Source organism: Neoarius graeffei, chromosome 1, assembly GCF_027579695.1.
Source record: "Neoarius graeffei isolate fNeoGra1 chromosome 1, fNeoGra1.pri, whole genome shotgun sequence".
In the NCBI taxonomy this organism is placed as follows: domain Eukaryota; kingdom Metazoa; phylum Chordata; class Actinopteri; order Siluriformes; family Ariidae; genus Neoarius; species Neoarius graeffei.
In genome coordinates, this window is record NC_083569.1 from 32,073,771 (window position 1) to 32,362,128 (window position 288,358).

Sequence of the window (288,358 nt, forward strand, 5' to 3'; positions counted from 1 at the left end):
CCACTGGGCTCGAACCCAGAACCTTCTTGTTGTGAGGCGACAGTGCTAACCACTACACCACAGTGCTGCCCCTATTTAAATACATAATATGTAAAATTATGTAATCTGCTGCTCAGCTACAAACATTTTTTCTGTAACATTTAATTTTATGCCGGAAAACGAACATTTGTAACTCTAAAATGTTTTTGTACTGACTCGATAATGTGGAAGTCATAGAATAGAAATCTATAACAAAGTTTGCATGAAAAATAAAATAGGGTGCCTAAGACTTTTGCACAGTACTGTGTGTGTGTGTGAGAGAGAGAGAGAGAGAGAGAGAGAGAGAGAGAGATATTATATTTATATACTGTATCTTCTAAAATTGAATGATTGAATATAGTAATGATTAGTTCAATAAAAGATCATCAACATTTTATTCAAAAGCACCATACACACAATAAATACTGACAACTCATTTTCAAAATTACAGGATTGTATGCACACTTTGGCTTTGCAGACACACTCACTTTAATTACTGCATTATACATGGGAATGCCTTTGGTTCAAACTAACAAAAAGCTGCATCCATCTGTATATTTCATACCTACTTTAACATTGTTTGTGTCTTACACATCACAGTCATCTTTTTCTCCCAAAGGAACACATAAATATAGTTAGTAACACTGACAAACCTCCAGTACAAAATACAAACATAACATATTAAATGTATAGTGGTGTCAATTTTCTAATTGTCTCCGAGGCATTTTCTATCCATAGGCCCATAGTTCATGTCTTACATTACACCATTAAGCTCTCTCGATGGGTGGTGTGTTAAAGCAGCCACTTGGTATGGTTTTGTTAATCTCCTCAAGGTTGCTGATATCAGCCAAGATGGTTTCGATATCGCTGATCATGCGTGTGAAGGCAGCTCTCTGCTGAACCTCTTTGTCCTCTAGCTCTTTTAGTCTGGGCTTGAGCTCTGTCTCCACACGTTTACGGCTTGTAGCTATAGCATTCTCCAGATCCGTCACCTTCTTTTCATCTACAGCTTCTGGTGATCCTGTGAGAAATGTGCCAGACTTTAGGAATGACCAAACTATATATATCTCACACAGAGCCTTGAATTTGAGGTAAGAAGTCATTCTCACACAACCATAGCTTATATAAATAAACAGATACAGCTGCAGTCAGAAGTTTACGTATACGGACATGAATGTCATGGCATTCTTTGATTGAAAGTTCTTTTAACTGTCCGTATGTAAAACTTTGACCCGTGTTGATTTTAGAAAACCCAAAATAAATTAAAACCTGTGCACCAAATTCTTGTTTTTTTTTTCTGTTAAAGATGTATGTTGTACAATCATTCTGCCACAGGAAAAAAAATCAAAGAAATCGCTGAAAGCCCAATATTGCAATTACGTTCATGTCTATAATGAAATTCATGTCCATGTACTCAAACTTCTGATCACAACCCTATATAAATACAATTAAAATTGCATGAGTCCTTAGACGTTCCAGTGAGAAACACTAATAGCTATAGTGTACATAGCTGCTAAATCTAACTAGTTAAACACAATTTAAATAATGCATTAAACTGTGTGAAAATTGGTTGTTTGATTTACATAAATTATGTGGTCGATGTCATACTAGCTTTGTTGGCAGATTAGCAGTGTAGCCTACTTATATTAGCTTGTACAAGACTGTTGTACAAATATTTACCAGAGCAATCAATACTGCTCCCTTCCGAGCTTTATTTTTCTTCATATACACTAGGAATGTAATTGAATACCAATTTGTAGAAGGAGTACTAATTTTTTTTCCCCTTGCCAGGTATCTGGTTGACACTGGAGGGGTGCATCAGGACTGGGATCCCACAGAATGTAACAAAAACGTCATGTGAATGGGAGGTGTTTTCTTTCATGTGAGCATGCAAACAGACATGAATCTCGCAGGACAAAAAAAGAGTAGATTAATTCAAATTAATATGAGCTGCTGTGCATTATATGCATTTACAAGGTTCATTCATTCATCCTTAGTAACTGCCTGGTCAGGGTCACAGTGGTTTTAGTGAAGCTACTCTAAAACCAACTACCTTTATTTGAAAGGTAGAAGCGAAAATAGTAATTGCTTGAGCTGGATTATTGTGGTGTTGTGGTATACATATACAATACACATTTAATAAGATGTAGAGGACAGGATAAGGTGCAACCAAGGTTTCTTCTATTTCTGAGAGTCAAACAGTAAACGGCAACTGTTTGCAGGGAGGAACTAAAGAATGTTGTGATTGAGGAAGTTCAAAATGTTCTTGACATATATAGAAAATGTCACTTTGGTCACTCACTTCTGTGAATGTTAGGTAGGGTGAAATAATTAAAATAAGAAGAAGATAATAAATTAATTAATGATAATCTTAAAGGTAATCATCAGAATATTCATTAGTGTCTAGTTTGGAGTTTAAAATATAACTGTAGCTAATAAACCTTTACAAGTACATTAATTATTTGAATAAAAATAGCATGTTTGTCATCAAGACTCACCAAGTAATTCTAGAAGGTTATTGACGGTCTTCAAAGCATCTCCGACAGCACCTTTGGTGTTATTTGCATTAATATACGCTCCACTGGCCTCCCAATTAACCTGAAGTGAAAAACAAATATTGAATTGAGTACACTCAGGATTTAATGTGATTTAAAGCAGGGGTTCTCAACCTTTTCTGCTTTGAGGTCCACCTATTCATACTTATAACGAGTCGGGGCCCATTAAAAAAGATTCCCAATTATTTTAGCTCACCTATTCTATTAGAATCTAACAATCTATTGTAAAGTGTATTAATGGAATGCAACATCACTCCCTGTTACAGATGCGAGCCAGGGAATTAAATAAATGCAATAAAAACAAACCTGTTTTGAATTGTATGTATTGTATTTAAAACTGTATGGATGTGCCAGAAGCCAACATAAAACCATGCATGCGGATCATTCTCAGTCAAAAGGGATTAATGATCCAAAAGTGGAGTGCAATCCATTAACACGAGAGCTTATTGCATTGTTTGTGTTCAGCAAACAAGCAAATTATTAAAACTCAAAAGAAGTGGATCTAGAAACCACTCAATGGGATAGATCCTTACACACTAACAAAGGAGGATTTTTCCTATGAGTTGCAAAATTATCCATCTGTTGAGTTCCCCGACGTCTCAAACTACCTGGTGCTGCAGACATCATTCTACACAGACAAACAGATGAAAACCTGGAAGAGCATGGAGGCGTACAACTTTTTATAGGTGGCTGGGTTAAAGAGCTGGGGATCAGGACACTACAAGATAGACGGCGGTAGACAGATCTTAGTGCAGGAAGAGCAGGTGTGATATTTAAGTCAAGTTCATTTTGATAGCGCTTTTAACAGTAGACATTGTTGCAAAGCATCTTTACAGAGAATTAAAGACTTTAAACATGCGCTAATTTTATCCCTAATTTCTCCCCAGTGAGCAAGCCTGTGGCGACGGTGGTGAGGAAAAACTCCTTCAGACGATATGAGGAAGAAACATCGAGAAGAACCAGACTCAAAAGAGAACCTATCTTCGAGTGATAACAGATAACATGATTAAATAGAACTCGTTTCTATAACAGTGTCCTATATAGTCACAAAGTACAACTGTGTGACCATGAAAATCATTATAGTTTTAACATGAAGTCTGTTTTGTTGAAGTTATAAACAGTTCATTGATGGAAACTTGAGTGCAAAACTGTTCATGACAACTGCAGTCCTAAAGTTAGCAAGTCAACTGTAGTCCTCAGACATAAATGCATTACTGTAAGTGTCCAGTGCTATCTTCCAAGTGGTTTTTTTTTTTACAAAAGCAAAACAGATAGCAGAGTATTTTTTTTAAAGATTTTTTGGGGGGCTTTTTCACCTTTATTGGATAGGACAGTGTAGAGACAGGAAATGAGCGGGAGAGAGAGACGGGGAGGGATCGGGAAATGACCTCGGGTTGGAATCGAACCCAGGTCCCTGGATTTATGGTATGGCGCCTTATCCACCTGAGCCACGACGCCCCCGTAGCAGAGTATTTAAACAGCGTTATAAACATGGCTAGAAACAAATGTGATGGTGATAATGCTTCACAAAGCCTCTGTGAAAACAGCTTCTGTATCTGTGCTGATTGCGCTCAAATCAAGGTCAGGTGTTTCCCATAACAACCGGGTCCCAAGCATGTGCACAACACACTCCATCAGCGCACGCGGCCGCTCGAGCTGCGCCAGACTCAAGCGCGCAAAGGCGTGACAGTCAAGTGTTCACCTGCTGTGTGACCACAACTTTTATCTCACATGTATATCGCCATCAGAATGCCTTATTTTCATTGATAACCCATCGCAAAGCATTGCCAGCTGAAGTGTGACCGTAGCTTAATGAGGCGGATGGGACATCGGATGCAACCCAGCAATTGTATCCTACTACGAGTAAAAAAATGAACTTCAACTTGAAAAAAAATTTGCAGCCCACTAGATGGTGCTTTGTGACCCACTAATGGGCCGCGGCCCAGTGGTTGAGAAACATTGCTTTAAAGTTCACATGAGTGCAGGCATGTAGGTGTTACCTTCTCAGCTAGCTCCCTCTCTCTCTCTGCATTTGTTTTCTCTTCAGTCAGTTTTTTCCTGGTGGCGTCTGCTTGGTTATTTAGCACTTCCAGGCCTCCCTTCAGTGTGGTAGCTGTTTTCAAAAGATCTGAGGATGGCAGGGAGCCAGACATTCCCTACAGAGATAAAGAGAACAGGCTCATGAGCAAATTCAACATGTTTGCATCCCCACTTTTCAGAGTGGCTTCACGGCTCAACTCCAGACTTTAACTGAAGATTCTCTCCGGCAGGACTTTATTCAATGTTACCACTTAAACATGTGAACAGAGAGAAAACACAAACATCTTTCCAGAAAATGCAGAACAAGCGTGAATACGGATCACTGTGTTGTGAATAATTAGCACCTCCTGATGTCACTTACATTTGCATTTTGTCATTTAACTCATTCTTAAGAGGATCTTCTCTCTTGATTTAAATAGATGTAAATGTAAAATGAGATGTTACATGTCCATTTCTCATACCTCTACATTGGCCAGAGTCATGTTTAGCTTGTTGAGCGTGGCCAGAGTGTCATCGTAGTCACCCAGCTGGTCCAGAATGGCCTGAGTCTTGTCATTGTTGACGACAGCTTTCCCAATGATGTCACTAATTATGGGCAGTTTACTAAGGGCATCATCAGCCAAAGACTTACTCTTATTTATCTGGGCTTCAAATCCTAAGCAAAGTATAAAGACTTTTTTTTAGCAATAGTCCTGCTAACATTTCTAATGTAATGATTGTACTAAAAAATTTAAAGTTACCCCACATATCCAATTCTCATATATATATATATATATATATATATATATATATATATATATATAGAGAGAGAGAGAGAGAGAGAGAGAGAGAGAGAGAGAGAGACATAATTACATACACAGTGGGACCACCGAAACCACAGACAGTAGTGTACCATATATAAAGCTTGTTTGTGTACATACACACCTATATTAAAGTTTAATTTGTAAATTAAATACAATATGACATCAACAGGGGTGGCACGGTGGTATAGTGGTTAGCGCTGTCGCCTCACAGCAAGAAGGTCCTGGGTTCGAGCCCCGTGGCCGGCGAGGGCCTTTCTGTGCGGAGTTTGCATGTTCTCCCCGTGTCCGCGTGGGTTTCCTCCGGGTGCTCCGGTTTCCCCCACAGTCCAAAGACATGCAGGTTAGGTTAACTGGTGACTCTAAATTGACCGTAGGTGTGAGTGTGAATGGTTGTCTGTGTCTATGTGTCAGCCCTGTGATGACCTGGCGACTTGTCCAGGGTGTACCCCGCCTTTCGCCCGTAGTCAGCTGGGATAGGCTCCAGCTTGCCTGCGACCCTGTAGAACAGGATAAAGCGGCTAGAGATAATGAGATGAGAATGAGATGACATCAACAACAGTAGCTAATAACAGAATAACACAATTATAACAATATACTGTAATAATTGTATAAAACAGTCTGACATTTCTGCCTTTTTGGCCTGGTGTAAAACATGGACAACTGAAACTGTGGTGGTCCCACTGTATATACTAGAGATAGATAGACACAGAGAGAGAGAGAGAAGTAGGAAAATGCTTGCCAATTAAAAATAATAATAATACTGAAATTAAACCAGGTATTTAACGTTAAAATGGCTCTTGCGTAGAGAGTAACATGGTTCACACAGTGCCTACATACAAACATTAGCACATGTAGGTGGTTAATTTGCAGTTAACATGATTCATTTGCTCTCTGATGGAAGAGTGCTATTAGACCCAAAATGTGTTCTAACCTTTGAGCTTCTCCAGAGCCTGATCCACACTGCCCAGATTGTTAAAGAGCTTCAGGGCTTTATCTGCATCTGCTTTGGCAATGTTGGCCCTGGCAAACAGGTTATCCTGGACCTTAAAAGAATCAGCACAAGGCAAGGGTAAGCTTAAACACTGGTTTAATATTATTTACCAAAAATGTGATTCTGAACAAAAACTGTAGGGTTATGTTATTTATTATGTATCCACGAGCTATTTCTTTACCTGCTTAGCATTTCTGAGCTGATTCATAAGTTCCACCGCCTCTGTCTGATCAGCCTCAGCCTGATTAGTCAGCTCCACGAACCCGGACACGTTACTCCCAAATGAATTCTTCAGACCATCCAGTGTGGCAACCAAGCTGTTAATGTCCTTTTGTAGACAGAGAGTTGATGAAGTGTATTCATTAATGCATTGTTTAAATGACCACATCGCACAACAAATATACTGGTAATAAAACCAACACCTTTTGTGTATGGGTGAAAACTATCAACCATTACCACTGAGTAGACACAAAACATTAAAATGGCAGGAGGCTATGATTTGATTCTGTATGATGGCACATTTCCTTTTGAAACAGGAAATCAGGGAGGGAGTATGTCGACCAGCTTGACCACTACTGTATCAGGCTAATACTTTTAAAAACCTATTCATTATGCCAAGCTGAAATCTACAGTTCATTGCTCAGTACCTTTGGGGCTTTTGGAATATTTTTCTCCAGGTCAGATATTTGTTTCAGAGTTTCCAGGGCCACTGTGCTTTCTGCCGCTGCTTCATTACTCAGATGAGCCGCCTGCTTGTTCATGGTATTCACCAGGGCTTTGTCTATCTCGTACCTGCCACAGTGATTAAAAAACCCACTATACATCAGTATGTACTGTATCTATACAGATTTGTTGTGATGGAATAAGCAGATAGCTGGCATCAAACAGTCCAAGTTACTTACTGAGTCCTGAGGCCATTGAGTTGCTCTGTGACTTTGTTTTCTCCATTGATGACAGTTCGCATGAGAGCCAAAGCATTCTCAGCCTCAAGAAGAGACCTCTTTGCTGTCTGCTCTACCTTTGCCGCCTCACCTGTGTGACTAAAGAGAAAAATAACATTCTGAAGTCAATAATGCCGTGTAAAAAAAAACCAACAACGTACTGTAATAAAGCTGTGGACTTAAACATGCACTGCCATTTTATGTAAAGAAAATGCTCTATACAATTATTTCTTTTTGTTTCACCCTTGATTAATAATACTTTGAGGCTAATATGCCATTAGATAAATAAAATAATGATATTCACAGTAGCATCAACTGATAACGTTGTCAAGCATAAGAAAGATGCCACACTCACTTCTCAGCGAGATCGTTTGCTTTCTGAACCAAATTGGACCCGATGTTTGTACCTGGTGCTGCATCACCTGAGGGGAGCTCCTAAATAAATAAATACAAAGACCGTATAGACAAATGAATCAAGACAAATGAAACACAGAACAGGTGAACACAATAGGGCAACAAACCAATAACAGAGCATGAGCGGAGACAGGACTAGACCCAAAACATGAGCATATGGCATTGTAAAGAAAATCTTGATTTAAAAAAAAAAAAAAGAAAATCACAATGAGAAACGTGATGTGAAAGGGGACAAACATTCAGCACCCATTTTATAATATCAACAGAACTGCTACAAGAGCTATTAAAATATTACAAGACACTTACAATTGATTGGATGTCCCGCTTGGCCTTTTGCAGATTTTGCCTAATATCACTGATGAGTTCCTGGATGTCAGCCACTTCTCTCCGATACTGCTGCTCCTGCCAGACAACGTTTTGTATGGTCTTTGAGATGTCCTGTATTTTCCTCTCATCTCTCAACTGATTGTTGCCGATGGCTACCAACTGGGCATGAAGACTCTTCTCGGCCTCTACAAGATGAATGATGAAAATTTATAAATCAGGCAGCAGAGGTGGAAAAGTCCTGGAGTAACTGTACTTACTGAATGATACTGAAGTATCATTTTAGAGGATTGATCATTTACCTGAGTATGATTATAATGAATACTTTGTATTATTACACTATTAGACTTCATTATATTTATAAAAAAAAAAAAACTTTTACTCCTTACAATTACTTCTAAGTATTTTTGTTCTGGAACCAGTTCAATCAATCACATTTTAGTGCAACGTATCTTTATTACTTCCGCCAACTTTGTTGAAGGAGGTTATGTTTTCACCTCCATTTGTCTGCCTGTCTGTTTGTTTGCTTGCTTGTTCCCAACATAACTCTAAAAGTAGTGAACAGATTTTGATAAAATGTTGAGGAAAGGTGATCCATGGGCCAAGGAACATTTGATTAGATTTTGATGCAGATCCAGGATTTTTTTTGTCTGTTTCCAATGTATGTCAAAAAGTAGTGAACAGATTTTGATTAAATTTGGTATACAGCTTTCGTATTATCCAAGCTTCAAGTCATTTGATTTTGACATTGGTAATATGTGGCTTGGTGGAGGTACGGTATGAACTCTACTGAGCGCCCTTCTAGTTTATGAATGATTTCAAAACATCCAAAACACTAGTGCCTTCTGTATGACTTCGGTATGTTTTAATGCATCATTCTATGATTAAATCATGTAAAGTGACATATAATCAGTAATCTCCTTGCTGAGTTTCCTGCAGCCAAAATAGTCTAGATCTACTGATTTCTCAGTCTCACTCATTTTATAATATAATAGTTGCCATGACTGAAGCCGAAGTATATTAAATCATGGGCAGTCCTTATTAAAATGTAACCATCAAAAACAACTATAATATCTCACCTGTACATTATACATTTGACATAACTTTCTTTAATGAAGGAAAAAATGACCTGATCTTGTTAATAATGTCTATGACTTTTAACAAAAAAAGAGCAATGTGGTTGAATTTTGAATTGCGTATCAATGAAGTCATTAGAAAAGACACATCCTCCCAACCCTAATCTTAAGTTCCATATTTTTTTTAATCCAAACTGAGTCCTATCATTAAAGTAATGTCATTTACTTTTACATTTAAGTGTGTGTCATTTTCATTCGCTAGATTTTTAACACAGTACACATACTTTCATTTAGTATGGTGTGTGTTCTCTTTTGTCAATTGGTATATCACATTCTTTATTTGAAATGAATGAATGGAAAATTAGCTGAAGGATGACTGAATTTATTTTGTATATCAGTGTACAGTATTGTCTTATAGTATTATTAACTACAATGTAACAATATGAAATGATAAACATCACTAGAGGGTTTTAGGGTTTGTTTGGTTTTTTTGGACTCCAAGAGTATAGACAAAAAAGAAAGCGAGTATTTTACCAATAAGTGTGTCTGCGTCACTTTCCACCGTCTTGACCATTTCCTCAGCAGTGCTGATCGCTTTCTCCATGGCCCTAGTGATGTCCACACCACCAGTCCCTACTTCGTTAAAAAGAGCCTCCACCTGCTGCAGCTTCTTCACATACTTCCTGATCTGTTCATCACAGCATCGCAACACAGCCATTAACTATGTTTCTCATTCTACGTCTTCATTTACAGCTGACAGAACAAATATAAGATATAGCGCCATGTACACATTGCTACTGGCCAATCAGTTTGAGTGCTTTTGTTTTGGACAGTTACTTTTCCAAACTGACTTGAATGGGAGAATTTATTCAGGGAAGAACTGACTGGCTGGGTCTGAAATGCAGTACATATTTCCCCCCACCTGGCTCTTAACAGGGTTGAAGCATGATGGACACGTTGATCTGACACACTTTTGTCCCTCGAAACCTTCTTTACACTTGCACTGGCCCTGCTCGCTACAGGAGCTGGCGATTGATCCCTTTGGGTTGCAGTTGCAAGCTACAAGACAGAGAGGAGAATATAATGAAATGCTTGTTTACATCAGCACAATGTATTACATCGTTGCAAGATTTGATTAGACTCCTGCTTCAATGTTACCGTGACATGCATCGCCGTCTTTGCTGTGGAAGAATCCGTCCATACACTTCTCACACTGAAAGCCTGTAGTGTTGTTCAAGCATTTCAAACACTCCCCCGTCAAGCGGTCACAATTGCCCACAGCGTTTAAGTCCAAGTGCCCATTACAGTGGCAGCGCTGGCAGGGGCGCTGAATGCCACTCTCTCCCAGAGGATCACCATAGAAACCATCACTGCACTTCTGGCACCGAGAGCCTATAATTCAATACAGGAAAATAAACAGATAATTATTTTTCTATTTTTTAGAGCCTTCTTTGTACAGACTCGATGGGAACAGTGTAGCTGGATCTCTATTAAGCTTTATTCTAGTCCTGCTGCTTGCTCCTCACCTGTGGCCCCAGGTGGGCATCTGCACTTTACATTCAGGGTCCCTGCAGTGAGCGAGCAGATGTAGCCTAGAGGGCATGGGCACTTCTTGCAGTCTCCAGGAATCTGAGGGTCACTGTAGTAACCAGTAGCACAGCCTTGTCCACTAGGAGTCTCATCAGCTGAGTAACAGTCCCCTGGAAAGAACACACCACATCAACCAGGTGTTATCATCAACCATGTGTTATATGTCCTGATAGCTTCGGCCTGGGTTTTGTAATTAGTAACATCCCAAAAAACAGGCGCGTTCTTAATCCTTTTTTTAGTTTAACTGCATGTAAAAGATGACTAGTCCAAGTCACTTGTCCACAGATGTCTAATCCACTCATTTTTCTAAATTACTGCTCAACTAGTAAAAACAAATCATCCACCAACTCATACTTTACAATTTGAATAATTCATCCATTAACTATCAGTACACAAATATTATATTCTGAGTAGTGGAGCGTACCTGTTTCAGGATCACAGCTTCCTCCTCGACAGGCACATGGCTCACACTGGCTTCGGACACCCTGTCCAGGGAAACGTCTTTTATAGCCTGCAGCACAATGCTCACAGAACTGGCCTTCGTAACCTGTTGGACAATGGCACTTCTCCACCCAGGATGCAGGGAAGCCAGGACCCAACCGAGCTGACACCAGAGTGACATCGTCCAGATAACCATGTCCTGATGTAAACACGTAGCGATTAAAAACATGCAAACAAACCATGCCTCTCCTATGAAGTATAGTCACAAGAGAGACAGCATGGTGTAAATGGACCTTAATCAGTATATATGCATACACACCCCCTTCCCCAAACGTGACTCGGATCTTGATGGCTGTAAGGTTACTCAAAAGGGCTTGAAACTCTGGTGCTGAGAGCTGAGGCTTCCATCTGCTGTTGGGTTGTTCATCCAACCTATAAAATAAATAACAATACTCTATACTCATGTACAGGATGAATAAAATAAACAAAAAAAAAACCACTGTACATTGTGGATGTACATTGTGGATGTTGATAAATATAGACTTATAAGAATAGAGAAAAGATAATGATAAGAATGGAGGCAAATGTATCTAACAGACCTAACTGTATCTAAAACAATCATTTTGCTTCTTTTTAGAAATAAATGCTTAAAATCTGAAAAATTACTTGCCAACCAAATGAGACTATTTCAAGCTTGAAATAAGTAAAAATGGTTTTGTATATTGTATGGTATCTTCAAGATCCTACTGGAATAGCAAAATATTCATCAACTGCACATGCAAGTCATGAAGTAATATGTCATTTTCCTTGCGTTGTTGGAACTTGTTTCTTTTGAATTCTTTAAAGTGCTGAACTCAGGCAATACTGTAGCTGGAAGGCTATTAAAGCTGGCACTGCACCAGCTGGGGCTTTGTTAAACATTGCTATGCCCAGACTGCACCCACTAAACGGCAAAATATTTGGTTAGGAACTTCTCTGTTAGAGAATGCAGAGGCAACACTGAGAAAGTGCACTTTCATTAGGCCATTCTTCTAATACCTAATGAATAGACTAAATGAGCAATAATACATTAACATCTGAGGTTGCATTTCTATCATTTCAGTATTCTCGTAGTCGGCGTGACGTCACGAACACATGACAACAGGCGCCATATTTGACTAGGTGAAAACATGTTTTACCCAACTTTGTTAGTGTTCAGTGTTTTAGTAAGATTTTGTTAGTTTTAGCTTAATATACTCGTAGAATGTCCTACCAGTATCAAGATAGTTTAGCTGCTGAGGATCTAGCTCGTTATAAATTGAAAATCAGTGTTGTTGGACTGGAGTTATGTCCGTACAAGCAAGGGTGGGACAGGTGTCAAAACAATGGTGACTTATGGGTTTTTGCAGACAGATTTATATTATGAAGCGTCAGCAAGTTTTCAGAATGTTTATTGTGGCAAATTCACCTATTACTGCTCATTTGTCGGCAATTAACTCATACAATAACAGAGCTGTTACTATCACTAAAAACTCATGTCTATTATAAATTATTTTCTTCACTTACCATTGATGAAATGACGACCACATACATATGTATAGTTAGATTTGGGTTCCCATAACTTTCCATAGTTAACAGATCCATCAGCTCTCACTTCACACCTGTTTACAGCCCTCAACCATTTTTCTCTCCTTTTACCCAATAATGGTATCATATGAAACTTTAAACCTTCATTTTTTATTGAATTGGCTGTACAGCCTGCTACACAACACCCTTTAGGCATGCTAATAGCATAAAAAAACTCTCAAATTTGAACTAAGTTGCTACAATACACAAACAGGCTTCTCCCTCCCTTTCACCTAAACCAATATGGCGGCTGGGTTGTCATGGAAATCACATGACCAGTGATCCGGATGTCCGACTTCGAGAATGCACAGAACCCAAAAGTAAAGTCTAATATTAAAATGATTCGAGCCAATTCCATAACCATATAGCCACCTGGTAATATTTTATGCAGAAAGCATTGCTATCAGAATCTACAACCCCGATTCCAAAAAAGTTGGGACAAAGTACAAATTGTAAATAAAAACGGAATGCAATGATGTGGTCTGCATGGGCTATATGGGGATCGGGTTAGGTCAGATTACTGAAAACACCAATGCTTACCTGAAAGTGTAGGTGATTTTCTTGCCACAGGGGATGACAGTCCTCATATTTCCCAGTGCAGCAGAAACCTGCAGTCCAGCTCCTTCTAACACGACATCTGAAGTCGAGGGATAGCGGACTCCTCGGTTCAGACGGAGTACGAAGGAGAGTGTCTGACCGTAGCTCAGAGCCTGGTTCCCCAGATACTGAGCTGAGCATGACACAGAACAGGAGGAAGAGAAAGTGCATTAAAATTTCTATTAAAAACACTTTATCATTCCAGTCATACTTATTAATTGTGATTAATTGTGATTAATTGAGTAAAACTTGGAACCTGGAGCAGAAAGGTAAACAGGTAGCACGTCTGAAGAGCTGACCTCAACGCTGTGGTGTGTTGGAGACCAGCGGAATTGTACCTGGGGTGGACTCACAGTCGGAGAAGTGATGACTCGCCAGCCTGCCATCCCTGTATTTAGATCACAAACCCTTTTCATAAAATATTCCTGAGTTTTAGTGGCTTGTTATGCAATTTAATCCATATAAACTCTGACTCACCTTGATCAAATGTTGAGATGATGTTGTAAACTGAGTAACCTTGTGCTGGGGAGCATTCATTTGAATGTCCATTACAGAAACAGCTTTTCTTCCTACACACAATTTAAGAAGTGTGTTCAGTGATAAACATAAAATGACAGGACTGCTTGAGTAATTGTAGGAGTCATCTATTACTCACTGCTGTGGCTCACAACCGGTAAGTGGGATTGAAGATCCGTTAGTGCAGCGGTCACACTGGGTCCCCTGCACATCTCGCTTGCATAGACACTGACCCTGACTGTCACATCCTGGGCCCTCAGAGCCTAAAGAACATAAAACAGTTTTCTTTGAAGTCCCCGGCAACATGGTTAAAATATGTTTGTGGCAAAGATCAGTCAATTAAAATTCATTTAATTAATAAATGTGTGTGTGTTTGTGTTTATATACTCCTGAGGACCAAACATCCCCACAAAGATAGTAAAATCTGACAATTTCGATATTGTGAGGACTTCTGGATTGTCCCCATAAGGAAATTGTTGTTGTTAAAATAAATAAATAAATAAATAAATAAAGTCGCAAAAGTTTCCTTTTTATGAATGAGGTTAAGGTTAGATTTATGTTCGGCTTCACCACAGTATTAATTAACTGAATTAATAATTATGTCGGTGGCACGGTGGTGTAGTGGTTAGCGCTGTCGCCTCACAGCAAGAAGGTCCGGGTTCGAGCCCCGTGGCCGGCGAGCGCCTTTCTGTGCGGAGTTTGCATGTTCTCCCCGTGTCCGCGTGGGTTTCCTCCGGGTGCTCCGGTTTCCCCCACAGTCCAAAGACATGCAGGTTAGGTTAACTGGTGACTCTAAATTGACCGTAGGTGTGAATGTGAGTGTGAATGGTTGTCTGTGTCTATGTGTCAGCCCTGTGATGACCTGGCGACTTGTCCAGGGTGTACCCCGCCTTTCACCCGTGGTCAGCTGGGATAGGCTCCAGCTTGCCTGCGACCCTGTAGAACAGGATAAAGCGGCTAGAGATGATGAAATGAATAATTATGTCAATGGAAGGTCCTCACAAGGATAGTGAGACAAACGTGTGTGTAAAATTTTCAGGGTTCTTTGAAAGGTCAGGAACCAATGCAAGTAAAACTACACAAAAATCATTTTGGATTTATTATTAAGCACACGTTCTACGTGTTCATCCTTACCCTCTACGCATTTGCTCAGCTGCTGTATTGCATTTTGATCAACATATTCAGATTGTCATGCTTGCTCAACATATTCCCACTAGTTCCTGAATTGTCAGACACCCTGTAATGTATAATATGGTAAAAAATTCTAACTAGATAGAGTTTGTGCTAGATAGAGATTCAGACACAGTAAAGCTGAGTGAGCAGGAAAGACATCAATTCAGTTTCTGTGTTTGGAATAAAATCTGAGTAAACAGATGGATAATTCTGACTGGTACTTAAACCTGACATCATCGCTACCAAATATATTTCCTCCCAAATAAAATCATCCAAAAGAAAAGGACAGGAGAAAAAAAAATGGCATATCTTTGCAGTCATTGAAAACTTCACCAGAGAAGTTGTCGCTAAATCTAAGAATCTAATTCCAAAAATAGGTGTAGACTATTTGGAAAGGACAACCTAACTCATTTTCCACTTGTCATAAAACACTGAGTTGGGATATTTAATATAATACTGAATATTAGGCATTATTCTATCCACATTCACTGGATATGAGCAATCGTCCACTCTGATTGGTTAATCTACTACTAGGCTATCAGCTCATATACCATGAGTAGAGAAAAACAAAATGGCGGAGTGTGTCGCTGAACCAACCGAGGACGAAATAAAAACTCTACTTGAAAACAAAACTACAACAAAATATGGAATAAAAATATTTGATGGTAAGAATGTATCCTTTTTTTTATTTTTCAAGAATTATTATTATCGCATTTTTCACAAATTGCTCCTGTCATTTTGCTGGTTTGTTTACATTCTAAGCAGAAATGGGTTTGTCGGACGTTTTGTATAAAGTTGTGATTTATCGAATTTGCAAAACATAAAAATAAAAATGCTCGGTCTCTCACAATCCAGTGAATGTGGATAGAATAAAACAGTTATTCCACTCAATCTCGTTGTACATGGCTTATAGCTGACTCGGCGTACGACTTGATTTCGTGGAATACCTGTTAATTATTAGGGAATTTTCTTCCTTTTCGCTCCTCAATTTTCCTTGCCACTGCATTGCTTTTTTGGGATAAATAAAACTGAAATTAACTGAATTGAATTGAACACTTTAATCAGGAACCTCAACCTAGTTGTGATATCGAGCAATGATAAAGGTATGTTCCATATATTTTCCAATTTCTTTAATGAAAAAAAAAACCTATACAGATAAAAATACCAAAATACATAGCTGTTGTACAAAAAAGCATCACGCTTAGTTGTATGGCTTTGCAACATCAAAATACATTTTAAAAATAATAGTAAATAAATAACTCATAATATAGTTAAACTGTGGGGGGGATGCTTTATGAAATGGTTGAGCAGATGATTAAAGGACTAAGCTCCATCCAGATGTTTACGTACCTAAAGGGTTGCAGTAACAGGGCAGGCAGCGCTCTCCTGCTCTCTGGTGGTAGTATCCTTCCTTACAGCTCTCACAGTGCCGACCTTCAGTGTTGCCTTGGCAGTTTGCACAGCGCAGGCCCAAAGAGTCTCGCACGCAGTACAGAGCCTTTCCATTACATGTGCATTGTGAGGCTACAAATAAACAGCAAACAGACAAAAAGTCAGATGAAGTCAGATGAATGTAAATTATACAAGCAGTTTTCATATGTGGAGTCACAGTGCTGTGTGTAAGTATTCCACTTCAATATTGTGTAGCGTGAAAAACTGATAGTTAGGGAAATGGACTTAACTAAGATTATATCACGAATCTACACAAAACAGTCCATGATACTGAAATGAGGGAAAGTTAAAGATAGTTTGCAAAATTATTCCCAAATATATATATATAAGTTGTGATTGTGTAAGTATTAAACCCTGTTGCAGTGTAAATTAGTTTGAGTGCAACCAGAAGTCATATCATTAATTGAACAGAGTTTAACTGTGTGCAAATGAAGTGTCATGTCAAGTGATCTCAACATGAATACACCTGTTCCTAGAAGGCCCCAGAGATTATTAAAGAACATGCATAAACAAATAGCATCATGAACACCAAGCAGCTACGAAAACATGGAAAACTATTCATCAGGGTTTGCTTATCCATCTATCCATTACCTGTAGCCACTTATCCTGTTCTACAGGGTCGCAGGAGCCTATCCCAGCTGACTATGGGCGAGAGGCAGGGTACACCTAGCCTGGGCCCGCCCATCCTAAGCGTGACGCAACACGAGGGCCTGTTGCGAGCTTAGTCTGGCCAGGCAAGCTATCTACAGCTCTTCCAAGCTCCCGAAAAATCGGGAGCCAATCAACTTTGAGCATCTCCAACGGCCCTGGGTAGAGGCGTGTTCAAGGCACTGACGTAGTAGAACTGCGACCGAAAGCCATAGATTGTTTACAGAATCATGCTGTATTGAAAGCATTCAACGGAGCAAAGAGCAGCCCTGGAGGTATTTATTGAAAGGAAGGACGTTTTCGCCTTGCTCCCGACCGGCTTCGGTAAGAGTTTAATCTACCAGTTAGCCCTGTCGCGTCACATACGTCAGAGGAAAGAGTGATGTGATTGGTTTAAGCTTCGTCACAGCCTTTTCTGGCTTCGACCAGTAGCAAACTGAGGCATTTCAGGGAGGCGGGTCAACCACGGGCTCTGGGAAACGGTTGGGCTGAATATCTTGGCCAGACCAATAGCTCGTAGAGCTTTGAAGTCGCGTTAGCCAGACTAGGGTACACCCTGGACAAGTCGCCAGGTTATCGCACGGCTGATACAGAGACAAACAACTATTCACACTCAATTTAGACCCACCAATTAGCCTAACCTGCATGTCTTTGGACTGTGAGGGAAACCGGAGCACTGGGCTCGAACCCAGGACCTTCTTACTGTGAGGCGACAGCGCTAACCACTGTGCCACCAATTAGCTTATTTAAAAATTAAATACATTTTAAAAATCCCATTTTGTGTTTGCTTAAAGACATGGTGGCAACTCAACAAACAAGTGGAAAACGGTTCTGTGGTCTGGTGAAACCAGAGAAGCATGGTGCTGATAGGATCCTGTTGCAGCATATTACATTACATTACCCAGTCACTTTTTCATATTGACCCAGTCACTTTTTTTTTGATGGCCTTCTCTAGGAAGAGCTGAGTTTGTGCCATGTTCTTGCCATTTCTTGTTAATTTATTTAATATCGATCCATTGGATGCTTAAAGTTTTGGATAATATTTTTTGGAACTAAGACAAACCAAGATCTATCCATTATCCATAACTACTTATTCTGTGCAGGGTCACGGGCAAACTGGAGCCTATCCCAGCTGACTATGGGTGAGAGGCGGGGTACACCCTGGACAAGTATCCAGATCATCGCAGGGCTGACACATAGAGACAAACAACCATTCACACTCACGGTCAATTTAGAGCCACCAATTAGCCTAACCTGCATGTCTTTGGACTGTGGGGGAAACCGGAGCACCCAGAGGAAACCCACACAGACACTAGGGTGCATCAGTTGCCCTCACTTTCATAAAATCTGATGCATTTTTGTTTGGGTGTTCCTTTTCACCAATAAAGACATCCTGTAAAATGTTTTGACCATATTCAGAAGTCTAATGGTGGCACCATGAGGTTCATTTTTTGCCAAAAAACGCCTATTTTATGTTTTCGCGTAAGGTTTGAATCACAATGTTGGACTCCATTTATTGATTTCTTGTGACCCAGAGATCATGTTAAGAACCTTTGCAAGGGATTGAGAAGCATTAATGTGATTCATAATACATGTGTATTGTTTAAAAGTAGTTGAACAATGATTCAATGAACAGCTAAAACTCAAACTGTGCTTGATAATATATTTAGAATATGTACTAAAAACGTGTATCTAAGATATTTGGTATACTCTATAAGGTGCCATAATGTTTCATGAAAAGTGACTGAAATTTTGTCATAAAAGTCATAAAATAGCAGCTTTTTCCAGAACTTTGAGCTCCTGGTGCCACCATTAAACTTTTGAATTTTGTCAAAATATTTCACCCAGTGTGTTTTCTTACCAAAAGGAACATAAAAACAAAAATGCATCATGATCAGAGGAACTTTTCATTTTTACGGGACAACTGATGCACCCTAACAGACACCATGCAAACTCCACACAGAAAGGCCCCCGTCAGCCCCTGGGCTCGAACCCAGAACCTTCTTGCTGTGAGCAGATAGCGCTAACCACTACACCACTGTACCACCCCCAAACCAGGATCTGTTTGGAAAACAGGAAAGTTTCTGTTGCTGCTTGAAGTTTAGGAAAAGTTGTGCAACTTGTGCAAGTTTAAATTACGTCATAATCAAAATTTTCCAAACAAGCTGATAAACTCCTAAGCCAGTGTTTGGCCACACCCTGAGATAGACACCTGCATTCTTCCAGTAGCTGGAGCAGGCAATGCAATACAAACACAAAGAATGTGAAAAGGGTATGGTAGACAAGGTAACAAGAAGACATCCAGGACAATAAAGTGAGTTAATCACAGGCGTGTCCACATAGGAACATGAAGTGAACTTGCTTTCGTTGCCTGAACAATAAATGAGTAGTAGCTTTGGGCAGTTTTTCTTGTATTCTGGGGTATTTAGCACTAGGCTGATCAGGTCAACAGGATCAAGGACAAATGAACATCAACTGCACAATGCATCAGCTCCAGACAGACATAACGTTCCTACTAATATACCTACACTGCACTGATTCATTCTCTGACAGGTTAGTAATCAAACAGCTGTTTGAGAGAGAGTTGAGCCCTGAAGTAACAAATCTGAGAGATATGTTTAAAGGGGAAAAAATATATACAGTAACTCACAAACTTTTGTATTCATCATGGCCTTGTTTAAGTCTCATCTCGTCTCATCATCTCTAGCCGCTTTATCCTGTTCTACAGGGTCGCAGGCAAGCTGGAGCCTATCCCAGCTGACTACGGGCGAAAGGCGGGGTACACCCTGGACAAGTCGCCAGGTCATCACAGGGCTGACACATAGACACAGACAACCATTCACACTCACATTCACACCTACGGTCAATTTAGAGTCACCAGTTAACCTAACCTGCATGTCTTTGGACTGTGGGGGAAACCGGAGCACCCGGAGGAAACCCACACGGACGAACATGCAAACTCCACACAGAAAGGCCCTCGCCGGCCACGGGGCTTGAACCCGGACCTTCTTGCTGTGAGGCGACAGCGCTAACCACTACACCACCGTGCCGCCCCACAATGCCTTTGTAGTGTAAAGAAATGCCACTTTTCTGTCCCTGTTCATTGCTCCAAATATCAATATCTGTAATGGGATTTAAAACTGGGTGGCACAGTGGTGTAGTGGTTAGCAGTGTTGCCTCACAGCAAGAAGGTTCTGGGTTCGAGCCCAGCAGCTGGTGAGGGCCTTTCTGTGTGGAGTTTGCATGTTCTCCCCGTGTCCATGTGGGTTTCCTCCGGGTGCTCCAGTTTCCCCCAAAGACATGCAGGTTAGGTTAACTGGTGACTCTAAATTGACTGTAGGTGTGAGTGTGAATGGTTGTATGTGTCAGCCCTGTACCTCTCACCAGGGTTCGAATTATAAATTTGACCCTATGGGGGTCTCTATTTAAAAAAAAAAAAAGCAACGCATACTCGCTCTCCTGGACCTGCGCACTGCAGTGCACAGCTTTCACACACAGACGCACGCACACACACACACGGTGTTGCATATATATATATATATATATATATTGTTAAACAAATTATATATATATATATATATATATTGTTAAACAAAGGAAGATCGTTGTGAGCTAGAGGACAAGTCTTCTTCGGACTTAACTTCACATTCGATTCCGCAGGCTGCAAATTTCAGTTTGCGCGCATAGTGGTGTGGTGGTGAAGTACAGCCGTACATGTTGCGGTTTAATAACACGTTCAATACAAAGTTATGGCTGCATGGTGATCGGAAATGAAACGAGTTTTATTTATATTTATATGGTGATATAGGCTATTCAAGCTTATTATGGTGATATATGACGTATTTGAGAGACTTCCACAGAAAATTAAGTTTGTTTCTTTCATGGGAGCCTGAGGGAATGGGAGCTCAGCTCCCATTGGCTCCCACGTAATTCGAACTATGCCTCTCACCCATAGTCAGCTGGGATAGGCTCCAGCTTGCCTGCAACCCCATAGGACAGGATAAGTGGCTACAGATAATGGATGGATGGGATTTAAAACACATTTTTTGTTGTTGTTATTCTGCCTTTAAATGAAATATGAGCTCAACCAGTTATGACAGTTCCTCAACCTCAGCTACATCACTCCAGTTCAAAATTTGCCTCAACTAGGGATGTGTGCAAGGCTGCTTTTTTAAATCCCACTTGCTCAGTTATTATTTTTGTTTGTACCTACCCAAGATATTTAGGGGGCCAAGCACTGAAGGTATGTATACAGTCTATTAGAAGTGTATAGGTTTTTGTTTGTTTGTTTTTTTATTATTCCTCATGTATTTATTTGTGGGGCGGCACGGTGGTGTAGTGGTTAGCACTGTCGCCTCACAGCAAGAAGGTTCTGGGTTTGAGCCCAGCAGCCGGCGAGGGCCTTTCTGTGTGGAGTTTGCATGTTCTCCCCGTGTCCGCGTGGGTTTCCTCCGGGTGCTCCGGTTTCCCCCACAGTCCAAAGACATGCAGGTTAGGTTAACTGGTGACTCTAAATTGACCGTAGGTGTGAATGTGAGTGTGAATGGTTGTCTGTGTCTATGTGTCAGCCCTGTGATGACCTGGCGACTTGTCCAGGGTGTACCCCGCCTTTCGCCCGTAGTCAGCTGGGATAGGCTCCAGCTTGCCTGCGACCCTGTACAGGATAAGAGGCTACAGATAATGGATGGATGGTATTTATTTGGTTCCAAAACTAAAATTTTCCAAAATATAAAAAACCTCATAGCTTGATTTAAACGATCACAACTCAGAAACCCAGGTAGTTCCTAATGCTGAATGAATGCTGTAAATCCACTGTGTTGATATTAATGAACGTTGTCAAGCACACTCTGTTCTCCACTATATCCCCTGTGAACCGTTCTGTCAGGCTTTCTGAATTTTTTTTTGTATCTGTCTGTACATTATGTGTTCATTACAAATAATGTCTTCAATTGCGCAACACATCAATACATCCATCCATTATCTTTACCGCTTTTCCATCAGGGTCATGATAGAGACTGGACCCAATCCCAGCCTACTTCGTGTGAGAGGTGGGGTACACCCTGGACAGTTCACCAATCTCTCACAGGACTAATACAAGCCCTTTTTGTACAGATATTCCACAATATTGCTGTTAAGAAGACCCGTCAATATGCCAGCTTTGGTTTTTTACACTGAACCAAACAAAGGCAGCATTAAACCGCACCATTGTGTGTTTTTACATAGCGCACCAGTGTTCCAGAACCAGATGCATGTAACACAACAGAGCCTTGGCATCTAGGGTGACTTATACCATACTATGCTTCAGAAATACGAATGCCCAGAGCATACCGGTGTTGCTTTCAAAACAATAACGGTGGATGAACTGAGTGTTGAGGTGCTTTCGCTTGCCATGTACATACCGTAGTTTGAAGAACTGAGCAACGTGCTTGTGCAATCAGAAATATGTTGGAGAACAAACTGAACAGAAGTGGGAAGAGATTTGAGGCAGAAAAGTGTGTGTGGTCTTTAGACGCTGTACACCAAAATGTTTGAATTTGCGAATGGTCTCAGAAAGAAGAATGTCAATGTCAAAAACGTCATACCCCTGTTCCGTAATGCCGGCTTGGGCCTTTTACACAGACATTGATTACTACCTGCTCTATTAATACCCATAATTATGAGAGGCAGACCCCCCCCCCTCCATATTCGGACCTTGACACAGAACAGTGGGGCGGAAAAAAGGCACGACATTCCCATCTTGAACAGCATAGCCACTTGATCTAATCCACATGTCTTTGGATTGTGGGAGGAAACCCACAGTGGCACAAGGAGAGCATGCAAACTCCACAGAGAAAGGCCCCGGTTGGCCACAAGGCTTGAACCCAGAACCTTTGTGCTATGAGGCAACAGCACTAAACACTGCACCACCATCCTGTCTCTCAACAACACATTTAAATAATAATACATGTAATAAAAAGCATCCTGGTTATTGTGATGAGTGATACATCAACCAGTTACTATATCTACACACTCAAGGTATATTTAAGTTATTCCATGAAATTGAGTCGTATATGAGCTGATAGCCGACGAGGCACGTAGCGTGAAGATTGAGTGGAATAATTGTTTTATTATATCCACATTCACTGGATTTTGAGAAACAGTGTTTTTATGCCGTAGCATCAAAGTACAATTTGTGAAATTTACAGTAGCAATTTGTGAAAAATGCTGTAATAATAATTCTTGAAAAAAATATATATATATGTTCTTACCATCAAATACTTTTCTTCCATATTTTGTTGCTTTTTTTGTATTTATTGGGGGGGGTTTGTTTTCAGGTACAGTTTTTATTTCATTCTCGGTTGGTTCAGCAACATGCTCCACCATTTTGTTTTTCTCTACTCATGGTATATGAGCTGATAGTCTAGTAGTAGAGTAGCCAATCAGAGTGTGTGATTGCTCATATTCAGTGAATGTGGATAGCATATGATCTGATATACTACCAATTTCCTGCAACCAAATGAGTCAAGAGTGACTGGTATATAGAGGATATGACACGGTTGCGAGAAGATATGAAGTTTATCTTCTCGTGGTGAACATATTCACTAGTTCACTTTGCTCACTCGTGAATATGTTCACCACGAGAAGATAAACTTCATATCTTTGCGCTATATATGAAGTTTATCTTCAGGTGGTGAACATATTCATAAGTGAGCGAAGTGAACGAGTGGAAATACTTCCACCACGAGAAGATAAACTTCATATCTTTGCATCACCATGTAGTGCTCTTTATATTATATGGACACATCCACAAAAAAAATACGCAAGTTAATCAAAATAATTTTAATTTTGTACCAGTTTGCCATTTTAACAACGCGCATCTAGTAAGCGGGAAAACACTGGGAGTGATGTCATCGGAGTGAAATACTGGAAAATATGTGACTCGGATCCGCAATGTACACTACCGTTCAAAAGTTTGGGGTCACCCAGACAATTGTGTGTTTTCCATGAAAAGTCACACTTTTATTTACCACCATAAGTTGTAAAATGAATAGAAAATATAGTCGAGACATTTTTCTGGCCATTTTGAGCATTTAATCGACCCCACAAATGTGATGCTCCAGAAACTCTATCTGCTCAAAGGAAGGTCAGTTTTATAGCTTCTCTAAAGAGCTCAACTGTTTTCAGCTGTGCTAACATGATTGTACAAGGGTTTTCTAATCATCCATTAGCCTTCTGAGGCAATGAGCAAACACATTGTACCATTAGAACACTGGAGTGAGAGTTGCTGGAAATGGGCCTCTATACACCTATGGAGATATTGCACCAAAAACCAGACATTTGCAGCTAGAATAGTCATTTACCACATTAGCAATGTATAGAGTGGATTTCTGATTAGTTTAAAGTGATCTTCATTGAAAAGAACAGTGCTTTTCTTTCAAAAATAAGGACATTCCAAAGTGACCCCAAACTTTTGAACGGTAGTGTAGATAGATAGATAAAACAGTTATTCCACAAAATGGAGTCGTACATGAGCTGATAGCCGATGAGGCACATACAGTACCATTGAGTGCCTCATCTGCATGGGTTTCCTCCGGGTGCTCCGGTTTCCCCCAAAGACATGCAGGTTAGGCTAATTGGTGGCTCTAAATTGACTGTAGGTTTGTATGTGAATGGTTGTTTGTCTATATGTCAGCCCTGCGATAACCTGGCGACTTGTCCAGGGTGTACCCCGCCTCTCACCCATAGTCAGCTGGGATAGGCTCCAGCTTGCCTGCGACCCTGTAGGACAGGATAAAGCGGCTAGAGATAATGAGATGGATGGATGGAAGATCAGTAAGTTTGCCACCACAGGAAAGTCACAAGAAATAGAGATTTTTAAAGAAATGAGGCAGGTGAAAAAGAAAGTGTCATTAATTAGTATAGGTAATAGTATGGGGCTGAGTAAAATTAAGGATTAATTTCACAAGTGATTTCGAAGTTTTGAAAGCGACGAAGGCAATTTCAAAACTTTGAAATCACGAGTGAAATTGATCCTTAATTTTACGAGGAACCATACGATTACTTGTTTATAATATATAGGGCCAAATTCATACTTCGGAAGCCATTCAAGTTCACAACATTTGTCATTCACATTTTCTGAACCAATCAGGGCACAGGACTATCTTGTACATTTGAATCAGTTTCTAAAGCATTCTTTGTTTTTGCAAATCTCTCACTTTTCCCTCGAGAGCTTTTCGTGATTCTTGAAAAGTAACATCTTTCAGGATTGATCCTGGATATTTCTCTTGTCTCAGATGCCGATCCAATGCTACCTGCATTACTTTAAGAGAGTCTGGTTCGTAGTTTTCCCCATTTTCTTTCCTCACTTCTGCATAAAACTGCGATAGCACCTTGTCTAACTCACAGCATTCATATGCCACTTAGAGAGTCGTTTATTTGTCTTTCTGCGGCCCATTTCTTAAAAAATTCGTACTTTTTTGGTATTTTCATTTTCGCTTGCAGCTTTCAACTGGTTTATCTCTCATCTCATCTCATTATCTCTAGCTGCTTATCCTGTTCTACAGGGTCGCAGGCAAGCTGGAGCCTATCCCAGCTGACTACGGGTGAAAGGCGGGGTACACCCTGGACAAGTCGCCAGGTCATCACAGGTCTGACACATAGACACAGACAACCATTCACACCTACGGTCAATTTAGAGTCACCAGTTAACCTAACCTGCATGTCTTTGGACTGTGGGGGAAACCAGAGCACCCGGAGGAAACCCACGCGGACACGGGGAGAACATGCAAACTCCGCACAGAAAGGCCCTCGCCGGCCACAGGGCTCGAACCCGGACCTTCTTGCTGTGAGGCGACAGCGCTAACCACTACACCACCGTGCCACCCTATGTCAGCCATTTTGTTGACAAAATTTGCTAAATTTTGTAACCAAGCAACGAACTAGCCAATAGCATTTCAGAAATACGCCCCCCCCCCCCCCCTTGATTGACCAATCAGAATTGACTAATTTGGCCCTATGTATTATAAATAAAATAAAACTGCAATTTATTTCTTGTCAGATCACTGTGGTATAAGAAAAATAAATAAATAAATTTAAAAAAAAACCACTTGGTGAGTGCTGTTAGAGGAAAATAATCTACTGTAGTGTGGTGACAGTTCAGTGCAATGAACATGGGCGTCGTGGATTACTTTCCTATAAAAGCACACCACCAAGTGTTTTAATCCTTGTGTTATTCTGTACAGGTCTTGCAGCAGCACTCTTCCAGTTTAAAACGGTTGAATAAAACAAAAGCGCACTTACATGGATATGTTCCTTGAACCGGATACCAGGCGCAGATTGCGCACAGAAAGATCAAAGCGCTCTTCATGTTCCAGTCGCTCCGAGTAAAGTCCCGGTGTTGCGCGCGCAGGTGTGTGTGTGTGTGTGTACGGTAAAGCCGGAGTCGACTCTCTGAACGCTCCGCGCGACTTGTTTGCTGCTCGAACCTCAGTGCGCGAGCTTTTAAACTGTCTGGAGGCTCGTGCATGCGCCAACACGCCGCGCGCGCTTCAGTGACTCACCGACCCGCTCTAATAAGTAACGTTTCTTACAGTCTGAAGAAGAATGGGACTAAACTGGGTCATTTACAAATCTCAAAAACTGATATTATATTCACAATAGAACATAGACAACATATCAAATGTCGAAAGTGAGACGTTTTGAAATTTCATGCCAAATATTGGCTCATTTGAAATTTCATGACAGCAACACATCTCAAAAAAGTTGGGACAGGGGCAATAAGAGGCTGGAAAAGTTAAAGGTACAAAAAAGGAACAGCTGGAGGACCAAATTGCAACTCATTAGGTCAATTGGCAATAGGTCATTAACATGACTGGGTATAAAAAGAGCATCTTGGAGTGGCAGCGGCTCTCAGAAGTAAAGATGGGAAGAGGATCACCAATCCCCCTAATTCTGCGCCGACAAATAGTGGAGCAATATCAGAAAGGAGTTCGACAGTGTAAAATTGCAAAGAGTTTGAACATATCATCATCTACAGCGCATAATATCATCAAAAGATTCAGAGAATCTGGAAGAATCTCTGTGCGTAAGGGTCAAGGCCGGAAAACCATACTGGGTGGCCCTTAGACGGCACTGCATCACATACAGGCATGCTTCTGTATTGGAAATCACAAAATGGGCTCAGGAATATTTCCAGAGAACATTATCTGTGAACACAATTCACCATGTCATCCGCCGTTGCCAGCTAAAACTCTATAATTCAAAGAAGAAGCCGTATCTAAACATGATCCAGAAGCGCAGACGTCTTCTCTGGGCCAAGGCTCATTTAAACTGTTCTGTGGTCAGACGAATCAAAATGTGAAGTTCTTTATGGAAATCAGGGACACCGTGTCATTCAGACTAAAGAGGAGAAGGACGACCCAAGTTGTTATCAGCGCTCAGTTCAGAAGCCTGCATCTCTGATGGTATGGGGTGACATTAGTGTGTGTGGCATGGGCAGCTTACACATCTGGAAAGACACTGTCAATGCTGAAAGGTATATCCAGGTTCTAGAGCAACATATGCTCCCATCCAGACGACGTCTCTTTCAGGGAAGACCTTGCATTTTCCAACATGACAATGCCAAACCACATACTGTATCAATTACAGCATCATGGCTGCGTAGAAGAAGGGTCCGGGTACTGAACTGGCCAGCCTGCAGTCCAGATCTTTCACCCACGGAAAACATTTGGCGCATCATAAAACGGAAGATACGACAAAAAAGACCTAAGACAGTTGAGTAACTAGAATCCTACATTAGACAAGAATGGGTTAACATTCCTATCCCTAAACTTGAGCAACTTGTCTCCTCAGTCCCCAGACGTTTACAGACTGTTGTAAAGAGAAAAGGGGATGTCTCACAGTGGTAAACATGGCCTTGTTCCAACTTTTTTGAGATGTGTTGTTGTCATGAAATTTAAAATCACCTAATTTTTCTCTTTAAATGATACATTTTCTCAGTTTAAACATTTGATATGTCATCTATGTTCTATTCTGAATAAAATATGGAATTTTGAAACTTCCACATCATTGCATTCCGTTTTTATTTACAATTTGTACTTTGTCCCAACTTTTTTGGAATCGGGGTTGTATACCACAACCAGCAAAAAGCCAAAACAAAAACAGAACAACCAAGACCAAAACAATTTTCCACTTGTTTGGTTCATAAATGGGGTGGCATGGTGGTGTAGTGGTTACCACTGTCGCCTCACAGGAAGAAGGTCCTGGATTCAAGCCCAGCTTGAACCCAGGGGGGCCTTTCTGTGTGGAGGGCCTTTCTGTGTGGCGTTTGCATGTTCTCCCCGTGTCCGCGTGGGTTTCCTCCGGGTGCTCCGGTTTCCCCCACAGTCCAAAGACATGCAGGTTAGGTTAACTGGTGACTCTAAATTGACCGTAGGTGTGAATGTGAGTGTGAATGGTTGTCTCTGTCTATGTGTCAGCCCTGTGATGACCTGGCGACTTGTCCAGGGTGTACCCCGCCGCTCGCCCATAGTCAGCTGGGATAGGCTCCAGCTTGCCTGCGACCCTGTAGAACAGGATAAGCAGCTACAGGTAATGGATGGATGGATGGTTCATAAATAATATTCACTAATGCCATGTGTTAATTATGGCAGTGGAAAAACTTTTGCTATCTAACAGGGAAAAAATACAGTGCTAAATTGTACCTTTCCTTCATTTTGAAATGGTACTCTGAAGGGTGTATGATTTGTACCTGAAGCATGTATCTTTCACCTGGAATTGTGAATGTAGTGTAACTGTAAACATGATTTAAGCTGCATAAATAGACCATAATTACCTTTTAGAGTAAAACTTTCCAGATAAAAGACAGTCTAAAGATACTAAGGTACAACAAAGACAAGAAAGTTTAGTACCCTTTGTCTGAAAGTGTATTCTATGATCAACAAGAAACCAACACAGACATCCATCCACTGATCCAATATCTATACCACTTATCTGTCAGGGTTACAGGAGAAGCTGGAGACAATCCCAGGTGACTTTGGGTGAGAGATAGGGTTCACCCTGGGCAGGTCACCAACTATTGCAGAGCTAACACAGAAACGAACAACCATTCGCATTCAGATTCTCACCTGTGGGCAATTTAGAGTGGCCAATTGACCTAATCCACATGTCTTTGGACTGTTGCAGGAAACCAGAGAATATATACCCCTTTTCCACCAAATCAGTTCCAGGGCTGGTTCGGGGCCAGTGCTGGTTCACAACTCGTTCAACTTGCGAGCCAGCTGAGAACCAGTTTGCTTTTCCATAACTTGCGGTGCTAAGGGGAGCCACGTCATTACGTCACTGTATACGTCAGTTACGTCGCTGCATTTGCATAAACCTTGGCGCAAACATCGAAGCAACAACAACACGGAGAAGAAGAAGCAGCAACAACAACAACAACAATAATAATGGATGACTTTGTGTTTGTACAGCTGCTGCTTCTTGTCGCTTAAAAATGGCAACCTTTCGCGGTCTTGCTATTGTTGTCAGTCTTAACAACTCCGCCCCCCCGCTGACATAAGCGGTTCTTTCCTTTAGCCCAGCAGAGAGTTGGTGCTAGCCTGGAACCGGTTTTTCTGGCCCCAGAGCCAGTTCTTTGTCAGTGGAAACAGAAAACCCGGTTCCAAACTAAGCACTGGCCCCGAACCAGCCCTGGAACTGCTTTGGTGGAAAAGGGGCAATAGAGGAAACCCACAAAGGCATGGGGAGAACATGCAAACTCCACACAGAAATTCCCCAGTCAGCTACGAGGTTCAAACCCAGAACCTTCTTGCTATGAGGCGACAGTGCTAACCGCTGTACCACCAATGCCGCTCGCCAACACAGACAACCGAGACCAAAAAATTTCCCTTTGTTTGGTTTGTAAATGATATCAAACAATATTTACTATGTGCTTTGGTAGTTGTACAGTAGGTACTAAACTGTACGTTTTCTTGTCACTGGAATTGTAACCTCAATAGTATATCTTTTGTAACTTTATTGTGTATATTTTGCATGATATTGTGAATGTAGCATCCATTTAAAATGATTTAAAGTACATAATTGGACCTGAAGGACCACAAGTCCATTTTAGAGGACTTTTAATTTCTTTTTCTTTTTTTGAACCTTTCCAGGTAAAAGATAACACACTAGAAAGATGGACCCTTGAGGTTACCACCTCAGTGACGAGGAAAGCTACAATTAAGTAACTTTTTTTCTGATAACATACCACTGAAATGCACTTTTTTTCGAAAGGGCTGCTCAACTGTTTTTTTTTTGGCTGGTTTATGCTCTTAACAAACAATCCAGCTTAGTCCGACCACTTATCGTCTGTCTAAACACAGACAGAGCTAGTCAAGACTGTCGACCATCTTTGCAGCTACATCTTAGACAATTTATTTTTCAGAAATTAGTAAATATCTAACATTTAGTGATCATTTTATGCAAATAATAAGGGAACTGGAATATAAATGATCGGCTGGCAAAGATAATTTACCAGCTCAAGCAGTTCAGCTTGTGTTTTGGCAGGTGGTATTTGGCCTAAGCTGGATAGTTGTTGTTTTTGCCTTTTTGTAGCAAGGATGGGATTCTTCCTGAAATGTTTTCAGAACAGTTTTTACTTATGGCCTTTAAGGGTTAGCCTACTCAGGGACAACCCAAAGAACAATTGAGGATGGAAATGCTCTATGAAATGTTGTAAATATTGTAAAAAAAAAAAAAAAATGCAATTAATGTATAACATTGTAATACTCTGGTATGTTTAAGTGAATTCATTCTTCTAATGAATTGGAAATATATACAAAAATGCTGTTATACAAACCTTGTTTTTGTAACCATGAAGATGACATGAATTTCCTTCAAATGGTATTGTCTTGAAATGAGTGAACATTTCTCTGAGAAAAACAATACTGGACATTCTGAACTTAAAAGCCTGTTAAAATACTCAAAAACAACAACCAAGCAACATCAAATATTTATATTTAGTTTATGGAGTGGGGCGGCACGGTGGTGTAGTGGTTAGTGCTGTCGCCTCACAGCAAGAAGGTCCGGGTTCGAGCCCCGTGGCCGGTGAGGGCCCTTCTGTGCGGAGTTTGCATGTTGTCTGCGTGGGTTTCCTCCGGGTGCTCTGGTTTCCCCCACAGTCCAAAGACATGCAGGTTAGGTTAACTGGTGGCTCTAAATTGACCGTAGGTGTGAATGTGAGTGTGAATGGTTGTCTGTGTCTATGTGTCAGCCCTGTGATGACCTGGTGACTTGTCCAGGGTGTACCCTGTCTTTCGCCTGTAGTCAGCTGGGATAGGCTCCAGCTGGCCTGTGACCCTGTAGAACAGGATAAAGTGGCTAGAGATAATGAGATGAGTTTATGGAGTCGTTATTTTGCATTTAATCTAATTGACAGTACTCATGTTGTGTTAAACAGTGTTAAGCTGTTTATGATAAGTTTATCATGAGAAAAAAATTCTGCTCTTTATTTAGTTTATGGGGTCATTCATTTTCACAATAGACAGTAGTTAATTCATAAACTAGGTGAGAAATTTGATGCTTCTACATCACCAATTCATTATCCATTATAAAAAATTATTGTTATATTTCAGTTACAGTTTTGTCCTTTGGACAGTGGATGGTATTTATGACAAGGTACGTGTGTGAGAGATTGGGTGTGGTTTGGTTGTTGTTATGCTACATTAAACTCTTTTCATGTTGTGTTTTAGAACGTTCTGAAAAAAAAAAAGTCTCACAGCAGTAGGATTCATAGCAACAGAAGAAAAACAGCAGGAAACACCCTAGACAAACATCCAAGCTGATAAAAGCTGAAAGGATAATTAATATAAGGGCAATGTACAGGATAACACACTAATAGATACAAAGTGGCTCGAGGCTACATTTGCACATGAAAGCCTGGGTGTAATGCTTCATTTGGACAATAGCCAAATTTATTTATTGACATGGCACTGAATCATTTCCTTGAATAAGAAAAGTGTGCAAAAACTGTTTATCATTAAGATTTTGTAAATGGCACAAATCAGCTCTACCTGTACGCAGACTGGAATGCATATTTGTTTTATGTGGTTATTATATATAGATGGCACAGCCACACCTAGAATTCTAAGGGAGATGAGGGAAGTTGCCAGCTAGTTAGGATAAAGACATAGCCTGCAGCAAGGAAAGAAATTCCAGCTGGGTGAGAAAAAAAAAATGCAGCACCTTAAGGCTGTGATTTCATGACTGTGTACAAGAAGCTACGCCCAGCATGTCACACACCGTCAAAGTACTTGAGACATGGGCTGAGTCAGAGGTTACCAAGCATACCCAAACACACACACAGCCACGCCTTGCTCAGTTTGCACACACCATGCCCCACCTGAATTTGACCTCACACACACACATACTACACTCATGGAGCGTCCCAAGTCATATCCTGTCTATGTCTGACCACACCCTGCACTCGCACAGTGACTTGCCTTTCCTTTCTGTGTACAGGTGTCTGGAGCCAAGCTCGTATATGTGCATGATTTAGCCTGTACGATTCACTGTTTGTGTTCTCGCAGTGATAAAGGAATACTTATACAAGAAACAACCTGTCTAGCAAAAAATTTAAAACAAGTTAAAATGGATATTGAAGACTTAGTCAGCTCCAATATTTCTTGATTAATACCAAGTTTTAGGTCTTCTGGATGAATAAGGCTTACTCAAATGGCAGAGAACATTGAACATTCCGTGTATCACATGGTGAATTTGATTATACTTTTTATAGTCTAAATGCCATAGATTTTACTGCCATTTTGAACAGGGGAATCTTTATGCATGCTTTAAGGACAGAATGACTCCCAAGCATGTTCAAGAAAGCCCTTTATTTTAATGAATGTAAATAACTTGGGGAAATAAGTGGTGTACAGTCTGCAAAGACCAAAAATGGAACAATGATGGCCCTTGTGGTGTGTTACAGCCTTCAGAATAGAGATAAGCTCAATTCTTTAGCAACGAAGCCCTCAACCAGTCATCAGTATGACGAGCTAACCGTGCCTGCTGAGTCATCGATTAGAACATGCAGCTCATTATGATTAAATCTTAACACCAGTAATTCTGTCAAGGAACAATGCAGCTGCAAGTCCCGATTTGCATCAAACTAGCCAGATCTGATGACCCATCCAGCTAGCAGCATCACTTATTAACAGGCATAAATATTCCACAACCAGTACATGTGATCTCAAGATGAATACACCTCTTCCTTAGAGTTGGAGAACATTAGCAAACAGCATTATGATCATCAAATCAATTGTGAGATATCAAAACAAGCATCATTCAGGGTTTGGTTATAAAAACACCAAACTTCGAATATCCCTCAGAGCACTTTATATCTTATTTAAATGCATTTAAAGAATATGGCACAACTATAACCATTCCAAAATGAGGCCATCCACCAAAAGTCAGTGATGGGGTAAGGAGATTAGTCAGAGAGTCAAAAGACCAAGGGCGATGGTCAACATGATGCTCCCACCACCATGCTTCACCGTGTGGATGGTGTTCTCAGGGTGTTTTGGGCTTCCACCAAATGTAGCAATTTTTGCCAAGGCCAAAATGACCAGTCAGACCAGGAAACCTTTTTTAATCCCCCCCTCCCCGAGTCTCCAACTCACCTTTGGCAAACATCAAACATATGGCTCACCACTCTTCCATGGAGTCCAGCTTTCTAGAATGTCCAGGGTATAGTTGTCCTGTGAACATCTATCTGAGCTATAGAATTCTCCAGCTCCTTCAGAGTTACCCTCTTGGTTACGTCTCTCTCTCTTTTTTTTTTTAAGTCACTGATTTTTGGTGGATGACCTCCTCTAGGCAGAGTTGCATTTGTACCAAATTCTTCCAATTTTTAAATAACGGGTTTAATAGGGATGTTCAAATATTTCCCAAATTTCCCATTGTGGATCAGTAAAGTAAGTCAGTACATACTATGTTATTCAGTAAGCCTATGTTCATAACTAAACTGAGACATTGACACTGTCTCCTGGGAAGACCTGACCCTTGACAGGGTGTCCTGGAGACATTACTGCGGTCTGGGCATAAAGACGTTTGAGTCCAAGAGGGCAGCTGCAATCCAAGGGCAAAGAGAGAAAGAAGGAAACAGCCCCATACCCACTGAACTCTTTTGCCTGCAACGTCTGTGGCCGACTGTGCGCCTCAAGACTAGGTCTTCATTCCCACATGAGGACAAATAATCTGACTGCCTATTCATCTGTCGTATCGACAGGAGACTCCATCAAGCCTATGTTCACACTACAGCTCCTGATGCTTTGCAATGGGTTACCAATGAAAATGAGGCATTTGATGGCAATGCTTCTCTGAGCTTCGGGAAGTATTCCCAAACCCATCTGCGAGTATTCGCTGCTTAGTTTGCCGACGAAAACATCACCAAATTTCAATGCATGCATTGAAAATTTTTATGATGTTTTTGGCTACTCATGAGGTGGAGACATACCAAAAAACAACTTGTGAAGCTCGGAGAAGATTTGCCATGCATCGCATGACTGGTGGCGATGCTACCAATTTTTCAAGTATTCGCAAACCCATTGCGAGCTGTAGTGTGACCAGGGCCTAAGTAAGTAAATCATTAGGTCAGTCAGTAAATAAATTAATAAGTAGGTAAGTCAGAAAGCCAATTAGCAATCAAATTAGTGAGCAAATAAATCAGTAATCAAGTCAATCAGTAAATAAATTAGTAAGTCTGTCTGCCCGTCTATCCTCGTTTTTTTTTTTTAAGTAACCAAACCATGATTGCCTCTTTTCCAGAACTTTGTCAGGAATCGTTTTGACAGCTTCTTGGTATTCATGATGCTGTTTGTTTAGGTACGTTCTCTAACAAACTCTGGAGGCTTCCAGGCACAGGTGTATTTATTCTGAGATCATGCAATACTTTAATTGCACACAGGTCAACTCCATTGAACTAATTGTGACTTTTAATAACAGGATGCACCAAAAATAATTTAGAGGGTTCACTAGTGTGAACAAGGGCGCTTATAAGGATGTTCACGCAATCACAACATATTTAATTTTGTAAACTATATTAATTACACAAAGAAAAATGATAATTTTCATGGTTTATAGTCTATGAATAATACAGTTATAATATTCAGAGCTGATCTCTGTTACTACAAATCTAACAATTTATAGTTCATCTGTAGCATAGTTAAGGTCTGCTTTGTGAAAGGTGAATCACTGGTGTCTAGACGACTCAGTGAGTCACAATTAAATGACTATGATCACACATTATCAGGTCCGGAAATAACCACTGTTTATTATTCAAATGTTATAATTTTATTGAACAGGCAAATGGGTGACAAGCTGGAGTTTCTCAGGCCCTTTCAAGTGTGTGTGTGAAAAGTGTCTTGATCAACAGAGGAAACAGAGCAGGAGCTTAAAACCAACTTGAAGACTGTGCAACACACACCCACATACTGAAGAGCTTAAAAATACTTGTTACATGAAAAATCATAAACACTGCTGCATACATAATTGTGTACGTTGCACTCGTGTCCACATTGGTAAGGCAAGAGGTTTCGAGAAAGTGTTCTGGATAATTTCATACATAAAGTAGGAGTGTCAAAGCCATTACAGACTTGTGACCAGTAATGATGCAAAAATGAATAATAATTTCTCTGAGAAGTTATAGTGGAGTGCTTCATATTCTTCCTGCTTCTTTAAAACTAGCAACAACAAGAATCGCGTAGTGTGTGCACAATTTCTGATTGCATCCTTAGTTTAAAAAAAAAAGTATATAAATCTTGAATTGGGTGGGCTGATGATCTCCAGCAGTAAAGGCACAAGACACCATCATGTCTGCTAAACTAGTCACATGACCAGCTTGCTGTCAAAATACTTTTTGAAATGTTAGACATATTGGACACATTTAAGCAGTTTTAGTTCAGGGAGTGTTCTCCTTACAAAAGCATTATATTTTTTTTATTTATTAACCACCTGCTGAGAATTAAACACAATTAAAATAAATGGCAGCGCTATGAGGCAACAAAAAAATTAGCCATGTATACAAGCAAGCATATTATACCACAGGACTTGTATAAAGATTTATATATTATAGAAGTGGAGATTTTAGCTGATTTTCTCTTGTGAAATAACCTACAGCTGGCGGTGTAGTTTTAAAACTCAGCCATTCCTGAAACATTTAAGAATATATTTACACAAAACAAAAAAAGGGAAAAAAAATCCTCACTCTATATCATAATAATAATAATAATTAAAAAACATTCACACAAAAATATAACATTTGAAATAATTATTAGCACCAGTGTATCAGATAAGTCTTTCTACGCAAATGTACAAAGTTGCATAGTGTTGAATTTTTGCCTTGAAAATAAAAACGTGAACATGTGATCCGCAGTACACCTGTAAGTAAGCAGCAGCATCGTTTTATAGAAAACGATGACGTTGAAGCGTTAAAATAAGTACACGAAATGAGTTTAGACCACTGAGCTGAATGTGAACTGGATATGAAGTGTGAATCTATAAGGCATTTGTGCATCACTGTTTGCAGTTATGCTCATGAGACAAGAGATGAGCCGAGCTGAATACTGTACTGTAGTGTGTATTACTAACTCTCTCTGCACGATCACTGATAGCTGGTGTCTAACTTTCAGAGCACGCAAGCACATGAGAGAGAGAGAGAGAGAGAGACTAAGAGAAGAGACTCAGAGTACAAAGAAAACAGCAAATAAGATTCCTTCACTGTCCGTTTTCTGAACCAGCTGTAAATAGTTGGAGTTATAAAGTAATGTGTTGGATAGTAGCTTTAAAAAAATAAAAATAAAATAATAATAATAATAATAACAACAATAATAAATCACAACAAGCAAGTTGATGTGACCGCTTCATGGCACTGGGATTGAAGGCAGGATGGAGGAGGAATAAAAGTTCTGGAGGTGGTGCGGTCACACAACTCGAGAAGCCACCTCTCCAAGCCTGTCCTTTTCACACAGTAGTATGATTACATATCTGGTAGTAAAAAGTAGTATTGTCTGTGAATTGTTGGGTTTGATTAAAAAAAAAAAGTGGCTTCACTGATGGAAAAATGGAAAATACAGCTGGGGGAAAAAAAAAAGATTTTGGTAAAAGATGGCATCTTGCCCCAAATGTTACATGGCGACAGGTGTGGTAGAGACAAGAAGAGGGCAAAGAGTTAGGGATGAGAGCAGGAGCGGAGAGACGTTAAGGCCGCTCGAGAGACGGCGTGTTGAAGCAGCCGTCCGGCAGAGTGTTCTTGATGTCATTGAGGTTGGCAATGTCGGCACGGATCTCTCGGATCTGCCGGTCGTAATCGCTAATCATATCCTCCTGGCTCTTGGCCATATCATTCAGCTCCTTCAACTTCCTGTCCAAATCGCTGTCTGCCATTTTCCCCTTGGCTTCCTTCAGCGATCTGTCGATCTGGTCCAGCTTACTCAGATCCACCTTGTCAATGTTGCCTGCGTGGTCAGAGCATAGACAAGTCAGTGGTGGAATATAAACTCTTTCCTAGTACGCATGTGAAAGCATAGAACGCCGAGTGCTGAGCTCACCTAGCTGGCCGAGTAAAGCAGTGATTGCGTTGAGTACAGTGCGGACAGAGTTTTTGGCTTTGCGGGCGTTTTCTTCTGCTTCCTTTGCGTTGTCTGATGCCTGTGAACAAGATGGACATGATGGTTACCGTGCGAAGTAGGACTGTCACAGTTTCACAGGTAGTCATGAGGTATGATCTAACGTGTACTGTTACCTCAACACGGACTTTTTCAGAATATCGATTAAAACGCATTACCGCCTTTCTTCACTCCAGTGGTTCTTATCCCTTGTGTGTCTGACTATGACGCACTGATAGGGTAGATTCTGAGTCCCTAAAGCATGACTAGAGCCAGGGACGTGCACAGGGTTATAGAGGGGCAGGGGCTCAAAGTCAGAAAAAGGGCAGCAAGTGCATGATTTTTTTTTCCCCGGTCCTTTCCAAAATATGGAAATGTAGAATTAAAATTAACGTACTAATAGGAAGGTAAGTACTGAACTATGTGTCCTGTGTTGGTGAAAGTGATATGCAATTGCCATTTCTTTTGTGTCAGCAAAATTGTCACTCACATTATCATAGGCTTGGAAGACATGCAAAGCAATAAAACACTGGTGCATTATTAGGCTTTTTTATTGTTAAAAAGATTTAACACTGAACAGTGAAACCTGAACTTTGAACAAATAAGTAAATAGCCTAATGGACAAAATGATAAAAATCAGTCAGCGGCATTTTATTTTGTATTTTATACTCGATTTCCTGTACCATGCAAACTTCTCTGTGCTGCTCGATGCGCCGTACTCCGACGTCCAGCAAAAATAGAAACTGACACATAACATTGTTTTTTTCTGAAACATAACCCACATTTGATTTGAGCATGTTGTGGAAGAGGTCGATGACTAGTTATATATACAAGAGGAGAATGCAAGCTTCCCGACGATATGATACTTGCATGTACACCGAAGCACGCCCGAGGCAATCGATTGTGAACAGTAACAGGTCAGGTCACGTCAGTTAACAAGCAGATTATTAAACTACAGAGACTTAAATTACGCGCATAAATGTCAGTAGCCCTACAAACGCCCAAATGTCATGTACATACAGTTTGAAAGGGCTAACTGTTAGACCATAACTCACATGTTCAAGCTGCCTCACTGTCACGTCTCCTCTGTTATCATTGTGGCAGCGCAGCGGCTTCTTCCCTCTCACTCATGTCCGCGCGCCCCCTCTCTCTGGCCGCGCGCCCCCTCTCTCTGGCCGCGCGCCCCCTCTCTCTGGTCGGCCGCACTCGAGTGGAGCAGCAATGGACAGAGAAGCGGCAGCTCAACGCACACAACGACCCCGTATTACAAGAAAATTGGTCGATTGCCGTGGAGTTTTTGTACCGCTGTCGTTTTAAACTTCTAACAGGACTGTATTATTTATTATTATTATTATTATTATTATTATTTTAAAAGGGCAACATTTAATTCGAGGCAAAAAGGGCAGGGGCTCAAGCACCCCTAAAGCCCTACGTGTGCACGTGCCTGACTAGAGCAATCTCCAGTTTCTCAGTAGAGGTATATTGATGTTTGTATTTTTGGGATCAGTGTGCCACCTTTCCCCACAGCCATGCTCTTTTCAGCTTATAATAGTAACATGATAAATACTAACAGTTTATTGAAATTATAAGAAATAAAAATTAGCATACAACTGTGAGAACAAAAAGTAAGAACACATCACCACCAGTCATTATTTGTATGCTACTGTAACACTTCAAGTCCACTTCAGTGATCAGTAAGGTGCTAGGTTATACATTCCTTACTTTGTAATCCATGTATGGCAAGCAAAAGCCAATCAACAGTCTAGATTTACCATCGAAGCCATCATCATGTCCTGCATTGCATCGTCTTTCTTCTTCTTCAGCTCGTTCTCGGCGTCTCCTAGCTGGTTCATCAAGTCCTTCACCTCGTTGTCCAGTTTCATCGTGTCATCAAAGGCCTTTTCTGCATCTGCTTTGGCTTTAGCCGAACCCTACTCAGGAGAACGTGAAAAATGGTTACTCTGTGTAACTAAGTGACCTAGAGGATTTCCTCAGCCTTATCAGACAATCTGTGGATACCTTCTGGACACCGCTGGCGATTTTCTCAGCTTCCTCTGCTTTGGACTTGGCCTGTTTAGCGTCAGCCGCAGCGTTGCCCAGGGCTGCCTCAGCCTGCAGAGTCTTCTCACTGGCAGCGTTGATTGTCGCATTGATTTGTGGGATACGTTTCAAAGCTTCCTCCGCTGTGGTCTTGTTGTCGTTTACTCTCCTATCGAAGTCTGCAGAGAGACACGAGCAACATGAGAATAGTGATGAAAACCAGAGATGACAAGAATCCACCTTTAATTATATAAGAAGAGATTCTTAGGGATTAATACGTGACTGATAGGGATTAGTATAAACGCGCGGGTGATTACAGGAAATTGCGCCCGCTGATTACTGAGAAATGGTCCAAATCTGTCGACCAATCACCTCGAGCGGCTCGGCAAAATGGCGGCCAATCACTTAGTCACCGTAAGTGAGGAAGAATTACAAATCATGAAATAAAATGCTGTTCCTAAAAGCAGTAAAGATGCCACGAAGTTTGGTCTAAAACTATTCAAAGGTAAGGGGGAAGTGTGACTTAATTTATCCATTTCAAAACAAAGTATTTTATGTGAGTCAGCATAGATAAGTGACAAGTCCGCGTGCACCTTTATTACATTTGCATGCCGCTTTTGAAGTTTGAAGTAAATAATTTTTTAAAAATACGATTAATTAAAAAAAAAAAAAAAAAAAAAAAATCACCTGCATATTTATACGAAAACAATTATCCGCCTCAGGCTCAGTGAATATTGGTGAATAATAACCTTGACTTTGTCTCGGTTATTATTCACCAATATTGTTAATTAACATATGACTATGGATGCTGCATGTGACCCGATATTTCAAGTCAATTTTAACCGCAATAGCTGTGACCCAGGGTCTCTTTCAGACCAGCTGAGCTACTCATGTCTACCATGAGTGTTTTAAGCGAAGACCAATGTTTAAAAGAATTAAAAATACAAGGCATTACACTTGTATCTAAGATACTTCATATAATCATCAGGTCTAATACTACAGGTATGAAGCGAGAATATTCAGAGTAAAAATAATAATAATAACAACTAGAAAAGCACTCGGAGAGTGCAGACCTCCGCCAAGAATCCTTTAAAAAAAAAATCCGGGATCCAGAAGGTGATCCGGATCACCGCCAAAATTTAATGGATTGTTACTTGTGCCCAGTCACACCTCTGGAAAAAATTTCAGAGCAATCAGTTCATTACTTTTTCCGTAATGTTGCTAACAAACAAACAAACCAATGCTACCGAAAACATAACCTCCTTGGCGGAGGTAAAGATCTATCCACCCACCCAGTAGCTGTTACATAGTGCAGCCAGCAGGGGGCGCACTCGACCAGCCAAGTGTTCCAAGTTAAACTTGATTTCATCTAGTATTTTGAAGATAATTGAAAAAGTATACACACACAGTACCAGTCAAAAGTTTGGAAACACCTTCAAATTCGATGTTTTTATTTCCTACATTGTAGAACAATACTGAACTCATCAAAACTATGAAATAACATATGGAACATATGGAATTATACGGTAAACAAAAAAAAGTGTTAAAACAGCAACATGTTTCATCTTTTAGATTCTTCAAAGTCGTCACTATTTACCTTGATAACAGCTTTGCACACTATTGGCATTATCTGAACCAGCTTCATGAGGTCGTCACCTGGAATGCTTCTCAATTAACAGGTGTGTCTTGTCAAAAATAGAATTTCTTGCCTTCTTAATGCATTTGACACCATCAACCAGTAAAGAGTAAATAATAAAAATACAGTAAATAGCCCTGCTCGACAACTGTAGTAATCCATATTATGTCAAGAACCACTCAACTAAGTAAAGAGAAATAACAGTCAGTCATTACTTTAAGACAAGAAGCGTCTTTTAGTTAATTAAAATAAAGAAAAAAAACATCGAATTTGAAGGTGTTTCCAAACTTTTGACTGGTACTGTATATATAAAAAACACCTGAAGATTACACCTCATTTACACCTCATTTATGAGTAATCCTCATTTACCTCGGAGGTTGTTGAGAATGTCCTTTGCATCCTGGTATGTGGATAGGCCTTTCTTTGCTGCCTCTTCTGCCAGGGCCTTGGCTGCATCTGCCCGTGCCAGCAACTGATCCGCTGTCTGAACAGCACAGAATAAAAGTAAAGAAACGTGAGTGGGAAAGGAAAAAAAAAAAAAAGGAACTGATGGAGACTTCATTCAACGTGTAATTATTTACCACCTGAATTAAAAAGATTTCGGAGAGCTCTTTGCTGTATTTGAATAACTATAATTATAAAAACAGGCCAAATCCAAGGAAGTGCATAAATGAAATAAAATTGTACAAGCAGCAAAATGTAAGCATTGCTTTTAATTGAATCTGCCTGGGTGTGTATCTACACAGTGTAATTTTCTTACTATAAAAGTGTGTGTTCAGGGATCAGCTCTTTCATTAGCGTGACGTTTTACTGGGTTATAATAGGACGAAGCTGTAGGCTAAAAGATTCATCATCTTTCTCGTCTTTCATCACTTTTAAATCTGGACCTCCCTGCAGCCTGGCCTTCATTCTCCCTATTAACTGTGTAGCGAAGCTCATTAAACATCTCTAAGCCCGAGCATCCGCTTTTTAATCAAATAAATTGGGCCACTATTAAGAAATTAAAGGAAATGTTGCATGTTTAAACAACAATCATCACCAATACACTAAACTGAATGGAACAAGTGGTGGCTGGTGATTAATAAAATAGCAGACACAGTTGTCCATTATATATTAGTATGAGCATCAAAGGACATCAGGTCAACATTAGCAGCGTCTGCCATTTAGTGCCAAAAAGTAGCTAAACTGCAAACTGAAGAAGCTAGCTATACTTAACAAATTTCAGAAATTACTGCAAATACTTTTTTTTTTTTTGACAGACTCTCTCCGCATTGAATTTCTAAACTAAAAAAGCATGGATTTGATAAACTGGTCTCCTAACGAAATTGACACAGTTTCTGGGTTCGGGGGAACCCACCTGTCCTGCCGGAATGTCTGTGGAAGACATTGAAGATATCTACCTATTCGGAACCATGATTACCAGACTTTTGAGGATTGGATTAGGCATTGCCCTGGTATATCGAGGAAATCAGACAACGGTGACAGCTGTTCAAAGCCCCACAAAGCTGCCCGATATGATTGAAGTGGTGGGCAAAGCTGTTGGCACTCAGACTGTGGCAGAACTTGAACCACAACATGGTTGTCATCATGGAAACGCTTTCGGCTTTGCAAGGAATAAGTATTTCGGAGACCAAATGGAATTGAATTGAACAGAACGGATGAAATGGACAGATATGGATGAGTGGTGTGGACGTGTAAAGACTGCGTCTGTTCGAAAGACCAAACAATCTCTCTTATCGACATTCAGCTCCCTGAACAGCACTGGCCTCGATCAAGGCCATTGCTGGGGCAACATTTCCCCCAGAAGGTCACTGCTGGGAGAGACACTTGCATTCTTCGCATTCCTTCCCCAATTTTCCACGGTTGCCATTTTTTCACCCCCAGTGTGACAAGTGGGTGCGTGACCAGCGCCGCTTGCATGGCTGCAGGAGCGGACGGCTGCTTGCTTGCGCTGGGTTACCTCTACCTCCTCCCCCCCTTACCCCTTCCCCCACCCCTGATTGCCCCCTCCTTCCCCCCTCTCAAGTCCCATGTTTTAAAGTGTACTTGTGTTATTGTGCGCTTGTGCGGAGGTTTTTAAATGCTCCCACACTGTACTCATGATAGGAGCATAGTGGGGGGGGGGTCTTTTTTTTCCCCTCATCTTTCCTCATGTTACTACTGTGTTTCTTTTTCTTTTATCCCTGTCTTCCTGTCCTGTTTCCCTCTGTAAGGACAGGTTGATGATCAATTTCACTGGTAACAGTGACAAAGGGTTCATTCATTCATTCAAATAACCAAACAGAACTTTTATTAGCAGTAGACTGGCTGATTTTACAGCTACATTTGTTGTTGTAAATTTAAAGGTGATATACAGTACCAGTCAAAAGTTTGTACATCCCTACTCATTCATAGCACAATATCCCCTGCTGGCAACTAGGCCATAACTCTGGTAAAATGTGACCGAACTGAACGAAATTACAATGTGTGTATTACCGACATATAACAAAGAATCCTGCCAAGTTTCGTGAAATTCCTCCAAAAATTGTGAGAGGAGTCGATTTCAAGAAGGCAAGTACCCTTCCCGGGACGGACGCCACCACGACATAATCCCCCTTCAGGCCTTTCAGCCAGCAGGGGATAACAACAAAACTATGAAATAACATATGGAATTAACCCTTTCACCACTGCTATTCCAGTCTCATTGTAGTAGGGTGATGTGTTGTATATGCTGACTGGTTGGGAAATCAGATTCCCAGGCTTTCCTATGACGTAATTTAGATAAGCACAATGTTATTTTATGTTAATCAGGGTTACACATCTTTCTTTCAGTAAATATTAGTGGACATAACGTAAATTTACCCGTGTTCAGTTTATTGTCATAAGGGTTACATATTCCCGAAGCAGAATTCCTCTAGTTTCCAACAGTACCAAAGATGTTACTGCAGCACACGCTCTAGTTTGCTATATTTTCTTTTAAAACTGTGTACTGGTTTATATTCAATTTATCAAGGTTACTTGGTGTTAATGGTATTTCTTATATAAAGTTATATAGTGTGTGTACAGATATAGCAGTCTGTATATGAAGTTGCGCAGTGGTGAAAGGGTTTAACCAAAAAAAAAAAAAAAAGTGGTAGTGAAATTTTTTTGCCTTCTTAAAATTTTTTTGCCTTCTTAATGTATTTGAGCTCAAACAGTAAATAATACAGTAAATAGCCCTATTCCACAACTTCAGTAATCCAGATTATGTCAAGAACTGCTCAACTAAGTAAAGAGAAATGACAGCCATCATTACTTTAAAACATGAAGTGTCTTAATTAATAAAACTCAGGAACCATTGAATTAGAAGGCGAGTTCAAACGTTTGACTGGTACTGTATGTGGATAGATAGAGAGTTACACTTAGGTCCATAAATATTTGGACAGACATTTTTCTAATTTTGGTTCTGTACAATACCACAATGAATTTTGAACAAAACAATTCAGCTGCGGTTGAAGTTCAGACTTTCAGCTTTAATTCAGTGGGTTGAACAAAATGATTGCATAAAAATGTGAGGAACTAAAGCATTTTTTAAACACAATCCCTTCATTTCAGGGGCTCAAAAGTAATTGGACAAATTAAATAATTGTAAATAAAATGTTCATTTCTAATACTTGGTTGAAAACCCTTTGTTGGCAATGACTGCCTGAAGTCTTGAACTCATGGACATCACCAGACGCTGTGTTTCCTCCTTTTTAATGTTCTGCCAGGCCTTTACTGCAGCGGTTTTCAATTGCTGTTTGTTTGTGGGCCTTTCTGTCTGAAGTTTAGTCTTTAACAAGTGAAATGCATGCTCAATTGGGTTGAGATCAGGTGACTGACTTGGCCATTCAAGAATATTCCACTCCTTTGCTTTAATAAACTCTTGGGTTGCTTTGGCTTTATGTTTTGGGTCATTGTGCATCTGTATTATGAAACGCCGACCAATCAGTTTGGCTGCATTTGGCTGGATTTGAGCACACAGTACGTCTCTGAATACCTCAGAATTAATCCGGCTGCTTCTGTCCTGTGTCACATCATCAATAAACACTTAGTGACCCAGTGCCACTGGCAGCCATGCATGCCCAAGCCATCACACTGCCTCCGCCGTGTTTTACAGATGATGTGGTATGCTTTGGATCATGAGCTGTACCACACCTTTGCCATACTTTTTTCTTTCCATCATTCTGGTAGAAGTTGATCTTGGTTTCATCTGTCCAAAGAATGTTCTTCCAGAACTGTGCTGGCTTTTTTTAGACGTTTTTTAGCAAAGTCCAACCTAGCCTTTTTATTCTTGAGGCTTATGAGTGGCTCGCACCGTGCAGTGATCCCCCTGTATTTACTTTCATGTAGTCTTCTCTTTATGGTAGATTTGGATATTGATACGCCTACCTCCTGGAGAGTGTTGTTCACTTGGTTGGCTGTTGTGAAGGGGTTTCTCTTCACCATGGAAATTATTCTGCGATCATCCACCAGTGTTGTCTTCTGTGAGTGTCCAGGTCTTTTTGCATTGATGAGTTCACCAGTGCTTTCTCTCTTTCTTTCTCAGGATGTACCAAACTGTAGATTTTGCCACTCCTAATATTGTAGCAATTTCTCGGATGGGTTTTTTCTGTTTTCGCAGCTTAAGGATGGCTTGTTTCACCTGCATGGAGAGCTCCTTTGACCGCATGTTTTCTTCACAGCAAAATCTTCCAAATGCAAGCACCACACCTCAAATCAACTCCAGGCCTTTTATCTGCTTAATTGAGAATGACATAAAGGAATTGCCCATGCCAGCCCATGAAATAGCCTTTGAGTCAATTGTCCAATTACTTCTGGTCCCTTTAAAAACAGGGTGGCACATGTTAAGGAGCTGAAACTCCTAAACCCTTCATCCAATTTTAATGTGGGTACCCTCAAATGAAAGCTGAAAGTCTGGACTTTATGTCCATGTTCACTATAACTTGAATATGTTTCAGTAAACAGGTTAAAAAAAAATTGTGTCAGTGTCCAAATATATATGGACCTAACTGCAAGTCAACAGAATCTGCAAAATCCACAGGTTTAATCCAAGACCAAAAGAAAGGCACCTGTTGCTCAGTCTTCCCCTTCTCCAGCAGTCTGCGAACATCACTTTCTTTGCCTCTCAAGTCTTCTCTTAGATCATTGTATTCCCTCTCAGTTTTATCGATGAGCTTATCCAGGTCCGATGCCTCCTTCTTTATTTTATTGGCTTCATCCTAAAAGCACATCATGTCATTTAAATGGTATGCATACATTATGTACCTCAATAAATCCAATAATGCCAAACTTAATGTATTCTGTCACTTGGACGGTTTAAGATTAAAAAGCCTCTACTGTGGCTCCAATAATGAAATCTGTGCCGAGGTGTCTGTGGAATTTATTTTACACTTTACCTCTAAAATCTTTTAACTAGGTTAGTGTTTGCCTATAACCAGCATCTCTACCTCTAATGAGCTGATATCAAATGGAGGCAGGCTGGTCAGGTTAGCGTAGATCTTCATAGCCTTGTCTCCTGCTTCTTCTGCTTCAGCTCGCACTTTATTGGCCTGTTTCTCCAGGTTCTTCGCCAGGTCCTTGGCCTCATTGTACCTGTGGGTGATTGACATTTCATGAAGTGTACTGCACATACAGAGAAGTAACTCTACTCTAAAAGATACATACTTCTTGTTCAGGTCATCAATGTCCTTGTTGATCTTGTTCTTGCCGTCCAGCGTCTTCATCAGCAGGTTGTAGGCTTTGGTCGATGTGTCATTGGCATCTTTTGCAATCTTCTCAATCTGATCTGCGTCTGTCTTATGCCTGTGCACAGAAATGAACCAGTCAAGTATAGTACTATTCAGATGGGGCAAGATTCCCAGACACATGTCTGTTAAGTAATGCTGCTGGAGGGGTTGTATAGACCCTTCCCACGTGACGTCACGACAAACGCGGCCGCCATTTTGGACATGAACTACCAGTAGTCTACCACAGCCAACAACGAGGAACGACGGCGAAGCATCGAAAGGAATATAGCCATCAAAGAAAGTTTTTACTTTCAGGAAGACTTCCATCATGCCACCATATTGTTGTGCACGTGGATGTAGTAACCATCAACACACAAGGCAAGATTTAGCATTTTATCGGATTCCGACAGATGCTGACCGACGGAGAAGATGGATGGTCTCTAAAATATTGGCAAAATGTTTATTGACATAGCAATCGTGTGTAACGGGAAGCATTTGCATATCCGAAGTGTTGTGTTTACATCAAAGATAAAATAAACCGATATGGCAACGACTGCTGCTGCCAGGTTGGGGACACAAACTAGTAGAAAGGAAGTGTGCCAACAGACTTCCTTTGTGGTCGATTCTGCTTTAAGGTAAGATTCATTTAATTATTCGTCTGCTGTGGGTTTGGAATCGGTAGCCTGACCGATTCGTTCATGTTTGTGGTGCCATTTGTTTGTTGACGCGTGTTGAAATGGAAGATTGGTTGTTGACATGATTTCCAGTGATGCTTTGGTGCTGCTGTGGATCAGATGTGTTGAGTAGGCTGACTGTTTTTTTTTTTTCTTGCGTGTGGTATCATTGTTGACGCGAGGTTGTTTTTTGAACATGCCAATGCGGACACGATTTTCCCTGATGAGTTATGACTTCAGACGCGATGCGTGTGTGGAGTCCGCGTGATATGTGCGCAAGATAGGCTTCTCATATGTTTGGAGATCCGTGCTCTGAGACAAGCGCAAGCACCCCCCCAAGGGAAAAAAAGGGACCCCCTGAAAATATCGGCATAGTTCGAACACTGGGTTGGAGAAAGTAATGGCAAATAGTGAGTGCACAAACCATAGAAGGTAAACTGTACACAGCGCCAGGGCAGTGTGATGGTATGTCTACTTTTAGATTGTGTTAGCTGATCAATGAACACACTCGTCACTCGACGAGTTTCACGTCTTTACGACGGATACTTAAATGTGTGTTAGGTATTATTGTTGCAGTCTAAGCAGTCATTGTAGCAGCTAGATGAGCGAGAACCAAAAGGGTCTGTGCCATAAACCGTTATTTCTTCATGTCCAAAATGGCGGTCGCGTTTACGAAGATCACGTGAGTGAAAAGGGTCTATAGTGATCATGATTGAGCCACACGTTCATCTTCACTATGTACACATGAACGTCACATTAAAGGTTCCATGAGTGCTACACACCAAATTTTGATCCAATCTGATTATTTTGACCTTTATTATAACTGGTTGCTATAGGGTTTCTTGCCAGACAAGTTGCACCTCATCATCAGTATGTCACATGACCAGGACATGTCTGTAGGATGTAGCGGAAACCCACCCTTTTAATACAGTAGGATGCCTTTATTGTTACTGCACAAACGTACAACGAAATTTAGTTCATCATAGGAGAGCAAAGCCACTGCATACATGCGCGCAGCCAATCTCGGGCACTTCAGCCCAAGGCCGTCCCACGTTTACCTAACCTGCACGTCTTTGGACTGTGGGGGGAAACTGGAGCACCGGGAGGAAACCCATGCAGACACGGGGAGAACATGCAAACTCCACACAGAAAGGCCCTCATCAGCCGCTGGGCTCGAACCCAGAACCTTCTTGCTGTGAGGCGACAGTGCGAACCACTCCACCACTGTGCCACCCTTTTAAACTTGCTCATATTTATAATTTGTCAGATACGTGCTTTTGTTTTGAGCAGGAGATGATCGGGAAAAATGAGTGATTCCTAGAGTGTCTTTACACTCAAGTGTACAACCTCCCTCTCTTCCCCCCATAAAAATGTGATCTCTGTGACTTTGTATCTCTTGGGTTTACACAGAATTGTTGTTCTTTTGGCTGCTCCTGATTAGGAGTTGCCACAGCGGTTCTTTCGTCTCCATTGCTCCCTGTCTTCTACATCCTTCTCTACCACACCTGCCACTTTCATGTCCTCTCTCACCACATCCATGTATCTCCTCTTTGGCCTTCCTCGTTTTCGTTTGCCTGGCAGCTCCATCCTCAACATTCTCCTTCCAACATGCTCTGCATCTCTTCTCAGGATGTGCCCATACCATCTCAGTCTCATCTCTCTTAGCTTAATTCCCAAGCTCTCCACATGTGCTGTCCCTCTGATGTGCTCGTTCCTTATCCTGTCCAACCTTGTCACTCATCACAAACCTGAACATCCTCAACTCCGCCACCTCCAACTTTGCCTCCTGTCTCTTCGTTAAGGGTACTGTCTCCAATCCATACATCACAGCTGGTCTCACGACTGTCTTATATATCTTACCTGGGTTTACACAGAATAGTGGAAAAAATAATCATCCAGTGATGGATCAGAGGGGAATGACCAGGCCTGAGTTTCCTAAAAGCATCGCAGCACAAAGATTATTGTTAAATGGTTGAGCAAGCAGCACAATGAACACTCACTCTCCTAGTTAAGATGCTCTTAGGAAACCCACCCGAGACCGGTTCAAACTGACAGGAAGGCGACAGGAACTTGATCACTCTTTACAACCACGGTGAGCAGAAAAGCATCTAACGTGACATTTGGCTGATGGGTACGTGCACAAATGGGCATTAAAGTGGCCAGTGAGTGTATATTAGTTGCTGTTATTTCTACTGAATACATAATAATCATTTTAAAGAAGACAAAATCTTTCCAAAAGCATACAGCACATAGAAACGTGGACAGTAATCAATTCCGGAAATAAATGACAAGTCCACCTCCCCATATGAAATTGTCTAATTCAAATAGGGCAGGAATTATTTTTTTTAAATCTTACTTCTCTGCTAGTCTGCGAGCCTCTTCAGCCAGGAGTGTCATGTTGTTTGGATCTCCAGTGGTTGTGGGAATTTTGATATCCTGGTGAGATGAGAAGCACATTCATTGCACTCTGTCTCTCTCTCCCTCCCTCACACACACACACAAACACACTCAAAATAAAACTCACCACTTTGCTGATGGCATCCTTCGCCTTGTCCAGCTCCTCTCTAGCCCGCTCAATAAGTTTTTCAGTCTCACGTACTCTGTTGCGTGCCTTATCCGCCAGGTTTCCGGTGTCTTCCACAGTGTTCTTGATGTTCTGCAGCCGGTTCCACTGCGTCGTCAGCGTGTCGTTAATGTTCTTAAGACGATCTAAGAGGTCTTTGTCCACCTCTGCAGCAGTTAGCAAGACACATGAATGAGCAACAAGGGATGAGATCATGTGCAACAGGTCATGAGTGAGATTGTATGGTGTTGTCTGTGGCAAGTGGTACCTTTGCTGGCCTGAGCCTCCTTCAGTAAATCCATAATGGTTTTCTCAGCCTCTTTGAGGCGGTCTTCGAAAGCTTTGTCGCTCACTGTGTCCTGGCTGCCCAAGTTGTCAATCAGATTCTGTAGTTCATGGAGCTTCTGTCTCTGCTGGTTCACCTACATAACACATGGAGAAAATATAAGCTTGGTGCTGCTGTTACAACAGAGGTCACAAAGTCAAAAATCTGAATAATATGTTTAAGAAAACATGATTGCAAGTTTGAATGCTGACACTGGTACAGCCATCTACGGTATGGCCAGGAGAATAACTGATCAGGCTCTCTGGGTGGAAAGGAAAGCTGTCCTAGCCAAACATGGACATTTGTTAGCTTACTTATGCAGTGGAAGAAATTGGTGCTCTCTTACAAAGCGTGTTCAGCCACCATGTGATGGTGCAAGGCCAGCCAATTGGAAACATGAGGCTTCACGACAATACAACCGAGTGCTAGAATAGATTTTGTTAGCCAGGAACAGGAATCTGTCCTTCACTGGCTGTGCAAGGAAAGCGATTCTGAGCCTGTAAAAGGTATTATGCTTTATTCCTCCACCACTTTTTTTTTAAAACTTGGTCAATGACAAGGCATTGAACATTTGTAAGATTTATATGGCTTTATCTTTGCAACCAGCAGATGAGCTGATTAGATTCTGGAATTGATCTAAACGGGGTCAAGGTCACAACAAGTGAAATGCATGTAATCTTCAATAGCCTCCTTCTTGTTAGAAGTATATGTTAAGAGTGTTTGAGGCATTCAAATTAGTAGCAAGAAGGACTAGACTTCTTGGTGGAAGTTAGCAAAAAAGTTCAGAACCTAGGTTATTTAAGAAGAGCATGCATGTATAATGTATTATTCCCCCCCCAAAAAAAAAAAAAAAAATTTCTTGGTCTCTGCACTAGGTTCTAGGAGTCTGGAATTCTACATACAGTGGTGCTTGAAAGTTTGTGAACCCGCTAGAATTTTCTATATTTCTGCATAAATATGACCTAAAACATCAGATTTTTACACAAGTCCTAAAAGTAGATAAAGAGAACCCAGTTAAACAAATGAGACAAAAATATTATACTTGGTCATTTATTTATTGAGGAAAATGATCCAATATTACATATCTGTGAGTGGCAAAAATATGTGAACCTTTGCTTTCAGTATCTGGTGTGACCCCCTTGTGCAGCAATAACTGCAACTAAACGTTTCCGGTAACTGTTGATCAGTCCTGCACACCAGCTTGGAGGAATTTTAGCCCATTCCTCCGTACAGAACAGCTTCAACTCTGGGATGTTGGTGGGTTTCCTCACATGAACTGCTCACTTCAGGTCCTTCCACAACATTTCCATTGGATTAAGGCCAGGACTTTGACTTGGCCATTCCAAAACATTAACTTTATTCTTCTTTAAACATTATTTGGTAGAACGACTTGTGTGCTTAGGGTCGTTGCCTTGCTGCATGACCCACCTTCTCTTGAGATTCAGTTCATGGACAGATGTCCTGACATTTTCCTTTAGAACTTGCTGGTATAATTCAGAATTCATTGTTCCATCAATGATGACAAGCCGTCCTGGCCCAGATGCAGCAAAACAGGCCCAAACCATGATACTACCACCACCATGTTTCACAGATGGGATAAGGTTCTTATGCTGGAATGCAGTGTTTTCCTTTCTCCAAACATAGCACTTCTCATTTAAACCAAAAAGTTCTATTTTGGTCTCATCCGTCCACAAAACATTTTTCCAATAGCCTTCTGGCTTGTCCACTTGATCTTTAGCAAACTGCAGACGAGTGGCAATGTTCTTTTTGTGGCTTTCTCCTTGCAACCCTGCCATGCACACCATTGCTGTTCAGTGTTCTCCTGATGGTGGACTTATGAACATTAGCCAATGTGAGAGAGGCCTTCAGTTGCTTAGAAGTTACCCTGGGGTCCTTTGTGACCTCGCTGACTGTTACACACCTTGCTTTTGGAGTGATCTTTGTTGGTCGACCACTCCTGGGGAGGGTAACAATGGTCTTGAATTTCTTCCATTTGTACACAATCTGTCTGACCGTGGATTGGTGGAGTCCAAATGCTTTAGAGATGGTTTTGTAACTTTTTCCAGCTTTTTCTGAGGTCCTCAGAAATCTCCTTTGTTTGTTCCGTGATACACTTCCACAAACATGTGTTGTGAAGATCAGACTTTGATAGATCCCTGTTCTTTAAATAAAACAGGGTGCCCACTCACACCTGATTGTCGTCCCATTGATTGAAAACACCTGACTAATTTCACCTTCAAATTAACTGCTAATCCTAAAGGTTCACATACTTTTGCCACTCACATATGTAATATTGGATTATTTTCTTTAATAAATAAATGACCAAGTATAATATTTTTGTCTTATTTGTTTAACTGAGTTCTCTTTATCTACTTTTAGGACTTGTGTGAAAATCTGATGATGTTTTCGGTCATATTTATGCAGAAATATAGAAAATTCTAAAGGGCTCATAAACTTTCAAGCACAACTGTATTACTGATTTGGTGTAAAAATGTTGAGCTGTAAGCAAGCTTGTAGTACTCAAGTCCAGGACTCAGACTCGAGTCTGACCCGTGCCCTAATTTTAAGGACTCGTGACTTGATTTGGACTTGTGCACTGATGACTCGGACTCAGACTCGTGCATTAACTGCATTTGGACTCATAAATTGGAGACGAGGACTCTGATTTTTTTTCCTTTATTTTTTTGTAACATGCCATGATAATTTAGCATAAGATATTTATATCCACATTAATTTTGATACGCATTTTGTGCAAGAGAATGCACATTCACCTGTTCATATGTCATGTTCAGGAACAAACTCACGTTAATGGCACTAAAATGTGTGGAGAGAAGCCCTTAGGATTGTCCACTTTGCTTATATAGACTTCTCGTGCAGTGGGGAAAAAATGCACTGCTGTGTGTTCCATATGTAGAAGAACTATCGAGGAGACGACGGGGACAACCTCGAACTTCAATCGTCATTTGGTAAGACTCCACCCAGAGAAGTAAGTGACATGCTATGTTCATTGCTCTGTTGAGAGCGGAGCTTGCTTGCTGAGCGATGAACTAGTAGCTAGTGTTAACCCTCTCTCATGTTATTTGCCATGCTGATAGTGGGCGGGGCTTACTGAGCGACAAACAAGCTTGTTATCTGTAGCCTATTAACTAATATGGAGCAGTCAAGCAGTAACATTAGTCCAACACAGTAGCAGAGATGGTTTCACATAAAGGCAGCAACAACCACCGCCAAATGGTACGGTTCGAGTCTTGTTCTCTGACTCGACTTAGATCAATAGCGGACTCGACTTGGGATTTTCTTTAATGACTTGGACTTGACTCAGACTTCAACACTGGGGACTCAAGACTAGACTCGGACACGAGGTTTAGTGACTCGACGAAAACAGTGGTTGTAAGTACTATAGGTAATTTCAGTATTATTTGTCCCCCCCCCCCAACTTCATAGCAGATGATATTCGAGTTTGACACCTGTGACTGACATAAATATCTTCTTTGTAGCACGAGACATGTCTTACCTTGTCCCTGACGAGACTGTAACAGTTGGGACATTGTTGGCAGCCAGAAATGGAGCGGTTGTAGAAGTAGTTCTCTTCACACATATCGCAGCGATTACCAACGAAGCCGGGGCGACACTCACAACGGCCGTCATCTCTGCACTGAGCACTCCGGGAACCCTCAGGGTCACAGTCACAGGCTGTGAGAAGAGATAGAGGTGCAAGATGATGGTGACTTCCACAAAAGAGAGAAAAACACCTAATGACTGGGCACAAGATGAGAATGCAATAAAGTATCTTACGTTTGCATCCAGACGAGCTGAAGCCAAAGAAGTTGACTTCACAGCGCTCACAGTGCTGACCTGTGACCCCAGGCTGACACTCACACTGTCCACTCACAATGTCACACTGACCATTAGTGGAGCCAATAGGGTTGCAGTTGCACCTAAAAACCAATTAATCCGTGAAAAAGCTCCTATCAGAAAATATATTTGGCAAATTTAAATCAGCATCATCGTTACTGTAAAGTGCATTAAGGTACCGTTGGCAGCCTTTTCCACTCTGCAGGTTGTAGTAGCCAGGCTCACAGGCGCTGCAGTCTCGATTGATGACGTGAGGGAGACACTCGCACTGCCCCGTTACCTGCATGCAGGTCTTCTGTCTGTCCACTGTGCCGTACTGAGAGCATGCACAGGCTACAGAGGTGAACAGGAGAGGCCAAGGTCAAAAATCCTGCTCAGATACGGTCAGTATTGCAAGCAATACTCTGGCTGCTTTTATCATAACATAGTGCACTGAGGACTGGCATCTCCAGGTAACATCAAGAGCAGTGGTTCTCATCTGCATTTCTGGAGTATTATTAATAATAATAATAATAACAATAATGCTGGGCGGCACGGTGGTGTAGTGGTTAGCGCTGTTGCCTCACAGCAAGAAGGTCCGGGTTCGAGCCCTGAGGCCGGCGAGGGCCTTTCTGTGTGGAGTTTGCATGTTCTCCCCGTGTCCGCGTGGGTTTCCTCCGGGTGCTCCGGTTTCCCCCACAGTCCAAAGACATGCAGGTTAGGTTAACTGGTGACTCTAAATTGACCGTAGGTGTGAATGTGAGTGTGAATGGTTGTCTGTGTCTATGTGTCAGCCCTGTGATGACCTGGCGACTTGTCCAGGGTGTACCCCGCCTTTCGCCCGTAGTCAGCTGGGATAGGCTCCAGCTTGCCTGCGACCCTGTAGAAGGATAAAGCGGCTAGAGATAATGAGATGAGATGAGAATAATAATGCTTAGTTGAGTGAAGTGTTGAGTAAAAAAAAAAAAAAAAAAGAAATAAAATAGTAAAATATACAAATGATATAATTATGAATAAATATTGACAAAGAAGAAAATAATATAAATAGTTTAAAAAGTAATAAAACAAAAATACAATAATTAAAAGGAGATACGCAGAACCTTTATTTTTAAATACGTTTCTGAGTGGATAGTATCTCCATCCTTGACTCTTGTATGCTGCATAAAAGAGAATTTAAAAATATATTTTTGAGAGTTAAAATTGACCACAAAGTTGGTATTCGAGCTGCCCCGCTGAGCCAGCCAGCCCTGAGTGCGTGACGTCACAGCGGTAACTGGTTTTAAGGACGAGGCCTTTTACAGCTATAGACCAAAGTCATAGCAATAAAAATTTATGATGAAAGTGAGAAATAGCGTCACCGACTCGCTCAACTAAGACTGATTTGACTTCATTGATTGTGGGTTGACTCTCATTAAAACAAGATGGGTGTTATAACTTATGCAACACACGTACATGCATGCATTTTCACTGATAAAACGTAAAAGGCTCATTAAATAATCAGATGAACTGAGACAATCACATTCTGAAGCAAATTAAATAATCTTATACCACTAACTTAAACACACAATACAAGTTACATGTATTAATCTAAATGCAGGTAAACGAGTGGTGGTGTTTTTGTTGTTTTGTATCCAAATGAGAGTCGCATCTTACCCGTCTGCGTTCTCGCTTCTTGAAGGCTGACCTTGTGGCCGATTGTTTTGAAACAATCTGATTTTCAGTTGTTTGTTCAGTTCTCCGTTCATTCGCTTCTTCCACATAAGGGCAAGATATTGTTGCTGAGGCAAGCATATCCAGCGGAGAAATCAGACGGCTGGTCCACTCATTCTCCATTTTCTCCATACTGAGTACTCCGCCATTACTGCTCAGCTCAGGCAATTACTAAAACCCGGGACGGGGCGTCACCAGTTTTAGCAACAACCGCGGGGAGGTCACTGCCTGAGCGATGATGTGTCATGTCCCGTTCTGTCCCGGGGTTTTACCAACAACCCTCGGCTCACACTCCAGGAGAACTGGTGCAACTGAACTTACTTTCCTTTTTAAAAAAAAAAAAATTAATTAAATAAAATAAATGCTTTCCTTGTAGTTTTATTCAATTGTTGGTACTGCACCCTCTTTCAATACGGGCTTATAGCCAACGCTCCTCAACAGATCAGAGGTCTCATACGAGTCTTCAGTAAAATGTGCAGAGCAGAGGAGAGACCACTTCGTAGGTGCCCAATGTGCCCGTGAACTTCTCGCAAAACGCGTCCAAATCTTTGCAGTTTGAACATTCTTGGGCCATGAATGCAACATAAATCCACCTTCTGTCATGTTGCTGCACCCATCAGCAACACAGCTACGTGGCATGGCGATAAATTAGCTCAAAATGGAGGATCGGAGTTGCAGTCAGCTCTGTGTTTTAGTATAGCGGAACTGGCGATGAGACCGATAGACTTCCTGCTGTGACATTACTGACCTCAAGATCATTCACTCAGACCGCTACCTATATAAAATCACTTTAATTGTAACTAGATAGAACTCGACGCCAACGGCGTCGATGGGGATGCCTCCGCCTGGTAGACTACATGCCTTATTAGGTTGTGATTTGGGGATGGACATTTGACCTCACAGTAATCTTGACCTGTGACCTTTTAACCTCAAAATCTAAATCAGGTCATGTTTGTCCCAAAGTGCACAAATGGTGAAAGTTTGGTGAAATTCCTTTCATTAGCCTTTGAGATATCGTGTTCACAAGGTTTCAGGACGGACGCACGCACGGACAACCCAAAAACATAATGCCTCCTGCACCTTAAGGTGGCGGAGGCATAAAAATTACTATATTAGATTTATTGTTAACACTTAAAACTATTCCTGTGCCATTCTTGAGGTCTCAAGGCATTTATAAACGAAAGTGAGACCATAGTTCTGCGCATCTCCTTTAAAAATAAAATATCAATGTAACATGCCAGCAAACTAGACAAATAATAAAAAACACCTAAAAGTTGTTAAAAAAAAAGGTTTAGCAGGTTTATTTTGTTTTGTTTTAATAAAACTCCAATGACTAATTACCATCAGTTTACTATACCACTGATCTTAAAAAAAACAACCTAGTAAGATTTAAAAAAGTGCAAGAAATGTAGAGATATTCTTTAACCTTAAGAGTACCCTTCAATGTGTTAGTATTAAGATTGCTTCAGAGATGTCTCAATCTGTAAAGAGTAGCAATAGGTGGCAGCACTGAGACAGAAAAGCTGCACACACTCATCAGGATGTACTGCGGTTGATGCATTACTCATAAACATAGGAAGTTGGGCCAGCTGTTTTTCCCATACAGTTTACTGAAAAACCAGACATGACACAGTGGGATAGTGAACAAACAAACAGCATCCTTTTTGTGTTTACTCTGGTCCCACGAGACACTCTCAGAAATGATTTTAGTGTGAACGGGAGGTACTCACCTTTGCACTTTTCAGCTGGGTTGCTAGCCAAGGCGTTTCCGTAGTAGCCTTCTTTGCAGCGATCACAGAAGAAGCCATTTGTGTCGTAGATGCATTTGAGGCACTCGCCACTATCACGGTCACAGTTGCCTACAGCATTGGGGTCAATGTTGTTGTTACAGTTACATGCTCGGCACGCCCTCACCTGACCGTTAGTGCCCTGTGGGTCACCGAAGAATCCATCGTCACACAGCTCGCAACGTTTCCCTAGGTACACACATCGGACACAATTAATACTACAGAAATGATGACGTGAGCCTCACACAGAAATACATTAAATCTCGGCCACGGCTTTGAACCGGTTCAAGGAACGAAAACGAAAACTTTTTCTATTTCACATGGAACAGAAACGAAACCAGAAACTTTATTATTTTTTATGTTCCGGAACAGAAACGCTTATTAAAAATAATGGTAACCGGTTAATACCGGTTTTTATTTCGTTCCTCAAAGTTTCCGTAGCCTACAAATAAAAAAGTCATTCTTCTCCTGCGCAAGTTTCTATGACCCGCTGGGGTTCACTTCCTGTGTGACGTTCGCTGACTGAATGGAGAGAGCGGGAGGGTGGACTACTATCACGTCTCCACATCTTAAATAAGAGGTAAATATTGCAGTCTATCGTTATTCAAAAAGGTCAATTTCAAACACGATATCAATATATTTGTCCACGTTAATGAGAGGCTCGCGAACATTAAATGATGTTAACCTCTGTTAGCCTATCAATGCATAGGGCCTGACTAGCCTTTGGTAACACACTAAACGAATTATCTTTCATTTTTGGCACTTTTTCTGTTTGTGGAGATGGGAAGACATACTGAGAATCCAAATCGCCAACATTTGAAATAATAATTGTTTTGAATTATTTCTTGTCTTATTTAATGAAGGTTGTAATAGAATTAGCCTACATTTGGCTTAAGCTGGATGAGACAGAGACATAATTTTATAGCCATTTGTTAAACAGCTGACAGGGAACGTAATTAACCGTTCCGGGAACAAAATTTTTTTGTTCTAACCGGTTCGGGAACGTCTATTTAATGGTGGAACCCAAAACCGGAAACGTTAAAATTCCGTTTCTGTTCGGAACGAACCAATAGGAAAAAAATTCTGGTTCAAAGCCCTGATCTCGGCAAGATTTAAGCTTGAGCAAACAGACAACGAGTGGAATTCACTTGGTGCTGATCAGCTAATCAGGGCACCATTTGCTACTTGGATGCGCCGTACCTGTGGTGCCAAGCGGACAGTTTGTGCACACCACCTCTTTGGTTTTTGGCACGATTGCACAAGTGGCACCTGAAGGACACGGGCACGGTTTACAGTCGGAAGCTGAACCCACTGTGGCATCACCATAGAAACCGTCCTTACACCTCTCACAGCTCATGCCAGCTGTATTGTCCTGGCAGTTACACATTCCTGTAAAAGAAAGGAAAACAGTGTGATAACGTGGCCAAATCCAGCCACGACTATGTAAATAAATGCAAAATGCTGCAGGGAAGAATGTGTGAGAAATGTGAGAGACCTGTTACAGGGTCACAGGTGTCACTATGGCCATTGCAGTTGCACGTTTCACAGGGACTGAATTGACCCAGTTCTGGTCGGCTCCTCCTGTATCCCAGAGCACACTTCCCACAGTGCTGACCCTCGTAGCCAGGAGGACATGAACACTTCTCCACCCAGTGCGCTGGATTCCCATGTCCTCGTCGCGCAGTCACTAAAGAGACGCTGTCCAGATATCCAGCACCTAGATGAAAACAGATTTTTAAATTAGGCCCTGACAAGGGGTGGGATTATGATGTATAAAATATGATTTCTACAATACACAAACTGCCAGCAGTACAGTACCTGTCTGCAGGGATAAGAATGGGACCTTTAAAAAAACCTCTGAAATGCCCAGCTGGTCTAGGGGGCATTTGCCCAATTCACAATCCCCCTTTCCCACACATACACACTAATATATATATATATATATTATATATATATATATATATATATATATATATATATACACACACACACACACATACACACATATATACACATATATACACACACACACACACACACGAGAGTTACAAGGTTGGATGGCGGTGGAGCAGACCGAGAGCCGGAAAACTTCTTCCAAAAATATATTTTTTATTTTTTCTATTTTCAAAACTTTTCTTAAAATAGTGCAAATATTTACAGTGCGCCAACCAAAGGTTCAAATTGCCAAAAAGAAAACTATACAAACAAAATAAGAAAACACAAAAATAAAGAGGCTTTAAGTTTGCCAGACTAAATCAAAAAGCCCCTGAACAAAACTATTAGTCAGCCTAACCCCAGTACCTTCAAACAAGACGTTCCAACCACAACTGAGGCTCTAGAGCTACTGCAGAGCTTACATACCCACAGCTCCGCCCACAGTTGAGCCCAAATTGCAAAATTAATCAAATCAACTAAATAATGGCATCCTAAATACAAAATAACAATTTAAAGAAACAAACAAAATATACAAACATCCAAAAGAATTTTCTTAAACCAAAAACCCTTCAGTGCATAGTAAAATACATGTTTCCCCAACACCAGTAAAACACCCCCGTTAAAATAGTCCGTTCTACCAAACACCCGCGAAACCCCTTCATAACAAGCCAATGGTACAGTCCCTCGGTTTCTCGCAACAAACAGGAAGTGTGTGGAGTTCGCGTGATGAGTTACTAAAAACTGCTTTGTGTTATAAAAATGCTAGAACTAAATAAACTTGACGTTAGAAATAACCGGTTTGTACATGTTTCCTAGACCATAGACAATGCTTAACAGATGGGAGATGAAAATGCTTAGAAACGTGCGATGCGTTTTACATATGAGTGGAGCCAAACAAATGTTACTAGAAGGCCTTTCCCTGCACTCGGAACAAATGCCGCTCTCGTTAGAAACTATGGCAAACAATGGAGTATGAAATGCTTGAAAACCAGTAATACCCATACAGAAAACAGTAATGGAAATGAAGTGCAACTCATAGCGAAAGGTCAGCCAAGATGTTTGAACGTTGCCGGCAGATTGCTGCCTGTGCGCTGGCGTGAGAGATGTGTGCGCGCGCGTGCGAGCGTCACGGCTCACTCCGTGACATATCTATATATCATGAGCAATAATGGAGGTAACCGTAACGAAATATTAGATTCCTCCTGACTCTATCTTTGACAATTTAAGTAAAACGTACCTTTGTGCTTTTTTGTTTTGATGTGCTCCTGGATGTTTCTAGCTCCTCTGTATCCATAATTGATCATATCTGAGCACAGAACCTTTCCCGGCACGTCCACTTTTCGGATATGTTCCGTCAGGCACGTCGTCACAGTTTGTGTCCCTATCTGCACGGTAATGCTGCTATCGAGCCATGCCCATCGGAAACAGTTCTTTATCCCGTTCGATTTATCGATTTCCCTGGCACGATCCTCATTTTTGCGGTCCAAAACTTTCGCCATATTGGCGAAGTAACTTTGAAAACTAACCAAAATAACTAGAACTTAAGAAGTGATCAAAACCGTGTATGTGTAGCTTGTTTCTCTGTGAATTGTAGAAGTGAGATGAAACTAGTGCCAAAACGTTGCAGGAAATCGTCGTGAGTTATTGTTAGCATAAATATTGAAGAAAGCAATGACTATTTCCGTTATCACAGCTGCAACTAATTTTGCGTTGAGCGTTGCCGAAAGATGCTGGCTGGCGGTTGGTCGGTCGGTCCTGCCTGCTTGTGCCACCACAAGCCTCGCCTCGTGCCGACCCCTACCCCCCGCCGAAATTTTCTCAACGGATTTACACGTTTCACAAAAATGACATTTTCAACGGGAAAAACTCGGAATTCCGCAGATCCGCAGAAAATTCTCATCCCTGTGTCTGATTCTGATGCTCTACTGCTGCACGTGACTCACTTTGTTACTGTACATAGTCCCACATGGATACCCTAAAGATCTATCCATCCATCCATTATCTGTAGCCGCTTTATCCTGTTCTACAGGGTCGCAGGCAAGCTGGAGCCTATCCCAGCTGACTACAGGCGAAAGGCGGGGTACACCCTGGACAAGTCGCCAGGTCATCACAGGGCTGACACAGACACAGACAACCATTCACACTCACATTCACACCTACGGTCAATTTAGAGTCACCAGTTAACCTAACCTGCATGTCTTTGGACTGTGGGGGAAACCGGAGCACCCAGAGGAAACCCACGCGGACACGGGGAGAACATGCAAACTCCGCACAGAAAGGCCCTCGCCGGCCACGGGGCTCGAACCCGGACCTTCTTGCTGTGAGGCGACAGCGCTAACCACTACACCACCGTGCCGCCCCCTAAAGATCTACATGTCCCAAAAACCGACTCACTCTTGCTTCAATTGATAAATCACTTGGATATTGTAAATTTATATTAAAAGTTGCTTCTGTAGTCATAAAAACTATCCTGTGCTCATCCCAGAACTCATTCACAATATGCTCATACTGAACATTCTTTCATCAGGGTTTCCTCTGGGTTCTGAAAAATATTCTCCACTTTTTTCCTTGAAAAATGAAATCAAATAAGTAGTCCTCACTTTCTCTTAGTCTGTATTTTTTTCTTCATTACCGACTCATCAAAGTGGACTTAATACAGGTTTATACCAGCCAAACTGGCACAATTCAAATATTTGTACAGACACAGCTAGACCTCTCCATTATATATAAATTTTGGGCTCCACTCCAGCCTCTAATAAGAACGACTTGGGCTTTGGGCAGCCTGTGCACTATCAAGCTAAAATAAACCTCTTTAGTCTTAGGGTTATTTTTGCATGGAATTATTGAAAAGAGGTATTATGACTCCCTTTAGCTTTTACTTTAACACAAAACTTGATTTACAATTGAACAAAGTCAAGAGGAATCTGGGAACAACCGACAGTGATGGAATCTGAATTTCCTGTCAATTTAGAAGCTGAACACAGAATGGCCCTGCATTTTTTTTCCTCATATGCTAGCTACAGGAACTCAACATGCCACGCCCCCTAAAACAGAGCTCCCTTCAGTCGCTTGTGCGGCTGACAGCACTTTCACTTTGGCATTTTTAACTGACCGCTGTATTACCGACACTGTCTGATACGCCCAGGGACGGTAGGGGCTCCAAATGCGCCTCCCTTGTGGCGGTTTCAGCCCTTAAATCATCTTCAGTGTTTGAAGAAGCTCGCCCAAAAACTTCACCAGCTTAGGCTGCGCCAATGTTCGGTTCACGCAGAGATAATTCCACCACCACACCAGCCCGATTAAGATGCACTGCGATTGGTCAAAAGCTTGGAGCTCATTATGTGTAGTCGATTTTTATTGGTCATAAGCACACACTCATTGTTTACACTCTGGCTTCCCAAAGTCTCTTCACTGGGGTTGGATTTCGGCAAACGGAGGGATTTCTCGCAAAGATGACTTATGATAATAATAAAGATGACAAATACATTCGTCACTGTGACGACTGCTAGTAATTTTCTCATCATCACTGATGGATTATGTTCATCAATGACGAGCGTGATGAGCGCCAGCCGGGGACCCTGCTTCATGTACCGTTTTCTCTTTTCTCTTCTACACCTGGATTTTCCAGCGATTTAAAATGCCACTAACTAGTGTAACGCAGGGTTGTCTTTTGTCTCCGATTCCTTAAGTCTTCTTCTTGATTGTGTCTGAGGAAGGTTTTCCTGGCCTTGTTGCCTGTGACTTGATCTTTCGGGATCTAAATCTACGTCTGGGTTTTTGTAAAGCTGCTCTGAGACATTTATATTGTTAAAAATGTATTATGTAAAGGTGCTGAAGCATACTTCTCTCGCTGTAGGTACCACGGATCTTGATGGAAGTAAGATTATGAAGAAGCTTCTGGAAGTCTGCGTGTTTCAGCTCTGGTCTCCAGGAAGAGTCTGGGGTGTGATGGAGCCTATCAAAGACAATGTGTATTTAAACTCCAACCTTTAATATCATTGGCTGACAAGAATATTATCAGAAATCAGCAGTCAGGATATCATCCACTTCATTAGGAACACCTGTACATTCATGTAATGGTCAAATCAGTACAATGCAAAAAAAAAAAAATCATGCAGATTCAGATTACAAAGCTACACCTGGCACAAGATCAGGCACTGTACGTATTCCAATCTTCAACAGCCCAGCTTCAGTGAGCCCGTGTTCGCTGTAGCTTCGCATTCCTGTTTTTGGTTGAAAGGAGTGGAACCCGATTTGGTTTTCTGCTGTTGAACCCCATCCACCTCAACATATGATACATCATGGACTGTGTGATAATTTTCTGCTCCCCATGTTTGTAAAGCGTGGTTATATGGGTCACTTAAAATTTCCAGTACGTTCGAACCAGTCTGACCATTCTCCTCTGACCTCTCACATCAAATGTTCTCGCCCACAGAAGCACCAGTCACTAGATGTTTTTTTTTTTTTTTTGGTTTCAGAGCAGATGACACAATCTAAGCCTTTGAGATCACATTCTCAAGTTTGATGTGAAGATTAACTGAAGCTCTTCAGCTGTATCTGCATCATTTTTATGCATTTCGCTGCTGCCATATGATTGGCTGATTGGATAAATGTACGAATTAGTGTATATTTAGCATTATTCTATCTACATTCACTGGATATGAGCAATCGCACGATCTGATTGGCTACTCTACTACTAGGCTATCAGCTCATATACCATGAGTAGAGAAAAACAAAATGGCGGAGTGTGTTGCTGAACCAACCGGGGATGAAATAAAAACCCTACTCGAAAACAAAACCCCCAACATACAAAAAATAGGCAACAAAAGTATTTGATAGTAAGAACATATCTTTTTAAAATTTTTCATATCTTCTTCATTGTAGCATTTTTCACAAATTTCTACCTTCATTTCGCCAGTTTGTTTACATTCTTCATCTTTAAGCATTAAAATTTGTTGCATTTTTTTTTAGACTGGTTCAAACGCTCAAAGAAGTTTGAAAATCGCATAACTGAAATATCCAAGGAAGACGTGAATAAATGTCAAAAGCTATTCTATACCTCGGCATGACAGCAAGATGGCACTTTCTAATATTTTACTACGCACATATGCAATTTGTCACATGTCCACTAAGCGGAAATTATTGTGTCAGACGTTTTGTATAAAAGTTTTTATTTATTGACTTTGCAAAAAAATAAAAAATGCTCCATTTCTCAAAATCCAGTAAATGTGGATATAATAAAACAATTACTCCACTCAATCTCGTTGTGCATGGCTTATAGCCGACTCGGTGCTACATGCCTCGTCAGCTATCAGCTCATGTACGACTCGATTTCGTGGAATAATTGTTAAAAGCAAGACAGACTTTCGATTTCATAAAATCAGTGAAATTTAGCTCCCTCTGAAATTTGGTCATTGTGATGCGTGTTTATTTCTGTAATAAAAATAAATAAATAAATAAATAAAACAGGCCATTCTGTGACTGGGAAGTTATTTCATTTGAGGAGATTCCCTAGCAAATAATGTGCATGAAATCACTCGCTTCATGTAGTCAGGCAGAGACAGGAAGTCCGGTGTGCACATGAGCAAGTTTTCATTGACTAGGCACTGACCCAGTTACATCATTTTGCCACGAGACGAGGAGCTAATCATAACATTCGCATTGCAAGTTCAGTACTCAAGTTGTGACAGAAAATATGACAGAGCCAATGGATCCTACACATCAAATGCTGGTTAGTACATTTCTCCCTGTCATAAATATTGTAATTAGTGAAGAACATGCTACAATTAGCCCAAATATGTATCTTTTTGAGGTGAATTTGAGCCTGGTCACTCATCTTGTTGAAATCCGTTTTTCATCGAGTGCATTCTAGCCAATATTCATTAGTCATAACAAAAATTATGACTTGATTTCACAGTGTAAATATTATTCCTGTGGATTAGATAGTTCAGGGGTTTTCAAAGTGTGGGAGAGTCAGCCCCCCCTCGGAGAGCAAATAAACAACAGCCCCCCCCCCCCCCCCCCCCCTACAATTTTTGTTGTTGCTATACTTAATGTTCCATTCGTATTTTTAAAAAAAATGGTTGTACACATTTTTATTTTTCACATTTTAAACATCTGTGCTTTTTAAAACATCTTGTTTTACACATTTTAAACATCTCATAGCATCGTTAGCTAGCACCTCTTGGCAGACAACACACTGTGGCAGTGGAGCATCTTCAGATCCAGTCCATGAAAATCCAAACTTTAAATAATCGTGATCATACTTCCTTCTTTTTTCAGTCCCCCAGGATTCCGCGGGCCTTTTTTGTGATTGTTGCGGGCTAAAATGTCTGATGTTGCGGGGGGTTTTCCAAAAAATTGCGATGAAAGTTGCGGTGTTTTTTAGGTTTTTGTTGTGATTACATTGCGGGAGGAAGTGAAAGTTGCGAGAAATTGTTGCGATTTTCTCTTTTTGTGATTAAAATTGAGTGATATGTTAAATATTAAGTTATTACTGAAAAACTATTGATTAAAAACACAGACACTGAGAAATGGTCGTATAAACAACTTTACCAATATAAAAGATTACCAGGACTACAAAAATGCAGAAAAATAGGCTTTACTTATCCAAATGCACCTGTTGGTTCAAAAGTTAAAGTGCAGAGAACCTCACAGCACAACATGAAGTTACCTTAAAATATAATATAAATGCCTCAGCTTTCATGTAAGAAAAAAAACTATTAATACTAGTACTGTGTGCAGGCAGTCTCTCCTGAAGACTAAATTAAACAATAATTATAAACTAATAAAATAAATGGCTCAGGCTTCATAGAAGAAATAAAAACAATTTGAACAGAATCTCACAGTATGATGCTGAAGCTGCCTAAACAATGGAAAATAAAATACCATTTTGGCAAAAATATTGGCATCCATTAATTCCTTGTATTAAGTAAAAAAAAAATAATGTAAAGTGCACACAGTCCTTCACTGTAAACATAACACACTTTCAGTAACAGAATTTAAGCCGACATAAACACTAACTCGCATATGCAGTGTTGCCAGATACTGCTGACGTTTTCCAGTCCAAAATATGTTCAAAACCCGCCAAAATGCACTTGAAACTGCCCAATCTGGCAACACTGTGCGCAAGCTGCTTCTCTTGAACGCATACACGGGAGTAAGGCGGAAGGTAGTTTATCGACGTCACCTCAAGACGACGCCAACGATTGGTCAAATTTGCAGGAAAGTTGCGGTGATTGGATATAATTGCAACACCGCCCTGAATTCGCAAGGATTGGTTGAATTTGCGTTGAAGGTGCAAATCGCAACATCCTGGAGGCTCTGTTTTTTTTGCTTGGCCCAGACTCTGTCTCCTCACTCACTGTAGCTTTAGGTACTAAAAATCGATCCATTTTGTCTCTGGTAAAGGCTAGCTGAAGTTCGCTAAATGTCCACAATAGTAACTTATTCTGGTTTATTTTTCCTCACGTTGCGCCCCCCCTGAAGAACTCTGGCGCCCCCCAGGTGAGGCGCGCCCCACACTTTGAAAAGCCCTGAGATAGTTGACATAGAAGGTCTTTTTTTTTAATCATTGCGATGGTGAAGACCGCTGAGCGAAAAATGTGTGTAATTAGACTATACACCTATATTGCACAGCTTCTGGTGAAGAACCCCTTGATTCGCTATCATACTGTGCAGTTTATTTCGTTGAACAAGACAGTATACGGTTCCATTATATTGTGGCAGCAGGGGCGTGGTTAAGCACCGGTTTGTGAATGGAGAGCGAGACGGTGCTGTGTGTGTGTGTGTGTGTGTGTGTGTGTGTGTGTGTGTAGTGAGAGGATCTTTTCCTCTGGCTGAAATCATGTCGGTGCAGTGGTACACAGTTTATTTTGAAACTGCTGAAAAGCACGTTTTGTGTTACGTGACAGTTTTAAAAAAATAAAAACGAAAGTGACATTGATCCCGCCTGTCTGTTTCAGTTTCTACTATTAAAAAAAAAAAATCTCTAAAGTTTGATTGAAGGAGTGATAGGAGATATACATCTCCAGTCACCAATATTTATTAGTTTGGTCCTGCGTTTCCTTTCCTTCACAATACAGGGTCTTTTCTTCTCACTTTAAGTTACTGTAGTCGGTCTTCCGTGTTTCATGCGCACACTCACATGCTCCATTGTTCTCTCAGGTTGCAAAGTTGTATCCCACAATGCATTGCAAACGGGGAAACCCCACCACGTCATGCATGACGTAGTATCTTGGTTTAGGTCACGGCGAGGCAAGAAAAAAAATGGCGGAGAATTTAGGGCCACGAGGCTCTAAATTAATTAATTGTTCTCTTCGGAAAAAAGTAATAAAATTTGAAGTCTGTGATTCAAATTTAGTAGCTTTCAGTCCACTAAAAAAAAAATAATTGGGTGTCGGGGAAAATTCTTTTTATGGCCTAAATTTGAAAAATCTGAAAGGCGGTCTACCTTTAAATATACAGAAAATCTTATTACTACGTAGCACAACACTTCAACCTTAAATTACATGTAGTGTAAATGTTAATGCTTTCATTTAATTTCAGTATGACTGCTTTGTGTTCCAGCTGGCTACAACCCTGATTAGGGTGCATCAGTTGCCCCCTAAAAACGAAAAGTTCCTCCGATCATGATGCATTTTTGTTTTTATGTTCCTTTTGGTAAGAAAACACACTGGGTGAAATATTTTGACAAAATTCAAAAGTTTAATGGTGGCACCAGGAGCTCAAAGTTATGGAAAAAGCTGCTATTTTATGACTTTTATGACAAAATTTCGATCACTTTTCATGAAACATTATGGCACCTTATAGAGTATACCAAATATCTTAGATACACATTTTTAGTACATATTCTAAATATATTATCAAGCACAGTTTGAGTTTTAGCTGTTCACTGAATCATTGTTCAACTACTTTTAAACAATACAATAAAAAAATGTATTATGAATCACATTAATGCTCCTCAATCCCTTGCAAAGGTTCTTCACATGATCTCTGGCTCACAAGAAATCAATAAATGGAGTCCAACATTGTGATTCAAACCTTACGCGAAAACATAAAATAAGCGTTTTTTGGCAAAAAATGAACCTCATGGTGCCACCATTAGACTTTTGAATATGGTCAAAAAATTTTACAGGATGTCTTTATTGGTGAAAAGGAACACCCAAACAAAAATGCATCAGATTTTATGAAAGTGACGGCAACTGATGCACCCTAACCTTGATATTTTTATCATGACCTGAACATGAGCACAACTACCCTAACATTAGCTTACCTGAACACAAAGGTCTTCATTTGGTCATCGGGATAAGCGTTTCCCTGAGCAATGAGAGGCACAGCGATGCGCTGTCCTGCTCCTTCCAGCACCACATCTTCAGCTGACAGACGAGTGTCACGGCGCTCCACCCGGAAGTTGAGGGTCAGGTTCTGACCGTAGCTCAGGACATGGTTCCCCAAAAATTTCTCTACAGGAACAAGTAATGCATTAGCCAGCTAGCACACACTGCCCTCTTGGTCACACATCACTTGACATGTATTTCCAAATCTTGCACTGAGGCTTGAGCTCCAACATCAGGCCTCATTCAGTCATTTAGTAACGTTGGTAGTACAACCCAAAATCGGATAAAGCTGGGATGGTATGTTGAAACGGAAAACAATGATTCGTAAATAATCTTTGACCTGCATTGCACTTAAATCAAGACAACACATTATTTGTTGTTTTATTGCATGAAATTTTGTTTGTTCTGAAAAAAATAAAATAAAACTTTGATTCTTGCAACACATTTCAAACAAAGTTGGGACGGTAAAGCATTCACCACTTTATAATGTTGCCATTGCGTCTGACAACAATTAAAAGAGGTTTCGGGACCAAAGACATCAAGTAATGAAGTGTTTTAGGTGTTACGCTGTCCCATTCTTCCTGCAAACAGGTCTTACAGGGTGCAACAGTACAGGGTCGTGGTTGTCATATTTTTCATTTCATAATTCGCATCACATTCTCTACTGGGGACAGTCGCCCTCTTCTTCCTCAGCCATTCCTTTGTAATGTGTGCAGAATGTATTCATTGTCTTGTTGAAATATCACTGGAAAACACATCCTGAAGGCAGAATATGTTGCTCCAAAATCTCACTGTACTTTTCTTCATTAATGCTGCTATCACAGAAGTTACCTTTGCCAAGGGCACTAACACAACCCCAAACCATGACAGACCCTGGCTTTTGGACTTGTTGCTGATAACAGTCTTAATGGTCCTTTTTGTCTTTGGTCTGGAGTATACAGTGTCCATTTCTTCCAAAAATACTTGGAATTTTGATTCATCTGATCACAAGACACATTTCCACTGTATGATGGTCCATCCCAGTAGCCTTGGCCCGCCCATCCTAAGCGTGACGCAACACGAGGGCCTGTTCCGAGCTTAGTCTGGCCAGGCAAGCTATCTACAGCATTTCCAAGCTCCCGAAAAATCGGGAACCAATCAACTTTGAGCATCTCCAACGGCCCTGGGTAGAGGCGTGTTCAAGGCAGTGACGTAGTAGAACTGCGACCGAAAGCCATAGATTGTTTACAGAATCTATGCCTGAAGCGCTTCATTCACATCACGAACATGGAGCAGCGGCAAGCCTTTAACACAGCAGTAGATGCTGTATTGAAAGCATTCAACGGGAAGTTCTCATTGAAAACGGAGCAAAGAGCAGCCCTGGAGGTATTTATTGAAAGGAAGGACGTTTTCGCCTTGCTCCCGACCGGCTTCGGTAAGAGTTTAATCTACCAGTTAGCCCCGTCGCGTCACATACGTCAGAGGAAAGTGTGATGTGATTGGTTTAAGCTTCGTCACAGCCTTTTCTGGCTTCGACCAGTAGCAAACTGAGGCATTTCAGGGAGGCGGGTCAACCACGGGCTCTGGGAAACGGTTTGGCTTAATAGCTTGGCCAGACCAAATGCTCGCAGAGCTTTGAAGTCGCGTTAGCCAGGCTACCATCCCAGATGCCTCTGAGCCCAGAGAAGCAGATGGTGCTTCTGGACACAGTTCACATCAGGCTTCCTTTTTGCACAGTAAAATTTTAACTGGTACTTGTGTATGCAACTCCATATGGGAGTGCCTGACAAAGGTTTGCCAAAGTAATCCTGAGCCCATGTGTTTATATTAGGGCTGTCAAACGATTAAAAAAATTAATCGCGATTAATCTCAGAATTTCATATAGTTAATCGCGATTAATCGCGTTTTTTTAAATCTATGTAAATGAATAAGGCTTTTAAAGTGAAATGTTACAATTAAAATGGTGAACACATTTTATGCTAAAAGTACTTGTTAAAAACTGCTGGGACAAGAGAAAAAATGGTAAGGGAGTTTATTCACTCATACTAGGCAGTACTGAACATACAAAACGCAACATTGGATTTTGTGATGGATTAGGGAGCTGTAGTCTCAAATATAAAACATGTAGTCACATACTACTGTGTCTCAGTTCAAACATGTGTGACAAAAGAAAATAAAAATGAAATAAAACTTAAATTGTGCTGGAGTTGTATTCAGTCACAGCCTATAGGACTTCACAGTACTGTGCAAACAAAAATAAATTGCAGTTGGACTTCAAGAAAGACATTTAGTGTCATATCACAGTGCTACAGCAGACTGAAATCTCACTTTGCAAAAGTATAAGTGCATACCAAAACCAACTCAATCACCACAGACATATTATAAACATAGACGCCGCACTGAGCTGGTGGCCCCGTTGCTGGGATACGTCAGAGTGTCCGCCATATTATCCGCTCATATAGCAGAAGTAGAGGAACATAAGGTTCTTCTAGGTCTATACACTGTCAAAAGCTCTTGTAGGTAGGAAGGCGCAAGACCATTCAGCAGAGGTGGACGAAGTACCCAAGTTTATTACTGAAGTCAAAGTACAGATCCATCCATCTATCCATCATCTCTAGCCGCTTTATCCTGTTCTACAGGGTCGCAGACAAGCTGGAGCCTATCCCAGCTGACTACGGGCGAAAGGCGGGGTACACCCTGGACAAGTTGCCAGGTCATCACAGGGCTGACACATAGACACAGACAACCATTCACACTCTCATTCACACCTACGCTCAATTTAGAGTCACCAGTTAACCTAACCTGCATGTCTTTGGACTGTGGGGGAAACCGGAGCACCCGGAGGAAACCCACGCGGACACGGGGAGAACATGCAAACTCCGCACAGAAAGGCCCTCGCCGGCCACGGGGCTCGAACCCGGACCTTCTTGCTGTGAGGTGACAGTGCTAACCACTACACCACCGTGCCGCCCCAAAGTTCAGATCCCGCTGGTTAAATGTTACTCCGATACAAGTGAAAGTTCTCCAGTCAAATTTTTACTTAAGTACTGAAGTACTTGCTTTTAAAAATACTTAAGTATTAAAAGTACATTTTCTGCCAATGCATCGTTGTATTATTGCCACAACACTTACAAAACCTAATGCCTCTGAAACAACCAACTGGATTGACTAGTTTGTAGAACCTGTAGAGCTGACATGCTAACAAACTCTTTTCAAACTCGAAATCATACTGGGTCGCTAACGTTATTAGAAAAGAAAGATTATGCTAAAGTTAACATTATTCATGTTAGCATAACTCCATTTTTACATGCTAACTAACAGTGTCCAAGTTAACTAGCTATGTATAATCGTTAGCCGTGGACAAGGCTACGGCAGCTTGGCGGGCAAATCCATAGAAAGTCATTTGACTAACCAGACTGCATAGCTATTGTAACGTTATCGCTAGCTCTAAAAGCACAGACAGCTTCACTGCAAGCTTTCTCTTGGAATAAAATGTTTACATTCCTCAATATGCTTCCGCAGGTTGGACGGCAAGTTTTTGAACGCCGTGATGTGGTTCGTTTTCGGCAAACAAAGCAAATATTTAAAACGAAACGAATCTTTAATCCTTTCAGAAAACTGAAACATGGGTTCATGGGCCATGAGTGCGTGCATTCTCCAGAAAAACCGCCTCCTTCCATTCCACCATCAACTGATCGTGTTCAAATAACGCTGCTGAGAAATCACTGAACTTGATTTTATCCAGTCTATGGATGTGACGTGACTCTAGTGATTACTGATCGGCTGTCTCAGTGTCACCTGCGAAAAAACCAATCACGTTTTAGAAAAGAAAACAAAAAACATCCACTTTCAAAGCTGCTTCATAGTAACGAGTAACGAGGACCTTGATAGAAATGTAGTGGAGTGAAAAGTACGATATTTGTCTTTCAAATGTAGTGAAGTTAAAGTCATAAGTTTCCAAAAATAAAATACTCAAGTAAAGTACAGATACTCAAAAAGTGTACTTAAGTACAGTACTCAAGTAAACGTACTTCGTTACTGTCCACCTCTGCCATTCAGACATTTAAAAGTAAGTAGATTAATCTTGAACATAATTCTAAATTCAGCTGGTAGCCAATGCAGCTCCTATAAGACAGGCGTTACGTGATCGTATTTGCCCTTCATATAAATAACCCGAGGGGCAGCACGGTGGTGTAGTGGTTAGCGCTGTCGCCTCACAGCAAGAAGGTCCTGGTTCGAGCCCCGTGGCCGGCGAGGGCCTTTCTGTGTGGAGTTTGCATGTTCTCCCCGTGTCCGCGTGGGTTTCCTCCGGGTGCTCCGGTTTCCCCCACAGTCCAAAGACATGCAGGTTAGGTTAACTGGTGACTCTAAATTGACCGTAGGTGTGAATGTGAGTGTGAATGGTTGTCTGTGTCTATGTGTCAGACCTGTGATGACCTGGTGACTTGTCCAGGGTGTACCCCGCCTTTCGCCCGTAGTCAGCTGGGATAGGCTCCAGCTTGCCTGCGACCCTGTAGGACAGGATAAAGCGGCTACAGATAATGAGATGAGATATAAGCCACATACACACACCCCTTATGCCTGCAGACGGATAAACACAGTTTTTATCTCTTCTCTCTCTTCTCGGTATAGTTTCCACAAACAGTCTCAATTAGGCTCTGCCATGCCTGCCTACAGTTGACGGAAGACTGCCAACCATTAAGGACATCCCCACATTTGAGCACGTTTTTGCAAGTGTCTTTGAAACGGCGCTTCGGTCGACCAACTGGGCAAGGACCACGAACAAGTTCACCGTAGATCAGTTGTTTGGGTGCTCTAGTGTCATCCATCCGACAAATATGTCCGAGCCAACGTAGATGGCTTCTGATTAACATGGGTTCGATGTCTTCAACACCTGCGCGTTTTAACACCTCTTCATTGCTTACAAAATGATCCCATTTGATATTCAAGATGAAGTGTAGATGACGCTGTTGTATTGCACAGAGTTGCCGGACATCGTGCTGATACAATGTCCGTGTTTCACTGCCGTACATGAGAAGCGGCATTAAACATTGATGGTACACAGCAATTTTGGTCGAAGTTGTTAGATCACGGGAGCATACATGCCAGCCTATACGGAATGTCCGTATTTTATACGGATTTGATTCAATAAACGTAGTATACGGGCGTATAAATAAAGTTATACGGATTCTTTAAAAAAACTTCAATATTTATTTAGAGCTATAATCAATTCCCACGATGATAAAAGAGCACATAACATTTACAAACGTACTGTACACCACAGACAGCCAGTAAAGAGTCTTATGAAATCGCGCATTATCTTGTGGTAGTGAGACTTCGTTCCACTTTTGATCATGCGCACACCGCATTGCGAGAATCCCGCCAACCGGGAAGTCATAGACATATAAACATAGACGCCGCCTTCTGCGTAGAATCATACGTCATCCTCGCCACCATATTGGATGTGGCAAAGTGGAGATTCTTCAACCGTCTCGGCGTCTAGACAGTAGCCGAGAATAAAGATGCCTCATTCATGTGCTGCGTTTAACTGTACCAACAGGTTTACCGTCCAAACGAGATCACATGGGATTACCTTTCACAGGTGAGACTGGAAAAATACTTTTCATTGTATTTGGTCATTATAACGTAATTTTACGAACAGATTTTACTGACTTTGTGGCTAATATGAAGTCTCGTGCATTAGCTGCTCGGTGAAACCTGTCTCCAAACAACGAAGTATTTCCTTCGTAACTACGCTGATAACACTGTGTTTTTGTCAAACATTGGAGCTTTGTATTCATTCTGAAGGTTTATTGTTATTAATTTGATGCAAAACATGGGTCAAAAGTGACCCGGCTGAGTTTTTATCTTCTATATCTTTGCAATAAATTAATTCAAATCATTCAGTATTCAAGGTATTCCTCAATTAACTTGTTTTTGATCATCATACATCCTTATTTTATTTTTTCCTTTCTTACTTTTTGAATAAAAACCCTTTTTGTATCACTACCCTTCTAATGCACAACATGGGTCAAAAACGACCTGCATTCATTTTTTTTCCAGGTTATTTCATGTATGGCTGAGTGTTTCTATGATATACTTTTGAAATAAATTCATTTTGTCATTTACTTTTCCAAATATGCAGTAAATATCTTGTTTTTGTTTAGCACAAATCATCATTTTTATTTTTCCTTTCTTGAGTTATGAACAAGCACAGCTTTTGTAATTCTACATCAAGTTTACACACATGGGTCAGAAACGACCCGCATGCATTTACTACAGCGTTTGGTGGGAACTGTGAATTGTGCTTGTGTCAGACATTTCACAGCTCAGCACATTTGCCCATCTAATACATGTACTGTAAGTAATGTTTTTCAATTGTTCTAACATTACCTTAGAAAAAAAATTGATTATGTTTAGGTTACCTTGAGAGTGAGTAGATTACTTGTCAGAAAGTTACAAGTAATTACTATTAGCTACCGAGCTGTTGACATATTCTACTTTAGTTAGCTAATTTTATTGTAGTTGGCTTAGCTACTGTAACTACATAGTTAATAAATAAATAACTGGCCCCATTCACTGCTAAAGTAATTACTTGAAACAAATTAATATTATAGTATTAAGACATTTAATTTTAAATCACACTTGGATGACCCATGTGTAGTAATATAAAAAGTATTTTTGTTCATAAAAATAAAAAAAAGGAAAGAAAAAATTTAATTAATGATTGGTGGTAATTAAAAACAAGATATTTAAAGAATACTTGGAATATTCAATCATAAAATAAATTGATTTCAAAAGATAGAGCAAAGAAAAACTCAGTCAGCATGAAATAACATGGAACATATCTGTGAAGATACTCAGTCGTCCAGGTACATAGTAATCTGTGGTTGGTAGAAGAGAGCAACTGGACTTGCTTGAAAAGTCTTGAAGACGTTTCGCCTCTCGTCCGAGAGGCATCATCAGTTCTGTCTGTCTAATAGGGAGTATCAAGTATTTATCCTCTCATGGATCATAATAGAATCCAAATCAGAATGCTGATGGCTGCATTGAAGGTGGCTGATAGATGTCATAGACACCCACCTCTGTTCAGTGATTGTCGTTCCAGGCTGACAAAATTGAACGATCCTCTCTGGCTAAGATGTCTGCCAGTTTTCTGGAAGTCCTCTCATACTCCCGCACTAGTCGAAGGGAACTACCTTTTTTTTGTCAGCCTGGAACGACCATCACTGAACAGAGGTGGGTGTCTATGACATCTATCAGCCACCTTCAATGCAGCCATCAGCATTCTGATTTGGATTCTATTATGATCCATGAGAGGATAAATACTTGATACTCCCTATTAGACAGACAGAACTGATGATGCCTCTCGGACGAGAGGCGAAACGTCTTCAAGACTTTTCAAGCAAGTCCAGTTGCTCTCTTCTACCAACCACAAATAACATGGAAAATGAATGCGGGTCATTTTTGACCCATGTTGTGCATTAGAAGGGGTGTGCATATGTTTTGCATCAAAGGGTTAATATTGAATAAAAAGTAACTGGGATACATCATTGTTAATTATCATTCAAATTTTAGGTAAATTATTTTAATTTGCATCTTATACGGATTTTATAAGGGAAATACGGATTTTGGAGGCTGGTTATACAGGTTTGATTGACCAAAGGTTGACATGTATGCGGGAGTCAAACACCCTTTTCCGCGGTCGACCAAGTGTGCATGATGTTGCTTGAACGTGAGATGCGAGTTCCACTTTCATAGAGCAATAACGTAGCTGCCCAGGTACTTGAAGCATGTAACATTAGCTAATTTGGTTATATATATATATATATATATATATATATATATATATATATATATATATATATATTATATAAAAACTTTGCAGTAACTCTCACCAAACTCAGGAGCTCATGTAGGATATTAATGTTTTTTGTTTTTTTCCAAACTAACTGGATTTTCATGATACCATGTTTGTTCTCCATTTGTATTCAGCTTGAAAAATGAATCAGCAGCTGTACCTGGAGCCACAAAGTACATGGGGAAGTAATCATCTGAAATGAGCGAGATCTCTTGAGAGCTTGGAGACCACCGCACTGGCACGCTGGAGCCGTCTCTCTGCTGACCCTTCCAGCCTTCATCTCCTGACAACAGCAAAAACACCACATTTATGAGCAGAACATAAAGGGAATCGCAAGTACATGCTGTTCAGCTCTACTAATCTAAAAACAATACAACACAACTGGACTTGCCTCGATCAAAGTTGGACGTGATGGTGTGTATGCTGTATCCTCCTGCACTCTCACACACAGTAGAATGGTGGAAGCAAAAGCATGGCGTGCATCCCTGAGGATTCTGGGGGTCCAGGTTGAAGAAGCCAAGTTTACACCTGAATGGCATACAATCAGCATGTTAGTTAAAATCTACTGAACTTCCAGGGCCAGTGTACCATTCTTCAGGATCCATATAGGGAGACAACAGCATTTATGACACACCATAACACCTGCCCTGGAATGTATGGAAGTCCTGACATGAAAGAATAGTCATTTCATTATTTCTAGCTACAGAGGTGGACAGTAACGAAGTACATTAACTTGAGTACTGTACTTAAGTACACTTTTTAAGTATCTGTACTTTTCTTGAGTATTTTTTTTTGGAAACTTGCGACTTTAACTTCACTACATTTGAAAGGCAAATATTGTACTTTTCACTCCACTACATTTCTATCAAGGTCCTCGTTACTCATTACTATGAAGCGGCTTTGAAAGTGGATGTTTTTTTCTTTTCTAAAACGTGATTGGTTTTTTCCCCACAGGTGACACTGAGACAGTCTATCAGTAATCACTAGGGTCATGTCACATCCATAGACTGGATAAAATCAAGTTCAATTATTTCTCAGCAGCATTATTTAACACGATCAGTTGATGGGAGAATGGAAGGAGGTGGTTCTTCTGGAGAATGTACACACCCATGGCCCATGAACCCATGTTTCAGTTTTCTGAAAGGATTAAAGATTCGTGTCGTTTTAAATGTTTGCTGAAAACAAACCACATCATGCAGGGCTCGACATTAACGCTTGTCCGGGACAAGTGATACTTTATGTCGGACAAGTTTGTCGTCTCAGTTACTTGTCTGATCGGACAAGTGCCAAAATACGCCAATATTCGGGTTACATATCAAATTTATCAGTTTATTCACATGATTTCCGAAGCATCTCACTCGACATATTGTTTTGATGAATCGCCGGATGTTTCTTTTCGGAAAGAGCGATGTGCGCATGCGCAATATTCCACTTGCGAAACCCGCCATGGGAGCACTTGCATGTGACGTCACAGCCGATCCAGATTGTGACAGACACCATCTTGTCGGTCAAACGCCATATTTCCGCCTTCTACTTCTGGTTCTACTTCTGCTTTTACTTCTACCTTTTCTTCTGGAAAACCCTACTATATACAATTCTACTACAAAGGCTGCAGCTACAAGCTCTCCCTACCTGTGCACGTTTATGTTTTTTGTGTGCATTTTTGCGTGTTGTTCGTCTGTACCGGACTTCAATATCCACTACAACCGTGTGGACTTACTGGACATTGGTTTCCAGCCGAAAATGACGGTTTGTAGCGATTTCCATCGCATGCACAACATTCCGGACGAGATAGCGAGACCAGCGGGGTCTCCGTGGATTGTTATCGGAAGCAAAGCGAAGGAGGCGGTGCCGGGAGCGGAAGCAAAAGCGAGGCTGCAGGCAGAGCCGGCCTGTTGACTAAGCTCAGAAAACAGCCACTCAAACCTCCACTGCTAAGCCTCTATCTCTCCAACGCCAGATCCATGGTAAACAAGACGGACGATTTGGAATTACAGCTGGAATTACCTTATTCTATTCTATAATCGGCTGGTCAGTGCTATACTCAATACTTAAGTGACTTACCCGTCCAATGAGGATTGTTATTTTCTTGTTTACAAGATGCCACATCTGAGTCGCTGACAAATCCTGAATTTCTGTAAAGATAACTGTCCAGAGATTTATAAGCACGCAGTGCTTCACCACTGAACAGCGAGGGAAAGTTAATGAGGTAATTATACACGTCTGGGTATTCCACCTCTGGCAGTTCAATATCCACTGACACGGTCGTGAAAACTACGTCCGGTAAGCCATAAGGGTCACTAATCTGTAGATCGTTTATTTTAGACATATATCTACTTATCTGTTCATTAGAAAAATGAGCCGTGTAGTCCGTCGGTTGAAATTGATCCATTCTGTACACGAGTGCAGCAGTATTCAGCTGTGTTTTTTACCGACAAGATGGCGGCTGTGTACTTTCCGGTCACGTGACTGCAAGATCTCTATACCGCTTCGTGTATTTCAGCTGAAAAGTAAACGGTCGCGGGCGGCACGGTGGTGTAGTGGTTAGCGCTGTCGCCTCACAGCAAGAAGGTCCTGGGTTCGAGCCCCGTGGCCGGCGAGGGCCTTTCTGTGTGGAGTTTGCATGTTCTCCCCGTGTCCGCGTGGGTTTCCTCTGGGTGCTCTGGTTTCCCCCACAGTCCAAAGACATGCAGGTTAGGTTAACTGGTGACTCTAAATTGACCGTAGGTGTGAATGTGAGTGTGAATGGTTGTCTGTGTCTATGTGTCAGCCCTGTGATGACCTGGCAACTTGTCCAGGGTGTACCCCGCCTTTCGCCCGTAGTCAGCCGGGATAGGCTCCAGCTTGCCTGCGACCCTGTAGAAGGATAAAGCGGCTAGAGATAATGAGATGAGATGAGATGAGTAAACGGTCGTTTATGATTGGTTTTAATCGTGTCATACACGTGGATTTGTTGACATTTCTGTTGGCGGGATCATTATTCAACTGTATATTTACGTTGAGTATGTGGTAATTTCCAAATCTTTGAATTGTTGTTGATGGTGTCCATTATATAGCTGAGCGTGTGCTGGCGGGGAATGTGCGCCTGCGTGCGTGTGGATTGACAGAAAGTGAGGTAGGAGTGGGGAAAGTTATCTATGAATACCAAGCTGTCAAATGGCTGCTAATTAGGTTACCGGCTGTATTAACTAACTAATTAGTAATGGGAGTTTAGGGATTTGAAACATAGGGCTCGATAATTTAGATATAATTATGGATTATTTGAAATTCTCTTTTTTTTGACCATTAAATACCATACAGGAGCCACACTGAATAATTAGACAACAATTAATCAGTGGAGGATATATATTCAAAATTAATAATTTAAAAATGAATATGAATATATATAATTTAAATTTTCTGGTTTTCAATTTCTCAAAATAAATTAATGATTAGAGTCCAATTGATGGAGCAGAACTCAAGGGTTGATAGATGAAGATGAATAGAAACTTTATTTATATCCATTCATCTGTGAGTCAATAGAGGTGTGGAGGTTTTCATAAGATATATTATCTTGTCGTTTGATAACTAGATTTCAGTGTATAATAATCAGTGATTTACAGTATTAATCAGTCAATTTTGTTATCAGTTGTTTTTATTTGTAGCATTGTTATTTGTTTCTCTTGTCCAAACTAGTGATATCTCATCAAGTCATAAATTTTATGATATTAGTTTTTGTGATATTTGTTACTGAACTGCAGAGTACTGATCTGTGTATATATATATAATGGTTAGTCTTTCTGGATCTCAGTTATTTTGTTCTTAAAATTTTATGTTCATAATTTCTACTCTATTAGAATATATTGCTTCTGAACTTCAGCATAATAATTGGTGAATTATGGTATCAATCAGTCTGTTTTACTATATTTTTGAACTTTTGCCTCAGTATATCAAGTATTGATTACTTTTGATTCATATATATTATGCATATGTTGTGAATTCGGAAACAAATGCCATAAAGATTGTTGGTTACAAATAGTTTGTGTGTTTTTTTCTCAAATATTTCTTCGGACAAGTCAACTTCACATTCGGACAAGTAAATTTCCTTTCAACTTGCCCGACAGGACAAGTGGTTTCAAAAGTTAATGTAGAGCCCTGGCACGGCCTACAAAAACTTGCCATCTGACCTGCAGAAGCATACTGAGGTATGTAAACGTTTTATTCCAAGAGAAAGCTTGCAACGAAGCTGTCTGTGCTTTTAGAGCTAGCGATAACGTTGCAATAGCTATGCAGTCTGGTTAGTCAAATAACTTTCTATGGATTTGCCTGCCAAGTTGCCATCGCCTTGTCCACGGCTAACGTTTACACATAGCTAGTTAACTTGGACGCTGTTAGTTAGCATGTAAAAACAGTTACGCTAACATGAATAACGCTAACTTACCTGAAGTCCTTTCAGAAATGTATGTTTTAGCATAATCTTGCCAAATAAACAAAATGTAGAAATGTCTTTTCTAGTAACGTTAGCTACCCAATATGATTTCGAGTTTGAAAAGAGTTTGTGAGCATGTCAGGTGGAGTTTCACTGACTAGCTAGCTTAACGTTAAACCACCATGATGGCACGGCATGCATTCATTTTGTGAATTCACATTTCTGTCTTTGGTAACAGCATTAGGTTTTGTAAGCGTTGTGGCAATAATACAACAATGTGTTGACAGAAAATGTACTTTTAATACTTAAAGGGCTCCTGACAGCAAAAAATGTGTTAAATTTAGCCATATTGAGTTGAATAAAATGACATTTACTTCACACATCGCGCGACAGAATAGTAACAAACATCGTTTTGAATGGCCCGCCACGCAGATAAATCGATATCATAGCGAGCCAACCCACGGCCGAGGAAGAAGGCGGATATGACGTCACATGCAGGACCACTGACAGACATTTTCTCAACTTCTCGTTGTTCAACAGTGCTTTGCAAGTGAATATTTTTGCGTCCGAGTCGTTTATTTTGGTGAATATGCCTGCTCGTTGTGTGGCTGGATTTTGCTCAAACACCAGGGAAGCCGGGTATAGTCTGTACACCTTTCCCAAGGATCCCATCAGATGCGAAGAGTGGGCAAAACAAGTGCGCCGGACACGGGACATGTGGACTCCCAATGACAGGTGGGCCTCTGTTTGACAGCCATGTGACACTTGTTTGATTAGTTGTTGATTGATGATTTTTCGGTGTAGATCTCCATCTTGTAATGAGATATTTACTAATAAATAATAGCAATAGGTGAATTTGTTCATGATTCAAAGTTCTGCCACAGTTCCGCTGCAATACCATGTTGGCTGGACCTTATAGGCCTAACATGCAATTGAATTATCAGTTCATAGAAGCTTTTATTCTTATCAAATAAAAACGTGAGAAAACGGCCCAAATCTAAAAGACCATGAACTTTCAAGACAGCATATTTTTTTAAAAGGAAATCAGTGTGGTAATATTGTCCGCATGCCCCCCCCCAGAGGACTAGATCTCATCTCATCTCATCATCTCTAGCCGCTTTATCCTGTTCTACAGGGTTGCAGGCAAGCTGGAGCCTATCCCAGCTGACTACGGGCGAAAGGCGGGGTACACCCTGGACAAGTCGCCAGGTCATCACAGGGCTGACACTCAGACACAGACAACCATTCACACTCACATTCACACCTACGGTCAATTTAGAGTCACCAGTTAACCTAACCTGCATGTCTTTGGACTGTGGGGGAAACCGGAGCACCCGGAGGAAACCCACGCGGACACGGGGAGAACATGCAAACTCCACACAGAAAGGCCCTCGCCGGCCACGGGGCTCGAACCCGGACCTTCTTGCTGTGAGGTGGCCGCGCTAACCACTACACCACCATGCCGCCCAGGACTAGATCTATTATTATTATATTACCATTCAGTGTTTTGGAGCCTCCCGATGTCAGCTGGGATCACGACGTCCTCTGCATTGGGCCCGTCACTGTCTGTGTCCGAGTCGGAAATCTCGCCTTCCGCAGGCAAATCGTCCAGATACGGCTCAAAACGATAAGGCAAAATGCCACCCACTGCTTCGTCTTCATGTAATCCAACATGTCCAATGTCAACCTCAAAAAGGGCCTCAGTTTCTGAAGACTGGTCAGAAAATCGCTCTGTTTCATCGGCCATAGCTGCCTTGAAGGCTGAGCAGTCTTTCTGCATGTGACGTCACGGCAAATATGGCGGCCACTGACAGCGGCTTAGCGCTTGGCCAGATTGACGCAACTTCGCACCAAGACAAATCTACTGATTTCGTTCTGTTGGTGGTTAGTTCGATCATGAAAGTGATCAGTGGTGTTTGTAGTTTTATTACAGAAACCTATTTTAGAGCATAATTTTGCTGTCAGAAGCCCTTTAAGTATTTTTAAAAGCAAGTACTTCAGTAAGAATTTGACTGGACAACTTTCACTTGTATTGGAGTAGCATTTGGCCAGTAGGATCTGTAATTTGTCCACCTCTGTCGAGCTATTATCTCATTATGTCAACTTATATTCACCATCTTCATTTCATGGGGACCTGAAGGCTGGTCACAGAGCAATACCCAGGCAATCTGATCACACAGCACTGCTAGTAACTAATGAACAGCTTACTGGTGCATGAACAAAAGGGCAAATCTGTCCAAGTCATGCATCACAGCTGCTCTTCATTTAACAGTCCACAGAGCCAAACTGGATGTGCAGCACACGATTACACACACACACAAACATGCAGCTGCATTCATTACTTCTAATTTGTTAAGTGTTTCAAGTCCGTAATACTCTACTAACGTCATTCTGTTTCCCCTCCGGAAGCCAAAAACACAAACAGCAAAGCTGTTCTAGTTCAGTTATCTGTCTTTTTGTGTAATTTGATGGAGCAAATAATCCACCTTACTCACATCACAGTGAATATAAAAAGTGTATGCACGCCGTTAAAATGATCGGTTTTTCTGATGTAAAAAAATGAGACCACAATAAATAATTTCAAAACTTTTCCCACCTTTAATGTGACCTATAACCTGTACAATTAAATTGAAAAACAAACAAATCTGTTATGGAGGGGGGGAAAAAAAAACAACAACAACCGGACAATAAGCTGGTTGCACAAGTATACACACCCTTAAACTAATACTTTGTTGAAGCACCTTTTGATTTAATTACAGCATTCAGTCTTTTTGGGTAGGAGTCTATCAGCCTGCCACATCTAGACTTGGCAATATTTGCCCACTCTTCCTTGCAAAAGTGCTCCAAATCTGTCAGTCAGATTGCGAGGGTCTCTCTTATGCACAGCCGTCTTCAGGTCACCCCGCAGATTTTCAATTGGATTTAGGTCTGGGCTCTGGCTGGGCCATTCCAAACCTTTAATTTTCTTCTGGTGAAGCCATTCTTTTGTTGATTTCGATGTACGCTTGGGGTCATTGTCGTGCTGAAAGATGAAATTCCTCATCATCTTCAGTTTTCTAGCAGACACCTGAAGGTTTTGGGCCAAAATTGACTGGTTCATAATTCTCAGAACTGTTCATAATTCCCTCCACCTTGACTAAAGCCCCTGTTCCAGCTGAAGAAAAACAACCCCAAAACATGATGCTGCTGCCACCACCATGCTTCACCGTGGGTATGGTGTTCTTCTGGTGATGTGCAGTGTTGTTTTTGCACCAAACACACCTTTTGGAATTGTGGCCAAAAAGTTCAACCTTGGTTTCATCAGACCATAACACATTTTCCCCACATTCCCTGCTTGTACTCAGTGCAATATGTATACTGTTCCTACTTATTCAGGTGACATTGGGCATACCTAACAACTGTTTTTTTTTCCCCCCTCCCCCCAAATCTGTCCCTCTGAGTTACATGTCAGTCCTGGGATTGAGATGCTGAACCTCTTCTGCTCCTTGGACCTGCCTGACCCATCCTGATGCCCTGTGTCTGGTTGGAGTCTCATCGCATCGCTCCTGTGGAGGATGGCCCCATGAGGACAGTTGAAAGTCACACCTGGAGGACGCTCTGGACTCTTACAGTAATGCTTTTATGGCTGAGGACTACAGTTGACTTGCTAACTTTAGGACTGCAGTTGTCATGAACAGTTTTGCACTGAAGTTTCCATCAATGAAGAGTTATATCATCAACGAAGCTGACTTTATGTTAGGACTGTTAATGTTATAAGTCATGTTGTCTGTTGTTGCCCAAATGAGGATGGGTTCCCTTTTGAGTCTGGTTCCTCTCGAGGTTTCTTCCTCATGTCGTCTGAGGGAGTTTTTCCTTGCCACCGTCACCATAGGCTTGCTCATTGGGAATAGATTAGGGATAAAATTAGCTCATGTTTTAAGTCGTTCAAATTCTGTAAAGCTGCTTTGCGACAATGTTTATTGTTAAAAGCGCTATACAAATAAACGTGACTTGACATGCTTTTGAGAGAGTTGTTGATTTTTTTTTTTTTGCAAAATCTTGCCAGGCCTGGATGTTTTTCTTTGTAAGAAAAGGCTTCAGTCTTGCGACCCTACCCCACAGTCCAGACATATGGAGAAAACAGGAGATTGTTGTCACATGTAGTACACAACCAGTACTTGCCAGAAATTCCTGCAGCTCCTTCAGTGTTGCTGAAGGCCTCTTGGCAGCCTCCCTGACCAGGTTTCGTCTTGTCTTTTCATCAATTTTGGAGGGACGTCCAGTTCTCGGTAATGTCACTTTTGTCCCATATTTTCTCCACTTCTTGAGGACCATCTTCACTGTGCTCCATGGTATATCTAATGCCGTGGAAATGTTTTTGTCCCCTTCTCCTGACCGATACCTTTCAACAATGAGATCCCTTTGATGCTTTGTAAGCTCTCTGTGAACCCTGGCTTTTGCTGGAGGATGCAACTGAGTAAATGTCTGAACTTTATTTGGGGTTAATCAGAGTCATTTTAATTGATGGCTGGTGTGAACCCAAAAAGACTGATTGCTGTAATTAAATCAAAAGGTGCTTCAACAAAGTATTAGTTTAAGGGTGTGCACACTTATTGTAAGCTTTTTTTAAATTTATTTTTATGTTCCCCCCCCCCCAAGAGATTTGTTTGTTAAAGGTGGGAAAACTTTTGAAATTATTTATCGTGGTTTCATTTTTTTACATCAGAAAAACCTATCATTTTAACGGGGCGTGTACACTTTTTATATCCACCGTATGCCTTGTTTACAGGGTACCTAGAGCTACAAAGAATATTTTTAGAGAAGGAATTATTTTATTCCACAAGGTGCTACTTAATTACTCAGTGCATTTTATAACAACAGACTGACGTTCTTTATTTGGTTATTTGTCGTTTTATGTTTTACACTTGGACTACTGAATCACGTCTTTGTGTGGGGCTGGGGGGGGTCTGCATGTAAGTGGCCTGGGTTTTTTGCTGTTATTATTGTGCAAGTCAAAGGACAACTGGACAATAAATGTTATCAAATCAACTGAGACTGACAGTCTGCCTAAAGATACAGTCTGGGCTAAAAGAAAATCAGCCCCAGCTCTTTATACCATTCGGTGGTGCTGTTGAGTTTCCTTGCACAGAAATCCTAAATAATCCAACACTGCTTCATAGTGGATGGCGCAAAAATAAATACATACAGTGGGGCAAAAAAGTATTTAGTCAGCCACCAATTGTGCAAGTTCTCCCACTTAAAAAGATGAGAGGCGCCTGTAATTTTCATCATAGGTACACTTCAACTATGAGAGACAGAATGGGGGGAAAGAATCCAGGAAATCACATTGTAGGATTTTTAATGAATTAATTGGTAAATTCCTCGGTAAAATAAGTATTTGGTCACCTACAAACAAGTAAGATTTCTGGCTCTCACAGACCTGTAACTACTTCTTTAAGAGGCTCCTCTGTCCTCCACTCATTACCTGGATTAATGGCACCTGTTTGAACTCGTTATCAGTATAAAAGACACCTGTCCACAACCTCAAACAGTCACACTCCAAACTCCACTATGGCCAAGACCAAAGAGCTGTCAAAGGACACCAGAAACAAAATTGTAGACCTGCACCAGGCTGGGAAGACTGAATCTGCAATAGATAAGCAGCTTGGTGTGAAGAAATCAACTGTGGGAGCAATTATTAGAAAATGGAAGACATACAAGACCACTGATAATCTCCCTCGATCTGGGGCTCCATGCAAGATCTCACCCCGTGGGGTCAAAATGATCACAAGAACGGTGAGCAAAAATCCCAGAACCACACGGGGGAACCTAGTGAATGACCTGCAGAGAGCTGGGACCAAAGTAACAAAGGCTACCATCAGTAACACACTACGCCGCCAGGGACTCAAATCCTGCAGTGCCAGACGTGTCCCCCTGCTTAAGCCAGTACATGTCCAGGCCCGTCTGAAGTTCGCTAGAGAGCATTTGGATGATCCAGAAGAGGATTGGGAGAATGTCATATGGTCAGATGAAACCAAAATAGAACTTTTTGGTAAAAACTCAACTTGTCGTGTTTGGAGGAGAAAGAATGCTGAGGTGCATCCAAAGAACACCATACCTACTGTGAAGCATGGGGGTGGAAACATCATGCTTTGGGGCTGTTTTTCTGCAAAGGGACCAGGACTACTGATCCGTGTAAAGGAAAGAATGAATGGGGCCATGTATCGTGAGATTTTGAGTGAAAACCTCCTTCCATCAGCAAGGGCATTGAAGATGAAACGTGGCTGGGTCTTTCAGCATGACAATGATCCCAAACACACCGCCCGGGCAACGAAGGAGTGGCTTCGTAAGAAGCATTTCAAGGTCCTGGAGTGGCCTAGCCAGTCTCCAGATCCCAACCCCATAGAAAATCTTTGGAGGGAGTTGAAAGTCCGTGTTGCCCAGCGACAGCCCCAAAACATCACTGCTCTAGAGGAGATCTGCATGGAGGAATGGGCCAAAATACCAGCAACAGTGTGTGAAAACCTTGTGAAGACTTACAGAAAACGTTTGACCTCTGTCATTGCCAACAAAGGGTATATAACACAGTATTGAGATGAACTTTTGTTATTGACCAAATACTTATTTTCCACCATAATTTGCAAATAAATTCTTTAAAAATCAGACAATGTGATTTTCTGGATTTTTTTTCTCATTTTGTCTCTCATAGTTGAAGTGTACCTATGATGAAAATTACAGGCCTCTCTCATCTTTTTAAGTGGGAGAACTTGCACAATTGGTGACTGACTAAATACTTTTTTGCCCCACTGTAAATAAAATGAGTAAATACCCCTGATGACTTGTAATATATGAAAGCATATACTATCATATGAATGTGCTATACTATTTATTTCATCGACTACAGGTCGTGTTAACTCACAAGCTTCCCGTCAATGTTACAGATATGTTGGTTACCTACTGTAGTGGCCTATTTATTCATTTATATATTTAGAATTCTGTTTACATCTAGCATTAATGTGAACAAGGAGCAGTCTTATTGTGATTTAAAGATGTATACATGTTTAGGAACACAGTCGAATGAAGCTGGTTTCCTGTTGAAAATCAAGTGTAGTGTGTGTGTGGATGTATGCACGTACTGTATATATAAAGGGGGATGGAGTGTATAGTTAGTACTGCGGTTGGTGAAGCTGTCTGTCTGAAGGCCCTACATGGCATTGCTCAGGGCAGTTGCTCCTATCTCTGCGCTATTTTCTCCTGCCTCCAACACTGCCCCTAATTCTGTCTCACACACATACTTCCCCAATTAGCTGTCTGTCTGTGTTCCCACCACCACCACCACACACACAGGGGCTTTCCAAAGAGAGTAAACCTCAAAAAGCTTTTAATAACCAACAGCTGATTAAAACCATGGTTCCTCAGAGACGTGTTTAAAGCTTTAAAGCTGACTTTCCTGGGAATCTTTATAACACGTTGATGACATGTCCATTCTGGGACACAAGTGCTGGTATCTAATTTGAGAACAATGTGAAATAGTGGTTCTTTTTCTCCACGATATGCGTCAGCACTGCGGCATGTCCCAGTCTGCACAGGGAGAGAAAAAATATGAGTGTGAGCTAATGAGTGCTGACCTGTCACAGCTGAAACCATCCACGTTTTCCTTGCACTGGCAGCGTCCTGTATTGACATCACACTCTTGCGTGCTTCCGGAAGGGTGACAGGAGCAGCGGCTGTGGACGAGCAGAATGAAAGAGATGTTACCGTGCAAGAATTTACAGCCTCTGACTAAATGGATGTGCAAATATAATTTTCCAGGAACAAAAAAAAAAAAAAAGGAGGGGGAAAAAAAAAACCCCCAAAACCATTAGACTTGGAGCTATTTAACATGAGTTCAATCATGTATAAGAGTCAGAGGATTTAAAAGATGAAATACTTTTTCTTTTTAATTCTGACTTGCACAAAAATTTGGAAACTATGTAGAACATGATAAAAAAAAAAAAAAAAGTTAAGCCATCGTCTGAGCACAAGTCTATCATGTGTAGGGTTGGTTACAGGTTCCTATACGATTAGTATCTACCAGACTGAACTGCAGTGTCAAGTTCGATGCCTTATTTTGGTGTTACTTAAATGCACCGTGGTGAAGTTGGGTTTATATTGTGTACAGTATATTCACTGCGAATTTACAAGTGTCTCATCTATTTCTCAAGAAATGTGCAAAAAAGACAATGTGTTTTCTTCGAGAACCATGGACAACTGAATATATTGCTACATTTTCTCCCATTAAAGCCTGCTGAAGCTAATCTATCAGAAACACAAATCACCAGTGTTTTATAGTAATGGTGAAAGTAAGGGACTGTCTAAAAAGTGCATGATATGGGCAACCATGTCGGATTCAACCAAGATTATAATCACCAACTTCGCAGGATATCTAATGTACTGCAGTGTTGAGATACATTATGGATTCAGTACAGTGGAATATAAGACTCACTACAAGTACATCATACACTGTTGGCAAGTATGCATAAACAGCAATAATGTGATGTTAAAAGTTGTATTGTTGGCTGTTAAACATTTAGGCTCTCAAGATATTAGTGCCTACTAAAATAATAAGTTTTGTATTTCACTAAGTTAACATTCCATTGATCATAATAGTATGATTAATATAAAGAAATTGTATTTTCAATCAAACGTTTGCTTTCTTATACTCTCCTAAATTATGTGCATCAGTCTCCCAATTCCATGATTTCATGTTTGAGGTAGGGTTATTCTGTTTTTCTCATGTTTTCTGTGAAACTGCAATTTTGGCCTTTTTTTTTTTTAAACCTTGCCCATAGCTTACTCCCTTTCCCTTAAATCATGAAAAGTATGTCACTAATGGATTCCCCAGTGGTTCAACAATTAATATTTTCAATATGGTTACCGGAAGCCATCTTGGATTGGTCATGTTCAGCCTGTTCGCCCCAGATAGCGATTTTGGCACACATCCCAAGTTGTTCCTCGGGTTCAAATTAGCCTAGAACAGTTGAGTTATCCTCTCCTAAATTATGTGCATACATATCTAACCCAGGTCCTCTACTATCAGCAACATGCAGCTAACTGGCCATTGCGTCCTCACTACTATGGTCTGCAACTGTTGCAGAGTTGTTTTCCACAGTTTTCTTTGTGAAAAACTCTGTAATTAAGCTGCGACCCATCAGTGTTTTGCTCACTTGTCCCTGGCTTGAAGGCGCCGCCATTTTTGCATAAGTTACCAACGAATATTAATTGTCCTCGCTCGTCCAATCAACGCAAGATACCGCACACACTCAGCCAATCAGCACAGACTACCCTTCTCTGACATCAGCTGTGAACTTGGGTGAAATTCAGGGCCATGGGCTTGCATGGACTGTATTGATTACCTGCTCAAAGCCTACAAAACACACACACACACACACATGTTGATTCTAGCTTTACACTGTAGGCAGGGATGGCGCTAGGATTTTTTTGTTCTGGGTCCCGGAACCCACATGATTGGCCAAATTCGACGGCACCCACAAATGGCCAGTCACAATGTACAGCCACGATCTTGCCATTTTTTAGACTGACCGTCCATGGACTTAAAGGTTTTTTTGGTCATTCTTTGCGAGTATTTAACCTGGAATAGAATGTAAAGGACTTTCAGTGACTTCACAGACTTTTGTTTATCACACAGCATACTCCGCCATACTGCCGGGTAAACAAAGAAACAGCTGGAACATTTAATAATGAAAACTGAGATGACTGCAGTCAGTATAGACTCTCTGAAACGATTAAAAATTTATTTTATACCAGCAGATCGCATTACAATTAAAAGCTGAAGCATGCAGGCATTACAGATCTATATAATTTACCCACAAACGTTTTTATTTATTCTGCCCACTGTGTTTTTTCTCTGTCTCTCTCTCTCCTTTCTGTGTGTGCGCGCACGTGTTTTTCATACAAAATACATCGTAGATTTAAGTGACATTTTTCGATATTTCACTCCGATAGTGTCAGTCCCGGTGTTTTCCAGCTGACTAGACGCACGTTGTCAAAATGGAGAACCGGTTCAAAATTAATATTCTTTTGATTAACTTGCTCTTTTTTTTGTGGACGTGTCCATATAATACAAAGAACATTACACAGTGGCGTGAAGATATGAAGTTTATCTTCTCATGTTGAAAAAATTATCACTTGTTTGCTTCGCTCACTTGTGATGCATGTTCAGCACTCGAAGATAAACTTCATATCTTCGCACAACCGTATAATATCTCCCCCTCTCTCTTTTATTTATATTTATATATATATATATATACACGGAGTGCAGAATTATTAGGCAAGTTGTATTTTTGAGGATTAGTTTTATTATTGAACAACTACTATGTTCTCAATCAAACAAAAAGACTCATAAATATCAAAGCTGAATATGTATGGAAGTTAGAGTGGGGTGTTTTTAGTTTTGGCCATTTTAGGAGAATATGTATGTGTTCAGGTAACTTTCACTGTGCAGAATTATTAGGCAACTTAATAAAAACCAAATATGTAGCCATTTCACTTATTTATTTTCACCGGGTACACTGATATGACAACTCCAGATTTGCAAATAAACATATCTGACATTCAAACACAAAACAAAAACAAATCAGTGACCAATATAGCCACCCTTCTTCATGAGGACGCTCAAAAGCCTTCCATCCATAGATTCTGTCAATTTCTTTATCTGTTCACAACCAACATTGTGTGCAGCAGCAACCACGGCCTCCCAGACGCTGTTCAGAGAGGTGTACTGTTTTCCCTCTTTGTAGACCTCACGTTTTATAATGGACCACAGGTTCTCTATGGGGTTTAGGTTATGTGAACAAGGGGGCCATGTCATTATTTTTTTCACCTTTCAGACCTTTACTGGCTAGCCACGCAGTGGAGTATTTGGACGCATGAGATGGAGCATTATCCTGCATGAAAATCATGTTCTTCTTGAAAGATGCTGACTTTTTCCTATACCACTGCTTGAAGAAGGTTTCTTCCAGGAACTGGCAGTAGGTCTGGGAGTTGAGTTTGAGTCCATCCTCAACTCGAAAAGGTCCAACAAGCTCGTCTTTGATGATACCAGCCCATAGCAGTACTCCACCTCCACCTTGCTGGCGTCCGAGTCAGAGTGGAGCTCTGTGCCCATTACTGATCCAGCCACAGGCCCATCCATCTGGCCCATCAAGAGTCACGCTCATCTCATCAGACCACAGCACCTTAGAAAAATCAGTCTTAAGATATTTCTTGGCCCAGTCTTGACGTTTTATCTTGTGTGCCTTACTCAGTGGTGGTTGTTTTTCAGCCTTCCTTACCTTGGCCATGTCCCTCAGTATTGCACACCTTGTACTCTTTGACACTCCAGGAATGTTGCAACTCTGGAATATGGCAGAACTGGATGCTAATGGCTGCTTGTTAGCTTCACGCTTGATTTTCTGCAGATCATGTGCAGTTATTTTGCGCCTTTTTTTCCCCCCACACGCTTCTTTCGACCCTGTTGACTATTTGCAATGAAACGCTTGATTGTTCGGTGATCACATTTCAACATCTTCGCAATTTCAAGAGTGCTGCATCCGTCTGCAAGACATCTCACAATTTTAGACTTTTCAAAGTCTGTCAGATCTCTCTTCTGACCCATTTTGCCAGAGGAAAAGAGGTTGCCTAATAATTATGCACACCTGATATAGGGTGTTGATGTCATTAGACCACACCCCCTCTCATTACACAGATGCACAGCACCTGATATACTTAATTGGTAGTAGGCTTTCAAGCCTAAACAGCTTGGAGTGGGACAACATGCATTAAAAGGATGTTGTGGTCAAAATACTCACTTGCCTAATAATTCTGCACTCGGTGTATATATACACACACACACACACACACGTGTGTATATATGTGTGTGTGTGTGTGTGTGTGTGTGTATGTATATATATATATATATATATATATATATATATATATATATATATATATATACACACACATACACACACACATATATATACACACACACATATATATATACACACACACATTGTACTACGCAGTGTAGTATGCAGTGTTTGACTTAAACCAAATAATGAGCCAAGGTAATGAAATAAGAAAATGTTGATAAAATAAGACCAAGATGATTACAATATCATTACACATCACAATATACTTACGTTCATTTAACACAGGCCGACTTACGACCAGATCGGTTTACGACCGGTCAGTCGTAACCAAACGCAGTCGTAAGTCGACGACTACCTGTATATGTGTATGTATATAAACGCTAAAAATCCAGAAATGGAGATTTCAGATTGCTGTAGTCATGGAGCATAAGAGTGACTAGAAATGTAATATGACTGTATGAGCACAGTAGTAAATGTTATGTATTTTATAACATATTTTATAAATGATTATAAATGATGCACTTTTTAAAATGAGTGATTACACATGTAAACTCATTGTGCCACATAAAACCCAGGGTTAATCTTAGCAACTACTGCAAATAGATATTGAAATCAAATGGGTTTTTTTTTAATTGCTAATTTTTTTTTAACGTTCTCAACAAATTATTAATTTGCACTTTATTATACTCCGTTCTTTCTAATAAAAAGACACAACTCAATTTAATAAAATCAATTTACAGGCAACATAAGCATCACTGCACCTTACTTTCTATCACTCCATAACATTACCCTTGCTCTGAGGGCAGCAGACACAGACCATTAGCTAGCAGCTACCTTAAAGACACTTAAAATGCTAAAATATATATTGTCCAATTTGACATTCAAATTTGATTAGGGGGAGAAAAGAACCACCACCCCACACCTTAAATAATATCATTGACCCCTCTTTTTTTTTTTTTAAAGTAGCCGTTCAGGCACCGTTTAGGCACTAGCACCGTTTTAAAAGCATCATTTTAGCACCAGTATTAGAAGAAACCTAAACTCTCTCCATCATTATTTACCATCTTTATTAAACCACTCGCAGTCAAAACGGAAATATCACAGGCATGGAAACAGAAAACATCCATTATACAATTAGCCTTTATGCAGACGACATTTTACTCTACTTACAGAATCCATCCTCTTCATTACCAGAAACCATTCATTCATCGCATAAACACCTTCTCTCAAATATCAGATTACACTATTAACTGGTCCAAATCCACCATTCTTCCACTCAGTCCTGATTGATGGGATGTGGCAGCCCAAACACCACCACTCTCCCTATGTACTGGTAATATTACATATTTGGGGGTTCACATCTCTCCAAGGCTGTCAGTTAGTAAATCTTCACTTTAATCCACTTTCCAAAACCATACAGGAAGACCTTCAGCGTTGGCTGAATCTACCAATATCCCTCATAAGCTGAATCGCTACAATAAAAATGATCATCTTACCCACGATTTATTTTCAATGATCCCCTGTAAGCCCCCATCCTCGTGGTTTCAATCTCTAAACTCTATAATCACAAAGTTTTACTGGAAAAATAAGACAGCTGGAATTAAACTATCCACTTTACAAAAACCAAACGCCTCTGGAGGTCTAGAAGCTCCAGACTTCCTCCGCTACTTCATCGCCCACTAACATCTATAAATGGACCAACCCTAACCAAATGGACACCCCGTAGATAGACACAGAGCAAACAGTATGTAATCTATAGTGCACATCTGCCATTCATTCGCTGCTCTATCAGACGCCATCCTTGCTTCAAAAACCCCACCATAGCTACAACTCTGACAGCCTGGTGGGAATTTCACCAAATGACTAATACTACAATCTCACCTACCTCACACACTCAACTCTGAAACCATCCTGATTTTTTATGAAATAGAAAACCACTCAACTTTCTCTCATGGATCAGCAAAGGTGTTACACATCTCAAACATACTTTTCATAAAAGTACTGTGGTCTCATTTCAGAAATATGGCCTTGGGGGGAAAAAAAAAATTTATCGGGTTCCTTCAACCCAAATCATCTATCCAGGCAAAAATCAACATCACCAACGTTAGAGTTAGCCCCAACATCATCAGAAATATTGCATATTACCACCAGCAAAAAAAAAAAAAAAAAAAAAAAAAAAAAGATACTTTCTAAAATTTATAATCAAACATCTGTTCCCTTAAAAAAAAAAAGGGGGGGGGGGGCACACATGAAGACGACCTCCAGATTACCCCCAAGGTTGACTTCTGGACCCATATTTGTAGTAATATCTTCTCCGTATAAACTAATACAAAACGAGATTACCCATAAAGTACACTACACAGGGGAAAAAAATCTTTAAAACGGGGTTCATAAATTCTGACGTTTGTTCACACTGCACAAAAAACAAACAAACAAAAAACACAGACACACATGCATGCTATATGGGATTGCACACCAATTAAACAATTTTGCCAAGACATCAATGATCACTTATCTTTACTTTTTGGCTGCCACATCCCACTATCTCCTTCACTGGGCTTATTAGGAGATTTATCGACATTAGCCTTAATAAACATATCAAACAACATACTCTCCATAGCTCAAACCATTGCCAAAAAAGCTATCCTCATGAAGTGGAAATCTAGAGAACCCAATTAATTATATCACAATTTGGAAAAATGTACTACTGGACCACATATCAATGGAAAAAAAAGAATCTCTCTCTATCAAAAACCCAACTACAGACTGTGACAGTATATGGAAGGCACCATCGAGAACATCCTGACCAGCTGCATCACCGTGTGGTATGGCGCCTGCACCGTGTCCTGCTGTAAGACTCTGCAGCGCATCGTGAGAGCAGCATTGGTGTCTCTCTCCCTTCTCTAATGGATATTTAACTCCCGCCTCACCTGCAAAGCCATCAGGATTGCAGGTGACCCCACCCACCCATCTCACAGCCTCTTCAGTCTGCTGCCGTCGGGGAGGAGACTGCGGAGTCTCCGGGCCAAAACCAGCAGGCTCAAGGACAGTTTCTTTCACCAGGCGGTCAGGAGGCTCAACTCCCTCCCTGTTCTGCCCCTTCTCCCCCCTCTGCCCCCTGCCCCAAATTCTGCTCGCACACACCCCTTCAGCATCTGACATGTCATCCTCACAGTTTCCCCCCCCAACACACACACACGTACATCTCATCGTTCATTAACACACTGAACTCGGGGACCGCACATCTCACTTTACCTCGCCCATTTGCACTATTACACACTACCTCACCTTAACAGCTGCTAGTTTGTTTATTCTGCTTATTTCATGTTTACCTGCTATACCTCAAGTGCCCTTGACTGTTTGGTTATTTGAACCAATTTGTGTGTGTGTGTGTTTTTTTTTTTTTTTATATACGACTGTTTAAGGCCCGGTCCCACTGGCCGATGGACACAAAATGTATGCAAGAAGGACACAGCGGACGAGCAAAATTTCGGGGGTGACTCTATCCGTTTTCATCCGCTCCAGAAATGGACAAAATTGGCGAAAATTTGCGAAAATAGAACGGAAAAGAACGGACGTGGGTAGTATATAGCGGGGATGTTAAACGCATGTTCATAGGAAGCCTAGCGGATGAAAGCGGATGGAAGTGGATGACAGCTCCGAAGGGGTTACCGGTGATAACTGAGAAGCGGACGCATAGCAGAAAGAGCGGATGCATAGCGGATGAAGGGGATGCATCACGTACGCCTAATGGAAACAAAGGGGATGTTGCGCGGATGTATATCGGATGCAGACCGTTCACTGCGCATGCGGGGGGTATGAATTGCGTCTGCTCCGCGGATATAAAGGGATGCAGCACGCACGCCGTCAGCATAAAGCGGAAAGACGTGCTGGCGGCTACATCGATACATCTCTACTACATCTCGTTTTTGAAGAAGGCTACATTGATACATCTCTACTGAGATCCAGATGATTTTCTCCCCCTTTTTATACAAAATATCGATTGTCCGCTAGGTGTCCTTCTACATACTCTAGACATACTCCAGACATCCTAAATATACGAGATACATCCCAGATATAAACACTTTGTCCGTTTTGAATACTTTATATACGAGATGCATACGCTTACATCCTTTCTATTTCCGTGCTACTAACGATGAATAGACGTTTCATGTACCTTATCTTTCCTCCCTCTTTCCGTTTTCAGCTGCAGCAGATGTGAGTTGCGAGGATGCCCAGAGGATGCAGAGAGGATACAGCAGACGTTTAACGGATGATAATGGACATAGAACGTTTGTTGCTCGTATATGTCGCGGATTTACATCGTACACAGCGGAAAGTTCATCCGTTCTAAAAGTTTTGTGCAGCTCAAAACTTTTTGCGCGGATGAAATCACAGTGGACGGATGCTCGATGGATAGAGTGTATGAAGCACGTATGCAATGAGTACACAACGGATGCATAGCGTTTTCCAACGGATGGCAAAGATTTTTTTACGTTTTACATCCTCTTTGCATCTGTAAGTGCAGTGGGACCGGGCCTTTAGTCTACGTCTAGTTCATATCTAGAGTGTTTATACTGTTTATATTGTCCGAGTGTTTAGTCTATGTTTTGTTCTTATCTAGTGTTTATACTGTTTATTTATACTGTTTATATAGAGATCTTGCAGTCACGTGACCGGAAAGTACACAGCCGCCATCTTGTCGGTAAAAAACACAGCTGAATACTGCTGCACTCGTGTACAGAATGGATCAATTTCAACCGACGGACTACACGGCTCATTTTTCTAATGAACAGATAACTAGATACATGTCTAAAATAAACGATCTACAGATTAGTGACCCTTATGGCTTACCGGACGGAGTTTTCACGACCGTGTCAGTGGATATTGAACTGCCAGCGGTGGAATACCCAGACGTGTATAATTACCTCATCAACTTTCCCTCGCTGTTGAAGTGGTGAAGCACTGCGTGCTTATAAATCTCTGGACAGTTATCTTTACAGAAATTCAGGATTTGTCAGCGACTCAGATGTGGCATCTTGTAAACAAGAAAATAACAATCCTCATTGGATGGGTAAGTCACTTAAGTATTACTAGTACTGATAGCACTGACCAGCCGATTATATAGAATAGAATAGAATAAGGTAATTCCAGCTGTAATTCCAAATCGTCCATGTTGTTTACATGGATCTGGCATTGGAGAGGTAGATGCTTAGCAGTGGAGATTTGAGTGGCTGTTTTCTGAGCTTAGTCAACAGGCCGGCTCTGCCTGCAGCCTCGCTTTTGCTTCCGCTCCCGGCGCCGCCTCCTTCGCTTTGCTTCCGATAACAATCCACGGAGACCCCGCTGGTCTCGCTATCTCGTCCGGAATGTTGTGCATGTGATGGAAAACGCTACAAACCGTCATTTTCTGCTGGAAACCAATGTCCAGTAAGTCCATACGGTTGTAGTGGATATTGAAGTCCGATACAGACGAACAACACGCAAAAATACACACAAAAAACATAAAAAACGCGCACAGGTAGGGAGAGCTTGTAGCCGCAGCCGTTGTAGTAGAATTGTATATAGTAGGGTTTTCCAGAAGAAAAAGGTAGAAGTAGAAGCAGAAGTAGAAGGTGGAAATATGGTGTTTGACCGACAAGATGGCGTCTGTCACAATCTGGATCAGCTGTGACGTTACATGCAAGATCTCTATAGTTTGAGTGTTTAGTCTATGTCTAGTTCCTATCTAGAGTGTTTATACTGTTTATATTGTTTGTCTTTTTCAATTATTCTATTTTTATTTATTGCATTGCCTGTTTGCACCGTGGGTCAAAGAGGACTGAAATTTCATCTGTGCTGTATGTCGAGCATGTATAGCATGTGTGACAATAAAGTTGACTTGACTTAATCAATAGCTTAATTTCATAATCATAGATTGATACCGACATCTCTTTTTGCCAATTCACCATCCACAGTAAACACATACTGCATACCCAAGCAGGAATACACCTCACCATCATATTCACTTAACCCAACACGGACACCCTTCTTTCTTTCCTGCTCTGTTATTCTTGTTTAAATTTTGAAAAATTGTTTCTCTCTTATTTGGTGATTTATTTACTTATTAATTCACTTATGGTGTTTGGTTTACGACTCGTTTATGGACTCTTAATTGATGCTGTTTTCTACATGTTATGATGATTGCTGTCATTACTACTACTAGAAAAGCCATCGCCTAATGGCTAGAGAAGTAGCTTTGGGACCAAAAGTTTGCCAGATCGATTCCCTGGACAAGCAAGATGGCTGACGGGCCCTTGAGCAAGGCACGTCACTCCCAACTGCTCCTCAGGCTGCTCTGGGTCTGTTGCTCGGGATAACAGCATCTGCTAAATGCCTGTAATGTAATACTTACATACTAACAAGATAAATACCCCTCCCCCCCAATCATGTGGCTGAGAAAACCAGTTTGGAAATCCAGAGAAGTTCTGGTCCAGACTGCTTGTTTCTCGTTTGTATTTATGTGGTCCTCTGTGCTGTAATATCAGCAGGAACATGGGGTCGGGCTCAAAGAGTAGAAATAAATAATCATATTCAACTCTTTCTATTTAACTGTTAGAGACCTAATATTGACAAAAGTCTGACAACTTCTGCATTTAACTCCATATCATTGATACTACAAAATACAGATTAAACTATAAATGTTGTATTTTTACAAACTTGAGTTTGCTGATTTGGGGCGGCACGGTGGTGTAGTGGTTAGCACTGTCACCTCACAGCAAGAAGGTTCTGGGTTTGAGCCCAGCGGCTGACGAGGGCCTTTCTGTGCGGAGTTTGCATGTTCTCCCCATGTCTGCGTGGGTTTCCTCCGGGTGCTCCGGTTTCCCCCACAGTCCAAAGACATGCAGGTTAGGTTAATATGGGACGGCCCTGGGCTGAGATGCCCTTGAGCGAGGCACCTAACTCCCAACTGCTCCCCGGGCGCTGTTAGCATGGCTGCCCAGTGCTCTGGGTATACGCGTGTGTGTATGCGCATGTGTGTGTTCACTGCTTCAGATGGGTTAAATGCAGAGAGGAATTTCACAAGTGTGTGATGAATAAAGTTGTGCTTTCTTTTCTTTGGTTATGATTTGCTTGACATGCAGCTGTTCCAAAGCGGTCCTGAAGCATACCAGGGTCATCAGGTACAGGCTTTAAACGAGGTTAAAATCTGCTGGACTTGAGTGTGCTTGGAGAAAAAGCACGCGAGTGTGTGGGGTTTATATACCAGTTTTCTCCACTACCTGAAGCTATAGCTCAGCGGTAGTATTGAGCAGCCGTCGCTGGGGGGTTCGCGAGGGGGGTGTCCCCCCTCGCACCAGAAAATTTTGAAATAAGAAACCCCTCAGATGCCATTTCCTGGCATCCAAGTTGCAGGTTATTTATTTCGCAAGTAGCTGCTTTTGTGCAAAATCTTCTGACACTGGGAGCCCACTTTACATTTATTTTGTCACTCCGTTACTGAAATGTTTATTGAATAGAATACATCTTTGTTTTTAGTTGAATTCTACACAAAATACCTTTCATTTGATGTGCAGTATGTGTCTTTTCTTTCCACCGTACTCCTCTCAGAGGTCTGAGGCAATTGGAGCCACTTAACTGACACGCACTTAACTGAGCCCATGTTTGCATTAGACTGTATCAGCGGATCATCAGATTAACATTTTTAAAACGATTAGTGTGCACACAGCAACACCAATACACGATTTGTGTGCACACAGCAATACCAATACACGGATACGCTCGGCTCCGCAGGCATCCTGCGCTCCAAATCACTCCGCCCTGAACAGCAAGTGCCCTCTGGAGGGTGCACACTCCGGCCCTGCGCAGCTCACAGAGCGCGCGAGTGAAGTGCACGAGCCACGATTCGGGACTGAGCCGCTGTGTGTGTGATCCCAGCGTACATCACTTACCACTTGCAAGTGGAAGGATGGCAAGCCTAAAGACAATCATAACTACACAATGGGCAGTATTTGCATCAGTATTTGCAGTATTTTCATACTTTTATACTCTTTAATGAAAGGTGATACAAGGCGGAAGTCCGCGCCGTTTTTCAGCAGTCGCGTCACATGACCAACGCCAGCGAATCAGGAAGGTGGATGTCACAGTGACGTTGTCCAATGACGACGCCAGCTAGAGCTCAGCACAGCGCATCTGCGTATTCTCAATGTTTACACAGCACCGGACCAGACATGATCTGGATTGAATACGTGGACCCTGGCGGATTCCCGTTTCCAGGCGGTTTAATGTAAACGGACAGTGCATCCGCGAAGAAAACGAGATAGATACGGTCTAATGTAAACGTAGCCTGACACGCACTCCTCTGTCACCGCACTACACATGCGTAGTGACAAGTGAGCGAGCAAGCGTTAAGGGCCTCTGTTGAACCTATTGTAAAGTAAAGCGCATCAACGATCTGTGATCAGAGAATTACTTTGGTGTTTGTATTGGCGTGTTTTTTTTAACTTTTCTTTGAAGTAAACTTTTTTTTTTGACTGGGCGGCCAAAAATTAAGGCTCGGCAGCGCATTTATGAGTCGGCGGTAATAATGCTTCTAGCCGTTATGACTTGGCGGGCCGCCGAGTCATTAACGATAGTGGAGAACACTGTATATATATATATATATTTTTTTTTTTGGGGGGGGGGGGGGGGGGGGGGGGGGGGAGGGTAAATTATTTTCCTATCCTCCATTAGAACACTAGTCTTAACACATGAGGTTAAGTCTTTTACTCAGTGGAGTCCTTGTTGAAAAAAGGTAAATTCATATTCTCTGCAATTATTTGTAGCATGACAGTTTAAAGTGTACCTGCAGCCTGCTTCGGTCAGTGAGTGATATCCGGGCTGGCAGCGGTCACACTTATCTCCCATGACACCTGGTTTGCAGCTACAACGACCCGTGTTGTCACACTGAGTGCTCAGAGAGCCTGGAAAGAGGAAGAGAACAAACAAATCTGTTAGGAAAATCATACTTTCCTACCTCTCACTCTCTCACACACACACACAATCCTGTGTTGTCACTCACCAACAGGGTTACAGCTACATGGCAGGCAGCGGTGGTCTGGACCCACTCTGTAGTAGTTATCCAGGCAGTGCTCGCAGTTGGGTCCGTCTGTGTTGTCGGCACAGTTGCGGCAATGACCTCCATGACCCGTGGCACGGTACAGAGCCGGGTCGAAGTAGCATTCACTGCTTTTGCCGTTGCAGTTGCAAGCTGAAACATACATTCACATTTCCAATTCACACAAAAGTAATACAGTTTCCTGAAATCTCTGAGGTTACCTTAATTTCATTCTTTTACACTCTTTAAAAATGTACCAAGTGCCAGGCAGTGAACAAAGTGAAATGTTACATTTAATTTTGTGGAATGTCCACGAAACATGCTAGTATAAGCATCAAGTGTGTGTCAGGACAGCAGATCAAGATCATTTGTACCGCAGGACAATCACACTGCTTCAGGATCAGTGATGAATTTGCACATCCTGATGAATGTGAAATGAGAAAGAGCTGCTCAGAGATCAGCAGGCTTCCTCTGAGGGACGGGGAGTGAAACAGGAGAGGAGAGACAGGGTGTGAGAATGCTGTGCTCTGGAACCCTCCATGCTTATGTGCACACATTCGTCATGCATTTCTAGGAAGCGCTTGCTTGTATGACCAGCAGACGGGGGGGGGACGACACACATCACCACCAAAACCACTGACCATTTTCCTCCTCACTCCATGACTGCAGAGGATTTTAGGGAAGTATAAGCAGGAAATTGACTTGTCAGAAGCAGAATAAATTGTAAATGTAGTTGTAGTGGTGTTACAGTTGCGTTAATGCCGCTGTCATCACTATAACACCAGTAAAATGCCACCAACATTCTGTCACTATAATGCCAATCTATCACCATCACTACATGCTACTACATCACTGTCATTATAACACCACTATATGTCACTAGTATGATTTCATTATGCCACCACTTTCTCACTATAACGTTACCCTAACATCAGTATAATATCACTATAATATCAATATAAAGTCACTATAACACTAACACTACTATAAAGTCACTAACATTATAACATCACTAACATCAGTAGTATAATAGTAATATCACTCACACCAACACCACTAACACTACCATCACTATAACATCATTCCTCCATCAATACACCACCAGCACTGTAACACCAGCAACAGTATATCATTACTAGAACACCACTATAATGGCACAACACGATCATTATGTCAAGATAACACTACTAGAACATCACAACACCATCACTGTCACAATAACACCACTATAACATCTCTATGCCATCACTAACACCACAATAATGCCACTAACACCTCTATAACATCACGATCATGTCAGCACTATACCTGCACTAACCTCACTAGAACGCTGTCACTGTAACAGTACCATAACATCACAACACCACTAGATCATTGCCAACATCACTATAACGCCACTATCACCCCATAACATCACTACTATCTCACTATAAGACATTACAACAATATAAGACATTACAACACTGTCATGTTATAACGCCACAATATTTACTAAGCCGATCTGATGCCCCATAAAGCTTGTACGGTACTGTCACTACGTGCCACCATAACACCTCTATAATGCCACTATGTTGTCACCACTATGATGTAGAAGGATTTTACTTCTTGTGCCTGTCACGTGTTTTCATTTGAGAAACCCCTGATTCCACAGGCATCGTTGTTTATTGAGAAAAAGTACATTGTGTATGACTACGTTCAGACTGCACCCTGAAACGACCCATATCCGATTTTTTTGCCCATATGCGACCTGTATCCGATTTGTTATTGACAATCTGAACGACACAGATCCGATTTTTTCACATGCGACCCAGGCCGCTTGGATATGTGGTCCTAAATCCGATGCATATCCGATATTTTCACATGCGACTGCAGTCTGACCGGACAGGTCACATTCATGCGACCTACACGTCATCAACAAGAGACAAACGTCACTATTCTGTGTTGGCTAATCCCGCCTCTTTGGTGGAAAACAACAACATTTGTACAGTTTTCAGAATTTAAATAGACTTTTATAGAATTGATCAAGCTAATGGTGGATTTGGTAGGGACCTGGATGTTGATCTGTTAGCCTGATTAAATAAAACAGTTTCTATAACTGATTTATAACTTAAACCATCCTGTATTACAAGATAAGATTGTTCTGGAAATTTCCAGTAATTTGACACCTTCGGTCTCATTACTCTGCTGCCCACATTAATCAGATTATTGTGCGAGTTCCTCCGCCGCCACAAAAACCACATCGCCAGGTCTCGCCTCATCTCCATCGCAAACTGCACTGGTGTTTCTGCACCTTGAGCCAGCGCTGAGAGAAGTTGCAGAATTCAGCTGGCTATAAACAATCCAAAATATTTATAAAAATGTAGAAAAAGTTTATTAATATGACGAAATAAATATGTGCAAATTATTAAGCCTGAATTAAGAGTTTGGTAATACAGCGGCCGTATCCCAAATGACTGCCTACTGAAGCTCGAGTGCACTATATAGAGTTTAAAAATCCATTACTTCCTAGTAACATGTAGTGCACTTATATAGAAATTAGAGAGACATTTAGGAGTCAACCCTCGTTACCAGGCTACACGTTTTCATTTCAGTTCAGAAACAAAAACACACACGAGACCTCACACTTTAACCAGATAATTAAACAAACAAACAAAAAAGAAATCATTAAACTTGAAGAGTGTGCTTTTTTTTTTGTTTACGTATTACGTAGATGTGCTTATTACGTGTCAATTTGTGCATGCGGGACACTTTTGGGTCGTCTTCCGTTCATATTGGAGATCGCATACAAGTCTCATATAATTGGTAATGTGAACGGCCTAACCAAAAAATCGGATTTCACAACAAATCGGATATGGGTCGTTTCAGGTTGCAGTCTGAACGTAGTGTATAAGTATCGAGACAATTCTGGATTCAGGTCACCATGCTGTACTGCACTGTAAAGTGAAGAATGTGTTATGTATAAAAAGTCCACACTCACGCAGACACTCGTTGGGGTTTTCAGCAGTGGCTCTTCTCCATGGGCGGTCGTTATAAAAGGATTTACAAACTTCGCAGTCATCACCCTCTGTGTTGTGCTTGCAATTACATACCAGCCTGCTGTACTCGTTCTTCACACACTCGCTGGCATGACCGTTACATTTGCACCTGAAGAGACGAGAAGAGCAGGTGGTCATGCACACAAATTCAATACCGCACTCTATAGCACTATGATAAAGCACACTCGCAGCGTGTGTACACATCCTGTCTGCGTTTTGGGTTTAATACAGAGGCAAGGCTGTGAGACAAGTGCGGAAAGATCAACGTCACGAAACAGTGAACTGTTCAAATAGTGAGCACGCCTTACTGTTTACAGAGCCCATCACAATGTCACCACGTCTTTGTAGTGGCTAATGACTTGTCTTTATAGGTCTGACCTCTGAATCGCTCACCCAGAAAAGCAACGGCATATTGTCTATTTTTTCCCCCCTCAGTGCATGAATAAAGAGCTCCGCACTACAAGGCCCCCCATGAAGCAGTTTCAGGTAGGGATGTCTGAACAAATGCCTCTACTTAAATAGGATATTTTTCTAATATGCATGTTGCCAATAGCTAGGAAAAAAGTTTCTTCCAAAGCTTCAACATTCGTACTAAATACAGTAATTGAACACTGGATACAATCTATCTGGCATTTGTATTCCATACTTATCCATGTACACTACCGTTCAAAAGTTTGGGGTCACCCAGACAATTTTGTGTTTTCCATGAAAAGTCACACTTTTATTTACCACCATAAGTTGTAAAATGAATAGAAAATATAGTCAAGACATTTTTCTGGCCATTTTGAGCATTTAATCGACCCCACAAATGTGATGCTCCAGAAACTCAATCTGCTCAAAGGAAGGTCAGTTTTATAGCTTCTCTAAAGAGCTCAACTGTTTTCAGCTGTGCTAACATGATTGTACAAGGGTTTTCTAATCATCCATTAGCCTTCTGAGGCAATGAGCAAACACATGCCCCTTTTCCACCAAAGCAGTTCCAGGGCTGGTTCGGGGCCAGTCAGGGGCGTAGCACCAAATTCTGGGCCCTATGCACAAGCAGTGGCCATGGGCCCCCCCAAAAAAGCTCAGCAGTTAACAATGCTGAAAGTATCTAACAACAAGGGCGTACTACCAGTCCAGTCAGTTATGTAGCCACACATTAATCTAACAACTCTTAAATGAATAAAAAACCCTAAATCACACAATACTTCACTGAATCTTTGTTTTATTTGCAGAATGATTAAAAGTTGTAACAGTAAATGCCACCAAAGGTCACCAAACACCAATGACATTGAGACTAAATTAGGCTATTAGCCTAATTATGTTATGGCCCAATAATAAATATTAATTTAATTTTCGATTAGTATACTATTGGAATGTAAACAAAAAAGGCATCATGTTATTTCTAATTTTGTGTTGTGCAGTTTTTAGCACTGACAATCGCGGTGGTATTGAAGCATTTATAACCACGGGTGTTCATTTAATGTAGGCTATTTGCTTTCACATTTGGGCTCACCTTTCTTGGGAAAGAAGTTTGTGAGCAGTTGCTTTCCCTCATTTCTTTTCTTGTCTCTTTCCTGCCTCTCTTTTTGTTTCTGAAAACCGGATTTTGTTTTCTTGTGCATCATCTTCCATAGCACAGATAGCCTACAATGCGCAGTGCTGCTTCAGCAGAATGAACGCTACGTTAAATGCGCCGAGTTAAAAAGCCCAGTGAAAGCGGACTAAACCATTTTGTGCAAAGGGTGGGCTGTTCCCAGACACTATATGTAGGCTAGGACACACAATTCAATCCATTAATCAAACGATTTATTTACCCAAAACATTACATTTACATTAGTTAGCAACATATATTGTGATCTTTAAATGGTATTGATATTTAAAGGAAAATAAAATTACAGACTCCTCAAGGGCCCTCCCCCCACTTGGGGCCCTGGTAACTCAGTCCCCCTTTTCCCCCTCACTACGACGCCCCTGGGGCCAGTGCTTAGTTTGGAACCGGGTTTTCTGTTTCCACTGACAAAGAACTGGCTCTGGGGCCAGAAAAAACGGTTCCAGGCTAGCACCAACTCTCTGCTGGGCCAGAGGAAAGAACCGCTTGCGTCAGCGGGGGGGGCGGAGTTGTTAAGACCAACAACAATAACAAGACCGCGAAAGATCGCCATTTTTAAGCGACGAGAAGCAACAGCTGTACAAACGCGAAGTCATCCATTATTATTATTGCTGTTGTTGCTGCTGCTGCTGCGTTGTTTTTGCTTCGATATTCGCACCAAGGTTTATGCAAATGTAGCGACGTAACTGACGTATACAGCAACGTAATGACGTGGCTTCCCTTAGCACCGCAAGCTATGGAAAAGCAAACTGATTCTCAGCTGGCTCGCAAGTTGAATGAGTTGTGAACCAGCACCAGCACTGAACCAGCCCTGGAACTGATTTGGTGGAAAAGGGGTAACATTGTACCATTAGAACACTGGAGTGAGAGTTGCTGGAAATGGGCCTCTATACACCTATGGAGATATTGCACCAAAAACCAGACACTTGCAGCTAGAATAGTCATTTACCACATTAGCAATGTATAGAGTGGATTTCTGATTAGTTTAAAGTGATCTTCATTGAAAAGAACAGTGCTTTTCTTTCAAAAATAAGGACATTTCAAAGTGACCCCAAACTTTTGAACGGTAGTGTAAATGCTAAAAGGACCCTCCAAATCAAACTTCCAACTCTCCCGCAGACGTTTGGAAGCAGTCTGTTGGAGCCGTAGCACAATGCTTCATTTGTGCTCCTGGCCGTGGCTCAAGCACAAGGCAGCAGGAACATTCTCCTGCAGACACTTTGACGAGGGGCTCCGTCAAACAAGAGAGGACTTGTGAGGCTTGGCACCTCTTGGCTATTGTCTCAGGTGTTTCTTGGCAAAGCCTTAAGGAAAATGTGATGGAAGGAACAGAATAAAAGGGTAGGTCATGTTCCACTGTCAAGGCACTGTGAATTGTGGTGCAGGTTATAATTAAAGTTGGTGAATAACCAAGAAAGTGGGGGGTGTAATGCAATACCATTATCTGCATTTGTTGAGTGCTTAAAATATTCGCAACTATATTTGGATGTAGACCACAAGAGGGTGTGGCCTAAACCAGAATTTCAAACTGAATATGAAATACTCTGCCACTATGTCTCAGAAAACACTTGGGGGGGGGGGGGGGGGGGGGGGGGGGCGGACACTTTCAAGGAACTCTGGCTGTTCCTCAACCTCAGGTATATAAAACTCAAGTCATGTGCATGAGCGTGCTTTTAATTCTGCCTGGTTATTATTTTTTGTTTTTACCTGGCTCCAATATTTCGTAACAAATATAGATTCCTATTTTTCCAAAATTAAACAAACTAGTAGCATAACCAAAACTACCGCAGGCAGTTACTAAGGATCAGCGCATGTTTACGTTTATGAACAATGCCTTTATCTGCCCCCCCGAAACCTCCCGCTCACACAGCACTGCCTTGTGATCCTTTCTGGAAACCCCTGAAATGTTGCTCTCAGGGTTCTACGTCACTAGTGCTGTTGGGGTAATTTGCCGGAGTTTTGGATATCATGGTCAGACTGTTAAAATGCATTAAAATGCATCAATTATCTACTCCAAGGGTTCCCAAATTAGGGGTTGCAACCCCACGCGTCCTTGATTTACACGGGGTCATGAGAGAAACTCACAATCTCTTCTTTTGTTTCATTCAATCATTTTACAGATTAATATTAGAAATATCAAAAGATTGATTTTGTGTGCTGATATTTTTGAATTGTTTAAATTAATACAAGTGATATCAAATAAAAGTGGACAAATTTCACTGTCAAACTCCGCGAAACAAACTTGCATTGTGTCAAACTGCATCCTAATGTGCTGTTAAAGGTCATTATCAAGTACCAACACTAAATGGTTTTCCGATTATGTTTAGTGTTTGAATTTTAAAAACAGCTCCTGTTACCTTCAGAGCTACGGTTTGTTCTGCATACCAGCCTTCTGTAAACACTTTTGAATGTAAGGTCAGCCATGGATTATTTCACTAGAAGACTTCTTACTACAGCGTTCTCCACTTTTCAAAAATAAAAGGTGGTGGCAGGGCTTTGGGGCCCGCCTAGGCCCCCAACAGGGTCCGGGGGGGGGACAAAGCCCCCCTGAAGCTGACGGACTTTGGGCTTTTTTTGACAGTCAAACTGGCCAATAAATGGATAGGAAATGCTAAATCAGTGTTAAAATCATTTTACAAAAAATTAACACACTTACTGTACATATCATCATTGTCAATGTGAGACTCATTTGACATTTCAGTTGAGACTGATGCGCCTGTTGCGCATCCCTGAATTAAATTATATTTTTTCTGTGTGTGAAAAATAAGTGAACTTCCATGCATAAATAAAATACCCAATTGTAATAAATGCATACATTTTTTACAATACACATAATTAAAGTCAATTGGGTGAAACCACTCCCATCCACGCACGAGCTGGTGCGCGTGCCCGAGACTGGCACTACAAAGCCGCCCTGGCCTCCATAGTTCGGGTCCTTTGACCCAGGAACCCGGAAGTCCTGCAGTAAACAACCACAGTGAAGCAACGGGAAAATGCAGCTCTCGCCTACACAATCACAGACACGTGAAATAAAAGGCCTGAACTTAACTAATGTGTGCGTGCGCTGTTATATTACTGTAACTGTGTACAGTCAGAAAAGACGATAGTGGAGCGTAACCGTTGCACAATAACGCTACAAACACCCGCAAAGCTATTTAGCTGCTGGCTAGCTGCAGCTTCCAGCGTTACTATGTGTCAGTATAGTGTACTGTGGTGCGGTGTAGTGTAACGCAGGGATAGACCTCGATCTGCAGAGCTCTGGGTCACAATCTGTATGCAGCCGGCCGGAAGGTATTCTACTGCAATCGCATGGCCACTTCAGGTAGCCCCGTATGCATTTGTTTAATGGTCTTCTGCGTGTTAAATAGTTACAAAATTATAATAAAGTGAACACTTTACGATTTATTTGGTATATACTGAGGATTTTTTTTTGGGGGGGGCAAGGGAAGGGCAGCGGGCCAGAATTATAACGGGGCAGTGCGCCACTTTAAAATCACCCGTGGAGAGCACTGTACTGCACTGATAAGTTAATGCAAAGAATTTCACTTTTGTTTTTAGCCCCTTGCGTATACACACATGGATAGTAATGATGTAATAAAGATGCTACAGTCGTCTTAAATGTTACAGTTGTCCACAATTCCAAAATTCCAAAAACATTCAACTAAATACAAAGACAAGATATTTAACTTTTTTGGAACGTGTTGCAAGCATCAAATTCAGAAGGAATGTATATTAAAAAAAATAATAAACAAGGTTTATTAGTTTGAACATTAACTATGTTGTCTGTGTATTGTATTCAACTGAATATAGGTCTAAAAGAATTTGTTTCACAGCATCCCAACTTTTTTTGAATCAGGGTTGTAAATCGAGAATTTAAAAATAAAAAATTTACACACAAGGACATTCAAAGAAACTTTAGTACAAAGATTTGGGAATAAAATTTCCCTCTTTCTTTAACCTTTGCTTGTGTTTACTTAAATTGTGAAACTGATATTTTAGATGAGGTTATAGTCTGAAATTTTCAAAACCACAACACCACGAGGAAGCCCTCTCTGCATTATTAGTTACTGGGTTTGGGGTCTGTGGACCAGAATTATTAATCAATGCCTCTGGCTGTTACACACATACAGGGCCAGCTTGCCCCACTCTGCTCCCTCTGCAGTGTAATCCTGCACTGCCATGCAGGAATGTCAGGAATGCAGGCTGTGCAATGGAAATCTGATCGACATTTCAAACAGATTAAGATGAAAAGACACTATGTGGTGCAAAGAGGGACTTGTTTAACACACTCAACACTGGCATTTTTTTTTTTTAAACAGCTCATTCCAGTCTCTTATCAAGTTGTACAGCAAAAACTGGATGTGATTCAGGACTCAGCTCTTTAGGAACTCGTGCTAACGTCCACAGGCTGGCAGTGTCAGCTCAGGGTTTATATCACTCTTGGACTTGTTTAAACTTGGATGAAAAGCATTTTTGTCAGATCCATTTTTGAATTTACACTACCGTTCAAAAGTTTGGGGTCGCCCAGACAATTTTGTGTTTTCCATGAAAAGTCACACTTTTATTTACCACCATAAGTTGTAAAATGAATAGAAAAAAATATAGTCGAGACATTTTTCTGGCCATTTTGAGCATTTAATCGACCCCACAAATGTGATGCTCCAGAAACTCAATCTGCTCAAAGGAAGGTCAGTTTTATAGCTTCTCTAAAGAGCTCAACTGTTTTCAGCTGCGCTAACATGATTGTACAAGGGTTTTCTAATCATCCATTAGCCTTCTGAGGCAATGAGCAAACACATTGTACCATTAGAACACTGGAGTGAGAGTTGCTGGAAATGGGCCTCTATACACCTATGGAGATATTGCACCAAAAACCAGACATTTGCAGCTAGAATAGTCATTTACCACATTAGCAATGTATAGAGTGCATTTCTGATTAGTTTAAAGTGATCTTCATTGAAAAGAACAGTGCTTTTCTTTCAAAAATAAGGACATTTCAAAGTGACCCCAAACTTTTGAACGGTAGTGTAAGAGTCCTGGTCTTAAAAGTTTGATGAATTTCTGTGTTTAGAACACTTCCTAGATTTGGACTGATCAAAACAACAATGCATTTAATGTCTTTTATTCATTCTCTTCATTACTTGGTAACAGACACACCAGATACAACAGAAATGGAAAAAAAAAAATCCATATCAGAGCCATTCCACCGAATCGGTGCCATTTCCGTCCCTAGAAAATTATATGTATAAATGCACATAAAAATGTACTTTAAAATACATTTCCTTATTACGCAGAATGTCCTGCACATTGATCTGATTTCAAATTTAAGATATATAATTGTAAGGATTAATAAAAACTACCTAAAACACTGAAAAATAGCATGTGTTACCTGTCCCCACACTCTAACTTTATACTTAACTATGAAATATTATGATTAAAATCCTTCAGAAACAGTATTTCTTTTGCACTGTTGTGTGACTCCATATCCTATCCATGGTTTAAATATATTTTTTTCATACAAAATCCACAATATCTTAGTTAAAATACACATTTTAGTCGTGTCCCTGGGTTTTCACTCAGTCCTGTTACCCAAACATATTACCCCATCTGGGCGGCACGGTGGTGTAGTGGTTAGCGCTGTCGCCTCACAGAAAGAAGGTCTGGGTTCGAGCCCTGTGGCCGGCGAGGGCCTTTCTGTGTGGAGTTTGCATGTTCTCCCCGTGTCCACGTGGGTTTCCTCCGGGTGCTCCGGTTTCCCCCACAGTCCAAAGACATGCAGGTTAGGTTAACTGGTGACTCTAAATTGACCATAGGTGTGAATGTGAATGGTTGTCTGTGTCAGCCCTGTGATGACCTGGCGATTTGTCCAGGGTGTACCCCGCCTTTCGCCCGTAGTCAGCTGGGATAGGCTCCAGCTTGCCTGCAACCCTGTAGAACAGGATAAAGCGGCTAGAGATAATGAGATGAGATTACCCCATCTGACAAATTTGGAACATTCCATAAATCACATGCTCAACAGGAAGTTACATCAGTTGTGTCTTCTGAAGGCCATGGGAAGACCAAAAGTTAGTTCTCTCATTTACTTTTCTGTATATTTGATGTTTTTTTTTTTTACTTTGATAAGGTCAATGTCAACATTACTGTCCTGTTACTTAAATTAGTTCTTAGATGATATTTGTTTATTTTACAAATACAGATTTTTGGTAAATCAATCACTAGAATGTGCTAAGTGTGATCATGCTATTAGCGATGACGTCATGTGGCTTAATTCCATGTATTAGCTAATCCTCGGCTAAAAACTCAGTCCTGTTACTCATATAAAGAGTATGCAGCCATCTTTGACTTCCAAACCTTGTAAAAAAATAAATAACGTAGCCTGAGGTTGACCAATACGCATTTTGAATAGTTAAATATGTGTGTTATTATAATCAGTGTTGAAAAGATATAACAAATTAAGTTTAATTTGGGAGTGGTACAACAAGCAAATGGCACCCATTCGGTGGAATGTCCCATCAGGCACAACCTGTGAAATGAAAACATTGCAATTTACAGTAATGATACACTGATTTTGATTACAAAGCTCTCACCTTCCTCCTACGGCAAAGTCGGAAATAGCGTAGTAGTACGACTTGAGGACCTTGGGGTCGTTGAACACTTCATCTCCGAACGTGTTCAGCCTGTTCAGAGTTACTCTGATGTCTGTTGCAGTCACCCAGTCCTGCAAGCATAAGAATGCTTAAGCAAGACACTTTCACAAACAAAGCAAAGTACAGTTTCTTATTCACCTTCGTGTACAAGAGTGAGTCACTGACCAAGAGTCAACTCAAGATACGGACAGATAAAACATTTCATTTCTCATGGAATGGTTCATGGCAAGGTATGGACAGTAAGAATGTCATATGGAGATAATGGTATGAAAGAAAAAAAAAACCACTGTATTCCCTGTACATCCAACATCTGGATTTAAGAGCAGTAGTTTAAGCGAAAACAAACTGGATAGATTCTTTGATACTGATAGAGAAACCAAAATGAGTATTAAAGAACTGAAAGCAAATTTTTTATCATCAAAATTCTCTCATTTTATTAAATATAGGAATGCATTTTTGATCGCTATTTGGTCACTGCTATAGCAAGTTATGAGTGTTTGCAATATGCTATGTAATACATCAGTCCATATGTCAAAGCAAATGGCTGTAAACGAGATTCGTTGAGACCTGTGCGAGACCTCGTAGGACAGAAGTAAAACGTACAGTGCAAATCAAACTCTGTGTCCGAAATCACTCACTCATTCACTACTCCCTATATAGGGAATTACCAGTGAGTGGCCTAGTGGTTAGCGTGTCCGCCTCTCAGTTGGGAGATCGTGAGTTCTACTCACGGTTGGTTCAGACCAAAGACCATCATAAAAATGGTACCTACTGCCGTCTGGCAAGGCCCGCTGCAATACAGATGCAAGTGGGGAGTCAAACTCTCGTGGTTACCAGAGGACCAGCCCCCCACTGTAACCCTAGCCATGTAAGAGGCTGAGGGCCACGGAAACAGAGATTGGCGCTGCCCTATGCACCACATGGTGTGGGAAGGACTTTGATTTTTTTTTTTTTTATATACAGGGAATTACTATATAGAGGACTATCTAGCGAGCTCATTGGTAAAATGAAAAAACGTTTTCGGACACTAGTCTGTCGCACTGGTATTTACGTCATTACCATCGCACAATTAAAACGTGCTAGATCAGTCGGCTGGTGGGTTTTCAAAATAATAAACATGCATGTATTTTTGTGATAAATACATATTATACTGAACGTATTTCCCCACATCAAAGTACCCACATCTTTCAGGTCTTTTTAAATCACGGCTGAATACTTTCTTCTTTGCCGCTGCCTTTTATTAAATCAAATTTAAGACTTTTAATTTGATTTCTTTCAGCACAACCGCAATGCATGATGGGATATGGGATATATTGCTTTGGTTAGTGACCATCGTTGTATACTACTTTTCATGATGCATTGTGGGATACTTTGAGTGCACTATACAGGTAGTCGTCGACTTACGACCTATGTGACTTATGACCGATCGACTTTACGACCATCCGGTTATGACTAGCAAGTGCTTCCCAGCTGAGCTAGCTGAGCGTACGACAGTTTCCGTCCCAACTCCCAGCAGCGCCCAGCATCCAGCCAGTGTTGCCAGATACTGCTGACAGTTTCCAGCCCAAAATATGTTCAAAACGCACCAAAATCCACTTAAAACCGCCCAATCTGGCAACACTGCATCCAGCCTCTTCTATTATGTGTGCAGTGTTTCACTGGACAAACAACGAGCAAGCTACAGCGCGCGTACGGCTTAACCAGATCTTGTGCTATAACGTGCGCAGCTGGTAATTAAAGTAACTTTCACTTTTCTGTTCTGTTACACTGTTCTGTGTCCAATGTCCAAAATGAAAAGTTAGTTTTCAACTGTTCAGCTAAAAAAAATGTAATTAAAATGATCGTGTTGTTGAAATGATGTGTTTGCAATTTATTTATAATCAAAAACTGATACAGGTAGATGAAAGAGTGATAGTGTGATAAAAAAGTACTATACTAGTACTACTGAGTGATAAGAAGTCCTAGTGAATGCTTGATAAGTAGACAATAATAAATAATTAGGCATATTTTTCGGTGCGCGCGCACTATGACTCAAAATAATATACTGGCAAGAAATAAAAGTTACTTTCACCCCTGAATATGCAGTGTTTGACTTAAACCAAATAATGAGCCAAGGTAATGAAATAAGAAAATGTTGATAAAATAAGACTTTAAGATGATTACAATATCATTACACATCACAATATACTTACGGTCATTTAACATAGGCCGACTTACGACCGGTCAGTCGTAACCAAACGCAGTCGTAAGTTGACGACTACCTGTATAGGGTGTAAATAATCCTCACTAAGGTTTCGGACAGCACTACAAAATGGCGTCCTCACTATATAGTGCCCTACATAGTGAGTAGGGAGCGATTTCGGACACAGGGAAAGTGACCAACATCTGCCAACGCTGTCAAAAGACGCACACGCCCTCTTTCGAATGCTGATGTAATCAAGCCGGAAGTTTTGTTTGTTTTGATAGCAATCAGGAAAGTTTGAAAAAAAGTAGGCAGTAATCGTCATTTAAACTCGTTTTTGTGCAATATTTCGTTTGGAAAACAGTTTTCAAAATGGCGGCACTGACACCTGGCTGACACTTCACGTTTCTAAGTCTCGCACAAGTCTCGTGAAGATCGCGCGGATAAGCGACGCCTGCTGTGGACCAAACAAACTAAATTCAGCATGGCTAAAAACCGAATAGGACGATAAGTATGATATTTAATTGCAATTAGTTGCCAATATGAGTCACGATATAAGGTTACTAAAACCGAAAACGTAATTGAATAACGTTCATAATAAATACAGCAAGTTTAAAAATGACTTCAGGTTCCCTTTAAGCAGTCACAGGCATCAAGGAAGATTTTACTGATCTGTTTACGTATGGATTAACGTTTGATTTGATCATGTGATTTTGCAGTGAGTAAAAGCCATATTAGTGTTCTGATGGGATACGATTCTGAAACAAGTCTTGCATACTTTCAGATGTGAATCAAAGCATGAGAAACTATCTGTAATGTGTAAAGCCCAGCTGGCAAAGAGCAGCATAAAACCCTCAAGCCTTTCTGACACCTTATCCAAAGCACACAGCTGTGATTCAGTGGGTGTTCCTACTCAGGCAGGTCGCCAAAGACTCTGTCCGTCTCTCGCACACAAATATGGTTTGACCCACAAGCACATCTAATGATTAGTAGTAATCTCAGCAGAATAGCTAACCTTAAAAGTGAAGTGTGCAGGTTTACAACCCCGATTCCAAAAAAGTTGGGACAAAGTACAAATTGTAAATAAAAACGGAATGCAATAATTTACAAATCTCAAAAACTGGTATTGTATTCACAATAGAGCATAGACAACATATCAAATGTCAAAAGTGAGACATTTTGAAATTTCATGCCAAATATTGGCTCATTTGAAATTTCATGACAGCAACACATCTCAAAAAAGTTGGGACAGGGGCAATAAGAGGCTGGAAAAGTTAAAGGTACAAAAAAAGGAACAGCTGGAGGACCAAATTGCAACTCATTAGGTCAATTGGCAATAGGTCATTAACATGACTGGGTATAAAAAGAGCATCTTGGAGTGGCAGCGGCTCTCAGAAGTAAAGATGGGAAGAGGATCACCAATCCCCCTAATTCTGCGCCGACAAATAGTGGAGCAATATCAGAAAGGAGTTCAACAGTGTAAAATTGCAGAGTTTGAACATATCATCTACAGTGCATAATAATCATCAAAAGATTCAGAGAATCTGGAAGAACCTCTGTGCGTAAGGGTCAAGGCCGGAAAACCATACTGGGTGCCCGTGATCTTCGCGCCCTTAGACGGCACTGCATCACATACAGGCATGTTTCTGTATTGGAAATCACAAAACAGGCTCAGGAATATTTCCAGAGAACATTATCTGTGAACACAATTCACCGTGCCATCCGCCGTTGCCAGCTAAAACTCTATAATTCAAAGAAGAAGCCGTATCTAAACACGATCCAGAAGCGCAGACGTCTTCTCTGGGTCAAGGCTCATTTAAAATGGACTGTGGCAAAGTGGAAAACTGTTCTGTGGTCAGACGAATCAAAATTTGAAGTTCTTTATGGAAATCAGGGACGCCGTGTCATTCGGACTAAAAAGGAGAAGGACGACCCAAGTTGTCATCAGCGCTCAGTTCAGAAGCCTGCATCTCTGATGGTATGGGGTTGCATTAGTGTGTGTGGCATGGGCAGCTTACACATCCGGAAAGACACCATCAATGCTGAAAGGTATATCCAGGTTCTAGAGCAACATATGCTCCCGTCCAGACGACGTCTCTTTCAGGGAAGACCTTGCATTTTCCAACATGACAATGCCAAACCACATACTGCATCAATTACAGCATCATGGCTGCGTAGAAGAAGGGTCTGGGTACTGAACTGGCCAGCCTGCAGTCCAGATCTTTCACCCATAGAAAACATTTGGTGCATCATAAAACGGAAGATACGACAAAAAAGACCTAAGACAGCTGAGCAACTAGAATCCTACATTAGACAAGAATGGGTTAACATTCCTATCCCGAAACTTGAGCAACTTGTCTCCTCAGCCCCCAGACGTTTACAGACTGTTGTAAAGAGAAAAGGGGATGTCTCACAGTGGTAAACATGGCCTTGTCCCAACTTTGAGATGTGTTGTCATGAAATTTAAAATCACCTAATTTTTCTCTTTAAATGATACATTTTCTCAGTTTAAACATTTGATATGTCATCTATGTTCTATTCTGAATAAAATATGGAATTTTGAAATGTCCACATCATTGCATTCCGTTTTTATTTACAATTTGTACTTTGTCCCAACTTTTTTGGAATCGGGGTTGTAGTATAAAATAAATAAATCTGCACATTAACTTAATGCGTTACAGATAAATGGTTAAAGCTCCTTAAAACTGTTCTAACAAACTGTAAGACAAACTATAACTCTGCTACAGATAAAGACACATCTAAGGAAGCTGCCCCCTCCTCTCTGTGGTCCCTGGGCATCCATCCATCCAGCTCAGATACTTTGGATCGGATATACACGGCTCCTTCAGACTTGCATCCTGCGTCAAATCCACAAAATCATTACATATTTTATTACACTGGCCAGCCTCCAGCTCGAGCACATAGTGCAAATTCAACATCCCACTTTCTAATCTTCACCATGTCCATGGGAGGAAAAGCTGAAAGCCAAAATGACAGTTTGAAAATTATGATCAGATCTAAAGCAGGTATTTTTGGAACTTAACAAGGTTATTTTTCAGAGTATCATTGGGATATATTGTATGCCAGTATACCTCTAGCTTTACATAACATACTAGTGCATCTCAAACAGAATATCATGGAAAAAGTTCAATGTTTTCAATCAGTTATTTAAGAAAGTGAAAACTGAATATATTCAAGACTCATTACATGTAAACTAAAATGTTTCAAGCATTTTTTCTGTTTTAATAGTTACAGCCTACAGTGCACAAATTAAAAAAAAAAAAGTCAAAATATTGGAGTATTTCAGTTTGAGGAAAACAGTATAAATAATACCCTGCATCTCTCGGTCTAGTTCAGTACATGCAACCACAATCATGGGGAAGACTGCTGATTTCAGAGTTGTCCAGAAGATGATCATACACCCTCCACAAGGAGGGTAATCCACAGAAGGTCATTGCTGAAAAGACTGGCTGGAAAAGGTGCACAAGCAATAGGGGATGACTGCAGCCTTGAGAGTGTAGTCAAGAAAAGTTGATTCAAGAACTTGGGAGAGCTTCAAGAGGAGCAGACTAAGGCTGGAGTCAGTGCAACAGCCACCATGTACAAACGTCTTCAGGAAAGAGGCTACAATGGTCGCATTCCTAATGACAAGCCACTCCTGAACCAGAGACATCAGAAGTATCTTACCTAGGCTAAGGAGAGAAAGAAATGGACTGTTGCTCAGTGGTCCAAAGTAGTCTTTTCAGATGAAAGGAAATTTTGCATTTCATTCGGAAATCAAGGTCCTAGAGTCTGGAGGTAGAGTGGAGAGGCACAGAATCCAAGGTGTTTGAAGTTCAGTGTGAAGTTTCCGCAGTATGTGATGATTTGAGGTGCCATGTCATCTGCTGGTGTTGGTCCACTGTGTTATAGAGAGTGTGCACGTGACGTCACGAGGTCACGTGATATTTGTTTATCTGCCATCTTGGATGGCAAGGCCGCGCATAGAACTTAGACGAACCCATTCTAATTATCAAGTGTGCGGGAGTAGATCTTTCGAGAATGGTTATATCTTGTTCAGCATTTGGTTGTACCAATAGACAGGGCCAAAAGGAGGGCCTGTCATTTTATAGATTCCCCGCAGACGAGGAGAGACGCGCAAAATGGGTGTCCGCTGTGCGAAGAGAAAACTGGTACCCTAGTTCTACCAGCCGAATTTGTAGTGAACACTTCATATCAGGTAGGTGTAATCTTCTAATTCAATACTCCTAGTACATCTGTTAAGTTGATTTTCGGATTGAATGATAACTGCATACTTAGAAACTAGACAGAACAGTGTTTGTGGCCGTCAGTCCGCTTGATCTCTAACATTTAAAATGGCTATGCCTAGCCCTACTACCCTGGCCTAGTCTATGACAATGTTTTATCTTTTTGGCTCATATATGCCTTTGAAAGGCCAATCCATAGTCGGGATGGCGAAAACTAAAAAAAATCTTGACCGACCACCGAGCCTCATTAGCTGGTTAAAGTCGGTTAACCTATGAGTTTAAACAAGGATGCAAACGGCGGATGCCGCCTTTTTCACGGCTGAATCGTGCAGATCCGATTTTTTTTTAGGGGGGGCGTTGCAGTGTCTGAATAATTTCATCAGAGTAAATTCTGCATTAAAATTACTAAATAAGCAAATGCTGTTACAGTCCATGAAACAGGAAGTATAAGAAGAAAACAGTAAATCAGAAAGCTGTGCACGTTTTCGCAGAAGCTGCGCAAATATGCGCAGCTTTCTGACTTACTGTTTTCTTCTCATACTTTAGAGTTTAGATTTCGAACATTCCTACGATAAAACGTCCTGCATAGTCTCTTTATGATAAACGTCTTAATGCCACTTACCCGTGAGGTTATCAAGTAGACTTCCTTCTTCGGAACCTTCCAGAGGTATAGTTGGGATACCCATCCCGCAACAAAATATTTATAAGCTTCCAGGCTCTTGTAAGCTTTGAGGGCTTTGCCAGTGTAACACGATTCACGATTAACAAGAAAATTGTAAATGTCGTGGTAGGCCAGATCGGGCAAATTGGCGGCACCACAGCTCCGAATTTCCCTGAACAAGGATTGCGGCAAGTTGTACGGATCTGCAATCCCCAACCTGGAACACTTTTCCACGTAACGCTGCCTCACGTCACCTTCAAGATGCTGAACAAACTTAGACAAGTAATCGCGCGATGTAGATGGGGTATTTTCCGAATTTTCTTGGGGATTACTCCCTGGATCCATTACGCTCATGCAAGGTAAACAATCCTGATGTCGTCCAATATGGCGGAGTACACATGTGCGAGTCACGTGACTGCACATCCTCTATAGCAAGTCCAAAGTCAACGCAGCCATCTACCAGGAGACTTTAGAACACACCATGCTTCCATCTGCTGACAAGCTTTATGGAGATGCCAATTTCCTTTTCCAGCAAGAATTAGCACCTGCCCACAGTGCCAAAAGTATGACTAAATGGTTTGCTGACCATGATATTACTGTGCTTGATTGGCCAGCCAACTCACCTGACCTGAACCTCATCAAGAATCTACGGGGTCTTTTCAAGAGGAAGATGAGAAATACCCGACCCAAACATACAGACGAACTGAAGACCACTATCAAAGCAACCTGGGCTTCAATAAAAACCTCAGCAGTGCCACAGGCTGATCACCTCCATGCTATGCCGCATTGATGCAATAATTCATGGTAAAGGAGCCCCAACCAAGTGTATAAATGAACATACAAGCCCAATTTCAAAAAAGTTGGAACGCTGTGTAAACTGTAAATAAAAACAGAATGTGATAATTTGCAAATCATGGAAACCCTATATTTCATTGAAAATAATACAAAGACAACATAACTGTTGAAACTGAGAAATTTATTTTTTTTGTAAAATATGTACTCCTTTTAAATTTAATGTCTGCAACTTGTTTAAAAAAATTGGAACAGGGGCAACAAAAGACTGAAAAAGTTGTGTAATGCTTTATAAAAAAAAAAACAAAAACAAAACCTAATTTGGTTAATTGGCAACAGGTTAGTAACATGATTGGGTATAAAAAGAGCATCCCAGAGAGACTGAGTCTCTTAGAAATAAAGATGGGGGGGGGGGGGGGGGGGGTCACTGCTTTGTGAAAGACTGCATGGGCAAACAGTGCAACAATTTAAGAATAACATTCCTCAATGTAAAACTGCAAAGAATTCAGAGATCACATCATCTATGGTGCAGATCATTAAAAGGTTCAGAGAATCTGGAGAAATCTTCATATGCAAGAGACAAGGCTGAAAACTGACACTGGATGCCTGTGATCTTCAGGCCCTCAGGAGACACTGCATTAAAAGCAGACACGTGTCTGTAGTGGAAATCACTGTATGGGCTCAGGAACACTTCAGAAAACCATCGTCTGTGAAAACAGTTCATTACCGCATCCACAAATGCAAGTTAAAACCAGATATAAACAATATCCAGAAACACCACCACCTTCTCTGGGCCTGAGCTCTTTTCTGATGGACTGAGGCGAAGTGGAGGTCTGACAAATCAAAAGTAGAAATTATTTTTAGAAATCATGGACACCACATCCTCCAGGCTAAAAAGGAAGGGGACCATCTGGCTTATCATCAGTGCACAGTTCGAAAGCTAGCATCTGTGATGGTATGAGGGTGCATTAGTGCACATGACATGGGTAGCTTGTACATCTGGGAAGGCATCATTAATGAATGATGTATACACACACGTTTGAGAGCAATATGCTGCTATCCAGATAAAATCTCTCTCAGGTAAGGCCTTCCTTCTTTCAGCAAGAAAATACCAAACTGCATGGCTCCATAGTAAGAGAGTCCAGGTGCTAAACTGACCTGCCTGCAGTCCAGACCTGTCTCCCATTTAAAACATTTGGCGCATTTGAAGCAGAAAATATGACAAAGGAGACACCAAACTGTTGAGCAACTGAAACTGAATATCAGGCAAGATTGGGACAACATTTCTCTTTCAGAACTACAGCAGTTGGTCTCCTCAGTTCCCAAACATTTACGGAGTGTTAAAAGTAGAGGTGATGCCGGACAGTGGTAAACATGCCACTGTCCCAACTTTAAAACATGTTGCTGACATCAAATTCAAAATGAGCATATATTTTTCAAAAAACAAAATTTCCGTTTCAACATTTGATGCGTTTTCTTTGTACTATTTTCAATGAAATATCGGGTTTCCATGATTTGCAAATTATTGCATTCCGTTTTTATCTACAGTTTATACAGTGGCCCGACTTTTCTAGAACTGGGGTTATACTTTTCAGAAGTTGGACACCTCTGGATTGTAAATCCTTTTATGATCGATCTTAGGAAATATTCTAATAATTTGAGAGACTGGATTCCTGATTTTCATGAGTCATAAGCCATAATCACAATCATCAAAATTAAAAAAAAAAAAAAAAGGCTTGAAATCTCACTTTGCATGTAATGAATATAGTATATGAAAATTTATCTTTTTGAATTAAATTACGGGGGGGGGGGGGGGAACTTTCACGATATTCTAATTGTTTGAGATGCAAGTGTGTGTGTGTGTGAGATATGTATAAATAAATAAATAAATAAATAAAATACATACTCTATGTATATATAAAATGATATTACACTGTGGCACAAAGATATGAAGTTTATCTTTGAGTGGTGAATATATTTCATGAGTGAGCGAACGAATGAAACACTTTTCAACATGAGAAGATAAACTTTATGAAGCTTTTTTTGTTGGCACCGTTGCCTCGGGCTTGCGATAAATAAATTTATTAGGGATAAAATTAGATTGTATGTTTAAAGTCTTTATTTTCCTGTAAAGGTGCTTTGTAACAATGACTGTTGTTAAAAGTACGATACAAATAAACTGCCTGGACTTCATATTTATTTCATTTAGCATGACAAGTCTTGTAAATTTTGATCATGTCAAATTAATAACCAAACAATTTCCAAGTCTCAGGCTTTAGTCACGCATAGTTCACAGATTGGACATGCTTCACAAGCACATCTGGCTCACACTGGACGCACAAATGGTGAGCAGATCTACAAATACTTTCCAGCTGTGACCAAGCGCTGCCAAGTGCAATCAGAGTCAGGGTGGGAAAGCTAGAGGCGTCACCTAGCAGCATGCTGCAACTCCTAGCAGTGACTCACGAGCAGGAGACGCAGCCACCCTGGGAATATCATTAACGTTTCCATATCTCATACACACACACACACACACACACACACACACACACACACACACGGAGCTTCTCTTATTGCCAGTCCATCGCTAGTTCTACATCCTGCCCTCCCCAAACTTTAGACACACTCGCAAGCAGACGATGAGCTGATTCACTGTTCTCACCTCCGTCATCAATTTAAATAGACCGAAGGAAAGTGTGTGGTTTTCAAATATTCTCCAACTACCAAGGCAAAAATGCTCACCAAAAGGGAGCTAGCCCTGTTTCACAACTGATTATCAGATTATAAAGTATAATGCCTATAATGGCTCATAAAAACATTAGTGTGCAGGGTTGCCAGACCTCAGCAAAGGACCTCCCCAACTATGTCTTAAAAATTGCACCAGAAAAACTGAAACTAGCCTTATAAATTGGAAAAAGCAATATTTTTCCTCCACATTTGCATTGGAAACAAGTGCACTGTGGTGTGCATGCATGTCCAATTTGTTGCTTCAAAAAAAAAACAAAAAAAAAAAAACACCCTGCAACCCTGAAAATATTTATCATCAAAGCTCACACATGCAACCTCTCTTTTGTTACAACAGGTCAAAGTTCCATAATCCGCCTAGCAAAAACAGCTTCCTGTGGGAAACTCTGAGCTGGAAAAGTAAAGCACACACTGCTGCTGAGTGAGTCAGAGAGCAAGCGTGTGTGTTCGCTGCCAAAAATTACTACTGTTATCATCATGTCTAAAATTGTTAATTGAAATTACAGATTGTGTGAGAGCACCAGGCAGAGCTAGACACACAAAGTGAGCAAAACTAATGTTAACAATGATGTTAGGGCTAACTGCTAACTCTTAGCAGATTAATGAAACTTGGATAGAGTGTCGACCTGAAGAACTGGGCTGCTGTCGAAGTTGTATGCACTGGGACGTCCTTCGAGCGTAGAGAAGGCCACGTTTCCTCCGGTAAGCGGCGAGATGTCGCTGAACTCATCTGTGCAGAGCGCTTGTTGCTCGTCCTCGCTGGTGCGGATGAAACCTCGGTTTGGCTTGCTGTAGGTTTTCTCACATGAGCCGCTGTAGTATTGGTATGGGATCCACGGGCCATCCTCGCGTGTGCGTTTGTACAAGACGAAGCTTTCTGGGCGGCTGGTGTGAAACTTCAGGCGCACGTAGGTGATATCGAAGGCCTTTCCTGAAAAATAGAACAACAGAAAGTCAAAATAAAGAGACCAGGAAGGGTGATGGAGTAAGCTTGGTGTAAATAAGTAGGAAACATACTTGCTTTATTCAGTTAATATGTTTAAAAACAAGGTTGTAAATATGATGCAAGATAGCGTGTTCAGATATACAGCAGCAAGGAAAGAGATGGTTCTCAAATTCAGTACAGGGAAAAGTTCAAGCTGTTCAGAACAGTGTGCTCCTCCAAAAGGAACATATTAATCCCACTCCTGCCTGCCCCCAAAGGAATTCTAAAGAATCCCAGCAGCTCTCATGAACGCACTTGACCAATCCCAACTGCAAGTATTGTTTGCACCTGCATGTGATTTTATTTTTTATGGCGAACTCCGTGGTCACCAGCTTTCTGAGAAACAGTAGCTAGGCATGTAACAATTCTCCGGATTCATTATTTGATTTGATTCAAGATACTGGGTTGGTGATTTGATTTTCCCATGATATTTTACACAAAAAAAGAAACATGTTCCTATCTTTGTCAACTTAAATATTCATTTTATTAAATTTAAAAATAAATCTTCCATTTCATTTTCTTAATAAGCAACAATTACTGACCCACACTTGTAAAGGTTGGAGTAAAATAACCAACAGACTAAATCATTCCTTTGATAAACGAAAAAAAAATGGGCCTTTTCTTAATAAACTTTTAGGAACATTTCCCTCTAGCTCCATTTTTCTTCAGCTCTTATTTCCTGTTAAATTTATTTGTACAGTCAATTGCACAACAGCTCTCATTTTAGATATTTTTCATGTTTTCACGGCATTAGAGCCATGTTACTTCCGCTTCGGGTAAAGTCATGTGCGTTCCTGCTATTGTACACTGTTGTGCCCTCTGCTGTCTAAACAACAATTATTGCTGTTAGGCAAAACTAAAATTTGCAGCCTGATAATAATCATGCTTTATTTTTATTTCATCAATTCAAAGAGTCATACGTTTGTATCGCAACTTATCGTCACATGACGTATTGTCACATGCCTAGCAGTTACAAGAAAACCGTGGCGGTGTGAAATGGCCCAAACCCACCCTCTCCCTCACTGCAGCCATCTCTCCTTCTTCCCTCAACACACCTCTCCCCAGTCATCACAGCAGCCCCTCCTCCCCCACCTCAACACAGACTCCTCCATGCATTACTGCAGACCAGGTCAGAGGTCAACTGAGGAAGCTTCACCCCAGGAAAGCAGCAGGCCCGGACAAGGTGTGTCCCCGACTACTGAAGACCTGTGCTGCTGAACTGGGTGAACCACTCCAACGCGTCTTCAACCTTAGCCTGCAGCTAGGGAGAGTGCCCACCCTCTGGAAGACATCATGCATCGTTCCAGTTCCCAAAAAGAATCAGCCCAGCAAGCTGAATGACTTCTGACCGGTGGCACTCACTTCACATCTGATGAAGACGTTGGAGCGGCTCTTCCTCAGCCTCCTCAGACCCCAAGTACAATATGCCCAGGACTGTCTGCAGTTTGCGTACCGGGCAGGTGTCAGTGTGGAAGACACCATCTTGTACCTGCTACACCAAGCCCACTCGCATCTGGATAAGGGAAATGGCACAGTGAGGATCCTCTTCTTGGACTTCTCGAGTGCCTTCAACACCATCCAGCCCCTACTGCTTCAGGACAAACTGAACAGGATGCGAGTGGACCCCTGCCCGGTCACCTGGATCTCCAGCTACCTCACTGACAGGCTGCAGTATGTCAGGCTGAAGGACATCACGTCTGACACTGTGATTAGCAGTACCGGAGCACCCCAGGGCACGGTGCTGGCCCCTCTTCTCTTCACCCTGTACACGGCAGACTTCTGCTACAACTCGGAGCTGTCTCACATCCAGAAGTTTGCCGATGACACAGCCATCGTTGGGTGCATCAGTGACGACAGAGAGGAGGAGTATAGGAGCCTGGTGAGGGACTTTGCTGTGTGGTGCAACAGGAACCATCTGCAGCTCAACACCTCAAAGACCAAGGAGCTGGTCATTGACTTTGGGAGGTCCAGACCAAGGTCACGACCAGTTCTGATCAAGGGAGTCGAGGTGGAGGCTGTGGATTCCTACAAGTACCTCAGGCTGTGGCTGGACAGCAAGCTGGACTGGACTTGCAACACCAAACACTTATACAGATAGGGACAGAGCAGGCTATACTTCCTTAGGAGGCTGCAGTCCTTTAACATCTGCAGGAAACTCCTGTGGATGTTCTATCAGTCTGTGGTCACCAGTGTCCTGTTTTACACCGTGGTGTGCTGGGGGGGGCAGCACATCCAAGAAGGACACATCCAGGCTGGACAAACTGATCAGGCGGGCCGGCTCTGTGGTTGGCATGAAGCTGGACTCTCTGGTGACAGTGTCAGAGAAGAGGTCTATGGACAAACTATTGAACATCATGGACGATGCCAGTCACCCTCTACACACAGTCATCAGCAACCAGAGGAGTCTGTTCAGTGACAGAATGCTCCTTCCCAAGTGCAGGACGAACAGACTCAAAAACTCCTTTGTCCTTCACGCCATCAGACTGTACAACTCCTCTCTGGGGGGGGAGGAGGGGGAACAGGAGGGCAGAGGACAGGAAGGAGCAGTAGCCTAGCCTAACAATAAGCAATACCGGACAATGTGCAATATAAAGTGCAATATCTCTCCTACCGCCGCCCCCCCACCTTTTCCCCACTCCTTCTCCCCTTCCCCATATCTTATTCTTTTTATATATTTGTATATGTGAATACTTAATTTATCTAGACGTTTTCTCCATTTCTTTTCTCCGTTTATCTGTAATGATGCTGCTGGAATCTTAATTTCCCTGAGGGAACCCTCCCAAAGGGATCAATAAAGTTTTATCTAATCTAATCTAAACCTAAGCACAGTTATTAGCTCATTTAAAACAGCTATTCCATAATATTGGTGTAAAGAAAGCACCTCAATATTCCAGCTTTAGTGATTTACACTGAACCAAATAAAGCCACGCCAGTGTGTGCGATTTTACATTGCGAGCCAGCATTCCACAACCAGAGGAGTGACGGGTCAACGTAACGTTGGCGTCTAGGATGACGCATCAGAAATACGAATACCCAGAGTATACCGGTGTTGCTTTCAAAACAATGACAGATGAACCGAGTGTTGAGGCGCTTGTATTAGCCATGCACATTTATACCTCTCTTCAAACACAAGCAAAGCTGCTGAGCATCATATGCAACACGTAATCACTTCTGTTAAATAATTCATGTTTAAGTGACATAACCTCAATATAGATAACATGTTTGTGCCCTTTAGCTGAGCTGGCTTTTTGGGGAAGAAGTCAATCATGGAAAACTGCACTCACAAAGAGAGAGAGAGAAAGCAAATATCAGAGTGAAAGGTAACGTGCAAGAGAGGAGTGGAGAGACTCATGCAAGCAACACGTTTGCATAATCAGAAATATGAGAAACTTAAGAGAAGCAGGAAGTGATTTGAGGCAGAAAAGCGTGTGGACCTTAGACGCTATAAAACGTCTCCGATTGTATTCACGCTGGTCTCGGAAAATAGAACGTTCAAGTCAAAAACATCACATTCCTGTCCCACCGTGCCAGCCGTCCCTTTTAGACAGACCTCGATTCTGCCTCTGTTACTACCAACTGTTCCAGCTTAGAGGCGGAACACAGACCCTCGTTCCACATTGAGACACGTTATACATAATGCGAAGCGGAATAAAGGCGCAAGATTACCGCCTTGAACAGGCTGTAAAAATACTGTTATCAGCATGATCAATTATTTTCTAATTACAGCATGCCCGGGCGGCACAGTGGTGTAGTGGTTAGCGCTGTCGCCTCACAGCAAGAAGGTCCGGGTTCGAGCCCCGTGGCCGGCGAGGGCCTTTCTGTGTGGAGTTTGCATGTTCTCCCCGTGTCCGCGTGGGTTTCCTCCGGGTGCTCCGGTTTCCCCCACAGTCCAAAGACATGCAGGTTAGGTTAACTGGTGACTCTAAATTGACCGTAGGTGTGAATGGTTGTCTGTGTCTATGTGTCAGCCCTGTGATGACCTGGTGACTTGTCCAGGGTGTACCCCGCCTTTCGCCCGTAGTCAGCTGGGATAGGCTCCAGCTTGCCTGCAACCCTGTAGAACAGGATAAAGCAGCTAGAGATAATGAGATGAGATTACAGCATGCCCCAAAGAGGTTAATTCTCCTTATAACCACAGCAACATGTCATTGATAAAGTTTTTTTTCAAGAAATGGTTTATTTTTGTAAACATTTCTAGAACAATTATTGTAAAATGAAATTTTTCACAACTATTTAACAAACCTGTACAGACTGATGCATGTCATGTACCAAAGAAAAACATCATCTAACATCACATGATTTTTTTCTTTTTTGTCCTATTGTCCACTTCCGCTCCAAACAGTTAAGTGCTGTGGAACATCCATGAATTTGTTTGCCAGATTAAACACAAACGTGTTTTGTCCTGAAAAACAGTCGGCGTCTTATATCAATGTATACCAGGAAAGAACGAAAATGAATATCAGGCACTGATCCAATCATGACATGTCTGTGCTTTCCACAGTAAAAGTGGAGTCAAGTACAAAATGTTACTCTCTATCAGAAAATAAGTGTCAGAGTGCGATCCTAAACAGCCAAGCTTGTACAAAAAAGTCTTTTCTTCTTCTAACACGCCATTCTTTCAGAGCATTTTTTTTTCCAAGAAGGCCTTTCAGTTCTGACTAAGTAGCTTGCCGGGTCTTCCAGCAATACCACGGAGCGTGTAGGAACGTATTCAGCAAGCCTGAGCAGGCTAGGCATGTTCGAGAGGATGTGCATACATCTATATAGTGCAAGCGAACAAAAACCTTATGGAGAAACGTCATTTATTTTGCGTGAAGGAAATGACACCATCTTTCAACGGGGCCACAGGGGGTGACGGCGTGAGCGGTGTTTGCTCGAGCAAAGAATTTGCTCTTCAAACAAATCTGCAAAAGCTAGCACGGAGAACCAATTATGTGTTGAGCAAACAGGCTGAACTATTGGATATAAAGACCAAGCAAAAAAACGGCGGCTAAAAGACAGAGGAGGAAGTTTGTCGAGGCTGAAATTGACCGTTATCAGAGGTGCCTTTGACTGGATTGTGAAGGTTACCATGGCAATAACCTCGCTGACTTTCAAGCACAGACAGACATCGACCTGCCGAGGACAAAATTCAGCTCGAGTGAGAGAATATTTTAACAGCAGGATGTGGGGCTTTTTTGTTCGCACCACACCATGAATGAAGTGAAAAGACTGAAGCTATTAAAAAAAAAAAAAAAAAAAAAAAAAACAGATGAGCAGGTTTCAGTGACATCAGGAAAGATCGTACAACACTTTACAGATCAAGCAGAAAATTACTAGAAATATGTTTGGGAAAGAAACTGGTCAAAGAGCTCAAGAGACCCAGGTGAAAAGCTCACCAGCGAGAGGGAGGTTCAGAACCTAATCCAGGAGGTGTTCACATTTCTAATGAGGACTTTAAATTCCACTCTATACAAATAGTTGGCAGCAGGACAGCTATGCACTTCTCACAGCCTTTACCCAGATTACCCTCTGAGCAATTTATTACAGTGGCTTGAAGAGGAAGCATCAGCCTTAGTGCTTTTCTTTCCCACTCGTTAACAAGATTTCACTTGTTTCCACAACCCTGCACTTGCGTTCGACTCGAGTTTGCAACCTGCACCTCTCAAGGTCCAACCAGTAAAAGTAGAAGAAAATCCCCCAAGCTTGAAATTCCTACTCGTCAACTTGAGGTAGTCTTCTCAACTGCGAGATCCTGCCCGGTTTAGGAAGTGACATCAAATCAACCTCGCTGTTAGTTCACAAGTAAACAAAGCAGCAGTTGTTACCTTTACAGGAGTTTTTGTGTGCACACACGATATGAGCAATCACACACTAATTGGCTACTCTACTACTAGGCTATAGAGATCTTGCATGTGACGTCACAGCCGATCCAGATTGTAACAGACGCCATCTTGTCAGTCAAACGCCATATTTCCGCCTTCTACTTCTACCTTTTCTTCTGGAAAGCCCTACTATATACAATTCTACTACAACGGCTGCGGCTACAAGTGCACAAGTCCCTACCTGTGCACATTTATGTTTTTTGTGTGTATTTTTGCGTGTTGTTCATCTGTACCGGACTTCAATATCCACTACAACCGTATGGACTTACTGGACATTGGTTTCCAGCAGAAAATGACGGTTTGTAGCGATTTCCATCGCATGCACAACGTTCCGGACGAGATGGCGAGACCAGCGGGGTCTCTGTGGATTGTTATCGGGTCTGGCAGGCGAAGGAGGCGGCGCCGGGAGCGGAAGCAAAAGCGAGGCTGCAGAGCCGGCCTGTTGACTAAGCTCAGAAAACAGCCACTCAAATCTCCACTGCCAAGCCTCTACCTCTCCAACGCCAGATCCATGGTAAACAACACGGACGATTTGGAATTACAGCTGAAATTACCTTATTCTATTCTATAATCGGCTGGTCAGTGCTATACTAGATACTACTGATATATCTAGCATCAGTACTAGTAATACTTAAGTGACTTACCCATCCAATGAGGATTGTTATTTTCTTGTTTACAAGATGCCACATCTTAGGGGGGCTGACAAATCCTGAATTTCTGTAAAGATAACTGTGCAGAGATTTATAAGCACGCAGTGCTTCACCACTGAACAGCGAGGGAAAGTTAATGAGGTAATTATACACGTCTGGGTATTCCACCTCTGGCAGTTCAATATCCACTGACACGGTCGTGAAAACTACGTCCGGTAAGCCATAAGGGTCACTAATCTGTAGGTCGTTTATTTTAAACATATATCTAGTTATCTGTTCATTAGAAAAATGAGCCGTGTAGTCCGTCGGTTGAAATTTATCCATTTTGTACACAAGTGCAGCAGTATTCAGCGGTGTTTTTTACCGACAAGATGGCAGCTGTGTACTTTCCGGTCACGTGACTGCAAGATTTCTATTGGCTCATATACCGTCAGTAGAGAAAAACAAAATGGCGGCGCGTGTTCCTCAACCAACTGAGGATGAAATAAAAACTAATCTGAAAACAAAATCTCAAAAGATACAAAAAAAAAGCAACAAAATATGGAATGAAAGCATTTGATGGCAAGATCGTATCTTTTATTTTTCAAGAATTATTATTACAGCATTTTTCATAAATTGCGACTGTCATTTCGCTGGTTTGTTTACGTTCTTCATCTTTAAGCATTAAAATTTGTTGAAATTTTTTAGACCAGTTAAAAAGCTCAAAGAAGTTTGAAAATTATAAAACTGAAATGTCCAAGGAAGAATTAAATAAATGTCAAAAGCTATTCTATACCTCAGCATATGGCACTTTCTTAGGAGAAAAAAAAAAAAAAAGCCCAAAAAACACCCCCACACTAAAAAGTCAATTCATGTAGCCATCGATAGGTTTTTAAGAAGTCCACCTAAGCAGAAATGATATCGTTGGAAGTTTTGTATAAATTTATCAAAATTTGCAAAAAAATAAAAAGGCTGTTTCTCAAAATCCAGTGAATGTGGGTAGAATAAAACCATTATTCCACCCAATCTAGTCATACTTATAGCCAACTCGGTGCTACGTGCCTTGTCGGCTATCAGCATACACACACACACACACACACACACACAGTCAATCATTAAATCACATTATTGTTCACAGTTAACTCACAATGAATCGCAATTTAATCACATTTTTCATCTGTTCTAAATATATCTCAAAGTGATCTTTTTCAACTTTTTGGGGAGTGGGAGTGGACAAATATGCTTCCGTTATGCAAATACGAGTGGCCAGGTCAGGAAGGATAAGGCTGGACACAACAAAAATTATTTCTGAAGGTATTTTATTCCCCCACTGCATTTAAAAAATAAAGCAGCATTAACTTTATAATTTTGAGGGTTTCGCACAATTCAGTGTGAACACAATAGTATCGTATTTTCCTCTAGTTCTGTACTTAACTTCCAGCTATGCAATAAAATAAACTAAAGAAACTAGCTGATGTGGACTCTGGACAACAGTAATGGCCATCTTTAAATAAAGAAAATAAAAATAGAAAACCCAAATAAATACATTTGTTAAGCAATACATGTTGATTTTGCTAAGGTCAAAAATTACATTTTTCTGATGTCCAAATTACCCCTTATGAGGCGAGTCCAATGCAGCAAAAATATGTCCTGGCCAACTTTTGAGGTCTAGAATATAATTTAAATCAAAGAATCTGTAAACCTTGTCGTTACAGAGCAGTTCAGCGTCTTTGTGATGTACAGTTCATCTAATACAGAAGTAACAAGTGTTGCCAGGCAAAACAAGCCTCGCCCAGTAGCACTTATGATGAATATGAAGGAAGATATCGTGGAAAAATATAGGTACCCTATGGGTACATGTGGCTACTGCTTATAAATAAAATTGTTTTCTGAGACCATGTCCATACAGTAAATATAGTATATACTGTATATTTACTCTGAGGCAGTAGCCACAAAAATGAAGCGTAAGCCAAAAATGAGCAATTTAAAAATCACAGAAGTAAAATATACCAAGTGTCTGTACTTTATATTATTCTACTCTTACTTCTTACAGTTTTCAAAACTGAAACCTCCGAACTGAGGCTGACATACACACACTGTCGCCATGACCCAAACTCTTATTTCCCAGAAAAGGCCCGGCGCTAGAGCTCAGTGGAATGCAGTTTCCGTCTGTAATAAGCATAAACATGTCTGAAAGCAATGTCTTTAGTCCATTTATTTCGAATGGTGAACCGAATTGTACACATTCACCGGCCATTTTAATCAGAATACGTGTATGCGCACGCACAGTGCGTGACTGTTATACTCTTACATTCTTGCAGCACGATGACATACTGTAGTGGCTTTAGGGTGACCATTCGTCCGGATAGTCCGGTTTTAGAGCCGTCTGTCCGGACGTCTGTCACACGTCCTAACTTTTTACATTTTGTCCTCATTTCGGACCCTCAGCTGCCACCGTTGCATCAATCGTCACAAATCCCCGCCCATTATTTACACTTGCTATTCTGCGATAACATACAGGCAAAGATAGCCTACAGGGGTTTCTCGTATACAAACATTCGCACTGCGCGCGCAGCTGATGGAGCCTCTGATTGTCTGGAAGCTGCTGCCACTCAAAAGCTGCGCTCACGCCATTGACTGATTTTTGCTCCTCCGAGCTGCGCGCGCAGTGCGAATGTTTGTACGGAAAAACCTATGAATGTTGGCGCGCATGCTGTTGAACAATACTCATGCCGAAACGAAAGACATCCTTTAAAAATGCTTGGTGCTTAGAGCGTCGTTTTGTCGGCAAGAGCCAAAAAGGAGAACACTTCGCCTTCTGCAAGCTCTGTCGCATTGACACTGATGTGGGGAGCAGAGGGAAAGGTGCGATAGACAGACAGACCGCCACAGAGAGAATGCCAAATGTATTGTCAAGGTTATAGGCCAAATGTAAATGACATGGTTGACTGTCATTTTTCATGTTTTTCTTTTTGATATTTTTTTGGATGAGCATAAATGAACACAACAATGTTTAGTTTAGTTCCTGTGGATAAGCCAAGGCCAGTATAGTAGGCTAAATGACAGTAGGCCTACATGTTTCTTGACTCATTTTTCGATTTTTCATTTTTTTTTTCTTTTTGATGGTCATTTTCAAGTGAATAAATATGTTGGCCTATGGCATGGCAAAGACTTTTTTCAGTGTCTATAGATGGACACAACTTTTGTTTCTTGTTGACATGGTCTTGACCATCATTTTCCACATTTCTCTTTTTGATAGGTGTTCCAAGTTAATAAATATATATATATTGACTTCATACTTTTTTTTTTTTTTTAAGTTTTTCTTACACCCCCCGTAACGCGACGGTGTCCTAACTTTAGGGCCTTTGTCCTCATTTTTGGACACAAGTGTCCTAACTTACAGACTCATGTCGGTGGTCACCCTAAGTGGCTAGTGCCTCTATGAGGCCATAGCCACAACAAAAACGATTTTGACCTTTTTGGTGACCTTGACTGGATGACCCTCAAAATGTTGGAGGTACTATTTGAGACCAATGCCCATCTATCCTGAAAGTTTCATGAAGATTGATCCAGCCATTTTCCTGTAATATCATTAGCCCCCCCCCAAAAAAAACCCCGATCGAAAACTATACCTCGCCCCGTTTACTCCATAGTGGGCGAGGTAATAAAACACAACAGGAAGCATTCTATTCTTCATATACCACAGCAACTTGCCAGAATGTCTCTAATGCTTAATTTATTAATGAACAACACCTCAGACTTTTTAACCATTTATAGTTACATTTAACGGTCTGGAATATCCTAGAGAAAATTATTTCCGATTTTAACTTGTTTTCCTTCCCTCACCAGCCCCTGTTGTCACTGGCTTTCCGAGAAACAGTAGCTAGGCATATTACAATTCACCCAATTCATGATTCGATTCACGATATTGGGTTCACAATTCGATTTTCCCCACAGTATTTAAATAAAAATTTAAATTATGAAAAATCTTACAAAAAAAAAAAAGAGCAATATTTAAGGGGTGTTCACACGGCACATATTTGCATCGATGCTGCACCGCTGTATTTTGTTGCGATATATCTTACACCGGTGTAAATTTTGTGGAGCGTTCACACGTCACAAACCTGCTTACTAGAGAGAAGCGTGTTAGCATCAGTGCAGCCCCACTTGCGGTCACACGGCAGTTTTTGCGACCGTGCTATACGATAGCAATAATGCGGAAATGAAATATGTGCATGCGTGAAAATGTACTTCCTTTTCCCGGCTGTCATGGCATCACCAAGCACCGGGAAAACAACGTGGATGAAGACACCAGTGTTGCCAGATACTGCTGACGTTTTCCAGCCCAAAATATGTTCAAATCCGCCAAAATGCACTTAAAACCGCCCAATCTGGCAACACTGGAAGACACGCAGTTCTGTTGTTGATATTCGCCATTTTGGAAGCGCAAAATACCAGGATGCAAATTTATGCAATGCCCGTATGTAATCAACTCTCCTCACGCGTAGCGAGTCTACCCCTAGCGTTCAGACGTCCCATTTTATAATCGGTGCTGCCCCGCAAACTAGCATTTATTCTGGAGTAAATTTCTTAAACCTCCTCCCGAGCAGGGTTAGATTTGCACCGGTTTAAGCAGCTTTCAGGGGCTACACCGGGATAACTTTGTACCGTGTGAACGCTCTACCGGGGCAGCCCCGGTGCTACACCGGAGTTAAAGTTGCCGTGTGAACACCCCTTTATTTTCCTATTCTTTATCAACTTAAATATTCATTTGGTGAAATAAAAAAACGTTACATTTTCTTCATAGCCAACACTATTTACCCACATTTGTCAAGGTTGGAGTAAAATATAATAGCATATTAACCAAATTTTTTTTAATTAAAAATGAAAAAAAGTCAACAAATGGACCTTTCCTTAAAGGTAGACTGCCTTTCAGATTTTTCAAGTTTAGGTCATACAAAGAATGTTCCCGACACCCAATTATTTCTGTTTAGTGGACCAAAAGCTACTGAGTTCGAATCACAGACTTCCAATTTTTTTTCCCCCCTAATAGAATAATTAATGAATGTAGGGCCATGTGGACCTAAATTCTCTGCAATTTTTGCCTGCTTCATGCATCACGTGCTGGGCTTTCCCTGTTTGTGCAAGGTATTGTGGGATACAAATTTGAAACAGGAGAACGTGAAAGACCGACTACAGTAACAGAAAGAGAGAAGAAAAGACGTGATGTTGCGAAGGAAAGGAAACGCAGGACCAAACTAATAAATATTGGCTGGCGGTCAGCGAACACCTCGGTGTGATCAGCTGTTCGTTTAACGACAGAATGATGTAACCGTCAGTGCACGGTCAAGGTAAACCTGTAGATGGCAGTAATGCAACACTGGATGCCAGCTGCCTTAAAACCCAAAAGGAGGAGGAAAAGAAGTAGCAGCAAGTAAACCTGCACATGCGCACGTGGACTTCCTCTGTCTGCATGAAGTGAGCGATTTCATGTGCATTATTTTCTAGGGAATCCCCTCAAATTAAATAACTTCCCAGCCATAGAATGGCTTGGATTTTTTTTTTTTTTGGCGATATTGCAGAAATAAACATACATCAACAATGACCACTGTCTCCATTTGCTTCTCTTTTCTTTAGCTTCCAACAGTCTGTAAAAAGACAGCTCCGATTTCTTATTAAACCTATTTCTATAGTCAATCGTACAACAGTGCTCTCCTATTTTAGATGTTTGTTTAATGTAACAAAAACAGAGCTGTTACTTCCTCCAATGGTGAAGTCATGTGTATTCTTGCTATTGTATGTTACTTACGGTCGAAACAATACAATTACAGCTCGGAAAAATCTAAATTAGAATAGAATGCCTTTATTGTCACTATACACATGTACAATGAGATTTAAAGCATCTCCAATAACAGTGCAAACAGCGTGTAGAGAGAGGGGAAGGGGGGGGGAGAAAAAAAAAACACAAGGGGGTGTAAGGTGCACAGTCTGAGATGCATGTGTTGTATTACACATTATGGAGTGAGGTATTGCACATATAAAAGTATTGCACAGAGACAGTCACATTATAAGCTAAAATATTACACATTATGAAGTATTGCAAGGTAAGGTGCGTGTGTTGTGTGTAAGGTGCACAGTCCTGAGGTGACTGTGTTGCATTTTACATTATGGAGTGATGTATTACACATTATAAAAGTATTGCATAGAGAGAGTCACCTTATAAAGTACTGCACATTATAAATTAGTAAAATAAATAGACTATAAAGTCAGAGCATATCAGAGTTCAGGGCGGTTATGGCTTTTGGAAAGAAGCTGTTTTTGAATCGGTTTGTCTTTGTCCTGATGCACCTGTAGCGCCTCTCTGAGGGCAACAGGTCGAACAGATCAAAGCCAGGGTGGGAGCTGTCCTTGATAATATTCTTAGCTCTGCTAAGGCAGCAGGAGGTGTAAATATCCATCAGGGAGGGGACAGGGCAGCCAATGATGATCTGTGCTGCCTTAACTACCCTCTGGACCCTCTCCGTCTACAGCAGTGCAGCTGCCGTACCGTACTGTAATACAGTATGTCAGCAGGCTCTCGATGGATGAGTAGCCTGAAAATGATCCAAGTTATTTTTTTATTTCATCGATTCAAATAATCAAATTTGTATCAAGATTTATCGTCGCACGAAACATCATTACATGCCTATCGAGGCGATACAAGTATTAGACCAGTCAAACTCCAGAATTTAATAGTGCTGTGGTATCAAATTCATAGTGTCTTGTTCTAGGAGTGCACGAATAAGCATACATCAGCTAGGACCTGGTGTATAATTTCTGTGTGACTCTCACAATCTTGCAAAACCGAGACAAACATCTGCTGGCATGGAAGCACAGAGCTCAGCAAAAACACAAAAGCCCCTCATCTGAGCAACATGGCATCGAAATGCTCTCAGATTATAAACAAAGACCACTTCAACACTCTGACTAGGTGCTCTGTGGAGCATTTCTGGAGTTCGGAGGCATGGCTGAGGTCAGGGTCATGCCTTGCAGAGACACAAATGGCTGTCTTGGTGCTGAACCTAGTCCTGGTAACATCCTGTTTTTGTCCCGCTCACTCCAACACTTTACTGACAGGCGTGGGTTTTATTTGCATGTTCTGTTTAGAGAGCATGCAGGCATGTCACAAAACGTTCTACAATTCAAATGCATTCACAAACTGAATTCATTAAAAATTAATTAATACATACTGCCAAATAGTTGCAGTTGAAACCATAAAGGGATGCATTTCGAAACATTTAAGTTCACGCTTGATTGTTGATAGTCCATAACGCACCGGAAAACACTGCATATCCTGAGAGCTATGTATCACTTCCTTTAGCACAGCTGCTGGAAAGTCAGTGAGACCAGAACAAAAAAGCTGTTCTGTTCTCCACTGCAGCTGCACGGGAAACGGCAATAGGTGTTCCTTGGACCTGGGAACCAGCCTAAAGGAAATATTCTACTGCTCTAGACCCCAGGAGAGAGGAATAAGCATTCAGCAGGCCTGCAGTAAAAGTCGTTACACTGTTAAACATGTATTTAAAGATTATGTTTGTAATTTATATTTTAAGTGCACAAAGCATGACAGTTTGAGAGTACCAAGCGAGTGAAAAACCATGGCCTGAATCTCACTGGAACGGAGCTTTAGTGAGGATTTAAATCTTATTCCTAAACCTAAAACACTGAATCTCATTCAACTTAAAGGGCAAGTCAGAGGAGTTGCGACCTAAAATGGAGGAAAGTACCAGTCAGCTAATATGCAAGGAAGAAAACGTAATGGGGAAAATAATCCAGATATAATAATATTTTCTTATAAACGGCGTGTCTGGAAGCATTTTATTCCTCTCATATAACAGCAATTTGCCAAAGGTTACAAGTCACAATTAGTTTATCAATAAACGCGTCTTTAACCCTTTTTCAGTGTTTCATTACTTTCCAGCAGCTATAAAGAAACAGTCACCACTTCGGTGGGGGAAAAAAAAAAACCTATTTAAAAAGTCAGTGAAAGTAACTCTAAGGGCCTTTCACATGACGTCATCATAACTGCGGATTTGTTTATGCGGCCATATTGCTGGGCAAGCTTTGTATTTAATAACAACCGGCACAGTAGCAGCTCAAGTGTACGCGAGTGACGGTATGCCCAATGCAGTAAACATCTACAGATAAACTTGTAGAAGTTACATCTAAAAGAACAATGCCAGAGACCTGTAGTGCTTTTGGATGTAATAACAGACGTGAAGATGAGCTTGGTTTAACTTTTCACCGCTTCCTGGCGAACCCAGAAAGATGAGAAAAATGGCGAGCTGCAATTAAACAGGAAGACTGGATGATAAAAGTATTTCTGTGTGTGGAGAACATTTTATATCACGTTAGTACGAAAGCTCTGTGCACCTGTTATCCCTCCTAACACTTTCTCACTCAAGGCCATACAGTTATGAAATCCCATAGATCCAGACCTACCTAGCCTCAGCTACTCAAGTCAACATTCAACAAGTCCATAAGTTGGTGCAACATGGACAGAACTTTAGCGTAGATAGTAAAAATTTGAACAGGTTGCATGGTCTGGCACAACTCTGTACAGTCTATTGGTACATACACAAGTGTGTCATACTTAGCAGCTTTACTACACTATCCCCCCCCCAAAAAAAAAAAAAAGTTTTGAACATGTATAATGTTAATATGGATATCTGGACGTGGGCTTTGGACACGATATTATTAGATCTAATGCTTGGCTTAACTAGCAGCAAGTTTGTTATGCACTGATAATGTAGCATACAATATGCTAGATCTAGGCCCTGGCTTGTTTATTACTATTAGAAGTCTATGTTTGAGCTTACCTTTGTCATAATAAGGCATTTATCTGCATCATGAATTTCCCATAACATTCCAGCACGAAACCTGCCTCAAAATATCGGTTGGCATCTGTACTTTTGTAAGCGTTTAGTATCTCCAGTGTATTTGGAAGTCCCAGATACTAAAAATAGTTCAGGACGTTGTAGTGTCCCAAATCCGGTAGCTAGTTTGCAGTACATTTTCCAAGGGGAATAAATACATTTGTGGGTAAATTATATGGATCTGTGATGCCTGCATGTTTCAGCTTTTCAATGTAATGTAATCTGCTGGTATAATCTAAATTTTTAATCGTTTCAGAGAGAATGTACTGACTGCAGTTGTCTCAATTTCCATTATTAACCATCACGGACATGTTTCTTTGTTTGCCTGGCAACATGGCGGATGCTGCATGAAAAACAAAACTGTGACATCGGTGAAAAGCCTCTCTACAATAATTTTTTGCGTCCGATAGAGAATAGACGCAAACAAAAGCATGTGTTACTATACCAACTTTCAGATGTGATTAACATGCTTTGTCTTTTCTAAGCACTGCATTGCTTTTAGCAGACTATGGTCCCTTTAACTTCTGGATAAACCCAAAAAACAATACGACATTTCACTGAGCTTCACACAAAACCTTTGGGGCAAACCGTGGGTTTACAGTACAACATTCTGAGCACCCGACTGTATGACTTGTTCTGTGTCTATAAGGTCAGAGACAGAGAAGGGGGTTGTACTATGTCTCTGGTTCCCCTGGTGGAATGTGCTTCTACAGAGCAGAATGACGCCAGCCAGGGGAAAAGGGGGGAAGCTGGGCATGCTGACGATCAAAAGAAAGCGGATGACACGTGACCACAAGAGACAGTGATTAAAGAAGAGAAGCAAGAAGATAAAAAAACCAAATATGGTATGCTGTTCGGTTTAAAGCGAGACGAAATACCAGAAGTGGGCTCCAATAATACCGATTAAAGCAATAGTTTAAACTCTAAAGCAGATGGTCCACAACAGATGAGCCAGAGAATATTTTATAACAACTTTGTAATAAGTCAGCCATGTCTTTCTAAAAAGCCTCGCTGGGTGGTTTTAGCGGAGCTTAACTACTCATTAAAGAACATGGGAAAAATGCTACAACAGCGTGCTGAGGCTTATACGGTGACCATAAATACAGGCCTCTCAACCCCACTGATCGAGGACATGCCTGTGAAAGCACCTAAGCTCTCAAAACCACCACAGAGAAACAAAACAATAGGGATCGACCGATATGTTTTTTTCAGGGCCAATACTGATACCGATTATGGAATTGGGATGCCGATAACCGCTATGTGCAACCGATAAATGTAAACACTATAATTCACATGAAATTAAATATAGCACACACTGACACAGACCTTCATATCCATGAAACGTATGTTTAATTGTAAAATTGAACATGAAATTTTGTGCAGGGAGATGCCAGCAGCATTTGTACAATAAAGTCAAACATTAGTTAGAATAAAATGAGAAATAAAATAATAAAATAAATATTCACCAATAAAAAAATAAATCACTCCCTACTATATTACAGCTCACCATTTTCAGTGGAAAATAAATGAAAATACACACTGGATTCTTTTACACTAAGAACTAAGACAGACTTACCAACTTCAAATAGTTTTTAAATAACAAATCAAGTGTAGGGAGCTGCCTGCAGCATTTTTTAAAAAATAAAATCAAACAAAGTAGGCTATCACTACCTATTATGTAACAACTTAACAAGTAACCATCTACATTCTAATGCTTTTAATGCCCAAGCCTAATATTCCCAATTTAAGAGGATTATATTGTAGTGAAGGAAGCATTACATGTAGTTTCAGCGAGACTAGTTGGTTGTAGGCTAATTCAAGTGCTTCCTTCCGTAAGCTAAGTTTGCCTGGCTACACAGATGCAAATGGACAATTTTAACGAGTAGTAGATGAAGAATGTAAACATATAATGATGTTGTGCTTTTGCAACTTGTGTGTTTGTGACTTATAGCGGCAAAAGCAGCGTGTCCTTACCTTGAAGTGGGACCTGCTTCTGCCCGAGTGCCCGTACGGCCGCCTTGAAACAGTTCACAGCGTTTAGCTACGCGTATTGATTGGCTGTATCCCTTGTGCCACTTCTGGCCGAGTGCCCGTACGGCCGCCTTGAAACAGTTCACAGCGTTTAGCTACACGTGTTGATTGGCTGTATCCCTTGTGCCACTTCTGCCCGAGTGTCCGTACGGCCGCCTTGAAACAGTTCACAGCGTTTAGCTACGTGTGTTGATTGGCTGTATCCCTTGTGCCACTTCTGGCCGAGTGCCCGTACGGCTGCCTTGAAACAGTTCACAGCGTTTAGCTACACGTGTCGATTGGCTACATCTCTTGTGCCAAACAAATCAGATGTTGTGGTGGGCGGGACCGTGTTCTTGAACTCAGAGAGGCGAGTGCAGGAAAGGACGTGCAGTGACAGTCGCGTTAGGAATGAAACGGCTGCAAAAAGGCATGTTATCGGCATATCGGTGAAAATTATGGCCGATACCGATAACCCTAAAAATGCAGAATATCGGTCCGATATATCGGCCAGACTGATTATCGGTCGACCCCTACAAAACAAGGAGACTAAACTGCTGAAAAGTCATTATCTCAGTAGTGTCCTGTATAGACATCCAGGTGGATTTTCAACCGGATGTCTAAAACATGTTCTGCTTTATAGCAGCCTGTCTACATATTTTTGATGAACCATCCATTAGTAGACATGTTGTGAATTTTTGTTGTTGTTGTTGTTGTTGTTAAGTACTATATTTTTTTAAAAAAAGTTGGTGTTTTATTTCTTAAGAACCATTAAGAAATCATGTTACTCCTGACAGCTGGCTAATTTAGCATGTTGTGACGTTAGGTTAATTTACGCAAGGATACAACAAGGGTTCTGAATTAAAGTTATTATTTTCTGGCGGTCTTGTAGCCAGGAACCCCTTTGACAGAATAATAAATCTGCCTCAGTACAGATTTATTATAACGTATTTATAGCACCATAGAGCTTTCCATTTCTAAACTTGCTACTGAAAGAATACTTGACATTGACTTTATATTAGGCTACTTGATGGTGAATTAGTGAGGCTTGGATTAAACCCATTTAATTCAATAACTCACCCACAAATATTCAGCTTATCCTCGTGAGAGTTGTGGTGGACTGGGAGCCTATTCTGGGAAAACTGCGTGACGGGGAAATACCCCCCTGGATGGAATGCCAGTCGATCGCAGGGCACCATGCGTACACATTTAAACCTAGGACCAATTTATCGTCGCCAATCCACTTCCTGACATGTTTTTTGGAACCTGGAAGAAAACCATGCAGATGCATAGAAAAGCCATAAAAACACTAACCTGATCTCAGGAACCACGGAGCTGTGAGGCAGCAATGCTTTGTGCAGCTTTTAAACAAAAACCCATACAGCTATAAGAATGACACAATCATCTGGCACTTTGGATAAAACTCAAGTGTTCTTCATTTATGATGATCCAAATACTCAGTTTTTAAGTCTTTTCATGGATGTCTGGAGTAATGTTTAAACAGGCCACTTGGTGAACAAACACACACAAATTGCACATGCTAAGTATTTGGAATACCAATCATCATAAATAGTTTGTTCAGTAAGAAAGCAAGTGGTGTAAGCTGAGAGAGCTACTCGATTTCTCAAAGCACCACTTCATGGGAGGAGGGAAAAACACAGAACCTTAAAAACTGCCTTTGCTTTCCACAAAAACAAATTTTTCCAGACTAGTGGTTACTCAACCACTGCAGATTTGGGGCTTCAGACTCTGAATACAAACAGATTAAATCCCAAGAGCTGATAAAACAGAAGCTCTGTGTCCTTGGGTTTTTCTGCCTTTCATAGTATCTGAGGAAAAAGATTTAAAAACCCCAATAAGAGCCTTTAACTCTTACTAGAACTCTTGCACATTTACATGGTAGTTTAGTGATCAAAGGAGACACAAATGCGTCAGAAACATTCGTTCATTCAAGTTACAAAAGATTCCTTTATAAAAAAAAAAATGGAGCGCTTGTCTTCATAAAATGTCCAATCATCATTTAAAAGAAGGTTCGAACAAGTGGTGCCATTTGGAAAATCAGATCAAATGACATGCTAGTTTTGCATGTGATACAATGCCATTCCTGACGCAACCCTCCCTGATCTATTCAGGGGCCGGTGCCAACTATGCACAGTCTTGTACAACCCCAGTGGCTGGGTATTTTACCTAATCTGCATGTTTTTGAACTGTGGGGGAAACCGGAGCACCCGGAGGAAACCCACGTAGACACAGGGAGAACACGCAAACTCCACACAGAAAAGGTCCCCATTGGCCGTGAGGTTCAAACCCGGAACCTTCTTGCTGTGAGGCGACAGTGATCACTACACCACCATGCCGCCCCCTATTGAAGGCCATTTTCAAGCTAGATTAAAACGTGTTGCCAAAGGATCATTAGCCCAGCTTCTACTCAAGTCCATGACCAGCCACAAGATTCAATAAAAGTAAATGGAGCTTATCCCATTAGTGTTTTCCACTCGTTCAGAAGTTTAAAGGTCAGTCCAACCATTTTAATCTGAGAAATTCCTTCCCAGACTGGACAAAAGAATTCACGCCTTTTCAACTCACCTTCGAACACACCAGAAACCTTCAAAAGTGATAGATGTCAATTTGGCCTAACAAATAAGCAGAACAGACAAAACACACTGGGCCTCTTGGCTAGCTAGAATCCACAATGTTTACTGAAAGGGGGGAAAAAATGTTGCCATCAACAACAGGCAGGGGAAAATTAAAAAACAAAACAAAACAGCATTTTACCACAAAAACCCTAGCATATGAAGGTGGACAAAACAGCGCCGTGCTAACAGTACGAATGTCAGACCAAACAACACATACTTGGCCTGACTGTTGCTTTGACTGATAAAGCCAAAGTTTTGCCACATCGGGGCTTAAACAGGGTAAATGTTATGGCTAAAACATAGATGTCTGCACCTGCAAGTTCTGTACACAACACTAATCTGTCATCATTTTCTATTTGACCTTGTACCACAACACTGTTGAATTCTCGGATTTCAAATATAATAGCTTTATATTAACGTGCTCCCTCACACAATCTAAGCCCAAAATGAACTCAGAACATTGCATAACCGTTGATATGGTGAAGATTTCTGTAAGCGCATGTTTAACATTTATGGACAGTTTCCAGGGTCAGTGCTTTGTGGAAGTCAGGATGTTATAAAACTTCTTTTTGTGCTTTCACACTTCTCGGTAAATGACAAACTGTGTTAACATCAAGGGAGAGGGGGGGGAAAAAGGGGGTGACTTAACAACTGTTTACAGCTGTTACAGTGTGGGTGATAACAGGAACTAACTTCTCATGGATGTTACACATTTAACTATAAATGATTAAAAAAAAAGCACAGTGATAATATTGCAAATCGCTATGGAATAAGAGGTATAAAACATGGTTTTAAAAAAGTGCAGTTCTAGGAAAACACTCAATTTCCATGTGGTAACCGTAACTTGGCTTCATGTCAAGCTGTATAATTCCTTCAAGTGTTTTATTCCATACATCTGAAAACTTTGACAAATTTCTGTGAGAAAAAGATGCTAAATCTGAGGTATTCTGACAAAAAAAAAAAAAAACCTCAAGCCCTCACCCAATAGAGGCTTTGCACCATCACATGACCTCAGAGCAATGGTAACTACAGTGCTGAGCGTAAATGAGTCCACCCCCTTTGAAAAGTAACATTTTAATATCTCAATGAACACAAACAATTTCCAAAACGTTAAGACAAAGTTTAATATAACATCTGTAACTTATAACGGGAAAGTAAGGTTAATAATATAACTTAGATTACACATTTTTTCAATTTTACTCAAATTAGGGTGGTGCAAAAATGAGTACACCCCACAACAAAAACTACTACATCTAGTACTTTGTATGGCCTCCATGATTTTTAATGAAGGGCGGCACGGTGGTGTAGTGGTTAGCGCTGTCGCCTCACAGCAAGAAGGTCTGGGTTCGAGCCCCGTGGCCGGCGAGGGCCTTTCTGTGTGGAGTTTGCATGTTCTCCCCGTGTCCGCGTGGGTTTCCTCCGGGTGCTCTGATTTCCCCCACAGTCCAAAGACATGCAGGTTAGGTTAACTGGTGACTCTAAATTGACCGTAGGTGTGAATACGAGTGTGAATGGTTGTCTGTGTCTGTGTGTCAGCCCTGTGATGACCTGGCGACTTGTCCAGGGTGTACCCCGCCTTTCACCCGTAGTCAGCTGGGATAGGCTCCAGCTTGCCTGCGACCCTGTAGAACAGGATAAAGCGGCTAGAGATAATGAGATGAGATTTTTAATGACGGCACCAAGTCTTCTACCCGTAGGCATGGAATGAACAAGTTGGTGACATTTTGCAACATCAATTTTTTCCATTCTTCAACAATGACCTCTTTTAGTGACTGGATGCTGGATGGAGAGCGATGCTCAACTTGTCTCTTCAGAATTGCCCATAGGTGTTCGATTGGGTTCAGATCAGGAGACATACTTGGCCACTGAATCACTTTCACCCTGTTCTTCTTCAGAAATACAACAGTGGCCTTGGATGTGTGTTTAGTCATGTTGGAAAAAAGTGCACGACGACCAAGGGCACAGAGTGATGGTAGCATCTTCTCTTTCAGTATAGAGCAATACATCTGTGAATTCATGATGCCATCAATGAAATGCAGCTCCCCGACACCAGCAGCACTCATGCAGCCCCACATAAGGACACTGCCACCACCATGTTTCACTGTAGGCACCATGCATTTTTCTTTGTATTCCTCACCTTTGCGACACCATACAGTTTTGAAGCCATCAGTGCCAAAAACATTTATCTTGGTCTCATCACTCCAGAGTATAGAGTCCCAGTAGTCTTCATCTTTGTCAGCATGGGCCCTGGCAAACTCTAGATGGGCTTTTTTGTGCCTGGGCTTTAGGAGAGGCTTCTTTCGTGGACGGCATCCATGCATGCCATTCCTCTGCAGTGTACGCCGTATTGTATCACGGGAAATAGTCACCCCAGTTTGGCTTTCTACTTCTTTGGATAACTGCAGTGAACTTGTATGCCAATTTTCTTCAACCCTTCTCATCAGACAACGCTCCTGTTGAGGTGTTAACTTCCATGGACGACCTGGACATCTCTGCGAGATGGTTGCAGTTCCATCTTTCTTAAATTTTTGTACCACTTTTGCTACAGTATTCTGACGGATAAGTAAAGCTTTGCTGATCTTGTAGCCTTCACCTTTGTGGTGGAAAGAAATTATTTTCTTTGGTGAATTCTGAAGAGAGAAGTTGAGCATCACTCTCCATCCAGCATCCAGTCACTAAAAGAGGTCATTGTTGAAGAATGGAAAAAGATTGATGTTGCAAAATGTCGCCAACTTGTTCATTCCATGCCTAGAAGACTTGGTGCTGTCATTAAAAATCATGGAGGCCATACAAAGTACTCGATGTAGTAGTTTTTGTTGTGGGGTGTACTCGTTTTTGCACCACCCTAATTTGAGTAAAACTGAAAAATGTGTAATCTAAGTTTATATTATTAACCTTACTTTCCCGTTATAAGTTACAGATGTTATACTAAACTTTGTCTGGTCAACATTTTGGAAATTGTGTTCATTAAGATATTGTTTAAAATGTTACTTTTCAAAAGGGGTGGACTCATTCACGCTGAGCACTGTACACCACCATGACAGGGGGGCATGCTGGTAGTGCTTCACTCAGCCGAGTTAGTTGTTATTGATGGGTATGGGAAGGTTTTGCTGCATTTTTGGATATGCAAATCATTTTGAACAAAACAAAGACATCAGATTATTTTAAATTTACCAAAAGTAATTCATTATCGGGGGCCAAAAAAAAAAATAAAAAATTACGTATAAGGGGAAAATTGGGGGGGGGGGGGGGGGGGCGGGGGGGGGGCGCAATTCAGTGGGATTCTGTGTCAAAAACCCTATGGTACGCTCACTTCATTTCCATGAATGTAAGAATTTTAAAAAAATAAATAAAATTACTTCACAACTGCAGTGCAGTGCTCATTCTTATACAGTGAAATGAACATGAGCCTCAACACAGCTGCTCTGCACAGCCTAAACTTCACAGAGATTTAAAGTGCATTTACATTCAGGAATCTTTTGGAGCGTGTTGTACGCACACTTGGTACTCAGTCATTATGGGAAACACCTGATGCCGATTTCACAGATGCTGCATCCGAAATCACTCATTACTCTCTATATCACTGGTGCCATGGTGGCGGCCCGCGGGCCGGATCCGGCCCGAATGAAAATCTAATCCGGCCCCCTTGCTGATGGCCCTCTAATCGTTCGGCCGGCAGAGAGCCATCAATGTCTGCCACACCCCATCGAACAATTATTACAGAACAATTACCTGTCTTTCACTGCCGATTGCATTGATGTCAGAGGCGGAGATTTGCCTGATGGCCCTGCCATTTGCATCGGTCCAATTTGCGCCACAGACTGTTTAAAAGCAGCGGCCGAACAGTGAAAGTCAGATCACAACATCGGACGGGGACTCCATACTTCTCCAGTGCAAGATTAATTACTGAATCCATCTCTGCTTTCTCGCTTGCTCTCTCTCTCGTTTCTCTGTTCTCAACTCTATCTCCTCGTTGCCTTCTCTTCGTCTCTGTCGCAGCGTGTGCACTGACCAAGGGACGAGCCACTCGCTCACTATCAGTCAGTCAGGATGTTATCAAAAAAGCGGAAGATTGACGCTGAATGCCGTATCTTTCAGGAGAGATGGAAAGAAAAGTATTTCTTTTGGGAAGTGGCGGGCAAACCAGTATGTTTAATTTGTTCGCAACAAGTGGCTGTGCCAAAGGAGTACAACATCAGACGACATTACGAGACCCACCAGGAGAAGTACAACGAATACACAGGGGAACGTCGGATACAAAAGCTAAACGAGCTCGCCTCATCCCTCCAAAAACAACAAGCAGCTTTCTCAAGATGCCGAGATACACATGAAGGTTCGTTTTAATTGTATATCTTATTCAAGTCTAATTTTTATGTTAACTGCAGCTGTTTTTGAATGGGAATTCTATATAACTTTTCATTTTATTTCTTGTTTAGGGGCAGTGAAGGCGAGCTATGCCATCGCATGGGAGATAGCAAAAGCATCCAAGCCTTTCTCTGAGGGGGAATTCGTGAGGAACTGCATGATAAAGGCAGCGGAGCTAGTGTGTCCAGAAAAGCGATAAGCTCTAGCGAACATCAGCTAGCTGTGGGAGTGGGAGTTTGTGGGAGTTGTTTAAGTTAATGTACCATCTGTTATTTATGTCTTTTTATTATTAAGTTCTAGTGAATATTTAGTTACTTGGCCTGTTGGTGGAGTACTTAACCTTGGCACATCTTTTGACTTCTTTAGGGCTACTTAGGGCCATCTTTTTTAATTGGCCTAATTAGGCCTGTGTATTGACATGGTTTTATGTGCAAGTTGTCAATAAATCTGATCAAAGTAATTTACAGTTTAGTTGTGTTTTTATGTGTCCTTGTCCATTTTGTTGTTTTTTTATTATTTAAAAAACAAACATTTATAAATATTTATATTCATAAATGATATCAAATAGTATGTCTATTTGTTTAGTGTTTGGTCTTGTCACGCCGGTAATGCGGCCCCCTGAGGTCCCACTTGAAAACAATCTGGCCCCCTGACCAATTTCACCCTGGCACCCCTGCTCTATATAGTAAGTTCACCATTTTTTTTTAGTGCTGTCCGAATGTATAGTGAGAATTATTACACTATATAGTGGATTCATAGTATCCAACAATGCACCATGAAAAGTAGTGTACAACCGATGGTCACTAACCAAGCAACATATACCACTGTGTATTGCGGTCATGCCGATTTCATAAGGACCGTTAAGTATTTCAGATGGAGTATAGCAGTAGTTTGTTTTAACTTCGGACAACGGGCACAAGACAAATTTATAAGTTGTGGCGTGAAAATGGCAATAATATTGTAGTGTGTTGGGGGTGAATGGACAGAGGAAGAAACACATTATAAACAGACATTCAAGTACAATTAAAAATATTAAGACAATAGGAAATAAACTAAAATAGTATAAAACAAAATACAAGAATAAAAATTAAAATGCAGAGTGAGAAATTAATCAAAAGCCTCAAATCTGATTTAATAAAAGGCAGCAGCAAAGATGAAAGTATTCAGCCTTGATCTAAAAGAACTGCAAGATGCAGCAGACACAAAGTACTTTGTATTTATTAATGTGGGAAATGCGCTCAATACAATATGGATTTATCACAAAAACAGGCATTTGTTATTTTAAAAACCCACCAGCCGACTGATCTGGCACGTTTTAATTGTGCGACAGTAATGACGTAAATAACGGCGCAGCAAAGTAGTGTCTGAAAGTGTTTTTTCATTTTACCAAATGAGCTCACTATATAGTCGTCTATATAGAATTCCCTACATAGTGAATAGGGAGTAGTGAATGAGTGAGTGATTTCAGACACAGAAAGAGACTTTGTGAAGTCTTCAGTCAGGTATGAGGCAGTAGACGGGTCTAAGTGCAGGAAGTGTGTTTAATAGTAGGCGTGATATTTACAAAAAAACAAAACACAAATGAAACTGAAAGTGTCAAACATGGAGAGAAATAAACATGACCATGATAATACTTCACAAAGCCTCTGTCTCCTTATATACATGTGCTGACTGCACTCAAATCAGCATCAGGTGTTTCCCATAATGACTGGGTCTCAAGTGCACCCACAATGCGCTCCAAAGGATCCCCGAATGTAAATGCACTAAGTCTCAGTGAAGGTTAGGCTCTGCCGAGCCACTGTGTTGAGGCTCATGTTCACTTCACTGTATAAGAATGAGCACTGCACTGCAGTTGTGAAATAAAAAAATGAATAAATATTAGAATTTTCTATATTTCTGCTTAAATATTACCTAAAACATGGTGGCAAAAAAAAGGCAAAAGTATGTGAACCTTTGCTTTCAAATATCTGGTGTGACCCCCTTGTGCAGCAATAACTGCAACTAAACATTTCCAGTAACTGTTGATCAGTCCTGCACACCGGCTTGGAGGAATTTTAGCCCATTTCTCCATACAGAACAGCTTCAACTCTGGGATGTTGGTGGGTTTCCTCACATGAACTGCTCGCTTCAGGTCCTTCCACAACATTTCGATTGGATTAAGGTCAGGACTTTGACTTGGCCATTCCAAAACATTAACTTTATTCTTCTTTAACCATTCTTTGGTAGAATGACTTGTGCACTTTGGGTCATTGTCTTGCTGCATGACCCACCTTCTCTTGAGATTCAGTTCATGGACAGATGGCCTGACATTTTCCTTTAGAATTTGCTGGTATAATTCAGAATTCATTGTTCCATCAATGATGGCAAGCCGTCCTGACCCAGATGCAGCAAACCAGGCCCAAACCATGATACTACCACCACCATGTTTCACAGATGGGATAAGGTTCTTATGCTGGAATGCAGGGTTTTCCTTTCTCCAAACATAACACTCCTCATTTAAACCAAAAAGTTATATTTTGGTCTCATCCGTCCACAAAACATTTTTCCAATAGCCTTCTGGCTTGTCCACATGATCTATAGCAAACTGCAGACAAGCAGCAACATTCTTTTTGGAGAGTAGTGGCTCTCTCCTTGCAACCCTGCCATGCACACCATTGTTGTTCAGTGTTCTCCTGATGGTGAACTCATGAACATTAACATTACCCAATGTGAGAGGCCTTCAGTTGCTTAGAAGTTACCCTGGGGTCCTTTGTGACCTTGCCGACTATTACACACCTTGCTCTTGGAGTGATCTTTGTTGGTCGACCACTCCTGGGGAGGGTAACAATGGTCTTGAATTTCCTCCATTTATACACAATCTGTCTGTCTGTGGATTGGTGGAGTCCAAACTCTTTAGAGATGGTTTTGTAACCTTTTCCAGCCTGATGAGCATCAACAACGCTTTTTCTGAGGTCCTCAGAAATCTCCTTTGTTCGTGCCATGATACACTTCCACAAACATGTGTTGTGAAGATCAGACTTTGATAAATCCCTGTTCTTTAAATAAAACAGGGTGCCCACTCACACCTGACTGTCATCCCATTGATCAAAAACACCTGACCCTAATTTCACCTTCAAATGAACTGCTAATCCTAGAGGATCACATACTTTTGCCACACACATATGTAATATTGGATCAGTTTCCTCAAATGAATGACCAAGTATAATATTTTTGTCTCATTTGTTTAACTGGGTTCTCTTTATCTACTTTTAGGACTTGTGTGAAAATCTATGTTTTAGGTTATATTTATGCAGAAATAAAGAAAATTCTAAAGGGTTCACAAACTTTCAAGCACCACTGTATGTATGTATGTATGTATGTATGTATGTATGTATGTATGTTTATTTATTTATTTATTTATTTATTCATTCATTTCATTCATTCATTCTTACCTGCATGGAAATGAAGTGAGCATACCATACCATTTTTGATCCCTCCGTTCAACACTCAGTCCTGCTGAATGTTCACCCCCCCAAAAAAAAAAATTTTCAAGGGACACTTCAGCGTGGGGGACCCCCGGCACGTCTGGCAGGGAATCCAGCACTTCACGAACTTTAAGGGCTCCACAGATTCAAACATCAGTACCAGCAGGAACCTCCCTGAGGAGCTCAACCATTTCTTCGCACGTTTTGAGGTGACTGAGGCAGAGAGTGGGTCCACACTGTTCTCACCCACAAGTAACCTGGCACTCACTGGGAATATGGAGGAGGTCAGGAGAGTGCTCCCTGGTGTGAACCCCAGGAAGGCTGCCGGTCCCGACAATATCCCAGGAAGAGTACTGAAGGGCTGTGCGGATCAGCTGACTGAGGTTTTCACTTCCATCTTCAACCTCTCTGTCCTCCTGTACTGTCCCCAAATGCTTCAAATCTGCCATCATTGTGCCCATCCCTAAGAAACCATCTGTCAGCAGCGCCTCTGACTACAGACCTGTGGCTCTTACCTCGATGATTATGAAGTGCTTTGAAAGGCTGGTGCTAAAATACATCAAAGCCTCTCTCCCTCCCAGTTTGGATCAGCATCAATTTTCATACAGAGCCAACAGATCCACAGGAGATGCCATCAACACAGCCCTCCACAGCATATTGACACATGTGGAACGACCCGGCTCATGTGTAAGAATGTTGTTTGTGGACTTTAGTTCCGCTTTTAATACTATCATGCCCTGCAGAATGATGTCCAAACTTTACAATCTGGGTGTCAGCCATCACATCTGCAGATAGATTAAGGGACTTTCTTACAGACCGCCCACAGTCAGTTATGCTGGGGTTCCACCACTCCTCAGTCCTGGCCCTCAGCACTGGTGCCCTCCAGGGCTGTGTATTGAGTCCTTTACTATACACCCTATACACCCATGATTGTACACCTGTCCACGACAGCAACATCATTATTAAGTTCACGGACGACACTACTGTGGTAGGACTGATGCATAATGAGACTGCCTACAGGGATGAAGTCCAGAAACTCACTGCTTGGTGTTCTGACAACAACCTGGTACTCAACTCTTCTAAAACAAAGGAGTTGGTGATAGATTTTCAGAGGAAGGAACCTGCCCCTCTTTACATCAAAGGGGACATTGTGGAGAGGGTCAGCGACTTCAGATTCTTGGGAACATGTACAGTATCTCTCAGGACCTCACATGGACTATTAACACCACTGCTCGTGAAAAAAAGCACAGCAGAGACTGTACTTTTTGAAGTCACTGAGGAAAGTCAACCTGTCCCAGAAACTGCTGTTTTCCTTTTACAAATGTTCTGTGGAAAGCATCATCACCCACGACATCTTGGTGTGGTTTAAGAGCTGCACCATGGCTGACAAAAAAGCTCTGGAGAGAGTCAGGAAGTCGGCACAGGACGTTATACAGACACAGCTGCCCTCACTGATGGACATATATAACGCCAGGTGCTTGCACAGTGCAGAACATCATCAAGGACTGTTCTTACCCAGGAAATGGCCCATTTATGCTGTTGCCTTTTGGAAGGCGCCATACAGGTTGCTGTTGCCTTTTGGTCCATACAGGCCCGCACCTCCAGACTCATGAACAGTTTTAATCCAAGTGCCATAAAATAACTCAACTCTTAGTTGAATTATGTGCAATACTCTGTGCTTGCCCATCTATTTATTAACTTGTTTTATGGCGATGTCTGCTGCATGTGATGTGTGCTGTTTTATATTTATATTGCACATTTTATATTAGACTTTTTTAAATTTAAACGTGTGCTGTTTTTATTTTTTTATATATAATTTTTTCTTAATTTTATGTTTAATTTTATTTTTTAAATATATTTTTATATTACACATTTTACAGTAGACTTATTTTTATATTGGATGTACCACTTGAGGAGTTGCACTGAAATTTCGTTGTACAGCTGTACAATGACAAAGGCATTCAATCAATTCATATCAATTCAATTTTTCCCTTCCACATTAAGAAATTTCTCTAGTTTTTCCTCCTAATAATGAATTACTTTTGGTAAATTGAAAAAAAATAAATCTGATGTCTTTGTTTCGTTCAAAATTATCTGCATGTCCAAAAATGCAGCAAAACCTTCCCATACTGATCAGTAACAACTAACTCCGCTGAATGAAGCACTACAAGCGCGCCCCCTGTCGTGGCGTCCTAGTTACCGTTGCTATGTGGTCATGTAATGGTACAAAGCCTCTACAGTCTCCACTTCAGGGGGTAAAAACCAGGCAAGGTTCTGTTCATCCTCTAGCACAGCACTCTGTCATTATCTGCTGCTATTGGTCATTTGCACTACTGTTCATGTACACCTCATGAGCTACTCTTCTAAGCACCTTTTTCGTAATGGCTATTGTACTGTATTTGCACTACTGCTATTTTGTACATTGATTTTAGAGTGTATTTTTACCTATACACACACACTTTCACGGTCCAGTTTCCATCAAATCCTGCGCTCCGATTGGCTGGCGAGCGGGTCCGTATCCTACGGACCCCAGTTACAGACCCCGGTTACAGACCCCGGTTACAGACCCCTAGCGACTTGCTCATTCACAACAAACATTGTCGCAATTTTTGTCAACATTTATATTCAGTCTTCACAACGAAAGTGTTTTTTACTACCCTGAGGAAGAAGAAAAAAACATTTCAGGAGAAAGCTAAAAACCTCAAACTGTTGCTAACGCCGAACAAAAACATGGCTGAATCCTGAATGACTCAATTTTGTATAAATAGGGGACTACATAGGTGGCAAAATGTAGTTTTTTCCTGCCATGGAAGTGCACTTGTATACCGAGAAGGAAGCCATTTCCATTACAGCCGTGAATGAGGATTCAAAATGGTGGCGCGGCTCGCCTCGGCTCTGTTTTCCCTTTTGGGCACTCTCGTTTTCTGTTAGAATTTGGTAAAGAAAAAAATAAATATATTATTTACCAGCTTAAGGTAGATCCATATGGTGAAATACCGTGACCTCGGCCTTGAATACTGACCTCGGCCCAGAGGGCCTCGCTCAGTACTTTCAAGACCTCGGTCACGGTATTTCACGATACGGACCTCCCAGCTGGTAAATAACATTTATTCTTTTTTTAATGTAAATATTTTTATCTGATTTTACAAATAAGGTGAGAGAGAAATGGCATTTTGATTCTCCTGTACGTCCTGGATATATAGTGAATTGACAATAAAAATCTTTGAATCTTATCCACCAAGACAGCTGAACTACAGACAAAAGCAAGCTTCAAACACTTCAATATCAGCTTTAATAAGACAGAATTGTCTAAAAAGTCAAGTCAGGCTCCAAAACACACACGAGTCATTGGCGGTCAGCGTGTCCTGCTTCAGCTCTGTCCATGTGCTTCATCTTCGCTGAGAAAAACACTTCATTTTAAATTACGATCAGATGTGAACCTTGTTTCACAGGATATTTATTTTTAATTTCAGTTACGACGACATCCTGAAGGTCACCATGCTCTCTGATTACAATGTGTGTGTTTGTTGGACTCAAAGAAGTGAGGTAATTGTGAACTCGGGCCTCTACAAGCATTCCTCTTTGAAGGGTGTATACATGCATGTACACACATACGAGAGCGAGAGACAGAGAGACACACAGACACCCCCTGGGAGAATCCAGGATTAGGGGGCGCTGTGAGAGACGCCTCAGCCCAATGCTTTGGCCCAATTAAATTTCCTCCCATGACCTCATCACATTCTTTCTTCATGAACTGAACAATTGCAGCTTTGACTTTCTTGACGTGTGGGCATGACTGTCCTCTCTTCCCCTGCGCAAAAGTTTTCACCAGCTGCCCGTCGGCCAGTTGGGAGATATGCAGAACATCTGTTTGACTCTTCACTCCCACGGAACCGACCATGAGACTGACGCATACAGTATTCGGTTACATTTTGAAGATCTCTCTCTAAACACGACTAAGCACTTTAAAAAAAACGAGCTTTGCTAAAATTTATATACATCCGGCCCAGTGCGTCAAACATGTAGAAAGATCTCTCCCAGTGTTGAAGCACATCTGTCTATAAGATCAGCCAACATGAGCCTTAATTACTCGCTTCCCAGAGAACGTCCATGTTAGCCTCTCAACAAATCTCATCACTCCCACCAGCTAAGAATGAAAACACTAAAATACTTAATATTTATTATAAAATTATTATACTGATAATTGCATTAGAATATATATATATATATATATATATATATATATATATATATATATATATCACACAGACTCAATAAGTAAATAAATTAAAAACAAACTACATTATGAAATCACTATAAAAAGATGTACATAAAAAGATTTTATATATCTCATATCATCTCTAGCCGCTTTATCCTGTTCTACAGGGTCGCAGGCAAGCTGGAGCCTATCCCAGCTGACTACGGGCGAAAGGCGGGGTACACCCTGGACAAGTCGCCAGGTCATCACAGGGCTGACACAGACACAGACAACCATTCACACTCACATTCACACCTACGGTCAATTTAGAGTCACCAGTTAACCTAACCTGCATGTCTTTGGACTGTGGGGGAAACCGGAGCACCCAGAGGAAACCCACGCGGACACGGGGAGAACATGCAAACTCCGCACAGAAAAGCCCTCACTGGCCACGGGGCTCGAACCCGGACCTTCTTGCTGTGAGGCGACAGTGCTAACCACTATACCACCATGCCGCCCAGATTTTATATATACACACTTTAAATGCAATTGTTTCAAAATACAACTTAATTTTTACTTTGTACAGTTAATTGTGGATTTATTTTTGAACACTTTCATTCTGTTATGTAGGTGAACTGTGCAATTCTGATCTTGTTAACTTATTTATTCTTTTTTTTTTAAGAAATCCTCTGGACTGCCCCCCCCATGCACTTCCTCCTTCAAGGAGTAACTTTGGCAGGAGAAGCTTGGGAGTCATGGATACTTTAAAAACCTCTGCACAGTAGCCACTTCAACACAGCTTCCCAGCAACATGCAGGCCCAGTTTAACTTTCAACTTGTGCAGCAGGGCTTGCTTTAAAAAGATCCAGGACTACATCTCCCTTTCTGTCATGAGGAAAGAATAGACACGACCATGTTCACTTGCTAAGATTAGCAAAAGAATAAAGCAAATCTTGTCCAGATTAAGCAGTGAACAAACAGAGAGGTTTTATTTGGAGATCACGAGTGGAGGAGGAGGGCAGCACACATTTACAATGGAGGAATGTGAGGAATGTGCTCAAACACATCATCAGAGATGAGCTGATGGCCCTTACAGCATGGATGACAGAGAACAACTGATGGTGGGATTATGGAGAGAAAATTATATCTTCTCTCTTCTAATTTCCATATTTGACCAGATTTCTCTTCTGGCTGCTCAAAGTCTTCCTTCCCAGTGTTCGTACACAAGCAGATGCAAATGTTAAAAGGTCAGAGGTGAGCATGGGAGTTGCATGCATTCAATTACTATGTTAAGATGATTAAAGAGGTCAGGACAAACGAAAACTAGGAACTCAGCGTGCGTGTGTGGTGTGTGTGTGTTTACGCTTGCATCTTAAGCTCTTGACTTCTTCGTCTGGAGAAATCCTCTTAAAAAGTCATCCTCTATTCAGCCGACACCCGGCTATTCAGGGCTTCGTGCTGACTTGGTGAGAAGTCAACACCGTTAAGGTGCTGAGCCCTGAGGCCTGGGAGGGTGTGCAGACCCCTGGAGTGGATCTCTGTGCAGGGTGGGAAGAGAGAGGAAGACTGGAGACTGAAGAAGGAGGCACGGTAATAATGGAGTCAAATGCTCGTTAGAAAGCAGACAGTCTGAGAAAACACTGGGGTGAGAATCAATAACGATCCAGGGGTGACATGAAAGGGAGGTGTTAGGAATAAACCCACAGGTGATAATTAGCACCTTTCTTTAAAGGTTAAAGAATTCCAGACAAGCCCTCATCAAGCAGAGTCGAGTTGAAATTTAAAACATTTTTGAGACTTCATTTGCTTCTATTCTGCCTGCCAGGCCACCCATAAAGCCATGAGCTGACCAACAGGGGAAACAAAGATGAGCACAAGCCCACCCTGACGGCTCATGAGAGTAAAGAAACCAAGAGGAACAAACAAAACAACTGAAGGACTTACTGCTGTGTGAAACAAAATGCTGCATTCAGTGTCAATTCTGTGGCTGACAAGATTTGAACCTTTTTTTTTTTCTCCAAGCGAGGTCTCACAATACATATTAGCTTTTACAGCTTTATGTTGGCATCAGGGATAGGATTAAAGTGCATATTCTGGACCAATTTCGTTTTTTTTTTTTATATATGAAAGTATGTCCCTTTACACACTTATCCAGAAAGGTAATTTTGCACAAGGCCATCTGTCTACAGCAGAAAAAAAATAAATGCGTCTGGAAAAATCCCAAGGGAGTCTGGAGCCAGATTCGTGACGTCACCTGCGGAAGCGCCAGCAGGCTGAGAAAGCTTTGCACGGTTTCAGTGCACAGCCTGTGTAGACCAAGCGCTCCCATTTCTCTCTCATCGTCCAGTCTTTTGGAAAACGATGAGTACTAATCCCATCAAGATTGGTGTTGCTACACCCTCCTACGATACATCTGTTAAAGGAACAGTCCATCATACTTCCATAATGAAATATGCTCTTATCTGAATTGAGACGAGCTGCTCCGTACCTCTCCGAGCTTTGCGCGACCTCCCAGTCAGTCAGACGCGCTGTCACTCCTGTTAGCAATGTAGCTAGGCTCAGTATGGCCAACGATATTTTTTGGGGCTGTAGTTAGATGCGACCAAACTCTTCGGCGTTTTTCCTGTTTACATAGGTTTATATGACCAGTGATATGAAACAAGTTCAGTTACACAAATTGAAACGTAGCGATTTTCTATGCTATGGAAAGTGCGCACTATAATGACAGGCGTACTAACACCTTCTGCGCGCTTCGACAGCGCATTGATACGGAGCTCAGATATCAATGCGCTGCCGAAGCGCGCAGAAGGTGTTAGTACGCCTGTCATTATAGTGCGGACTTTCCATAGCATAGAAAATCGCTACGTTTCAATTTGTGTAACTGAACTTGTTTCATATCACTGGTCATATAAACCTATGTAAACAGGAAAAACGTGGAAGAGTTTGGTCGCATCTAACTACAGCCCCAAAAAATATCGTTGGCCATACTGAGCCTAGCTACATTGCTAACAGGAGTGACAGCACGTCTGACTGCGTCTGACTGACTGGGAGGTCGCGCAAAGCTCGGAGAGGTACGGAGCAGCTCGTCTCAATTCAGATAAGAGCATATTTCATTACGGAAGTACGGTGGACTGTTCCTTTAACCATTTTAATAATTACGCGATAACGTTGAAGAAATTTGCAGAAAACCACCAGGTCGTTTTCTCAAACAAACCAGCGCTGACGTAGGATTCAGAGGGAGGCGTCCCGCACATCAATGTTTGCCAGGAAATCCAAATGCCAAGTTTTTTCAGAGGCAGACCAATTCAACTCAAATGGCTTGATTTCAGCTGAATTTTTCTGGTATTGCGTAAGGGGAAAAAATTGCACAAACTGTGACATATATTTGACCAAAGTTTAATATAAAATAGGAGAATTACATTGATCTTCCTCCTGAATTTACCACTTTAAGGGAAAACCACAGTGCTGGTGAATTCTCAAATCTGACTGGCCAGAAGGTGGTGGTGAACGTTCGAACAGTAGTTTCTATAGGAACAGCTTCTTCACAGCGACTCATAGGGCAGATATGATGTGGTGAAGCTTTCTGTAAGAAGCAGTTTAATTTCACATTCATTCATGGAAGGAGTCTCCAGCGTCAGAGATTTGGATCTGTTCCAGAAACTTTCCATTGGTGGAAAACAGACTGACTGAAAGAAACAGAGACTGATGAGGGTGTGACTATAACGTAAGCAATACCAGGAACTACCTCACGTCACAGATATTTCATCTCATTAGACATCTCAATGGACAAAAAGTACCAAACATTCTTGGAAAAAAAAAAAAAATGTAAAACTTGTAATCTTTGACACATTACCGTGGCCTAACAACACACTTCAGGGGTATCTGTAATTCATTTTCACATCAGGACATATTATATTTTCCTATAAGAGCACACCCCCGAGCATTTTATTCCTGATGTATCAAGTGACTTCAAAGGGTTTGACGCTCAAACTCAGACTAAAAAAAGTTTATTGAAACAAACTGCCAGCATCCATTACTGCCTGTATCATATCACATCAACTCTTTCGTTTTCAATTAAAAAAAAAAAAAAATGCTCTTTACACCACAGACACACACAAACTACATATACGCTACAGGAACCACATCAGAGACGGTTCGCAGACAAGGCTTTATGCTACACTAGTCATAACAATGGGCTTTTCTGCTTGATGCAGTGACACACATGCTGGTATCTTCAGTACAAGACAGCTCAAGGACACCAGCAGTGGGGAGTCTGATCTCATCCTGTCTGTTATCAGCAGCAGCGAGTTAGTCTCAACATACATGAAGCCTGAATGTGACTGAAGCGTGGACCATGTGGCCAAACTATCATCCATCCATCACCTCTAATGCATTAGGCTTTGCACAGTCACGTGACCCCATAGTAACAGTAACTAAGGCACCATGACAGGGGGCACACTTGTATTGCTCCATTCAGCGGAGTTAGTTGTTATTGATCCGTATGGAGCACTTGCATGTGACGTCACAGCCGATCCAGATTGTGACAGACGCCATCTTGTCGGTTAAACGCCATATTTCCGCCTTCTACTTCTACTTTTTCTTCTGGAAAACCCTACTATATACAATTCTACTACAACGGCTGCGGCTACAAGCTCTCCCTACCTGTGCACGTTTATGTTTTTTTTGTGTGTATTTTTGCGTGTTGTTCATCTGTACCGGACTTCAATATCCACTACAACCGTATGGACTTGCTGGACATGGGTTTCCAGCAGAAAATGATGGTTTGTAGCGATTTCCACTGCATGCACAACATTCCGGACGAGATAGCGAGACCAGCGGGGTCTCCGTGGATTGTTATCGGAAGCAAAGTGAAGGAGGCGGCGTCAGGAGCGGAAGCAAAAGCGAGGCTGCAGGCAGAGCCAGCCTGTTGACTAAGCTCAGAAAACAGCCACTCAAATCTCCACTGCTAAGCCTCTATCTCTCCAACGCCAGATCCGTGGTAAACAAGACAGACGATTTGGAATTACAGCTGGAATTACCTTATTCTATTCTATAATCGGCTGGTCAGTGCTATACTCAATACTTAAGTGACTTACCCGTCCAATGAGGATTGTTTTTTTCTTGTTTACAAGATGCCACATCTGAGTCGCTGACAAATCCTGAATTTCTGTAAAGATAACTGTGCAGAGATTTATAAGCACGCAGTGCTTCACCACTGAACAGCGAGGGAAAGTTAATGAGGTAATTATACACGTCCGGGTATTCCACCGCTGGCAGTTCAAAATCCACTGACAGGTCGTGAAAACTACGTCCGGTAAGCCATAAGGGTCACTAATCTGTAGGCCGTTTATTTTAGACATATATCTAGTTATCTGTTCATTAGAAAAATGAGCCGTGCAGTCCGTCGGTTGAAATTGATCCATTCTGTACACGAGTGCAGCAGTATTCAGCTATGTTTTTTACAGACAAGATGGCGGCTGTTAACTTTCCGGTCACGTGACTGCAAGATCTCTATAGGAAGGTTTTGCTGCATTTTTGGGCACGCAAATTGTTTTGAACGAAACACAGACATCAAATTTTTTAATTTACCAAAAGTATTTCATCATCGGGGGGGGGGAACAAAACTAGAAAGAGATTTCTAGACTTGGGGGGGGGGGGGGGGGGGATATTCAGCGGGACTCTGGGTCAGTGTGTGAAATTACCGCGTGCCCGGTAGCCCGACGCTATCAACTTTTTCCATCGGGCCATAAACTATAAAAAGTAGCGAGTCCGTCATGCCACAAACATTGGCCCGCCCATGAACGTACATTTTGACGGTTTCATGCTTGTATTACTATGTCCCTAACACGACACGCCCACCTTTTGCAAGGATTGTTTTCATTAGTTATTTTGTCAGATACGGCACAAATCTGTAAAACGAAAGCGAATCAGCTGCCATCTCTTAAATGAGCAGTTTATCACATTACATTTTGCTGACACTGTGGCACGAGATTCTACAGGAGTGCGCTTTTTCGCCTTTTCATGACAATCATGGAAGTTTCTGGGTTTGCCTGAGAAAAAAGTAAAGCAGAAGAAAACAGAAGAAATCAAAGCTACTAAGAAGCGATATGAGGAAGAAAAGTGGGAAAGGACATTTAAACCAGGTTGGCTGCAGACATACAATTGGTTGTTGTACTCAAATACACAAAAACAGAATGTTTTGCCGACCTTGCCCTTCAATTTATGGTCCGTACGCTTTTAGAAAACCCGGACTGAAAACTGACAAATATCACAAGTATGCAAATGCTCCTCTTGTGTTGGGCTCACAGAACTTCAAAAAAAAAAAAAAAAACCACACACTAGATGTGCATCAGGCATCCAAGGATCATACATTCACACTGGTCATCAACTTTTAATGCTGGCCATGAACATTGAAAAGTTAAGAGCCCTGTTGGCCATTTCTGATTTTCAAGATATTTCACACACTGCTCTGGGTCAAACAAACAGAGAGGTCAGAAACCCTCAGTTCATTTCCACAAAAGGTAAGAATTAACAACAAATTAATTTCAAAACTACAGCAAGGTGCTCTCTCTTATCCAGTGAACATGAGCAACAACACAGTGGCTCCGCAGAGCCGCCTTCACCGAGGTGCATTTGCATTCGGGGATCCTTTGGAGCATGTTGTACGCGCGCTTGGGACCCAGTCATTATGGGAAACACCTGATGCTGATTTGAGTGCAATCAGCACACTGTTTTCACAGAGACTTTGTGAATTATTCTGTCAGGTATGCAGCAGTAGACGGGTCTAAGTGCAGGAAGTGTGTTTATTAGCAGGCGTGATATTTAAACAAAACGCAAACAAAACTAAAAGCAGAGTCATAAACATGACAGTGATGATATTTCACAAAATCTCTATCAAAACAGCATGCTGATTGCACTCAAATCAGTATCAAGTGTTTCCCGTAATGACTGGGTCCCAAGCGCATGCACAACGCGCTCCGAAGGATAGCCGAATGTAAAGGCACCTTGGTGAAAGCGGCTCTGCAGAGCTACTGTGTTGTTACTCATGTTCACGTCACTGGATAAAAATGAGCATTGCGCTGCAGTTGTGAAATAATTTTATTTATTTATTTTTTTTAATTCTTCCCTTTGTGGAAATGAAGTGAACATACCATAGGGTTTTTGACCTCTCCATTCGACACCAAGTCCTGCTGAATCCCTCCCCCCCATTTTTCCCTTCTACATTTAGAAATTTATCCATTTTTCCCCCTGATGATGAATTACTTTTGGTAAATTAAAAAAAATCTGATGTCTTTGTTTCGTTCAAAACGATTTGCACGTTCAAAAATGCAGCAAAATCTTCCCATACCGATCAAGAACAACTAACTCGACTGGATGGCACACTATAAGCATGCCCTCTGTCATGGCACCCTAGTCACCATTGCTGTGGGGTCACGTGACTGTGCAAAGCCTCTATACCGGGTTATGGGTGAGTTCAAGTCAATCCCTGCTGACTTTGGGCAAGAGACAGGGTTCACCCTGGGCATGTCACAAACCTATCACAGTGCTAACACAGAGATGAACAACCATTTCACACTCACACCTATGGGCAATGTAGCATAGCCAGTTGACCTAATCCGCATGTCTTTGGACTGTGGGAAGAAACCCACACAGGCATGGGGAGAACATGCAAACTCCACACATACCTCATTTCGACCAACATGGAACGGGTTCGGTTCTTGTTCGCACACCAAATGTTAAACCACTCAAAGCATTTCAACCAAAATGAAATTGGTTCAGAACCCGATTTCCAGCTAGAACCAAACCAGAGCATCAGCGATGCAGTAGCTCACATGGCTGTACCATGAGAAACCAGACTCATTTATAATTGGCCAAGTTGCTCTTCATGAGAACAACTAGGTCTTCAAAACAAATCAGAACCAAAATCCACTGAAAACTGAGGGAGGGGTAGTGCTTTTCCTGAAAGTTCGTTAACCAACCTAATTAGCAATTTGTTAATGAGAAACGACAAAACCAATGAGTAACTTTTGTGCAGACTGATTAGATCTTCCAAACAAAACAATCAAAATCAATTGAAAACTCAGGGAGGAGTAGCAATTTTTGTGAATTATGGTTGGATGGACGGACAACGGACGGCACGATGGCAATAACTCATTGCCCTATAGCCAGTGAGCTAAATATAGCTGGTTTTTCCAGCGTGAACTGTGACATCAGTGGGTGTCATTAGTTTGGAGAAGAAGTGGCACACAGCAATGGAGAAGACAATGAGAGATGATACAGCTTCAGAAAAAAAATGGACCCCCCCCCAAAAAAACCCCTGCAATAAGTGAACAAAAGCTCGCCGGTAATCAACGCGCATCGCCATCTTGCTACTCCCTGTTAACTCCTCTTGTGTATTGTGCAACAATACTCCTCCATTCATGACACAACTTTGATTACAACAGGTCCACTCAAAACTGGTGAAAATGTGGGCTAGTTTACTAATTGGCACCAAGGGTCAAAGAATCCTGAGCGGAACCGGTTCAAGAATCCGTTGTCTGTTGGTCAAAAAGGGGTAACAAAGGTCCCAGCAGGACCCGGCAGGTTCAAACCCAGTACCTTCTTGCTGTGAGAGACCACTGCACCACCATATGGGTACCACCCACTTTTATATTACAGTATACTAAAAAGATTACAGTAAGGCTACAGTCACCTCAGTAACTGCTCTGTACAACCATGGTGAGCAGAAATGCATCTCCAAATGCTGAACCTTAAGAAAGCTGGGCTACAACTGGAGAAGAAAACATTGGGTTCCACTCCAATCAGACAAGAACAACATTCAGAAATAGTGAAACATACGAGTTTCCACAACATACGACTATAAATAAACTTGTAATGATTTAAATCCTTTAAAAATTCATGGGAAGTCTATGGTAACTTGGATTATCAGTGTTTACAACTATGACAGACAGACAAGCATCTCAGAATGCACAACACGTCAAAGACCAAGGCAGATGGGCTACAACTTAACAAGATAACACCGTGTTCCACTCCTTTCAGACAAAAACACGAGTGGGTCAAGATGCAGAGTTTCAAAGACTGGAAAAGTGAAGTGCTGTCTGATTGCACAAATTTTAGTTGAATACCTCATTGTTAGGTCTTCAAACATGTTTGCTGTCATTTTATGAAGTTCCTTCAAATTCAGGAACAAGACAAATCAAATCCAGTCGACAGTATAGCTCATACAGATAAGGCATTCATGGAGAACCATAAATACTACATGTTGCAACCTGAAACCAGTTTCTTAACGGCATTCTGCTCAACCTATACCTGAACAGTTAATGATAAACTACAACTCACACCCACAATATCACAGCAGTGAAATCTCTTCGAAGGGAGTGCTCTTTTGCCCGGCAATGACTTTGCTGCTCATTAACCTCGAGCTTGTTCGGCATGGGAGGACCCCTTTCCAAATCCACAAATGTTTCAAGGCCGTTCCAGAATACAGTGTGAATTTGAAAAAATCACTCATAGCTCCACGGACATGGAGAAACAAACTGTTTCCTTGGTTAGCAACTTTTCCCGACTATAAATCCAGGCCTGCATACTTTTATTTTAACATTGGTGATAAACACGGAACAGCTGTGTAAACAGTCTGAGGTCCTGTCAAACTTCATATGAGGAGATGCTCCCAACATAGTACACCCTGTGCTGGGGGGATGAAGTATTTTAGGGCTCTGGTTGTGAGGAGGCGCAAGAGGAAGAAGAGGAGGAGGAGGAGAGGTCACTCTTCCTAATTAAAAGGTGATAAAACAGTCCCTGTTTAAACAGGCACTCCAGGGAATTTTTAGGAAACGTGCAACAAAACATGATTTTACATTATAACTAGTGCTGTCAAGCGATTAAAATATTTAATCGCGATTAATGTCGCGACTGTCATAGTTAACTCGCGATTAACCGCAATTTAATCGCACATTTTTGTCACATGAAAAACTATTGTAATTCTCTTACCAGCATAAAAAAGTGAATGGGCTTGCTCACCGTTCAAACTACAGGGGTACTCGGGGGATCCGAGATCCCCTGAAACAGACATGAGATCCCTTGAAAACATGATTTGGGAAATGTTGGGGGGGTCTCTAAAATATTGGCAAAATGATGTTTATTGACATAGCAATCGTGTGTAACGGGAAGCATTTGCATATCCGAAGTGAGCGCGCGATGGAGATCCGCGATCTGAGACAAGCGCAAGCACCCCCCCCCCAGGGAAAAAAAGGGACCCCCCAAAAATATCGGCATAGTTCGAACACTGGTTGTACCAATGTTTTTTTTTTTTTAATTGCAGAGCATAACACGTCTTGTCACAGCCACTGCAAAGTGGGGCTGGAGCCGCCGATGGGAAAACGAAACCCAAGCTGAGCACCGTGGCTCTTCGGGGGAGGGCAGAGGACTCCGGCTGTGCGGGACGTGGCATTACAGTCTAGCTGCTATCGTTTTTCTAAGCAAAGTCTCTGTTCCAAGTTCCTGGCAGTTTCAAAAGCTTATGAAAAACCTACATCATGTCACAGAGCGTTAATCTCGCGATAAAAAAATTATCGCCGTTAAAATTGAGTCAAGTTAACACGTTAATAACGCGACATTTTTGACAGCACTAATTATAACAAATGACTGCACTCGAATTATTTCATTCTCATGCTGTCAAAAGGAATCGTTGTGCTGGTTTATCTGACAAACACACAGATGACCAAAAACAAATCAAATCAACCAGCCAATCAGGCTAAATGTAGGCAGGTAAAGATGAATAATTTTAAATCCAATTTTTACTTCTCTAGTGAAAAACTAGAAAAGGAAGTGATGTGTCAGTCTTGTCATTCAACTAAAGGTCATAACTCAATTTCTAACCTCTGACCCCCCCCCCCAAAAAAAACCTCAGAATTCCTACCATCAGCAGTAAACACCGTTGCATTTCTTAAAGCATATACACAGAACCATGGCCTCACTTTCGTTTATAAATGCCTTGAGACCTCAAGAATGGCACAGGAATAGTTTTAAGCGTTAACAATAAATCGAATATAGTAATTTTTACAATTCAAGTGATTTATATAGGTAGCGGTCTGAGTGAATGACCTTGACGTCTGTAACGTCACAACAGGAAGTCTATCGGTCTCATCACCATTTCCACTATACTAAAACACCGAGCTGACTGCAACTCCGATCCTCCATTTTGACCTAATGTATCACCATGCTACGTAGATGTGCCAGCAACACCACAGAAGGTGGATTTACCGTACGTTGCATTCATGGTCCAAGAAATGTTCAAACTGCAAAGATTTGGACGCATTTTGCAAGAAGTTCACAGGCACATTGGGCGCCTACGAAGTGGTCTCTCCTCTGCACATTTTACTGAAGACTCATACGAAACCTCTGATCTGTTGAAGAGTGTTGGCTATAAGCCCGTATTGAAAGGGGGTGCAGTACCAACAATTAAATAAAACTACAAGAAAAGGAAAGCATTTCTTTTATTTTTTTTTAAAAGGAAAGCAAATTCAGTTGCACCAGTTCTACTGGAATGAGCCAAGGGTTGTTGCTAAAACCCGGGATGGAACAGGACAGGACATATCGCTCGGGCAGTGACCTCCCCGCAGTTGTTGCTAAAACCGGTGACGTTCCGTTCCATCCCGGGTTTTAGTAATTGCCTGAGCCGAGCAGTAATGGCGGAGTACTCCGTATGGAGAAAATGGAGAATGAGTAGAGCAGCTATCTGATTTCTTCATTGGATATTGCTGCCATCTTGCCCTTATGTGGAAGAAGTGAATGAATGGAAAACTGAACGAACAACTGAAAGTCAGATTGTTTCAAAACAAAACAATTGGCCACAAGGTCGGCCTTCAAGAAGTGAGAACACAGACGGGTAAGATGCGACTCTCATTTGAATATAAAACAATACGTTGTTTACCTGCATTTAGATTAATACATGTAACTTGTATTGTATGTTTAAGTTAGCGGTATAAGATTATTTAATTTGCTTCAGAATGCGATTGTCTCAGTTCATCTGATTATTTAATGAGCCTTTTACGTTTTATCAGTGAAAATGCATGCATGTACATGTGTGTTGCATAACACCTATCCTGTTTCAATGAGAGTCAACCCACAATCAATCAATGAAGTCAAATCAGTCTTAGTTGAGCAAGTCGGTAACGGTATTTCTTACTTTCATCAAATTTTTATTTATATGACTTTGATCTATAGATGTCAAAGGCCTCGGCCTTAAAACCGGTTACCGCTGTGACGTCACACACTCAGGGCTGGCTGGCTCAGCGGGGCAGCTCGAATACCAACTTTGTGGTCGATTTTAACTCTCAAAAATATATATTTTTTTTAAATCCCATTTATGCAGCATACAAAAGTCAAGGATGGAGATACTATCCACTCAAATTTGTTTAAAAATAAAGGTTCTGCATATGTCCTTTAAGTATCTGGTTTAGCTTAGTCACCATACAGACACGTTTAAATCTCGAACACTTTGTTGATTTCCTACCAACTATGAGAAAGTTTCTAGCTAGCACATTACGCAACTAAAAACTCCAGTGACCTACACAGAAATCTAACCAGGCAAAAAAGTGCCTGAGTGTAATATACATATGACAACTTAGGCTCTGGTCACACTACAGCTTGCGATGGCTTTGTGAATACTTGATGAAAAATTGGTAGCACTGCCACCAATCATGCAATACACAGCGATTGTTCTCCGAGCTTCTCGAGTTGCTTTTGGTGTGTCTCCACCTCGTGATTGACCAAAAACTTCACGAAGAAAAAACAAAACAAAGGAAACCAAGTGGGAATTTTAAATCCAATTTCTACTTCTGTAGTGAAAAACTAGAAAAGGAAGTGGTGTCAGTCTTGCGTCATTCAACTAAGGCTACATCCACACGACAACGAGATTTTTTTTTTTTAAAAATCGCGTCCACATGGGCAATGGATCAGTAAAATATCAGGTTCATATGGCAACGCAACGCTTGCTGAAAACGATGCAATACACATGCCACACCTCTACGTGCGCTGTAAGACGGTCCCATCGGAGACACCAGAACAATAGAAGTAGACGCATGCGCATAAACCCCTTCTTCTGTAGCATCAGCCACATAAAGTTTTGATTATTAATCAGTAGTGTAAAACGAAAGACACAGAAAGAGGAATGAATGGGGGTAGATGGAAGCCGGTACGCCAACATTCTGATATCCTCCAGAATTCTTTAATGGTCCGGAATAAATTGAATGCTACACGTTGATGGATTACTTTGTTCTTCTACGCCCTTTTTGAGGAATGTATTGTCGGACTTAAACCAACATCTGAAGAGGTGAGATCGCTCCTTTTTTTTTTTTCCCTATTTTTGCTGGCGGGATTGTTTTTGTTTTTGGAAAGCGCACGGGCGGTGCGCGGTTTGGTACTGCTTCCGCAGTGTTTGGACTAAAGACTCTGCCCTAAGGGCTATTCTCTCACTCTCTCTCTCTCTACCATTACACAATAAATATTCACAGTGAAAATATTTTGTAAGTGCATTTCATGAACCAAGTTATAGGATTTGTTGACAACTCGCATCGAGTTCGTTACACTTCTACCTGGCGTGAAGCACTGACAGTCATGTGGTTGTGACGTCATCGTAAACAAATCCGTTCTACTCATCCAGACGACTTCGCAACGGGGCCGTTGCTAGATTTTTCCACTCTGGAACCCATTCTCAAAAGATTTTGTTTTGGGGCACCCAAAACGCCGGTGCCGTGTGGATGCCAGGCCAAAACGATAAACAATTTTATCAGATTCACCTGAATCCGTTGCCGTGTGGACAGGGCCTAAAAGGTCCTAACTCAATTTCTAACCTCTGGGGGGGGGGGGGAGGGTGTGTGTGTGAAGAGACGGGGGGGGGACGACGACATGACCACAAAACACCCCATCCCCCCCAAACTCTGAATTCCTAGCATCAGCAGTAAACATGGTTGCATTTCTTCACCAAGTATCTGGTTTAGATCAGTCACCATACAGACATGTTTGCCTGTTAAATCTAGAACACTGATTGCACAGTTTGTGGTTTTGAGGAGAAAAATATACATCATTCATCAGAGTTAGCTGGCTGGCTTCTCTCTAACAAAACATGAACAAAGCAGAGTTTCCTCATTTGGTAGCTCAAATGCACAAAGGGTCGAAAACTACATACAGTAAATCCGACTCTGAGCTCCAACTTCCCACTTCCGAGGTCACCTGAATGCAACACTAATCCATACCTTCTTGAAAAACTGCTGTAAAGCAAAGACCAAACGCTTTACGAACTCCTAAATGCTGTGTTTGTGGAGTTTTTTTTTTTTTAACTTTTGTAATTTCCCTGAACATGTTGAGTAAATCGTCAAAACACAATTACCATCCGAAGTCCAGCACCAAACAACAAAAACGAAGAAACTGAGCCATAAATCACCATTTACAAGCATTTCAATTCACACTCTTTGCAATATTCATTCCTTCCTTGGGGCACGGAGCTTCATTTCTCATTATGAATAACTAAAACATATCCTGATTATTGTATATAATGGGGCATCTAATGATTATGAACATGTGCCATCACTGTATTGACTAAATAAAGCTTATTCGCTTGAGGAAATAAGCTTAGTCTGTGTGAAGACTCGTCCCATCAGGTTCACAAGGAATGTGTATGAAAGGGGTGCGGGGTTATCACACTTCAATGACTTTTTAATTCCACAAACGCCTCCCATTTAAACAGAGACGGAAGAGATGCATAGCTAGACTTGCTGTTATTCACGTTTTGCTGAGGACGCAAATTTACACAAGGAGGCTTTATGAAGTCGTGATCAGCTCCTGGGAATTAACGGATTCCTCCGTTTTGTGTGCTGCATATTTAGAGCTGCAAAAATTAACATGTTACATACTATATAGCTTCTACCAGCAAATACGCAACATGGAGTTGTTTCTTGTGATCATCAGATCAACTAGTGACGTTTATAGTGTCGATTCTTATCATTCTAAGCAACTATTTCTACTTTCCCTTGCGTCTTGGTTTATTTCATGAGGAGGCTTTACATTAAATATAATTACATTAAATCTGTGTGTAGTACTACAGTAGTGCATGTGTCACTGTTGTGTGTGTAAGACCTACTACACACACACACACACAAATATGCATATACATACTTACTCTTACCAATCCGTGTCTGATGTTGCTCAACAATATTCCACCCCCTGAAGTGATTTATTATTTCCTGTGAAACAAGGAGGAAGAAAAAAAAAAAAAACACCCAAACAGCAGATATGGGGGGGAAAGAAAGGATGCAAGCCAAGCCACACACACACACACACACACACACACACACACACACACACACACACACACACAGAGCATCCGCTCGATCTACCTACGCTTTTGGAAACCTTGGCTGACTCAGACAGAACTAGGGTCAGGGTCAATAGAGGAGGAGGAGGAAGGAGAACACCAAGAGCCATCTGTAAGCAGTTCCTGTGCTTTGCCTTACTGAATTCATCATCATCATTAGCAAAAGTGTATATTAAAATAACACACATTATACAGAGCAACCTGAGAGCATTAAAAAGCCTCACAGCTGGTGGCAAAACACAGATCCCTAAAATACATCACTCAAAAAAATAAAATAAAATTAAATTAAAAAAAAAAAAAAAAGGGCATGACTGGAGTTTTATCAGCTGATCAATGTAAAGCAAGAGATAAGCTCAGGCTACCTGCTGCTACGAGATAAAGTCTCTCTAGCCTCCTCCTGAACTTACTCTGGTTTGAAGAATTCCATCAATAAGATTCAGACTTGTTTAGTCTGAACCCGCATGTGACAAATTTTAAGAGAAAAACCTGGTGCGAGTTGTTCAACATTGTTATTATATTTTATAATTTAAAAAATGTGCTGTGAAATACAACAGGTAATGAGGGCTGCAGAGTCAAGAAATACTGTCTTCTAGATGTGTACCACAGTACAAAAACGAAAAGAAATAAGCCAAAAATTTGACGACATTTCATCAGCAATTTTATGAGGACAGAGCAGCCAAGAACTTCTATAAGGCTACCTTAAAACAATTCAGTTGCGCACTGAATGTAATAAATACTAGCTGATAAAACAATGTAAAGAAGCATTAAACGTACGTTGCTTATCTTTTCTCTTTGCTTAGAATGCCTTTGTTGATTTCCTACTAACGATGAGAACGTTTCTAGCTAGCACACTATGCAGCTAAAAACTCCAATGTCCTACACAGAAATCTAACCAGGCAAAAAAGTGAGTCTCAATATAATACACATGACAACTTAAGCTCTGGTCACTACAGCTCACGATGGGTTTGCGAATACTTGGCGATGAAAAATTGGTAGCACTGCCACCAATCATGCAATACACGGCAACTGTTCTCCAAGCTTCACGAGTTGTTTCTGGTGTCTCTCCGCCTCGTGAGTGGCCAAAAACTTAATGAAAAATTTCAATGCATGCACTGAAATTTGGTGGTAGTGTTTTCATCAGCAAACAAAGCAGCAAATCCTCACAGATGGGTTTGGGAATATTTCCCAAAGCTCGGGGAACCTTCGTTGAGCCTCTCGAAATGTATTTGTCTCGAAGCCATGTCCCCAATGCTCGTGGGAGCCTCATCAACAGAGCAGTTCGGCATAGCCCAACCGTCCCCAAGACTGAAAAAGTGTTTTTACATTCGAGGATCCTTCGGAGCGCGTTGTGAGCACGCTTGAGACCCAGTTGTGATGGGAAACCCTTGATGCTGATTTGACAGCAATTAGCATGCGCATATAAGGACGCCATTTTCATAGAGACTTTGAAGTATTCTGTTAGGTATGCAGCGGTAGACGAACGCAAGTGTAGGAAGTGTGTTTATTAGCAGGCATGATATTAACAAAAACAAAACATAAGGCAAGGTCAGAGTAACAAAACACAAATGAAACCCAGAGCAAAACAATCATAAAGCAGAGTATTTAACCAGCGTCATAAACATGGCTAGAAACAAATGGTGACAGTGACAACGATATGTTGTAAAGCCTCTGTGAAAGCAGAGTCCTTATATGCACGTTCTGACTGTGCTCAAATCAGTATCAGGTGTTTCCCATAACAAATGGGTCCTGTGAGCGAGCATTGCCGCTCGAGTGTGTAAAGACATGATGATCAAGTGGTCGCCTGTTATCTGACCACAACTTTTAGCTCACCTGTATATCGCCATGCATTGTCACAAAAACGCCTCATTTTCATCGATAACCCATCGCAAAGCATTGCGAGCTGTAGTGTGACTGTAGCTTTAAAGAAGTGTTTTTATTCATACGGAGTAAAGAACAAGCTTATTATAGACTTCTGACATTTTAAAAATGTAGCCTGTTGTATTTCAAAAAAGAGGAAGCGTGAAATAGTGGAGCCGAAGATTAAGTGGTGGAAACTAAAAGAGGTTGAACATCAGAAGGAGTTTAGGGAAGAAAGGAGACCAGCACTGAGTGGTAATGGAAGTCTGCCAGAAGATTGGGATACTACTGCTATACTAGTAAGAGAGGCAGCAAGGAAGGTGCTCGGATGGTCATCGGGAAGGAGGAAGGAAGACAAGGAGATATGGGGGTGGAACAAAGGAGTGCAGGAAATCATAAAAGAGAAGAGGCTAGCAAAGAAGAATTGGGAGGATCAGAGAGATGAGGAAAGCAGGCGGTAATAGAGAGACGAGACCGAAGGCAAAAAGAGTGGTAGCGAAGGCGAAAGCAGATGCATACCAGTTGTACAAAAGACTGGAGACCAAAGGAGGAGAGAAAGACCTGTACAGACTAGCTAGGCAGAGAAACAGGGAAGCGAGGGATGTACAGCAGGTAAGAGTGATGAAAGATGGAAATGTGCTGACAGTGTATTAAGAAGGTGGAAAGAGTACATTGAGGATTTATTAAAATGAGGAGAATCCAAGAGAGAAAAGGTCAGATTTGTTGGAGACAGTAAATCAGGAAGCAGAGTTGGTTAGTAAGGATGAGGTGAGGGCAGCCATGAAAAGAATGAAGACTAGGAAAGCAGTCGGACCAGATGGTATCCCGATTGAGGCTTGTGTGAGATGTTTGGGTGAGACGGCTGTGGAGTTCCTAACGAGATTGTTTAACAAGATCCTAGAGAATGAGAAAATGCCAAATGAATGGAGTGTGCTAGTCCCAATATACAATAAGGGAGATGTACAGAGCTGCAGTAATTACAGAGGAATAAAATTGATGAGCCACACCATGAAGCCATGGGAAAGTAGCCTGGCTAACGCGACTTCAAAGCTCTCCGAGCTATTGGTCTGGCCAAGATATTAAGCCCAACCGTTTCCCAGAGCCCGTGGTTGACCCGCCTCCCTGAAATGCCTCAGTTTGCTACTGGTCGAAGCCAGAAAAGGCTGTGACGAAGCTTAAACCAATCACATCACTCTTTCCTCTGATGTATGCGACGCGACGGGGCTAACTGGTAGATTAAACTCTTACCGAAGCCGGTCGGGAGCAAGGCGAAAACGTCCTTCCTTTCAATAAATACCTCCAGGGCTGCTCTTTGCTCCATTTTCAATGAGAACTTCCCGTTGAATGCTTTCAATACAGCATCTATGCGTAATAGATGCGGAAGCGTGAATGAAGCGCTTCCGGCATAGATTCGGTAAACAATCTATGGCTTCCGGTCGCAGTTCTACTACGTCAGTGCCTTGAACATGCCTTTACCCAGGGCCGTTGGAGATGCTCAAAGTTGATTGGTTCCCGATTTTTCGGGAGCTTGGAAGAGCTGTAGATAGCTTGCCTGGCCAGACTAAGCTCGCAACAGGCCCTCGTGTTGCGTCACGCTTAGGATAGGCGGGCCCAGGCTAATGGGAAAGGGTATTGGAGGTGAGATTGAGAAGAGAGGTAGCAATCTGTGAACAGCAGTACAGGTTTATGCCAAGGAAGAGAACATTGGATGCAATTTTTGCTTTAAGAATGTTAACGGAGAAGTACAGGGAAGGCCAGAGAAAGCTACGTTGTGTGTTTGTAGACCTGGAGAAGGCATACGATAAAGTGCCGAGAGAGGAGTGAATGAGAAGTATATCAGAGTGGTGCAAGACATGTATGAGAACAGTGAAACAGCAGTGAGGTGCGCAGTTGGAACAACTGAATGGTTTAAGGTGAAGGTGGGACTCCATCAAGGATCTGCTTTGAGTCCTTTCTTGTTTGCCATAGCTTGGATGGATAGCTTGACGGACGAAGTGAGGCAAAAGTCACCATGGAACATGATGTTTGTGGATATTGTGATATGTGGTGAAAGTAGAAAGGAGGTTGAGTTTGGAGAGATGGAGGTATGCACTGGAACGAAGAGGAATGAAGGTGAGCAGTAGCAAAATAGAATACATGTGCATCAATGAGAATGGGGATGAGAGTGTAGTGAAGATGCAAGGAGTAGATGTAAAGAAAGTTGGTGAATTCAAGTACCTGGGGTCAACTGTGCAGGAAAATGGGGGCTGCGATAGTGAGGTGAGAAAGAGAGTGCAGGCAGAGTGGAGCAGTTGGAGAAGGATTTCGGGAGTCATTTGTGATAGGAAAGTCCCAGCAAAAGTGAAAGGTAAGATGTATAAGACAGTAGTGAGACCAGCTGTGATGTATGGATTGGAGACCGTACCCTTAATGAAGAGACAGGAGGCAAAGTTGGAGGTGGCAGAGTTGAGGATGTTAAGGTTTGCGATGGGAGTGACAAGGTTGGACAGGATAAGGAACGAGCACATCAGAGGGACCGCACATGTGGAGAGCTTGGGAATTAAGCTAAGAGAGATGAGACTGAGATGATCTGGACCAGCGTTTCTCAACCTTTTTTCAGTCACGGCACCCTTCAGAAGTATGCAAATTCTCAAGGCACCCCCATATAAAATATATGCAGTCACGCTGACCATACGCTGACCCCGGCAGTGACGTTGTGACATGGGAAAGGGGGCCGTGAGACAAAGTTTGATGATGCACGAGGCGGCGATGATCTGCATTAGTGTAACTATTGGTTTTTGGAATTTTAATTCATTTTATTTATTTCAATGTTAGAATATATAATTTTTTGACGGCATCCCTAATGAAGCCAGACTGCACCCCGGTTGAGAAAGGCTGGTATGGGCACATCCTGAGAAGAGATGCAGAGCATGTTGGAAGGAGAATGTTGAGGATGGAGCTGCCAGGCACACGAAAACGAGGAAGGCCAAAGAGGAGATACATGGATGTGGTGAGAGAGGACACGAAAGTGGCAGATGTGGTAGAGAAGGATGCGGAAGACCGGGAGCAATGGAGACGCAAGATCGGCTGTGGCGACTCCTCATCGGGAGCAGCCAAAAGAAGAAGTCCTCAATAAAAGCAGGAAGTTGCTGAGCAAAGTTTAGGCAATTAAATCAATTACATCATCATAGTCTGGTCAGGGTTTTTAATCATCTCTCAATATATTTAGCCATGAGGTGACTCCGTGTAATAATGAGGAAAGGTATATGCTAACTTTGAGCAAAATATACTGCAGTTTCAATATACTTGTGTGTCCATGACTCTGGAAAAAAAAATCCGTCATCCGTGCATGCTAATTAATCCGCCACCGTAATGCACATCAAGTTTAAACATGCATACCAAATCAGAATGCTTTGACAAAGTCACCACATAGGATTTTTTTTCCTTTTTCAGGTTGAACATACTACTCTGCTGAGCAACTACAAATAAATAAACAAATAAATAAATAATCCCCATCACAATACGTCAAGATGTTACACTGCTGTACATTTCAGTAATCATCTTCATAATCAACTACTAAACACAAAACAAACCATAGAATATACTACAGTATACACAAATAATGCAAAGCTACTTTGAACTACAACCAATTCTGACACTTTGCTTAGTAACCTACTTTAGCTCACGGCAAAAAACAAGGAGAATAAGGCCCTGTCCACACGGCAACAGATTCAGGTGAATCCGATAAAATTTATCGTTTCGGCCTGGCGTCCACACGGCACCGGCGTTTTGGGTGCCCCAAAACGATATTTTTTGAGAACGGTTTCCAGAGTGGAAAAATCTGGCAACGGCGCCGTTGCGAAGTCGTCTGGATGAGTAGAACGGATTACGATGACGTCACAACCACATGACTAGAACAAGCAGCACTCATTCACGCTGGGTAAAAGAAGGGGTTTATGCGCATGTGTCCTACTTCTTCTATTGTTCTGGTGTCTCCGATGGGACCGTCTTACAGCGCACGTAGAGGTGTGGCATGTGTATTGCATCGTTTTCAGCAAGCGTTGCGTTGCCATATGTACCTGATATTTTACTGATCCGTTGCCCATGTGGATGCGATATTTTTTTCACCCGCTAAAAAAAAAAAAAAAAATCTCGTTGCCGTTGTCGTGTGGATGTAGCCCAAGTTTAGGTCTGTCAAAGATTTTTCACTCAAATCTATACACACCTGCTAGAATTACTTTCCTGTTTCTCAGGACAGCCTTGATGGCACGTTTCCAGTTTAGAAAGCTTAGATGTTTGCAAGGCATGTTGATTAGCATAAACTCGAGTATGCTATTCAGCCGGGGAAACACTAGCCTTTCAAATCCTTCAGAAGAAAAGAATCGGAGGTTAATTGGAGTGGCCTCATCTGCTGGTGCTAAATACAGCTCTGAAAAGGCTAAAACGGGACAGCAGAGTATTGGTTAACATAAGGCTGAAGGTGCAGGAAAATCTGCTGCTAATTCAGGACACAAAATGGCTAAAGGGCAGGCGGATAATAATACAGTAACCTGCATTCTCCGTCTCCGCATATAACGACACAGCAACATGCACGAGATATAAAGACCAGTGATTATCACCTCTAATGCCATGTACAGCTGCATTCTTCTGAACCTTGTAATGTGTTGATTTATAAATCATCATGTCTGCAGACATTTGCTTTACACGATCAGAGACGAGTTTCACACAAAAGATCTTTTGTTTGAGCTTTATTCAGATAGTCACACAGGGCCATATTCAGAAGCAAGATTTCTGGCTTTGACATTAAAAGTTTTGGACTAAATAGGGTCTCCGATTTTCCGCGATCGCGGAAGACGGACGGAAATCGGGGTCAGAAACAGAATTAGTGCTCAGAAACGGAATCTACGGAGCCCCTCTGGTGACAAGGGTGCAAAAAAAAAAAAAAAGGTATATATATATATATTTATTTATTAATATTAGTGCTGTCAAGCGATTAAAATATTTAATCGCGATTAATGTCGCGACTGTCGATTAATCGCAATTTAATCGCACATTTTTGTCACATGAAAAACCATTGTAATTCTCTTAGCATAAAAAAGTGAATGGGCTTGCTTTGTACCAATGTTTTTCTTTTTTTTTTAATTGCAGAGCATAACACTACGGAGCCGTAGAGGGGACATGGTGAATAAAAAAATAAAGCGTGGGAACGACTTATAAGGCGTGTGCATGAGATATTAATGCACGCGCACGAGTTATAACCCGTGCGCACGCTTTGCGTTAAGGCGTGCGCTCGGGTAATTAAAAGTGAGGGGACAAGTTACTACTGTACGGCTCCGTATAACACGTCTTGTCACAGCCACTGCAAAGTCGGGCTGGAGCTGCCGATGGGAAAATGAAACCTAAGCCGAGCACCGTGGTTCTTCGTCCCGAGGCGCGGCAGCGCGAGCTGCCCGCGCTGGTTCTTTGGGGGGAGGGCAGAGGACTCTGGCTGTGCGGGACGTGACATTACAGTCTAGCTGCTATCGTTTTTCTAAGCAAAGTCTCTGTTCTGTTCCAAGTTCCTGGCAGTTTCAAAAGCTTATGAAAAACCTACATCATGTCACAGAGCGTTAATCTCGCGATAAAAAAAATTATCGCCGTTAAAATTGAGTTAACGCGATAACGCGACATTTTTGACAGCACTAATAATATTATATATATATATATATATATATATATATATATATATATATATATTTCATTCCATGGCCACGAGTTAATAACGCGTGGGAACGAGATCCTATTCCGTGGCCATGACTTGCTTAATGCGTGGGAACGAGATGATTATTGGGTGGCCACGAATTAATAACGCGTGGCCACGAGATGATTCAAGTTCCAGCCTGATGGGATGATGTCCAGTTTTTGAGCGGCCGTCAACTGTGCAATAAATACAGGATTTATCCTGTATGATGAAATCTATAACTTCCCCGAGGTCAGCATATTGTCTACGTTTGAGCCCGTGCTTTTTGAGCAGCTGAATTAAGTGTCTCTTGCTCAAAATTACTCCATGTCTAACTGCAAGTGATTTAAGGATATTATAATTCATTCCTAGATTAAAATAAAACGAAATCAGATCAAACTTGTCCATATTTGCAGCTGAAGCTACTGTTGCCAAAGTCAACAGTCTCGGTGATGAAATGACTAACACTTCTCGTGGCCACCTAATAATCATCTCGTTCCCACGCATTAAACAAGTCATGGCCACGGAATAGGATATCATTCCCACGCGTTATTAACGCATGGCCACGGAATAGGATCTCGTTCCCACGCATTAAACAAGTCGTGGCCATGGAATAGGATCTCGTTCCCACGCGTTATTAACGCGTGGCCACGGAATATTTTCAAGCACAAAGGAACTCCTAATGCTGTATTATAATAGTGATCTTGAAGGCAGATTTTGAACAGTCAGATTTCCATTAGTAGTTTGCACCAAGGCTTTTCAGCTTAACATTATATAATAGCAACTGATTATTTTCATGATTTAAATGGTTTATGTTCTTAAATAAGAAGTTATGTTCCGAAGAATGATTTTCTATATCAAAGAGTTTGAAGACTTGTGCATTATTAAATGAATAATTTACAGGCAAAATGTAAATTAAACTAATAATAGAGTTAACTGTTAAATAATTTGAATCATTTAAAGTATATATTAAATGGACACGGTCACACACTTTGTTAGACCTGTCGTTGCACTGAAAACATTGTAAGCAAAACAACGAATAAAAGTTTGAAAAACATGGATAAAATGATAACTGAGATTGTTTTATTTAAATGTACATGTATAAAGAGTAAGGATAACCATAAAAGTATTAATATACAATATAAAGTTTTAAAGAAAATAACAGGAGCCAGTCAACAATCAAGTTAATAGCACTAATTAACTACAGTCTTAAATAAATGAAAGAAACACATTTTCAGTGAAGTGAAATTTCGTGTTGATTCTAAGGTGCATTAAGATATTAGACTGTACAGAAAGTTTAAAGCTCTATATGAAGTTGTACTACAGCAGGCCAGTAAAGCAGGATTACAGGGATAAATGCACAAGGACAACAAACATGCAGATGCCTCCCAACACCAGTTACCTGAAACATAAAATTTCATGCATTTATTGCATGTACTTAAGAATTCTGATTCTGAATTATAGGGGTGTTCACACAGCAACTTTTACTCCGGTGTAGCACCGGGGCTGCCCCAGTAGAGCGTTCACACGGTACAAAGTTAAGGCCAATTTATGCTGACAACCCAGTCCTCGCAGACGGCGCCGCAGATAGCTTCTGCGTATCCCCCCCACCTTCGCAGACGCTCTGCGCGCACCTCCCAAAAATTGTGACCACCGCAGAAGCCTCGCAGAGAGCGTCGCAGACAAGAGGGCTCTGATTGGTCCACTCTACATCCGCTGTACACGCACTTCCGCTTCCCTACTTTCCCGGTTTGTTTTGTTTTCACGACCGCCATTTTTAAAAACACGAGCGAAGATGGAGCAGCACGAAGAGCGGTTGATCGAGGAAGTGAGGAAGTACGTACATCTATACGACTCCAGTTCTAGTCATTATAAGTAACCGGAGGATAAACACTCCACTAACCACACCCACCAACTACTCCTAGCGATTTCGCGACTTCGCGCCCCCTTGCGTTGTGGCGGTGAATAACATCGCGCACGCCTATTACTCCCCGCTCAACGATAAATTACAACTGTCTGCGAAAAGCTATCTGCGAAAGCCTTGTCGCAAGAGCATGCAGAGGCCTTTATACTGGTGTAGCCCCTGAAAGCTGCTTAAACCGGTGCAAATCTAACCCTGCTCGGGAGGTGGTTTAAGAAATTTACTCCGGAGTAAATGCTAGTTTGCGGGGCAGCACCGATATAAAATGGGACGTCTGAACGCTACAGGGGTAGACTCGCTACACGTGAGGAGAGTTGATTACATACGGGCATTGCATAATTTGCATCCTTGTATTTTGCGCTTCCAAAATGGCGAATATCAACAACAACAGAATTGCGTGTCTTCCAGTGTTGCCAGATTGGGCGGTTTTAAGTGCATTTTGGCGGATTTGAACATATTTTGGGCTGGAAAACGTCAGCAGTATCTGGCAACATTGGTGTCTTCATCCATGTTGTTTTCCCGGTGCTTGGTGATGCCATGACAACCGGGAAAAGGAAGTACATTTTCACGCATGCGCATATTTCATTTCCGCATTATTACTATCGTATAGCACAGTCGCAAAAACTGCCGTGTGAACGCCAGTGGGGCTGCACCGGTGCTAACACGCTTCTCTCTAGTAAGCAGGTTTGTGACGTGTGAACGCTCCACAAAATTTACACCGGTGTAAGATATATCGCAACAAAATACAGCGGTGCAGCATCGATGCAAATATGTGCCGTGTGAACACCCCTTTTGTACATGTTGAAAATCTAAAAATGCCAATTTGTCATTTGAGCATATAACTGAAAAATTCTCTGAAACAGAATTTAATGTTTTTTGAAACGGAAAATAGGAGGCCCTAACTAAATTAAAGCTGCAAGGGTAGCGGATGAGTGCTTGGTCAGCGTATCATTTAAACTGTAGGCAGGTTTTCTTTGCATGGTCTGAGCATCTGAATTTAACAAAAACTGTGACAATATGTTCGTGAATTAAAGCTTGCTAAAATAGCCCACATCCCAAGCACATGATTTCAAGACCTCGATTTAGTATCTTGTGGCTTCATTAAGTTGCACACGCATATCTATCAGAGCAATAACAGGGAAGTGCTGGACCAAGTCTTGCAACAAAAAAAAAAAAAAAAAGTGCTCTGAGAGCACAATACCCCTCACTGGTAACTATGCCATAACTCTGGTAAAATGCGACTGAATTGAACGAAATTGCAATATGCGCATTACCGACAATCCTGTCAAGTTTCGTGAAATTCCTCCCAAAAAAATTGTAAGAGGAGTTGATTTCAGAAGGTTAGTACCCTTCCTGGGATGGACATCGCCACAACATAATATCCCTTCGGGCTTTTCGGCCAGCGGGAGATAAAAACTGTGACGGAAGTTGATTTCGGAAAGCAAGCACACCTTGATAAAATTGCCAAAGTACAAGTTTGTCAATAATCAAGGTTATAACTCTGGTAAAATTTGCCCAAATTAAACGAATTTCAATATGCATATAACTGTCATATAACAAAGCCTTTTGCCAAGTTTAGTGAAATTCCTCCACAAATTGCGAGAGGAGCCGATTTCAGAAGGAAAACAGACATGAAATTCTCAAAAGTATAATTTTGTTAATCAAGGGCTGTAACTCTGGTAAAATGTGACCGAATTTAACGCAATTACAATATGCGTATTACTCACATAAGAGAGAATCCTGCCAAGTTTTGTGAAATTCTTCCAAAAACTGCAAGAGGAGTTGATTTCAGAAGGTGAGCACCCTTCCCGGGACGGACGGACAGGCAGACATCGCCACGACATAATCCCCCTTCAAGCCTTTTGGCCAGCGGGGGATTTAAAAAAAAAAAAAAAAAAAAAAAAAACAAGCCCAATGGGTTAAGCCATGGCCTTACTAAAAGTTTATCAAGTTGCTGAGAAAACCTTGTTTGGAAAACTGACTTCCTGTCTAGAATGCTCATTTGTGTTTGGATATGCCTCCTGTCAGTCATTTTATAAACACTACATGGCCACCCATGATCCTGGGGATGGAGCTTCATGAACATGGACAGGGGGTGGATGTTGACTAATCCTACCTTTACACTAAATTTGCAGTGATTACTGTAGCACTTACAACTAGAACTACTGATGCAGCAATGTGCTGGCAATATACTCATCTCATCATCTCTAGCCGCTTTATCCTGTTCTACAGTGTCGCAGGCAAGCTGGAGCCTATCCCAGCTGACTACGGGCGAAAGGCGGGGTACACCCTGGACAAGTCACCAGGTCATCACTGGGCTGACACATAGACACAGACAACCATTCACACTCACATTCACACCTACGGTCAATTTAGAGTCACCAGTTAACCTAACCTGCATGTCTTTGGACTGTGGGGGAAACCGGAGCACCCGGAGGAAACCCATGCGGACACGGGGAGAACATGCAAACTCCACACAGAAAGGCCCTCGCCGGCCACGGGGCTCGAACCCGGACCTTCTTGCTGTGAGGCGACAGCGCTAACCACTACACCACCGTGCTGCCCCTAAAAAAGTCTAAATTTTATGGTGCATATCATATTTGTCAGCAAAGACGGAAGGAAGACAAAAAAAAACCCACACACCCCACTTTTCTTCTACAGTCTGTATTCTCTATCTCTAATCCACCCCTCAGAGTTTAAAATGTAAGTGTTTGTGTTTTTTTAAAGATATTTTTTGGGGCTTTTTGCACCTTTATTGGATAGGACAGTGTAGAGACAGGAAATGAGCGGAAGAGAGAGAGAGACGGGAAGGGATCGGGAAATGACCTCGGGCCGGAATCGAACCCGGGTCGCCCGCATTCATGGTATGGCGCCTTAACCACCTGAGCCACGACGCCCCCCAGTGTTTGTGTTTAAAGGCAGAGGTCTAGATGTAACCTGAGAGACCTGTTTATGCCGACTCCAGGATTCCGACCAACGTTGCAAAATCTGCTCCTTTCCTGAACAGCGCTCTGGACCGCTCAGCCATGGAGGATTACATTGCAAACTGAGGTTGTGTCACATGGCGCTTACATGGTCAGTACGCAGTGGTACAACGCTGCGACTGTGGAATTGCTACCTGAGGCTGGCACACCAATTACATTCTTAAACACGCTCGAACTCAGTTAAACATGCACTACCGTTCAAAAGTTTGGGGTCACCCAGACAATTGTGTGTTTTCCATGAAAAGTCACACTTTTATTTACCACCATAAGTTGTAAAATGAATAGAAAATATAGTCGAGACATTTTTCTGGCCATTTTGAGCATTTAATCGACCCCACAAATGTGATGCTCCAGAAACTCAATCTGCTCAAAGGAAGGTCAGTTTTATAGCTTCTCTAAAGAGCTCAACTGTTTTCAGCTGAGCTAACATGATTGTACAAGGGTTTTCTAATCATCCATTAGCCTTCTGAGGCAATGAGCAAACACATTGTACCATTAGAACACTGGAGTGAGAGTTGCTGGAAATGGGCCTCTATACACCTATGGAGATATTGCACCAAAAACCAGACATTTGCAGCTAGAATAGTCATTTACCACATTAGCAATGTATAGAGTGGATTTCTGATTAGTTTAAAGTGATCTTCATTGAAAAGAACAGTGCTTTTCTTTCAAAAATAAGGACATTTCAAAGTGACCCCAAACTTTTGAACGGTAGTGTACACATACAGTCATGTGCCTCTATAGGCTTCAGCCAAAAGGCTGAGCCAATAAAAACTGATGCCCAAAAGTTGCGTCAACATTTCTACTCAGGCGACGTCCACATTAATACATTTTAGTATAAATACACTGGTGATTATAGAAAATCGCACACGCCGATTATCGAGAAATAGTCAATTTCTCGAACAATCACCTCAAACGACTCGGCAAAATGGCTACCAATTGCTTCGTCGCCGTAAACGAAGAAGAAAATGTTCCAAAAAGCATTAAAGAGGCTATGAAGTTTGGTCTAAAACTATGCAAAGGTAAGGTGGAACTGTAATTTATTTTATCTATTTCAAAACAAAGTAACTTAGCATAGATAAGTGACAAGCCTGCATGCATTACATTCACATGCTGCTTTTGAAGTTTGAAAAAAATATATATATAATTTTTTTTAAATCACCATTTGTGTATTTATACTAAAACAATTACTAACTCTACTTTGTCTCAGTTATTCTTCACTAATCTTCACTTCACCTTTGGCAATTAACTTGGTTTTAAAATGCATCACTTTTCCTATGTTTACACCTGGTGTCTATAGACCCCTTTCACATGACGTCACCATGCAGGGAGATTTTGTTAGGCGCCATATTGGAAGACCAAGTACATGCACTCACAATATAAAACAAAGTATGAGCGAGAGTGAAGTGACACGATGGCTGATAATTCGGGTTATGTGAGTACATTACCAGCTGCAGAAAGGGCACGGTATGTGGAGAAACTGGCTGTGATTGATGGGTTTGACCCATATGATAAGACTCGCGGCAAGGGAGAATGGAAACATAAGGAGGACCTGACACCAATTCTGCCATCTGTTTGCTACCCAGACATTGTAAACTATTCGTTGTTTACACCCAGTGCCTACACTCAGTGTTCGAACTATGCCGATATTTTCGGGGGGTCCCTTTTTTTCCCTTGGGGGGGGGGGGGGGGGGGGGCTTGCGCTTGTCTCGGAGCGCGGATCTCCAAACACATGAGAAGCCTATCTTACGCACATATCACGCGGACTCCACACCTCCACACACGCATCGCGTCTGAAGTCATAACTCATCAGGGGAAATCGTGTCCGCATTGGCATGTTCAAAAAACAACCTCGCGTCAACAATGATACCACATGCAAGAAAAAAAAAAAAAAAACAGTCAGGCTACTCAACAACCAACCTGGCAGCAGCGAGCAAGCCCCAAACCATCCTAAATTATTATTATTATTAAATTGAAGTCTGGGAGGCTTGCTCCTCATACAGTTATCAACTTGGGGCCACTTTAGCATGTTTTAAATCTGAATTTCTTGCGTTTGCTTACCTCAAAGTGTCCACAGATCATGCACAGACTTATCCATTATATCCACAGTTTTTTGCCAAGTCTCACACAGGTTTCTTTCAAGTCTACTGTTGGGCCAATAAATCATAAATAAAACAGCTCAGATTTGTTTAAGTTGTTTGCCACTCCACTTTATTCTCGTGGGTTCACATACCGCTGCTGTTATTTCCCCCTAATCACGAGTTTGTTGTTCTTCCAAAATGGCGCAGGGTCTGTTTACTTCCGGTTTCGGGTGACGTCAGTGAAAGGGGTCTATACTACTCCGCAGTATTCAAGCACCTAAAATGGAGAGTTTTGGAAGTGCTGTTGCCTTATTTTAGTTTGAAAACCCTGTGGTAGCATTTTAATCTGCACGGGGAGAAACAAACTTTTGGAAAGGATGATGCCCACTTTCATTTCCTGACTGGGTCTTATCACTATGTATCCTTCCCTAATTTGTAGCACTCCCATCATCTGACAGTTTTCCAGAAGAAAACAAACCATGGCATAGGAGTGCATTTATGTGAATGGTCATGCAATGTGCGTTTTCAGGCGTGTTAGTATGGTAGTATGTTAGTTTGCAATTTTTAGACTGAATATGGCACACACTAATTTTAGTTTAGTGATCGCACAGAGCTGGATGAGAAAACTGATGAATACTTCACACACGCAAAAACACCCAACCCACCACACACACATGACTCTACTCTCAGGTTAGTGCTGTCTTGTTCATCCAGCTGTGGAATGTAGTAGGAAGCAGCCCAGATGTTATTTTTTCCCAGTAAGCAGTTGCTCTGTCTCATGCATCAACACCACACAGAGTTATAGTGTTAACTTCATGTCAAAAAAGGCTGCATGGTGTGTGGGTTTTTTTTTTTGCAGAACACGGATTAAAAGCTTCAGAGCTGTCGTCTATACTCCAGCAATTTTGTTTCAAGCTAAAATCAGAAACAGTGCCTCGTCATTAAACTTAACAAGGTGAAATTACTGTAAACAGGCTAAATGTAAACAGCCTCATTCAGCTATGAAACCGCTACACATTTTAGGCTACCACTACAAATTAAAAAAAAAAAAAAAAAAAACCACAAAAAAAAGGTCAAACCCCTTCCATGAAATGTAATATAATAAAATGCTAGCCATTATTTTGACAAATGGTTTTCGGTCACACATTTAATGATGGAAACTTGCATTTAAGTTCACACAATCTTAATGCAGAAGAATATTAAACACACACACACACACACACACGTAATATATAATATATAAAATATATAATATATACACACACACACACACACACCGTATTGGCTCAAATATAAGACGGTGTTTTTGTTGTAAAAAATAGCTCTTTAAAAGGGGGGTCGTCTTAAATTCGCGGACTAGACAAAATGCCGCCAAAAACGAAAGTGAGGACAGTGAGAGTGAGCAAAGTGAGGCTGAGGATCTCTGTGCTGAGTAGCTGTAATTGCATTGTTTAAAGCATTTGCACTGTTCTGCAAATTTATTCCATATACCCGTAGGCTATGGGAAGTTAATGCATTGACATTCTGAAGTTTATGAACTTTCAATCTAAACCTGACAAATTTGTTGAATTAATGCAATTTAAATGTTTTAATTTGGCTTGTCTAGTAGCCTGCAGTTTAGCCTCTCTTTTTACTTCTATGAAAAGTGTTCACGGAAATGAGACTGAAATGACCTCTATTTAAATGTGAAAAACAAAAGCCTCTAATTTTAAACAGAATTTTGAAATAAATACGCTTTATATGAATGAACATTTGGTCTTCAAAAAACTTTTTCCCCAAAGATGAACTTGGAAAAGGGGGGGGGTCGTCTTATATTCGGGCCAATACGGTATATATATCAATCAATCATCTCATTATCTGTAGCCGCTTTATTCTGTTCTACAGGGTCACAGGCAAGCTGGAGCCTATCCCAGCTGACTACGAGCGAAAGGCGGGGTACACCCTGGACAAGTTGCCAGGTCATCACTGGGCTGACACATAGACACAGACAACCATTTACACTCACATTCACACCTACGGTCAATTTAGAGTCACCAGTTAACCTAACCTGCATGTCTTTGGACTGTGGGGGAAACCGGAGCACCCGGAGGAAACCCACGCGGACACAGGGAGAACATGCAAACTCCGCACAGAAAGGCCCTCGCCGGCCACGGGGCTCGAACCCGGACCTTCTTGCTGTGACGTGACCGCGCTAACCACTACACCACCGTGCTGCCATATATATTATATATACACATACGTATACACACACACACACACACACACACACACACACACACACACACACACACACACACACAAGCTGCAGTAACAGTGTTGGGCCCGAAAACAGTTTTGCATACACAGCACTATGTGATGCAAGTATCCTTACTGCGTTAAATTCTACCAAAGAACAGAGGCCCATTTGCTCCTACATTACAGCATGTTGTTGGTTAAGTAAACAATGTGTCAAATATAAAAATCCATATTAAATATTTTTCAAAATTGATGGACAAAATGATCAAAAACATTCTTTTGGGCCAAGCTGGGGGCCAATCCACTGGCTGGTAGATTTAAAGGTGTCGGAAAGCCTCTCAGCCCTGGTGGCCCAGCAGACAAAATAATGTTGAGCCAACATTGGCGTAATATCGGCCCAACACAAGTAAGGTAGATTTAAAAGGTGACTTAAAATCTGGTATCCAACGTTGGCCCGACAGACAAAATTAGCCCAAGGCTGGCCTAGCTTCAGCCATTCTGTTGGGCCGATGTTGGGTGCCAATTTCAGCCCAAAAAATTTTTTAATTTGCAGGGTGGATTTAAAGTTGGTGAAAAGTCTGGTACCCATCAGACAAAATTATTGGCCCAACATCATTTTGCATCTAATTTGTCAACTAGTTGTTGCAGCCCTACTTCAGACAAACAAACAAAACAGAATACTGTTTTAAAAGTACAAATGTAACAGGTCATTTTAATAAAAAAAATCTTTGTGAGCGCATGATTAAAAACAGATCCCTGTCAAAGACGACATTCTCTGGTTACACTGACAAACAGGAACATGATGGCAGCCATGTGCCTTGTCTTTCCATCTTAAATCAGTAACCACTGACACCGTAATCTAAGTTGTAAGACCTCTGTGCTACTAGTTTTGTCTGTACTGGGCTTATCTCTTACAAACAGCCTGAGATGAAGGCCTGTTGTTCATCAGCAATTACTTACTTTTACTCATCCTCTTCTTCCCTGGTGGGAAATAAGGCCCCGATTCAGCGATGCCATTCCTGGCGATCCTTCGCTACTTTTTGGGCTTCGCCCCATGTAAGGCCCATCTCTTCAAGCTCAGTATGGACTGTTCTTCGCCACATTGTTTTGGGTCGTCCAGGCCTATGCCTCCCAGCAGGGGTCCACTGGAGCGATGCCTTTGGTATGCACCTCTGCTCCATTCTTAAAACGTGTCCCAACCATTTCATGCGACGGTGCTTAATTTCCAGTATCATGTTGTAGCAGCCCGTGTATCTATAGAGTTCTTCACTGGACACTTTCTGCGGCCAAAAGATATGGCATATCTTCTGTAAAACACCCATTATGGAATGCACTGATCTTGTTCATATTTGACTTCACAACACACCAGCACTCAGAGCCATAATGATGAGATCAATTCCTTCATCAGCAATAATGAGCTTTTATTCAACGATCCATTGGGAGGGGGTGCGCAAAAGAAAAACCCCAGGCATGAGTTGGAAGTTAATAACAAGAAAATTCTCCCTAATTCTGATTTTATTGTAGGTGACAATGTAATACACTGCTGGGCATGACATGTTTCCATCATGAGTGAAGCAAGAAGAGAGAGCTGGCAGGTCTCCCCTACCATTACAGAGGCTTGTAATCCGAGCAAATTTCCGCTCCAGAAGGAACTCACAGTGCTGTGTGAGGCCAATGTTGCATGCTGTGGAAAGCCTGTAAATCCTGCTTATATCCATCCATGTAATTACGACATGAGGAGAGAGCACAGCAGGTAGTTCGCATTTGTTCAATTCCAGAGTACTCAGCTACTATAGGGAGAACTATAAGGTGACTTGGTCTACAAACATCAACAGGCAAATCAGGACAATGGGCTTCATTTAGCAAAGTTGTGTGCAAATATATATATATATATTTTTTGTCAGCCAAATCAGACTAAAATTTCTGTAGGATAAATAAGTTTCAGTAAGGCAAGGCAAGTTTATTTATATAGCACATTTCATACACAGTGGCAGTTCAATGTGCTTTACAGAAGTAAAAGCAAAACAGTAAACAATAGAGAATAAAATTACATAAAATAAATGGGAAGAAATATAATATTAAACAATAGTAGAAATAAAATAATAAAATGAAGTAGAAGTTCAAATGGGGGGGGAACAGCAGAATAAAATAGAATAAAAGTTAAGTAAAATTTGAAACATGCAGAGACTGTAAAAGTAAAGATTTTAAAACATGTAAAGAAGACAGTATTAATTATTTAACAGAAAGCATCTGAAAACAGCTTGGTCTTTAACCTAGATTTGAAGCTGCCAACAGCAGGAGCATTTTTAATGTCCTCTGGCAGTTGGTTCCATAGCTGTACTGCATAGTAGCTAAAAGCTGCTTCACCACACTTTGTTTTAACAACTGGTTTTAATAGTAAATTTTTCTGTTGCGATCTGGTAGATCTAAAGGTAAAGCTGATTTTCTTAATATTCATGTGTGCATGTTGATAAAGGCCACTCAACTGTAAATGACGAAGCTAATTTACATTTAATGGACACAAGCAACACAAAACGTCAACCCAACGCTGAAAAACACTTCCTAAACACAGTGTGTGCTAAATCCTCCAATAATGCAGCTCAGCCATTGCAGCTGTTGGCTACCATAAACACACATCAACTCCACTTACCTTTACAGAATGCCATTACATGAGAGAGATAGAAACTCCAGTGTAGGTTCATGTTACTACCACTTCTTAAAAAAGATAAATTTAGCGTAAAAACTCTGAAGCTTTTGCAGAACGCCAACGTTTTTCCAAACTAACTGGATTTTCATCAATACACACACATTTCTTGCAGAAATGCGCATACATTTAGAAGCTAGGCTCCTTGTCTTGCTTTCCAACAAAACGTGTTACATAAGCAGCCATGTACGTAAATACAAAGGTAGGGAGGTTCAACCAAAATAAAGCTAAAAATAGGTCAGAAGTTAATTGAAAGCCACTGAAACATGGAAAGCTTTGTAAGGGCTGCTGGCTGACTGTATCCTGAAGGCAGCAATACGCAACACGTACCACAAGTCCCGGCACACAGGCTGTGTAACCTGTATAATGAAATCTCACAGGTCAAATTTGGGTCAGAGCCTTTAGTCCACAAAAAAATCTGCACCCTGCAGAACGAGTCAGTGTTTGCTCTGCCCCTTCCTTCATGAATGAGCGTGCGAGACCAACATCATGGTGGTGATGATAGCACGTGACCTTGAAGCAGTACTCTGAACCATCAAAGTGACAAAACATGAAAATCTAACCACAATTAATCAAGAAAGGGGTTCAGTGCGAATGCAATGAGAAAAGCTCATTTTACAGTCTGTTCAAGGCAGGAATCTTGCGCCTTTATTCCACTCAAGTTTTGTATGAAACGTCCGAATGCGAAACAAGGGGGTCTGTGTTCCGACCCTCTGAACCAGAACGACTGGTAGTAACAGAGGGAGAATCGATGTCTGTAAAAGGGACAGCCAGCACGGTGGGACAGGGGTGGGACATTTTTGACATTGACATTCTTCTTTCCGAGAGCAGCAAAAATTCAAACGTCTCTTCCTACAGCATCCAAGGTCGATGTGTCTTTCTGCCTGAAATCACTCCCTACTTCTCTTCACACTTATTTCTGATCACAATGTTGCTTGCATGAGTCTCTCCACTCTTCCTCTTTACCTTCCACTCTGCTCCTCTCTCTGGGACACTTTTTCCCCCCTGAAAAGCCAGCACAGTTTATGCTCTAAAGGACAACCACACACACACACACACACACACACACACACACACACACACGTGTTATTGCACCAAAAACCAGACATTTGCAGCTAGAATAGTCCTTTACCACATTAGCAATGTATAGAGTGCATTTCTGATTAGTTTATAATAATAATAAAGTTAAATTTATATAGCGCCTTTCAAGAAACCCAAGGACGCTTTACAAGGGGAAATAAATAAATAAATAAATAAAAAGAAATAAATAAGGTAAAAAGTCCACCAAGTAGGGTCAGGATGTAATTCCCATGGTGTAGCAGCCACAGTCCCACCAAAAGGCGCACGAAAACGAGTCCCACATCTCCAGCACTGCCGCCGTGACGCCGCCAGCAACATCGCTCGAACACCACGCCATGGATCCACAAAGCAAGCACAGAAGCACCGCCATGCAGAGTGCTGGTATGTCCAAGCCGCCTGCACAGCCGCCGCGACGCCACCGAGCAACATCACTCAGAACATCACGCAAGCATTAAAGCACAGAGCGCTGGACAACCACGATGTAAAATGAGCAACGAGCTCACTGCAGTCCACAGCTGGGAGCACAGGCATCGCCCACAGCAAACCAAGGCCTGGAGGGAACCAACGCCCAAAACTGGGTCCGGAGCTACAGCACAACTGGCGGACTAAACCTTCAAACAAACATCAAACTACACAAACGCACAGAAAAAATAAATAAATAAATGAAAATAGAAAATAAAATAAAAAAAGTTCTGGTGAGAAGCGGCAGCCAGAACGCGCACGACGTACTCTCAACCGGAAACAGAAACGAAAAAAAAACAACTCTAGATTAAAGTGATCTTCATTGAAGATTACGGGAAGTTGGGGGGGGGGGGGGGGGGGGGGTATTGAGACCACTGAGCTCTAGCGCCGGGACTTTTCCGGGAAATAAGAGTTTGGGTCATGGCGACAGTGTGTGTATGTCAGCCTCAGTTCGGAGGTTTCAGTTTCGAAAACTAAGAAGTAAGAGTAGAATAATATAAAGTACAGACACTTGGTATATTTTACTTCTGTGATTTTTAAATTGCTCATTTTTGGATTACGCTTCATTTTTGTGGATACTGCCTCATAGAGTAAAAAATATATATATTTACTGTATGGACATGGGATCAGATTTTTTTTTTTATTTATAAGCAGTAGCCACATGTACACATAGGGTACCTATTTTTTTTTTTTTTTACTTTGTCAAATATGCAAGGGGCAAAATTTAAAGGGCAAATTTAGACTTGAAATGAAAACACTTCGTAGCATGCCTCTTCATTTTCCAATTCCAATATGCCAGGAACAGAGTCGAGGTCAAATCATAACAGCACCATCTAGTAACCAGTGCCTCAAACGTGATTTTATGTATGGTTGCAAACGGCAGTCAGCACACGCAGTGAAACCCTTTATTTTCACTTCTGGGTCGAGTACTAGGATAGTCTAGATATATAATACAATATCTTCCTATTTTTATAGCCGTTACTCATTTTCAAAGGGGAATAGGAGATATTTAGGTACGGAAAGTACTTTGCTTTTTTTTTTTTTTGGGTGTGCAAGTGACCGCGCAGCACTGACGTTGCACAGCACCCCGTATCCGCACTTTGGGGAAAGCCCTGCCCTAAATGCCCATGCTCAATTATGACACATTGCGCCACTGGTTGTGGAACATTGGCTTAAAGTGCATATCCTGGACCAAGTTCGTGGTTTTTTTTTTTAATATGAAAGTATGTCCCTTTACACACTCATCCAGAAGGGTAATTTTGCACAAGGCCATCTGTCTACAGCAGACAGAAATAAAATAAAATGCGTCTGGAAAAATCCCAAGGGAGTCTGGAGCCAGATTCGTGATGTCACGTGTAGATCCGCCAGCGGGCTGAGAGTGCTTGCACGGGTTCATTACACAGTCTGGGTAGACCAAGTTTAGCAGCTAGCAATTCTGCATTGAAATATGGAATTGTCGCCTGAGCTTCTAAACCCATGGACTCGTGCATCAATGCTCATCTATCTATTGTTACATAAAATCATATTTTTCTAATTACTATGATGTATTTATATATTTCTTCATTTGGAAGAGTACTGGCTACTGTAGGAGAAAGATTTCATAAGCTACACACATGGAATTGGCTAAGCAGGACTGTATATACATTTAATGTGTTTGACAGGTCTCAAGCCCTGACACGCAGATCCCTTGATACATGTGAAGTAAGTGTATTATCGCCCAGCACTTTCGTGTTGTTTACTTTTGTGTGTGTCAATAAATAACATCATCCGTGTACCACACAAACAAAGGAACACCTAATTTAGAGTGTAGTCTCTCTTATTTCTTACCCTGGCAACAGTCAACTTGTGAATTGCCGATTTTCTTGGTCTTTTTCTCGGCTCTGCTTTGGTCCTCGGCTTCCGGGTGCCTCGCACGAAGCGCTCCCATTTCTCTCTCATTGTCCAGCCTTTTGGGAAACGATGAGTACTAATCCCATCAAGATTGGTGTTGCTACTAGGGATGGCGAAAACTAAAAAAAATCTTGACCGATCACCGAGCCTCATTAGCCGGTTAAAGTCGGTTAACCTACGAGTTTAAACAGGGATGCAAACGGCGCGCCTTTTTCTTTCGCCGAGTGGCAGCTCTGTTCAACTGGGGCAGGACATGACTGAATGGGTGTTTCTGATTTGTCAGCTGTCTTTAACTGGGGTGGGAGGGCGGGACATGATTGAATGGGTGTTTCTGATTTGTCAGCTGTCGTCCTTACACCGCATGGCATGGCCCAAGCATTTACAACACAGAATTCCAAGTCCTCCGCTCCAAAATCAGCAGCTTCAAAACGATTGATTTTTTTTTTTTTCACCGACAACCAAAAAAAACAAATTAACCGGTTGACGTTGATTTGGTCAACCACCGGTCAAACGGTCATCGGTTAACATCCCTAGTTGCTACACCCTCCTACAATACATCTGTTAACCATTTTAATAATTACGCGATAACGAAGAAATTTGCAGAAAACCACCAGGTCATTTTCTCATAAACAAACCAGCACTGACGTAGGATTCAGAGGGAGGCGTCCCGCACGCGACGTCACCAAAATCAATGTCTCATCTCATTATCTCTAGCCGCTTTATCCTTCTACAGGGTCGCAGGCAAGCTGGAGCCTATCCCAGCTGACTACGGGCGAAAGGCGGGGTACACCCTGGACAAGTCGCCAGGTCCAAAATCAATGTTTCCCGGGAAATCCAAATGCCAAGTTTTCAGAGGCGGACCAATTCAACTCAAATGGCTTGATTTCAACTGAATTTTTCTGGTATTGCGCAAGGTAAAAAAATTGCAGAGAATGCAGAATGTGACAGATATTTGACCAAAGTTTAATATAAAATAGGAGAATTACATTGATCTCGCTCCTGAATTTACCCGTGATATGCACTTTAAAGTAAACACACACACAGGCCAAAGCTGGAATATTGAAGCATCTTGATGCCAATATTGCAGAATAATCCTGGGAACTTATGAGGAGGTTCATCAAGAGCAGATGAACTACCAGGAAAAATATGTCCCGACACCTTTTGTCCTGGCTGATTAAAACTGATAAAGCAGCAACAGGAGGAAAAGCCTAAAAACCTCAGAAAACAATAACGAGTATGGAAACTGAAGTGATTCAGAAATCCTAAATGATTAAATTCTTCATAATTAGAGCAGAATGAGATGCAGTTATTCATGAACCAATTACTTGGAAAATGCAGCATAAAATGCCATTAAATCCATTTATTTCTTAGCCGCGACATTGTGCATGACAGGATTTTTACTGAGAGTTTGAATGAAGCAACGTTCAAACTTTCAACGTTCTAGCTTCCAGGGTCAAATAATGTTAAGTTTTAACTTCAAAGTAAATATTGATGAATAGGACCGAAAACTCTTAAGCGAGAGAAGTTTAAAGGAGTGCAACATCTCCAGATGAAGCCTTAACCCGTGTCTGTCTTGTGTGTTTGAAAAGAGAGAGATGGGATCATACACAGGAGAGATGGACGGCGGTTAAATGAAAGAAGACAAGAGGAAAAAGGAGCAAGAGGTGAACAGATGAGTAGGAATGAGCAAACAAAAAGAGTAATTCAGTGAGTGGATGACCCCTCCCCCATACAGAGAAAAGACAAAGGGGGTTTGTGATGTTACAGAGCTCTGCGAGGTGGGCAAGAGACAGAGGGGGAGACACAGCCCATACCTCAGATCTAAAGATAGGACCCTAACATCTTGTCCCTGTCTCTCTTTTACCCTGTCCACACTAGGGATTTTGTACCGATACGAAACTACTTTCGTACCGCAACACCTGTCCACACTAGCAACTATACCGGTACTGTAGCGGTATAACTGTATCGGTACGAAACCCACAAATGTATGGGTTTCGTACCGGTACAGTATCGGTACAGTAGCGCTTCGCTGTAGTGTGGACAGATGAAGCGGCTCTGTATCGATACAAATATAACGCGCAAGCGCAATGAACCATTCCTACTTCTTCCGGGTTATTCATACAATACAATACGCCCGTGCTTTCCAGCTGTAAATAAAACGTCAAAATGGCTCAAAACGACCGTGGAGCTACATGGAGCAAAGAAAGGGGGGAGAAAGGGAGAGGGAGGGAGGGAGGAAGAAAGGAGGAAGAAAGAGAGATTCGTTTTTTGTTTCTTTCCCAACTGCCTCGCACGTTTTATATGATTCGACTGAATAAATGACCACCAGAAATACAGACTGTACATTGACAACAAAAAGCACACACACGTTGTTTCATCCGCCATATTCTCGGAAGGAAGTTACTCGGTAACCACGGAAACATTTCGCGCACGCGCATTTCAACTACCGTGAAAGAAAACCGCAAACATTTCTCGCTAGTGTGGACAGATGCACTAAATTGTACCGGTATACTTTGTATCGATACAGTTATACCACTTTTGTACCGGTATAAGTGTGAACACAGCATTAGCTACCCCTTTTCGACCAACAGGGACCCGGTTCCGCTCAGGACTCTTTGAACTTTGGTGTCAGCTCGTGAAGCAGCCGATGTTTTCGCCAGTTTTGAGTGGAACCGTTGTAATCAAGGATGCGTCATGAACGGAGGGTGTTACACAATTCACAACAGGAGTAAAGATGGCAGTGCACGCTGATTATCTGCTAGCTTTTGTTCCGTTATTGCAGATATTTATTTTCGGTCCATTTTTTCTGAAGATGTATCCTTTTCCGTTGCAGCTTCCATTACTGCGCTCTGCTTCCTCTCCAAACTAATGACACACCTGCTGATTCCATCATGGCTCACACTGGATAAAAACAGCTATACTTTGGTTCCAGCTAGGAACCAACTTTGCACGTTCCGAACCAATTTACACTACCGTTCAAAAGTTTGGGGTCACCCAGACAATTGTGTTTTCCATGAAAAGTCACACTTTTATTTACCACCATAAGTTGTAAAATGAATAGAAAATATAGTCAAGACATTTTTCTGGCCATTTTGAGCATTTAATCGACCCCACAAATGTGATGCTCCAGAAACTCAATCTGCTCAAAGGAAGGTCAGTTTTATAGCTTCTCTAAAGAGCTCAACTGTTTTCAGCTGTGCTAACATGATTGTGCAAGGGTTTTCTAATCATCCATTAGCCTTCTGAGGCAATGAGCAAACACATTGTACCATTAGAACACTGGAGTGAGAGTTGCTGGAAATGGGCCTCTATACACCTATGGAGATATTGCACCAAAAACCAGACATTTGCAGCTAGAATAGTCATTTACCACATTAGCAATGTATAGAGTGCATTTCTGATTAGTTTAAAGTGATCTTCATTGAAAAGAACAGTGCTTTTCTTTCAAAAATAAGGACATTTCAAAGTGACCCCAAACTTTTGAACGGTAGTGTATTTTTGGTTGAAATGCTCCGAAAGGTTCAAAATTTGGTGTGTGAGAAAGGAGTATCCGTGTCTCTCTCAGTTCATGTGTGTCCCTCCCCATCTGTGCGAGAGTGTACGTCTCTCAGTCTCTGCCTGTCTGTCTTTCCATGTGTGCCTCACTCTTCCCCCTTTTCCACCAAATCAGTTCCAGGGCTGGTTCGGGGCTGGTGCTGGTTCACAACTCGTTCAACTTGTGAGCCAGCTGAGAACCAGTTTGCTTTTCCATAGCTCGCGGTGCTAAGGGGAGCCACGTCATTACGTCGCTGTATACGTCAGTTACGTCGCTGCGTTTGCATAAACCTTGGCATGAACATCAAAGCAACAACAACACGGAGAAGAAGCAGCAACAACAACAACGGATGACTTTGCGTTTGTACAGCTGCTGCTTCTGGCTTTATGGTGCTTCATTCAAAATGGCGCCCTCTCGCGGTCTTGCTATTGTTGTTGGTCTTAACAACTCCGCCCCCCCGCTGACGTAAGTGGTTCTTTCCTCTGGCCCAGCAAAGAGCTGGTGCTAGCCTGGAACCGGTTTTTCTGGCCCCAGAGCCAGTTCTTTGTCAGTGGAAACAGAAAACCCGGTTCCAAACTAAGCACCAGCTCTGGAACTGCTTTGGTGGAAAAGGGCTATCTGTCCATCTGTGTCTCTCTCTACACGTGTCTTTCTGTTCCCCTGGCCGTGTCTATTAGTCTCTGCCTATCCATGTATGTGAGGCTCCCTGTCTGTGTACCTCAGTATGTGCATCTCTGACTACGTTCAGACTGCACCCTGAAACAACCCATATCCGATTTTTTTGCCCATATGCGACCTGTATCCGATTTGTTATTGACAATCTGAACGACAAAGATCCGATTTTTTCACATGCGACCCAGGCCGCTTGGATATGTGGTCCTAAATCCGATGCATATCCGTTATTTTCACATGCGACTGCAGTCTGACCGGACAGGTCGCGTTCATGCGACCTACACGTCATCAACAAGAGACAAACGTCACTATTCTGCATTGGCTAATCCCGCCTCTTTGGTGGAAAACAACATTTGTACAGTTTTCAGAATTTAAATAGACTTTTATAGAATTGATCAAGCTAATGGTGGATTTGGTAGGGCCCTGGATGTTGATCTGTTAGCCTGATTAAATAAAACAGTTTCTATAACTGATTTATAACTTAAACCATCCTGTATTACAAGACTATAAGATTGTTCTGGAAATTTCCAGTAATTTGACACCTTCGGTCTCATTAGTCTGCTGCCCACATTAATCAGATTATTGTGCGAGTTCCGCCGCCGCCACAAAAACCACATCGCCAGGTCTCGCCTCATCTCCATAGCAAACTGCACTGGTGTTTCTGCACCTTGAGCCAGCGCTGAGAGAAGCTGCAGAATTCAGCTGGCTATAAACAATCTAAATAAATATTTATAAAAATGTAGAAAAAGTTTATTAATATGACGAAATAAATATGTGCAAATTATTAAGCCTGAATTAAGAGTTTGGTAATACAGCGGCCGTATCCCAAATGACTGCCTACTGAAGCTCGAGTGCACTATATAGAGTTTAAAAATCCATTACTTCCTAGTAACATGTAGTGCACTTATATAGAAATTACCGTATTTTCTGGACTATAAGCCGCTACTTTTTTCCTAGGTTTTGAACCATGCGGCTTATACAAAGGTGCGGCTATTCTGTGGATTTTTCTTCCACCGCTAGGGGCGCTCTAACCGGAAGTAGAATCAAAAATAAGATAGACGAAAAATCAATGCAAAGAAGAATTAGCAGATCTTTAGCAGATAGAACACGCACGACAAAATACTAACTGGTAATTATTTTCAAATCCAGCGAAGATGATTAAAGTGACTTGTGGTTTCAAACACAGGAGAAATGAAGGTAAATAAATACCGGTTATTTTCTCTTGGTTCTGTTCCGTTTTAATCAGCAAAGTTGCTGCCGTGTTAAAAGGCACTGTTTGGAAAGAATCTGTTCAGGTACATACATGTACATTTACAGTACAAAATCGTTCTGTACATGCAGTAAATATCTAATTTTTCAACATGGATATCTGCGGCTTATAGCCCGGTGCGGCTTGTATATCTTTTTTTTAAAAATTTTTTTAAAATAGAGCGGATGCGGCTTATATACAGGTGCGCTCTATAGTCCAGAAAATACGGTAGAGAGACATTTAGGAGTCAACCCTCGTTACCAGGCTACACGTTTTCATTTCAGTTCAGAAACAAAAACACACACGAGACCTCACACTTTAACACTAACCAGATAATTAAACAAACAAAAAAAGAAATTAAACATGAGTGCACTTTTTTTTTTGTTTACGTATTACGTAGATGTGCTTATTACGTGTCAATTTGCGCATGCGGGACACTTTTGGGTCGTTTTCCGTTCATATTGGAGATCGCATACAAGTTTCATAATTGGTAATGTGAACGGCCTAACAAAAAAATCCGATTTCACAACAAATCGGATATGGGTCGTTTCAGGTTGCAGTCTGAACGTAGTGTCTGTCAGTCTCTCATTCTCCCTGTCTGCATGTGTCTGTGCACATCTCTCTCTCTCTCTCACACACACACACACACACAGTTTCTTTGAAGTACCGACCGACATTTCAGAAGGCTAAAAGGATTTGGTATTGAAGACACTCCCATTTTCTCTTTAATAAAAGTTCCTCAAATCCTCAGATAAGTTCTTATGTATAATTTTTATTTGCAACTCTTGAGGACTATAAACTGACACAAATGCAGAAGATTAACAGGGTGCCAGATTATCCACATGTGCTGAGGCATTATTCAGGCATGTAAGCTTGTTAAGAATGTAAACTACAACTGTGAGGAGCAGAATATTAAAATCTGCAGGGGTTAAAACTGTATTTATACAAGCATATAAATCTGATTACTACCGATCACCAAGAGAAATTTGAAGAAGTGTCTCTCCAAAGCTTGAAAATTAAAAAAAAAAAAAGGCTACAGGTTTAAGTTATCCATTTACTTCTCAATGTCATCCACTGGCTAACTCTCCTGGAGTAATTAAGCATACATTCCTTAGCATTAACTTTACTCTTTGCCTTATAGTGTTTGACTGAATCGCATGCATGAACTTCAGCTGTAATGAAGCTCCATGTCCTTATCATCGTGAGATTCACTTCCCTTTCTAGCGGAGAGTCACCGTCAGTGTTGTTCTGGCCTAGAAAGTATGCTGAAAATAATTCCAAATAACTTTTGCATCACAGAAAGGAGAAGGTGACTCACTGGGAAGCTATGAATAGAAGAAGAAACTAGACGACATATGCGAGTGTGAAGTCCTGAGGCACAATACTGAATAAATACCAGGAGAAAATCCAAAGGAGCCATGTTAAGGTGAGCGTACAAGCCCGGAGTACACAGAGAACAAAAGCATGCTGGAATGTCACAACAAAGTGTAGAATTTGCCTGGCTGATATATAAAAGGACAGCATGTTTAGTCAAGCCAGAGAAAAGGAAGCGACCAAGGGGAATCCAATTACAGCCCTGACTACTTCTCCAGGGCACCGGAAGCCCCACTGACCTCTGGCTCAACAACAGGAAAAACGTGATCATCTGTAATGGCGGAGTTTAACAAAAATAAACAAATAAAAATACTGCTGGAGAGCAAAATGTTGTTGCATCAGAGTTCAATAAAGGCTTTATATGATTATAACTATTGTTTCAGTTGACTCTACATGACGGGGCGGCACGGTGGTGTAGTGGTTAGCGCTGTCGCCTCACAGCAAGAAGGTCCGGGTTCGAGCCCCGGGGCCGGCGAGGGCCTTTCTGTGTGGAGTTTGCATGTTCTCCCCGTGTCCGCGTGGGTTTCCTCCGGGTGCTCCGGTTTCCCCCACAGTCCAAAGACATGCAGGTTAGGTTAACTGGTGACTCTAAATTGACCGTAGGTGTGAATGTGAGTGTGAATGGTTGTCTGTGTCTATGTGTCAGCCCTGTGATGACCTGGCGACTTGTCCAGGGTGTACCCCGCCTTTCGCCCGTAGTCAGCTGGGATAGGCTCCAGCTTGCCTGCGACCCTGTAGAACAGGATAAAGCGGCTAGAGATAATGAGATGAGACTCTACATGACATCACACTGCTATGATATACAACGATATTTATTCTGAATATACCATATTCCACACCTACTAACCTTTACTCATTTTCCTTAGGATCTCACAAATTTACCATCAGTGCACACTAGTACAAGTTATATCACTCAAAAAAAAAAAAAAAAATTCCACCAGTATTTCTCTCCCAGTATTAAAAAAAAAATAAAATTTGCACAAGGACTCTGAACTTGCCAATATGAACTGATTCCACCTGAAAGCCCCGCCCCCTTCTCCCAATTGCGCATGCTCTCAGTTTGTGGCACGCTCTCCATTACAGTCAAGGTAAACAAAGAAAGTTTTGAGCTAGTAAATGTGAAGTACAATTCATCAACGTATGCTTGACTTTTTTTTTTTAACGTTAGCTATGTTGTCAACATCAGGCACTGAAATATCTTGGCTAAAAACGGTCATAAATGGCTCTGTTGGCTTTCAACCCAAAAAGACTAAACAGGTCTAAAACAAAACAAAACAAAAAAAAGTGTCAAATCAAATGCTTTACAAATCATTTTATCAGTGAGGCACGGTGGTGTAGTGGTTAGCACGGTCGCCTCACAGCAAGAAGGTTCCAGGTTCGAACCCAGCAGCTGGTGAGGGCCTTTCTGTGTGGAGTTTGCATGTTCTCCCCGTGTCTGTGTGGGTTTCCTCCGGGTGCTCCGGTTTCCCCACAGTCCAAAGACATGCAGTTAGGTTAACGTGGGGCGGCCTTGGGCTGAGGTGCCCTTGAGCAAGGTACCGAACCCCTGACTGCTCCCCAGGCGCTCTGGTGTGGCTGCCCACTGCTCTGGGTGCGCGCGCATGTGTTCACTGCTTCAGATGGGTTAAATGTAGAGGATGAATTTCACTGTGCTTGAAGTGTGCATGTGACAAATAATGTGTGCATGTGACAAATACTTTCTGCCAACATCATCTCATTTTAAAAATGGTGCTGATTATTATAAATTGATTAAATTATTATAAATTGATTAAATTATAAATTGATTAAAAATTGATTTTCAGTTTCCACCAGCAGTCAGCGCTCAGACATGTTCAAACACTTTGGGCAGCAGCAGAACAGTGAAAAATGTTAACCAAACCACAAATCTGAAAAAGGATTATATTGAAAGTTGACTTCATATGACTGGAAATCCACCAACCAGCTGAGTGTCTGCAATTGCCACTGCCAGCAAGCAGCTCCCAACTACATAGTTAATATCACACTTTCCCATACTCTCCCTAAAGGAGAACTGAAGGCAAATTTTTGATCATCAAAATTCTCTCATTTTATTAAATATAAGAATGCATTTTTGATAGCTATTTTGTCACTGCTATAGCAAGTTAGTGTTTGAAATACTGTATGCTATGTAATATATATCAGTCCATTTGTCAAAACAATGGCCGTAAACAAGATTCGTTGAGACCTGTGCGAGACATCCTAGGATGGAAGTAACACGTTCAGCGGAAATCAAAGCGACCAACATCTGCCAACGCTGTCAAAAGACGTGTGCGCCCTCTTTCGAATGCTAATGCGATCAAGCCGAAAATTGTTTGTTTTGATAGCAATCAGGAAAGTTTGAAAAAAGTATGCAGCAATCATCATTTAAACTCATTTTTGTGCAATATTTTGTTTGGAAAACAGTTTTCAAAATGGTGGCACTGACACCTGGCTGACACGTCACGATTCGAAGTCTTGAAGATCACGCGGATAAGCGACACCTGCCGTGGACCAAACAAACTAAATTCAGTATGGCTAAAAACCGAATAAGCTGATAAGTATAATATTTCATTGCAATTAGTTGCCAATATGAGTCAGGATGCAAGGTTACTAAAACCGAAAACGTAATTGAATAACACGTTAATTAAGAAATAAAGCAAGTTTTAAAATGACTTCAGTTCTCCTTTAAGTTTGAACTAGTGAAAATGCTTATTTCTGGGTAATTAAATTATTTATCATGATTTTTTTTTAATGCCAATTTGTAAACAGGGGAAATACTCACATAGTTCACTGTTTGCAATGATTCTAATATGCTGATGAGACTGGAGCAGGGCTTTCCACAAGCGCCGGCTGCCGGACATACAGCCGACTACACAATTAAGTCCAGCTGGCTACTTTAATGCCTATTATTTTTGTAGCCCACAGGCTCTAAATATTAATTTTTGATTTTAATAAAATGAAATGTTTATCTAACGGACTGACAATGTCAAACTGAACCGCACTCATTTAAGTTGTGATTCGCGCTGTTTGTAATGATAACCACAAATTCCCCGCTGACTTCGTTGATCAAGGGAGAGTAACTCATCCGCGGCCCCAACATGCGGTGTGCGCGCGCACTCGGCAGAGGCAGTAGTGTGTCGGGGCCGTCGGAGGGAACAGAAGCAGAGATGACGCTTATTTTGTCTCCGGTAAACCAGTCTTCTCTCGTTCAATTACGTGCTGGCATCAAAAGACACCGTTAGTTGTAAATGAAACCAAACTGAGTGGTTGGAGTGTATTTTCATACACAAATGGAGAAATGTTCGCCGAGTGTTTAATTGTGTAGCCACCACTGCAGACCGTTGTCATTGTTAATTCATAGCATGCTCAGCTGCGTGAATGTGTCATGCACCGAAAATAAGAGATTTACAAGCCAGGAACGCCTCATGATGCAATACGCAAGAAAAGAAAGAAGATTTACTGCCATTTTACTTTGTATTTGAGTAAAGTGAATAAATAAATGGTCTGTGGAAAATGCATTTAATCCTAGGAACTGCGCGCACAGGAGTTTATTTTGTGTTTACTCCCCCCCCGGCTGGCTATTTATTTGTCATGGCTGGCTAGTATGAGCCTTAGTGTACGTTTACATTAGACCGTATCTGTCTCGTTTTCTTCGCGGATGCACTGTCCGTTTACATTAAACCGCCTGGAAACGCCGGGAAATGGGAATCCGCCAGGGTCCACGTATTCAATCCAGATCGTGTCAGCTCCGGTGCTGTGTAAACATTCAGAATACGCGGATCCGCTGTGCTGAGCTCTAGCTGGCGTCTCATTGGACAACGTCACTGTGACATCCACCTTCCTGATTCGCTGGCGTTGGTCATGTGACGCGACTGCTGAAAAACGGCACGGACTTCCGCCTTGTATCACCTTTCATTAAAGAGTATAAAAGTATGAAAATACTGCAAATACTGATGCAAATACTGCCCATTGTGTAGTTATGATTGTCTTTAGGCTTGCCATCCTTCCACTTGCAAGTGGTAAGTGATGTGCGCTGGGATCACACACACACACAGCGGCTCAGTCCCGAATCACTGCTCGTGCACTTCACTCGCGCGCTGTGTGAGCTGCGCAGGGCCGGAGTGCGCACCCTCCAGAGGGCACTCGCTGTTCAGGGCGGAGTGATTTGGAGCGCAGGATGCCTGCGGAGCCAAGCGTATCCGTGTACTGGTATTGCTGTGTGCACGCGAATCGTGTATTGGTGTTGCTGTGTGCACACTAATTGTTTTAAAAACGTTAATCTGATGATCCGCTGATACGGTCTAATGTAAACATGGGCTTAGTGGAAAGCCCTGCTGGAGTCTAAAGCCCTACAAGTATCCTTTTTTTTTTTAACCTGCCTCCAATTTGAACATTTTCACTATTTTTGCATGGACAGGAAAAACGTACGTTTCTTTAAACAGCCCATTTTACACGGACTGTTCAATGTGGGAACCTTACGGCCTTTATTCTGCCTCACATTCTGGATAAAACATCCAAGCACTGCATTTTTTTGGGGGGGATGGGGGTTTCCTGTGTTGTTCTGCCTCAGATCGGAACAGAGCCAGAATCAACACCTCTGTAAAAGGGACTACTGGCACGGCGGGACAGGGGTGTGATGTTTTTGACGTAGACATTCTTCATTCTTCTTTCCAAGACCAGCGCAAATTCAAACATCTCCATCTACAACGTCTAAGGTCCGCACACTTTTCTGTCTCAAATCGCTTCCTGCTTCTCTTCACTTTGTCCTCCAACGTATCTATGATCGCACAAACATTACACCCTCACGCAAAGGAAACAAATCTAAAAACAACCTGAATAATTTGCAAAAGAATCAGCCACAATTTGTGGAGCACTTGATTTGCCTCCTTTCTATGGAATCAGTTTTGTGCCAAAATGTTCATACAATACTTTTGAAATATCAAACAAAAAGACAAATCAAAATACAAAAAAAAAAAAAAAAGTCAATTTTTTTAGACTGGCAAACAAATTATTCGTGTAATCGTGCAAAATATCAGTCTATTACTCTTCAGAAACCTTTCATTTTTGTTCCGCGTCTTTCTCAGTTTTGCTTGATGTAATTTATTTTGGTTGCGATTCCAGCTTTCTCGTTTGCGTTCCCTGACTTTTTGCTTTTTGACTCGGATTCTGGCGGACTGTTTGACGAGTGGCGACTATGATATTGAATTAATTCAACAAAGTGTAAATTCAGTATCATAGTCGCCACTGAAGTCCACTCGATCCTTGTTTACCGTCAATGGATCGGTCACTCGTCAAACAGTCCGCCAGAATCCGAGTAGGAAATGGCCGCAACAGCCTCCGGGGAATGGCTGAGCGTAGCTGTCAGTCAAACACAAGTTAGCCAATGGGAATGCATTCCTGGACAACCCACCCACACGCGAAGTTTGTGCCAAAACTGCAAGCAAAAAGTCAGGGAGCGCAAACGAGAAAGCTGGAATCGCAACCAAAATAAATTACGTCAAACAAAACTGAGAAAGATGCGGAACAAAAATAAAAGGTTTCTGAAGAGTAATAGACTGATATTTTGCACGATTACACGAATAATTTGTTTGCCAGTCTAAAAAAATTGACTTTTTTTTCTTTTTTTGTATTTTGATTTGTCGTTTTTGTTTGATATTTCAAAAGTATTGTATGAACATTTTGGCACAAAATTGATTCCATACCTTTCTGGCATTAATAATTTGTTTGGTTGAACATCAGCTTTCTCTGCCAATGATATCTTCCATACGAGACATCAAGTACTCTGTAGTCACTTCAGTGTCCTGAAACTGTACCTGCTGATTAGAGTCCATCTCGAACAATCATTAATAATTGAAAATAATTAAACATCTCAAAATCAGAACAATTTCCCAGAAGCACTGCAGCTCTCAGGACTACTGATGAATGTGCATAGTATCTGTACAGCATATCCTCCATGTTTCACATCATGTGCCATTACTGTATTATCTCTCTTTATTAAGTAATTTTGGAGTTTATAAATTTTAAAATAGATGAATGTGAAAAATTCTGCCACAGTGCACTGTATAAATATCAAACAGAAATTTTCAAAGAGTCAGAAGACGACCGCGCTAACATGGAGTGAAATCAGATCAATGGAGAATAAGGGAAAAAGGTTCAGGGTCATAGTGGGTGGTAAAAGAGAGCAACTGGACTTGCTTGAAGATTCTTGAAGACGTTTCACCCCTCATCCGAAAGGCTTCTTCAGTTCTGTCTGACTGGTAGGGAGTATCAGGTATTTATCCTCTCATGGATGAAAAGCTCATCTAAGGTGTCGTTGAGTCATCCTGTTGGTGTGGGTCACTGGGGGCTGAATGTGAATGGCCTCGAGAGTCGTTAGGGTGATCAATGGATTGCCCGTTAAGGTGATCAATGGAATGCTGATTCTCTTTGTCCTCCTGTGAGCCACTGAAAACAGCTGGGTTTTGGTGTGCATTCAGTTGTCTGGGAAGTGTGCCAAGGACTGCATTGTAGGTGGCTGATAAATGATGTCTTAGGCCAAGTTTACATTAGACCGTATCCGTCTCGTTTTCTTCGCGGATGCACTGTCCGTTTACATTAAAACGCCTGGAAACGGGAATCCGCCAGCATCCACGTATTCAATCCAGATCGTGTCTGGTCCGGTGCTGTGTAAACATTGAGAATACGCGGATGCGCTGTGCTGAGCTCTAGCTGGCGTCGTCATTGGACAACGTCACTGACATCCACCTTCCTGATTCGCTGGCGTTGGTCATGTGACACGACTGCTGAAAAACGGCGCCGACTTCCGCCTTGTATCACCTTTCATTAAAGAGTATAAAAGTATGAAAATACTGCAAATACTGATGCAAATACTGCCCATTGTGTAGTTATGATTGTCTTTAGGCTTGCCATCCTTCCACTTGCAAGTGGTAAGTGACGCGCATGCCCGACATGCACTGAGATCACACACACAGCGGCTCAGTCCCGAATTACTGCTCGTGCACTTCACTCGCGCGCTCTGTGAGCTGCGCAGGGCCGGAGTGCGCACCCTCCAGAGGGCACTTGCTGTTCAGGGCGGAGTGATTTGGAGCGCAGGATGCCTGCGGAGCCGAGCGTATCCGTGTATTGGTGTTGCTGTGTGCATGTTAATCGTTTTAAAAACGTTAATCTGATGATCCGCTGATACGGTCTAATGTAAACCCCACCTTAGACCCCCACCTCTGTTCAGTGATGGCCGTTCCAGGTTAACAAAAATGGCTTCTTTAACTCCTCGCTCATACCAACGATCCTCTCTGGCTAAAATGCGTACGTTGCAACCCTGAAATGAGTGTCCTTTGTTGTTAAGATGAAGGTAGACAGCAGAGTCCTGGCCTGAGGAACTGGCTCTCCTGTGTTGAGTCATACGCCTGTGAAGCAGTTGTTTGGTTTCACCAATATACGAGTCCGTGCACTGCTCACTGCACTGAATTGCATACACCACGTTGTCCTGTTTGTGTCTGGGTATTCTGTCCTTAGGGTGGACCAGTTTCTGCTTCAGGGTGTTACTGGGTCTGAAATGTACCGGAATGTTGTGTTTGTAGAAGATCCTCCTGAGTTTCTCAGATAGACCAGAAATGTAGGGAATGACAATGTTCTTGCGTTTGTTCCTGTTATCCTCCTTGTCCGTTATGTTCCTTTTTCTGCTCTTGAAGAAAGACCAGTTGGGATACCCCCAGTTCTGAAGTGCTTTCCTGATGTGATTCTGCTCCTTCTCTTTTCCCTCTACCGTTGTAGGGATGTTCTGAGCCCTGTGTTGCAAGGTCCTAATGACCCCCAATTTGTGTTCCAGTGGGTGGTGAGAGTCAAAGAGTAGGTACTGGTCCGTGTGTGTGGGTTTCCGGTAGACCTCGATGCTAAGGCTTCTGTCTTGTCTAATGTGTACATCACAATCCAAGAAGGCTAGATTATTCCCACTTGCGTCCTCCCGAGTGACTTGCGTCCTCCCGAGTTCAGGGTCATATGAAATTAGTTTAACCCGGGGAACTTATTGAGGTATTTCACCTGACGTCACAGGGTCACATGACGCCCCGGTGTCCGCCATTTTGGACGGCAAGCTACATACTAATGCTGCAGACAGAGAGGGAGAACCAGCTTGGAAAAAAACGTGTTACAGACACCTAGAATAGATTAATTTGTCAGTAAGCACTCTATAAATAACCATGGTGTTTGCTTGTTGTGCTGTGGGCTGCCACAACAGACAGGGACAGCGTGCAGGACGTTCCTTTTACCGGCTTCCTACTGACCCAGACAAGAGGGCCAAATGGATTGCAGCTGTGAAGAGACAGGATTGGGAGCCAACAGAGTACTCCAGACTTTGCAGTGATCATTTAATTTCAGGTTAATTTATCAGTTAACGCAATTTTGATAAAATATATAGCAAAAAGTAAATGGGTCAGTGTTTGTTAACCCATCTGAGCAGTGAAACAAGGCAGTGTTAATTTGTCTAGGGTTGCATGTAGCAGACATTTTGTTCTCCTGTTTGTCATGTATTATTTTCCTTTTGATGAATAAAGTTTATAAATACTACTTATATCATGTCATAGCCGGAGCTCGCTAGCGCGCTCGGGCGCCGCAGCTCGCTGGCGCTGGGGGAACTCGCTGGCGCGCTCGGGCGCCGGGGGAGCTCGCTGGCGCGCTCCGGCTATGACATGATATAAGTAGTATTTATAAACTTTATTCATCAAAAAGAAAACAATATTCTATTCAATATTCTATTCTAATCGCCCAAACCTGTGTATGGCGATGGGTCAGTGAACAATCCTGGTGGAAGCAGGTAAACGTCGTTCTCCAAGCCTGCTAACCTCAATTTTTGCAAATACCTCTCCCTCTGCTCGCCCTGTAAATGCCCTACGTCGCTGGATAGTGAAGGTGTTTTCTGTATCTCACTCCTTTTTCTTTTATGTTTTTCGTTTGTCGCCTTCCTCGCATTCAAACTGATTCGAGCCGTGCCGTCCAAAATGGCAGCATCACATGACTTGGTCACGTGGGTGAAATACCTCAATAGTTCCCCAAGAGGACATCCGGTCTCGAGAGGGAAACGATTCACCATTGGATGGTTTTGTCTCCAGCAAGTGTTTGTTTGTTAAAGTGTTTTCCTCATGTTTGAGTAAATCTTTCCAGTGATGGTTTATACATTTGTATCACACCAACTGATGCACCAATATTGAGCAATGCTGATTTATCGAATGTGGTCAAAACATACCCCACAAATGGGGTTATGGGGTTCACGTTATTCTATTTGACTGTACCTACGTTAGGGTTTTTGCTTTGGTAGGCGAGCCAGCCAGAAAATAAATCATCAGTAACTGAATAAAAGGACCTACTACACATTTGCAAGTTTCAACATTACCTTCAGTATCATACACCAGCCTAACCCTAAAACCCTTTTTTTTTTTTAGAAATCCTTTGTTAAATGTGTAGAAACAGCTGCATTTGGTCATTAAAAATCTGCAATTGAGCAAAAGTACTCGACAGACTAACAGTTAAGAAAAGCTTATGATAAATGCATTTAGATGTCAATGCTGCTTACTTTGTTTGAAATAAGTTTGCATACTTCTTTTTTTTTTTAACAAAGCCATCAAGTCATGAAAAAGAAGAGCAGAGACAGACAACTTTATAAACTATATTTTTATGATGGACCACAAGTTCAAAACACATTAACAGCAAAAAAGTAACAGCAAATACAGAAACTACGAAAAAAAAAAAGGAGAAAATGCAAATCAGAAAATGCAAGAAAAAGCTGTCATAATAACATTACAATTTTTTGTTTAGCAACATCCCAAGCGCGGGCGGCACGGTGGTGTAGTGGTTAGCACTGTCGCCTCACAGCAAGAAGGTTCTGGGTTCGAGCCCCGTGGCCGGCGAGGGCCTTTCTGTGCGGAGTTTGCATGTTGTCCCCGTGTCCGTGTGGGTTTCCTCCGGGTGCTCCGGTTTCCCCCACGGTCCAAAGACATGCAGGTTAGGTTAACTGGTGACTCTAAATTGACCATAGGTGTGAATGTGAATGGTTGTCTGTGTCTATGTGTCAGCCCTGTGATGACCTGGCGACTTGTCCAGGGTGTACCCCGCCTTTCGCCCGTAGTCAGCTGGGATAGGCTCCAGCTTGCCTGCGACCCTGTAGAACAGGATATACGCATCAAAATGGACTCAAAATGAAAAGTGGAAGACTCCAGTTTGTTTAAACACTGCAGTGTAAAGAAAAAACGCAACAGAAACATCCAATCAGAAAAACGCAAATGGCGAATTCAGAAACATCAAAATAAAAAAAGTGGAGGTTCTTCATGCTCGTTATTGATTGGACATAGCACAAGACCATCATAAGGAAAAAGAATTACACTTTGTTATATAGTTTGTGTCATGAAAATAATTGATTGTGAAATTACTCATGTTATTATAGCAAATATTTATCTCATGAATAACCTGCCTTCCTTTAGGCATCTTTTCAGCATTCACCAACTCGCATTAAAACGGACCTCTAAAATACCAGATCATATGAATGCTACTGAGAAAAACAAGGACGAATAATAGCGCTGATTAGGCTCAAAGGGACATGGAGCCAATCAGCAACAAGCATGCGATGTTCATTAAACAAAACCCAAAAAATAAAACTCCCTTATACAGAGAGATAATATCCATACAAGACATGTTTGAGTGTTCACTTGTTCATATTTGTACCCGTATACTGTGTACAGATCGTTTTTCTTTTAAAATAAAACCTCCCTGGGCACTGCCATTTCACTCTCGCCGAAGTTCAAATATTGCACTCTGAGTACAAATTACACAAGAGAATCCAAGATTGTGACATCACTTACACACCACATGACTTACCTGGCCCAAGATCAAGTGCATACATCGTTTCTAAATCGTTGTAAACAACCCTGATGATGCCAGAGTGTCAAGCATTCGGCTGCAAAAATAAGCCTGATCGTTGCAAAGGGAAATAATTTTTTGCAGTCGCCAATCCTACAAAAGATATTACTTTTACAAGTGGCGAAATGACTGCATTTCTTTGGCACTGGTCACACCATAGACATATAAACATAGACGACGCATTCTGCGTAGAATCATACGTCATCCTCGCCGCCATATTGGATGGGGCAAAGTGAAGATTCTTGAACCGTCTCTGGTATAGCGTCTAGACAGTAGCCGAGAATAAAGATACCTCATTCATGTGCTGCGTTTAACTGTACCAACAGGTTTACCGTCCAAACGAGATCACATGGGATTACCTTTCACAGGTGAGACTGGAAAAATACTTTTCATTGTATTTGGTCATTATAACGTAATTTTACGAACAGATTTTTCTGACTTTGTGGCTAATATGAAGGATTTTTACAGAACAGGTCAGACAGTCAGGATCAGAGAGGGAACTGTTCCTTCAGTCTTCAGTTTCCCAGCTCATCTCCACCGGGTAGGTGTATAGTTATAAGCAGTGAGAATTAGATAATACAGTGCCACACTATGATGAGCATTTTTAACCTTTCTGAATGTGAAGGAATCAGTGATGTATTTTGTTTTGGTATGACGTTAGAACCTGGCCGAACTCAGTTTGGCGGTCATTCAGCTCACTTTATTCAACGAGAGTAGGTCTGTGTGGTGACTCAATCAATAAAACAGTGAATGAAAATAAAAATTTACTATTTCCAGTTTTTCCACTATTTCCATCATTTATCATATTCAGTCTTGTAGGTTGGTTATTGTGGCCTCAGGTTTTGGTAGCTTGCTACGGTATGCTGACTGATTAGCTTACCTGAGCTATCTATCACGTATCTGTCGCTAGTTTGCAGTGTACAGGGTATTTCGCACACTATTTATAACCATCACATTAAAAAGTTATAGGTGTTGTTTTAATGCCTGTTTGTTTCCCAAATATATACATGTGTGTCTTAATGGGTGAATAAAAGGCATCGAGTTAAATATTATTGTAGAAAGGGGCTTTATGAAGTTCAGTCCATTTACTTGCATTGGTTTACGGGGAAGATTTGCCACATCCAATATGGCGGACACTCTGACGTATCCCAGCAACGGGGCCACCAGCTCAGTGCGGCGTCTATGTTTATACGTCTATGGGTCACACTGTGGACAAATTTCATTTCAGCAGGCACAAGGTGGTTTATGAAGACCACTTCACAGTGGAATGCTTCATGTGGGGAAAGACTACAAAAAAAAGGGAAGAAAGACGGTAAGATGAGTGATAATTCAGACTCTTCCATAACTCTAATGCAATCTGTCAAATGCACTTGGACAAGAATACATGCATAAGATATCTAAACCCCAGACATAGTAGCCCTGTTAGAGATGTCCCGATCCAGGTTTTTGCACTTCCGATCCGATACCGATATTTTTTTTCACTTCCGATCCGATACCGATACTGGCCGATACGATACCGGCCTATCCGAGCATGTATTAAAGTTCAAAGTTATTTACCTTCCTTACCTAGTTGTCAGACTCGTGTTGAAAAGGGTTTTAGTACTCTTGAGAACAGCTAGCCAGCTGAATTAGGTGAGTTTGAATAATACACAATGGTTGATAACAAGAAACTGACCTGTTTATTCAGGGATAAACACAAAATAGACAGCATTATAAATAAAAAAACAGAAATGGCATCAGTGGTCAGTAAAAAGTGCAAATAAGACTGTAAACTGTATCAAAAAAGCAAAGCACATAAACAACCTTATCTGTATCTATAATATAGTCTATTAACTCAGCATCAGTACTCTTCTCTTGAACAAGTGTAAACCAAGGCTTTAAAAATCAGTGCAAATAACACTGTAAACTATTTAAAAACAAAAATGCCTTCTACTCCCCAATCTGCTAGTGTTAGTTGTGTAGGACCTTTCTTTTTGTCTGCAGTTTTTTTAAGATACTCTTCGTGTTCAAATGGTGGTATTTTGCTAAATGCTTTATTAAGTTGGTTGTATTAAAACTTCTTACAGCTTTACCACCACGCCTGACTTTATTGTGGCATATGTTGCACTCCACCTCTTCGTCTTTGTCGTCCTTTAGGGTAAAATGATCCCACACAGCTGACATCTTTACCGTGAAACTACTGCTAAATTTACATCGCCGTGATAATGTAGAAGATGCCACTGAGGTAAATTGTAAGACGCTAATGCTGGTGCTGAAGGTGTGCTGGAAAATGCGGACCGGATTTTGGGGAAACCAGAGCAAAAAACTGGAATGGATTATCTAAATCGGTGCGCTGGGAAACCCGGAGCGGACTTTTTTTTAAAAATGGATCGGGAGTCTGGATCGGAATTTTTCCGCGCCTGCCGATCCGATCCCGATGCGCATTTTTTGCTGATATCGGCGGCCGATCCGATCCTAATATCGGATCGGGACAACCCTGAGCCCTGTCGGTAATTTTCACCAGCTAATAATTTTGCTGCCTATAAGTGCTTAATCACCAGCTACCCACAGTAGTTTTTCTCTTGTATTTTGATGGTAACATGCTTTTGTTCGTTTTTATTAACTGACAAAAGCAATCTTTTTAGATGGCAAGAATCAAGTTTGTGCTACGACAATGGCCATTGTTTACTAGTATCTGTCTCAGTACTGTGCATGTGTTATCTAGCAGAGTTAGATTTACACTTCTCTTTTATGAAGTCTATTGATTCACATATTTTGTTACAACATTTTTTTAAAAATAAATAAATGATAAAGGAATCAAAGATCACCGCTCATCTGTGGCAAGGTGCAGGATTAACTGACTCTGCCTGATGAAGGTCTAGCAACCGAAAGCTTGCTATCTCAGTAAAGAAATAATTGCACAGACTTCAAGTGTGCGGATTTGTATTCTATTTGCTAAAAATAAATAAATAAAATCACATGGTTACCAAAAAAATAAATTCTGATTAGATGGCTCTCTATTACTAAGGTAAACGGTATACTCGTGGGTAAGCAACATCACAAGTGAATATCTGGTTTTGGTGCAAATGGCCATGCCCAGGGAGGCCTATTCTTAGCAACATCACAACTTTTAAAACGAATAAACTGTTAAGTTTTATTTTTAATTAGAAAGTGCGTGTGTGTGTGTGTGTGGGGGGGGGGGGTGCGCACATAAGGGCACTTGCCGTAATCAGCAAATGAAGTATAGGCCAAGGGTTTTGTTTGGCTTTATGGACCTCCCCTTCTTTGCTCCATTTTGAGATAACGTTAATGTTTCAGGACTTGCCATTTTGTTTTAGGTATTTGTTAAATTTTGATTTAATGTTACATTTCCAGGTTTGTGAACATGTTTGGCACTTCTAGGCCACCACAGATGTTTCTCAACCATGCACCCTAGTACAGGGGATTAAAACGTGCACTTATGCATGGAGAAACTGCAGGCACTCTAGACTCTGAATTTAGACCTCATCATAGCACAAAGGCAGCACTGGTTAAAGTAGTAAATGACCTACTATTGGCCTCTGATCAGGGCCGTCTCTCCCTGCTTGTATTGCTTGACTTTAGTGCAGCCTTTGATCATAACATTCTCCTTGAGAGACTAGAAAACGTTGTGGGAGTCAAGGGAATGGCCCTCTCCTGGCTCAGGTCTTACTTAACTGATGGTTACCAGTTTGTTGATGTAAATGGTGATTTTTATATGCATTCTAAGGTAAAGGTTTAGTGTTCCACAAGGTTCTGTCTTAGGCCCACTGCTTTTTTCTTTATATTATGTATATATATATATATATATATATATATATATATATATATGTTACCTCTGGGTAATATTCATAAGCATGGTATTAGCTTTCACCATTATGCTGATGACACAGTTGTAGGTTTCTGCAAATCCGGATGAGAGAGAGAGAGAACAGCTTAATAAAATTGAGAAATGTGTAAAGGACATTACATGCTGGACGCTTATTAACTTCCTTCTATTTAACTCTGACAAGGCAGAAGTACTTGTACTAGAACATCATGCAGCTAGAAGTCGGTTTTCTGATTACACAGTAACCCTGGATGGCCTTTGTTTCTTCACGTGCAGCACTAAAAGACCTGGGGGTGATCATTGACTCCATGTGAGTAGCACACTGTGTGAGCACAATCGCTATCAGGCGCGTTAAAATGTAAATAACTTTTCTAGAATTTCACCAAAACTCATTGAATTTTCAGCATTGTAAGAGAAGTCCCTAAAGTATTATTCAGCAAAACCTCAGAATGATAGCACAAATCTAGAATTTTTAACAGAATTTTAGTTCTTAAAATTTAACGTAATTATGGACGTCACGCGTAACATTTACACCCGTGAAAAATCACTTTGAATGCTGTTTTGAAAGTTGATCAAATATTCTCTATAATAAAAAATAAATAAATAAAATCGCTTAAATATTATAAAACACAGTCTTAATGTATCAAAAAATAATTTTGATAAAGCAAGGAAATTCGGAAGAAAATTTGTTTTTTCTTTTGCTTGTTGTGCGCGTCATGCTACCAAAATCTAACTAACCCCTTCACGAACAATTCCAACTTTCATGGACTTGTAGCGCGAATAAACCTTTCAAAAAATATATATAATACTTCTCACCCAGTAAATTAGAATCCTGGTGATTTATATCCTCGTAGCTTCAGTAGATCTAGAGATTTAGTCGATTTAGTAAATCCCAAACGCTGTGAAACACGCCAGCCATCTATGGTGAGAAGTGCTGCTGTAGTTGAGAAACTCATTTCTCCCGCTTCCAACTAACTCCGTGACCCATACCAAAATAAATGTCACGCTCATCACTTAAGGATGATTTATGCCAAGTTTCACAGAAAAATACAGCGAAATAAACTTGCTAGAAGCATTTTTCAAAATCCCAAACATTATGAAACATTTCTTGTAGGGTTTCAGGTTACAAATTTCAAGAATAGAGAAATTGCGGCACAAAAGTTTGCCACTAAACTCGCAAAAATACTCCATCCTAGCGAGTTTCACAACCGAACTAGGCTACGTGACAGTCCATGACCACCCAGGAATGTTCTAGAAGGTACGCTTCTAGGCACGTGCGATCGAGAAAGACGCCACGTGAAGGTAGTACAGGTAGTATTTCCACTGTCTTATGTTTTTTGCTTGTTTTAGCGCAATAAACAACGCATTATGGGTAATCATTAAAATGCTGATTTCAAGGTTAAAATGGGTAAAAACAACTAATTTATATAGATATTGTAAAAATTGTGCCTAATAGTTATTTCAGTACATAAAACCAAAACTTGAATTTTTAATTTTTTCCCCATGTTACACCATTGTGCATCTATAGCATGCTACTCATCTCCAGTCTTTCATTTGAAACTCATATCGATAATATTACGAGGATAGTTTTCTTTCATCTCAGAAATACTGCCAAGATAAATGTGCCACTACATGATGCAAAAAAAAAAAAAAAAACCACACACAAGTTCATGCTTTTGTTACCTCTAGGTTGGATTATTGTAATGCCTTACTGTCTGGATGTTCCAATAAGTGCATAAACAAGCTCCAGCTCATTCAAAACACAGCAGCAAGGGTCCTTACTAGAACTAGAAGATATGACCACATCACCCCTATATTATCCACATGGCATTGGCTCCCAGTCAAATTTTGCATTCATCATAAAATACTACTATTGACTTATAAAGCACTGAATGGTCTCGCGCCACAGTACCTGAGCAAACTTCTGGTCCTTTATGACTGGCCATGCCTACTTGGATCAAAAGGTGCAGGCTATCTGTTGGTACCTCACATAGTAAAGGCTACATCACAAGGCAGAGCCTTTTCTTACAAAGCCCCACAATTATGGAATAGCCTTCCAAGTAGTGTTCAGGACTCGGACACAATCTCAGTGTTTAAGTCTGTTTAGTCAAGTCTTTTGTTAAGAGATTTTTAGTAGGTAAAAAGGAGTAGATCTGCAGGGTCCTCAGGCATAGAGTGTTTTAGTAAACTGGGATGTATGGATGTTGTCCCCCCTCCCCACCACTCTCACTCAGGTTTGTTGACGGTGGAGTGGCTGCTTCTTTATGTCCTGGGGCTCTCTCATGTCTGTTACCCCTTTTCCACCAAATCAGTTCCAGGGCTGGTTCGGGGCCAGTGCTGGTGCTGGTTCACAACTCGTTCAACTTGCAAGCCAGCTGAGAACCAGTTTGCTTTTCCATAGCTCGCGGGGCTAAGTGGAGCCACGTCATTACGTCGCTGCATACGTCATTACATCACCTACGTCGCTGTATACGGAAGTTACGGCGCTACGTTTGCATAAACCTTGGCGCGAATATCAAAGCAAAAACAACACGGAAGAAGCAGCAGCAGCAACAATAACAACAATAATAAATTACTTCGCGTTTGTACAGCTGCTGCTTCTCGTCGCTTAAAAATGGCGATCTTTCGCGGTCTTGTTATTGTTGTCGGTCCGCCCCCCCGCTGACGTAAGCGGTTCTTTCCTCTGGCCCAGCAGAGAGTTGGTGCTAGCCTGGAACCGGTTTTTCTGGCCCCAGAGCCAGTTCTTTGTCAGTGGAAACAGAAAACCTGGTTCCAAACTACAAGCACTGGCCCCGAACCAGCCCTGGAACTGCTTTGGTGGAAAAGGGGCATGTGTTACCTTCTGGCTCTCCCTTTCAGTTATGCTGTGATCATCTTGCCAGAATCCCTACTTGCACTCAGCACAAAATGTATACTGTTCTTAACCATTAGGTGACTGGGCATACCCAACAACCTTTGGTCTCTCTCTATGGTGATCCTGAGACACAGGGGACGCTGATCTCTTCTGCTCTCTGGACCTGCCTGATCAATCCTGTTGCCCTACGTCTGGCGGCAGTCTCATCACATTGCTTCTCTGAAGGATGGCCCCATATAGACAGCTGAAAGTAGCACTTGGAAGATGGCTCTGGACACGTACAGTTTTGCTATGATGGCTGAGGACTATAATTGCCACGATAACTTTAGGACTGCAGTTGTCATGTACAGTCTTGCACTGAAGTCTCCATCAATGAACAGTTCATAACTTCAACAAAATAGACTATGTGAAAACTATAATGAATTTCCTAGTTACACAGTTATACTTTGTGACTATACAGGACACAGTTATAGAAGCAAGTTATTTATAATCATGCTATCTGTTATCACCCAAATGAGGATGGTTTCCCTTTTGAGTCTGGTTCCTCTCAAGGTTTCTTCCTCGTGTCACCTGATGGAGTTTTTCCTTGCCGCTGTTGCCACAGGCTTCCTCATGAGGGATGAATTTATTAGGGATAAAATTCACTCCTATGTTTAAAGTAGGGCTGTGCGATATGGGAAAAAATGAATATCCCGATACATTGTCTCCATTTCACGATATACATCTAGATATATTTAAATCTCCTCTAAAGGACCCCATGAAATCTAACTCTACTGTTTTCACTACAATCCCTGCAGATTAAATAACATTCTTGGTTAACTTTACAGGTGGTTTTCAGCAACACATTTTAAATTTTCATGTTAGTGAATAATCACAATTGAGTTGAAATAAGACTATTTTTATTCAACAAAGATGTGGCACAAACTGCAAAAACAATCTTGAAAATTGCAACAAAGGGACAATACAATACAGAGCTGCTCAGAGCTCAAACCAATAAAGTGCAAACTCAACACTGAGAAAGACATTTGGCCTAAATAAGAAAAGTGCTCATTCATTAAATTTTAAAAAATAGCTCTCCAAGCTATTAACCTGACTACTGAGAACCACTGGAACATTCACGATAGAGAGAGAGAGAGATTGAGGGAGAGAAGAGAGAGATCTGCAAAACATAATTTTTCTCTTTGCACACTTTTGAACTGAATGTTTTCTGGCTCTGCCTCTCAGATGTGTATAATTCCGGTATTGCCTTCACTGTAAAATGTCTGCGACCAGGCAACTCGTGTTTGGGATCGAGTGTGTTTAGTAATTTTTGGAAGCCTGGTTTTTCCACTATACTAACTGGGATCATGTCTTCGGCAATGACGTTAGTGATTGCATCCGTTATAGCTCTCCATCTCTGACTCGTTTTCTCATATGGGGGGCTTTGGAGACCGAGACCGCTATGGTCGTTTGTTTAGCTTGGGGGGGGTTTAGCTCGTGGGCAAGTAGTTCGGAGTTTAAGAGACTCTTCATACTGTACCGGGTGAGTTTCAGGTGATGGAACATATTTGTAGTGCTGCTGCCTTTCGTGATGACAGGTTGTTTTTTTTTTGCACACTTTACAAACTGGCATTTGCTGTTCCACGTCCTCCTCGCGATATCCAAAAAATGCCAGTTGACTGACCCCTTACTAGTTCTTTTAGGAAGTAATTTGTCGCTGAAATTGCCAGAGCTTACACGGTAGCCTATGCAACACCAGCGATTGCACGAACTGAGTCAGCGCTGTAAACTGGAACCAGGAAATCTTCCCACCGGCAGTGTTGCCAGATACTGCTAACGTTTTCCAGCTCAAAATATGTTCAAAACCCGCCAAAATGCACTTAAAACCGCCCAATCTGGCAACACATGCGAAACTAGAAAATCTTCCCGGAAGTTCCTTTCAGCACCTAGATGTCGCCCGGGATTAGTTGGCGAGTGTGTGACGTTATTGTTTTCTTTACCCTTAGGCAGCCTCTCACATTACTGCCTGAGAGACAGGGAGAAAACCACCGGAAAAGGTTTTAAACAAGCACGAAACAAACGCAAGTCGGAAGATGACCATAAAATACTCGATAGTTACGATATAATAATTTTATGTATCGCACACAGAATTTCCGCGATATATCGAGTATATTCGATATATCGCACAGCCCTAGTTTAAAGTCTATTTTGTTCTGTAAAGCTGCTTTGCGACAATGTGTGTTGTTAAAAGCACTATACAAATAAAGTGACTTGACTCTGACCTTTCTGATACAGCTGACAACTTCAAAACTTGGGGAACTCCCTGATTAATGCACAACATCTCCAAAGGCAATAGAGCTGACAAAGGAGTTAGTTACGACAAAAGCATGCCCAAACACGAGGTGTGATGTCACCAATTTAAAATCAAGATGTGACACGAGCCAAACATCAACATGCTGTAAAATTAGGCAGGTGGAAAGTACACGTCCTAAACACCATTTATTGCTGCATGCTGAAAACATACCCCTTACTGGCTCTGACATCCGGAAACAAGATTTTTTTTTCCATGGCTATATCGTGAGGCTCTCATGGTTAGTAGTACTAGGGGGCATGTAAAAGCAGGTGTTAACATTGCAGCCTGGGGGAGGAAGTTTTATCATAATTCAAATCAGTCAGAACAGCTTCAAGCACTGTGCCGGTCACAGTCATGGAAAAAAATACAAACAAACAAAAAGCAAGAGGCGCCTTCTCATTTTTTCAGGGTTACCCATTTCCTCATTAATGTGTAAAAACAGCTGTATTTGTCCACCGACACCCCACTCAGTTTCACACTTCAAGCATTCGCGACTCCACTTTGAAGCCTTTGAAGAGCTGCTTGTTGGGAAATAAAGAAGAAAAGCTCGGGCGGTGGATATGTTTTTAAACAAGAGTCCCTTTACATTGGAGATTCACAAGTAAATTATAAAGCACACCGCACCATCTGCTTCGGCATGATGACATTACACACAAAACACTGCTCACGCTTCAAGTGTTGAAAGACAGAATTCTCGGGTGACTAAAGTAAAACATTACAAATAATAAAATTATAGCAATAAATTAATACTTGGTGGTGGTGGTATGGCAGTAGCTTTCCAAAACTGGAACCAGTCAGGTTTCTGCAGCAGATTCTTCACTCTGGTTTATCCAATCGCAAGCATTTATGTACAATTTTTAGCTTAAGGAAGCTCATCAGAACAGAATCGAGTGACTAAAATCCTGGTACAGTTTTTTACTGGTTGTTTTTACACTTTCTGCTCCGATTAGTTCTCAGGACTATACAAATAACGTCCACATTCTTTAACACCAGAAATACACAACAAATTTACTTCACACATTGATCTTCGGGCGGCACGGTGGTGTAGTGGTTAGCGCTGTCGCCTCACAGCAAGAAGGTCCGGGTTCGAGCCCCGGGGCCGGCGAGGGCCTTTCTGTGCGGAGTTTGCATGTTCTCCCCGTGTCCGCGTGGGTTTCCTCCGGGTGCTCCGGTTTCCCCCACAGTCCAAAGACATGCAGGTTAGGTTAACTGGTGACTCTAAATTGACCGTAGGTGTGAATGTGAATGATTGTCTGTGTCTATTATGGCCCTTTCCCACTACCCTTTTTCAGCTCACTTCAGCCCGACACGGCTCGCGTTTCGACTACCTCGGAGCAGCACGACTCAGCTCGCTTCAGCCTTACTCAGCACCCAAAACTCACACGGTTTTGGAGTGGGGCTGAAGCGAGCCAAACCGAGCCGAGTGGGGCTAGGGGCATGAGCAGACACTCCCCTGTGCACTGATTGGTGAGGAGGAGTGTCCTCACATGCCCACACACGCCCCGCGAGCACGCTGGGATCTGTAAACACCGTAAACCCGGAAGAAGAAGAATTATGAGAATTTCTGAAGCCTTATGCGCCTCGCCTCATCTATACGCTCTTGCCAGTATCTGTTGGCGTTGTCGGTGACAACAAGCCACAGCACCAAGACCAACAACACTAACGACTCCATGTTTATTGTTTACTATCCGGGTCGTGAGACTACCGCTTAAAAGATCACTGATGTCACTGTTTGCGCCACCTAATGACATCACGTGACGTCCACCCACTTTCGCTAACTCCACCCAATGTGTCCACCCACTTCCAGCCAGCACGGTTCAGCGCGGTTGTAGTCGAAATGCAACTCCAACAGCCCCGCTCAGCTCGACTCAGCCCAACTCAGCCGCGTTGGTAGTGGAAAAGCGGCATGTGTGTCAGCCCTGTGATGACCTGGTGACTTGTCCAGGGTGTACCCCGCCTTTCGCCCGTAGTCAGCTGGGATAGGCTCCAGCTTGCCTGTGACCCTGTAGAACAGGATAAAGCGGCTACAGATAATGAGATGAGACGAGACATTGATCTTCAGTACCTGCTTTATCCTGGTCAGAATAACTGTGCTTTAAATTACTAATTTGTTTACATTTTGGGAAATATAACCAACGAGGTTTGTTAGCAAGGTTCTTAGGCTGGTACTAATGAAGTAGGCCGGACTGGTCCGACATTTTTTGGTAGCGTGGTTGGGTGGGATTAAAAATGAACAAAATCTTGGGCACCTACATTTCAAAGGCTGGTACAAACTAGGGGTCGACCGATAATCGGCCTGGCCGATATTCTGCATTTTTAGGGTTATCGGTATCGGCCATAATTTCCACCGATATGCCGATAACATGCCTTTTTGCAGCCATTTCGTTCCTAACGCGACTGTCACTGCACGTCCTTTCCTGCACTCGCCTCTCTGAGTTCAAGAACACGGTCCCGCCCACCACAACATCTGATTTGTTTGGCACAAGAGATATAGCCAATCGACACGCGCAGCTAAACACTCTGAACTGTTTCAAGGCGCCCATATCAAGGTAAGGACACGCTGCTTTTCCCGCAATAAGTCACAAACACACAAGTTGCAAAAGCACAACATCATTATATGTTTACATTCTTCATCTACTACTCATTAAAATTGTCCATTTGCATCTGTGTAGCCAGGCAAACTTAGCTAACGGAAGGAAGGACTTGAATTAGCCTACAACCAACTAGTCTCGCTGAAACAGCATAACGTAGGCTGCAGTCATTTTTAAATTCCCGTCTGGAAACGTTGTGAACGTGTCAGTAGTTCTACTCGAACAGTAGAATGACAGCCACACAGAGAGGTGGTCAAGGCAACTTTATAAAGCGCTGTTTGCACATTTAAACACGCCAGGTGTGACTAGTATTTATAATTCTTGCGCAAGTGATTCTCCTCGCTAGCGCTTCTGATTCGGAAAGCGATATACTCTTAAAGGAGCAGCCGCTCCTGATAGGGAGTGATAGCCTACTTTACTGTATGTTTGATTTTATTTTTTTTTAAATGCTGCAGGCAGCTCCCTACACTTGGTTTGTTATTTAAAAACTACTTGAAGTTGGTAAGTCTTACTTAGTTCTTAGTGTAAAAGAATCCAGAGTGTATTTTCATTTATTTTCCACTGAAAATGGTGAGCTGTAATATAGTAGGGAGTGATTTATTTTTTTATTGGTGAATATTTATTTTATTTCTCATTTTATTCTGTTTGACTTTATTGTACAAATGCTGCTGGCATCTCCCTGCACAAAATTTCATGTTCAATTTTACAATTAAACATATGTTTCATGGATATGAAGGTCTTTGTCAGTGTGTGCTATGTTTAATTTCATGTGAATTATAATGTTTACATTTATCGGTTGCACATATCGGTTATCGGCATCCCAATTCCATAATAATCGGTATCGGCCCTGAAAAAACATGTCGGTCGATCCCTAGTACAAACAACAAAATGCAACAAGTTGTCCTATTTGCAGCAATAAACAAAAATCACTAATGGCTATGCATTAAAAGACAAGCGTCATCAAAATCACCAGCCTTGTAAACTGAATGTTGTATGATTATTTTGCCAATTCAAAGGCTGCGCTGAAGCAGCGTGGCTGGCTGGCACCGTTTTTACCACATGCACTTTTTTTTTTTTTTAATGAAAATTTTATCCTCAGAAACAAATGTGAATTTTAAGATGTACAACTACTAACATCCTGGTAAAAGCTACACAAACGCAACAATAATCTCACCCACAAGGAATTGTCCCACTAATACGCCCTTGTTATATTGAAATAACTAAATGACAAAACAAAGATAGGCTGAATTCAGCCTAACTAATGCTGTGTTCACACTTATACCGGTACGAAAGTGGTATAACTGTATCGATACAAAGTATACCGGTACAGTTTAGTGCATCTGTCCACACTAGCGAGAAATGTTTGAGGTTTCCTTTCACGGTAGTTGAAATGCGCGTGCGCGAAATGTTTCCGTGGTTACCGAGTAACTTCCTTCCGAGAATATGGCGGATGAAACAACGTGTGTGTGCTTTTTGTTGTCAATGTACAGTCTGTATTTCTGGTGGTCATTTATTCAGTCGAATCGTATAAAACACGCGAGGCAGTTGAGAAAGAAACAAACTAATCTCCGTTCTTCACTATTTTATTCAGCGAAGACATCAATTGAGGTGTGTGACTCTGCGCATTATATTTGTATCGATACAGAGCCGCTTCATCTGTCCACACTACAGCAAAGCGCTACAGTACCGGTACGAAACCCATACATTTGTGGGTTTCGTACCGATACAGTTATACCGCTACAGTACCGGTATAGTTGCTAGTGTGGACAGGTGTTGCGGTACGAAAGTAGTTTCGTATCGGTACAAAAATCCCTAGTGTGGACAGGGTATAATTGGATGTGGGAGAGAAAACTGTTCCGTTTGACTTGCAAGACTGCATCGGTTTCATATGCATTTCACAGTCAAGTGTGCTGAAAGGGTGGGAACAAAGTACTGCAGGGTCATTTTAGGGACAATATCCCTTCTCGCCTGTAAATGAACCTCTCTCACACACACACACACAACCAAAGATTTCCTGATAAGATGAGCTAAAGGAATTAATGAAGTGTGCTGAAGTCCAAATGCAAAATCATCTTTCCTTGCTTTCCAACAACCATTATGAGACGAGATAAATAATCTGGGCACAAGGTTCACGCCTTTCATGGTTAAACAGCTCTGTCCACTGACAAAAGCAGGAGCAGCATGTTTGACAGCTCCTATGAGGTACAATCTGAAAGCAGCAGGAGCTCTTTCTTGAAGTGTTTGGCCATGTTGGCCAGGATCAGCTGCCCACAATGGCTTTATCACCAGGAGGTGAGACAACGCTTTGCACTCTGACCACCCTGGGAGGTCTGGTACTCCTGTTCCACCTCCGGCAACACAATTAAAAAAGCAATTAACAGGTCTCGGCTTCTTTTACTGCCAGGGAAGACAATGCTGTCAAATAGAGTGTATAAGGAAATACCACAACTTGTATCTGTATCCATTTAATGCTGTCTCAGTAAAAGTATTTAAAACCGGAAGGGGTATGGATTAAACTGGCGATTTTTTTTCCCCAATCTAGTTTAATTAACTATGAACCCTACCACAATACAGTAGAGTTTGTACCTTCCTGAAATGCTCTCAAAGTTTCACTGGTTCCATTTTGCAAAATATAAACAAGTTAGTAATTTAACTTAAACCAGGTAGTTGCTGTAAATGCATTCCACAGGTCTTTGTCCTGCAAGCTTCCTATCTAACCACTTGGTTATATGAAAAGTAAAAACCTCCCGCTTGAGTGACTTTTACCCTGTCCACACTAGGGATTTTGTACCGATACGAAACTACTTTCGTACCGCAACACCTGTCCACACTAGCAACTATACCGGTACTGTATCGGTATGAAACCCACAAATGTATGGGTTTCGTACCGGTACAGTATCGGTACTGTAGCGCTTCGCTGTAGTGTGGACAGATGAAGCGGCTCTGTATCGATACAAATATAATGCGCATGCGCAAAGTCACACACCTCAATCGATGTCTTCGCTGAATAAAATAGTGAAGAACGGAGATTTGTTTCTTTCTTTCTCAACTGCCTCGCGCGTTTTATACGATTCGACTGAATAAATGACCACCAGAAATACAGACTGTACATCAACAACAAAAAGCACACACACGTTGTTTCATCCGTACGGAAGCCGAGAGAGGCCCTTCATATAATCCTTTTTTTTTTTAAATTCACCTTGTTATCCAGAGATAACAACATAATTAATTCAGGATCTCGAGAAAACAAAACAATTATTCCGTGATCGAGAAAACAAAATTATTTCATGATCTCGAGTAAGGGCGGCACGGTGGTGTAGTGGTTAGTGCTGTCGCCTCACAGCAAGAAGGTCCGGGTTCGAGCCCTGTGGCCGACAGGGGCCTTTCTGTATGGAGTTTGCATGTCCCCCCCCCCCGTGTCCGCGTGGGTTTCCTCCGGGTGCTCCGGTTTCCCCCACAGTCCAAAGACATGCAGGTTAGGTTAACTGGTGACTCTAAATTGACCGTAGGTGTGAATGTGAGTGTGAATGGTTGTCTGTGTCTATGTGTCAGCCCTGTGATGACCTGGCGACTTGTCCAGGGTGTACCCCGCCTTTCGCCCGTAGTCGGCTGGGATAGGCTCCAGCTTGCCTGCGACCCTGTAGAACAGGATAAAGCGGCTAGAGGTAATGAGATGAGATGAGATCTCGAGTAAACAGCTGAGAAATGGTTCATTCAGGTACGCCAAGAGACGTGTGATATGCTGACTTTGGGGCTATTTCTCATTCTGTATAGATGCAACTTTGGTCATTAGAATGTCTGAAATAATCGATCACCTAATAAGGCAATATTTTGATCAGGGGTTGACACAGGGAGAGATTGCATTAAGTCTTTTAATAAGGGATAATTTCAAAATTAGTCCGCGGCACCTCCGCAGAAGACTGGCCCGGCTTCGTCTCTACCGACGGAGATACAGTGATCCAGCTGAGATCATGAAATAATCGTTTTGTTTTCTCGAGATCTCGAAATAACGGATGCCATATATTCTCGGAAGGAAGTTACTCGGTAACCATGGAAACATTTTGCGCACGCGCATTTCAACTACCGTGAAAGAAAACCGCAAACATTTCTCGCTAGTGTGGACAGATGCACTAAACTGTACCGGTATACTTTGTATCGATACAGTTATACCACTTTCGTACCGGTATAAGTGTGAACACAGCATTTGTTGCGTCCTACGGGATCCCAGTCCCCAAAGCATACCTCTACTCTCAATCGAATGCCCTGTGAACCTTTCTGGCAGGAATCTGTCACTTTCTTCAACCATTATGGGCTGCATCCAACAAAAGCATCAACCGCATACCTAGGACTGTAAACACGCTAGAGAGACACACAGCTTCACAGTCCTTTATTTACACAAGTTTCCCACAGTGAGCTCATAACCTTCCAGGCTCTAAGCAGATAACTCGCACTCCCTCCAACCTTCTCAAATGCGACTGGTATAATTTGGCCCAGCTGGTCCCTTTCGGAAATGACAAGGTCTTCGAGGTTTTTTTTTTTAGTTGGGGGGTGGGAGGTTGTGAAGGATGAAGGAAAAGGACCCTAGGGCCCAAGAAATATTCTCCTTTTTACTTTCCCACACTGTAGGAATTCTCCCTCTCCACACTCTTAGGTCAGTGAGAAAGAAAGCTGTGACAGAGGACACTGGGGAAGAGGGGGCTGTTGGTGCAAGCTGAAGGACAGGAAGAGTACTCTCTTCCAAAATGCTTGACCTTTGTGAAGTATATCAGGGACACTCAAAAATCCTGTATTGTAAGCAGACAAAAATATTTTGTTCTGGTAAACGGATGTATATCAGGAAGCAGGCATGGCTTGTGTTGTGACTGGTATAAACAAGCGTCATAACATTCCCAGATTCAAATCACTCTTCGGCGGCTGTATGGCCAGGTCCTTTCCATTAAAACAGCTGAAACCAGGGCCAACTTTTTTCAAGAAACAAATTAAAAAACAGCTGCATAATCACTAAAGTCCCTTTTCATAATCAGCTTCTTTAAAGTGCATATCACGGGTAAATTCAGGAGCAAGATCAATGTAATTCTCCTATTTTATATTAAACTTTGGTCAAATATCTGCAACATTCTGCATTCTCTGCAATTTTTTTCCCCTTGCGCAATACCAGAAAAATTCAGTTGAAATCAAGCCACTTGAGGTGAACTGGTCCACCTCTGAAAAAACTTGCCATTTGGATTTCCCGGCAAACATTGATTTGTGTGATGTCGCGTGCGGGACGCCTCCCTCTGAATCCTACGCCAGCGCTGGTTTGTTTATGAGAAAACGACCTGGTGGTTTTCTGCAAATTTCTTCAACGTTATCGCGTAATTATTAAAATGGTTAACAGATGTATCGTAGGAGGGTGTAGCAACACCAATCTTGATGGGATTAGTACTCATCGTTTTCCAAAAGACCGGACAAAGAGAGAAATGGGAGCGCTTGGTTTACACAGGCTGTGCACTGAAACCGTGCAAAGCTCGCGCAGCCTGCTGGCGCTTCCGCAGGTGACGTCACGAAACTGGCTCCAGACTCCCTTGGGATTTTTCCAGACGCGTTTTGTTATTTTATTTTTTTCTGCTGTAGACAGATGGCCTTGTGCAAAATTACCCTTCTGGATGAGTGTGTAAAGGGACATACTTTCATATTAAAAAAAAAAAAACGAAATTGGTCCAGAATATGCACTAAGATATGGCTTCTGTGGGAAACTGCTCATCAACTGCAAAAAAGATTTTCTCCATTCAAGAGATTCTGACTGATTCTTCTCTCCCCCTCTGGGCTGGGTGGGGTGATGCTGGATAGACATACACTTTTAACAAAGCACCAATCAGAATTAACCCATGCATAGAAGCTCCAAAAACAAGAGTAATTTCTTTCCTGCTTGCTTAGCCTGTTTGTGCCTCAATGTAAGCAAAAGTACATCTAGATTCAATTTTCACCATTCTAGACAATTATAAAATTTACTTGCTGTAGTTTGTGACAGGTAATATTTAATAATTACGCCTCATGTTTTTGTTAAATGGCAAAGGTTCTGAGAATAAACAGGGCGGCAGCACTATTAACGAAATAATCATGATGTACACCTAGCGCTATGAAAAGTCAGGTAGAGAATCTGTATTTTTCTCCAATTAATACATTTTTATAAACTTTGTAATTCTGCATGGTGAAAAGACTACAGTTTCTAACATCTCATTATGGTATGATAAAATTTCATTTTTATAAATAAAAACACTGCTATGATTTTGCCAAGTGTCACTCAAAACTCACAACCCATGCAACATTCATGAGTTGCGTGCAGTAACCAAAATGGATGTCCCTTTCAATTCCTACATGCTTTTCTAGCACTAGTCACGTTGGCAGGGATATACTAAGTTCAGTCACTATTTTGCACGCTGTACTTTTTTTTTTTGGAAACCTTGTTGCCAAGGCATTTAAGTTCATGAGGAACTGTTGGAAAGCTTCTTTGGTCCTTTGGGTGAAACCAGTATATTTAGGTGTAATTTGACGGCAAATGATACAAGATCTAGGAAAAGATAATGGTTATCTACGAGTAAACAGTCCTTTCTTTCTTTTCTTGCAGGCAGGAAACCCAAAATGATAAGCTCAGAATGCCAAGGCACCACTGGGACACATTCGCTCATACCAGTTCAGGTTAATGAATAATAAGCCATTGTGATCACTGAGGAGTCAGTTAATTTCTCAAATGGTATTCCAGGGTTCGCCAGAAAATCTGATTTTTTTTTTATATATATATATATATATATAAATAAAATTTACATGTCTTCTGGCGCATTCTCAGCGAATAAATTACTAACAATTTCCCTGTATAATACTTGCAAAATGTGGATGAAATTTCCCTCCAGATATAGTGCACTTGGCTTTTTTTTTTTCCAGTTACCCTCTGTAGTATGCTGCCTGGTTCTGTAACATAACTACATACGCTATGGTGTGGTCACGTGGTCCGGCTCAGCCGATCAGAGTGCAAGAATCGATCAATAAATATGGCATTGCTTCCGGTCATGACAGACCCGAATCGAAGACAATTCTGTGGTGGAATAATTGGATTTGCAGCAAATTATGGGTAGCAGAGACAATATAAAATCGCTTGAACACTGAAAGGCAAGTTTTGTTTTTTTCCTGGGATCAAGTAGCCAGAGAAAACCACCCGTCACCGGTGCTTGTGGACATCTCTGATATTCATTATTAAAGTGCAGAAAGAGTTGGAGAACATGATCAGAAATACAACCCCGATTCTAAAAAAGTTGGGACAAAGTACAAATTGTAAATCAAAACAGAATGTAATAATTTACAAATCTCAAAAACTGAAATTGTATTCACAATAGAACATAGACAACATATTAAATGTTGAAAGTGAGACATTTTGAAATTTCATGCCAAATATTGGCTCATTTGAAATTTCATGACAGCAACACATCTCAAAAAAGTTGGGACAGGGGCAGTAAGAGGCTAGAAAAGTTAAAGGTACAAAAAAGGAACAGCTGGAGGACCAAATTGCAACTCATTAGGTCAATTGGCAATAGGTCATTAACATAACTGGGTATAAAAAGAGCATCTTGGAGTGGCAGCGGCTCTCAGAAGTAAAGATGGGAAGAGGATCACCAATCCCCCTAATTCTGCGCCGACAAATAGTGGAGCAATATCAGAAAGGAGTTCGACAGTGTAAAATTGCAAAGAGTTTGAACATATCATCATCTACAGTGCATAATATCATCAAAAGATTCAGAGAATCTGGAAGAATCTCTGTGCGTAAGGGTCAAGGCCGGAAAACCATACTGGGTGCCCGTGATCTTCGGGCCCTTAGACGGCACTGCATCACATACAGGCATGCTTCTGTATTGGAAATCACAAAATGGGCTCAGGAATATTTCCAGAGAACATTATCTGTGAACACAATTCACCGTGCCATCCGCCGTTGCCAGCTAAAACTCTATAGTTCAAAGAAGAAGCCGTATCTAAACATGATCCAGAAGCGCAGACGTCTTCTCTGGGCCAAGGCTCATTTAAAATGGACTGTGGCAAAGTGGAAAACTGTTCTGTGGTCAGACAAATCAAAATTTGAAGTTCTTTATGGAAATCAGGGACGCCGTGTCATTCGGACTAAAGAGGAGAAGGAAGACCCAAGTTATCAGCGCTCAGTTCAGAAGCCTGCATCTCTGATGGTATGGGGTTGCATTAGTGCGTGTGGCATGGGCAGCTTACACATCTGGAAAGACACCATTAATGCTGAAAGGTATATCCAGGTTCTAGAGCAACATATGCTCCCGTCCAGACGACGTCTCTTTCAGGGAAGACCTTGCATTTTCCAACATGACAATGCCAAACCACATACTGCATCAATTACAGCATCATGGCTGCGTAGAAGAAGGGTCCGGGTACTGAACTGGCCAGCCTGCAGTTCAGATCTTTCATCCATAGAAAACATTTGGCGCATCATAAAACGGAAGATACGACAAAAAAGACCAAAGACAGTTGAGCAACTAGAATCCTACATTAGACAAGAATGGGTTAACATTCCTATCCCTAAACTTGAGCAACTTGTCTCCTCAGTCCCCAGACGTTTACAGACTGTTGTAAAGAGAAAAGGGGATGTCTCACAGTGGTAAACATGGCCTTGTCCCAACTTTTTTGAGATGTGGTGTTGTCATGAAATTTAAAATCCCCTAATTTTTCTCTTTAAATGATACATTCTCAGTTTAAACATTTGATATGTCATCTATGTTCTATTCTGAATAAAATATGGAATTTTGAAACTTCCACATCATTGCATTCCATTTTTATTTACAATTTGTACTTTGTCCCAACTTTTTTGGAATCGGGGTTGCGTATTTTTGCACAATGATTTCTCAGATTAGACGTTCCAGTTTATCGCAGAAGGGCATAGAGTTTATCAAATACTACTGGCTTGTTTTTCAGTCCAGCTTATAAGTACATAAAACCGTAGATCATTCAAGAGAGAAATAATATTGATTAAATTGGCAAGGGTAACTTTGTGTTTAAATTAAACCAATATGCCCAATAATAATAACAACATAATGTGATTTAAATAAATGGAAATCTTGGTCTGTGTTTGCTTTTTGAGAAAAGGAAAGGAAAGAATCCTGGCACTGATGCATTAAGAGTAAAAAGCCCTAATGGACGTTCAGGATACATCACCTCACCCTAAACTGACAGAAAAGCCAGTTTCATATTTTACGCTCAAATCAGTCATATATTCCTTCTGTGCAGAAGACTGCTCTGGACTGAATAACAGAAGGCTTGCACACATCTGATTGCTAAGATATTTGAAAATACCAAGCTTACATAATATTTAAAAAAAAAAAATCCTTATATCGACCCGAGTCATCTTTTATTCTGTCTGGCTGCTAAATCAGGCTTCATCTCCAGCATTCAGGGAAGAGCAAGGGAACTGTCAAGTCAGGACATGTTTCCTTCCTGCCCAAGCACGACAGAATAGAGATAAAAGCCATCAAAGGCAAAGTATATAAAAATAAGAGATTATGCCTCAAAGCTCCAGACTTCTTGTGGCTTCCCACCTACTGAGACACACACACAGATCCTATACAAAAAAAAAAAGAAAAGAATCCCACCATCATTAGGTACAGATATTTTAACTTGACTTCCCATGAAGGACAGTGGGGAAAAAGCTATAGTGTCAGAGTACAAGTACATGGAACGGTATGGGAGACCACTTCCGCCCGTCATTAGCAGCAAAGTCAGCTGTAATTGCAGATGCGAGTCTCTTCAGCATGCCAGTGTCAAAGCACCCAGCTGATCAGCTTCATCGACCACATTCCCTTAGCTTGCTATCTTTCAGCCAGGATGATATCCCTACAGGCAAAGCAATTAGACCACAAAATGAGGCTCATCCAACACGAAAACTATGTGGGGTAAGAAAATGAAATCAAATTTATGTGAAAAGCACATACTTGCATGCAAAAGCTGAGGGAAAAAGGCAAATAAATATTCAGTCATATTGGATCCAATGGAATTTCTTGAGAAGATATTTTATGTGAATTAAAGAAAGTACACTGACACATAAGGACCACAATGGACCCAAAAAAATCAAGACTGCAATGAAGGCTACAAACATCCACCAAACATACAATAGCAGCCAATCAGAGAGCCAACATTTTGCTATTATATCCGTTGCCAAGTGACCCATACTATTTATATACTGGTTTTAGTCTTTGAAGATCATTACTAGATGATCCCAATAATAATCTTGACTGAATTCCATACAGACTGTGAGAACATTTTAAATATTAGATTATAGAGTGAAGATCCTCTGACGATAGACCTGTGATTAACAAAATTACTACATTCTGCTTCTGTCATCAATTAGCATGACAGAATCATTAGCATGTTTAATTTAAGTTCTGCCATTACCACTGTTATATTTGTAGATGTGCCATGAGTTCTGCATCATCCTATGCCATCCTACTACTGATGGCTTTTTGACGAGCATCATAGCAATGGTCACGCCGTGAGATTTTTAATTAAAACTTTATAATACCAGAACATTGTCGTCAGCTGCCCTTGGTCGCAATGGCATTAAAATGGCTGCCAATGATCATATCACGTCATGTGTTCTAAGACCACCCATCTCAACTCACGACCAAAGACGTAGTAACAGAGACATCTATGACTGAACACAGATGTATGGGTGGAGCTACAAAAGTGCAAATGACTGATTCATCACATGCAACCACCTCAGGATCATCCTGACATCAATCACTATTCTATTCCAACAAATTGTATGTTAAATATTTCTTCCACTACCAGTTTTTAGAAAGAACTTAAGCTTACTATAGAGATTGTGATTCATGTAAAATTCACAATCTTCAAATCCAAAACTCTTAAATGGCTCTCATCTCATCTCTAGCCGCTTTATCCTGTTCTACAGGGTCGCAGGCAAGCTGGAGCCTATCCCAGCTGACTACGGGCAAAAGGCGGGATACATCCTGGACAAGTCGCCAGGTCATCACAGGGCTGACACATAGACACAGACAACCATTCACACTCGCATTCACACCTACGCTCAATTTAGAGTCACCAGTTAGCCTAACCTGCATGTCTTTGGACTGTGGGGGAAACCGGAGCACTCGGAGGAAACCCACGCGGACACGGGGAGAACATGCAAACTCCACACAGAAAGGCCCTCGCCGGTCACGGGGCTCGAACCCGGACCTTCTTGCTGTGAGGCGACAGGGCTAACCACTACACCACCGTGCCGCCCCCAAATGGCTTTCTATTCCCGAAATAGCTGAAACCATAGTGACACTTTAGAATGTCTATAAGTGCACTATTCGTCCAATAGAACATCCTCTGAGATTCAGCATCAGAAAAGGGTAAGACTCGAGTATCACTAGTCACTCCACAATTTCCAGAAATCCTCTTCCTACTTTTAGGGGTACAGGAAAACGAACAGTCACTCAACCAAGTCGCAGATACTCCCGACTTTGGATTATTAAGTGCATCATGCTGTACTCCTGCATCTTCATGCTCTTATGTCTCAACTCCAATCCATTAATTATTGTTTTAGTCCTGATTTTCCTCTAGTATATTGTTACATCTGGCAGTAATGAACTGGTTGGTACAATGTAAACAAATTTAATCAGTGTAGTCGCTTGAGTAGTTTCCTCACTTGTAGTGAAAGTAGTGAAGAAGTCACAACAAGCCAAGCGCACAATTACTGCTTTCTCGTCTGCTATTTCTATGTGAATTAAATAAATCACTTTAGACATCTTTGGTGAATATGATGACACCCATAGCCTCAGAAAATGACACGAGATAACTGACATTCGTGTCCGCTCCGAGTTCCAAGTAACAGCACCATTACAAATTAGCATTTAACTATTTTTAAGTCCGTAAACATGAGGTCTAATGTGATTCCAGTCTAGATTTCTTGCACCAAATTTCACATCAAAGCCTTCCCACACATGACTCTATAAATCATGTCCAGCTGTCCCTAAGGCAAAAAAAAAAAAAAAAAAAAAAAAGTGTGTGTTTCCGGTTACCCGACTGACCCTAAACTTTTTTTTCGTTTTTTTCCCAGTCACGACTTTTACATATAACCCAACCACGTGAACCGGAAGTTTTTGTCACTCACTGGGAAAATGGCGGCTGCCATGTTCTCACACGTGGTCGTGGCGATTGAAATTGATCCTTGTAAACACATTGGCGGCATTAAGGCATTGACATCATTTTCAAAACTGTTGACTGTGCGAGACATTTTTTACCACTACCATAGTGAACACGGTAAGACCAAAAAAAAAAAAAAGTGTTTCCAGTAACCCAACTGATAGAGAATTTCCGCGTTGAAATTGCCAACCGTAAAGTTTTTATTACAAATTTCCCTTGATATTTTAGTGTAAGCGGTGTTAGTTTGTCATAATTTTTTGTTTCAACGCATTCAAGTTGTGAAAGAAATGATAAAAAGTAAAATGTTTCGCCACTTCTATCAGCCCTCCTGCATAAACATGGAAGTGCACTTGTGTACTGAAGGAGGAAGGGAAAACTGAGCCGAGCCACCATTTTGAATCCTCATTCAAGGCTGTAATGCAAATTGCTTCCTCTTCAGTATACAAGTGCACTTCCATGGCAGGGAAAAACACTACATTTTGCCGCCTATGTAGTCCCCTATTTATACAAATAGGAGTCATTCAGGACTCAGCCATGTTTTTGCTCGACCCAAGTTCTACAGTAGGCTAGGCTAGGCCGTCTGCTTTTAATGGAAGTAGCCTAGCCTAGGACGTTATTTTCACGTGATTTCTTGATAAGATGTTTTCACGTTATTACATGAAAATATCATGAAATAACGTGATAAGTTTGTATCATGAAATTACGTGTTATGTTATTACATGATAAATATATTGTAAAAACGTGATAACTTTGTTAAAAATAACTTTTATTTTATTATGATGTGTGGTATAAAGGATTCTGTGCCAAAATACTATTTTGTAAGATGTTTACTTGTGTTAATTTTTTCGAACAAAATTAAAAAAAAAAAAAACAACAACAACTTTTTCCTACCTACCGACCTTATTTTAGTATTTCATGTTACCGGAAACACACTATTTTTTTTTTTGGCCTAACATAGCAAAATGAAGACCATAAGGAGAAAAGTCAGCCAATCGTCGTCACAGCAGCTTCCCGATCAACAGCTGTAATACAGACCATAATCACAAAGCAATACATCAGAACTACAGGCTCATGTGCAAAGCAGGAACATTAATTGAAACAATACTGGGCATGATCTGAGATTAATGTGAACGTCAATGCCATAATAAAATAAAACATTTCGGAGTTGAAAGCTGCATCTGTCAACTCGGAGGACTTTTAGCAGCCACTACTTCGTATTTGTAGATAACACATGGTGCTCTTTGTGACTTTGTGATTCCAGAGATTCCCAACTCCAGTCCTGGATGCGTTGCACACTGTCCTGGATCATTTCATGTTGCTTTTTTTTTTCCTGCTCCAAGCACAGCTGATACAATTTATGGAGGGTTTCATAATTAGCTCATGAGCTGGATCATGTGTGTTTGGAGACGAGATAACATGAAACTGTACAGTATGGTGTGTATCTCAGGCTGAAGCCCTAAAAGGATTGAAAATCTCATATATATAAGTCAGTAGCACAATAATTGTACTTTTAGGACTGAGAAATGTATTATATCACAAGCTACATGTGTGTTTTTAGAAATCACACTACACTTATGGTTCACTTATATGTCCTTTTGTTTATGGACTTAGTTTCTCATCCAAAGGTTTTCTTTTTTTTTTGCAGAAAAGTATACGATCAACTAAATAATCCATCTCGTTCATGCTCACATGAACAGGACTATCACTGCTCAAATCTACAGTCTGGGCTGGGGGAAAAAAAAAGGGAGGGGAAAAAAAAAAATCAGCCACAGCTTTCATTTCTTCATACCATGTTTATCTGGGTAGCTTTTCTCAAGACCTGTTGCAATCGGTTCCACAAAAACAAATAATCGCCCTTTAGGCATTTGCTAACAGCAAATAATCTGATGTAAGGGTCAAAAACTAAACCCTATATTGACCTTTGAAAGACAGTGAAAGGGTGATATATACATCAACCCATCTCTAACACTGATTGAGCCTACTGATCAATGATTAATTGGGCTGTACATGGTTGTTTGGCTTATGACCAGCAACATCATGGTGTGCATGATCAAGCGCGGAAATACATCATGAATCAGACTGATCTTGTATCAAGTACACTATACGACCAAAAGTTTGTGCACACCTGACCATAAGACTCGTATGTGCCTAAAGAACATCCCATTCCAGATTCAGTCCCCTGTTTGCTCTTCTTGGAACGTTTTCTACTCGATTTTGAAGTTTCATCCCAAAGACATCCAGTTGGGTTGAGATCAGTGTTCTGCGCAGTTCACGCTCATTCTTCTAAACCAACCTTGGAAAACTAGGTCTTGAAAGACATGCGGTTAGGTTAATATAGGACAGCCTTGGGTTGAGGTGCCCCTGAGCGAGGCACCTAACTCCCAACTGCTCCCCAGGCACTGTTAGCATGACTGCCCACTGCTCTGGGTATGTGTGTGTTCACTGCTTCAGATGGGTTAAAAGCAGAGAGGAAATTTCACAAGCATGTGATGAATAAAGTTCTTCTTCAGACCTGCACAGGGACTTTGTCAAACTGGAACCTTTTTAGGGGACATCTAAAGTTCCACTGAAGATAAATTGTACATACAGTGGTGCTTGAAAGTTTGTGAACCCTTTAGAATTTTCTATATTTCTGCATAAATATGACCTAAAACATCATCAGATTTCCACACAAGTCCTAAAAGTAGATAAAGAAAACCCAGTTAAACAAATGAGACAAAAATATTATACTTGGTCATTCATTTATTGAGGAAAATGATCCGATATTACATATTTGTGAGTGGCAAAAGTATGTGAACCTCTAGGATTAGAAATTAATTTGAAGGTGAAATTAAAGTCAGGTGTTTTCAGTCAACGGGATGACAATCAGGTGTGAGTGGGCACCCTGTTTTATTTAAAGAACAGGGATGTATCAAAGTCTGATCTTCACAACACATGTTTGTGGAAGTGCATCATGGCACAACAAAGGAGGTTTCTGAGGACCTCAGAAAAAGCGTTGTTGATGCTCATCAGGCTGGAAAAGGTTACAAAACCATCTCTAAAGAGTTTGGACTCCACCAATCCACAGTCAGACAGATTGTGTACAAATGGAGAAAATTCAAGACCATTGTTACCCTCCCCAGGAGTGGTCGACCAACAAAGATCACTCCAAGAGCAAGGTGTGTAATAGTCGGCGAGGTCACAAAGGACTTTCTAAGCAACTGAAGGCCTCTCTCACATTGGCTAATGTTCATGAGTCCACCATCAGGAGAACACTGAACAACAATGGTGTGCATGGCAGGGTTGCAAGGAGAAAGCCACGACTCTCCAAAAAGAACATTACTGCTCGTCTGCAGTTTGCTAAAGATCATGGGGACAAGCCAGAAGGCTATTGGAAAAATGTTTTGTGGATGGATGAGACCAAAATAGAACTTTTTGGTTTAAATGAGAAGCGTTATGTTTGGAGAAAGGAAAACACTGCATTCCAGCATAAAAACCTTATCCCATCTGTGAAACATGGTGGTGGTGATAGTATCATGGTTTGGGCCCGTTTTGTTGCATCTGGGCCAGGACGGCTTGCCATCATTGTTCCATCAATGAATTCTGAATTATACCAGTGAATTCTAAAGGAAAATGTCAGGACAGTTGTTCATGAACTGAATCTCAAGAGAAAGTGGGTCATGCAGCTAGACAACGACCCTAAAAGCACACAAGTCGTTCTACCAAAGAATGGTTAAAGAAGAAAAGTTAATGTTTTGGAATGGCCAAATCAAAGTCCTGACCTTAATCCAATGGAAATGTTGTGGAAGGACCTGAAGTGAGCAGTTCATGTAAGGAAACCCACCAACATCCCAGAGCTGAAGCTGTTCTGTACGGAGGAACGGGCTAAAATTCCTCCAAGCCGGTGTGCAGGACTGATGGCCAAGTATAATATTTTGGTCTCCTTTGTTTAACTGGGTTCTCTTTATCTAGTTTTAGGACTTGTGTGAAAATCTGATGTTTTCAGTCATATTTATGCAGAAATATAGAAAGGGTTCACAAACTTTCAAGCACCACTATAGATGTATAAATGCATCTTATAGGCAGCAGGTTGGGGGAAGATATGCAGATGGTCATATAATGCATCACTGTGCTCAGTAAATCAAGGACAGGTAAGTGGTAGAAGCCATGCAGTAGATGCCCTTTCCTGAACTCTATACAAGAGATGGAGGTTGGATCGGATGAGCAGGAACACGTACCTAGGTGCAGGGTTAAGTTGATGGAGTTGGGATACTGGACGCCTGCTAACATGGTCTGACTTTGCCACCAGGTGGTGTCCGCCTGGTTGTTGTAGTCAGTGAGGTAGACGGCGCTGTGATGCTGTCTCGGATCTTGGGCATCGCAGATGTGGCACGACTTGGTGACTCCGGTGACGCCGGTCTGAACGCAATACTCTTCAGGCGGAGATCCGCACGTGTTGGTGGCCACCACAGTCACGTTGAACGCAGCGTTCACGAACTCAGGCATGCAGCGCTGAGGCCGGCCAGTCTCATCCACGCACTCGTCCATTGCTGCGTGCGCGCGCGTCACGCACAAAGTCAGTAAACTCAAAACAAGAGCCACGCAGCGCATTCTTCTTCTTCTTCTTGTCTCCGTGCGTCCTGACCCTTTCGTTTCCCAACGACTTTCCTTTCCGATCTGGATTCCCTGCGCCTTCTCAAAAGGTCTGCAGAGTTGGGAATAAAATCATGCAGAACAGCAGGCGCTTCCTTTCTCTCTCTTTACTCTTTTCCCGACTTTCCTTCCACTCGTTCAGCTATTGATTCCTGAGCAGCGCCATGGAGGAAAGGAGCTACATCTGACCAGGCTACACCCTACCAGCTAGTGCGCAAGTCAAAAAACTTCAGCGTCAAAAAAAAAAAGTTTGTTTGCCTACTTCCGGTTGAGGTACCCTTTGATATTCCACCGAGCCAGTGAAAAGCCAAGAAGGAATATCTGCGACACGGCTGGGCGTGGTCTATCAGGAGCGAGTGTTCTTATTGGTCAGCCTCTCCATCAGTCTCAGTCGTTTGGGCCAGATTTTTTTTTTAATTATAATTATTGCCAAAGAGAAAGGAGCATGTGTGTGTGTGTGTGTAATTTTTTTTTTGCATATGATCATAGCAGACAAGATGTTTCACAATTGTCATGAAAGAAAGTGTATGCACATACAAAAAAAATACTATTCAAATAAAACTATATTTTGAAAATACTTAAATTATTAAAATCATATTTTATTTATTTTTTGTTTTTCATTTTATATATATATATATATGTATATATGTGTGTGTGTGTGTGTGTGTGTGTGTGTGTTATTTACCAGCTGGGAGGTCCATATGGTGAAATACCATAACAGAGGTCTTGAAAGTACTGAGCGAGGCCCTCTGGGCCGAGGTCAGTATTTAAGGCCGAGGTCACGGTATTTCACCATACAGACCGACCTTAAGCTGATAAATAATAATATATTAATTTTTTTTCTTTACCAAATTCTAACAGGGCGGGTGGCACGGTGGTGTAGTGGTTAGCGCTGTCGCCTCACAGCAAGAACGTCCGGGTTCGAGCCCCGTGGCCGGCGAGGGCCTTTCTGTGCGGAGTTTGCATGTTGTCCGCGTGGGTTTCCTCCGGGTGCTCCGGTTTCCCCCACAGTCCAAAGACATGCAGGTTAGGTTAACTGGTGACTCTAAATTGACCGTAGGTGTGAATGTGAGTGTGAATGGTTGTCTGTGTCTATGTGTCAGCCCTGTGATGACCTGGCGACTTGTCCAGGGTGTACCCCGCCTTTCGCCCGTAGTCAGCTGGGATAGGCTCCAGCTTGCCTGCGACCCTGTAGAAGGATAAAGCGGCTAGAGATGATGAGATGAGACCAAATTCTAACAGAAAACAAGAGCGCCCAAAAGGGAAAACCGAGCCAAGGTGAGCCGCCATTTTGAATCCTCATTCACAGCTGTAATGCAAATGGATTCCTCCTCGGTATACAAGTGCACTTCCATGGCAGGAAAAAAAACTACATTTTGCCACCTGTGTAGTCCCCTATTTATACAAAATTAAGTCATTCAGGATTCATCCATGTTTTTGCTCAGCGTTAGCAAATTAGAGGTTTTTAGCTTTCTCCTGAAATGTTTTCTTTTATTTCTTCTTCCTCAGGGTAGTAAAACTCACTTTCGCTGTGAAGACTGTCATTATCACTATCCATGATGTAAAATTAATGCTATTCTCCTGAGAAATGCTGGCAAAAATTATAAGATTTTTGATAATCTTATAAATAAATCTTTTTTTTATTTTTTATAAGATAAATGTTGACAAAAAATGCTACTATGTTTGTTGTTGTGAACGAGCGAGTCACCAGAGGTCCGTAACCGGGGTCCATAACTGGGGCCCGTATCATAGGATACGGACCCGCTCGCCAGCCAATCAGAGCGCAGGATTTGATGGAAACCGGACCGCGAAAAAAAAAATTTCCCTTATCTTATGGGATCTAAAGTTACTGTGTCATTCTTTTCTGGATATAGTAAACCTCACTGAAGCAACAGATAAATTCACTAACATCAACATGACTATATGGCATTTTCTGATCATAGATAGATAGAATGGAGAAATAAGATTAATTTGAAAGCATCTTTAGATTCATAGAGTGTTTTCTCTCTTTCTCTCTCTCTCTGGATACTGAAGTAAATATTATTTAAATGATATCTAAAGGGGGTGGCACGGTGGTGTAGTGGTTAGCATTGTCGCCTCACAGCAAGAAGGTCCTGGGTTCGAGCCCAGTGGCTGGCGAGGGCCTTTCTGTGTGGAGTTTGCATGTTCTCCCTGTGTCCGCGTGGGTTTCCTCTGGGTTTCCCCCAGAGTCCAAATACATGCAGGTTAGGCTTACTGGTGGCTTTAAATTGACTGTAGGTGTGAATGGTTGTTTGTCTCTGTGTCAGCCCTGCGATAATCTGGCGATTTGTCCGGGGTGTACCCCGCCTCTCAGCCATAGTCAGCTGGGATAGGCTCCAGCTTGCCCGCGACCCTGTAGAACAGGATAAGCGGCTACAGATAATGGATGGATGATATCTAAAAGGTCTTATATTTTCCATCCACACTTTTTGCTCTGAAAGGCTTCCTCCTTCAGTAAACTGACCTTAACCAACAACTGTTGAGAAACCTTCTTTACAAGCTTGAGATTACAAGCTATGATATTGTCTCACAAATGAACACTCTCATAACATAATCATCCCTGAGAGAATGTTATTTTCAAGACAAATTGTGCTTGGATGAATTAATTTCCAGTGCTGCAAATAAAACAGAAGATGATAGCCATTACATGCTATGAGAAAAGGTGCCAAAAGTGAGGTTAAATATACCTTGCCCAGAAAACCAAACCAAGAATAGCCGTGGATGTTAAGAATTTATAGCTGCAGAGGCTTACATTACTATGTCCAACACTTGGTTACTGTCTTCTTACACCAACACCTACTGAATCAGACTCAGACATTTATCATGGACACCATTTTGAATAAAATACAGACAACTCTTGTTGGCCTACTTTTGATTTTATATACTAATTGTCCAAGCACTGGAGGAGTACAACCATTTAGCATTTTAAAAATTAAGATGAGTTTCTGAATGATGGAACAGAAAAGTTTCAGAAGATTGTCTGAAGACTACAAGTTTGAATTCCTGAGGATGCCACAGCCAACCAAGGCTTGGAATCAAGACAGCAAACTTGACCATGTTCTCTGAATGGGAGGGATGGCATACTCTTTCTCCCATGTCAATCACAATGACACTCGCCAATCATAGGCATCTGTGAGCTCATGTATGCAGAAGAGGGCAGATAGAGCTTTCCTCTGAGGGTGTCATGCTGTCCTGTAATGCAGCATGATCAGCAGCTTGAAAGAAGAAGTTGTTTATTCATCATATGTACACTTATGAAATTCCTCTCTGTATTTAACCCATCTGAAGCAGTGAACAAGACACATACACACACATTTCCAGAGCAGCGGGTAGCCATGCTACAGTGCTCGGGGAGCAGTTGGGAGGTAGGTGCCTCGCTCAAGGGCACCTCAGCCTAAGGCCACCCCATGTTAACCTAACTGCATGTCTTTGAACTGTAGGGGAAACTGGAGCACCCAGAGGAAACCCACGCAGACATGGGGAGAACATGCAAACTCCACACAGAAAGGCCCCCATCTGCCATTGGGCTCAAACCCAGAACCTTCTTGCTGTGAGGTGACAGTGCTAAACACTACACCACCGTGCCGCCGAAGATGCAGTTAGATGGCTTGACATGGCTCAGAAGGATCATATGTTAAAATTTGACTTTTGATCTGAAATGTTTAAGGCTGGCTTGAAGATACTGTGCTATCTCAATAGGCTTCAGAGTAGTGTTACATGTCTGTGTCCAACTGGTTTAATAAGGGAAAAAATCAAGGCATGCATAAAAATCAAGGCACGCATAAAAATGTTCCTGCTTCTGTAGTCAAATTATCTGTAATAAATCTAAAGTTCAACAATATAAATGTCACTTATGTACTACCTGAAGTTTTCAGTTAAACTCATGCAGTACCTGAAGTTTATTTCTTTTGGACAAGTACTTCGGGATCAGTATCGGAATCAAACAAATTTTGATTTCATGCAGGCTTTTTTTTCCCCCAAGAGTTGTGAGAATAGCTATTAACTGAATAGCAAACACATTGTAGATCTTTTCTTTTCTGAGCAAAATAACATGCTGTTAAAAATTGCTAAATATGAAGCTACTAGAATAGGTTTGAGTAGATATGACAGTTTATAGGGCATTTCTCGATAAAGACCATTTTAACTACAGCTCAAACGCAAAATTCCTCACCTCTATGTAAACATCCTCAAAACTTTTTTTTTTGACTGCTCACACAACATTCAGTCAATTTCAGAATTATTGGCACCCTTCATATAAAATATGCTTGAGTGGAAATCATGCTTGGAATTACTGATTTCTGCTCTAAAACACATTTAACCTTATACTTTCCAAGTTCTTAAACACTGGCTTTAAAATGATTAGCACGTCCACAACTAATATTTGGTGAAGCCTTCTCTGGAGACAAGAACAGCACTCATTTTTGTGCCTTTCTGCACCTTGCTCCACCCTTCCATACATAAGATTTTATTTTTCTTTTTTTGTCACATGGAATTCCTTCTACAATTCATGCTGCCATTTTTTAAAATATGGTTAAAAATCTGGAGGCTGAGCTGGCCCTTGCAACACTACACACAAACTTTTGTTTTGATTTGGACATACATGTTTGATGTTATTATCTTGTTGAAACATCCATCTATGGTCAACTCTTAACCTCCTGGCAGAGGCAACAAAGTTTTGAGTGAAAATATCCCAGTAATTATCAGAATTTTTGATGGAATCAACCTTCACAAGAAGCTCTGAACAGTTGGCCACAAAAATGGCCCCAAAGCATTAATAATCCACCACAATATTTTACAGTGGGTTTGTGTGATTTCTAATGTGTGCTGGTGACCATAAAACACGATTCAGTTTGTTGTTCCAATAGCACTTGAGAAAGTTCAAGATCGTGTCTCGGCTTGTTCAAGTGAAAAAGTGGAAAGATTGTGTTTTCTTTCCTCTTGATGAGTTGCAGGTATGAAGGTCATTTAATTTAATGTGTCTATTTTTGTGTCTGGCTGTGAGTTAGCCTAGTGGTTAGTGCATCCTCTTCTCGACTAGGAGATCAAGAGTTCTACTCACAGTTAGGTTATATCAAAGTAAAAAGTCCTTCCCAAGGCACATCGGGTGGTGCCAATCTCTGTTTCAGTAGTCTTCAGCCTCTCGCCTATTACATAGCTAGGGTTACAGTGGGGGGCTAGTCCTCTGGTAACCATGAGACATCTCTTGTTATACCTCTGGTAACTCATACCAAAGACCATCATAAAAATGGTACTACTGCCATCTGGCGAAGCACACCATAATACAGATGTGAGTAGGGAGTCAAACTCTTGCAGTTACCACAGGACTAGCCTCCCCCCTGTAACCCTAGCTATGTAATAGGCAAGAGGCTGAGGGCTAGAGAAACACAGATTGGTACCACCTGATGTTCCTTAAGGACCTGGTTAGTACTTGGATGAATACCAGGCAATGACACAAGAAGGACTTTGACATTCTTGATTTTTCTGTCTGCACTCAGCTGGATTTTTCCCCGATTCCTCATGTTGTGTTAATTTAACAGTGATATGACAATAAAATGGGATTACAGGCTGTTTAGCAAGGAACAAAACACAACAGGGCATGCTGTATGGGGAAAATGATTGGAATATTCCCACAGCAACTTGCCATTTATTACTATTTTGAATTTATTAATGAATGACACATCATGCTTTTTAACAGTTATAGTTGAAATAGTTAAACATGGTTGTATGTCTGTGAAACACACAAGTTCCTCTTATCACTTACATTGTAATAGCTATAAAAGTGTTCCCTCACCAGCCTCTCTTTTTCTCTTCCCCCCAACCCCCACCGCCTTATGAAAATCATTTGTCCTGACTACTTGGTGTTGGAAAATGTACTGGCTGTTAAAATAAAAGTGCTGACATTGGAGACTCCTTCCATATATGTTAAATAAACATCTACTTACAAGAAACTTCACCATATCAACAAGTAGACATTTTTCTTGTTGTTAGTGTCAGAGTGTCTGGCGTACAAATGTGTGTGAATCAACTGTTACAATCGAAAACATAACATAGTAGAATTTATTAATATAAACCAGTCGTATGAATTACTGCCTAAACTGCTCTCTGGCCAATCAGATCCAATAATTCAACTAGACTGCTGAATTCAAGTAGTAGTTGTTGTTGTTGTTTTAAAAACTTATTAGCCAAGACTGAAAAAAGTAATACAGAATATCAGTAACTATGGCATGAAAGTGATATTAACAGACTGATAACCAACAACTGATCATTCCTTTGAAAGAATGTTATCAATTGAAGCTTATTCCTGACTGGTGGTTATCTTTAACACAGAAAGGCACATTCATTATCATAATTCCATCATAGATCTGTTTGCTCACTAGCAGACACCTTAAATGATCAAAAGCTGACAATCTATACATACAGTCTCTTAACGATTTAACTCAATCATGCAGGATTCAGGTAAATAGCTTAGAATCATTATAAGTGTCATGTAGAACACCTCTTATACCAGCATTCATGACATTCAAGCGTGTCCCAAAAGACTTTTAAAAAAAACCCTCAAAACCGTCTCTTTACTGAACCATTTACCTCTCTGTCTACATAAACTTCAGCCCATCATGCTTTGGTTCATGCATGCATCTATCAGTGCAACATCCTGTCAGTCAAACTTTTGCCTCAACAAATTTGACCTGTCATTCTGTGTCAAAATGAGCATGGTATGTCAACATCATCAGTCACCTCCTGGTTCTAACTTTCCTGTCTGAGACAATCCTCTGTGGCTTCATGTGCAGGCTTGCCCCAAAAGCACATTGTCTCAATTCCTGAGCCTCAAGAAATTTAAACATTCATTAGTAATTGTTCTCTAAGAGGATTTCTGCAGCTACCAGAATTTATCCTGAGGCCTTGTTCTTACCAGACATTCACGTTATAGAATATATTTCTCTGCTGTATTCAGACAAAGGGAGATTAGTAGAGTATAGAAGAAATACAACTACGCTTATATGGTGCTTTGTGAAATTATCGATGATAATTAAGAAAACCATAATAAAAATTTTAAGAAGTAAGGATATGTTGTTTAGAATTATAATTAATCTGCATTTTTAGTGTTAGCCATTCAATTTTACATGGTCATTCACATGCCATATAAGATCAATATAAGATAAGATTCCTTTATTCATATACCATTGTGGGGAATGTTAGAAGCCCTGCATGTTGGAAGAGTGAAAACATGGAAATATCCATTAAGATAGATTTATAAGTAATAATTGACAGTTAAAACAACCACACGTTAAAAATAGCTGGGTTAAAATTTGGGAGCAATTTGAAAACCCAGGACTTAGTTGAGCTGGGATGTTAACCCAGCAAGCAAGGTTGATTTAAAAAAAAAAAACTTTTAACGTAAACTTACCTTGTGCATAAAATTACAACATTGCTGGGCTGGACAAACCAGCTGTAGTTGATAATCCAAGATAATTTTACAAAGAAAATGCAAGGTCATTCTGAACTAGATAGAACTAACATTAGTTATTTTGTAGCCCCAAATGAGATAACCTAATGTTAGCTCTTTATATAATTACAGTGGTGCTTGAAAGTTTGTGAACCCTTTAGAATTTTCTATATTTCTGCATAAATATGACCTAAAACATCGTCAGATTTTCACACAAGTCCTAAAAGTAGATAAAGAGAACCCAGTTAAACAAATGAGACAAAAATATTATACTTGGTCATTTATTTATTGAGGAAAATGATCCAATATTACATATCCGTGAGTGGCAAAAGTATGTGAACCTTTGCTTTCAGTATCTGGTGTGACCCCCTTGTGCAGCAATAACTGCAACTAAACGTTTCCGGTAACTGTTGATCAGTCCTGCACACTGGCTTGGAGGAATTTTAGCCCATTCCTCCAGACAGAACAGCTTAAACTCTGGGATGTTGTTGGGTTTCCTCACATGAACTGCTCACTTCAGGTCCTTCCACAACATTTTGATTGGATTAAGGTCAGGATTTTGACTTGGCCATTCCAAAACATTAACTTTATTCTTCTTTAACCATTCTTTGGTAGAACGACTTGTGTGCTTAGGGTCATTGTCTTGCTACATGACCCACCTTCTCTTGTGATTCAGTTCATGGACAGATGGCCTGACATTTTCCTTTAGAATTCGCTGATATATTTCAGAATTCATTGTTCCATCGATGATGGCAAGCTGTCCTGGCCCAGATGCAGCAAAACAGGCCCAAACCATGATACTACCACCACGATGTTTCACAGATGGGATAAGGTTCTTATGCTGGAATGCAGTGTTTTCCTTTCTCCAAATGTAACACTTCTCATTGAAACCAAAAAGTTCTATTTTGGTCTCATCCGTCCACAAAACATTTTTCCAATAGCCTTCTGGCTTATCCACATGATCTTTAGCAAACTGCAGATGAGCAGCAATGTTCTTTTTGGAGAGCAGTGGCTTTCTCCTTGCAACCCTGCCATGCACACCATTTGTTGTTTAGTGTTCTCCTGATGGTGGACTCATGAACATTAACATTAGCCAATGTGAGAGAGGCCTTCAGTTGCTTAGAAGTTACCCTGGGGTCCTTTGTGACCTCGCTGACTATTACATGCCTTGCTCTTGGAGTGATCTTTGTTGGTCAACCACTCCTGGGGAGGGCAACAACGGTCTTGAATTTCCTCCATTTGTACACAAGCTGTCTGACTTTGGATTGGTGGAGTCCAAACTCTTTAGAGATGGTTTTGTAACCTTTCCCAGCCTGATGAGCATCAACAGTGCTTTTTCTGAGGTCCTCATAAATGTCCTTTGTTCGTGCCATGATACACTTCCACAAATGTGTGTTGTGAAGATCAGACTTTGATAGATCCCTGTTCTTTAAATAAAACAGGGTGCCCACTCACACCTGATTGTCATCCCATTGACTGAAAACAGCTGACTCTAATTTCACCTTCAAATTAACTGCTAATCTTAGAGGTTCACATAATTTTGCTACTCACAGATATGTAATATCGGATCATTTTCCTCAATAAATGAATGACCAAGTATAATATTTTTGTCTCATTTGTTTAACTGGGTTCTCTTTATCTACTTTTAGGACTTGTGTGAAAATCTGATGATGTTTTAGGTCATATTTATGCAGAAATATACAAAATTCTAAAGGGTTCACAAACTTTCAAGCACCACTGTATGTAAGAATTTACATAATTTATGATAAGCCAACTTAAGCCATATTTTCTCCTCAAATAATGTTAGCTAGCATACTTTTAGTCAGCAGGTTACCATTGGCTATCAAGCCAAACTCCACAATACAGTTACAGCCTATAAAATGTCTATTTAATACACTTATTTATTTGAAACGTTCAACTAAGTTCAACATGAATAACTTCAACTAACTTTAATGTGAATAAAAACCTGTAGTTTATTTCAACAAATTTTACTTCAGATTTTCTCCAGCTGCTATTTTGTCTCAACATACACAGTGGAATATTCCAGAAAATGAATCTTGATGCAATGTCCCTGTTTTCTTTCAGGTCCTCAGCAACCAAGCATGCTGGGTTTTCCAGTATGAATCCAATTTGGGTCATGTTGATCCAGTTATCTGATCCAACAAGCTAAAAATCCAGCAAATGACTAATAAAAATATTCCAGGATTTATTATTATTATGGTTATTATTTATTCAGAGTGTACATGATCTCAACTGGAGAAATATGGATGTGGATTGAATAATGGCTTCACCAAATTTTCAAGGATTTGTCATAATCTAAACAGTTCTAAAGAGGGATAATAATCTAACTATTCTGGAAAGCAGAAATAAATCTTTTCTACAGTTATGTGGGCATGTTATGGCAATGTGTTGCTTCCAAAGGATGCTTTATAGGTTACAGTGTTCTTTTTTTTAATACTTGGGAAAGGTCTTGTACTTTCTTTCTTTTTTTTTTGAAGATCTGATTGTTCTATTAGGATAAAACCAAGTATAGATTTTGCCTATATTAATCATAGATGATCACACATGAAAAGGTCAGACATCTCTCAGTCATGAGATCTGATCTAAAGAAGACCTTCTGTGACATTTGCAGAGTAAGAACAGATGAATTGTGGAAAATATAATTTGCACTCAGGTCGAAGCAGTGATGTTTGGTCGAGGGTGAAAATCTAATATTCATTGATAGCTCAACAATGACGCGATTAGGGTGGAGCAATGCACTATCACAAGGTCTCATTGGTGGCCCAACAAGAATGATGTGGGGTAAATTTCGACTATTTTTTTCCCCTCAAAATTCTGATAAAGAATGGTCAATCAGGAAATGAGCCACCTTGTCTGGTGATGTGTCAGCGAAGTAGTCTGAAAATTTTCAGTCCAAATGGAGATCAAATCTATGGGGCATTTCACTGTATCTACAACCCCAATTCCAAAAAAGTTGGGATGCTGTGTAAAATGTACATAAAAACAGAATGCATCCATTATCTGTAGCCACTTATCCTGTACAGGGTCACAGGCAAGCTGAAGCCTATCTCAGCTGACTATGAGAGAAAGGCGGGGTACACCCTGGACAAGTCGTCAGGTCATCGCAGGGCTAACACAGAGACAAACAACCATTCACACTCACATTCACACCTACAGTCAATTTAGAGCCACCAATTAGCCTAACCTGCATGTATTTGGACTGTGGGGGAAACCGGAGCACCAGGAGGAAACCCATGCAGACACGGGGAGAACATGCAAACTCCACACAGAAAGGCCCTTGCTTGCCACTGGGCTCGAACCCAGGACCTTCTTGCTGTGAGGTGATAGTGCTAACCACTACACCACCAAAAAAACAGAATGCAATAATTTGCAAATCTCATAAAACCATATTTTTTCACAATAGTCAAGTCAAGTCTGTTTGTATAGCGCTTTTAACAATAGACATTGTCCCAAAGCAGCTTTACAGAATCTGAATGACCCAAGACATGAGCCAATTTTATCCCTAATCTATCCCCAATGAGCAAGCCCGTGGTGATGGTGGCAAGGAAAAACTCCCCCAGATGACACGAGGAAGAAACCTCGAGAGGAACCAGACCCAAAAGGGAACCCATCCTCACCTGGACAACAGACAGCATGATTATAACATTAACAGTTTAAACATGAAGTCAGTTTCGTTGATGTTATAACTCTTCATTAATGGAAACTTGAGTGCAAAATTGTTCACGACAATCGCAGTCCCAAAGTTAGCCAACTGTAGTCCTCAGCCACAAAAGCATTACTGTAAGTGTCCAAAGTGTCTTCCAAGTGTGACTTTCAACTGTCCATATGGGGCAGCCCTCCACAGGAGCGACATGATGAGACTCCAACCAGACATAGGGCATCAGGATGGATCAGGCAGGTCCAAGGAGCAGAAGAGGTCAGCACCTCGATCCCAGGATTGACATGTAACTCAGAGGGACAGATTTTGGGGGGGAAGAGAGAGAAAACACAGGTTGTTAGGTATGCCCAATGTCACCTGAATAAGTAGGTACAGTATACATTTTGCACTGAGTACAAGCAGGGACTCTGGCAAAACTAACTATGACAGCATAACTAAAAGGGGAGAGCCAGAAGGTAACACAGGCATAAGGGAGCCCCGGGACATAAAGCAGCCAGCCACTACACCATCAACAAACTCGAGTGAGCAAGCGAGTGGGGGACTGACAGCATCCATACATCCCAGTTTACCAAAACACTATGTCTGAGGACCCTCCAGATCTACTCCTTTACCTCATAAACACCATTAACAAAAGTCTTGACAAAACAGATGTGTTTTCAGCCTAGACTTAAATGCTGAGACTGTGTCTGATTCCCGAACACTACTTGGAAGGCTGTTCCTTAACTGTGGGGCTTTGTAAGAAAAGGCTCTGCCCCCTGATGTAGCCTTCACTATACGAGGTACCAGCAGATAGCCTGCACCTTTTGATCTAAGTAGGCATGGCGGGTCATAAAGGACCAGAAGTTCGTTCAGGTACTGTGGTGCGAGACCATTCAGTGCTTTAAAGGCCAATAGTAGTATTTCATAATCAATACGAAATTTGATTGGGAGCCAATGCAGTGTGGATAAGACAGGGGTGATGTGGTCATATTTTCTAGTTCTAGTAAGGACTCTTGCTGCTGCATTTTGAACTAACTGGAGCTTGTTTATGCACTTATTGGAACATCCAGACAGTAAGGCATTACAATAATCCAACCTGGAGGTAACGAAAGCATGAACTAGTTTTTCTGCATCGTGTAGTGACATTAAATTTCTTATCTTAGCAATATTTCTGAGATAAAAGAAAGCTATCCGGGTAATGTTATCAATGTGAGTTTCGAATGAAAGACTGCGGTCAATAATCACCTCGAGGTCTTTTACTGCTGCACGTGAAGAAACAGAAAGGCCATCCAGAGTTACTATGTGATCAGAAAACTTACTTCTAGCTGCATGTGGTCCTAGTACAAGTACTTCAGTCTTGTCAGAATTAAGCAGAAAGAAGTTAATAAGCATCCAGTGTCTAATGTCCTTTACACATTCCTCAATTCTATTAAGCTGGTGTCTCTCATCTGGTTTTGCAGAAACATACAACTGTGTGTCATCAGCATAACAGTGGAAACTAATACCATGCTTACAAATAATGTCACCCAGAGGTAACATATATAAAGAAAAAAGCAGTGGACCCAAGACAGAACCTTGTGGAACACCAAACTTTACCTCAGTATGTCTAGAAAAATCACCATTTACATCAACATACTGACAGCAATCAGTTAAATAAGATCTGAGCCAGGAGAGGGCTGTTCCCTTAACTCCCACAACATTTTCTAGTCTATCCAGAAGAATGGAATGATCAATGGTATCAAATGGTGCACTAAGGTCAAGCAACACAAGCAGTGAGACACATCCCTGATCAGATGCCAACAGTAGGTCGTTTACTACTTTAACCATTGCTGTCTCTGTGCTATGATGAGGTCTAAATCTTGACTGATACATTTCATGGATGTTATTCCTATGTAAATATGAGCATAACTGCTGTGCCATAGCTTTTTCAAGGATCTTGGAGATAAAGGGGAGGTTTGATATTGGCCGATAATTGGACAGCTGACAGGGATCAAGGTCAGGTTTTTTAATCAGGGGTTTGATAACTGCTAGTTTAAAGGATTTGGGTACATAGCCAATTGTAAGAGAATAATTTATTATTTTTAGAAGCGGTTCGATTACTTCAGGTATTATCTGTTTGAATAGACATGTAGGTAAGGGATCTAGTCCACAAATTGAGGCTTTTGATGCGGAGATTAATGAAAGTAATTCAATTTCTCGAAGGGGAGTAAAATATTCTAATTGCTGATCTGATACAGTTATATTGTTAACTACAGGGTCACTTACATTGACTTTAAATTAGTAGTTTGATTTTTTGCCAGATATTCTCAATTTTGTCATTAAAAAAATTCATGAAGTCGTTGCTACTACATACTGCAGGTGTGCATGTGTCTATAGTGGACTTATTCCTGGTTAATTTATATAGAACACAGACAACATATCAAACTTGAGCAACTTCTGACTACCCAGAGGCGTAGTCAGTAACGCCTCTTTTTTTGCAGGGCGTGTCCAAGATGGCAGCATGTCCTTTGTCTCTGTCAAGTGTCTGTCTGTTTTAATGTTGTTTTACTTTTTTATTGGATTTTAGTATTTTTAATGTTTTATGAATGGCTAACTCTTGAAGATTGGGGGATTGCTGATGTTTTTGTCTGCTTTGGAAGGCTGCTCTGCCTTGTATGTTCCGGCCTGCTCCTTCTACTTGTGGACTGGTTTTCTAGCCGTGGCCTGTTTTGAGCTTCCTGGAAACTTGAAGTGTGATTGACTTTCTGCATGGAGCTACTGTGGTGGGATTAGATTGGTTCTAAATTGCAGCAGCATATAGCAGTTTATCATACACTGCTCCGCAGCCTGAGGCCTGCTCCATCCACCCTGCTCCGCAGCCTGAGGCCTGTTCCATCCACCTTGCTCCGCAGCCTGAGGCCTGTTCCATCCACCTTGCTCCGCAGCCTGAGGCCTGTTCCACCCACCCTGCTCCGCAGCCTGAGGCCAGTTCCACCCACCCTGCTCCGCAGCCTGAGGCCTGTTCCAGCCACCCTGCTCCGCAGCCTGAGGCCAGTTCCATCCACCCTGCTCCGCAGCCTGAGGCCTGTTCCATCCACCCTGCTCCGCAGCCTGAGGCCTGTTCCATCCACCCTGCTCCGCAGCCTGAGGCCTGTTCCATCCACCCTGCTCCGCAGCCTGAGGCCTGTTCCATCCACCCTGCTCCGCAGCCTGAGGCCTGTTCCATCCACCCTGCTCCGCAGCCTGAGGCCTGTTCCATCCACCCTGCTCCGCAGCCTGAGGCCTGTTCCATCCACCCTGCTCCGCAGCCTGAGGCCTGTTCCACCCACCCTGCTCCGCAGCCTGAGGCCTGTTCCAGCCACCCTGCTCCGCAGCCTGAGGCCAGTTCCACCCACCCTGCTCCGCAGCCTGAGGCCTGTTCCAGCCACCCTGCTCCGCAGCCTGAGGCCTGTTCCACCCACCCTGCTCCGCAGCCTGAGGCCTGTTCCAGCCACCCTGCTCCGCAGCCTGAGGCCAGTTCCACCCACCCTGCTCCGCAGCCTGAGGCCTGTTCCAGCCACCCTGCTCCGCAGCCTGAGGCCAGTTCCACCCACCCTGCTCCGCAGCCTGAGGCCTGTTCCAGCCACCCTGCTCCGCAGCCTGAGGCCTGTTCCACCCACCCTGCTCCGCAGCCTGAGGCCTGTTCCAGCCACCCTGCTCCGCAGCCTGAGGCCTGTTCCAGCCACCCTGCTCCGCAGCCTGAGGCCAGTTCCATCCACCCTGCTCCGCAGCCTGGGGCCTGTTCCATCAACCCTGCTCCGCAGCCTGGGGCCTGTTCCACCCACCCTGCTCCGCAGCCTGAGGCCTGTTCCATCCACCCTGCTCCGCAGCCTGAGGCCTGTTCCATCCACCCTGCTCCGCAGCCTGAGGCCTGTTCCACCCACCCTGCTCCGCAGCCTGAGGCCTGTTCCAGCCACCCTGCTCCGCAGCCTGAGGCCAGTTCCACCCACCCTGCTCCGCAGCCTGAGGCCTGTTCCATCCACCCTGCTCCGCAGCCTGAGGCCTGTTCCACCCACCCTGCTCCGCAGCCTGAGGCCTGTTCCAGCCACCCTGCTCCGCAGCCTGAGGCCAGTTCCACCCACCCTGCTCCGCAGCCTGAGGCCTGTTCCAGCCACCCTGCTCCGCAGCCTGAGGCCAGTTCCACCCACCCTTATCCGCAGCCTGAGGCCAGTTCCACCCACCCTGCTCCGCAACCTGAGGCCTGTTCCAGCCACCCTGCTCCGCAGCCTGAGGCCTGTTCCACCCACCCTGCTCCGCAGCCTGAGGCCAGTTCCACCCACCCTGCTCCGCAGCCTGAGGCCTGTTCCACCCACCCTGCTCCGCAGCCTGAGGCCTGTTCCACCCACCCTGCTCCGCAGCCTGAGGCCTGTTCCACCCACCCTGCTCCGCAGCCTGAGGCCTGTTCCACCCACCCTGCTCCGCAGCCTGAGGCCTGTTCCACCCACCCTGCTCCGCAGCCTGAGGCCTGTTCCACCCACCCTGCTCCGCAGCCTGAGGCCAGTTCCACCCACCCTGCTCCGCAGCCTGAGGCCTGTTCCAGCCACCCTGCTCCGCAGCCTGAGGCCTGTTCCAGCCACCCTGCTCCGCAGCCTGAGACCAGTTCCATCCACCCTGCTCCGCAGCCTGAGGCCTGTTCCATCCACCCTGCTCCGCAGCCTGAGGCCTGTTCCATCCACCCTGCTCCGCAGCCTGAGGCCTGTTCCATCCACCCTGCTCCGCAGCCTGAGGCCTGTTCCATCCACCCTGCTCCGCAGCCTGAGGCCTGTTCCATCCACCCTGCTCCGCAGCCTGAGGCCTGTTCCAGCCACCCTGCTCCGCAGCCTGAGGCCTGTTCCAGCCACCCTGCTCCGCAGCCTGAGGCCAGTTCCACCCACCCTGCTCCGCAGCCTGAGGCCAGTTCCACCCACCCTGCTCCGCAGCCTGAGGCCTGTTCCAGCCACCCTGCTCCGCAGCCTGAGGCCAGTTCCATCCACCCTGCTCCGTAGCCTGAGGCCTGTTCCATCCACCCTGCTCCGCAGCCTGAGGCCTGTTCCATCCACTCTGCTCCGCAGCCTGAGGCCTGTTCCAGCCACCCTGCTCCGCAGCCTGAGGCCAGTTCCACCCACCCTGCTCCGCAGCCTGAGGCCTGTTCCACCCACCCTGCTCCGCAGCCTGAGGCCTGTTCCAGCCACCCTGCTCCGCAGCCTGAGGCCAGTTCCACCCACCCTGCTCCGCAGCCTGAGGCCTGTTCCACCCACCCTGCTCCGCCGCCTGAGGCCTGTTCCACCCACCCTGCTCCGCAGCCTGAGGCCTGTTCCACCCACCCTGCTCCGCCGCCTGAGGCCTGTTCCACCCACCCTGCTCCGCAGCCTGAGGCCTGTTCCACCCACCCTGCTCCGCAGCCTGAGGCCTGTTCCACCCACCCTCCTCCGCAGCCTGAGGCCTGTTCCACCCACCCTGCTCCGCAGCCTGAGGCCTGTTCCATCCACCCTGCTCCGCAGCCTGAGGCCTGTTCCATCCACCCTGCTCCGCAGCCTGAGGCCTGTTCCATCCACCCTGCTCCGCAGCCTGAGGCCTGTTCCATCCACCCTGCTCTGCAGCCTGAGGCCTGTTCCATCCACCCTGCTCTGTAGTCATCAATCCAACCCACACCTCTATGAAACTTATAGTTTCCCTGTCTTCTTCTACAATGTCGATAATCATTGTATTAGGCTTTATTTCCTTGGTTGGACCAGCTGAGTGGTGGCCCCATGTACGGCATTCCTCCTCTACCTATAACATCACCTTAGGAGGATATATATTCGACAGGGTAGGCCTCATTTCTAACTATGAAAATATGACTTTCCCCCACAATTACTGTTGTGGAGTTACTCTTTCAACTTTACATGAGTATAGGATAGTTGTGTGTTTGAATATATCTAAATGGCTGCTTAAGTCTAATATGTCTCTGCAGTTTTATTATTTCTTTTTGATTGAGCATTTTTGTAATTCTACAGCCTTCTTTACAGCTAATATTTATCCCTCTAGCAAAGTGTCTGATGTAAAAGGTTGTAGCAATCGCCTTAAACATTTAGTTTTACTATTGCTATTGCTTTCAGGGAATGTTGAGACTAATCCAGGCCCTGATACACTGGCACATTGCTATACTCCTGCAGACTTTAAATCTAGAACTGGACTTGGATTAATTCATATAAATGTAAGGAGTCTACTAAATAAGATGGACTTGTTAAAAGTCTGGATAAACTCAACAAATGCTGATATTATTGTCTTATCTGAAACCTGGCTCACCAAATCTGTACTTGATAAGGATATTTCTATTAATGGCTATAATGTTTATTGTGCTGATCGTCCAAGAAAAGGGGGGTGGAGTAGTGATGTATATTAGGAGCAAGTTTGATGTTAATTTAGTGTTTAAAGAGTCAGTATCTAAAGAGCTTGAGCTGCTTGCTCTCGAAATAGAATTAACAAAGAATCACCGTATCATGTTGGTAGGATGTTATAGACCACCATCTGCTCCTAAAAATGCATTGTCTTCCATTGTTAAGTTTTTATCTCAGCTGAAATACAATGAATTACTTTTGGTGGGAGATTTAAACTGGGACTGGCTCATGCCTGTGTCTGATGACCTGAAAGCACAATGTGATTCTCTTAACCTTACACAAATAATTGATTTCCCTACCAGACCCAACCCTAAATGTCCCCAAAAAGCAACACTCATTGATTTAGTATTAACCAACATGCCTTCCAAATATGTGTCAACAGGTGTGTTTCCAAATGATCTGAGTGATCACTGTGTGATAGTGGTCGTGAGAGACACAAGGCTTCCTAAAAGTAAACCACGCTTTGTTGAGAAGCGCAACATGAAAATGTTTGTGGAACAAGCTTTTTTGCATGACCTTTATCATTTTGATTGGGAAAGGATTGCCCTTTTTGATGATGTTGATTTGGCTTGGAGTTACTTTCATGGAAGTTTCAGTCACTTTATTAATAAACATGCCCCCCTACGCAAATTCAGAATTAAAGGTCGTGATAATCCATGGTTTACAACCAAACTAGCACAAGTTCTGCATGAACGAAATTCTGCATGGGGCACGGCCCGCAAATCAGGCTTGGAAACTGACTGGCTTTATTTTAGACAATTATGAAATAAATGTACCTCTCTTCTTCGAAATACAAAGGCTGAATTTCATTTGTCCAAGACTTCTGAAAGTCTGAAAAATCCAAAGAAATTTTGGAAAGCAATTAAATCTTTGTCGTCCACCTCTAATTTAGTTAATATTCCTTCCAGTATGCTGACTGATGGCAGCAGAATAACTGATAGAACAGACATATTAAATTGTTTTAACAAACATTTTATTTCTTCTGGGTTTTTGTTTAATTCTAAAAACCCCTCTAAACAACCCACACCTAGTGAAAAGGCTTATAATGACCCTCTACTGGTTGATAGGACTCCTGGTAATGTTCAGGCTTTTAATTTCACACCTTTTTCTGAAGCAGAGGTTGCTAAAGCTCTTAAAGACCTTGATCCTAAAAAACCACTAGGACCAGATAATCTGGAGCCTTTGTTTTTAAAACTGGCAGCTGAAATTGTAGCTGCTCCACTGTGTCACATTTTTAATCTTAGTTTGGCGATTAATGTAATTCCAAAAGTCTGGAAATCTGCACTTGTTATCCCCCTTTTGAAAGGAGGAGATCCAAATATTTTAAACAATTATAGGCCTATTTCCAAGCTGTCTGTTCTGGCTAAGGTACTTGAATCCCTTGTCAGTGAACAGGTAAAAGAATACCTGGCCACTAACTCCATCTTGTCGATTTCCCAGTCAGGATTTCGCAAAAAACATAGTACTACTACTGCAGCCTTGAAGGTTATAAATGACATAACTGAAGCCCTAGATAATAAACAGTGCTGTCTCTCTCTTTTCTTAGACTTTTCTAAGGCCTTTGATACCGTGGACCATGATATGTTGACTAAACATCTTACAGCAGTTGTTTTATCTGTACATGCTGTTGGATGGTTTGCAAACTATCTAAAAGACAGAAGCCAGGTTGTCCAGTTAGAGGGTGTTTCTTCTGAGGTTCAGTTTGTCCACAAGGGAGTGCCTCAAGGTTCAGTACTAGGCCCCTTGTTGTTTTCCTTGTATATAAATAATATTGGAATGAATCTTCCAGATGCAACCTTTCATGTTTATGCTGACGACACAGTTATATATTGCTTTGCACCCACACCTGCTAAAGTCTTTGCACTTCTGCAGAATGTATTTAATAGAGTGCAAGAACAACTCTGCCAACTGCAACTTGTTCTAAATGCAGATAAAACAAAACTTATGTTTTTTACTAACTCTAAATCAGCAAGATCAAGTTAGCCTGTCATTATCACCAGTAACGGTCAACAAATTGAACTTGTATCTACTTTTAAATATTTGGGGTTTTTGATTGATGACCACTTGTCTTTTAATGCACATATTCAGTATACTTTAAAGAAGCTGAAGCTTTTACTTGGATTTTATTTTAGAAATAAGTCTTGCTTTTCTTTTAGGGTGAAACAGAAACTGGTGGAATCAACCTTTCTTCCAATTATTGATTATGGTGATGTGTTATGTATGAATGCCTCTGCTCAATGCCTACACAAACTGGACAGTGTGTATCATGGTGCTCTTAGGTTTATTACAAACTGTAGAGCTCTAACTCATCACTGTGTCTTATACAGCAAAGTAAACTGGCCATCTTTATATGTGCATAGGCTCGGTCATTGGTATGTGCTAATTTACAAGGCTATTCTTGAGATGACTCCGTCTTACTTGTCACTTTTAATCTTGAATAATAGGGCCTACAGTCTTTGCTCTCAGGACTTGTTTCATTTTACTGTTCCTAAGGTGAGAACAGAAATGGGAAAGAAAGCTTTTAGATTTTCTGCTCCAAGTACATGGAATAGTCTGCAGGCAGAGCTCAAACTTCAAAGTCTGGTATCTCTGAATGCATTCAAATCCATGATAAATTCCATTACATCCAGGCTTCAGGAGTGCAAATGTTTTATTGGAGAGCAAATATCTGACTAAACCTTGTAAATTTACTAGTTTTGATTTTGAATTTCAGGTTTTGTCTGTTTTGATGTGACGATGTAATTATGTTTTTGTTTGTGTTGATGTGGCGATGTGATGTTTTGTTGTGCTTGTTGTGGCGATGTGATGGAACTTCATGTACTGCCATTCTTGGCCAGGTCTCCCTTGTAAAAGAGATCGTGATCTCAATGGGACAAACCTGGTTAAAATAAATGTGTAAACTGATACATTTTACTATTTCATGAAAAATATTAGCTCATTTTGAATTTGTTGGCAGCAACATGTCTCAAAGTTGAGATGGGGCAACAAAAAGCTGGAAAAGTAAGTGGTACCAAAAAGAAACAGCTGGAGGAACATATGGCAAGTAATTAGGTTAATTGGCAACAGGTCGGTAGCATGATTGGGTATAAAAAGAGCATCTTGGAGAGGCAGAGTCTCTCAGAAGTAAAGATAGGCAGAGGTTCACCAATCTGCAAAAAAACACATCTACAAATTGTGGAACAATTTCAGAATGTTCCTCAACATAAAATTGCGAAGACTTTGAATATCTCATCATCTACATACATAATATAATCAAAAGGTTCTGAGAATCTGGAGAAATCTCTATGCCCAAGGGACAAGGCCAAAAATCAATACTGGTTATCTGGAACCAAGATGGTGGCACGGCAGTAGCATACAGTGGCCTCTCTAGATCCAAAGTGGTGCTTTGTTGTGTCATTTTGTTCCTCTGCTTCACCCTGTACAGCACATGGACATTGGCTCAACTGGTGTTTGTGTCTACCATCGCCAGACACTCCTTCAATACAAAGATCATGCAGAAAACATAATAAAAGATGATCTGCTGGAGAAAGTATGCGACCTTGGCCCGCTGCAAGGAACAGCCCTCCAGTCCATGGCCTTGCCTGAGGCCGGTGACCCAGGGAGGAGTCATTGGAAGCAGTGTGCGAGTGAGGCAAGAACGCGGCAAGCATGGAAGTGTCCATGCTAGGCTAACAGCTAACCCTAGCCATCCAGCTTTCCCATCCATTCTACTCTCCAATGTCTGCCGTCTGGAAAATAAACTAGACTATATCGAACTCCAGTGGACTGCCTAGCATGAATTTAGAGACTGTTGCATCCTTGTTTTCATTGAGATGCGGCTCAGCGACTGAGTTCTGAACACCACCATTCAGCTGGATGGGCTAGCTTTGTTCCAAGCCTACAGAAATACAGCTCTGTGTGGTAAGACTTGCGGAGGTGGCTTGTGTATTTACATCAACACAGAATGGTGCAGGAATTCGGTACTAGTCTGGTTATTGCTCATCACTAGTTGAGTTTGTGACTGTTAGATGTAGACCATTTTATTTACTACAGGAATTCACTTCTACATTCATAATCAGAGTTTACATTCCCCCCAGCACTAATGTTAAGGAAGCGCACTGTGTACTGGATGGTGCTATCAGCAAACTGCAGAATGTACAGTGGTGCTTGAAAGTTTGTGAACCTTTTAGAATTTTCTATATTTCTGCATAAATATGACCTAAAACATCAGATTTTCACACAAGTCCAAAAAGTAGATAAAAAGAACCCAGTTAAACAAATGAGACAAAAATATGCTACTTGGTCATTCATTTATTGAGGAAAATGATCCAATATTACATATGTGTGTGGCAAAAGTATGTGAACCTCTAGGATTAACAGTTAATTTGAAGGTGAAATTAGAGTCAGGTGTTTTCAATCAATGAGATGACAATCAGGTGTGAGTGGGCACCCTGTTTTATTTAAAGAATAGGGATCTATCAAAGTCTGATCTTCACAACATATGTTTGTGGAAGTGTATCATGGCATGAACAAAGGAGATTTCTGAGGACCTCAGAAAAAGCATCGTTGATGCTCATCAGGCTGGAAAAGGTTACAAAACCATCTCTAAAGAGTTTGGACTCCACCAATCCACAGTCAGACAGATTGTATACAAATGGAGGAAATTCAAGACCATTGTTACCCTCCCCAGGAGTGGTTGACCAACAAAGATCACTCCAAGAGCAAGGTGTGTAATAGTCGGCGAGGTCACAAAGGACCCCAGGGTAACATCTAAGCAACTGAAGGCCTCTCTCACATTGGCTAATGTTAAATGTTCATGAGTCCACCATCAGGAGAACACTGAACAACAATGGTGTGCACGGCAGGTTTGCAAGGAGAAAGCCACTGCTCTCCAAAAAGAACATTGCTGCTCATCTGCAGTTTGCTAAAGGTCATGTGGACAAGCCAGAAGGCTATTGGAAAAAAGTGTTTTGTGGATGGATGAGACCAAAATATAACTTTTTGGTTTAAATGAGAAGCATTATGTTTGGAGAAAGGAAAACACTGCATTCCAGCATAAGAACCTTATCCCTTCTGTGAAACATGGTGGTGTTAGTATCATGGTTTGGGCCTGTTTTGCTGCATCTGGACCAGGATGGCTTGCCATTATTGATGGAACAATGAAGTATGCAGCAAGACAACGACCCTAAGCACACAAGTCGTTCTACCAAAGAATGGTTAAAGAAGAATAAAGTTAATGTTTTGGAATGACCAAGTCAAAGTCCTGACCTTGATCCAATCGAAATGTTGTGGAAGGACCTGAAGCGAGCAGTTCATGTGAGGAAACCCAACAACATCCCAGAGTTGAAGCTGTTCTGTATGGAGGAATGAGCTAAAATTCCTCCAAGACGGTGTGCAGGACTGATCAACGGTTACCGGAAACGTTTAGTTGCAGTTATTGCTGCACAAGGGGGTCACACCAGATACTGAAAGCAAAGGTTCACATACTTTTGCCAGTCACAGATATGTAATATTGGCTCATTTTCCTCAATAAATAAATGACCAAATATAATATTTTTTGTCTCGTTTGTTTAACTGGGTTCTCTTTATCTACTTTTAGGACTTGTGTGAAAAGTCCTAAAAGTAGATTCCAGCATATAGGCCGCTCATCAGACACTCCAAACTGGTCCTAAGGCAGGTGAAAACCTGGCCAGAAGGAGCCATCTCTGCTCTTCAGGATAGTTTTGAGAGAATTGACTGGGACATGTTTAGGGAGGCTGCAATCAATGGTGACTTCACCAACTTAAAGGAGTGCACAGCATCAGTGACCAGCTACATCAACAAGTGCATCGATGATGTTACTGTCTGTAAGATCATCACCACTCTCCCCAGCCAAAAGCCATGGATTACTGCAGAGGTGCATGCACTACTGAGGATCTGAGATGCTGCCTTCAGAGCAGGTGACAGGGCGGCCCTAAGTGAGGACCAAACTGTCTTGAGCCACCAGAGCAGCAAAGCATGCACACACCCAGAGAATTCACAGTTACTTCCAGAACAGTGGCAACACACAGCGCATGTAGCAGGGCATCCAGGCCATCATGAACTACAGGACAACACCACCTGCCTGTGACAATGATGTCTCCCTTCCACATGTGCTGAACAGCTTCTATGCATGGTTTGAGGTGCAGAATGGTGTGGCAATGAGGAAGACCATCCCTCCTCCCAATGACCAGGTGCTGTGTCTGATCACAGAGCCTTTTCTTACAAAGCCCCACAGTTATGGAACAGCCTTCCAAGTAGTGTTTGGGAATCAGACACAGTCTCAGTGTTTAAGTCTAGGCTGAAAACATATCTGTTTAGTCAAGCCTTTTGTTAATAGTGTTTATGAGGTAAAGGTGTAGATCTGGAGGGTCCTCAGACGTAGAGTGTTTTGGTAAACTGGGATGTATGGATGCTGTCAGTCCCCACTCGCTTACTCACTCAAGTTTGTTGATGGTGTAGTGGCTGGCTGCTTTATGTCCCGGGGCTCCCTCATGCCTGTGTTACCTTCTGCCTCTTCCCTTTTAATTATGCTGTCATAGTTAGTTGCTGGAGTCCCTGCTTGTACTCAGTGCAATATGTATACTGTTCCTACTTATTCAGATGACATTGGGCATACCTAACAACCTGTGTTTTCTCTCTCTTCTCCCCCCGTCGGTCCTGGGATCGAGATACTGGCCTCTTCTGCTCCTCGGACCTGCCTGGTCCATCCTGGTGCCCTGTGTCTGGTTGGAGTCTCATCGCATCGCTCCTGTGGAGGGCGGCCCCATGTGGACAGTTGGGGGTCGCGCCTGGAGGACGCTCTGGACTCTTGCAGTGGTGTTTTTGTGGCTGGGGACTGCAGTTGACTTGCTGATTTTGGGACTGCAGTTGTCGTGAACGGTTTTGCACTCGGGTTTCCGTTGGTGGGGGGTTTATAGCATCAACGAAGCTGACTTTGTTAGGACTGTTAATGTTATAGTCATGTTGTCTGTTGTTGCCCTGATGGGGATGGGTTCCCTTTTGAGTCTGGTTCCTCTCGAGGTTTCTTCCTTGTGTCGTCTGAGGGCAGGGACGGACTGGGACCAAAAAACGGCCCTGGATTTTCCCCCCAAATAGGCCCACTATAGTATAGTATACTATACTATAGTGCTATAGTAAAGTGCTATAGTGGTATATTTTCTGTCATAACAAAACCCACACAGATGAACCATTTATGATTGTTTATTCAAGAACTCAAGAACACCTAATATTCAAGAACGACTAAACATCACTTGCATCTCCTAAACAAAAATGAACATAGACATTGTCTTTTATACTGCTATTTTACAGTCACTTCTATGCTTGCATTTTAAAGAGAAATATGTTACAGACAATACAGTGTGTGATTCTCCTCACAGTATGTAAGCCATTTACGGTTAGTACCATCTCTACAGCTGAACAATCTTTGTAGAGACAGGTTTTTGGGCTTTTGTTGGGGGTGGTAACTGAAAAACTGCTCCAGGCTGTAACTGTCTGAACTGGGGCGGCTGAAATATTGGGGCACTGATCCCTCATTCTGGCACTTTCCTGGACTCTCCCTGTCATCTTTTGAGCTGCCACTATCTTCAACCTGAATAAACAAACAATTGAAAAGATGAAGTTGGATGCTAATGTTATTGTTGATTATATCTAAGCTATGCAATGGCATCTAGGAAAACCCTTCACACTGTGCACTGACATATGCTTGATTAACATTTGTTTAATAGTATTATTTGGAATGACAGCCTTTAAACCTGTACTTATACCTCAAAATTCTATTTTTAAAAACCAGCCAAAACTTTGGATTAACATAGCATTTGATACCTAGGCTACAGACAAGAAGAATAAAACAGATTTGGAGGTTTTTCCTAAATCCCAATTACATTTTTAGCCTTTTAGGTCTATTCTGTGTAAGAATTAGCCTGCTTGACACATTTTATAGTTTTAATATTATGCTGATTTTTTGGTAGGTAAGCCTGCCAAACAGATCTAAAATTAGGCTATTAACAAATTTCACAATGCAATACTGCTGTGATTAGTTATGATACCATTCAACCAATCATCCTTCAAACAACATTTGTAGCCTATTGCAGACATTCCACCACGCCCCATGAAAGAGAAGACAAAGATAAATAGTGCCAAAATGGAAAACACTTCTCTCCCTCAAACTTTTGGTTAATGATAGGCTAGAGCGTTGGTTCTCTTGAACATAAAGAGCCTAATCTGCATGAATTATGCAGAGGTGAACATATAAAATCGCGGCCATTTGTGCTTGCCTATGTAATAAAAGTTAGGAATGATGAATGTCCACACTTTGGATTCCGCTGTGTCAGCAAAACTTTACTGGACCTTTCGCCATTACAGCATACCTTCAACTAACATTACGTACACCGTGGTCCAGGACTTCTGGTTGTCCAGTCTGGTGAGGACACGGTCCCCTGGTCGCAGTGGTGGGAGATTTCTCACGCCATGACGCTGGTTGTAGTAATATGCCTGTTTCTTTTTCTCAGCTGCGTCCTTGGCTGTAATTGCCTGCTTGCTTGGCCACTTGGGCTGCAGGTTCTGGTCGATGGTAGGCAATGTGGTTCGAATCTTACGACCCATCAAGAGTTCAGCTGGGCTTACCCCTGTGCTACTGCATGGAGTGGCTCTGTAACACATCAGTGCTAAAATGGGGTCTTTTTGGTTCAGGATGCCTTTTGCTATTTGCACTGCTCTTTCAGTGTGCCCGTTCCCTTGAGGATTACGTGGGCTTGATGTCACATGTATGAAGTCTAGTTCGCGAGCCATGTCTTTGAACTCCTCACTAGAGAACTGTGGCCCTTCATCTGCTACTCCATAACGGGCGAAGGTAGCTTTCAGCTTTGTGACCACTTGGGCGCTGGTGGTGGTGGGCATGTGGAGGATCTCGATAAATCGTGAATAGTAGTCAGAAATGACAAGGTAGTTCTGTTTGTTGTGTTCACACAAGTCTATGCCTATTCTTTTCCATGGTCTGTCTGGAAGTGGCGTCGATATTAGAGGCTCCCTAGACTGGGCTCTGCGATGTTCTTGGCATTGGTGGCAGGCTAGGACTTTCTGCTTGATATGGGCTGAGATGCCTGGCCACCAGACAGCAGCGTTAGCTCTGTCACGGCATTTAGTCAATCCCTGATGGCCGTCGTGGATGCACTCTAATATATCAGCCCTCGATTTCTCCAGGATTACTATCCTATTGCCTCTGACCACTAGGCCCTGGTAAACTGACAGTTCACTTCTCACGGGGTAATACTCACTGACAGTGGGGTGTGCCTGGCTCATGTGATCAGGCCACCCAGACTGTATGTATTGGGTCACGATTTGCAGTGTGTCGTCTGCAGTGGTGGCAGCTCTGATGTTGTCCATTCTCCGCTCTGTGGCTGGCATGTTGTTGACGATGGATGCCACATCTCGGCGTTCCACATCTGCATTCATGTCGCCCGCCTCTGGTGTGCCTCCGATGGGACTCCTGGATAAGGTGTCCGCCATGAGGAGGGTTTTCCCTGGTGCGTACTCAGTGGTGGGATTGAACCTCATCAGTCGCATCAGTAGCCTTTGGCAGCGGATGGGAACATTATCCAGGTCCTTGGAGTTCATCAGTGGGACTAAAGGTTTGTGGTCTGTGATTAGTCTAAACCCTTCTAGGCCTTGTAAGTACTTTCCAAACCGTTCACAGGCCCAGACGCTCGCCAGGCATTCTTTTTCTATCTGGGCGTACCTAGTTTCTGCCTCACTGAGACGCCGTGAGCAGTAGGTGACTGGTTTCCATCCTTCGCTGTGCTGTTGCATCAGTACGCCCCCGATGCCATAGCTGCTTGCATCCGCCGAGACAGCTGTGGGTTTGCTGATGTCATAAAATGACAGAGTAGGTGGGGTCGTAAGGAGCACTTTGATGCGCCGGAATGCTGACTGCTGCGCTGGACCCCAGGTCCAGGAGGACTTGGATTTCAAAAGTTCGTACATGGGCTGTCCCACTGAGGCTAGGTTGGGGATATATTTCCCCAAGTAGTTTACCATGCCTAACACTCTTTTCAGCTCAGTGATGTTGCTCGGCGGCTCCAGTTTGTTTATTGCAGACACCTTGGCTGGGTCAGGTCGTGTGCCCTCTGCATCGATTTTGTGGCCCAGGAAGTGTAGTCTTTGCTGCCTCAGTGCGCACTTTTCCATGTTCAGCTTGAGCCCCGCAGTCTCCAGGCGCTCCAACACTTTCTGAAGATGGTCGTCATGCTCAGCCATGTTTTTCCCATGAACAATTATATCATCCATATACACTGCAGTGCCCGGTAGGACTTCCAGGGTCTCTACCATCTTTCTTTGGAATATTTCTGGGGCACTGGATATCCCAAAGGGGAGGCACTTGAAACAGTACCTGGCGAATGGTGTGATAAACGTGGTGAGTCGCTGGCTACCCTCGTCTAGTGGTATTTGCCAGAACCCTGCAGCGGCGTCCAATGAGAACACCGTGGACCTGCTCAGCTCTGCTGTGATCTCTTCAGCTGTTGGCAGGACGAACCTCTCTCTCTTGACAGCCTTGTTTAACTTTCTAAGGTCGACGCAGATACGCATCTGTCCTGATTTCTTGGGAGCAGGCACCATAGGGGCTCACCACTCTGTGGGCACGGTCACCTTTTCTATGACACCTGTGGCCTCCATCCTGTCGAGCTCTTGTTTCACAGGCTTCTTGAGGGGAATGGGGACCCTGCGTGCGGTGTGGACGGCATAGGGTTTTGTGTTGTCTTGAAGCTCAATTCTCACCGGCTGTGTTTTCAGCAGGCCGAACTCTCCCCCAGCGCTGCTGACTTCGTGTATTCTTTTTACAAGCCCCATTGCCTGCGCCATTGCTCTGCTGAGCAGGTTGCTCACACTCTCTCACCTCACAACATACACTTTGAATGAGTGTTTTCTGTTTTTGTGCATGGCGCTCGCTGTGAACTGGCCAATACAGTTCAGTTGGCTGCCCGGGCTACAGAGCATGGCCCCTGAAGGGTGAAGTTTTGTCACTCCTTTGAGTGTTTTAAAAGTCTCTTCGCTCATAATGCACACATCTGCGCCAGTGTCTATCTTGAAGCTAACTGGTGTGTTGTTTATGTTCAGTTTGACGGTCCACTGTTCGCTGCTGCTTGATGCTGTGCTTTTAACTGAGTCTAGAACGTAAGCTACATCGTTCTCTTCATGCTCACAGACTTCGTTTACCACTTTGCTTTTGCACATTCTTTCCCAGTGTCCTGCTTTATTAAATTTGTTGCATGTAGACTTTATTGCTGGGCAGTGCTCTTTTCTCTTATGCATCATTTTCCCACACCTACCGCAGGTATTGCCACAATCGTTGTGTCTGGGCTGTTGTTCTGTTTCATTGTGTTGTTCATGCGACTCCATTTTGAATTTTCTAAAGCCCTGCGCGACCTCCTCTACGCAGCTTCGCCACCTTGCAAGCTAACTTGTGCTTTAACCTCCTCCTCTTGCCGAACTTCCTGAACTGTCATTTCCAATGTGAGATTTGCCATGAGCTGCAGTTTTCGGGAGAGCTCTTTGTCCCTGATGCCCACCACTATCCGGTCTCTAATGTTTTCCTCACGATTAGCTCTGAATTCGCAGTGCTCAGAGAGTTCATAAAGAGCGTGGATAAATGTCTCTGCCTTCTCCCCTACACGCTGCACTCATTGATAAAAGCAGGCTCTCTCATGAATGACGTTATGTTTAGGTATGAAGTAAGCATCAAACTTCTCCATAACTACATCAAAATCATTACTGTCAGCTATATTGTCGAAAGCAAACGACCCGTATATGTTCTCTGCTTCCCCGCCCAGGGCATAGATGAGGGTGCTAACCTGAACTATGTCATCTTCTTGGTCTAGCTTCGTAGCTGTTCGGTAGCACATGAAGCGTTTCTTCCAGTCGCCCCATTCAGTGGGTCTTTTGAAGCAGAAACTGTCGGGTGGGTTGAACTTCGGCATTGTCGGTCCGAAACGCTTCTGACACCATGTAATAAAAGTTAGGAATGATAAATGTCCACACTTTGGATTCTGCTGTGTCAGCAAAACTTTACTGGACCTTTCGCCATTGCAGCATACCTTCAACTAACGTTACGTACACCGTGGTGACGTCAGATAACATTCAGACACAACGCAGAGAATATGCACGTACCTATGTATCTTACATATTCCATGACAGCCTATCTATTTATAATTGGCTTGCTTGGTAGTTACGTGTTTGTTTTGACAGCAATAAACCACATATTTCTCATCATCACACTGCAAATCCAGTCAATAGAAGATTGGCCTACTATGAGAGGGGTCTATGAGTGGCCTTTACGTAACATGTTTTATGCTATGGTTTTATGTCGTTGTCACTTACCGGTACCTCCTCCTCCGGTGAAATTCCCTCAGCTGCCTGCCCCTCATCATGACTATCATCATCAGCATGTGGCTGGTCAGGTTGGATGTCCACCTGGTTCTCAGTCTCGCTCGGTGATAACGTGGCATGAACGTTACTGCTGCTGCTTGCAGTTGCACCGCTGCCAAAAAGCTCTGTGAGCTTTCTACATTTTGAAGCATCTTCTTCAAGTGACTTCACTTTCTTTTGTTTTAACTTTTCCCATCCACCTTAGCTTACATTTTCTGCTTGCCATCTTTCTGTTGACAGACACTAATGTTACTCTTCTTTGTTGGCTTTTAGGCCTATGGAATAATGATTGACGGATAAATTATCATCTTAGTGCCACCTGTTGTTAATTGATAGACTAAAAATTTTGGTTATTGAACAGGGCCGATGGCCGTAGACCGGACAGCCGTTCTGGACTTTTCCAGAACGCACAGATTGCCAGTCCGCCCCTGTCTGAGGGAGTTTTTCCTTGCCACCGTCGCCACAGGCGTGCTCGTTGGGGATAAAATTAGCTCATATTTTAAGTTATTCAAATTCTGTAAAGCTGCTTTACGACAATGTTTATTGTTAAAAGTGCTATACAAATAAACTTGACCTGACAGCTGATGTGAGGAAAACTCTATGCAGAGTCAACCCACAGAAGGCCGCTGGACCAGACAACACTGGCCCGTAGCCAGGGGGGATCGGAGGGTTCGTTCGATCCCCCCCCCGCGACACCGCACCCCCCCTCAAGATTACTCAAGATTTATTCATTTGTTCATGTCCGATGAATATAAATTGATTCACATTTAAATTTACAATATCAAATCCAGACTAATCAAAAAAGAAAAGTAGACTAAGTGAGGACGAGTTAGAAAAACGGGTTCATTTCTCCTGTTTACACGTTTTGTTCAGACTGCTTTACACCCCAATCCAGTGGGTGGCGGTAATGCCCCCATTAGACCCCTTTCACTGACGTCACCCGAAACCGGAAGTAAACAAACCCTGCGCCATATTGGAAGACCATAAACTCATGATTAGGGGGAAATAACGGCAGCGTGCGGTATGTGAACCCACGAGGCACTTGGTTCATCAAAAACCTACAATGGTAAACTTTTGTGCTGTGTTAGGCTGCTGGGCCATAGAAGGTTCACGCTGCACGCTGCATGCTGCACGCTACACGCTACACGTTCACGTGAAGAACCGGACCCTGGGCCATTAAACTTCATGCTTGGATGTTCACGTGTTGCGTCTGTTCTACTTTGACCGAGTAACCAACAATATGGACTCTTCGGATGACGACGATTGCCTCATTCTGCTTTTACTGAGACAGAGGAAGAGAAAAAGGAACAGAATTTGGAGCCGAGAACACTTCCTTCTGAGAGAAACCCGTGGTGAATTTCACCGAACATTCTATAATCTGCTTGACAATCCCGATGAAGAACTATTTTTCAATTATACCATTCAATTATATTTTTTCTGAAGTTTTCCCCTGAAAGCATAGAGTTATCTCCCTAGACCCGTTCTGATTGGCTGGCGCGGCGGTGACCGCATGCATTGACTGGAATTTCCATCTTCACGCCTAAAAAAAAGTGTGCACGTTCATTTCATGCTTCACGCGTGAAGTGTGCAGCGTGCAGCGTGCAACGTGAACGCCGTTCTATGGCCCAGAGCAAGTCATGCTACGTTTGTCCACTTTTCTTTACACGCGTGTAGCGTGTAGTGTGCAGCATGCAGCGTGCAGCGTGAACCTTCTATGGCCCAGCAGCCTTAGGGTGTTCAAGGAGCTTTCTGCCAGGAGACAGAGAGAGGATTTAGCTGCTTTATGCAGAGCGGATCTGAATACTTCAAGTCTATTTTGTTAGTGGTAAGTCACTAGGCTAGAGTGTTGTAGAACATTTTTTTAAATGTTTACTGAATAAAAACATCCTTAATTTTATCAAATATTCTCTACTCTATATTTCATTTCTTTCTTTTGTTTTAATTTTCCTCCCTCCATCCCTCTTTGGATTTTAAATATAGTTTTTCCCCATGTCCAAATAATTCAAATATATATAAATAAAAACAGATAAGTAGTAAATTAAAAATAAATTATGAAATAAAAAAAATCCACTCTCCCTTGCCCCGAGTCTTATCATATGGGTCAAACCCATCAATCACAGCCAGTTTCTCCACATACCGTGCCCTTTCTGCAGCTGGTAATGTACTCACATAACCAGAATTATCAGCCATCGTGTCACTTCACTCTCGCTCGTACTTTGTTTTATATTGTGAGTATGTATGTATGCATGTACTTGGTCTTCCAATATGGCGCCCTAGCACAATCTCGTGGTACGGTGACGTCACGCAGTAGCCCTCTATAAAAGAAGATAAAGACAGAAAACGCAAGAAATCTGCTGCTACTTTGTCCCAAAATATTGGCGCCATGTTCCAAAAAAGGGCCAAAATGGGTAAGGTGCTGAGTGCAGGACTTTGTTTTTCTTTTGTTTACAACAGTAGTGATCGATCGATCTGTCAGAGTGATCAGTGGGGGTGGGGGGTAGCGTCAGCCTGTCCGTCAGTCTGTGTGTGTCAGTGGCACGCACGCACACACAGAGATGAGTTAGGTAGCTCGATGGCTAGGTACTAGTAGTGTCGGACCTGGGGCTGCTTTTATTTTTTTTTCAGCTTGGGAAATCGGAGCTGTGGTGTGAAGACAGTAAAATGCGAGACTTTAAGAGCACGTGTTTTTCAGTCGTCATGGTAACATGACGCCCTGTCAGTGGTTTGGCATTTGGATCAGAGTGAAAAGAAACGTGTGCACTAGCTGAAAAATGAAAATGTTCAGACCAGTGTGTGTGAAAACACCCACTGTTGCTGCATTTGGGCATTTTTAAATCAATTGTCCTTATGGACCCTTTTCACGTGACATCACGACAAACGCGGCCGCCATTTTGGACGTGTACTACCAGTAGTTTACCACAGCCAGCATTGAGGAACGGCAGCAAAGAAAGTTTTTACTTTCAGCAAGACTTCCATCATGCCACTATATTGTTGTGCACCTGGATGTAGTAACCATCAACAAACAAGGCAAGGGTTATCATTTTATCGGATCCCGACGGAGAAGATGGATAGCGGCCATTAACAGGAAAGATTGGCAGCCCTCGGCATACCAGCGCTTGTGTAGTGACCACTTTGTTGGAGGTAAGACGAATAAAATTAGCCAGAAAAGGCATTACATTGCTGTTAACATTCTGTGGCGGCGAGTGTGTAACCAAATAGGCTAAAATAACCCATTGTAACCTCTTTGTTCTTCTGTAGTAGCTATTGTTGACTAGCTAATGTCAACAAGTAGCTGGTATGTTACTGTAGCAATGTTTACGTTCAGTCATTTGGATGACTGTTTAAAACCTTTCAGTCTCAAGTTTTTCCTTTACTGTATTTACTAGTTTACTGTAATTATGATCCGGCAGCTATTTACACCGGATCCAGTATAAATAGCTGCCGGAGCCGACGTCCGAGGTTCCGGAGCGCGCTCTGGCTTGCTCTCCCTCAAATTAAACAGCGTGCGCCGGCTTGCTCCCGGAGCACACTCCGGCCGAGGTTGCCCTCAAATTAAGCGGCTTGCTCCGGAGCAAGCGGGAGCGCGCTCCGTAACCTCGGCCGGAGCACTCCTGGAGCAAGCGGGAGCGCGCTCTGTAACCTCGGCCGGAGCACTCCTGGAGCAAGCGGGAGCGCGCTCCGTAACCTCGGCCGGAGCACTCCTGGAGCAAGCGGGAGCGCGCTCCGGAACCTCGGACGTTGGCGTGTATGTGTATGGCGATGCGTTTTTAATGACATAGGTATACAGATCACGTGGGCCGAAGTCAGGTAAAGACGAGGGCTTGGTGTACTTCCGTACGTCAGTGAACAATCCTGGTGGAAGCAGGTAAATGTCGTTCTCTAAGCCTGCTAACCTCAATTTTTGCAAATACCTCTCCCTCTGCTCGCCCTGTAAATGCCCTACGTCGCTGGATAGTGAAGGTGTTTTCTGCATCTCGCTCCTTTTTCTTTTATGTTTTTCGTTTGTCGCCTTCCTCGCATTCAAACTGATTCGAGCCGAAGTCCACTACATGTCCAAAATGGCGGTCGCGTTTACGAAGGTCACGTGACTGAAAAGGGTCTATAGGGCTGTGTGATATTATTTCAATCTCAGGATTACTTGAAACATTTATCTCAATTAGAAATTATTGTTGTTTTTTATGCTAAAGCATGGGCAGATCAGGAGTGTTCTGATGCCATAAACAACAACAGAAGTGAGCAACAGAGACAGACAACAACAGACAGACAATGAAGGAGAGCAACAACAGACAGACAGAGGAGGGGAGAGCAGCAACAGACAGACAATGAAGGAGAGCAACAACACAGACAGACAATGAAGGAGAGCAACAACACAGACAGACAATGAAGGAGAGCAACAACAGACAGACAATGAAGGAGAGCAACAACAGACAGTGGAGGGGAGAGCAACAACAGACAGACAATGAAGGAGAGCAACAACAGAGACAGACAATGAAAGAGAGCAACAACAGACAACTGAGGTGAGCAACAGAGACAGACAATGAAGTCACAGCACAGTTGTAGGAAGATAATAATAAGTTAGACAACAGAGAACTTATAACGAATAAAAAAATGTCTAAATTAGAAGATTTGAAGTGTGCTCGTGTATTTGGGGGGTACGGGAGTAGGGGGCCAGATGAAGTCCACTTTTGGGGAAAAAAGATCCCCCCCCTCCACAGTGCTGGCTATGGGCCTGCAACATGTGTTAAGTGTTCAGAGGATGTGTAGAACAGCTAGCAGATGTTCTCACTGAAATCTTCATCTCCTTGAGCAATGCCATCATTCCAAAGTGCTTCAAGACCACTACCATCATCCCCGTGCTGAAGAAGTCTTCAGTGTCCTGCCTCAATGACTGCCATCCTGTTGCACTCACACCCATCATTATGAAGTGTTTCGAGAGGCTCATCATGAGGCACATAAAGACCCTGATGCCTCCCTCCCTGGACCTCCCACAGTTTGTGTATCACCGTAACTGGTCAACAGATGACACCATAGCCACCACTCTTCATCTGGCCCTTAGCCACATTGACAAGAAGGACACACATGTTTGAATGCTGTTCATAGACTTCAGTCCAGCATTCAACACAATCATGCCTCAGCAACTAATTGGAAAGCTGAACCTGCTTAGCCTGAACACTTCCCTCTGCAACTGGATCCTGGATTTCCTGACTGAGAGATCTCAGGTCAGTCCAGATTGAGAGCAGAACTTCCAGCACCAACATACTGAGCACTGGGGTACCTCAGGGCTGTGTGCTCAGTCCACAGCTGTTCACTCTGCTGACTCATGACTGCGCAGCAACTCACAGTTCAAATCATGGTTTGCTGATGACACAACTGTGGTAGGTCTCATCAGTAAGAACAATGAGTCAGCATACAGAGAGGAGTGCAACGACTATCAGGCTGGTGCAGAGTCAACAACCTGTCTCTGAACGTGGACAAAACAAAAGAGATAGTTGTTGACTTCAGAAGAACATGGAGTGAACACTCTCTGCTGTACATTGATGGCTCACTCGTGAAGAACGTCAAGAGCAACAAGTTCCTTGGTGTTCATCTGGCAGAAAACCTCACCTGGTCCCTCAATACCAGCTCCATAGCTAAGAAAGGCCAGCAGCATTTTTATGTCCTATGCAGGTTGAGGAAAACCCATCACCCATCCTCACTATGTTCTTCAGAGGGACTATTGAGAGCATTCTGAGCAGCTGCATCACAGTCTGGTTTGGGAATTGCACCATCTCGGCTCATAAGACCCTACAGCGGATAGTGAGGACAGCTGAGATGATGATTGGAGTCTCTCTTCCCTCCATCAAGGAGATTTACACCACATGCTGCATCCCGAAAGCTACCAGCATTGTGGACGACCCCTCACACAATCTCTTCAACCTCTTCCCATCTGGAAAAAGGTGAGATCACGCATTTTCAGTGTGTTATGGCCGTAAGGTACCAAAGCATTCGGGCCTTCACAGCCAGATTCTTTAACAGTTTCTTTCCACATCCTATCAAACTTCTTAACTCTGAGGGACTAGACTAATATACATGGACTGTTGATCACACCACTCCCACTGCAATCTTTGCACAGTGAACAATAATGCACTATCACTTTTACAATGTTTACAATACTTCTCACACACAAGGTTTACATTTATTTATTCCTTTTTACATACAGTTAGGTCCATAAATATTTGGACAGAGGCAACATTTTTCTAATTTTGGTTCTGTACATTACCACAATGAATTGTGAACAAAACAATTCAGATGCAGTTGAAGTTCAGACTTTCAGCTTTAATTCAGTGGGTTGAACAAAATGATTGCATAAAAATGTGGGGAACTAAAGCACTTTTTAAACACAATCCCTTCATTTCAGGGGCTCAAAAGTAATTGGACAAATTAAATAATTGTAAATAAAATGTTCATTTCTAATACTTGGTTGAAAACCTTTTGTTGGCAATGACTGCCTGAAGTCTTGAACTCATGGACATCACCAGACGCTGTGTTTCCTCCTTTTTAATGCTCTGCTAGGCCTTTACTGCAGCGGTTTTCAGTTGCTGTTTGTGGGCCTTTCTGTCTGAAGGTTAGTCTTTAACAAGTGAAATGTATGCTCAATTGGGTTGAGATCAGGTGACTGACTTGGCCATTCAAGAATATTCCACTTCTTTGCTTTAATAAACTCCTGGGTTGCTTTGGCTTTATGTTTTGGGTCATTGTCCATCTGTATTATGAAATGCCGACCAATCAGTTTGGCTGCATTTGGCTGGATTTGAGCACACAGTATGTCTCTGAATACCTCAGAATTCATCCGGCTGCTTCTGTCCTATGTCACATCATCAATAAACACTAGTGACCCAGTGCCACTGGCAGTCATGCATGCCCAAGCCATCACACCATCTCCGCCGTGTTTTACAGATGATGTGGTATGCTTTGGATCATGAGCTGTACCACGCCTTTGCCATACTTTTTTCTTTCCATCATTCTGGTAGAGGTTGATCTTGGTTTCATCTGTCCAAAGAATGTTCTTCCAGAACTGTGCTGGCTTTTTTAGATGTTTTTTAGCAAAGTCCAATCTAGCCTTTTTATTCTTGAGGCTTATGAGTGGCTTGCACCGTGCAGTGAACCCTCTGTATTTACTTTCATGCAGTCTTCTCTTTATGGTAGATTTGGATATTGATACGCCTACCTCCTGGAGAGTGTTGTTCACTTGGTTGGCTGTTGTGAAGGGGTTTCTCTTCACCATGGACATTATTCTGCGATCATCCACTACTGTTGTCTTCTGTGGGCGTCCAGGTCTTTTTGCATTGATGAGTTCACCAGTGCTTTCTTTCTTTCTCAGGATGTACCAAACTGTAGATTTTGCCACTCCTAATATTGTAGCAATTTCTCGGATGGTTTTTTTCTGTTTTCGCAGCTTAAGGATGGCTTGTTTCACCTGCATGGAGAGCTCCTTTGACTGCATGTTTTCTTCCCAGCAAAATATTCCAAATGCAAGCACCACACCTCAAATCAACTCCAGGCCTTTTATCTGCTTAATTGAGAATGACATAACGAAGGAATTGCCCACACCTGCCCATGAAATAGCCTTTGAGTCAACTGTCCAATTACTTTTGGTCCCTTTAAAAACAGGGTGGCACATGTTAAGGAGCTGAAACTCCTAAACCCTTCATCCGGTTTTAATGTGGATACCCTCAAATGAAAGCTGAAAGTCTGAACTTTATGTCCATTATATAACTATAACTTGTTTCAGTAAACAGGTAAAAAAACAAAATTTGTCAGTGTCCAAATATATATGGACCTAACTGTATACTATCTCAATATGCACACTCAACTTTCCATACATTAACAGTAACAGGTTGGCAATATACTGTTTGTGCTAGTTGCCGTTTTTGCACTGTTCTTGTTATCTGCAATTTATGTTGTGTGTAGTTTATTGTCTGCAATGTTATGATGCACTTTATGTTGTATTTGTAGATTTGTAGTCCTGTGATGTTTAATGTAGCACCATGGTCCTGGAGAGACATTTCGTTTTAACTGTGTACTGTACCATCTATATATGGTTGAAATGGCAATAAAAATCCTTGACCTTGGATGCTCATGATCTTCAGGCCCTCAGGCGGCACTGCATGAAGAGCAGGCATGATTCTGGAGTGGAAATCACTGCATGGGCTCAGGAACACTTCCAGAAATCATTGTTTGTGAACACAGTTTGCCATGCCATCCACAAATGCAGGTTCAAGCTCTATCATGCAAAGAAAAAGCCATATGTAAACATGATCCAGAAACACTGCAGTCTTCTCTGGACCAAAGCTCATTTAAAATTGACTGAGGCAAAGTGGAAAACTGTTTTGTGGTTAGACAAATCCAAATTTGAAATTATTTTTGGAAACCATAGACGCCACATCCACTGGACTAAAGAGGAGAGGAACTATCCACTTTATCATCAGCACTCGGTTCAAAAGCCTGCATCTCTGATGGCATGGGGGTGCATTAGTGTCTATGGCATGGGCAGCTTGCACATCTGGAAAGGCACCATCAATGCTGAAAGGTATATACAGGTTTTAGAGCAACAGATGCTCCCACCCAGATGACATCTTTTTCTGGGAAGGCCTTGCATATTTCAGCAAGACAATACTAAACTGCATACTGCATCTATTACAACAGCATGGCCTCACAGTAGAAAAGTACAGGTGCTGACCTGGCCTGCCTGTAGTCCAGACCTTTCACCAGTTGAAAACATTTGGTGCATCATGAAACAAAAAATATGACAAAGGAGACCCAGGACTATTGAGCAGCTAGAATCATATATCAGGCAAGAATGGGACAACATTCCTTTCCCCAGACTTCAGCAACTGGTCTCCTTAGTTCCCAGACATCCATTCCATAAATCCGGGGACCTGGGTTCGATTCCGACCCGAGGTCATTTCCCGATCCCTCCCTGTCTCTCTCTCCCACTCACTTCCTGTCTCTACACTGTCCTATCCAATAAAGGTGGAAAAAGCCCCAAAAAAATCTTTAAAAAAAGCAGAGGGGATGCTACACAGTGGTAAACATGGCCCTGTCCCAACTCTTGAGAAACGTGTTGATGGGAGCAAATTCAAAATTACCTAATTTTTTTTCTTAAAATGGTACATTTTCTCAGCTTAAACATTTGATATGTTGTCTGTGTTCTATTGTGAAAAATATATGGGTTTATGAGATTTGCAAATCATTGCATTCTGTTTTTATTTGCATTTTACACAGCGTCCCAACTTTTTTGGAATTGGGGTTCTTCTTCTCTCCTTCTTCTTCTTCTTGTTATTATTATTATTATAATATTGATTTCTTCTTAGGTTTGAAAGATAGGTACCCTAATTAAGCAATATTGAACAAGCAAGAATGCAGATATACTGAATATTACTATGGATGTGATTCAGCCATAGCTAATCACAGCTGTGCCAGTGTTCAGTATAACCACATGACTGCGAATGTGATATTGCTTTTATACAACAGTTAAACAAGAAATTAAGATCAACTATGTGACATTTCTGACACAGTATGGCCAAAAATTCCATTTATTTTTGCTCTGCTAGCAGAAATAGATCCCAAAGAAGCCACACTCACTTCATAGCCTGTTGACTATCTGGCTAGCCAAATCACATTCACATACACAAAATATTCGGGGTTTTTTGCCCTTATTCAAAAACAAACAAACCAAAACAATATTCAAACTAAGCTGTTAATGTGGCTAATGAAAATGAATATTCCTATTTCCATGCAGCCATATCTCTACCCCACCCTAGTTGGTTTGTGGACAAGGCACAGAGCTGATCATAAACAAGCTAGAGGGAGTGTGTCACAAACTGTCATACAAGCCACATATTCCAAATGCACTGTCAGGCTTGTAGTACTTGAGTCCAGGACTCGGACTCGAGTCCAGGACTCGGACTCGAGTCCAACTCGTGCCAAAATTTTAAGGACTTGTGACTTGACTTAGGGGTGGTGTAGTGGTTAGTGCTGTCGCCTCACAGCAAGAAGGTCTGGGTTCGAGCCCCGTGACCGGCGAAGGCCTTTCTGTGCGGAGTTTGTATGTTCTCCCCATGTCCGCGTGGGTTTCCTCCCGGTGCTCTGGTTTCCCCCACAGTCCAAAGACATGCAGGTTAGGTTAACTGGTGACTCTAAATTGACTGTAGGTGTGAATGTGAGTGTGAATGGTTGTCTGTGTCAGCCCTGTGATGACCTGGCGACTTGTCCAGGGTGTACCCCGCATTTCACCCATAGTCAGCTGGGATAGGCTCCAGCTTGCCTGCGACCCTGTAGAACAGGATAAAGCGGCTAGAGATAATGAGATGAGTGACTTGACTTGGACTTGAGCACTGATGACTCGGACTTGGACTCGTGCATTAACTGCATTCAGACTTGTAAATTGGAGATGAGGACTCGGATTTTTTCTTTATTTTTTGTACCATGCCATAATAATTTGGATAAGATTGCAAAAGTATTCATCTGTATTGCAAAAGTATTCATCTCACTTGGTGTTTGTCCGGTTTTGTCGCATTATAAACTGGAATTCAAATGGATTTGGGGAGTTTAGCACCATTTGATTTATATAACATGCCTACAACTTTAAAGGTAAATTTTGTTTTATTGTGACACAAACAATAATTAAGATGGGGAAAAAAAACATAAATCTGGAGTGTGCATAGGTATTCACCCCCCCAGTCAATACTTTTTAGAACCACCTTTTGCTGCAATTACAGCTGCAAGTCTCTTGGGGTATATGTCCATTAGCTTAGCACATCTAGCCACTGGGATTTTTGCCCATTCCTCAAGGCAAAATTGCTCCAACTCCTTCAAGTTAGATGGGTTGCATTGGTGTACAGCAATCTTCAAGTTATGCCACAGATTCTTAAATGGATTGAGGTCTGGGCTTTGATTAGGCCGTTCCATCCATCCATCCATCCATTATCTGTAGCCACTTATCCTGTACAGGGTCGCAGGCAAACTGGAGCCTATCCCAGCTGACTATGAGTGAGAGGCGGGGTACACCCTGGACAAGTCGCCAGGTCATCACAGGGCTGACACATAGAAACAAACAACCATTCACACTTTCATTCACACCTACAGTCAATTTAAAGTCACCAATTAGCCTAACCTGCATGTCTTTGGACTATGGGGGAAACTGGAGCACCTGGAGGAAACCCATGCAGACGCAGGGAGAACATGCAAACTCTACACAGAAAGACCCTTGTCGGCCGCTGGGCTTGAACCCAGGACCTTCTTACTGTGAGATGACAGTGCTAACCACTACAAAACCCTGCCGCCCTTAGGCCATTCCAAGACATTTAAATGTTTCCCTTTAAACCACTCTAGTGTAGCTTTAGCAATATGTTTAGAGTCATTGTCCTGGTGGAACGTGAACCTTCATCCCAGTCTCAAACCTCTGGCTGACTCAAACAGGTTTTCTTCCCGAATTGCCCTGTATTTAATGCCATCCATCTTTCCTTCAGTCCTGACCAGCTTTTCTGTCCCTGCAGATGAAAAATATCCCCACAGCATGATGCTGCCACTACCATGCTTCACTGTAGGAATAGTGTTATCAGGGTGTTGGGTTTGTGCCACACATCACACGATCGCCAAAAAGATCAATTTTAGTCTCATTTGACCAGAGAATCTTCCATGTGTTTGGGGAGTCTGCCACATGCTGTTGGGCAAACTCCAAATGTGTTTTCTTAAGCAATGACTTTTTTCTGGCCACTCTTCCATAAAGCCCCACTCTGTGGAGTGTGTGGCTTAAAGTGGTCCTATGGACAGATACTCCCTTCTCCGCTATGGATCTTTGCAGATCCTTCAGTGTTATCTTTGGTGTCTTCATTGCATCTCTGATTAATGCCCTCCTGGCCCGGTCTGAGAGTTTTGGTGGGTGGCCTTCTGTTGTCAGGTTTGTGATGGTGACATGTTTTTAATATTTTGCTATACTGGATTTAATTATACTCCGTGGGATATTCAAAGTTTGGGAAATTTTTTATAATCCAACCCTGATCCATACTTCTTCAAAACATTATCTCTGGCCTGTTTGGAGGCTCCTTGGTTTTCATGTTGCTTGCTTTATAGTGTTGCAGAGTCATGGTCCTTCCAGAACAGGTGGATTTACATAGACATCATGTGACAGATCATGTGACACTTTGCACACAGGTGGATCTTTGTCAAATAATTATGTGACTTATGAAGTGAATTGGGGCGGCACGGTGGTGTAGTGGTTAGCGCTGTCACCTCACAGCAAGAAGGTCCTGGGTTCGAGCCCCGGGGCCGGCGAGGGCCTTTCTGTGTGGAGTTTGCATGTTCTCCCCGTGTCCGCGTGGGTTTCCTCCGGGTGCTCCGGTTTCCCCCACAGTCCAAAGACATGCAGGTTAGGTTAACTGGTGACTCTAAATTGACCGTAGGTGTGAATGTGAGTGTGAATGGTTGTCTGTGTCTCTGTGTCAGCCCTGTGATGACCTGGCGACTTGTCCGGGGTGTACCCCGCCTTTCGCCCGTAGTCAGCTGGGATAGGCTCCAGCTTGCCTGCGACCCTGTAGAAGGATAAAGCGGCTAGAGATAATGAGATGAGATGAAGTGAATTGGTTGGACCAGCTCTTATGTATTTAGGGGTTTTATATGAAAGGATGTGAATACCTATGCACACTGCAGATTTCTGTTTTTTCATCTTAATTATTGTTTGTGTCACAATAAAACAACAATTTGCACCTTTAAAGTGGGAGGCATGTTGTGTAAATCAAATGGTGCTAACCCTCCAAAAATCCATTTTCATTTCCATCTTGTAATGCAACAAAACAAGACAAACACCAAGGGGGATGAATACTTTTGCAGCACACTATTTATATCTTCATTTATTTTTATACTCATTTCGTGCAAGAGAATGCATATTCACCTGTTCATACTGTACGTCATATTCAGTAACAAACTAATGTTAATGGTGCTAAAATGCCTGGAGAGAATGCCCCTAGGATTATCTGCTTTGCTTATACAGACTTCTGGTGCAGTGGGGAAAAAAATGCACTGTGTTCCATATGTAGAAGAATTATCAAGGAGACAACAGGGACAACCTCTAACTTCAACTGTCATTTGGCAAGACTACATCCAGCAAAGTAAGTGACATGCTATGTTTATTGCTCTGTTGATAACGGGGCTTGCTTGCTGACCAATGAACTAGCTAGTGTTAACCGTCTCTCATGTTATTTGCCCTGTTGATCGTGGGGCTTACTGAGCGATGAACAAGCTTGTATCTGTAGCCTATTAACTAAAATGGGGCAGTCAAGCAGTAACGCTAGTCCAGCACAGTAGCAGAGATGGTTTCACATAAAGGCAGCAACAGCCACTGTCACATGGTACAGTTGGAGTCTTGTTCTCAGACTCAACTTGGACTCCACTCGAAATTTTCTTTAATGACTTGGGATTGACTTGGAATTGAACACTGGGGACTTGAGATTGGACTCAGACTCGAGGTTTAGTGATTCGACTACAACACTGTGCACTGTAGACATGTCCAAAGAACACTCCTAAAACGTGAATAATATCAGCATATCCCACATCACATCTTAATCAGAAAATGCTGAATTCAGAATATGTACAAATTCAGAATATCCAAGTGGACTATACTGGTCACATGACCTGGATCAAATTCTGAATATTGTCATGTTCAGAATGATAGTGGAACATGATTGTGTATGTAAACAGACTGATTTGTACATTCACATTAAAGTTGTTTCTGGTAAAATTGCCATCCAGTTTTCCTTTTCATCTTCATCTGACAAGTTTTCATATTTTGAGTCAAAAGCTATATTCCTGAAAAATGTATCATTTCCCATGTCCTCTGATGATGCCACTAGCACTACTATGGTAACAGTTTTGAACTAGGAAGTGGAATTTTACATGGCGAACACAGATGAACAGAGTGAAACAAACAGTGAAACGTCCTATTGCAGTGACAGAAAATATAGGCACTCTTGGAACACCGCTCAACCAATCAAATTAGTGGGCCAGAACTAACTGTTGCATAATTAAATAATTCCAAGCCCAGATTCCAAAGCTGTTGAACTATATTTAAATAATATTGGCTGGCTTTGAGTGGTATATCAGATATATTCCATTCGGCTAACGTGATATTGAACAAGTCGAAGACGAATTTAATATCATACTAGCTGAATGAAATATATCTGCTATACCGTGAAAAACGCCAGCCAATATTATTATTGTTATACATACACATTCATTTCGGGTGTTCAACATGTCTTTCTCTTTCAAAATTCTCTCAAAATCTTCAGTATTTAATGAAGCAAACCTGGCAGCCATGTTTGGTGACAAATTGTCACAGTCGCTCACTGGCATGGATGTTTTACGTCTCCGACATGTGACTTCATGTTGTCTTGACAACCATGCAATATTGCAAACCATATTCAACGCTCATTATCCATTGGGTAGAGTGGTGTAATACACGTCAGATAAGCAATATGCTAACAATATTGCGTGCTATCAAACGAAATGAATGAAACCTGCTAGAAGGGAATAGAATACATGTTTTTATTCCATTGAAAAAGTGTCCTGTATGTATTATAATAGAGCATATTTATATTGCATTCAGAGAAAGAACTTTTTAACTGCCATCATTCTGGTTTTGGTTCCCCACTGTTACTGTCTTAACATAAATAATTTCACTGTATTTTTGCCAGTAACCCCAGAGAAGGTCTGTCTTGTTAAAACAGAGATTGAGAGAAAGTGGTCATGATGCTCCCCCTATCGGCCATCAATTGACACTGCATTTCTTTCAAACAGTTTTATTTACAGACTGCAAAGCTTCTCTATGTATACTGTATGTATGCCCTAAATACTGAAAGTCTATTCAAGCTGACAATTGTAGGCTTGTGAACTTACTTTGGTAGTCCAGTTTATTGTCCACAGTGTAATCTGACTCAAAGATATATGAACATTGACTTTGTATTTAATTTAATTTTTTTATTTAAAAAATGGTAAATTCCCACTACAGATTTTGAATGAACTGTTTATATAGTCTGTCCTAAACTGAACAGGATGCCCAAACTGGAAATATACATCCTATTGTACATGAGGTTTCATGTGAGAAAGCTTTATTCCAGTTTATAATATGCCCAGAGGAATTTTTTTAATCAAGCATTTCAAATACATCCCTGATTGCTAACCTTACTGTTTAAGTGTGCTTAACTTGTGGTTAGTGTAAAACTTGTAGGATGAGTAGCACTGACATGAAATATCTGTGGAGAGACTGTTTGAAAATTGTAGAAAATGACATTACGAACAGGGGGACACAGATAAAAGCAGTCTTGATAAACCACTGAAGAGAAATTGCACAAAGACAATAAGCGATCAGCTGCAAGCAGCGTGCAACACAAAGCAGTGTTCAACTATGATTAGCAGTTTTTATTTGCTTTCAGTAACTGGCTTACTGTCTTCCTATTTGGAAACAGTAAGTTGTAAACACATACTGTTAAAAAAAAAAGGGCTACAATGATTTTCATTTAATTGTTTAGTTTCCTATGTTCATGTGAATTAATAACATGGGATGATGAAGTGTTAAAACTGTTATAATGTTGAAAAATATGATGCTAGCTAACAAAACTGCTGTAATGCACTATGAAAGTATAATTTTGGCTAAAGCTAAGTTTTGGCTTCATGTGTTCGAGGGGGAAAATATGGCTAAAATAATAAAATATTGCTAATGACTGCCAATATTTGTTTTCCCACATCATTCAATTTCTACTGTAAATCCTTGTTATTTAATTTTTGTACTTCTTTAAAGTCTGAAATAATTCATTCCTCTATTGTTTGTTTGGTTATCATTTTCTTAGCAAAACTACAAATTATCCTAAAAGCATGGGCGAGGCCAGGGAGGAGCTTGGGGTGCTGTAGCTACCTCTAGTATAGCCATAGCACCCCTTAACACCCCCCCAAAAGTTTGTGGTTAATTTTGAATTTTGAATATGTGAATATAAGAATTTATAATTTGTAAAATAAATAAATACATTCATAAAACAAACCAATTATTTTAGATTAAAAAGCAGAAAGCCAACACAGGTTATCTGATTCAATCAGTGGGCACAGAATGCATTGAACTTTTGTCCTTACTTTCACGTCCTGTTAAGTCGTGGCACAATTCTTTTTTTCCCCTTTTTTTTGTAAATTAGCATTAGCGATATCATAATGGGGGCAGCGTGGTGGTGTAGTGGTTCGCACTGTCGCCTCACAGGAAGAAGGTCCTGGGTTTGAACCCAGTGGCTGGGGAGGGCCTTTCCATGTGGAGTTTGCATGTTCTCCCTGTGTCTGCGTGGGTTTCCTCCGGGTGCCCCGGTTTCCCCCACCATCCAAAGACATGCAGCTTAGGCTAATTGGTGGCTCTAAATTGACCATAGATGT

At 41.7% G+C, this 288,358-nt stretch overlaps 2 protein-coding genes across 2 annotated transcripts; both read right to left on the minus strand.

Moving 5' to 3' along the window:
* Positions 1–385: 385 nt before the first annotated feature.
* Positions 386–26,637, minus strand: lamc2 (laminin, gamma 2). The gene is made up of 22 exons (XM_060930991.1): positions 26,464–26,637; positions 16,435–16,608; positions 14,051–14,174; positions 13,873–13,964; positions 13,652–13,783; positions 13,339–13,528; positions 11,513–11,625; positions 11,177–11,392; positions 10,689–10,862; positions 10,321–10,554; positions 10,085–10,221; positions 9,697–9,850; positions 8,069–8,274; positions 7,704–7,783; positions 7,310–7,447; positions 7,055–7,199; positions 6,589–6,735; positions 6,348–6,459; positions 5,075–5,268; positions 4,574–4,729; positions 2,517–2,616; positions 386–1,039 (listed from the first exon to the last, which is right to left on the minus strand). Exons 1-22 carry the CDS (start codon positions 26,528–26,530, stop codon positions 786–788), a joined length of 3,339 nt encoding a protein of 1,112 aa, XP_060786974.1. The 5' UTR covers positions 26,531–26,637; the 3' UTR covers positions 386–785.
* An 8,805-nt stretch (positions 26,638–35,442) lies between these two features.
* lamc1 (laminin, gamma 1) lies at positions 35,443–242,224 on the minus strand. Its single transcript, XM_060930986.1, has 28 exons — positions 241,581–242,224; positions 125,115–125,419; positions 113,802–113,932; positions 105,563–105,729; positions 102,550–102,738; positions 102,334–102,451; positions 89,226–89,324; positions 77,602–77,738; positions 77,371–77,493; positions 69,307–69,496; positions 63,875–63,987; positions 59,593–59,814; positions 59,298–59,486; positions 58,041–58,286; positions 54,801–54,954; positions 54,562–54,704; positions 54,281–54,459; positions 50,710–50,863; positions 50,403–50,608; positions 50,235–50,314; positions 47,143–47,280; positions 46,926–47,070; positions 46,548–46,697; positions 41,848–41,962; positions 39,822–40,021; positions 39,575–39,733; positions 37,746–37,845; positions 35,443–37,652 (listed from the first exon to the last, which is right to left on the minus strand). Exons 1-28 carry the CDS (start codon positions 241,951–241,953, stop codon positions 37,396–37,398), a joined length of 4,782 nt encoding a protein of 1,593 aa, XP_060786969.1. The 5' UTR covers positions 241,954–242,224; the 3' UTR covers positions 35,443–37,395.
* Between the last annotated feature and the right edge of the window lie 46,134 nt (positions 242,225–288,358).

What these genes read in the sequence shown, in the direction of transcription:
- lamc2 (XM_060930991.1), bottom strand. Translation starts at nt 26,530, where the DNA reads ATGAAGAGCGCTTTGATCTTTCTGTGCGCAATCTGCGCCTGGTATCCG. An exon ending in ATGCCCACCTGGGGCCACAG is followed by an intron (nt 10,555 to 10,688) that starts GTGAGGAGCAAG and finishes ATTGAATTATAG; the next exon opens with GCTCTCGGTGCCAGAAGTGC. An exon ending in AGCGGGACATCCAATCAATT is followed by an intron (nt 7,784 to 8,068) that starts GTAAGTGTCTTG and finishes TTATTTATTTAG; the next exon opens with GAGCTCCCCTCAGGTGATGC.
- lamc1 (XM_060930986.1), bottom strand. Translation starts at nt 241,953, where the DNA reads ATGCGCTGCGTGGCTCTTGTTTTGAGTTTACTGACTTTGTGCGTGACG. An exon ending in CCCAGCTGAAAAGTGCAAAG is followed by an intron (nt 54,955 to 58,040) that starts GTGAGTACCTCC and finishes TCACCTCTGTAG; the next exon opens with CCTGTGCATGCTCTCAGTAC. An exon ending in ACATGATGATGGCTTCGATG is followed by an intron (nt 37,846 to 39,574) that starts GTAAATCTAGAC and finishes TCTTGTTCACAG; the next exon opens with GCATCAGACAACGCAAAGGA.